We start from the raw sequence: 253,707 nt of genomic DNA on the forward strand, positions 1-253,707 counted from the left end.
AGTTCATCAACTCTACACATCAATGCAAAGAAATAAGTGTTGACATTGAGGGGAGTATTAATTTATTTTCATTGTGTCCCCTAGGTTATATCTGTGGCCTGAAATGCCTTGTATGTAAAAAAAACTTCTTCCCGAAGCACTTTATTTTGAATTTATTTGAATTTGAAGCACTTTGAATTTATTTCCTCAGCATATTAGGTCATATCATAGATTATTATGGCAATTATTTGAACAGTAAAAGAGTTTTTGAACTTTAATGTCACTAATGCTGATTATTCAATGATTCATTCGAATTTAAATATTTAAAATACTTTCACAGCAAAAATTATATATGCGATTAATTTAGATTAATTAATCACAGAGTATGTAATTAATTAGATCGATTGACAGCCCTAGTTGGTACACATGCACACTCACTCTGCCAAAATGCATCACATGGGAATCAAACCCCTGTCTCCCACGTGCTAACCCATGTCTGAGACCACTGCACTATCTTCTTCCACAAGCAAATGGTGTTTGCAGGTAAACTTATAGTTTATAGGCCTGAACGTCATATTCACAAAATTTCTGTTAACTAACACTAACGGTTGTATGTGTTCATTGAACCAAGATTATGAAAATAAAATACAACTTTTCAATCTAAAACTTAATCTGAACAGATATTTGTGCCGAAACCTTTCAGAATTCTTCACTTTCTGCTGACGAAAAAACGAATGTCCGCCATGTTTTTTGTGCACGTGAGCAACGTCTTTTTGTTGTTATGTCACAGGGTGTGAATAGCTCAACTGTGTGGCCAAGGCTATTCGTACCAGGGGTGTAAATAGACACTCCATTATGTTAATTTAAAGATTAAGGGCCCTATCATGACATTCTAAAGTGCATCGTCACTCGTCAAAAGTCTATTCAAATTTAGTAGGATGTCCAGTTCACATTGGGAGGGGTTTCGTTATCAAACGTGGAGCGCATGGCGCAACAAGGTGTTCCTAGGTTTTTTAATCAGTCATATGGATGTGTTTGGGGCCTAACATCATTTAAACCAATGAGAATGACATCTGTCATTCCCTTTAACAGCGCAAAGCGCGATATGTCAAATAAATGCATCGGTATTTTGTCATTCAGCGGCGCATTTGAAGGAGGCTGCTTGCGAGACCCTATGGGATAGTCATTCCACTAAACCATGCTTTACTAAAACCTAGCATAGCCTTCACGCATTTGCAACCGTCTATTATTTGAACTCATTGGCAAAGTGAAACTAACTTCACCAAGGAGTCAGTCAACGACAAGACCGTTATATGCAGTTACTTTCACTATTGACTGACTATGGGTTACCATCGAAAACATTGGCTGGAAAAAGCAACACTTACAGTGGGCATCGCTTTCAAATGACCACTTCATTCGCGCATTACGCGGCGTGAAGCTGCGTGAAGCTTTAGTACCACTTTCAGCCACTGTGCGTCGCTCTGCCACTGTACATCGCTCTGCCTGCCGTCCCTTACATAATTGTTGCCGAGAGTAATCCCAGCCTACGAATTCAATAACAAAATAAATCATGCATAATTAAACATTACCTCGATTTAGGCTACTTGGGTATGGCTTAAGGCTTGACTACACGAAAATAGAAATCGAAATGACATTATTGTCAGTGTTGGGGTTAACGCAACTACGCAAATCAAAACAGTGGTGTGATAATTGAGCCAGTAGAGAAATAACTGTTCAGAATTAATCTGTAGCCTTGGGTATGCTTCTGCAGAAAACAATGTTGTTGCCGATTTAATACTATCTGGCGACGTTTTTAACAGGCTACGCAATAGAGGCTTAGACAACTATGACCCACGTTTTGGTTTCGTAAATTAATTTGCCCTACTTCTTGACTGCAATGTAGTCAATTGACTGCTTGACATGTCATTTTTATTTTTCTGTACAATAAACAATTACATCTGCTTTATGCCGCAGAATTACATTCATATTTGGCTGACTGCAGACGCGCCACTTCCCTCCCCATATTCCAAGATTAAGATAGTATGAAGTGCTTTTTGTATAGGCTACTATCATAAAAAAAATAGTTAAAACGAATAGCTATTTGCAATTTGACAAAACACTGGTCCTCATTTTGCGAATGCGAGGACGATATGAGCCTGTTGCATTTAGTTAGATGTCCGAGTCACGCATAATGTTTGAAAACCACTGGCTCGTAATCACAATAATTTAACACAGGACAGTTGGATAACCTACTTCATCATGTCCCCATGGCTACACTTTTGTGAGTAGCATAGAGATCGTTAAAAACAATAAAGTATGGCTCTCCGTTTGGGACATCGAAAACTTATATTTTTAATAGACTACCGTCAAAGATGCTGACTTGCAAAAGCCTCGGGATAACACGTTATCTCCACTATCATCAGTCATGCCCCTTGATCAAAGTGGGGAATGAAATAAAAGTTTGAGAACCACTGGCTCAAGTTACCTACAGTCCAGAACACAGAATCTGTTGCAATATTCTGATGATCGGCGATGATATCGGCAAATGTTTGTTTTCCAAAGTAAGAATTTCACTTCACCATGCACCTTCGACAATACCTGGCCTACCTGGTATCATTACAAACATTATTCTGTGTCCTAAAACTGGCATATTTTATGGCATTGTGTCATGTAAGTTCGTTGCAAAATCTAGAGAAATGTGTGAGGTGGTCAGCGGGGGACAATTGAGACACACATTGGATTGTGTTATTACTTGAACATTCCACACTATCCACAGCTGTGGTAGGCCTATCAGGGGCAGGAGGATTACTGTCAGCGCAGGCTTTATATAAAATTCTTCAACAGAAGGCCTCGAATGTTGTCTTGTTTGTGGAGCGCTTTGCTTCGCTTCTGTAATTTCGGCTTCATTGAAAATGAGGGCTTCCCTCAATGACCCTCCGAGAATAAATAAATGTTGAATGAATGAATGAATGCAGGCTTGCCCAAAATAAAGGCATGTGGTTTGCGCAGCCTACAGTAAATAACAGACCCGCCAGAATGTGCGTTATGATGCTTTTTTACGAGCAAGATGTTTTTGGTACCCTACGCACACTGCATGTTCTTAAATAACAATGATCATCAGTAATATTCGACCATTAATTTGGGTAAATGGGCAAGCGTGACCACCTTGATTGGCTGATTGGCTGATGATTGTAACGCGGGCATGATTCCAAACACCTCCCTTACGATGATGAGTGACAGGTCTCAGAATGCGTGCGCTACACAAGGACGGAAGATGATGAATAACTGGGGCCGTAGGCTATTCACAAAGGCTTTTATCTTACTACTAGGAGTAGTCTACTCCTAAATCGCACTTAAAGATTTTAGATTGGAGTTTTCTCTTAAAAGTTATTCACAAAGCCTTTCAGACAACTCCTAAACTAGGAGTGAGTCTTCGTGGCTATGGATGACGTCCTTACTCATGCACGAGCTTGACTGAAGTGACCACCTTGATTGGCTGACGATTGTAACGCGGGAATTCCAAACACCTCTCTTCCGATGATGACTGACAGGTGACAGGTCGGAGAATGCGTGCGCTACACAAGTAGTGCGAAGGACGGAAGATGATTAATAACTGAATAAAAAGGCCTAGCCTAAATGAATAAAGAGTAAGGCAAAACAAATAGCTTAGTAGCCTAATGAAACATAGGCCTATGGATTGATGCAGTAGCCTACCTTTGCAACATTATTAAATTAATCTGTCACCATATCCCTAGGCTACGTTTGCAAAGAGGAGAACATTTTAATTTGATTCACAATGAAACGTTACATTTCATTTACATGTTAACAATGAGTAGTTTTGGTTGTTGTTGGTGGCTGTTCCCTCGCGATTGGAAGCTCCTGTTGCGCATAGGCTATTTCAAAACATCGCAACGTAAAATGCCACAAAAAAGCTGTTTATGAATAGGTCTTAGTGAGTAAGGAGTCCTCTTGACTTAAGCTGTCCCAGACTTAGGTGCTACTTTTAGGTCTAAAATGCTTCGTGAATTACTTTTTGTGAAAAAATTAGGAGTCCTAAAGTTAGGAGTGACACGCCCATTATTTTTAGGAGTTGCTCCTAAATTCGCCTGTTAGGAGCTACTTTTAGCCTTAAAATTCTTTGTGAATATGGCCCCTGAATAAAAAGGCCTAGCCTAAATGAATCAAGGCAAAACAAATAGCCTAGTAGCCCAATGAAACATACGGATTGATGTAGTATCTTTGTAACATTATTAAATTATTCTGTTACTATGCCTACGTTTGCAAAAGAGAACATTTTAATTTGATTCACAATAATGTTACATTTAATTTACATGTTGACAATGATTAGCCTACTTTTGGTTGTTGTTGGCGGCGTTATTGCATGTTAGTTATGCCTACAATGCAAAATTGCTTCCTCGCGATTGGAAGCTCCTGTAGCTGCATAGGATTTCAAAACCGCAGGTTTGTGAATAGGTCTGTGAGTAAGGAGTCCTCTTCATTTCTTTTAAGCTGAGGTGGGAAGGTGTGATTTTTTGGGGGAAGGGCCGGATTAACTGGGCACAATTGTCTGATGGCCCCCCTTCCCCCCAGCCAACGTGAATCGGGTGAATTGAAATGTTCTCAAAGTAGCCTTATGGCTGAAAGCTGCTTGGGACACCCCCCCCCCCCCCCCGTCAAGCAATATAACCATACAAACGCGCTTCCTGCACTCATTGTTTCAAAAGGAGTAATTTTGGCTTTGTCAGAACTGAAGAGCTGTGGACGGCACGGCACGGTATGCCCAATGAAAATAAATTAACGCAACGCAACACAACACAACACAGACCCCGCTTCTCTCGCGTCAGTCACTGACATGAACGGAACACAGAACCCACTTCTCTCACGGCAGTCACTGACAGTAACCTAGAATAAATGCATGGGGAAAAACACTTCCCCATGACAAAGACATCGTAAAACACTGAAAGTTAATATTTTGTCACTAGCAACATTCATCTGTCCTTTGTCAAATGTATTATGTTCCAAGTACCCTATGCGTAATTCTGCTTCATAAAGTTGAACAAATACATTTGCTTATTTCACAGAAAAATATAAATAGCCAGTCTACAGTGCAGAGTTGGTAAGTTATGGTAGGCCAACTTGCAGTGAACATACAAACAGGGGAAATTATTTCTCTTGCAGCTGAGTAGCCTCAGGTGCGCACGTAGACATAAGGCCGAACATGCAAGCGCCAATGAATCGTGCTCTCACGACAATCGCGCCGTTAAACTTAAATAGGTTAACATCACTCTAAGTTCGCCTTCAAGCAAGGAAAACGATGATTTGAAGACATCTGTTTCGTTGGAAGGGCAAGGGGTAGCAACAGGGCAACACAGATACAGGCCCGATGGCAGGGCTGTTATGAGAGTATTAAAATATGGGATATTCTACGGGAAAACATTAAAATGGCAAGACAGCGGGGAAAGTTAAAATACGTGATAAACACGGAAAAAGTTGGCATGCATTGTTTCGGTCCCCGTGCACAGGGATTATTTGTCATACTATTAATCTCATATGATTATTTGTGAAATTGTGCAAACAGACGCAACACATTTGAAAAGGAAGGACTGGTAGCATGCAAGCTCACGGGAAAGATTGATTTAAGAACGTTATCACAAAGTGTGTGGCTGTGGCGCGGGCGGAAGACAATTGGCAGGGGAGGGTCATGTCTTTTTTAACAATTCTGTCGGAGGGTCATTGAACAATTTCTAGCAGGCAAGAGAGGGTCATGCAACTTCCAACTGAAGCACTCAAAATTCCTCCGGTGGCCCCTTCAATAAATAACGATCAGTCCCTAGATTGCTGCTGGGCTATATGTCTTGGTTCTGTTAACAACTCATTGTCAAACGCATAGCCTATCTCGCGGTTGCATCCATTACAAACAAACATGCAATGTGAACGTCTGGGATTGGGGAGAGCACTAAATGCTCTACTGAATAAGCATGAAGTCAAACCTTTAAATGAAAAAGGTTCTTTAATAATCCAAAAAAATAAACCGCAAATGAACTTGTGACCATCAAAAATCGTTTATCGCTTGTAACTCCGTGATACCAGGACGTAACAGGAAGGCATTTGACTGAGCAACGGAGGTTAATATGCTCCATGTTTTGTCCAAATGATGACTGTCTATCATCGTTGCACTCGGAGAAAACCGGAATGTTTCATTCGTCCCCGTTTCAATCGTCCCGGTTGTACCTACTCAAAACGCAGATAGAACCTTATTATTCTAAGCAGGGCTTGAAAACGAAATTATTTTTCAAACGTTCCGTTCCGAACGGTTCAGGTAGGCCTATGTTTAACGTTTTCGTTCTTGCATGCGTTCCGCCACCAACATATCGGTCCTGAACCGGTTCGGAACGCAAAATATCGTTCGTTCTTAAAGTTCCGGCAGTCTTTGGCGGGCCTATCAAGTCTATTTTTGTGGACTTTAGAATAGACGCACTCATTATTTCCCCTTGATTTAGCCTATACCGTAGCTATGCCCCAAAATAATAAATGACAGGCGGCACCCAAAAACATTCAGATGGGCTATCCATCCCATAGCCTACAGATTTACTGTAGGCCTAACCTATGCCTATAAATCATTTCTTATCAAAAATATTTCTGGATACGTGCTAAACTCCTTACCTGGTTGCAGCCTAAATTTTATCCATATGGAGATCTTCAAAGGCTTGCGCTATAATTCCAACCCTGTTTATAAACGAACCTGTCTGTTGCTGACTAGGCCTATCTCAAATTTCCCGTTAATCCCGTTTGCATAGAATAGGCTATAATTGCGCAAACATTTCAAATCCCGACTTTAAAACGACAAGGCGTGGACAGGCAAAATAGGCTATTACGCATAGGCTACAAGCAATTTCCAAATCAGTTTCAGTAGCCTACGCTACGAGCTGGCCTAAGATCCGAAGTGGCAGACGGATAGGTTACATTACAACGGCAAGACAAAATATACACATTTGGACCAAATGTCCATTTATTCGGGGTTTTTTTTTCAAACTGCAGAAATCAAATTATTAGGCTGTTCGCCTACAATCAAACGAGTAGAACACTTAGGATATGCTTTTGTGAAATTTTATAAAATATATAGAGAACGAAAAAAAACATTATTAACCGGTTTTGTGGATTTCAGAATAACGTTTCTGTTCCGGAACAGTTGAAGACCATTTTGTTTTCGTTTCCGTTTCCGCTCCTCGTAAAATTCCGTTCGTTTTCGGTTTTCGTTTTCGTTCCTTGAACCGGTTCGGAGCCCTGATTCTAAGGTAGCGAAATAGCGTTCAGCATGATTCATGCCCAATTAATTCCCCCTGTTAAAGTGTTCGCCTTTGTAGTTTGGTTTCGTGATAGCCTATGATAAACGGCTTATGGCCAAATATGTGAAAACGTTAAAATACAGTAGGCGATAAACCCGGAAAAAGTTGACAGTGATTTTTTCATAATCACTTTGGAGGGTCATAGAAAAATGTATTGCTGGCGAGGTAGAGTCACGTCTTTTTGGACTAATGCTCCCAAAACTCCTCCGGTAGCCCCTTAAATAAATAACGAACAGTCCCTAATGAAGTAAACTTGTGACCATCAAAAATCGTTTATCGCCTGTAACTTCGTGATAACAGGACATAACAGGAAGGCATTTGGCTGAGCAACGGAGGTTAATACTCTATATTTTGTCCAAATGATGTCTGTCTATCATCGTTGCACTCGGAGAAAACCAGAATGTTTAATTTGTCCTGCGTCTCTACGGCTGCAAACGGGATTCACTAGCAGTTAATCAAATATTCCTTTATTAGGGCAGGGCAGGCATATTTCTGGCTATTACATTATTTCTAAACCAGTCTGCTAAAGTCTGTAGTGAAGTCTGTGTAGGGTTTTCCAGGCTCCATTTCTTTTTACGAGACACCCTGCTCACTTGAGCCATCTACCGGTTGTTTGGGTTGTTGCAGCGTCTCACTGGAAAAATACAAATTAAAGTTGCGTGATACCGCGTGATCCCACGCGCGGACCGCGAGTGAAGCTGGCCAAGTCGAAGCACTGCCCACTGTACCCTAATATTGCTCAAATGACTGAATAAAACAACATTTATCCTGCAGAGGAGTTGCTTATATCTCGTGACAGTGCGTCTTCAGCTGTGCTCCATACGTGTCTCTCGCCTCTCCCCTAATCACTTTTAACCGTCATTACCAATTTGCAAATGATGGTGAATAACTTACTCATCATGAGATGTACAGTATTTCGTAATATCTTTATTCTAATTATGTTTCCCATTGTAATCGTGCAATTTGTAATGCTTTGCATGGACGTGCGCTGGTGTGCGTTCATGAATGATAGATGGTGCCAATATGACTGTATGCGCTCTTAAAATAGCATATGAACAACTCGCCATTGACTTCTGACCAGGTTTAGGTGGTGTACGATAGCGATTTTTAGACAACGCGCCAGGCCCCTCCCTAGGTTGTTAATTGCCACACCCCTGGGCGCAATGTTTAAAAAATAAACGTGCAAAATACCGAATTAAACTTTGCGCGGGTGGAAAACTAACTTTACGCCATGCGCTGGTGCCCAAAATACAGCCCTAAAGTTAAGAGTAGGACTAGGCTATTTTCTTTTGCTCCGACTGGAAGGCTATTCTAAAATCAGGGCCGGTTCTGGGGGGGTTGCAACAGGAGTAACCGTACCGGGCCCGGTCAGGAGGGGGGGCCCAGAAAAATAAATAATCAAATAAACGCTTTCTGTTGTGATTTTGCATTCATTGATGTGTCTCACTTACCAGCTTAAAGCGTTTATTGTGTCTCACTTACCAGCTTAAAGTTATCAGCGTCCCTATTGGCTGATAACTATTTATTTTTTAAAAATGTATCCCTGTAAATGTAAAAAAGTTCTCCCTCCCCCGTGGGGAGTAGTAGGCTACGTTAGCCCATCTGACTGCAAGTGTCAAGACGTGAGATCAAGAGATTCTTTTCTTGGTAGCAGTAGCGTAGCCAGAAAAGTTCAAATGGGTGGGCACAGAAAAAATTGGGTGGGCAAAGCCAATTTGATTGAACATAAGAGAGGCCTAGATGAGATACACCATACAAATATTAATCATAGGCATGTTATGTAACCCCTTTTTATAGAGTGCTAGTCACTCAGCACAGTAAAGCTTAACTTAGTTACACTAAATAATGGCGCGACAGGATCCTGAATTCTCAGCGGAATTGTGAATTGGCTGAGATTCCTGATACCATAAATATAAATGTATAGCTGTGTAGTAGGATTATAAATGGTAAATATGAATATTAATAATTATAAATACAAATTTAGTAGCGCGGTGCCTCCACTGTAAAAATACTACACTTACCTGTAGTGTATTATGCACTTCTACAGAATGTAGATAACAATGTGAAAATAATAATCAGACTAGTGAATGTAGTTAAATGAATTGCCAATACACCCTGGATATAAAGAAATATAATAATTAAATATTTATTTGATAATAGCCACGTCGTGGACGTGACAACCCAAAAGCTGACAAATGTCAGGGAGCGAACAATTCACTCAAGGGTAAAGTTACGATAAAACCGACCGTTTAGGAATGGTAATGTTAAAGATTAACATATAATGCTATGTTAGCTTAAGCTAAACAGACACCAGTGTGGAAAGAAACAAACAGTCAGCGATAGCTTCTACATTACAAACAACATACCATATAATCACAAGAATAATCACATTAATATAGTATTGACCCCATACTTATTAAAATAAAGATAGCCCCAACCCCCCTTTTCGCTGGCCGTTGGAGCTCGGTGGTGCACAAGTGGCAGCTCTATGAGCTGCAGGCAGGACAGCAACCGCTGAACGGCCCTCCAACTCGCCGGTGATCCAAACGAGAACGAGGGAACGTGTGTGTGTCAGTGTAAGTGTGGGTTACTCACGATCCACCGTCCCGACCTGGCGAATCAGCTCGCAGCCGACCCTGGGGTTGATTACTGCTCAGTCGTCCTCAAAGCTAGTCGTTAGCAGTCGCAGCCAGTGGTGGCTCTCTGGTGGGCCCAGCACCAGAGAACAGAATGCGCCCCTGCAGCGTTGGCTAGCGGCAGGGAGATGCGACCTCAAACAAGGATCCTCGACGTCAGCAGTGTAGCGGCAGGAGATGTCCGTGATGGTTGTCGACCTCCGGTGGGCCCAGCACCGGAGGATGAAAACGAGTCCCGACAAGTATCAGGCCAGTCCCTGAGGTGAATTAGCTAAGGCGGCAGCAGCTATCTGCCCCCTAGCTAGCCGTCTGCCTTAGCTTGCCAAAAGCCCAAAAAACGCGAGCTTCTAAATGTCAACACTGCCGCAACACAGCAGTGGACAGAATAACAGTGATCCTGAGACCTCCGACAAAACGTGAAATACAAATACAGATCGCAGTGGGCATAGCACTACACACCAGAATGGCATTGATGGAGTAGCCTATCAAAAATGGGACTTCGCTCCTCCGAACTCTGACTGGGACTGAACTCTCAGCTCCTCTCCTGAGGCGTTCGAATGTTCAGAGAGCTCACCATTTTGCGGGCATTAAACATTTATAAATTATCATTGGATGATATAAAATTCAAATAAAAACACAGAGAACAAACAAATCTGATTGGTCTGTACTGAATTCCATATCAACATATAGCAAAAACATAAAGCATTATGGTCATTGTAGTAACAAAAATTAAACAGTGCGGTGATAACCACTATAAACATATTTTACAGGTGCTTACAGTTATATTTGTGACATAAAATTGGAATTTATTGAATCACAGCTGACAAATTACGCAGAAACATTTTCAACTGGAGCAAAACAATGCATGAATGTAGCTTTGGCACGTCACATGAAACACAATTGAGACAATAGATTGACCATATTGGACAACTGCAAAGCCTTATCATAGGCATGTTACATTCATGACATGAAAAGTGGAACTTATTGAACAAAAATGACAAATTACGCAGTCGGCTAAACATTTTAAACTCGCGCAAAACTGCATGAACCCAGCATCGGTGTGTTGCATGAATTAAAACACAAATTGAAACTCGAGATCTCAGAAAAACAAACTCAAGATCTCGCAAAAACAAACCCAAGATCTCGCAAACCTAGTCCGTGTTTGTCCCAAGTACATACCTTTTCTCAGTTTTTTTTTTTTCATGTCACCTCCAGGGCTCCATAGGCTGGGCCTCAAATACATCACACATTTTTATAAATAAAGAGTTGTATTTGTAAATGAGCTAAACACCCAACAGTAACATAAAGGCACCCTCTGTACTGTACATGTGTTTCTGTCTTCATGTGCCGTAACTGTGTCCTATGTTCTATGTTTCTGCAGAATAGGAACCTGCTGGAAACCAGTTTTTAAACTGAGTCAGGCCTATTTAAACTGTAACTTAATGTTAATTTTAATCTTTTCCTGTATAATAAAATTAAATTAAATGACCAGCCAAATTCAAGACTCTTTTTCCTTAGTGGTTCCTCATTGGTGGAATGAGTTGTCCAGTGCTCTCCATTCCTGTGATAGTTTTGGGTCTTTCAAGAGGGGTCTAAAGACATATCTGTTCAGCATACACTTAGCTAATTAAGCGGTTTTTGAGTTATGGTTCTGGATACTTGAATGCCACCTCTGCTAACCTAGATACAGAGAGTTTCATTTTCTCAGTGACGCTTTCTAAAGAAGTGCACAGAATACATTTTTTATGAATACTTTATTACTATTTGATGAGTACTTTATAAATTGTTATGAATATGTTATTACAGTGAAGATTAACATTTGTTTTTATATTTCTTTACAAATACATCATTGTATTTGAATGAAGTCTAAAAGTACATTGTAATAACATACATTTTTCTTTGGCAAATATTTTAACTTATGCCACCAGTTTTTGAGGCAATCCAAGCAAGGAAATTGATTACATTTGTGTAAACACCGGGCTTGTTTGCTTTCCCACAACTATCTCCCCAGCTCACCAAACCATAAAGGTAGTGTGTTCCCTTCTTCTCACATGTCAGAGGGCCACCAGAATCACCCTGTAAATGGAAAACAATCAATAAGAAATACTATTGGTTATAATTAAAGCAACAGTTCATAATGCATTATGACAGTGGTTCTCAAACTGTGGTATGGGTACCACTGGTGGTACGCAAACTCTCTCTAGTGGTACTCTGGGAGTCTCCAAAATTATTTTTTCATAAAGATGAAAATCATTTAAAATTAGATCAAAATATATAATAATACAAATTCCACACGATCACTGAAGTAAAATTTAAACTAGTTTTTGTCTTACTTGAAAAAACAAACAAAAAACCCAGTATGTACAAGTAAAATATGTAGTTAACCCTTGCAGATGGCCCATTTTAATTTCGGTATTCCAGTACCAATGACATTCAGTGTAATAACTCTGCCATACCCCAACCGATTTTATTAATGAAAACGTTCTCATAAATGTCACATCATAGGCTTTCTGGTGATATGATTGGTTAAGGTGTGTGTGTGTAAGTGTGTGTCTAAGTGAGTGAGAGAGAAAGATTGTCCTCCTCCTTGTCTCCTTTTGCCTTGTAAGTGGGTAGGGGGTCAATCTAAGCCAGGGATGAGTACAGCACTTGTTTTCGCAAAATATCAGCTCTGTCATTCGCAAATCATCATGTGGTATTGGCATTGTAACAAATTACGTGACAAACAGAGCTAGTGAGCGGAGCTGAGCGGTGTGAACATTCCGCTCCTCGCTCAGGTGGCTGTTCACTTGGCTGCTCCTCCGCTCAAATTAGCGTCAGGTCGCTCCGCTCAATTTCGCTCCCCGCTCCACTTAAAAATCCTCCCTCTCCAGTGAAGTCGGAGCGACTTGACGGAAGATGCAAAGAAAAGGAAAAGAGCTTCAGACTGAGCAAGGGGGAGTTTCGTAGAGAAAAAGCATCAGGCTTGCCTGGTGTCCCTTTAAACGGACACCCTCATTTGTTCCAAAATAATAAATTATAAAAAAGAACTAGAAATGTAATGCCAGAGGAATTACAATAGTGGATGGAAAGCTGCTGGGTTAATGTTGGTGGGGAGATTCCTGAAAAAAAAAAACATTTAATCACTTAATCTTTGAGTTCATACAAGTCCTCGTACCAAAAAACCTTGTGTGTCAAGGCGTTTTTGAGATATAACACTCAAGGTGTTTTTGACCTTGACATTTGACCTCCAATATCAATTCACTTCATCTTTGAGTCCATACAAACACTCATACCAAATTTCAGGCATGTATGTCAAGGCATTCTTGAGATATCGCGCTCAGAGTATTCATGGACTTGACCTCCAACATCAACTCACTTCATCTTTGAGTCCATACAAACACTTGTACCAAATTTGAAGCATATGCGTCAAGCCGTTCTGGAGATATAATGCGCAAAGCATGAGATATGGCTGTGACTTTTATTTTGACACACGGGAAACACTTAAACAGGATGTGTAGTTTTAGGGAGCGCCAGATTGTATGCATTAGAAGCGGAGACAGTTGGATTCAAAGGTGACATCCAGTGTTCTGTGCCAGTGTTCTGATTAGCCCGGGAACTACTCTGGGAGCTTAACGAGGGCAGCTGGCTTTAGGCCATTATGACATCACAGCCATTCAAGTCTATGGGGGAAAAATGAGCTTTTTAACATTTTTAATCCCCTATTTCTCAAAAAGTAATAAACTTTAAAAAATTCTGAAATAATAACTCTCTTGCCCCACTCCAGAGCCTTCAAAACGGTTATTTCAACATGTCTGTACGTTAAGCGGTTAGAGTCGCATTCATTCTTGAAAAGGTAAAAAGAAAAGGTTATAATAATAAGAAGAAGCCAGGAGATTTCAAGATAGTGGATTCCATCCACTATAATCATGTTAAACTTGAATTTCCCCTGGGGATCAATAAAGTATCTATCTATCTATCTAAACAATAACTTAAAACATAATAATGCTTAGATCTGACAGGTTTTGTCAAAATGTAACTCAAAAACTATCCAAGACACAGAGTCGAGAAAGAGGGTGAGATATTAGCCTATAACAATGAATTAGGCTGTTTAACAAAGCCAAATAAAAAAAATAACTGCCGTAAATCCTCAAATTATGGCCGGGGTCTTTTATTTACTTAGGCTGCGCAAAGCACAGGTCTTTATTTGGGGCAGACGAGCAGGCCTTTATTTCTACGTTTTATTGTGAGACATGCGTTTGGTTTGGTTTGGGATTTAATTTATTTTTGGACAGTTTGATTCTATTGCTCAATGTTGGGACTGATGAGCACTGAAATCTAGGAGAGGCGTTTGCTCAAAAAACAAGACACAACAAGAGACAAGGCAGCCGCTTTCATTCATTCAAAACGTGCGCTGTACTGTAATAGAAATCGTATTGCGTAGCCAAGTAGCCTCAATTGAGTTTGAATTGCATGATTTACTTTATTAAATTCGTAGGCTGGAATGCCTCCAGTCGCGGCAACAATTGTGTTTAAATGTAGCCTAGTAGCCTAGGCCTACTGCTTCAGCCTGCAAGCTCAGAAGGGGACCGCAAGCGACTGAGCTTGAGAGCGACGTCTTGGAGATCCATGGTGTAGGACAACGACTTTTCATTGACAACAAGGTATTAAACCAACCAACAATATAAAATATTAAGAGCTCTTATTTCATTGAGTTAAATCGAAATAATGTCTTCTATTGCTCGTGCACTGATAGCCCTACTGGTAGGCAATTATTACATCGCAGTGTTTGCAGTGAACTAACGTTATCGTTTTTTAAACAATAAAATGGTCCCACGCCACACTTCACCGTGAACTCTTCATAAATCAAAACGGAAACTTGTAGGTAACTGAGTAGCCTATAGCGTCAAATATTGTCCCCGGGTGGTATAATGTTTAATTGCTGCCACACAGTGATTCATTTAATTGCTTCAAGACACACTATGTAACGCAACCTGCATTAGTTTAATTGACAACAAATTAACATGATCGACGAAATTCTTAATGATCAACTATCGTCGCACACACTCATGTTTCTGCAAAATGTGTCTTAGATTCCAAAATGAATCTTTACTCACTGAAACAGTGTCACCACATGATTGTTCTTGCTCTACATTGTACATTGTTAGTATCTAGTTGTTTTGTAGGAATAGTACACTTGTATGACTTCAGTATCAGTTTCCTTTCTAAAATATTTAGCGAACTCCACCCCCATCAACAAACTTACAATGGCCAATCTTTAAAATTTGACGGTCTTAGTTTTATTAGGAAGACGTGAATTCTGGGTGGATTTGGGCATGCCTCAGACTCGTGGTGTGAGTGGTATCGGAGCGAAATTGGAGTGGACCGGAGCGGCCGCTCCATAGCCTGGATACCGGAGCCTGGCCTGACTTCGCAGAGAGTCTGGCCTAGATCAATTGGCAAACGTTTATTGCCTGGTTGGTGGACGCTTGTCTGAAGTTTGAAATAATTGGAGTTCAATCACTAACGTTTGGTAATGACGTATGTTAACCACGGTGGACACAACGATAATGATAGGCTTGTAACTTAAACGTAATCGCTCTCAGGAACGCCCTCTGTTCGCTGGTTGGTTCGGAGACAAGTTGCCAAAGTAAACAAAGTGAAAGACAGCTATTCCAGACAGAGTACTGTAGGGAAATGTAAATGAGCGGAAGTACGTAGACAGGCGGAGTCAGGCTAGCCGCTCCGGCCTCTAAATGAAAAAGTGCTCCGCCCTCCAACAAAATTCCATCCCCTCCGCTCGCTCGCGCTCTGTTCCGCTCACTAGCTCTGGTGACAAACCAATTGCATATTCACTTGTAACTATATTAAACTAAGATATTTAGTGAATTTCGCTAGTTTTGACAAGATGATGTAGAAAATATCCTTAAAAGTTTGGGCATATTATGCAAAAGAGAGAGCGAGAGAGAGATAGAGGCTGGCGGTTGCAGATTTTGCGGCTTCCGTTACGTGACGTCAGCCCCCCACAAAGGTAGTAGGTAAACAAAATGTGTTATTTGCGTTAACATTTTTTAAAGCGTTATGTATTTCACAATGAATCGTGGCGATTACCGTGTTAATTTTGACAGCCCTAGTTATTAATACTTGTTATCCATGTTGTTGCTTCAAAATTGTTGTCAAAAAGGTTGTTTTTGCCGGTAATTACACCGTGTGTATTAATGTTGCGCAGGCCGGATTATGAGATTTCCCCCTTCTGTTCCTCTCTCCTTCTCCATCTCTGTCTCAAATGCACATGCATACCACAATTGATTGGATACAAAAATACCCCATTGGAAGGGACAAAGCCTATTCATAAATTTAATTATCCAGATGATTGTCTAAATTAGCTTCTATTTCATAAAACACCTGATGTAAGCAAACAAATAACATTTAGATCCTAACCACGATTATCTGGCAACATCCCTGCTGCTCAGTAACCTGGCAATAGCCAGAGGAATTTCGCTCCGCCTAGCTCCACTCATCCATCTGGAACCGATCCATTGAAGTGTTGCTTCAGAAGGCTGGGCCTAATCAAAAAATGCTTGCAGATGATTGAATAAGCCACTTGTCCGTCATCTATTGACGTGCTACTTCAACCACTCACATCGAAGCCAACCCGTGACGCTAATAACAGACTCACAGTCGCTTCTACGCTATGTCACAGCTATGAAACTCCCGCCCTGCGTCCTGATTGGCTAAACCATAAAGTTGGTTGGAGAAATCACTCTCAATGGAAGAGGTCCCAGATGGATGTGAGTGAAGCTAGGCAGAGCTAAGCGGAACGACATTCATCTGGCTAGGGTCAGGTTAGCTGCTCAGCTCACTCTTGGATAAAAAAAGAAGTTGAGTGAGTTATTTCCTCTCATATTGCCACACTCCACAGAACTAGCCTGTAGGCTAATTACATTACGTTTAATTAGTTTATAGCATGGCCTAATATTGTGTAGCCTACCGTTGTAACAAAAGCATAAGCATCATGAATGTAACAGTTCTAAAATCGTGATAGCCTTGTTGTATTGTTATGTATGCTCTTGTTAAACTGATTTCTTTCATGTCTGAATAATTTGGTCCAGTGATCTTTGAAGTTGCTGTGGCCGTCTTAAGTTTAATTGGATGTGATCGCGACACAAAATTGATAATCCATAACTCGCAATCAGAACTGTTCTTTTTTTTTTTTTTGGGGGGGGGGGGGGGGGTGTTAAAAGTGGTATTCTGCGAAATCATGGTCATTTCTTGCTTTTCAACCACGGTAAGAAACATTCCATACCGTCCCAGCCCTAATGGAAGGTGTCTTGTATTCTTGATGAATAGAGAGAGACACAGAAAGTAATGTAGACTAGTTGAGCAGATGGCAGTTGGAACAGGTGCAACTCAGTTAACGGCCTATTGTGATGTCATAATCGCTAATGCAAATCTATAGGAAAAATAAGCTTGTTTTAATTAATATCTTAAAAAGTGTTTTTCCTATGTGTAAACAAGGTCTTAGAAGGACTGCTGCCAGTAGCCTTGCAGTTTGTTAGTAGCCCAAGACCTTTAGCATCTGTATACCCATCTTAGAAGGACTGCTGCCAGTAGCCTTGCAGTTTGTTAGTGTAACGATCCTGTGTTCCCTGTCCCTACTTTGTTTACCTCCTGTGCCATGTGCTCCTGTGTACTTCCTGTCCCTGTGTTTTAGTTCCTGTCAGCCATGTGCTCCTTTGTTTGTCTTGCCATGTCTCAGTTCCCTATGTCTCCGCCCCTCACCTGTTCCTCATTATTAGTCTGCTAGTTTAATTATGATTTCCAGTCCTGTGTTCACCTGTCTCTTGTTTCTTGTCCACTTGTGCCTTGTTAGCCTTGTTTAACCCCTGTGTATTTAAACCCTCTGTCTTCCCTCAGTCCCCTTTTGGTCATTGTTGATGTTGTTTCGTGGTTGTAGTGTGCATTTGCATTAACCCTTTAGCCGCCAGGGTTTAAAAACTATAAACTTTTTACATCAAAATTTCAAAAGGCCATGGCTTGCAAGTGGTCAGAGATAAAGTCCTACTGTAAATGTGAAAATCATTGAGTATGACCAGAAATTTATGAAGGGGGTAAATTTACTCATCTAATTTGCATATTATGACATCACTGGATGGCAACCACTGTGAATTATGCACATTTCAGTAAATACTAGATGTTGAACATATTTGAGCAGTTTTACTTTCTTTTTTTGCCATTTCACCGACATAACAAATGAACAGGAACACAGTCAGATGTAAACCAACAATAGTAAACTATTACTATAATCACAAACCCTATGCTACTATACAATAAAGTAGCCTGGTCAAATCAGTTCCATATCAAGTTCTTCAGAGCCCTATTTTTACAACCCCTGCTGTCTATACCACGTCCATTACGGACACTATCATCACTATTGTCACTGGCACCTCCAGCTATGTTGGGCAGAGGGTCGAAATAAGCCTGGTATGCTTAGTGAACACTGTCGAAAAAGACGCACCTCCATTCACAGACGCTCCGTGACTATCAGTCAATAGACGATCGATCATATTCTCCAAAAGGCAGATATTCTCCTTCAGAATCAGAATAGGTGAATAACAGACCCAAGACTTCACACGTGAATTTTTTTTTCAACATTTGGTGTATTTCTGCTTCAATTTGTGCAAAACTAAGGCCCGCATCGCTTCCGCGTTATGGAGGAAATGCACGTCTTCTTCGTGTGTTTCTCGCGTGTTTTCGCGAGCTTCCTGAAAACTTTGAAAAAAAAGGTTGAGCTTGAATCAAAGCTCTGGGTGTCTGCCAACTAGTGGTCAAGAGTACAAATGAGATTTTACACTGTACTCGCATCTATCGTCTGTTTTATTCAGTAATGACGCTTGTCGCAATATTGCGACATGGGCGGTTAGAGGGTTAAAGATTCCTGGTTACAAGTTTAAGTGTGCCTCGTTCTCAACTTGCCCTGCACCTCGGTCCAGCTCTCCATACTGCAACCCTGACAGAATGACCGACCGCAACAAGGACCCAGCAGGCAAGTACATTGCTCATTTTTCTGGTGATTTTGGGAAGTCGGTCTTTTGGGGAACCCGGCTCGCCATCAGACTGTTCCCCAGTGCCTTGGAGGACGACTGGGCCTCTGGGGAGGAATGGCCGGGTCCCTCTCCCATTCCAGCTTCAATCCCATCTCCTCGATGCCCTCCAGTCCCGGCTCCTCGCCTCTTCGCTCCAGTCCCAGCTCCTCGATGCCCTCCCGACCCAGCTCCTCGCCTCCTCGCTCCAGTCCCAGCTCCTCGATGCCCTCCCGACCCAGCTCCTCGCCTCCTCGCTCCAGTCCCGGCTCCTCGCCTCCTCGCTCCAGTCTCAGCTCCTCGATGCCCTCCCGACCCAGCTCCTCGCTTCCTCGCTCCAGTCCCAGCTCCTCGATGCCCTCCCGACCCAGCTCCTCGCCTCCTCGCTCCAGTCCCAGCTCCTCGCCTCCTCGCTCCAGTCCCGGCTCCTCGCCTCCTAGCTCCAGTGCCGGCTCCTCGTCTTGCTCCTGTGCCAACTCCCTGCGACTTCTGGGGCCTTCCTATTCCGGACCTCCCTGCTCCCATGACTCCAGTCCCCGTTCCTGCTCCAGTCCCTGCTCCAGCTCCTGCCCCGATTCCGGCTCCCGCCCGAGTCCCGATTCTGGCTCCCACCCGAGTCCCGATTCTGGCTCCAGCCCCGATTCCGGCTCCGGCTCCAGCTCCCTCTCCAGCCCCAAGTCAGACTCCTGCGCCGGCTGAAGCACCAGTACCGACTCTGGCTCCAGTCCCGGCTCCAGTTCCAGCTCTGGCTCCTGATCCAGCTCCGTCTCCGGCACCTGATCCTGCTCCAGATCCTGCTCCAGCTCCGACTCAGGCTTTCGATCCTGATCATGCTCCAACTCAGGCTCCGGATCCTGATCCTGATCCAGCTCCGACACAGTCTCTGGCTCTGACTGGCCATCCACCCGGCCGCCCGCCTGAACTGCCTTCCCTGACCGGCCATGCACCCGGCCGCCCACCTGAACCGCTGTCCCTGACCGGCCGTCCACCCGGCCACCCGCCTGACCCTCATGCCTTTGGCCCCCTCCACCCACCCTGCTTGGACTTCTCCTTTCTTTCTGTTGGCCCGTCTGGAATCCGGCCCTTAAAGGGGGGGGTACTGTAACGATCCTGTGTTCCTGTCACTACTTTGTTTACCTCCTGTGCCATGTGCTCCTGTGTACTTCCTGTCCCTGTGTTTTAGTTCCTGTCAGCCATGTGCTCCTTTGTTTGTCTTGCCATGTCTCAGTTCCCTGTGTCTCCGCCCCTCACCTGTTCCTCATTATTAGTCTGCTAGTTTAATTATGATTTCCAGCCCTGTGTTCACCTGTCTCTTGTTTCTTGTCCACTTGTGCCTTGTTAGCCTTGTTTAACCCCTGTGTATTTAAACCCTCTGTCTTCCCTCAGTCCCCTTTCGGTCATTGTTGATGTTGTTTTGTGGTTGTAGTGTGCATTTGCATTAAAGATTCCTGGTTACAAGTTTAAGTGTGCCTCGTTCTCAACTTGCCCTGCGCCTCAGTCCAGCTCTCCATACTGCAACCCTGACAGTTAGTAGCCCAAGACCCTTAGCATCTGTATACCCATCACCATCCCCACCCAAGCACATGATGTTCCCTGCAAGAACGAAAGGACTGCTAGCCAGTAGCCCTGCAGTAGTTAGTACCCCAAGACCTTTGGCACCAAAGGAGCGCATGGCACCTCCATGACCTCCCCCTCCCCATTCAGAAGGATCTCTTTAGCAGCAACAACCGCTTAGCTCATATTCTCATCTGGCATATAGCAGCTGCAGGGGACAATTATATGATGACAGTGTTGTATGATATTCTCAGGGTCCCTGCAATAGAAATGGTACTGACAGTAGTTTTGAGAACATGCCGGGACCCAGTAAGCCTATGACATTCTCTATTCGTGTATTGACAAGTAATAGAAGACAAGTGCATTGAGCTTACAGGGTAAACCAGTCAAATCTCCTACCCGTACCACAGCAACCTCAGATTTCCCCCTTGGATAATATTTCCCCAACACTTACAGCAAAACTAGCACTCCTAAATATCAGATCTCTTTCAAACAAATTCTTAATTAATGATTTGAGACATGGTTAGATCAAGCAGAGCTACTACTCTCATCGAATCAGCTCCCCCAAATTTCAGTTTTTTGAGTGATACCAGAGCAAATAAAAGAGGTGGGGGATAGCCACAATTTTCAAAACGTCTTTTCAGTGCAATCAGTCATTATTCGGTGACTTTACTTCATTTGAATATTTGTGTGCACGCATTAAGTCTTCTCAGATTTTATTAGTGACTATTTACAGGCCGAGTCTTTCTTGAAGAGTTAGGTGAACTGCTATTAGTCATTTGCATAGAGTTTGACTGTCTTATTATATCAGAGGATCTAAACTTGCATGTGGATAATCTTGAAAACAATTATGCCAAGGAATGAATTGCACTAATCGATACTTTCTCCCTAACACAGCATGTACAGGTGCCAACACACTCTCTCGGCCATACCCTCGACCTTGTTATCACAAAGGGTCTCAATGTCTCCACAGCTGTTAAAGACCTGGCATTATCCGATCATTTCTGTGTGTTCTTTGATGTGTCTATGTCCCCACACACTCAAAACAGAACTATGATGGTAAAAAGGAGAATCATAAATGATCAGACAAGTGCTCTCTTTGAGCAAGCACTTTCACAGACGTCAAGTCAACTGTCGGACTCGGTAGAAGACTTATTTGATCACTTTAATGCAAAAATGGCAAACATTATGGATGACATTTCTCCATTACAATTCAAGAAAGTTAAGGACAAACAGAAAGCACCATGGAAGCAAAATCCAGCAGTTAGGTGTGGGAAGAGTGGGAGAGTGTAGGAAGACTGAAAGAAAATGGCGTAAATACAAACTTCAGATCCACTATGAAATCCACAAAGAGATGCTCCACACATATACAGTAACTCCCAAATATGCAAAGCAAGAGAGTCTTTCTTTTCTAACATCATCAGTAGAAGTTCAAATAACACTTGTGTTCTATTTTCAACTGTCGATAAGTTAAAAAATCCCCCCTCACAATTAGCGCCTGAACTTCTCTCAACTAATAAATGCAATGAGTTTTCTTTTTTTTTTTTCAAAGGTAAAATTGACAAAATCAGAGTCAACATATCTGTTCAATTACTAATGTAACATCCGGAACTTCCAGCTACAAATAGAGGGAAACTTAACTTGATGTCAGAGTTCAGCTTGAAAGACCACGACACACTTGAAAAAATGGCATAGAATCTCAGCTCTACCACATGTGGCTTAGACATTTTGCCAACCAACTTCTTTAAAACTGTTTTTCACCTTATAGCAGCACATGTCCTTCACATGGTAAATTTATCACTGCTGTTTGACATTTTTCCTAAGTCACTGAAAAAAGCTGTTGTAAAGCCACTTCTCATGAAGAATAACCTGGACGCCTCCATGCTAAACAATTACAGGCCCATATCCAATCTACCTTTTATTGGCAAAATTATTGAAAAAGTAGTCTTTAATCAACTAACCACCTTCCTAACATCAAATGGGTATTTTGATTACTTTCAGTCGGGTTTTCAAATCACAGCACTGAAACAGCTCAGCTTAGCTTAAGGTTTTCAATGACATACGCCTCAACACAGATTCAGGTAAAACATCAGTCCTATGGCTACTGGACCTTAGTGCAGCATTTCACACTGTTGATAATTTTTGTTTTAAACAATATTAACTGAAGTGTGCCCAGATGATGTGATAGACGAGGCAACATTGCTCATCTGTCCATCATCGTACAAACCCCGCGCAGACAATTTGATTGGTCTGAACAGCTCTGGTTCGGGCATAGTTGCTCCACAACAGAAGAAGTCCAGACCGAACTTCCCAACCTCAAATGTTTTGGGCAACATTGGGAGAGCATTGGGAAATGTTGTTGGCAACATGGGAAGACTAGAACATGAATTTGTAGGGAAAAAGCATACAGTGTATCCCATGAGGTTAAAAAATAAATTGCTACTTTAAGCCTTAAGCCTCTGAGATTCAAAATATCATTACACTTCTATGCTATTGTGGATAGGGTTCCTGTAGTTTTATCTTTGTACATGTAAAGAAAGGGTATAAAGTAGGACTGATTGTGCAGTCAGTGTTTTTTTGAACTGCCTATCTGTACGGAAGAATCTCTTTTTTTGTCCATGTACAAAGTTTGTGGAATTCCACAACTATCCTTACTAATGTCTGAGTCTTGTGTTTTGTCTACACTGAAAGGCACCAACAATGTGAAATAACAGCTTGGGGTCACCCTTCTAAACTCTGTTACATGGGATCGCACCAACCTATGGTGAGATGAAAGTACACCCATACATGGACTAACATTGCCACCTACTGACCTTCTTTGTTATTGCAGGTTGTAAATTCAGAAACCTAATTGGTCTGTTATGGAAGACTTCTTTATCTATCTATCTATCTATCTATCTATCTATCCATCTTTTATAATATGGTATAAATAATACATTTTAAGCATGGTGGGACATCCATTCAGTTTCACTTTTTAACATCCAATGGTAGTATGGTATCCAATGGATGTTTCCTGCCTGTCTCTGTTTCCATGAACATTTCACAGGGCATTTAGAATCCCTCAGTTGTGTGAAGGAATATCAATATATTCTTTCTACCCTTGATGAAGAGCAGTATATGTAGCAGGGAGGGGGTGTGTGTGTTTGGATGTTATTGAAATTAAACCAAGTTAGTACATCAAATCCACATTAGATCATAAAATCAAGCATAATAATTAAAACAATGGTAATTAAATGTAATTTGAAATTAGTCAAAACTGGGGTGCCTGAATGACAGCTTGTTTGTCCAATTCCCTGCAGTTGCTTATATCTCAAGAACCATAGGTCGCTTAGACACATGGGTGGGCTCTTTATAATGTTTTGCTTTTGTATGAGCTGGATTATACAGCAGGGGAAATAAGTATTGAACACGTCAACATTTTTTTCAGTAAGTATACTTCCAGTGAGACAATTTGCATGAAATTTTCACCAGATATTAGTATTAACGTAGGTAATTCACACATATAAAAAAATGTAACATCCATAAGTAGAGTTATGAGTAAAAAAAATCGGAATGGGAAAAAGTATTGAACATACTAAGAAAAAGTTTAGCACTCGGCTCAATTTACTATATTGCAGGTTATGTCTAATTACTTGGACCAGAATCAGAAGTTTCTAGATAAGACTACTGGAGGTAGATGGATGCATCAACAAGCTAAAGTTTAGGTTAGAATAATGATTACATTTAATAAGTAAAAGGAATGAATGAATAAAATGGTATAAATAAGAATAAGTACAGTAAATAGATTGAAATAAATAGAATGTACAAAGTCCAGTGCAATAAATAACAATATCAGGTGTTACGGTTACAAAAAATAAAAAATATATACAATAAATATTCAGTGTATTATAGTATGTGGGTGTATCAGTTCAACAGAGTGTATTAATGAATCAATATTAAAGGGCTAAACTGTCAATGTGTCACAATCAATCAATTCTGACCAAGGCTGACCAAAATGAAGCCAATGTAAATTTAACTTACCGATAGAAACGCACACCCATCAGGTGTATTGTGGTTCTAGCAACCAGGAATTTCAAGAGTCTGCAACTGCTGTCACTATCAGAAACTTTTCTATTCAGTTGACGCTATCAAGGCTATTTAAAGTAAAGAGGACAGACAGGGTTGGTCAATATTTGGCTATTGCCTCAAATGGCAGCCTACTGTAAGCATTTCAATCAAATGCATAGCCTAATCATGTCAATGTTGCAGGAAAGCACATTAATAGTCATAGAAATGTATTTTGTTTTAAATAACGGGGAGACATAGGTTATATGATTGCCATGGACTACAGGTACAAACTACAGCCTGTGCGTTTTAAAATACTCACTCACAACACAGTGAGTAGGCTAATAATTGGATTTAGGTCATTGCTACACATCTGCTTAAATGCATCGTCATAGTCAGTTACCTAAGCACCCACAAATAATGCAAACATTAGTAGGCTTATATAACAACATTTACTTTTTTTATTTTATTTACCACAACACCTAATATAATACAGCCTACAACATGAGCTGTCATCTACCAATCAGCATGTAAAAACTGGTGCCGGAAGTGGTCGCCATGGAATGCCATGTTTTAAAAAAACAAATGCCATGCTAATTGGCTGAAGTTAACATTTCAAATCCTGACCCCCTGGATGAAGCAACTCTGAAGCAAACTGAATTTCCTTAACTAAAATATTGTGGGCGGGGTAAATGTGTGTTTCCAGGCTAGCAATATAATGAACTGAGATTTTGCTGTAATTTGTGTTGTTATTTTTTTTTCATTTACGGTGTTACAATTAAATCATGAAATAAAAGTTTGTTGACGAATAATTTTCATCAAAGTTTTCATTGACAAAATCAACAAATTTCATCATGTTTATTGCACACAATGCCAATTGCTTGTATTGACACTTGTAGATTTTGTACTCTACAGCCATAGAGACCAAGCAGGCAAAAAAGTGAGTGCACTTGTCCACTTGTAGTGCGCCATAGCATTTAGACCCGGTTTACATGTCAGAAAAACGTATATATTTTCATATGGTTTGGCCTTTCATTTACACAAGGTTTTATACCTGAAAACAATCATTTCTGAAAAGTCCGGCCAAAGTGGAGATTTGGGAAAACTCTGGTTTCATGTTTGCATGTAAACAGGGGAAACAGCATTTTTGCTTTGTGACATGTTGTTCCCTCGTATGTTTAAAATCTCTGATTGGCCATCGGTTTGCTCGAGGTGTTCGGAACACCCTTCTCCAGCTGGTTTTAGCATCCATGTGAACGACATTATTTTTAAAAACAAAGGAGGGGAAAATATCAGTTTTTCAGAATACCCTGCTACGTGGTGTTACTGCCTTACTGCCAGAACTACATATTAGTTGGTGTATGATTGTAATGGGCTGCTTGGACCAAAAATGGCCAATTTTGTCCTAGTTCAGCACTGCTAGTCGTTGAGGAATTGTGTATTGACCCAATCTTGATATTGGATTCCTAAAAGATTTCCTTCACAAAAAGTGAAACTACTGTACACTGTGTCGTGCTTAAAGGAAAATTCCGGTATTTAGCACTTTGAGTCCCTTTTCTGGTTTGTTTTGGATGAACTAGAGTGGTGGACACCAAAATTTTGACGATTGGTCCTGTCTCGACCTTTCTGACTCGTTTTGAATCGCCTTTGACTGCTCAGGGTGGCTGCCAACAGGCATACTGTAGTAGTATAAGTATATATACTATAGGCTACTCAAACATGTCCTAAAACAACCCTTAACGTTCGTTTTCAAAAGTGTGCAACTCACCGAGTGGTTAGTGGTGTTCGTTGATGTTCCAAAACAAGTAGCGTAGCGAAATACAGTTTCTGTCGTGTTTTATTTGGCATTTTGTAAAATCCCATTGATTTCTGTTGGAAGACTCATTGCACGTTGATATTACTGCGCCACCGTCTATGCTTCAGGTTCAATTATTGAGCGGAAGTTTATACATGGTTGTGAGGTGTCTGAATAAATAGTTCCACAATAGGCCTAGCAAATAAGGCTGGAAATCATAGCCTACATTGCACCAATATATTTGCTTTTAATAGTCAACGAACTCCACGAACCACTCGGTGAGTTGCACAGTTTTGAAAACTAACGTTAAGGGTTGTTTTAGGACATGTTTGAGTAGCCTACTACAGTATGCCTGTTGGCAGCCACCCTGAGCAGTCAAAGGCGATTCAAAACGAGTCAGAAAAGTCGAGACAGGACCAATCGTCAAAATTTCGGTGTCCACCACTCTAGTTAATCCAAAACAAACCAGAAGGGCCTTAAAGTGCTAAAAAACTGAATTTTCCTTTAAGCTATTTATGTTAATACACTATGAACTACCTGCAGTGATCGTCTTTGGTCTCCCTTCACCAGACTACTCCACAAGATGTTGTCTGCTTGCAATCGGGCCATATCTATTCTGATTATGAAGCCTATAATTTGCTGGTCTGACTCTTTATTAAAGAGACTGTCTTCTCTGAACCTGTAGAGTCTCTTACATAGGAAAGGACAGTTTTGAATGCAGTCGTGTTAACCAATAGATTACATACTGTATATTTTGGTAAATTGGCTATTATTCCATTGATAGAATACTTCTTGACTTTAAGCGCTTACCTGACACGAGTCTATTCCACCCTGCAGGTAACCAGCGCAGAACATGCTGTCATCCACTTTTTTGCCATAGACTGATTTGTCAGAGCAACGGTCTTGTGATATCAGGAGTACCTCAGCATCCATCAGTTGGCTGGAGCCAAATTCTGCTGCAGAGTAACAGTTGATAGAAATAACACTTGACAATCCAAGGAATGCATATAAGACATATGAATGGTCAATAAATTAAATGAAACAAAAAATAACTATGACAAGCAATATAACGCAAAGGTTTTTTCAATCATACAGTCAGGTGTTGCACCCCATCCTGCAATGTTGCACTCTGTTCCATCTGGCAAAGTAGTGTTGGGCAAACACACTGCCTTCACATACTGAGACTCCACAGTGCATTTCCCATCGGTGGACTTCAGTTTTAATAGAGCTGTATGACATACAAAGACATACAAGTAACATTAATTTTTTCACTCTGTAGCAACATTAGAAATTGCACCTCTCTAGTGTTTGGTAGGACTCCCATTGGCACCAGAAAATTTACTCAGTAGGCCAGCGTTTCTCAAACTGTGGGTCGCGACCCAATACTGGGTCGCAGAGACATGCCAGGTGGGGCATGAACTGACGTGAAAAACAGGAGTTTTATTTTATTTTTTATTTGTAGCCTAGGCCCAGGTAGCACCCGATGCGCAATGGACGCACTGTGTTATTCATAGGGAAGCACTCGTGTCAAGGCAGCTTAGTTAGTCCCGACCTACATGAGATTTTGAACGTTGTTGTGAGAGTGATGAATTTCATCAAAACCCGGCTCTTAAAAGCACGTCTATTCTCCGCACTTTGCGAAAAGATGGTAGCTGACCAAAAGGCTGTACTGTTTCACAGCGAGGCAAGGTGGCTTTCCCGAGGTAAAGTGCTGTCGCGCGTGTTTGAGCTCCGAGTCACCTCTTCTTGGAGGAAGAGTGCATGTTTGAATCTGCAAGCACGTTCACTAATGAACATTTCTTGACGAAGCTGGCCTATCTTAGCGATATATTTGATATATCTTAGCGATACATGAGTTAAATGTCCAGTTACAAGGCAAAGACAAGCACCTACCTCACCTAGCAAATAAGATTACTGCATTCACCAAAAAAACTTGAGGTATGGGACAGGCGCCTCAATCGCGACAGTATTATGCCTTTGAGATTTCTGAGCGAAATCGCTGAAACGTCTGATTCGGGAGGCACTCTTGTGATCCCATGTGTTAAACAGTAGGCCTACATCACATCCCTGCAAAGTTTATTTCAAAAATATTTCCCAACCAGCAGTGCTCAGTATGACTGGATTATGGATCCATTTAATGCAGCATGTAGGTATTTCATTGAATATATTGTACAATGCTGTAAAATGGCCTATGCTTCCTAATATGTTGCTGGAAAACAGAAATATGTGTGTTATTATGTATTTATTTATTTATTATTATATCTGCAGCACCAGCTGATTTTAACTCTGTTGAAGAGGATATATTTAGAACTTGTCATTATTTCAATAAATTTGACAATTTTAAGCTTGACCTACCACTTTCTTAGAGAGATGAGGGACAGGTGGGGCTCGAGAATGCCCCCTTGATCAAAGTGGGGAATGAAGGATACAAGGATACAAGGAAGTTTACTGTCACATGCATATAGTTACTGGAAGTAAGAAATGCAGTGAAATTATGTCTGGTGTCAGCCTATTTGTGCAACGGGGGGGCGGGGGGGTTAAAAGTGCAGTAGAAGAGGGGTTTAGTAGATTAAGTGGCAAGGGCTGCATAAGAAAGGTGGGGGAGGATTGGAATTGGGGGGGGCACCAACAAGGAGCACCCAAGAGCAACAGGGGCAAGGAAAAACTCCCTTACCAAGGAAGAAACCTTGGGCAGATCCACGGCTCAAGGGGCTAACCCAACTGCCAGGGGTCTTGGTGTGTGTGTTGGGGGGATGACAGGGGAGATGGGATAGTGTGCTGTGTATGTGGGGAGAGGGCAGTGTGCAATATGTGTGTTGGAGAAGCTTCCTCATGAGACAATGTGCTGTGTATGTAGGGGAGAGGAGGGGGGGGGGGGGGGGGGCAGTGTACTGCAAGTATGGTGAAGGGACTTACTATTGCAAGCAGAGTACTGTATGTATGATGTATGTGAGTGATGAAGATGTGTGTGTGGGCGGGAGGGGAGTGTAGCAGTGACTGTGTGTGTGTGTGTGTAGTGTGCGTGTGGGTAGGTGGGGGCAGTGTGCTGTAAGTATGTAGAGGATATGTGTTGGAGAAGATCCTGAAGACAATGTGCTGTGTATGTAGGGAGGGGGGGGGGCAGTGTGCAGCAAGTAGAGGAGGCTTACTGTAGCAAGCAGTATGCTGTATGTATGTGAGGTGATGACAGTGATGATATAAGTGTGTGTGTTTTTGTGTGTGTGTGTTGGGGATGGGGGTGGGGGGGGGGGCAGAAAGGCTAGGCAATCAAGGACATGGGTAGATGGAGGAGAAATCAAAAATAATAAATAAAAAGTTCTATGGAGATGTGCAAAAGTTGGAGAAAGTCAGATATGTGTGTGTGTGTGTGTGTGTGTGTGTGTGTGTGTGTGTGTTTTGACGTGTGATGCAATAAGAAAATAAATAAAAGGTCTATAGCATAGGGTGAGGGATGTAAAAGTGCTAAAAGTCTTGTAGGTGTGTGTGTGGGGGGGGGAGGGGGGTCATGAGTGCTGAGGAGTGAATGAGTGTAAAGTCAGTATAGTGTGAGTTCAGAGTTGGGAAATGTTTGAGAGTGCTGAGGAGTGAATGTGTGCAAAGTCAGTATAGTGTGAGTTTAGAGTTCGGATGGCCTGGGGATAAAAACTTCTCCTGAGTCTCTCAGTTCTGGCTTTGTGACTACATAGGCGTCTTCTTGATTTCAGCGGTAGGAATAATCCATTGTTAGGATGAGAAGAGTCCTTCAGAATCTTTTGGGCTCTTAGGAGTACTCTTCTGGAATAGATATCTTGTAGAGCAGGGAGTTGAGTTCTTATAGTACGTTCAGCTGAGCGCACTACTCTCTGCAGAGTACTACAATCTCTAACTGTGGAGTTCCCATACCAGGTGATGATGCTACCAGTTCTACACTCTCAACCGCTGAAGTGTAGAAGGCCTTCATGATGGATGTAGAAACTTTGAATTTCCTTAGCTGACGAAGGAAGTAGAGTCGTTGTCTGGACTTCTTCAGAACATATTGAGTGTTAACAGTCCATGTTAGGTCTTCAGTAATGTGGACACCAAGGTATTTAAAACTTGTGACTCTCTACAGGTTGCCCGCTGATCATTAGTGGGGTGTAACTGTAGTTCTGCTGCTGCCTTCTGTAATCCACTACCATTTCCTTGGTTTTATTGATATTCAGTGTCAAGCTGTTAGATTGACACCACTGTGCCACCTCATCAACCTGATCCAAGTAGAGCTGTTCATTGTTGTTACTAATCAGGCCCAAGATCACTGTGTCATCTGCAAACTTGATGATGGAGGTATGACTACTGTTGGCTTTGCAGTCATGTGTGTAGATGTTGTACAGCAGTGGACTCAAAACACAGCCTTGGGGAGCACCAGTGCTGATGGTTAATGAGTCAGATGTCAGACCCCCCACTCTAACCACTTGTGAATGGTTGGTGAGGAAGTCAAATATCCAGTGACACAGGGTGGTGTTTAGTCCTAAGGCCTTCATCTTTGTGACCAAGGTGAGAGGTACTATCGTGTTGAATGCTGAACTAAAGTCAATGAACAGCATCCTCACATAATTCCCATACCCCTCCTCCAGGTGAGTTAAGGTGGTGTGCATGAGGTTTAAGATGGCATCCTCTGTAGACCTGTTGGCTCTGTAAGCAAATTGGAGGGGGTCGAAGGAGGCAGGGAGGGATGAGCAGATAATGTTTTTCACAAGCTTCTCAAAACACTTCATCACTGTAGACGTCAGGGCTACTGGGCGGTAGTCATTCAGACATGATGGACTTTTGTTTTTCGGTACTGGAACAATAACAGACTGCTTGAGGCAAGTAGGAACTGTCTCTTGAGCCAATGATGTGTTAAAGATATAAGTGAACACAGGAGCTAACTGAGCAGCGCAGGATTTCAAAACCCTGTTAGAAATTCCATCCGGTCCAGCAGCTTTTCTACAATTAACCCTCCTAAAGGCATTGCTCACATCGACCTCAGAGACACAGAAAGGTGCATCCTCATTTGCTTCACATGCTGCAGCTAGTGCAAGATAGTCTGTGTTTTTCATGTCAAAGCGAGCATAAAAAGCATTAAGTTCATCAGGGAGGGCTTTACTCACATTCATCATAGGAGGGGACTTTCTTTCAAAGCCAGTGATGGTTCGGAGTCCTTTCCACACTCGTGCTGGATCACCCTCCAAGAAATCAGCTTCAACTCTGTCTCTATAGCGCCGCTTAGCATCTTTAATAGTTCTACATAAACTATAAGATGCTGCTTTGTAATCAGTCATATCCCCTGAAATAAGCCCAGCATTATAAGTCATGGTGCGTGTCTTTAATGTCGTTCTCACCTCTCTATCCACCCATGGCTTCTGGTTAGGGAAGCTTCGGATCTTTACAGTTGGGATGATGGAATCAGTTAGCATATTGATGTAACTCAATGATACTTCCGTAAACTCATTGATGTCAGCAGAGTTCGTCTTGAACATCTCCCAGTCAACGTTGCTAAGGGCGTCCTGTAGCCTGGCTTCCGATTGGTCAGTCCAGCGCTTGACCTCCTTCGTCACTGGGGGTCCGTCCGACTTCTCTGATTGTACATAGGCAGTAGGAAAACAGCGGCATGATCTGATTTTCCGAAAGCTGGTAGAGACTTCGCTTTGTAACTGTTCTTGAACTGTGTGTAGCAGTGATCCAGTGTGTTGTCACCATGTGTAGGGAAGTGAATGTGTTGAATAAATTCAGGCATGGACCGGTTCAGATGTACTTGATTGAAATCACCGGCCACAATAAGCGCAGCTTCAGGGTGCGTGTGTTGTTGTCTATTTAACACTTCTTGCAATTCTGAAACCGCAGCATCTGTGTTGGCTTGTGGAGGAATGTAGACAGCGTTGAATATTACCAAAGTAAACTCACGGGGCAGGTAGAAGGGTCGACAGACGATCGCTAGATGTTCTAGATGAGGCGAGCAGGACTTTGAGAGAACGGTGACATTTCTAGGATCACACCACTTGCTGTTCGTCATGATGCAAACACCGCCACCTTTCGATTTTCCAGATTCCTCAGTCCTGTCAGAGCGAGCAGCAGAGAAAAACTCCACCGGAGTGATGGCACAGTCCGGTACAAGTTCAGTTAGCCATGTCTCAGTAAAGCATAGAATGTTACAGTCCCTGATGTCTCTATGAAACTGTATCCTCGCTCTTAGTTCATCCATCTTGTTCACAAGAGACTGGACATTGGCTAGGAGAATGCTAGGCAGTGGAGGCCTATGAGCTCTATTCCTCAATCTGTTACGGGCCCCGGCTCGTTTTCCTCTGTGTTTTTTCCTTCTGCGCCGAGATGCGTCTCCATGGTTCCCTGATGCATCTCGGAGAATCTCAGTCGGCCAGGTAGAAACGTCGATTAAAACATCCCGAAACAAAAAAGGCAATTCATTTTTGATGTTTCTAAGTGTAACGCCATCATACATAATCAGTGCAGTGGAAAAAGTGCAAAAAATTAGGGGTTAATAAAAGGTAAAAGAGTAAATATAAGCACAAATTAGGCGGAGCAACCAAAAAGGCGTCCGAACGCGGCGGCGCCATGGCAATGAAAGAAAACGTTTGAGAACCACTGCTCTAAAGAGTCACTCAAAAAGTAGCTGTCTCACTCCCAGGGTACTAAGCTACACAATAACATAATGGGAATTTGTTGTCTATCTCATTGGTTCCTTATACCTTATATAGCTTAGCGATAGTCTGTCATTTTTAAAAAGTGGGTCCCCAGAAAAAAAGTTTGAGAAACACTGTCCTATAGAAAGCTGTTAGCTTTCCTAAGCTATATAAGGTATAAGGAACCAATGAGATAGACCATGTGACATCAGTGTAATTGTCATTCTTTCTGTTGCCATTTGGTGGCGCTATGCCAAACATGCATTATGGGCATGTGAATATTAGCATTGACATGGTATTCAATGACCTGTGAAATGTAAAACATTTCAAGCCATGCATGGTAAATTAAGACACATTTATTGTTTATGTGGAAGGGTATTAAAATTCATAGTTTCGCCATTTCGTCAAATTACAACATATCAAAAAAAGCTTCACAATTTATAATTAGAAGCATATTGGCATCATGTATACCAACTTTCACATGAATCGGACCAACCGTCTAGGAGGAGTACGTTAGAATAGATCATGTCCACAATGCACAAAATCCCAATTACCTTACTTCCAGTGGGCGTGGCTAATGGCATGTTAATGCAAAAGTTGATTGTTTTTGGGAGTTACATACACCCACCAAATTTGGTGTGTGTATCTAAAACTATATGCCAACCACAAGTCACAGTGACATAAGGGGGCGCTATGGAGTTCCTGGGCAACGCCCAGTGCCAAGCTTTTGTCCCTGTCTATTCACTGTATGACTTGATGTGTGTGCCAAATTTCATGCGTTTTCACCGATAGGAAGCACCTCTTTTGGCATCACAATTCATCACATTTTAGTCCGCACAAAATCCCAAATACCTCACTTCCTGTTGGGCGTGGCTAATGCATTGTACATAGTTGCCACGCCCGGGGCCAAGCCTTTATGCCTGTGTAGCCATTATGATACCAGATGTGTGTGCCATTCCAAGACTTTTCATCCATGTTAACCACCTCAAAATAGCAAAAAGGTGAACTAAAAATAATAATAAATATAGCCGCAAGCGGCAATGGCGGGCCCGAGCACCTGCGGGCCGCAACCTGTGACATGTCGGAATCCAACAAAGCACCGACGTGGTGCGTTTGTGAAATGTACATATTTGATGCATGTGCTATTTGCTTTTGTATTTTATTTTCTGCCACATTTACTCGCTTGGCCAGGTGGGGGCGTAATGCAAGGCAGGCCCATTGGGTGTCATCATAATCATAATATTAACCTGAGAAATTTCAGACCTAAGCAAAGAACATTTCTGATACACTTTTTGGTTGGCCAGATGGTGGCGCTATGTTAGGCATTGAAATTACACATGTGAATATCATCACAATAATGATATCCAAAATGTTTGTACACTTTCAGATCAATCACTTAAGGCATTGTCCATTTCTGGCACATTTCCTGCTTGACCAGGTGGTGGCGCTATGCCAGGCAGGCCCATTGGGTGTCTGGATATCATCATAATCATAATATCTATTAACCTGAGAGGTTTCAGACCATTTATTCAAAGCATAGAGCATTTCTGGCACATTTCCTGCTTGGCCAGATGGTGGCGCTATGCTAGGCCTGTGAATTACGCATGTGAATATCATCACAATAATGATATCCAATATTTTATAAAGTTTCAGATCAATCACTTAAGGCATTGTCCATTTCTGGCACATTTCCTGCTTGGCCAGGTGGTGGCGCTATGCCAGGCAGGCCCATTGGGTGTCTGGATATCATCATAATCATAATATCTATTAACCTGAGAAGTTTCAGACCATTCATTCAATGCACTGTGATTTATGACACATTTCCTGTTTATGTGGTGAGATATTAAAATCATATAAAATATATTACAACATTCCAAAGTCCATTCACAATTTAACATCAGCGACATCTTGGCATAATGTTTGCCAAATTTCAAATGTATCTGACAAACCGTCTAGGAGGAGTATGTTCAAATTGATCATGTGACATCAGTATAATTGCCATTCTTTCTGTTTCCAGTAGGTGGCGCTATGCCAAACATGCATTATGGGCATGTGAATATTATCATTAACATGGTCTTCAATGACAAAACATTTCAAGCCATGCATGGTGAATTATGACACATTTATTGTTTATGTGGAAGGGTATTAAAATTAACTAGAAATGCAATTCCAAGGAATTACCAGTGCATGGAAATGCTAAAGTTGTGATGTAAAATATCATGTATAGTTAAAACAGATAATACAGAGATGGTTACTACGGTGATGCTAGGATAGACATGGTGGTTGCACAGCTTAATAAAAGTTGATCATTTAAAAGTAGACTGTTTAAAAGCTGAATGTAGATAGTTTAAAAGTTGTTGATAGACAGTAGATAGTTTAAAAGTTGTTGATAGACAGCTAGTTTAATAGATAGTTTAATGATAGTTTAAAAGTAGACCGTTTAAAAGTTGAAGGTAAATAGTTTAAAAGTTGTTGACAGACTGGAAGTTTAATGAATGTTGATATTCAAATAGTTTAATGGCTGTGTAGGTAGATATTTGACGATAACTGAAAGTTGGAATGGCTCTAATGTTTGCTAGCAGTTATGCTAAGATTTTTAAATATGCTAACCATGCTACTTAGCTAACGTTTTCTAGCAGTTTTGCTAAACATGCTAACTATGCTAGCAATGCTAACTATGCTAAACATGCTACGTAGCTAACTTAACTAACGTTTTCTAGCTGTTTTGCTAAACATTCTAACTATGTTAGCATTGCTAACATGCTAACTATGTTAACCATGTGACTTAACTAACCTAGCTAATCATTTTTAGTAGTTAACTATGCTAACTAGCATGCTAACAATATTAACATGCTAACTATGCTAACCATGTGACTTAGCTAACCTAGCTAATCATTTTATTAGTTATGCTAACTATGCTAACATGCTAACTATGCTAACCATGTGACTTAGCTAACCTAGCTAATAATTTTTAGCAATTTTACTAAAAATGCTAGCAATGTTAACATGCTAACTATGCTAACCATGCTAACTAGCTACAGTGGGTAAGAGTCATAGTTGATGACAAGTGTTGACATAGTTGATGACAAGTTAAAAGTTGTTGATAGACAGCTAGTTTAATAGATAGTTTATAAGTATAAATATAAGTATAAGTATATATACTTTTTCGATCCCGTGAGGGAAATTTGGTCTCTGCATTTAACCCAATCGGTGAATTAGTGAAACACACTCAGCACACAGTGTACACACAGTGAGGTGAAGCACACACTAATCCCGGCGCAGTGAGCTGCCTGCTACAATGGCGGCGCTCGGGGACCAGTGAGGGGTTAGGTGCCTTGCTCAAGGGCACTTCAGCCGCAGCCCACTGGTCGGGGCTCGAACCGGCAACCCTCCGGTTACAAGTCCAGAGTGCTAACCAGTGGGCCACGGCCACGGCAGTTTAATAGATAGTTTAAAAGTAGACCATTTAAAAGTTGAAGGTAAATAGTTTAAAAGTTGTTGACAGACTGGAAGTTTAATGAATGTTGATATTCAAATAGTTTAATGGCTGTGTATAGGTAGATATTTGACGATAACTGAAAGTTGGAATGGCTCTAATGTTTGCTAGCAGTTATGCTAATATTTTTAACTATGCTAACCATGCTACTTAGCTAATGTTTTATAGCAGTGCTAGCAATGCTAACATGCTAACCATGCTACTTAGCTAACTTCGCTAACGTTTTCTAGCAGTTTTGATAAACATGCTAACTATGTTAGCAATGTTAATTATGTTAACCATGCTACTTAGCTAACTTAACTAACATTTTCTAGCAGTTTTGCTAAACATGCTAACTATGCTAACAATGTTAACATGCTTTTTATGTTAACCATGTGACTTAGCTAAAACTATGCTAACTAGCATGCTAACAATGATAACATGCTAACTATACTAACCACGTGACTTAGCTAACCTAGCTAATCATTTTAACAGTTATGCTAACTATGCTAACTATGTTTTTTAGCTAACTTAGCTAATCATTTTTAGCAGTTTTGCTAAAAATGCTAACTAACATGCTAACAATGCTAACAATGCTAACCATGTTACTTAGCCCGGTGCCAAGCTTTTATCCCTGTCTATTCACTGTATCACTTCATGTGTGTGCCAAATTTTATGCGTTTTCACCCATGGGAAGAACCTCTTTTGGCATCATGATTCATCACATATTTCATCACATATTAGTCTGCACAAAATCCCAAATACCTCACTTCCTGTTGGGCGTTGCTAATGCATTGTACATACGAAAGTCGTTCATCTTGGGGAGATACAGACACCTACCAAATTTGGTGTGTGTAGCTGAAAGTATATGCCCACCACGGTCATCTAAGGGGGCGTAAGGGGGCGCTAGCGAGTCTTTAATGCACTGTGATTTATGACACATTTCCTGTTTATGTGGTGAGATATTAAAATCATATCAAATATATAAGTTATCAAAAATCCCTTCACAATTTAACATCAGCGACATCTTGGCATAATATTTGCCAAATTTCAAATGAATCTGACAAACTGTCTAGGAGGAGTATGTTAAAATCGATCATGTGACATCAGTGTAATTGCCATTCTTTCTGTTGCCAGGTGGTGGCAGCAACTGGAATCCATGCATTTCCACTGAATTATTTTTGGAATCTGATCCCTTATCATACCTGTTCATTCTTACTCGTTGCTCGACTTATCGTGACTAAATTCAAGATGGCTGCAAACGCTAAACTTCGTGAAGATACTGTCTGTATAAATCGTCTTGTAAGTAAACTACCAGTGCTTTTTCAAAGTTCTCAATGTCTCGTTTTAAATGTCAGGGCCCTCGGAAGTCTACCAATGAAGTGTGGAGATACATTGAGCCTCGTAAATGGGTGTAAAACAGTGATTTATTTGCATGGCTAGCCCGATGCCGAAGCACCACTATTGAAAAAGCTGTTGGTAGCATCGGCTAACTAGCACCAGATTTTGGAGTGCAGGGGACAAGCCGAGATGGGCTATGAGACATACGTTCACACTCGGTATCATGTTTCAATACACTTTAGGTCAATATCACACCGGAATTCTCCTTTAAGGGTGGACCTGCGCATTATTACTATATGGCAGCCTGTTGTTGAAGGAATGATACGAAAGTTTTAACAGCATCTATTTATGAATGACAATGAGTTCAAACTTCTGTTTGAGAGCAAAAATATGTTAAGCAGATGGAGTTCTGAGCTAAGCCATTTCTGCATTAACAACAAAATAGCTTGTAGTGCAAGGGGCATGAATTACATTAAAATAAATCTATTTAAACCACTGGCAAGGTTCAAACTAGTATTACACTTATATAAATACAAAATATCTATTTATCATTTCAAAAGATTGAAAGACTGGATAGAAGCCATTCACAGACCAGAGTTTGTCAGTTGGTAAACATTGATTGAAAAAACAAAACAATGAATATCTTACCAATATCATTGTAAACTGCTGAAGATGTTTCTTTGTATCCTTCGTGGACTATTACCATCTGGACTGCCACAGTCTGCTCAAAGGATTCCTCCTTTCCAAGGTCCAGTCCTCCCAGGATGACCTGCATGTCATTGTTTTGATTACTGTAAAAAAGGAATAATATTATAGTCCATACACCGATCAGCCATAACACCATATGACAACTGACAGGTGAAGTGAATAACAATGATTATCTCGTTATCATGGCACCTCTCAGTGGGTGGGATATTGCAGCTCTTGTGGGGTGTTCCCGGTCTGCAGTCTATAGTAAAGCAAAATCTTGAGACATTTTTCAGTTTATACATTAAATGTTTGAGTTTGTAAAGAAAAATGCAAACACTGCTATTTTTTTTAACAGCCTAACATTCCTTCATTTTCTGTAAAGGTATAACACAAACTTGATCAATTTTGGTCATGTTTTGATTTGAAATTGAATGTGCAGTGTCCCCAATGCATTGATATTATGAAATTAACAGCTATTCTAAGGATTTTGTACCCTGGAAATCCAGAGTTCTCGCGAGAGCACAATGGAATTGTCTCTGCGAGACACTCTGGCTAAGAGCAATGATGCACGTTACTTTTACCCCAACATTCCGGGGAACCAGCTAAACTGATGAAGACAGCGCTGCAACGTTGGAAGACAGTACACATTGGTCGTAGTGTTATCCGATTGCGTCGAAGTCCGAAATCATTCAGAGTAAATACACAATGCATGCTTGTTGCCGCCCCTCGAGTTGGGCCATTATATTGTTCTTGGCCAGACCCTTAATCTTTCTAGATTATCAGGGTCTGGATTTTCCAGGCTAAGGATTTTGAGCTTTATTCACTGCTATTATTCTACACATAACTGTATACTGGGAAAAATTGTGAAGTTTATGTGGTAAAGATATGTTATGTGTATAATACACATGAATTGCATAATAATGACAGAACTTGACTTATGAGAACCACCTGTTCATAAGTTAAGTAAAGCCCCTGACCCTGCTCCAGGTTAAAAGGATATTCCACCATTTGGGGAATTACACTCATTTCCACCTCCCCTTGAGTTAAACAATTGATTTTTACCTTTCTCAAGTTCATCCAGCCGTTCTCTGGCGATACCACTTTTAGCTCCAGCCTGATAGATCATTGAATCAGATTAGACCATTAGCATCTCACCTGCTAGCATCACATATAAAAGTGACTAAGATTTCTGGTAATTTTCCTATTTAAAACTTGTCTCTTCTCAAGTTAGAAAGTGTAATAAGACTAATGGAAAATGAAACATGGCGATTTTCTAGGCTGATTTAACATGGAACTATACTCTCTCTCAGGCGTAATAATCCAGTCACTATATCCAATTTGTCTGCTGCAGCTCAACCTTGTTGCTGGAAGTTAGCCTACGGGGACTATTTTCAGGTGCTGCATGATATCATTAGCCGGCTTCAGACCGTCGAGCCAGGCCAGGCTAGGGTAATTTGAGGGGCCACCTGGTGATAGTAGCCCAGGCTACAAGCCTCATGAACCTGGCACGTTTGTGTTCAGACTGTCAGGCCATTAGCCTCTCCGCATTACACCTTGACATGCCCTCGCTTGTGAAAACGTCACCAATACCACCCATTTTCAAACAGGATAAGCAGAAAGTCGCTATCTCTTTTCTATGCTGGGGTGTGATTCCCAAAACCATAGTTGCTAACTAAGTTAATTTCCCATTGCCAACCAACTAAGTTGCTAACGGGTTAGCAACTATGATTTTAGGAAACGCAGTATGCTATCGGTCAGTCACCTATTTCTGTCCTTTTCCGTGTATGCCACTTAATAGCCTATTCATTTCTTTACAAACCAAGACGGCAAATTCCTAAAGAAACGCAAGCACATACAACATACATAGGTGCCAACTCTCACGCATTGGCCGTGAGACACACGCGCGGGGGGTTCCATGTTCCATATGTGTTGTGCATGCATTACTTGAAAAGAACTAGCTCCAGTTATGTATGAACAGTGAAGGTAACGATCTCTTAAACATGTGAAAAACGTGAACTTGAAGAAGTGAAAATTGAACAATATGAACTATGAATATTGAACAACTTGAAGCTACATCTATAGCCTACATGTGAACATGCTTAACAAAATATGGGAACAAAACATGGGAACTAAACGTGCATTACAAATATAATCAGTGGGAGCCCTGCTTATGGAATGATGGAAGACAGTGACACCCTCAGTGTGTTTGAAATGTCCAGTCGATTGCGCAATTTGGTCTTAGTTGCAGTCATTGCCGAAAACCCGGCCTCGTGGTGGGAAATGGTAGCAACGTCTTCAGCGCTTTTACGGCTATCTCGGGATATTCTGCTTTGTTATTGATCCAAAAACCCGCCAGAGAGGTTTCCTTATAGACACTCTTAAGACCACTGTCATTTGCAATTTCGATCAACTGCTCTTCCTCCTGCGCTGACAAGTTAGGACTATTTGGGATATTGACAAATGGGTTGCGGACCCACTCATTGGTTTGCCGTGGATCTTTGGAGGATGGGAAGTAACGCTCAAACTCATTTGAAAGTGCAACAAGGTGATCGCGCACCAGCTGCGAGAGAAAGGGCCCTGCCTCAGTCTCTCCCAAAACCCCCACTACTGTTTGGAACATTAAATACACCCCGGTCCACTCGTCGTCCCCACAAATCAAGCTTGGCTTTAAATGCAGCGACTTTATCTGCCAGTTTAAAGACAGTCGTCATTCTCCCCTGGAGTGACCGGTTGAGGTCATTAAGCAATCCGAATATGTCACACAGGTAAGCGAGTTTTGACACCCAGTCCTCATCACTAAAATGTGCAGCTTTTTTTCTGTAAGAAATCTCTGCGGCGGCTCTCTCAACTCAAACACTCTGGCCAGTGACCTGCTAAAGATGCTTGTTCTTTGTTGCTCATTCTAGCAGTTTAGCTAACTTCGTGTGACATACCGTTCGCCAAGAACTGATCAAGTGAAGTGAGCTGACCTGAAGCTGTGCAGCGCTGAAGGCAATATGTAAAAGTGTTGAAGGTGGGACAGACAGACGTAAGAAAATAGACCTTGCAAAATGCAAACATGCGTGCAATCAAACAACTGCATATAGGCCTATGGCATGTAAAAATGTGACATTATTGCGAATTAAATTTAGTTTAGTTTGCATGCATTTTTTTTTAAACTCATGTCATAGGCTACGGCCCGGTTAGGAATGTCCTGCAGCCCGGTGGTTGGGGACCGCTGGTTTAGCCTATCTATAGATCTAGCCTACCTGTTGAGCCACGGTTATGCTTTCAGAGACGGTGAGAGGGTTCAAGAGCACCCCCTGTCTGTGGAATTTTCTAAATTTTCTCTCATTTGCGATGCTTCAGAAGCCGTCCCAGGCGCATTCCCCCCACATTTCCCCGGCTTCAGGTATGCTTTGACTATTATTGAGTATTTTTCACGCTGAAGTGTCAACCTGGTAGGTCAAATACCTGGCAGATGAGGTTCAACTAAACTAAACCTATATATATGATATCACACTGATTCACACATCAGGTGAACATGCGGAATCTAAGCTTTCCAATGATATTAGCGCCAAGTTGCTTGTGATAAATGGTTCGCGAGAAAATTAACATTGAACCGACGTGCAATTTAGGCTAATCATATTTGCTTTTTGCACACAGTGCACACCCATTACTCTCGGTTTAATATTTCACTAACCCTTCACACAACACGTGGCAAACCCAATATCACAATAAACAGCAAACCGTACCGAATACGAGGATATAAAGATGCCTCTGTGCAATAAGTGGTTCCTGAGTAATCCGGTTTTGAAATTGCAACACATTTCTACATAGCCTCATTGGGGCGAAATTATAATGTATTCTAATGTAAACTATTTGTCAGTAGGCCTACATACATTTTTGTAAATTGCTCAGCCATAGATTATCCCACTATCATGGTTCTTATAGTGTCAGGTTCCAGCCAACCCCATTACAGATACATGAATACATTTATATTGGCATGCTTCCTAGTGACATTAATGCAAAAATATGAAGAAAATCAAATAACGAGACACAAATATTGATATAAAGCCTGACATAAGCCATATGCAAACATTCACATCATGCAGATATGGGGACATCCTGAAAAAGGAATAGCATGTAGGCCATTACAATGACCAATATATTAAATATAATATAACCAATATAATAAACTAGCTGAATAACACAGGTAACCACTTCTGCATAATTTCATGGAGTGCTGAAATGTACACACATTTTTGAACATTTCTGAACTGTGAAATGTAGCATATGTTTTTGTGGTTGTGAACTTATTGCAATATTACCATAACTATTCCACCTGTGTGTGCATGGTTATAATTCTGAAGTGCAAAATAGCTACAGCACAAATATTTCCATAAAAATAAGCAAGTCTGACCTCTGAATTTATTTTGAATGTGCACCTGATTGATGCATTTAAAAGTTAAAATATACAAACATTTCTTAAATTCTTACAAAACACCCACCCACTTTTTAAAATTGTTAGTTTGGACCCCCCCACTTTTGCCGTGCAAAATACCAGTGCTGTTTTCAGCATCTGTTTAGTGCTTCATTGTCATTTTCATTGGATTCTCCCATTTGCGCGTAAATCACTCATAAACTTTTTTTTTTTGTTACACGCATTCTCCCATTCCTCTTCTGTCACACACACAGTGACAAGCGCCAAATCCCCCGCAGTGTTGAAAAGATCTGTCATCCCCCTCACTTTTGATAAGGTAAAAAGCCTCATAGGTACGCCAAATAAATAATAACCTATAGGTTTACACTAGGCTATGTAAACTCCCCATTAAAGTGATGGTTCGGAGTAATTTCACCCTAGGGTCCTTTGCACCATGACCCCGAGCCAAACACCCTCCCAGAACCTGTTTTTCCTTGGTCGAACCCGAGAGTTTCTGCAGGCGTAATGGAACCAACTTTTATCAAATGTTCAAGTGTTATTTAAATAAACTCCTGGTGTACCTACAAACTTTTCAATGCCTCGTTTTATGAGTTTCTGACAGCGTTACTCGACCAGGGTTCGACCAAGGGAAAACAGGTTCTGGGAGGGTGTTTGGCTCGGGGTCATGGTGCAAAGGACCCTAGGGTGAAATTACTCCGAACCATCGCTTTAACAGCATCACGTCACTAACCACAGCTAAGACTGCACAATCTCTATTCACTCTGTTGGATATCTGAAGCCAGTTTGTCTACTTAGATACTGTAAATCCTCAAATTATGGCCGGGGTCTTAAGACAAAGTACAGGCCTTTAGGGGCAGGATTGTATTCGAGACAGCCCTTTATTTCTTATGCGAGTTTTATTTTGAGACATGCGTTTCTTGGAGCGGCATACTGGTAGGCCTTCAAAAGCATGACATTTTCGGTTTAGTTTGATATTTAATTTACTTTTGGACTGTTTGATTATATTGTTAAATGTTGGGACTGATGGGCACTGAAATCTGGGGAGGTATTTGATGATCACTATTACGTTCCATGTAGTTGAAAGAGTGTCGGGATTTCAAACAAACCATCCGCTTTCATGCGTTCATTGAACGTCTGCGGTGCTGTAATGGAAACCTTATTGCGTAGCCAAGTAGCCTATTGAGTTATTTTTAAATTATGCATGATTTACTTTTTATTAATTTCGTAGGCTGGCTTTATTTTGTTATATAGAAGTATCTAAATAACCTGTTAAAATGTACCAGAATTCAGGAAATTGCATCTAGTCCAAAAAAATGTTTATGGGGGAGGACCCCCATACCCCCCCTCTGAAAATTTCCCACCCACTTTCACAATGCCTCCGACGCCCATGGTCCTAGTAGTAGGCTAGATCCCTTTGATACCAATGTTCATTTAACTCTGGGAGCGAGCTCACAAGCCAACGGAGAGTTGCTAGACTAGCCCTGAAGCAAATGTAATTTGTAATTTGCTGCCGCTAGGGTGTGTCTACATTTCTAAGCTACCAAAATGCACCAGAATACAGGAAATCACATCAAACAAATGAAAGAAATTCTGGGGGAGGACCACCAGAACCCCCCTTCCATATATGCGACAATTAGTGGGGAGCCCTTAATACATGTGGGCCCAGGGGCCCGAAAGTTCATAATCCGTCCATGCCTGGTCCCTACACCTGAGAACCACTGATGTACGTTTTTTTACTGTACGGTATAATGCTGAATGAGCCAAACAAAAATTTCCGCAGCAAAAGTTTGGTTGGCCCCACCAAATCTCACTCCAAGGTTTTTTGAAAAGTTGGCAGCCCTGAACATACGTGCATCTAAATGAGCTATGTACCATAAATTACATTTTACCGTGAATGTGTGTAATGTTACAAATCCGCTTGGAGCTTCAGTGGAATTTTGATTTCATGAAGATGTGCCGCGTGAGTGGCCACCCACCAGCCCAGCATCAAACTCCGAGCGCACAGTAAAGAAAATAGGATTTTGAGTAGATGCTCCTGCTAAGAACCAAACCAGACTTTGTTCAAATATACACATCTATGGCTTCTGGAAAATGTAAGGTTCATTTATCAAATGTTATTTTGAAGTATTAAAAAACATCTTTATTTTAGAATTTCTGAACGAAAGGGGCTGAAATTGAAATTGGAGCTTTTACGACAGTTATTTAAGTAGCCTAGGCTATTTCACACTATCGATAGCATAAAACACAATGGCAGGAATAATTTAGTGGGACGCTTGTCTATGTTAATTAACTCATAAGTTCACACTTTTAATTTTAGCTGACTTCTTGGCGACCTCTGGACAGAGTTAGCCTACTGACAGGCATACATCTTTAATACGGACGTAACCGCTATCTCTAAACTTTGTGTACTAGCAAAAACTGCTGTGCTTTTGTGCTTTCATAGCCATTCCATTCTATGATGTTTCTCGACTTCACACACAACGTGTTGACCCCCCCTTTACCTTGACACCACCCCTAGCCCCGCTCTAGCATCAAGTGGCCCAACGTTTAGGGTGGGCCAGAAATCAGGGGGCAGTAGCACCAATATAGTCCCCAAGTGGCACCAGTTAGCACCCGCACCAAGGTGTGAAAGCAATTATCCCCGGCACGGCCTGGCCTAGCTCGCTTTGGCTCGACGGTCTGAAGCTGGCTATTGTGGTGCTGCACCCATGGTGTTTCTTGATTATTACGCTGGAATGAGAGTATAGTTCCATGTCAAATCAGCCTAGAAAATCGCTTTGTTTCATTTTCCGTTGGTCTTATTACACTTTTTAACTTGAGAGAATACAAGTTTTGAGTACAGAGTACAAGACAAGTTTTGAATAGGAAAATTACCGGAAATCTTAATCACTTTTAAACGTGATGCTAGCAGGCGAGATTAATAAGAAACTAATTGGACTAATAAGAAACTTGGACTAATTTGATTCAATGATCTATGCTAAGGCTGGAGCTAAAAGTGGTATCGCCAGACTCAGATAATGGCTGGATGAACTGGAGAAAGGTAACAATTAATTGTTTAACTCAAGGTGAGGTGGAAAATGAGTTTAATTCCCCAAATGGTGGAATTTTGATAATCTGTTTAACAGACTATTAAAATAGTATTGACATACTGTATGTATTTACTTACATGCAGTGGGCAGCTGTCAGCATCCAGCAACTCTGAATAAGAACCGCTCCACAGATATGCCTGAAATCCTGATTTGAGCCTTTGAGCCGCACCTGTAGAGAAGCTTGCCATGGATGGGCGCCTGGGATAGCCTTCACACCACCATAAATCCGATTTAACATGCGCCGTGGTTGAGGCTTACCACAGGTGGCAAACTGTTTATTTGGGTCGGGGATATTCCCCTCTTGGGCTGCAGTGACTTCAGTTACAAGTATAGTGGTGGATGGTGGCTTCACTGGTACAGTTGTGGGTTGATTTGTAGGAACAACAGGCCCTGTAGAGATATAGGTGGGCTTCACTGGGGCTGTAAGTGTAGCTTTTGGATCTTCAGTGATGGGTTGGGGCTCAGTGGGATATGTAACAACAACATCTGTGAAAAATGTAAAATGTAAAACACCAACCACTGTCTGTAAGAAATATGTTTATGATATGAAGTTTCTGAACAATTCTAAAATATACCTGAACATTTCCTCACATCGCAGTGTTCCCATCTCAGTCGTTTCCCTCTTCTGATGAAGCACCAAGGTTTAACCTCACCATCTGGATTTCTGAGTTAGACAGTGTGAAATTGGCAAACAATTATGATGGAATTATTCATCAGTTGTAGCACATATGTTCATCAGTGCTTAGAAAAAAACATGAATTGGCAATTCACCTATTTCTGGTTAATAGGGCTGCAACAATTAATCGATGAATCGTTTAGTCGTCGACTATCTTGAATTTCCCCTTGGGGATCAATAAAGTATCTATCTATCTATTGAATGAATTGACAACTATTTTGATAATCAATTTATCGGTTTGTGTCATTTTTAAAGAAAATACATCAACATTCTCTGATTGTAGCTTCTTAAACTTTAATATTTTATACATATACATCCCAACTTTTTCTGTTTTTAGGTTTTATTCACCATCAAAGAGGAGTAGTTAAGAGTGTGTCCATGAGAGGACCAGGCGGGGGTGACACATGCTACGTCACCGATTTTGATGAAACTTGGACAGTTTGAAGGGTCCACCTAAAAACTCAAAAAGCCAAAATAGTACAACATTTGAAACAACCCAGGGGGAGTTAGGACCGCCTCCTTGTTTTAGGCCAAAAAACCTCAAAAAAAGGCCCAAAATTGCATAAAATGTTGACATCCCTCCTGCTGTCAGATTTAAACACAGCAAAGTAACAATCCATGCCATCAAAGGTCCATCCAAGGTTAGTTTAAAACTGGAGTTACACGGCGTAAGGTGTGACGGGTGTCAGTCCAGGACTGCACATGTCCACTATGTCACATGCTTTTTGGCGAATACCCAAAAAATAGCAATATTCAGACTTGAATATCTCCGATGAGCAATCTCCTTTTTTCAAAATTCTTTCTGCACATGAAAGGGCCATCTGTGGACTTAAATCAAAAGAAAAATGCTCGGCCTTTTTATTATTTTTTTCGTGGCAACCGCCTAAATAGTGTGATTCAGCCAATGATTTCAAATACATATCTACTTCAATGATTTGTTGAAAATAATGCTTAGGTCATTTATGGTGGACAAATGGAGATATATTATCACCAATCATGTCTGCTGATCAAATCAAAGCTACATTTAATGTCCTGAGTGTAATATATTCCTTAAGGTAGCTCAAAATTACATCATCGGGTGACATACACCAGTATACACTGTAGATCTAATTTTTTGCAAATGTGATATCTCCAACATATCTCAGGGCTAGAAACAGTCACTTGGACTCAAATAATAACTTGTAAGATTTTGATAGTCAAAGGTCAAGGTCACTGTGACCTTATGTACATCCCATTGTGGTGAAATAAACCTATAAAAATCCCTGACATAATTGCAAATGTTATTCACACTGGCCCTTTCTGAAACCAATCCCTACCCACTCCCCTAAGTTACAGTGTGCACTCAGGTGGGAATCACCCTTACAGCTAAATCGAGTTCTTCATGTAAATGGGAAAATGTTGGAGTTCTTTTATCACTTTTGGGTGCTATAGGCTAGTTGGAACTGCTCACCTCAATGAACTATGATAAGCTATGCTAACAGTGGGTGCTTCAGACTGAGGTACTGCACACACACAGATGAGAAGGGTATGTATCATCTTATCTAACTCTGGCAGAGACAATAAGATAATTTCCCAAAATGTTGGCGTGTTCCTTTAACACTTGGTTAGGAGTGCAAGTGGCTAGGGAGAGAGTGTAGCTAGTTTCGGAAAGGGCCTTTCACTCACAGATAACAAATTAATTTGAATTTGATGGTCAAAGGTCATAGGTCAGGGTCATTGTGACCTCACATTCTTGTGAGGAATGCCTATAGGAAGTTTTTTTTTCTTTCAAATTCGTCAACACCTTGAACACAATATCCTGGAAACACCTTGAGGGAGTTATTTCAAATTTAGCACAACTTAGGCCCTGTACACACATAACCAGATATTTTATGTGTGGGTCTTTCGTCCACACATAAACAGTATTTTAGCCCACACAGATATTTTTTTAAAACCTTCTAAAGAGAATGCTGGTTTACTTGGATCTGTGGACATCCAAAATGGAGATTTTTACGAACAAGTATATACGTATTTATACTCTTTTGATCCTGTGAGGGAAATTTGGTCTCTGCATTTATCCCAATTTGTGAATTAGTGAAACACACATAACAGTGAGGTGAAGCACACACTAATCCCGACGCAGTGAGCTGCCTGCTACAGCGGCGCTCGGGGAGCAGCTAGGGGTTAGGTGTCTTGCTCAAGGGCACTTCAGCCGTTCCTACTGGTCGGGGTTCGAACCGGCAACCCTTCGGTTACAAGGCCGAAGCACTAACCAGTAGGCCACGGCTGCCCCCTTGGACAAGGACGTGATGGTTACTTTGGGTATTGGGTGGGCTTTACTTGTTTCGTAGCCTACTGTACCTCGATGTCCATCCATCATAAAAACATGTCTGTAGACCCTGCTTATTAGTACAAGTTGTTTTAACCCTCTATACCCCAGTGGAATTCTACAACAATGCCCCAGATTCCTGGGAATTCTAAGAGAAAAGGGCATTTTGAGAAACATTTCAAATAACCAAGAATAACTAAAAATCTAATGAAAAGTGTCAATTGTAAGTTTCTTTCGGTTTAAAGATTAGAAATTGCTCTTTAAAATGATATATGATCCATTAAAAATTAAATATTCATGTTTCCCATAGACGGCCATAGGCCTACTCACTTACAGTCTCAAAGTTTTTCACTAACAAAAAGTTATAAATATGGTTCTCATATTTCTGTATTAGAAGCTGGGAAACAAGATACTATATGAGTACTGATTTCATTGAAATAGACTGGCATATCTTGCACTTATTTGGGATTTAGCTGGACAGTGAGCCTTACAGCTAAAAAATGATGAGGATATGAACTAACGTAGGCCATGAAGCATAGCGCATGAAATCGTGACTCATTTGATAAGCATGTCACCAACAACAGGGACTGTTAATCCTGACATGGATTTACGTTTTGTTTTATATGCACATCATGTTATATAATTTATCTAAACTTGATCAGTTGATGATAATGAACCTGTTGCACTCGTTCACTAACCTTCAACCTATCCTGTGCTAACATTACAAGTCTCAGACTAACGTTAACGTTACATCAGTGAAGGTAGCAAATTAGCAGGCTTTTTTGTAATCACGAAGATGACGAGACATTTGCCTACTTGTATACAAATACATTTTCCTGACATCCATAAGCAGAAAACACAACGGTGGTTCCCGCTTTGGTTATTAGTCAACAAAAACTCATTTAGAGAGACATACATAAGTAGTAGTTTGCAATAACTATCTGTAAGTGGGATAACGATAATGTTAGCTTTACTGTACATGCCAGAAAGGGGTAATGTTAATGTTATGTGTTAAGATATAACTGCAAATAAACCTGGCATGGGTTTATCATAAACTTTATTGTTAATTAGGCCATGACCCATCATTGAATTATGCCTATATTTTGCTGGTGCTACTAAACTCAAACTGACTTTCACAGTGACAGCCATACGATTTTTTTTATGCCAGAGAGGCAGCTAAGTCAGTCATGACAAACGGGAGGATGCTAACGTTAAATTTATTACACTTTCATGTTTTTATTTTGTCATTTTCTTACATCAATATGATCGTCACTTACATCAAAACATGGTGGATGCACATCAATACCATCTCATCTAATGAGAAAAGACGCGGACGCTTGTTAGAAGCCATAACTCCAGAGGCACAGTAAGTCCTCAGCCGGTCAGTCAACAGGCTAAACTCAAAAATACCGGAGAAATGTCAATACCGACCTAGCCATTTAAGTGTGTCAAAATAAAAGTCTGGTGTTTATTTATCCACTAACGCTGTATTATTTCATGTATGAAGGTTATACTGTAGCAGATGTCTCTTTAAGAATTGCGGCCGGCCGCGGCCGTTACAGGAGAATACAGAACGGCCGTCGACGGCCGTTACGGGGTATAGAGGGTTAAAGCAGAGACTCTGATATGGTATAACCACCTAGCTTCATGTTAGGGTCCCACAAGGAAATCTGTCTGAAAAATTGAAAACATGATAATGTACATTACTTGTGAATCTGTTTCCATTGCATGCCACATGACCAGTGGATAAAGTGGGATTTGGCAGGTGGGGGAACCCTAAAATCCAGTGTCGGTGCAACGGGGAAGAATGACTCACCGTTGGACAACATATTGAGTATCGTGGTGTAGCAATACTTTTTGAACAAGAATTGATAGCTTCTTGGTCATCTCTGTACACACGAAAATAAACTCCCCAATTATTTTAACAATATAATCGTGCTGTATCGTTGGTATGAAAGAATATATTTATTATTAAATTATCCGAGGTGGCGGAACTGCGTTCCTCCCACTTTAATTCCTGCATATGACCGCTGTCTGCTGTGTTGGGGTATTGGGACAGTGCTAATTGAGTAATGCCAAGCTAAATTAACATTTTCCAATGTTAAAACCATTTATCACATGAAAAATAACATTGTTATTATCATGTGATAATAATAACAATACTCTGTGTTTCCAGGGGCCTGTTGCAGAAAAGCAGAATTAAGACATCCGGGATAAGTTACTGAGCTGCGCTCAATGAATCCAAAACAAGAACGTACAGGCTTAATTGGTTGCACAACGAGCAAGCCAGGATGAGCAGACACGGATTCATCAAGCCAGGTGAAACCCTGTCAATCCTGGATAAGTGCGCGCTCACGGCTCCCTCAAATAGACCCCGCCACCGATCACAGATTCACTGATTCACCATGGCAACTAGAGCGGCTTCATTGCTTCTTCTACGGTGTGAAGTAGGTAGATAGCCTTCTCACAACAGCAACACCTCTGTTAAGGAGAATATTGCAACTAGTTCCGCGACCACCACGCGTGAAATGGTTAGGCTCTCCCGTGACGTCACATTGTCGCATGACAGGTCGGGAATGGCGAGTATGTAAAAGTGAATTAATGATCACAAACGTTTAAATAATGACAGTGGGTCTAGGTATATGTGATAACAATGTGTAGTGGGCAGTGGAATAACTATTGGTTTCCGTTTGTGGTGACTGCTGACTGAGATAAGGGATGAGATTAAATAGATCCTGGAACTTAGCCTGGTCTGGAGCAGGCTAGCTCCACAGAATAAATCGCCATGGTGATTTATACCATAACATATCCTGCTGCCCCCTATCCCGCTTTTGTGCAACTGGATCACGGATAAATTGAGCCAGGATAACCAAGATATCCCAGCTTAATCCCTTATCCTAGTTTTGTGCAATAGGCCCCAGGATATCATGTTCAAGTTGTAAAAATATTTTTTAGTGAATAGTGAATTTTTTTTTTTTGAGGACGGTCACTGAAAGGAGCTGTAACAAATATCGGAGGCTGCTGAAAAGGCAAGCCAATGGCTATGGCACTCACATGCTATTTGGGGTCATGTTGTAACCTGAATTGACTCACGCTGCTGCTGTGTTTCTGGAGTGGTAGTCACACCTTACGCCTTGTAACTCCAGTTTTAAACTAACCTTGGATGGATCTTTGATGGCATGGATCGTTACTTTGCTGTGTTTAAATCTGACAGCAGGAGGGATGTCAACATTTTATGCAATTTTAGGCCTTTTTTTGAGGTTTTTTGGCCTAAAACAAGGATGGAGGCCTAACTCCCCCTGGGTTGTTTCAAATTTTGTACTATTTTGGCTTTTTGAGTTTTTAGGTGGACCCTTCAAACTGTCCAAACTTCAAAATCGGTGACGTAGCATGTGTCACCCCCGCCTGGTCCTCTCATGGACACACTCTTAACTACTCCTCTTTGATGGTGAATAAAACCTAAAAACAGAAAAAGTTGGGATGTATAAAATGAAGATAATATAAGTCTCGTAAACCCATATTTAGCAGCAAAAATGACATAGAGAACATATCAAATGTTGAAAATGAAAATTTGGACTATTTCATGGAAAATATGTTAATTTTGAATTTGATGCCAGATGTTTTAAAAAAAAAAAAAGTTGGGACAGGAGCATGTTTACCACTGTGCTGCTTCACCTCTTTATTTAACAAAATTGTGTAAATGTTTAGGAACTGAGACCATTTGGTAGAGTTTTGAGAATGAAATGTTGTCCCATTACAGGAATTCAGTTGCTCAACAGTATGGGATTCTTTGTCATGTTTTTCATTCCATTATGCACCTAATTTGACAAATCTGGACTGTAGACGGGTCATTTTAGTACCTGAACTCTTCCTCTATGGAGAAATACTATTTCAATATGTGCAGAATTCATTTTCTCCTCTCCTCTTTAGCCCAGATGAGTCCATGATTTCCAAAAAAGACAAGTTTTTTGTAAATTATTTTTTATTGGTTTTCTTTTCAAGCTGATAATATACAATGTCAATGCATAGAATGTCTTACAAATGACAACATTAGAATCATAAGACCTAAAAAGCATAACTCATTCAGTGTTTCCCAGAGAATTGAATTTCATTTGTGGTGGTTGGTTTTCAGAGTTAACTTGAATGCAACAGTTTTTAACAAATTAGCACAGCATGGTTATGATGCTAACCAGATTTAAGCACAATTTAGCACAACCTGGAAAATCATTGTGTGGTGGTCAATGTTGATATTGTGGTGGGCCGCCACAGATAAGTCAATGTATGGGAAACACTGTCATTAACAATCATTGTTTAAGTTCTGGGTCAAATTCTGGACTTGAATACATTTACACACGCACACACACTTATAGACATAGTTTGGACACAGATTGGAGTAGGACAAAAGATGTCTCTGCCAGTGATAAATTGTGGGAGGGGTAGAGGATTTCCACGCGAGTAGGATCAATCTCTTAGCCTAAAGGGTGGCAAATGCTATAAAGTCAGCCTGCTGGCATCGATCACAGAGGGGGTTTATGTGAGGGTAAATCCTAGAGAGCTTCTCTTTACTCCAGTGAATGCGAACTGCACTCATGGGTCCAGTTCCAATCCACTCCTTTCCTCTTCAGATTGTTAAGAGGTGATGCCAGGTCTGATGAATGGTGTGGTGTGGTGAATGAATTTGTGGTACCAGCCCTAGGAAATGTTTGTAGAGCCTTCACATCCTGTGGCACTAGGAAGTCTGACACCCTCTGTGTCTTAGCTGGGTCCACCTCCACGCCTCGGTCTGAGACAATGTGCCCCAGGAACTTTAACTCCTGCTTGAAGAAATGGCACTTCTTCATGTTCAGGCTAGGAGTCGTCTATGTAATCACAACATCTTTCCTCTCAACTCCCCCAAGACCCTCTCCATTAGCCGCTGGAATATGGCAGCGGCATTACGAAGTCCAAAAGGCATAGCTTTGATTTGGAATAGGCCAAGAGATGGGATAAAGGCCGTCTTTGGCTTACTCTCTTCAGTCAAGTCAAGTCAGATTTATTTTTAAAGCGCATTTAACATGCACATAGTGCAATCCAAAGCGCTCGACAAACAAGACACATAACAACAAGACAAAAGATGCCGGATGGAGCGGCGTAGTCGCCAGCGTACCCATGACATCAAGACAAGACAAATAAGTTTAAAAAATAACAAATACAAAAAATGCCGGACGGAGCGGCGTAGTCGCCAGCGTACCCGTGACACCAAGACATACAAGACAGACAACAAAACAAATAAACAAATAAAAAAAGAAAATATATTTTAAAAGGGGAAAAAGTGATGTTAAAATTAGTCCAATTTCCAAACCAGCTGAAAATGTCCAAGGGCAATGATGATCCGTGAGAACTGCGCACAGAGCTGTGTCTTCACAACCGATGCAATGCCAACAAAGTTCTTTAGCAACTGACCAACCTGGTGAATTCACTGGCAGTCTGGAGATAACGTTAACGTTAGAAGCTAGGCCTGCTAGACTGCAGTCTGGAGATGATGGAAGCACAGTCCAAAGTACTGAGCGATCGTGTAGATCCGCAATTCGGTGGACTTAACAGCGACCGTTTGTTGCTCCATGAGAATGCAGCTCTTCACCGTTAACGTTAGTCTGCAGTTGGCAAGGCAGCTCGCAGGTCAGCAACAGCTCGGCGGCCACGGTAGATCTTTCGCAGAGTAGAGCCTAGGTCCGGCTGTCCCGAGAGATCCCCTCGACCAGACAGTGAAGTGCACTGTTCACGGATGGATGGAAGGATGTCAGAGGTCCAGTTAGTCTGCAGTTGGCATGGCAGCTCGCAGGTCAGCAACAGCTTGGTGGCCACGGCAGATCTTTCACAGAGTAGCCTCGGTCCACCACAACTGGCACTACGTTGAAGTTTACGAGCTACTAAAATTTATCGGGTTGCACCACGGAAATAGTTTCAACGTAACACTAAGTTATGACTTAAATTACACACTAACTTACACCTAGGGAGGTGTAAGGTCCATCGTAGGTAATTTGTTAACATGGTTTTCTCATTTAAATGGTGGGAATTAGGGCTGGGATAAACAATAATTTTTTTAAACGATTAATCTAGCGATGCATCGATTAATCTAACAATTCATTTTTTCAGTCCGATTCGATTTCGATTCGATTATCTCCCCATTAATTGACTAATAGCAACTTATACATGTTGATTTACATATCTGAATGAAAAAACATGAATTCCTTAACATTGGAATAAATGTTTATTGCTCTTAAGATTCCATAATAAAACACAATACAAGTGCAAAGTAATGCATTCTTAGTCAGAGGTAGCATTCAGTTCAGTTCAGTAGTGTATACACGGGTTTCCCGTTTACCAACAAAACTAGATGCGCGCAGCCATGAGGCAGAAGACGCTTGGTGGCCGTCCACAACGTTATAAACTTAACCTAAATAGTCGGCTGCTGTAAGCTACAATCGGATTTTTTTGTATACCCCTGTTGTCTCAATGATATCAACATCTCATTTCAGACTATATTTCAAAGTTTGACGTTCATTTGGATTATTAATATAACATCGTATTTTGTCATTTTTGGCGAAGACATGCATTCCGTTAGGGATATTGAACATATTTAACTTATATTGAACATGTTTGAATCATGTTTTTATTCACTGGAAATCGTATGGACCTAGCAGTACAAATAGGCTACCAAACATCTACCTATCATTACCACACAAAGCATACATTTCGTTGCTGTGGATTGATCTGTTATCAGAGATTTCATTAGCCATATTTGAAAATGTTAACATTACCTTTACCTTCACTAGTTATTAGGGTTGGGCACCGAAACACGGTTCTAATATGGCACCGGTGCCGACGCAAACGGTAGTAACTGCATCGAATAACAACGTGGATTTCGGTGCCCCATTTCGGTGCTTAAATCGCGTTGTTTTTTTTTAATTAATTTTTTTATAGGAGGCACCACTGCATGCCATGCGCCATCTCTAACGTCTTGCTCTGATAGCAACACACCCAGATAGGCTACAGTTAGCTAACAAACACTGGATGTATAAACCAGAGGGGTGCATCACATAGGCGAGTGGACAGTATTTGACAGCTTGCATGAGCCCATATCACGAGCTTCTGTCAAAATCTAGCATATTGGGCCTAACTACACACAAGCAAAAGGCTATGAAACAACATCAACAGTATACCTTACACAATATCCTTGCTAATGCGCTAACTGGCATTTATTTGAAATGTTCGGCAAAGTTGTAAGGTGAAATAGTTGGAGTTTTCACATTGTGTTCTAAACAACATAATGGCATGATATTGATCTTTCTTGTGCATATAGCATCACAATGAATATGAAGATCATGTTAAAAGTTAGCTGGCAAAAACATAAATATGTAGGTTACATACCTGATGTCACTGAGCTGTCAAAGAGGCTACTGGAACCATCTCCGAGATTCTCCGTATGTTATCGCTAATTAACTCAGCTGGTGTTAGCGCATAGCCATAGTTGCTGTTGAAATGCCTAGGCCTACTAGCGCTGGGAATCTAAACACTTCAACACCGACATAATGTAGCCTTACATGTTCAAAACTATTGTGTGTTATGGGGGAAGACATGAAATTTCTTTAAGCATTTGGGAACACACTGAAATGAATTAACTGGAAAGCAGTCTTTGTTAGATTAGCTTGCTTGCAAATGCCATTGTCCATGACCTGTCAGTTCTATGGCAAGCGGTTTTAACATACCTTATGGCAAACCGCCTACACTGGGTAAACTTCAAAGCAGAGCTTACCATTGTGTGTGCATCCATGGCAAGCTGTTTTAACATTTAAATGTATTATGCGTAGGAGCAATGAGATATTGATAGTAAATTGAATATAACAGTTCAATTTCATGTTCAAATTTGTCTTATCAATACAAAAAAGCAATTCATGCTTTAGACCATTTTAATTTAAAAACAAAGTACCGGTTCAGGCACCGTTTCGGCACCGGAACCGTTTTAAAAGTATCGATTTAGCACCGGTATCGGATAAAACCCAAACGATACCCAACCCTACTAGTTATCCACTGTGGTAGCCTATGTTAGGCCAAGTGGTGGCTGAAATATTCCCAAAGCATATATACAACAAAATAAAGTCTGTTATTTACAAATACAGTGTTATTTTATTCCATACAACAAAGTAATTGCGGAGGAAGTCAAACCTAAACGCGGCTTTATCATATAACGTTACAGCGAACTTTAACGTTACCAGCGGTAAAAACGTCATTCTATGCGACAATATTTTGATTTAGTAGCTACAAACTATGGTGTACCTTAAGTAGCAATGGTGCAACAGGTCGACCGTTCTACTGGTGCAACCGGCTGCAGAACCACAGGGGATGACAAGGCTGAGAGGGTTCTATGATGTTGTCTTTTAGAATCTTCTCTACATGCTCCTCAATGACTCTTTTTTTCAGGGGAGACACCCGATAGGCCTTGGACCTGACTGGACAAAGATGGCATGCTTTTTTCACATTGGTCTTGCCCAGATAATTCGAGGTAACCAATAATCAAGTTGTTGGAGCCCTTCTGGACAGTCAGTGTCATAACACGACACCGAGTCCGCCATTTAAATGGACACCTGGCAAGGAGGTAATTCCCCTGGAGGCAAAGCATAGTAGAGGTGAACACCTTGTGATGAGGTGAGTGTGTCCTGATTTCTTTCACTAGAATGGTCTCGCTGTTGTTTGAAGCCATAATAGGTGTAACCTCCATTGGTTTTCAGCTCGTAACTGTTTTTGGCCAGGTTGAGGATGACACCAGTGGCAGCGAGGAAGTCCAGACCTAAGATCATAGGAAACGCCAGGTGACGATCTTCCATTACATGGACTTCCACAGCCCACTGTTTGCCGTGCCAGTCGAGATAGATTGTTTTCTTCCCCAGGGCTTGGTGAACAGGTCCATCCGCCATGATGCATCTCTGGCTCTTTGCCGATAGGAAAACTTCCTCTGCTGGCATCACCTAGCACCACAGACTCTCCTTCATCAACGTAAAGGTGCTACCAGTGTCCAATACAGCCTCTCCCTGTCTGCCTCTGATGGTAATAGGCACTAACAGGAGACCATGTTGTTCTTTATTGTATGCTTGGTGTTGCACCACACTGAGCTCTGCTGTACCGCAATGGATTTTTTTCTCTGATGCTTTTTTCCCTTGCTTTTCAGAAATACGAATAGCATCCACTTCTAACTATACATTGATGCAAACAGCATACCTTACCTTAACCTGTGACGTAACAACAAAAACATGTTGCTCATTTTTTTATTTTTTTTTATTACATTGTGTGATCAATATGCCAGAGTAAATGCAATAGCATAGCATTTATGCCATAGCATACATTGATATTTGTGCCAGACGGGGGTACGAATAGAATTCACTTCTAATTGCAGCAGGGTACGAATAGTATACACTACTAATTGTACCAGGGGTGCAAATAGCCTTACCCTTATTTAAATACACTTATGGGGTGGGTGCGATTGTGTTTTCTAAAGAATCTCCCTTCTTGGTTTTGTAAAGAAATTAATATTAAGTGACACACAAGTAAAAGGACGAAAAAATCGTCTGATATTTAGCAGGCTATGATATAGGCCTAAAGTCTGGAATTTAATTATAGGCCTATTGTTGTAATGGTAGGATACCTACATAGTTTACACAATAATTATATACAATAATTATAGTGTTAGAAATATTGTATATCAATGCATTTATTGACCCAAAGTCGTGGTAGTATTCAATGCATTCTAATCCATTGTCAATCACTTCCGGAAACATTTTGAAGTTTACATGAACCACGTGACCTTAACGAATTTTAACTCTACCTCTACCTTTATTTGGCTCTGGAACAACCTATTCTGATCTTGCTGATTGTCTCATGATACAGCCCATACCGAAACTATAGAAAGCCCCAGACAAATAGGCAAGATGTTTTGTGGTGCGTCAGAAAATGAGACATTTTATTTATTTATTTTCCCGAAAAGTGGGGTAGCCACTGGCCTCGTGACCCAGTGACGTTGGACCCCCGAAGCGCACTAAGACACTTGTCATTTTCCTGGTAGACAGACCCATGGCAAGACAGGCAACTGTATTCTGTTCCCAGAGCATGCTTTATCTGTCTATGATCTGCAGGCTTAGGGCCTCCTTGACGATGATATTGCCCGCAGATAATTTGCGGCACAATTGAATGGTAGCCTATTATCCTGGTCAAGTGCCATACACACATGCTATATATTGTTTGGGTTTTTTTCGGCAGAGTCTAGGCTACCCAAATCTGCCACAATTTCATGTATTGATACTTGCATTGATTTCATTTTTCATTTTTAAATAATAAAAATATAAAAAGCGCATTATAAAATTCTTATATTTTGACATGTGCCTCACCACTGCAAGATGGCAGCTCAACTTGCCTTTCAGGTGTGTGTAGGGCAGACTGTCCTGAATCTGGCAATAGCATTGCCATGGTGGAGGGATTATCTGGGGCTGAGCAAATGTGAAAAAGATGTGGTGTGTGCCTTACGGAACGGAAATAAATGCCATTTTTTATTTAGCCCTATGAGCCCTACTCTATGTTTGGCCATTCTCACTATCTTTAGTTATAAGCATTTATCCAGGTCAAGTGTCATTTACATATGCTATATTTTTTTTTCAGCACAGTCTAGGCTACCCAGATATGCCACCATTTCATACATTAGTACTTACATTGATTTGATTTTGATTTTTCAATAATACAAAGTCAAATATAGCTGCAATCAGCAATGAGGGGGCCAAGCAGAATAGGCTGGAGTAGCCACGGCGACAAGATAGAACTCAGACACCCGCGATCAACATTTTCAACAAGTGTCACATCAAAACATAACTGACTTTGTTGGGCTGAAACAGGGCTGAGTATTGCTTCCGCCTCCGCCAGCCAGCCCCCCCCACCTAATCACCCCTGCCCGTCCCACCCTGTCCCACCCCGCCCTGCCGTTGCATGCACGCATTAGAATGAACTGGATGGAACATGTTGTCATCAGTTTCACATCAAAAAATAAAAGATCGATAAAACACATCATCAACTACAGATCAAAATGCAATATTGCTAATTACAGCGCCCCAAAGGTCAAAGGTCACCAAATGTTTTGTGCGTCCTCCTTATGGGGTCAATCCATCATGGCGGAAAATGACGTCATAGGGTGCTTTGAACTCGGCTTGGTCCAAGGATTCCAACGATACCTGACTTTTGAAAATCGGACCTACGGGTTAAAAGTTACGTGAGTGAACACACTTCCAACTTTGGCCTGTTGGTGGTGCTAGAGGGTTCGAGTTGCCGACATGAAACTTGGTGACATGAATCATGGGACTGTCCCTAATCAGTGTGCCAAATTTCACAACTTTTCACCAGACGGTTCTATGGGCTGCCATAGACTCCCATTGCGGAAGCGTAATAATAATAAGAAAAGGTAGAAACACAATGGGTGCCTTCGCAGCTTCGCTGCTTGGCCCCCAAAAATCATATTATACAATTCTTACATTTTGAAATGTATCTCACCACAGCAAGCTGCCAGCTGGACATGACTTTCATGCATTTGTAGGCCTGACTGTCCTGAATCTGGCAATATAAGAACCATGGTGGAGGGGGACTTTGGGGCTAAGCAATTTACAGACATAATGTGGTGTGCGCCTTATAGAAATAAATATCATTTTCTTTATTTAGTGATGAAAAATGACCTTTCTGCGCTCCATATCTGTGACATAAACTGATCTGACCTGACTTGACCCGAGTTTCCGTGTTTGCCTGTGTGTGCCTACAACAACTTTTTACTGCATTGCCATGAACAAAGTAAAGGCAAAAAATGTGTTTCTTTGTCGAACAAATTGGTATAGTATAGTACAGTGGTTCTTAACTGGTGGGTCGCGGAACCATTCTGAGTGGGTCGCGGAGCTTGTGGTTAAAAAAAGAGAAGAAATCGCCCATTTCAAATAGACTTAAATTGAGACGAAATGGTGCAGAATCCACAGTGTGCGATGTTCACAATTGCTTGAAAATGAGTGAAAATGAAAGTTTTGTCCTGTCAAGTACTTTAAGGTGACATCAGGAGTTGGAGACTTCACAAATGTAATGCCAAACAGCATGTTCCAAACAAATAGGCCTACAGGCACTTCACCTGTCTTGGCATGTAGCTCACCAAATCTGTTGAGGTGAAGCACACACTAATCCCGGCGCAGTGAGCTGCCTGCATCAACAGCGGCGCTTGGGGAGGGGTTAGGTGCCTTGCTCAAGGGCACTTCAGCCTCTTCCTACTGGTCGGGGTTCGAACTGGCAACCCTCCGGTTACAAGTCCGAAGCACTAACCAGTAGGCCACGGCTGCCCCCAATGTGATGCAATGTGAGCCTTGAATTGGATCCAATGCAGGAATTTGCTAGGATATCAAAACCGGATTATGAACATAACTATGTTTTGCCATTAAGAAACACATGATAGCTTTGGATTATATATGCTTTGCCACAAAAACACACAAAAACGTGGGGTAAGTTGAGCTATACGAAGTTATTATTTTACTGTCACTTCATCTGTTTTATAACCCAGAAGGATGTACTTGGTATCATGATCATGATAGCTCTGCGTCTCCTCTTTCATCTGACATGCTTATCTATTCGATTACGGGTTTGTGAGTAATTCAAACGAGAGTAATGGGTGTGCAGCATTGGTTTTTGTACATGACGTTATTATTTTGCAGTCACTTCGTCTGTTTTTATAACCCAGAAGGATCGTTGGTACCAATGGATAGCCCTGTGTCTCCTCTTTCATCTGATATGCGTGCCATATCTATGCGATCACGGGTTCGCGAGTAATTCAAACGAGAGTAATGGGTGCACAGGTGAACGCAGAGAAGTATAGACTGTAAATATGATGCAATTTGATTTAATTTCCTGATTTTTTTTTAATTTTCATACTTGATCGTACAGACATGCGTAGTCTCGTTGGAAAGCCCCACTTCTGCTCTGTCATGTTATAAAGGTTTAATCTCCCTGCGATGAAAAGTTCCGGAGCAATGTAACAAACAAGAAAGGGTGTGTTTTTTGACACACTTTGCATCAATCAAGAGTTAAAAATCCTTCTCTTGCTCCCACTCAAATGGAGAATTATTGCCCGGTCTCACTGCTCCTATTCCTTTTAAGGCTATCAAAAGGGCGGCTTCACAGAATTCCTTTCAAGGAATGACCAAGGAATAATCAATCTGGTTTCAAAAGATTCCACTGAAACTGCTCTGTTGTCTGTGACTGAAGCCTTAAAATCTGTGTGTGCTGCGAAAGGCAGCTTGCCCCAGTTCTCATGTTGTTCGACCTATTTGCTAAGGTTACACGAAACTTAGGTGCCTCTGTCACCTGGTCAGGCTGTTCCTAACCCAACACAACACAACACAACACCCAGCTATTGGTACAGAACATCGTTATCTCTCGTCTTGATTACTGCAGTGCTCACATAGACAGACAAACAAGCCAGGAACCAAAAGAAAGAAAATTACCTGCAAAAATTGTGAGGACCCAATCCATCTGAATCTTCATAGGCACTAAAGGGGTTAACCCCATTGTTGAGAAGAAAATGAGAATTCCAGTAGAGGCATTCGTCTCCATCTTCAGTTTCAGAAACGTTACCACGGTATGACTCTCCATCTCCTTTATAACAGTCATCTGGACCTGTTGCATAACATACATATAGTGTAAACATTAGTATACATTAGATCTCATAATAAAATTGCAACTAACGGCTATAATGATACAAAAGCAAGTTGATTACCGAACTCTCCATCTTTTGTGCCTACACAAAATGGCAGCAATCGGAAGAAGAGCAAGGTAATGCACTGACTGCACAAACAGTCCTCTTTCATTCCTTTTCTTTTCACTTACAAAGGAAGAAATAAAACTTTGTAAGTGCTCTTTGATTACATTATTATCACTATTTATCACTCAATGATTGAGTGATAACAATGATTTACTTTGAGGTAGTAAAGCTTGCCTCTAGCTTGAAGAATACCAACTTCTCCTTTAAGCATATGCATTGGAAAACTTGAACTTACCTCTGCACAAAAAAGCTCCATTTACTCTATCATTTAGAGGGACCCTTGCTTGAAATAATATTGTGTGCCTTCCAGCTAATACAGATATTCCCCAAAAGATTAACATCCGGCTCATCTTCACTGAACCTCTGGTCTTTAATAAGCCAAAGAGGACTATTTACTCTCCATTGGATTCCTACAGCAGCCAGAATTAAATTAAAATCCCTCACTCTGGCCTATAGGACACTTACTGGATCTGCTCCCTGCTATTTGCATTCCATGATCCAGCTCTACATCCCCAATCGCCCACTGTGGTCCTCTGATGTGTGTCTGGTGTGTTGATCAGCCATTAACGCTAGGAGGTCAAAATCAAAACTCTTTTCTTCAGTGGTTCTTCGTTGGTAGAACGAGTTGCCTAGTGTTCTGCAATCCTGCAATATTTTGGGTCTTTCAAGAGGGGTCTAAAGACTAATCTGGTCAACTTACACTTAATTCATTAATTCTTACAGTTATGGTATTTTATTTAATTGTAAAGGTGCATTGTGTAGTTCTTGGGTTAATTCTTGGTGGAAATTATCTCATCTAGCGGTGAGATGGTATATTGCAACAGACTCCAGCTCCCCCCCACTCCAAGTGAGCTACCAGAAGCCGCACCATAAATGTCCTAGCTGACACTAGGAAATGCCATACACAACTTTATTCCTTCTCGTAATGAGGTTTTAGAAAAATAATTGTAAATTGCATTTAGTAATTTAGTCTGTGAAACTATAGGTCATCATTCATGCAAGATTAATCTTGTCATCAGGATCATCATCAGGTTATTCAATGTTAGGGTTTTCCCGGCAGCAGCAAGCACAACGCGAAAGGCAGAGCTAGAATTTCAGGTATGTCCCTCCTTGGCTAATGTATTCTAAACATGGAGGCCAAAACATGGCTGTCACCATACGGCCGACTCTACCACCTGTATTCTAAATGGCAGATTCTACACTTACCAGCATACTACCATTTGTTGGGACAAGTAATTACACATGAATGAGCACATCAATGACCCCCCCCCCACCCCCACAACGCTGCATAGGTGCACTGGAACAATCCTTCCTAAAATGCATTAAACTTTCGTTTACAAAGACGTAAAACTCACTGAGTGGTCAGGGGTCAGCGATTTTTGTGTGAGCATATCAGTGAACACCCATGACCACTCGGTGAGTTTCGCGTCTTTGTAAACGAAAGTTTAATGCGTTTTAGAAACATTGTTCCAGTGCACCTATGCAGCGTTGTGGAGGTGGGAGGGGGGTGCTACCACAGAAACCGAAAATTCTCAGGACAGCAGCATGCCAAATTTCAATCTTAAACGTTCTATTTAATCATAAACTATCTGAAACCAGGGCTTTAAGTGTAAAATACCGAACTTGTCCTTTAAGAAAAACATTAATAATCAAATCAAGAAATTACACAATGTAGCTTTAACTATTGTAATATTCATATTCTGTAAGTCATTTTGGACAAAAGCATCTCAACTTTGATAACCACTGTGTAAAAATCAACCTTTTAACTTTGGTTGTGTTCATTTAAACCCACAAAGGGGTAATTTTGATCGAATAATAAAATTAGCAATAAACGCTTAGTTCAGTTGTGAGATCAAGTTTGTGTTCAACTGTGAGTACTTCTGATTTTTAACTGTATGACCAGCCTTTTACATTCTTGAAACAGAAAATACATTTTCATAACCGAATGCCTTTTGTAGTCAATTTACATCTGTATGGGTATTTGATCACTATTGTCTTAGCTGGCTATGACCTTTATTCCCAGAACCCCTGTTCATACATACAGTGTTGCCATTTGGTCTTTGTTCTCACCACCCTGTTGAGAGCTTAACTCAATCCTGGTCCTGTCTTGGACCACAGGAAAATATGTGAACTGTAAGATATGTGTCAAACGAGAAATTATAATCTGCTCGTGTTTGATATAATTTTTAAGGTCTACATGTGAGAAATACAGTATTGCAGATTGTGGAACAGCAAAGTTATTGTATATGATGTTTCTCTAACCTGGGTTACTTGATGTATTCTTATGGTGAGATGCGCCACACCCCGATCTCTATCAAAGGACTCTCTTTACACCGGGAGCCAGGCTCAACTAATTAGCATACAGCAAAGCTCAAACTAACAAGAGTAACTGCTCTAATAGTCATTTCTGAAATCTCTGTAAATGTATGTTGTAAATATAACACACTCAGTTTTGGTCTTAAATTAATACTTAATGTGGGCAACTTTTTGATCACGTTTGGTCACAATTTAATTGCAATCTAATGTATATGTGCATAGTTGTGGACTAACAAATACTATAGTCTGTATGTGAACCTCACACCTATGTTTTCACACTAAGTGACCAATGTCCTGCAGGCCAGTTGGGAAGGCCTAGCATATTCAAGCAGAGGGGCTTTGTGAGATGAGCTCTATTCCTTTCTCCTATGATGGCTGTTGGGGGAAGCTTAGGCTGAACTCTCAGCCTTTCTCTCTCTCTATCTTTGTCTCAAGCTCTCTGTCTTTCTCTCTCTCCCTCCCTCTCATTCCATCTGTTTTTCTATCCTTTCTTTTGGGTTTGTGTCAATTTTGTTATTTGATATATTGTGTATCTGGTGTATCTGAGAACTTGTTAATTTGTTAAAGGCATATTGCCTAATAAATTGTTACTTTAAAGCAACACCAAATAACTTTTCCTCTGTCAAACGCACTATTTGTTTATCCAGCACCGGCTTTGCAAATAACAATGTCCACAGACAAGGTAGAATATGTTGCATGATTTTATGAAAGTACGATGTATTGCGACTTCAGATGCAAGTCAAATTTGTAGTTTTCATTCCATCGAACTACAGATCCGCTACCCAATCTGGCAAACTTACATAGTGCGGTTATAGCCGATAGAGGGCCGCGAAGCGAATGCAGAAGTGCCGTTCACCCTGTTACGAGTTGATAAACCACTGAAACGATTTTGGAAACATTATTTTAAGGTGCAAAAAACTCTTTGGTGTTGCTTTAACTATCAGTTGTAGCCTACCTCTAAGTCCTCGTATGCCATGCCATGCTCTGCCATACCTGATAAACTAGTTACTTGGTAAATGATTTGTCATACAAGTTGTTGTGATGTAAAATATCATGTATAGTTAAAACAGATAATACAGAGATGGTTACTACGGTGATGCTAGGATAGACATGGTGGTTGCATAGCTTAATAAAAGTTGATAGTTAGTAGACTGTTTAAAAGCTGAATGTAGATAGTTTAAAAGTTGTTGATAGACAGTAGATAGTTTAAAAGTTGTTGATAGACAGCTAGTTTAATAGATAGTTTAATGATAGTTTAAAAGTAGACCGTTTAAAAGTTGAAGGTAAATAGTTTAAAAATTGTTGACAGACTGGAAGTTGAATGAATGTTGACATTCAAATAGTTTAATGGCTGTGTATAGGTAGATATTTGACGATAACTGAAAGTTGGAATGGCTCTAATGTTTGCTAGCAGTTATGTTAAGATTTTTAACTATGCTAACCATGCTACTTAGCTAATGTTTTATAGCAGTGCTAGCAATGCTAACCTGCTAACCATGCTACTTAGCTAACGTTTTCTAGCAGTTTAATGAATGTTGATATTCAAATAGTTTAATGGCTGTGTATAGGTAGATATTTGACGATAACTGAAAGTTGGAATGGCTCTAATGTTTGCTAGCAGTTATGCTAAGATTTGTAATTCTGCTAACCATGTTACTTAGCTAATGTTTTATAGTAGTGCTAGCAATGCTAACATGCTAACCATGCTACTTAGCTAACTTAACTAACATTTTCTAGCAGTTTTGCTAAACATGTTCTAGCAGTTTTGCTAAACATGCTAACTATGCTAACATGCTAACTATGTTAACCATGTGACTTAGTTAACCAAGCTTATCATTTTTAGTAGTTATGCTTACTATGCTAACTAGCATGCTAACTATGTTAACCATGTTACTTAGCTAATCCTTTTTAATAGTTTTGCTAAAAATGCTAACTAGCATGCTAACCATGTTGATAGACAGCTAGTGAATGTATATAGTTTAAAAGTTTAAAAGTTGAATGTAGATAGTTTAAAAGTTGTTGATAGACAGCTAGTTTAATAGATAGATAGTTTAATGATAGTTTAAAAGTAGACCGTTTAAAAGTTGAATGTAAACAGTGAACAGTTTAACTTAGAAACTTCAAACAGATCGGGTTTGTATGACTTTTCAACTTTGAAACTTTTATATTTTTTAAACTATTAAAGAAAAACTTTTTAAAAATCCCCATAGACTTAACATTGCCGATTGTGACATCATAATACGGCCGTTAAGCAATTAGAATCCTATGGCAGGTGTTCAGGCCACCTGCAGCCTCAGGCTTTAACCCTTAAAGGAGTACCGTCACACCGGTGTGACAGGAATGTTGGGAAATTAACATTCTAAAGAATATCTGGGTTCATTGAATTCAACATAGAATTTTAGAACCTTCAACTGTTGCGGAACTTAGAATGTTCAAAAACCTACACCTTTAAGGGTTAAGCATACAATCTGGGTCAATTAACCCTCTAGGCGCCACTGTCGAGTTTACTCGACAAGATGCGGTACTGAATAAAACGGCCGATTTAGTCAAATAGGGTGTCATATTTCGTTCGACATCCACTCCACTAGGTGGCAGACATGTCATACGTCATCCCCGAGTCCGAAAAAGGTCATGGTTTAAACAAAACTTTTGAGCTACAGCGCATTGAATCAGTGCGTGCAATACCGGAGCTAGTGTGCGTGTGAGACACTTAGTCAGAGCGATATTGTCAACGTTAGCGAGTATTTGCATTAGATTATCGTCTAATGGCATCAAAAAAGTTTACCTGAAATGAAGTGTTGGGTCTTCTATTCGCGGACCCTGATTCTGAAGGGGAATATCTGCCTTCAGGAAATGACGGTGATTCGTTTAGTGAGGCTTCAGATGCGTCCCTGCCTTCAATGATGCAGCTGGACAAAGTGAGAGTTTACTCCATAGTTTAGCTTACACCAAGCACAAACGTTGAATCGTTTGCCCAATGTCACTGGTGGGAATAATGTTTCACGGGTTCGGAGTGTTCATCGGGAAGTTAGCAGGGTGTTAGTGGTGTGGCGAACAAGGCTGGAGGTAGCCTAATAGCGCTAGCTTCTGTCTTTTGCCTCTCCACAATCGCGGCGACAGTAACATGGTGGAGCCTTTGTATAATGCGACTGGGTATGTTAGACGAGGTCGAAGTGCTCATAGGAGAGTTAGGGGGAAACGTAGTGGCAGTGTGGGGAGTCGCAATGAGAATGACAGTAGGCCTAGTCCGAGCTGCGCAAATTCTCTCCACTCGACGCGCGCGAGGCAGATCTGGCCATGCTGCTCGCATGGTGGAGGTGGTGACACGCTCTCTCCCTCTCCCTCTCCCCCACACACACACACACACACATTAGGTCATGCATAGTCTATCACAAGATGATGGGAATGCCGGCCCTGTATGGATAGGGATAGGGAGTCATTATCTCTACAACAAAAGGCCTGCTACATAAAAAAAAAAAATGTCAGCCATTTATTAGTAATGATTTACACTGTTGATTTGCTATCTATTTCCCTGATCATTTAGGACATACACTATGTGTTCCTTTTTGTGTGTTCATGTCCTTGTGATGTGTGTGTCTTTGTCAGCTAAGAAAAAAAAACATCAACAAAAACAACAAAAAGAAAAAAAATACTAACATTGTCTCTTGTCTTGTCTCGTCATCTCACTCCTGATCTGTGCCTTGCCGTGGCAAATGAGCTTTTGAACTAAACAGGTCTTGTCTACTTGTGTTTGTGTGTCATCTGAATAATCTATATGTGCCCCATACATGGAATCAGAGTGCCTACTGTATGTAGTAAATGGAAAATCTCTACAGCAAAAGGCCAGTCTACTGCTACATGCATTTGGTTTGTTTCGGCCATTTATTAGTAGTGATTTACACAGTTTGTTCACTACTTACTATTTACCTGAGCATTCAGTATTGTGCAATATAGCATACAGAAGGTGAGGGACATTTTGGGGAGAAAGAAGTGGTGCATTTTATCATTCAAACATGCAACTTTTCATGAAAATTCTATAATCCAAGATGGCCGCCACCATATGACGTCATAATATGCAAATTAGATATAAACATTTAATCTCTACATAAACTTTGGGTCATCCTTAATATTTCTCTAATTTACAGAAAGTCTCTATCTCTTATCACTTTTAAGATATAGCCTTTTGAAATGAAGATGTCTAAATTGATCGTTTCGGAAAAAAACCTCTGGCGCCTAAAGGGTTAAGACTACACATCCTATTCAACTGTTTCCTCTGCCCAAAACTGTTTCAAAATAAAAGTCCTCACTACAATAATCCACTGTTAAACAATGTAACTTAAACTATCATTAAACTATCTATCTATTAAACTAGCTGTCTATCAACAACTTTTAAACTATATACATTCACTAGCTGTCTATCAACAACTTTTAACTTGTCATCAACTGTCAACACTTTTCATCAACTATGACTCCTACCCACTGTAGCTAGTTAGCATGGTTAACAAAGTTAGCATTGCTAACATTTTTAGCATTTTTAGCAAAACTGCTAAACATGATTAGCTAAGTTAGCTAAGTAACATGGTTAGCATAGTTAGCATGCTAGTTAGCATGTTTAGCATAACTGCTAAAAATGATTAGCTGAGTTAGCTAAGTAACATGGTTAGCATAGTTAGCATGCTAGCTAGCATTTTTATCAAAACTGCTAAAAATGATTAGCTAGGTTAGCTAAGTAACATGGTTAGCATAGTTAGCATGCTAACATGTTAGCATGCTAGTTAGCATAATTAGCATAACTACTAAAAATGATTAGCTAAGTTAGCTAAGTAACATGGTTAACATAGTTAGCATGTTAGTTAGCATAACTACTAAAATGATAAGCTTGGTTAACTAAGTCACATGGTTAGCATGTTAGTATTGCTAGCATTGTTAGCATGTTTAGTAAAACTGCTAGAAAATTTTTAGAAAATGCTAGAAAATGTTTAGCAAAACTGCTAAACATGGTTAGCAGAATTACAAATCTTAGCATAACTGCTAGCAAACATTAGAGCCATTCCAACTTTCAGTTATCGTCAAATATCTACCTATACACAGCCATTAAACTATTTGAATATCAACATTCATTAAACTGCTAGAAAACGTTAGTTAAGTAGCATGGTTAACAGGTTAGCATTGCTAGCACTGCTATAAAACATTAGCTAAGTAGCATGGTTAACATAGTTAAAAATCAAGGTCTACATGTGAGAAATACAGTATTGCAGATTGTGGAACAGCAAAGTTATTGTATATGATGTTTCTCTAACCTGGGTTACTTGATGTATTCTTATGGTGAGATGCGCCACACCCCGATCTCTATCAAAGGACTCTCTTTACACCGGGAGCCAGGCTCAACTAATTAGCATACAGCAAAGCTCAAACTAACAAGAGTAACTGCTCTAATAGTCATTTCTGAAATCTCTGTAAATGTATGTTGTAAATATAACACACTCAGTTTTGGTCTTAAATTAATACTTAATGTGGGCAACTTTTTGATCACGTTTGGTCACAATTTAATTGCAATCTAATGTATATGTGCATAGTTGTGGACTAACAAATACTATAGTCTGTATGTGAACCTCACACCTATGTTTTCACACTAAGTGACCAATGTCCTGCAGGCCAGTTGGGAAGGCCTAGCATATTCAAGCAGAGGGGCTTTGTGAGATGAGCTCTATTCCTTTCTCCTATGATGGCTGTTGGGGGAAGCTTAGGCTGAACTCTCAGCCTTTCTCTCTCTCTATCTTTGTCTCAAGCTCTCTGTCTTTCTCTCTCTCCCTCCCTCTCATTCCATCTGTTTTTCTATCCTTTCTTTTGGGTTTGTGTCAATTTTGTTATTTGATATATTGTGTATCTGGTGTATCTGAGAACTTGTTAATTTGTTAAAGGCATATTGCCTAATAAATTGTTACTTTAAAGCAACACCAAATAACTTTTCCTCTGTCAAACGCACTATTTGTTTATCCAGCACCGGCTTTGCAAATAACAATGTCCACAGACAAGGTAGAATATGTTGCATGATTTTATGAAAGTACGATGTATTGCGACTTCAGATGCAAGTCAAATTTGTAGTTTTCATTCCATCGAACTACAGATCCGCTACCCAATCTGGCAAACTTACATAGTGCGGTTATAGCCGATAGAGGGCCGCGAAGCGAATGCAGAAGTGCCGTTCACCCTGTTACGAGTTGATAAACCACTGAAACGATTTTGGAAACATTATTTTAAGGTGCAAAAAACTCTTTGGTGTTGCTTTAACTATCAGTTGTAGCCTACCTCTAAGTCCTCGTATGCCATGCCATGCTCTGCCATACCTGATAAACTAGTTACTTGGTAAATGATTTGTCATACAAGTTGTTGTGATGTAAAATATCATGTATAGTTAAAACAGATAATACAGAGATGGTTACTACGGTGATGCTAGGATAGACATGGTGGTTGCATAGCTTAATAAAAGTTGATAGTTAGTAGACTGTTTAAAAGCTGAATGTAGATAGTTTAAAAGTTGTTGATAGACAGTAGATAGTTTAAAAGTTGTTGATAGACAGCTAGTTTAATAGATAGTTTAATGATAGTTTAAAAGTAGACCGTTTAAAAGTTGAAGGTAAATAGTTTAAAAATTGTTGACAGACTGGAAGTTGAATGAATGTTGACATTCAAATAGTTTAATGGCTGTGTATAGGTAGATATTTGACGATAACTGAAAGTTGGAATGGCTCTAATGTTTGCTAGCAGTTATGTTAAGATTTTTAACTATGCTAACCATGCTACTTAGCTAATGTTTTATAGCAGTGCTAGCAATGCTAACCTGCTAACCATGCTACTTAGCTAACGTTTTCTAGCAGTTTAATGAATGTTGATATTCAAATAGTTTAATGGCTGTGTATAGGTAGATATTTGACGATAACTGAAAGTTGGAATGGCTCTAATGTTTGCTAGCAGTTATGCTAAGATTTGTAATTCTGCTAACCATGTTACTTAGCTAATGTTTTATAGTAGTGCTAGCAATGCTAACATGCTAACCATGCTACTTAGCTAACTTAACTAACATTTTCTAGCAGTTTTGCTAAACATGTTCTAGCAGTTTTGCTAAACATGCTAACTATGCTAACATGCTAACTATGTTAACCATGTGACTTAGTTAACCAAGCTTATCATTTTTAGTAGTTATGCTTACTATGCTAACTAGCATGCTAACTATGTTAACCATGTTACTTAGCTAATCCTTTTTAATAGTTTTGCTAAAAATGCTAACTAGCATGCTAACCATGTTGATAGACAGCTAGTGAATGTATATAGTTTAAAAGTTTAAAAGTTGAATGTAGATAGTTTAAAAGTTGTTGATAGACAGCTAGTTTAATAGATAGATAGTTTAATGATAGTTTAAAAGTAGACCGTTTAAAAGTTGAATGTAAACAGTGAACAGTTTAACTTAGAAACTTCAAACAGATCGGGTTTGTATGACTTTTCAACTTTGAAACTTTTATATTTTTTAAACTATTAAAGAAAAACTTTTTAAAAATCCCCATAGACTTAACATTGCCGATTGTGACATCATAATACGGCCGTTAAGCAATTAGAATCCTATGGCAGGTGTTCAGGCCACCTGCAGCCTCAGGCTTTAACCCTTAAAGGAGTACCGTCACACCGGTGTGACAGGAATGTTGGGAAATTAACATTCTAAAGAATATCTGGGTTCATTGAATTCAACATAGAATTTTAGAACCTTCAACTGTTGCGGAACTTAGAATGTTCAAAAACCTACACCTTTAAGGGTTAAGCATACAATCTGGGTCAATTAACCCTCTAGGCGCCACTGTCGAGTTTACTCGACAAGATGCGGTACTGAATAAAACGGCCGATTTAGTCAAATAGGGTGTCATATTTCGTTCGACATCCACTCCACTAGGTGGCAGACATGTCATACGTCATCCCCGAGTCCGAAAAAGGTCATGGTTTAAACAAAACTTTTGAGCTACAGCGCATTGAATCAGTGCGTGCAATACCGGAGCTAGTGTGCGTGTGAGACACTTAGTCAGAGCGATATTGTCAACGTTAGCGAGTATTTGCATTAGATTATCGTCTAATGGCATCAAAAAAGTTTACCTGAAATGAAGTGTTGGGTCTTCTATTCGCGGACCCTGATTCTGAAGGGGAATATCTGCCTTCAGGAAATGACGGTGATTCGTTTAGTGAGGCTTCAGATGCGTCCCTGCCTTCAATGATGCAGCTGGACAAAGTGAGAGTTTACTCCATAGTTTAGCTTACACCAAGCACAAACGTTGAATCGTTTGCCCAATGTCACTGGTGGGAATAATGTTTCACGGGTTCGGAGTGTTCATCGGGAAGTTAGCAGGGTGTTAGTGGTGTGGCGAACAAGGCTGGAGGTAGCCTAATAGCGCTAGCTTCTGTCTTTTGCCTCTCCACAATCGCGGCGACAGTAACATGGTGGAGCCTTTGTATAATGCGACTGGGTATGTTAGACGAGGTCGAAGTGCTCATAGGAGAGTTAGGGGGAAACGTAGTGGCAGTGTGGGGAGTCGCAATGAGAATGACAGTAGGCCTAGTCCGAGCTGCGCAAATTCTCTCCACTCGACGCGCGCGAGGCAGATCTGGCCATGCTGCTCGCATGGTGGAGGTGGTGACACGCTCTCTCCCTCTCCCTCTCCCCCACACACACACACACACACATTAGGTCATGCATAGTCTATCACAAGATGATGGGAATGCCGGCCCTGTATGGATAGGGATAGGGAGTCATTATCTCTACAACAAAAGGCCTGCTACATAAAAAAAAAAAATGTCAGCCATTTATTAGTAATGATTTACACTGTTGATTTGCTATCTATTTCCCTGATCATTTAGGACATACACTATGTGTTCCTTTTTGTGTGTTCATGTCCTTGTGATGTGTGTGTCTTTGTCAGCTAAGAAAAAAAAACATCAACAAAAACAACAAAAAGAAAAAAAATACTAACATTGTCTCTTGTCTTGTCTCGTCATCTCACTCCTGATCTGTGCCTTGCCGTGGCAAATGAGCTTTTGAACTAAACAGGTCTTGTCTACTTGTGTTTGTGTGTCATCTGAATAATCTATATGTGCCCCATACATGGAATCAGAGTGCCTACTGTATGTAGTAAATGGAAAATCTCTACAGCAAAAGGCCAGTCTACTGCTACATGCATTTGGTTTGTTTCGGCCATTTATTAGTAGTGATTTACACAGTTTGTTCACTACTTACTATTTACCTGAGCATTCAGTATTGTGCAATATAGCATACAGAAGGTGAGGGACATTTTGGGGAGAAAGAAGTGGTGCATTTTATCATTCAAACATGCAACTTTTCATGAAAATTCTATAATCCAAGATGGCCGCCACCATATGACGTCATAATATGCAAATTAGATATAAACATTTAATCTCTACATAAACTTTGGGTCATCCTTAATATTTCTCTAATTTACAGAAAGTCTCTATCTCTTATCACTTTTAAGATATAGCCTTTTGAAATGAAGATGTCTAAATTGATCGTTTCGGAAAAAAACCTCTGGCGCCTAAAGGGTTAAGACTACACATCCTATTCAACTGTTTCCTCTGCCCAAAACTGTTTCAAAATAAAAGTCCTCACTACAATAATCCACTGTTAAACAATGTAACTTAAACTATCATTAAACTATCTATCTATTAAACTAGCTGTCTATCAACAACTTTTAAACTATATACATTCACTAGCTGTCTATCAACAACTTTTAACTTGTCATCAACTGTCAACACTTTTCATCAACTATGACTCCTACCCACTGTAGCTAGTTAGCATGGTTAACAAAGTTAGCATTGCTAACATTTTTAGCATTTTTAGCAAAACTGCTAAACATGATTAGCTAAGTTAGCTAAGTAACATGGTTAGCATAGTTAGCATGCTAGTTAGCATGTTTAGCATAACTGCTAAAAATGATTAGCTGAGTTAGCTAAGTAACATGGTTAGCATAGTTAGCATGCTAGCTAGCATTTTTATCAAAACTGCTAAAAATGATTAGCTAGGTTAGCTAAGTAACATGGTTAGCATAGTTAGCATGCTAACATGTTAGCATGCTAGTTAGCATAATTAGCATAACTACTAAAAATGATTAGCTAAGTTAGCTAAGTAACATGGTTAACATAGTTAGCATGTTAGTTAGCATAACTACTAAAATGATAAGCTTGGTTAACTAAGTCACATGGTTAGCATGTTAGTATTGCTAGCATTGTTAGCATGTTTAGTAAAACTGCTAGAAAATTTTTAGAAAATGCTAGAAAATGTTTAGCAAAACTGCTAAACATGGTTAGCAGAATTACAAATCTTAGCATAACTGCTAGCAAACATTAGAGCCATTCCAACTTTCAGTTATCGTCAAATATCTACCTATACACAGCCATTAAACTATTTGAATATCAACATTCATTAAACTGCTAGAAAACGTTAGTTAAGTAGCATGGTTAACAGGTTAGCATTGCTAGCACTGCTATAAAACATTAGCTAAGTAGCATGGTTAACATAGTTAAAAATCTTAGCATAACTGCTAGCAAACATTAGAGCCATTCCAACTTTCAGTTATCGTCAAATATCTACCTATACACAGCCATTAAACTATTTGAATATCAACATTCATTCAACTTCCAGTCTGTCAACAACTTTTAAACTATTTACCTTCAACTTTTAAACGGTCTACTTTTAAACTATCATTAAACTATCTATTAAACTAGCTGTCTATCAACAACTTTTAAACTATCTACTGTCTATCAACAACTTTTAAACTATCTACATTCAGCTTTTAAACAGACTACTTTTAAACTATAAACTTTTATTAAGCTATGCAACCACCATGTCTATCCTAGTAGTACCGTAGTAACCATCTCTGTATTATCTGTTTTAACTATACATGATATTTTACATCACAACTTTAGCATTTTCATGCACTGGTAATTCCTTGGAATTGCATTTCTAGTTAATATTTGCGGTTGGGCGGGCGTCAATAACCGACGAGATGCGCGTTTAGGAGTTTTAATTGCACGAGAGGGGGGAGTAGTGGGGCGGTGGTAGTGTAGTGGTTAAGGAGCTGGGCTAGCGTGCAGTAGCCTGAAAGTTCACCAATGTTCCCTTGAGCAAGGCACTTAACCCCAAGTTGCTCCGGGGACAATGTGATCCCTTGTAATATAGCTGACATATGTAAGTCACTTTGGTCAAGAAGTGTCTGCTAAATGTAATGTAATGTAAAGGGAGTAGCGAGCTAGCACTCTGTTTTGTTTGGACATCAACAGAAGTGACGTACATGTATCCCCGCTATCGCTGATACAACCTTTAATGGTATACCAAGCAAATGTGAAAAGAAAAAAAAAACAATCAATCTCACCAGATCTGTTGAATAAATCAACTCAGGAGTTTGCAAAGGCATTCCTTCATGCATTATCTGGCTGATAAATGTCTAGTAACTAAATACTCAAAGGAAATCTTTTACATTTACTCATAGCTGCAACACTGAATACTGGTGCCACTTATTCAAAATCATACATGCACTTGCTACTCTCTTCAGACCGTCTCCCAGTCACCTAACGGACTCAGACCAAGTTTCCCGGCAGGAGTTGTGCACCTCTCCTGCGGGCATTACAGTATCTGGCTTGTCTGGACCGACACCCCACAACTCTCTTCTTGACTTCTTCAACTATTTGTTTTTGTCTTTCTATGATTGTGGACAGAGGTTGATGAGGTGAGGGCGATGTCCCAATCAATCTCTCAAGTGGCCCTTTCAGAGATCTTCCAAATGCCAACTCTTCAGGGGTTCGGCCTGTGGTCTCAAGGTAGGCTGCATTGATGGCAAAGTGGAACTCCCTGATCCACCCAATTCTTATGTTGGTTCCCCACATAAGAGGCAATCATCGTTTTGATGGTCCAGTTGGAACGTTTAGTGAGATTGGCTTGGGAGTGATAGCTAGTGGTCAACGTCTGGGTCACTCCCCAGGTCTTACAGAGGTTAGCCATCTCATGGCCAGTGAACTGAGGCCCAGTCTGAAACCAACTCCTGGGGAACACCAAAATGGATACATGTCTATTGGATATGTATTCCAATGGATACATGTCCATTATTAATCCTTGGCGATTTTATTCATTTGGATAACTCATCTTCAGTTGACTTCCTGTCCTTACTCTCCTCATTTAATATCATTATATATAAATATTATATACTTTTAATAAATTATTTTATATACTATATATATATATATATAAAATTATACTATATTATATATATATAAAAGATAAGATAATGGACAACATGACCAGAACACAACTGAAGTTAACACACATTTGAGGTGTAAATGTGGCCACCTTCTGATACCCAAACGCAGAGGAGTCCATTATTACGATAATACAACTGTTGCCAGACTATGTTTTGCTAAAACTGTCTTGTTTGTAGAACTACTTCTTTTCTCTCACACATTGACTCATTTCCTAACTTACAGAACAAACTAACATTACTACTTCAAAATTGCTACAGTCAAAGCCCAGTTGTTAGTTCTTCTGTTGAGCATACAAACATACAAAACAAAGTAAACATTGTTTTACTTGCTCCAAATGAAGTGTAACTGTCTTATGTTACAATGTTGGTATGCTATGAACGTCTGTCAGAGGTTTGTTTAAATATCATATTGTAATCATTATGTTATGTTTAAACGAACAATCTGATAGACGTCCATCGTAATGCTACCAAAAAAATGGAACTTAACGATAAAAGAGCGCATCACAGTAGAAAATTCAACCAAGCAGTGGTATAAATAACAACTGAAGCATTACATATGGTTAGTAGACAGTATCAGTAATAATTTCATTGCTGAAATAATCTCTTCACTATAACGTAATGCATGATCAATTTACCATTCATTATGAAGAGTTATTATAACGTCTAACCAACATTTGAAACCAGATACTTCAATCTATGCCTTTGATGAATTCATTCATGTATAACTAAAACAACCCCGAGTCTGCAAGTGGAGAATATCTGACAATCCCATCAGCTGGTTTAGAAAGTCAACAATTTTGAATATCCTTCCAGGTAGGAATTTAAATGCATTTACCAACTTGGCAGAATGTTCCACTGAAGTTGTCATGGCAGACACAGTCAAAGTCTTGCCCATCCTTTATACATTTGCCATCATTCAAACAGGGACTTGGGTCACAGGCAGCAGCTTTAAAGATACATAAAATAATAAATTAATCAATCAGTATGTTTTTTATGAATCAAAGAGACATTTGAAGTACACAAATGTCCATTGAATATTTCATGTTTCATTTAATTTCAAATACAATGAAATATGGTAGAGAGGTAGAAGTTTGTGCTAACTGCCTTGTTGCTTTACATTTTCAGTTCAGTTTAAAACGAACAACTTAGAATCCACACAACACCATTCAAGTTTAAAACTTCAAACAAAAAAGTCCAAACTTCTATCAGTCAAATTTGAACCTACTTCATGCTTTATGTTCAACATAACACTAGTCTCGCTTAGTAGGCCTAGTGCTTAATTAGCCTTTAAAAGAACATTATCAGTTTCGAAAAAACCTTCACAACACTTTATTTAGGGCTGGGTCAAAAGCACAAACTTTTAAAAATATCCTGGCATCATTTTAGGGAACAGGAGAAGTTTTCCATTGACGTAGCACATTTTAAAAGTATACACAATCTGTGTACACAGAACTTCCCCTCCCCTTACTTCCCCTGAAATACATTAATTATATTCTATAGTGACACCTTATGACCGTCCTAGGTATTAACTAGGGGGCAGAAAAACAGAAAAAAAGACACTCACTACATGGTTGATGAAACTGCACATAGTCAGTCACCTGCAAAGTCATGCTACCGTAAGGCTAATAATAACTGTGCCCTCAAACTATCGCACGTGACAATTTACTTAAAAAGGTGATTTTCTCCTCTTCTGGCGTATCGAGACAGAAGAACCATGACAACTTTGGATGCGGTTATTTTAGCCATACGTTTTGCAATACCCTCGATATACATATCGTCGGAAAGCTTAGTTTATGGCCGTTCACGTGAGGACAATAACTTAATTTTGTAAATTTTACCAAAGTGATTGGTTTCGCCTTGCAGGGTCACATATTGAGACAAGTTGTCTCATTATATCATAATGAGACAAACCCAAAGTTTCAGATGAATCACAACTGCCTAAAACAGCACTTCGACGATAAACATATTTCCACTAACACTACATAGAATCCATGATTCTTTACATCAATGTTTGTTCATATTTCAATTACTTGAAAGTTCCAGACACTCTGATCAACTACAATTAATTTAATTAATTGTGGAGGACACTGTATGGCCAAATCCAATAGAGATACTACGTCGGGAAGTGTTGGCTTGAGTGAATTGCTCTTACTTGATTCACAGTTGGGTGGCTTGAATGGTTCTTTGCACTTGCATTCATAGTATGGTGGAGTTGAAGTTAAAACACAATCTCCACGCCCACATGTCCTTTTCTTGCAAACTTTTTTGGCTGTCAATGGCAAAATAATAAATTACACATCTTCATAGTTGTATTCCTGCTTTCCTTAGAAATATGCAAAAAATGTCTTACCTTTTTCACATCTTCTACCTTTAAAAGGCTTGGGGCACTTGCACTTAAATTTCTCTCCCCTTTTCTGATCACAGATACCATTGTTGAAGCAAGGGTTTGGATCGCAAGGACCTGAATGAAGTAACAGAAATCTTGGTCTGGTTGTTTCTACCAAAATCTTCTTTAACTTGCCATCTTGGTAATATGTGTGGAGTAAGTATTTTAAGTTATCAATACAACAGTTCAAGTTTGCTTCATATAGTATATTACATAATCGTTTCTTATCCATAACCTGGGATCAGAATGAGCGACAAGTCAGTGTGTGTGAGACTCTAGGATGAGGTAGAGTCTGTAACTTAGTCTAACAATAGTGTCAAAAGAAAGAGGACGAATAAAGAATAGGATATAGCATAAAAGGTTATTGATGCATCAGACAACATCTATCATCTTTAAATCTACTGAGGTTCGGGTTTATTCAAGTAAACTGAATTACATCACACAAAAACTTACCATTGTATAATAAACAACATAGGGGTTTCATCTCTGCTAATGTACAATTTAGATAGATTACATGGATTGCAATAATAACCAGGAATCAAAGACAGAAAACACAGTCACATAGAACATAAATTCTATTGCACTGCAGTGCAGTGAAGTGATCAGAACAAGTTATCAAGTTCAGAATCAAGTTATCAAGGCAAATTTAGTCCACAAGCTGTTCAATGTCAGGAAAGTGTAGCCTAGAGTGTTTTTTAAACTGGGGGTCGGGCAGTGAGGGGTCGCAAAATGATTTGACCAACATGTTTTTTGTTTTTTTTGTAATTCACTTTTTATTGGTTTTTTACAAATACATGAGACAAAGACAAACACTGAACATCCACAAGTGAACTGGGAGGATTACAGGCAGATACTGACTAACAAAGCTATACACTATACAGTATATATTAAAAAAAAGTCTGAATGTTAGAATATCCTCATAAACAAAAGGGGAAAAAAGACATAAAAAGAAACAGAAAAACAAACCACCAGCTTACTGTATTATATCTAAATAAGGCCCCCAAATTTTCATATAGACGTCCTCCTTATCTATCATTCTATAGCACACCCTCTCATAAGAGGCAATCTTGGACATCTCATTAAACCATTCCACCATTGATATAGCTACTTGTGTTTTCCAATGGCGTAATATTATCCTGCATCCAACTATTACAGCTGTTTGGCACCATGAGGATTGATGGGCATTTAACCCGCTCCCCTGTGGTACCACACCCAAGAGACAGAGCAATGGATGGCGTACCAGAGCAGTGGTCAGCAACTTGTTGATAAAAGACATTATCTCAGACCATAGGGGGTCTATTATGGGGCAAGAGTATAACATATGTAAAAGAGTGCCGCACTCAGTGTTGCACCTCCAACACACGTCTGAGCCAACACAAGTCCTAACCGTGCCATTTTTGACGGGGTCCAATAAATCCTATTGATAATTTTATAACGTATCAACCGTGTCTGCATTTCTCTTGAAACTTTGTACCATGACTTGATTACTTGTTCCCACGCTTCATCTGGTATACTCTCTCCCATATCCCTCTCCCAGCATCTTTTTAAGCCCCCAAAATTAGGAGGCAGAGATTCCCTTAAAATACTGTAAAAGCCTGATGCTTTCATTAAAAAAAACTTTTCTTGTTCCAATCTGGTCGGTAATTCAGTAGCTGGTGCAAGTGGTGATAGTCTGAGATGTGACAGAATACAGCTTCTTAACTGTAAGTATTTCCAAAAGACCTTATTTGAAAGTCCATATTTTGCTCTTAACTGTTCAAAAGAAAAGAAAGTGTCTCCCTCAAATAAATCCCCAATGTAAACAATGCCTCGCTGGACCCAGTCGGCCAAGAAAATGTCCTTTTGCCTATCTTGAGACATTTATTGTGCCATAGTGAAGTTTGACAAGTAAAATTTGGATATAAGCTCAGGATTTTATGTGAGGCTTGCCAAGTCTCCTGTGAAAATGCCAGTATTGGATTATCATGAGGGATCTTGCCACTAGTTTGTGTAATAAAGGCCTGTACCGGGTATGGATAGATAAGGGCCCCTTCAATAGACACCCAAGCTGGAGCTATATCAGCAGTGATGTATATCTTGGATAACTGTTTTAGAAAAAAAGCATAATGATACCAGGCTATATGGGGCAGACCTAGGCCACCATCTTCTGGAGCCGCATAAAGTTTTGTTTGATTTACATATGGTTTTTTGCCTGCCCACAGAAAACCACAAACCGCTTTATTATATTTTACTAATGTAGTGCGTGGGAAGTTTAATGGTAGCATATTACTTATGTAATTAATTTTGGGAACTATTACCACCTTCAAAATATTGACCTTACCTAGAAGTGATAAGCCTAATTTAGTCCAGTTTTGGAGTATAAGTTCTATTTTTTGAATCAGGGGGAGGAGGTTGACGTCCATAATGTTATTCAATTGTGGGGTGATTTTTATGCCCAAGTATGTCAGGCCTGAAGGCTGCCATGAAAACTGCCAACCCTTTCTAACACTGGGGGGACAGACCTTGGATAGGGACATGGCCTCAGACTTTGACCAGTTGATTTTGTATCCAGACACAAGTGAAAAAGAGTTGATCAAGGTGAGAATATGGGATACTGTGGTTGATGGGCGTCTGCACAGTAGCAAAATATCATCTGCATACAAAAGCAATTTGTGTTCTTTACCCCCAGTCTTAATACCAACTATAGTGTTATTTTGTCTAATGGCAATAGCCAGTGGTTCCAGGGCCAGGGCAAATAACAGGGGGGATAAGGGGCATCCCTGCCGTGTCCCTCTATAAAGCTGAAATGCAGTAGACTGTCTGCCATTTGTCACAACAGATGCCTTGGGATTGTGATATAGTAACCTAACCCAATTAATGAAAGCAGTTCCCATCCCAAATTTCCCCAATGTCTGAAACAAGTATGCAAACTCCACCCTGTCGAATGCTTTCTCTGCATCCAGTGAAAGAGCTACAGTTACATCTGATTCTCTTCCAGCTTGCCACATAAGATGAAGAAGCCTGCGAAGATTGTCAGATGATGTCCTATTCTTAATAAAAACCTACTTGATCAGGGTGGATAAGTTTTGGCAATAACCCTTCCAATCTAGTAGCTAAGATTTTAGCGAGTATCTTAGCATCAACATTAATTAGTGACACTGGGCGATAATTGCCACACAGTTGTGGATCCCTATCCTTTTTATGAATTAGAGTTATTATAGCCGTCTGCATACTATCTGGAAGACACCCTCTCAATAAGGCATTATTGTAAACTTTCAGTAGTCTTTTGGCCAGAAGATCTGAAAAGGCCTTATAAAATTCAGCCGGAAGGCCATCTTCCCCTGGAGATTTCCCGCTCTACAGTTTCTGAATAGCCTCTTTAATTTCCTCTAGTGTAATGTCAGCTCCAATTTGTTCTTGTTCATCCTGTGATAATGTTGGACATTTCACAGTAGATAGAAAAGTGCTAATATCTTGAGAAGCAGGGTTGTCTGATTTATAAAGACTTTGATAGAATGTGACAAATAAGTTGTTGATGTCAATATCATCTGTTTTTAGTTCCCCCGTCATTCTGTATTCCTGTTATAAGTGATTGTGTATATTGCTGCTTTGCTCTCTGTGCAAGAAACCGCCCTGTCCTTTCCCCTTGTTCGTAATACTTCTGTTTACTTCTGAATAATGAATATTCAACTTTTTTCTGTAATATAGAATTATATTCCATCTTTAATTTACTCAGTTCGTGAAGTGAAGAGTGGTCAAAGTATATTGCGTGCCTATTTTCCATTTTTTTATGTCTCCTTCCAGTTCCTGAAAGCGCTTGACCGCTGTCTTTTTTAGAAATGAGCAAGTTTGAATAAGCCGGCCTCTAATGCCTTAAAGCCGGCCTTAAAGGCATCCCACTCCACAGCTGGGTCTGATACTGTGCCTTCATTGGTCCACCAGTAATACATTATCTCCCCTTTAATAGATTGCACTAAGTTTTCATTTTTGAGCATAGATGTATTAAATCTCCACCTACTGGGACGTTTTTTATTTGATTGGCCTACGCGTAGTGCCATCCCCACTGGAGCATGGTCTGATATTAAAATTGTGCCTATTGTTGTTTGTGCTGTAACAGAGATAAATGATTTTGAAATTAGAAAGTAATCTATTCTGGAATAAGAATTATGTGGGTGGGAATAAAAAGTAAACTGTTTTTCTGAAGGATGAAAAAATCTCCACACATCCACCAAATGTGTTAATTTCTTTCCGTGCCTGTGAAGGTCGTGTTATACCCCCTATATACGTTTTATCCATCGTGGGCTCCCTCACGTTGTTAAAATCCCCACCCAAGATTATATATGGATTTTCAAACCCTGTTATTACATTGCTCACCCCTACAAAAAACCCTGGCTTTTCCATTGTTGGTGCATATACATTCATAAGCGTATACTTAATGCCAAACAGTTCAACCTCTATTGCTATCCACCTGCCTTCTTCATCTGCTTGTTGTCTGAGTATTTTAATGTTGAAGTTTTTCCGAATCAAGATGGCTACTCCCCTCTGACTGGAGGAACCTGCACTCTAAAGGACTTTCCCAACCCAGTCCCTTTGCAATAATAATGAATCTTTTTCCTCCAGGTGGGTCTCTTGCAAGAAAGCTAGATCTGGATTTTTCTGTTTGAGATACCATAGAATCTTCCTCCTTTTTATAGCTGAGTTTGCACCCTTAACATTCAATGATATTAGTTTAAACAATTCACCCATAAAATATAACTAGGTGTAATCAGATACGTGTTAGCCACAATTGTTTTAAAAAACATAATAACTTCTTGTCCTGTTAGTCTACTCCCTTGTGGAAAAAGGAAACTTGAACAAAGCAAGTTAAAACGAAAAAACATTGTACACAAATACAAAACTGTCAAGAGCCCACACATAGCATTAGGCTCTCCTGCTCTACTAAACATGCTATAGTGCATCCGCATGAAAGTGTCACCTGACCCATGTTTTTATCCCAACCAATAACCTGAAGTACCTTTCAAAAAGGCAAGTCAACCAAACAATGCAATGAAAATTATGATATCAATAATCACCCTCTTGGCTACCATTCCAAGAGTACCATACTTGTAATATGCATATCTGGAGGAATGTTACTAAAATAAAATATGTAAATAGTCCCAGACATTGAAAGAGAAATTATGACTGACCATAATGAGCCTACTCATCACCCTGCGTAAAGCCCTGCGATGTAAGGAAGGTAGCTACCGCATTTGGTGAAGTGAAGGAATGCCACTTGTTGTTTACAGAAAACTTCAGCGTTGCTGGGTACTGCATGGAGTAGAGGATCCCATGTCCTCTGAGTTGCTTCTTCACACCATCAAATTTTCTACGCTGTTGTAGCACCTCTTGGGAAAGATCCTGGAAGAAGGAGAGCTTCTTGCCCTCCCATACGACTGCTTATTTTCCGTGAGCAGCCGCGAGGACCGCTTCTCTCGCGCTGAATCTCAGAAAGCGGATCAGGGGGTCGTTTCTAGAAAAGTTAGCAACGACGTTGCTTAACCACCATGGTACGACGCAACTTGCGACCAAACAACGACACTGTTACACCTGTTTCCAGAAAGCATCATACCTGTGTCGCAATTCGCAACCTCCGACGTTCGAACACCATAGTTCCAACAACGTTGTTGATGATGCAGCGATACATATAATTGGTGGAAACAGTGGAAATGTGTAATACCCCACCCCCTAGAAATGTTCTGTCACGTTCTGTCAAATGTTCTGTCGACATGTTTCTAATCTAAACCGAGTGATTAATGTTGGTATTGTCATTGCCATCAGCCAAAACCTAAACCTATTGCAAGCATATAAAACAGCACAATATGAGTCATTATTTGTGTTAAATATCTGTGTTGGAAAAAATATATAGCCTGGACAAATATCTGGGTATCCCATAGGTTATCAACTGTCTCGTGGCTTAACGGCAGCGCGTTGGTGCACTGCGCACTTGGCCGGAGTTCGCATCCTAGCTCTTCTTTTTATCTCTGAGTAGGCCTACGAGACACAACAATAGGTTTTGACCATACATATTTATGTATATAGTTACTCTACATCCAGAGTACAATAGGTAGGTATACGTCAGTCAAAAACAATTGAATCTACATGTCACACTAGTTCACCCGCAGGTAGCGAGAAGCAAGAGGACAATCTCACATCATAAGAAAATCGAACCTACAACGTTGGGATAATAAGTCATCTGCTTTAGCCACTACACCATTTAACACTGCTGTTGTTAGGGACTGTGAAGATTATAATACTAAAAGCAAGGCAATACTTTAATTAACATAAATAGCAAGAATGAGCCAAGTAGGGGAGCAGTGTCTTCATCAAAATTAAGCTACAGGATAGATTAATCATTGAGTCACGAAATAAACATCCACTTCGCAAATTTTGGTTAGGCGGTTGTGATTTTTGGTTAGGCGGTCCGGACACCAACAGGAACTACCAAGGAACGACACAAGTGCGACTGCCTAGGGGCAGTAGTTCAAACGACCAAACTTTGCGTCCTTGTTTGCGTTTGAGAGTTCGAACTACCCTTTCTAGAAACACCAAATCCAAGAACGATGCAGCAAACTACCAAGGTTGCGACGCAAGTTAGCAAACGATGCTTTCTAGAAACGACCCCCTGAGCGTGACGACTGCGACCCTTGTCTGCACTCTGCCCAACGCGGTGCACTCGCTCAATTTCAAATCCAACATTCACATCCAGCTCCAACTGTTCCGTTAGTATATCAAGCACAAAATCCTCTCAGGTCGTTACCCTCTGCTTTTTCAGGAATGCCCATCACACGCACGTTGTTCCGTCTACTGTAGTCTTCTAAATATGTGACTTTATCCTGAAGTGCTTTTAGGTTAGACCAGCGGTTCTTAAACTTTTTGCCTGGCGACCCCACAAAAAAGTATGGCGAGGTCTGGCGACCCCACTTTCCCCAAACCCATTCTAAGTCCTTACTCAAATACCCCCATCAAACGTTAAATGATGTTTTATAAACAAAGTTCGGGTGGAGCCTTCGGGATGATTGACAGCAATTAACTCACCCACTGCCGCCGCAGGGTAGGCCTATTTAAGCCGACCTCCTTTTCCATACGTCACACGCTCCGACGTTCGCGAAATCATTCAGTCTGCGTATTGTTCGCATGGAAAAGACAGCTCTCATGGAACTGGAAATCCACCCAGCGCCAGCAAGGCGTTGACCCTACCCACTGGACAGTGGCTCGCATCCGCAGCACTCTCCATTCCCGCGGCATCACGTTCCGTATGTCGGATAGGAAGTTCCATCTCCTCCGCCTTCTAACGCAGTTGGATAACCCGGTCTTTTCGCCCTCCCGCTCCCTCACTTTGTTTTCCTCCCCAGACCAGGAAGCAAGCTGCTCCTTCTGGCATCCCGACGCGGTTCCTTCCGCCGGCCATTCAGCCGGACGAAGCACACACCACCAGCCACCTCGCGAACCGGGCACGCCGACAGCACTTTCCGGCACCACACGCTTCAGAGCGTATCATTCCGCTGCTTCAGCCACAGCCACTGCCACGTCAGCGGCTCAGGCCCATTCCCGCCGCATCTCCGCCGTATTTCCGGGTCCAACCCCACTTCTCCAGACGGCCCCGGTAGCGACAGCGTCGCTACTCCCCCCCACTCCTTCTTTCCTTCCCCCATCCACCTCCCCTAGCCAGGACTCGGTCCAGGCCTGCCCCACCTCCAGTCGTTCCGACGACTGCTCCCTCCCTCCCCCCTCTCCCCCCTCTCCCCCCTCCCCTTTCCATTCCGGGAGCCACGTCTGTACAGCACGCCTCAACTCACGAAGCGTCAGCTCGAAGAGTCACCTCACTAGCTCCCCATCTCTCTTATGAGTTAGCGAGCACCTGGTCTCAGCCGGCGCCGATAGCGACAGCGTCGCTACTCCCCCCTAACCCTCTTTCCTTCCCCGTCCCACTTCCCGCGACCCTGTCCCAGGTTGCTCCCCTTCCGGTCGCGTTAGCGACCGCTCCCTCCCTCCCCCCTTTTCTCCCTTCCCATCTCTTCCCCGGCTCCGCGCTAGACCAGCCCGCAGCAGCGGGTCATCAGCACTCAGCGAGTGCTTCGGACCACGACGTCCCGTTCCGGCAGCAAAACTATTCTTTAGCCACAGCACAGGCCCTGCCACCGCCTCCTCACGCTGCAGCATTCGAACCACCACCCGTCACAGCGTCCACCAGGAACCTCATCTTGTCAGGTGCAGACGTAGACCTTTCTACCATTCTTCCCTCCCTTCCTATTCCCTCTCATAACCGGGATCTAGTTTGCGGCGAACTGGTTTTTCTCTAAAAAATTCTGGCCCAGCATCAAAAACCCTGTCATTTCCCGAGTTCACCGTAGCTTTTACCAACTACACAGAAGTCGTCTGTTTCGTGTTCTCCAGTCGACGCAAATGACTAAGCTAAATGACTACCTGGCCATCATCGCCGGCCTAGCCGTATCCTACGGTAGAGCTCATTTTCATACGTAGGCTACCACCGGCTGTTTTCAGCAAAATGCGCTGCCAGAGTCGGCCTCTGGAACTAAAACCCCTACTGGGGCGCGCTCGATATGGAGCTCCATAACCGCGTTTTCCTAGGACTTAAGCCATCTTGTCCCCTCTGCAATAGCCCCAGTCACGGCGCGGTCGAGTGTCCACTAGTCAACTCATTCCCCAGGGCCGCCCTTTCATCTCGCATCTCCTAAACTGCGCTCAGCAACCCCATCTCTCGAAGACGTCGTATCTCTAGATGCCCAGTGTCTGGCCGATATCAAACTCTGGAGGATGTTTTAGACGAATGGAATGGTCTGTGCACGTTCTACGACGACTGCCAATCATCTCCAGAAGAGCTCCAGTTGTACACCGACGCAGCCCCCTCAACAGGCTTCGGAGGCTTTTTCAAAGGGCGCTGGTTTGCATCCCCGTGGCCACTAGAGTTCAGAGAGCTAACAACTGGAAACGAATCGTCAGCCGTGTTCGAACTCTACCCCGTAGCCATCACGGCCCTACCTGGGGGAATGAGTGGACCTCCAAGAGTGTGATAATCCACAGCGACAACGAAGCCGTAGTGCACGTCATTAATAACGAGCTCAAAATCGCCTGCGCTTTCCCCTCTTAGTAGGCGTCTAATCTGGATAGCAGCCAGCTACCAGCTTATTATAAGAGCCGCGCACGTCCCCGGTTGCCACAATGGAATTGCTGACTCTCTCTCTCGTCTTAAATTCCAGAGATTCAGAAGCTCGGCTCCAGAGGCGGACCCGTACCCTACTCCACTCCCCAGCTTTTCGGAGACCATCTTCCCATAAACCACCCCCTCAGCTATCTTCAGCCCATCACGGCCGACCTAGCCCTTCAAGCCCTCGCACCCAGGACCATGCAGTCCTACTGGACTGCTTGGTCGTGCTTCAAACAGTTCCACGCAAAGCACTCACTACCATTTCCCAGTTTCGATGCAGTCACCATATCATCATTTATCACCTACGCCCACACTTCACTCGGGATCAAAGTTTCTTCCATTAGAGTCTACCTAGCTGGCATTCATTTCTTCTACAAACGCCCCCACGGCTCCGAATGCCCCTTCTCCGACACCAGGATAGGCTTGTTAATTAAAGGTATCCGTAGGCAACATCCAGTCCCCCAAGACTCCCGCCTTCCCATTACCTCAAGCATTCTCGCCACCCGCCTCGCTACCCTTCGCAAAGGGTCATGTCACCGCATTCCGATTCCACCATCTCCGTTATGTTTCTACTGGCCTTTTTGGGCTGCTGAGATGTAGCGAGTTTACATGCCCTTCGTCTCTCTTCATTCCCGATGTCCACCCGTGCATCGCAGATCTAGAGCAGCTAGACCAAGACACCATTCGATTTACCATCAAACAGAGTAAAACCGATCAGTCCCGAAAAGGACACTCCATATCCATTTAACTCCGCCTCAGATCTTCAGCCTTTCCAATACCTATCTCACTACATCTCATATCGGTCAGCTCAAGCTTCGTCTACTAGCCCGCCCTTCGTGTCAGACGAAGGGCTACCCATCACTCGCCACAGATTCCAGACACTCTTAAAAACAATTCTAGTCAAATCTGGTTTTCCCGCGGATCGCTACTCCGCACACTCCTTCAGGATAGGAGCTGCCACAACAGCTGCGCTCAACGGCTTATCGGAGCAACAAATTAAAATACTGGGCCGTTGGTCCTCGGATGCCTACCAGTCTTACATCCGCTCCAATCTAGCGGATTTACGACTCGCTCAGCAAGCACTTATGTAGTTGGTAGCGGCCTTTCTCTGTGATCTTTTGGGGTGCAAGCGGTCATCGCTCTATCGCGATATCCGCTCCAGGCACTCCAGGACCACGGACAGCTACCTTGCCAAACACGCACTTCTCCCATACATTCTAGTCTAGCTGAAGCAATCATATAGAAGGGCGAACTAGTGAACAACTAAATCAAGCAAAAACTAGAAAGCAAAGTCATTTGTTTTATTTACTCCATATGAACAAGAACCGAGAAAACCAAACAATCACGATTAAACAAGTGTAGGCTGCCGCCATATCAGATCAGAGCGCTATGTGCGTAGCGCGCGCACACACAAGCACGCACACACATACACAGCAGCATTAGGCCTACAACGTTACATTAATTATATTTATGGCGATAACAATAACAATATTTTTTTATTTACCTTTTCTGGTTTACTATCTTTAACAATTTCAATGGGAAGGGTGGGCATGCTTCCGTGAACATAGCAAGTTAATTCTAGGAGGAATGCTGCATACGGCGACACGGAGATTTTCCTCCACGGTGCTGAGCCGACATCTGCATTTTGAGATGTCGTTTCATTTTGACAGGTTTTAAGCTCTCATTCGCCAGAACATCACTGCAAATCACACATTGTGGGTGGTCGAGGTTATCTTTAACTTGGCAAGTGAATGCATATTTCAGAAATTCTTTCTGATAAAGCCGACGCGCCGTTTGTTCTTTTTTATTCTCACCGGCTGCAGACTTGTCCCATCTGAGGATCACGGAGGAGTAGACGCACTGGTAGATGGCACTTCCGAGCTTTTGTTAAATTTTTTAAGCAGCCACCTGTCCATTTTGGCTAGTAGGCTACCTGTCTTTTGTTTTGTTTTACTTAAAATAGCGGGAACAAGTTGAGTTTGTCAGCGGACCAGTAGTCCATAGACTGAACCAGATCTCGTTGAAAGATGAAAACATTTCTCTCTCTTCTCTTAACTGCGTGTAAATAAGAAAAAGGCAGAAAAGGCCAATATTATTTTCCTTTGTTTCACCTAATAATAATTTCAGACTGAATACAGAAAATAATTGGCGACCCCACGGAAGTTTTTGCTAGTTTAAGAATCACTGGGTTAGACAAAGCAGAGTCTATGCTAGCCCCTCGGCTGTAGCATCTTCCAGGTCTGAAATTCTGGTTTCCGCCTCCGACATCCTTGAACCCAGCGACTCAACAGTAGCTTAGTTTGCAGCTTTTCCATGCCTGTTTTCATACTGTTCACATCTGCCGCTATACCTTTCAAGAGATTTTTGATGCTGGCAAGCTCTGCCTTAGTATCGTCAGATGTAGCTTCTTCCTCCATCTTGCTTTCAGGCGTTGTGAGCTTTTTCTGTTGCTTTGCTGTGCAAGTAGGGTTATTTTTTTGTTCGTTTGGCATGATTTATATCACGTTGTTGTTTAAGAGATTGAAAGATTACTTTTTAAGGGATTTCTTGCAGTAATAGCATGGGGAAGGAAGGTCAAGCCGAGCGGAGCCAAAAACTATGCAGCCATGCTGGTGTCACGCCTTCCCGGAAGTCCCTTGACCAACATGTTTAAAAACTGGGATATTCAGTAGTCTTGATGTAGGCTTACATTCCACAGTGTTTCCATAATCTTCCTCCGAAAGTGGATGCTCTGTTGTTTACTCAAACTCAAATCTCTACCTGTGCCTCTTGCAATGACAAGCTTGAAGTTGCTGTACACAAGCTTACCAGTGACAGACAGAATGCAGCCACTGTTCTTTGCCACTGTAGTGCTAGTCATGTTGTGAAAAACTGAACATAATGTTGAAATAAACATAAATGTGTTAAATTAATACATAACACTTTGTTTTACCTCTTAGGTCCTGAATCTCTAACAACCATGTTCCATCATGTTCATCATCATCATCATCACTTGGGTCCTCTGGAAAATCTCGAAGCAAGTCTGGGAAATATAATGCTCATTTCAGTTACTTCAAGTAGCTTACCTGCACTGGCATAACAAGATACACTATATTGCCAAAAGTATTAGGTCATCTGCCTTGACTCGCATATTGTAAAAGCACCAATTACCGTCCCTTTCGTTCGAAAATTCTAAAACAACGATATTTTTTAATACTTCAACATAACATTTGATAAATGAACCTTACATTTTTCAGTAGCCATAGGTGTGTAGATTGGAACAAAATCTGGTTTGGTTCTTACCGGGGCTTTTACTGCCTGAAAAATCTGATTTTGTTTACCACGCTCGGAGGTTAGTGCTTGCCTGGTAGGTCGCCTATTTCCAACCTTTCTCACGGCACATCAACCGTTAGACCGAGAATTCTCATCGCAAATCAAAATTCCATTGGAGCTCCAAGCGGAATCCACCGTCTTGGTTTGTATAGAAATCAGAGATGGCAAAAGTACTCACTTCCCGTAAGTAGAAGTACAAATACTCTGGTAAAAGTAGAAGTACTGATTTAACTTATTTACTCAAGTAAAAGTAACAAAGTACAGGTTTGGGAATTTACTTAAAGTATAAAAGTAAAAGTAGTCTTGTGAATGACAACCATTTTTTATGCAACGGTACCTGGACCATACAAATGTTACTAGAGTGCAAGAGTGCCAGCCTCTCTTTTTAAATCTTCCCATAACCTGTTGGGCCATTTCTAGGCTTTCCCCCCCAACATTGCACTGCCTACTTCAGAGGGCAGTGTGTTCTTTTGGCCTACCATCAAATGCTGGACATTTTTAGAAGGCTAAGATCCTGTAGTTTCTTAGAAAGCACTGGCACAGAGTTACAGAGCCTAGAATATAGTTTTTTTCTTTCTCCTGGATAACAAGCTTCTCTGAACTGACCACATTTCAGCCCTGTAGGTCACTTGATATGATTTTAGAAACACAACTGAGCCCTAGCACCAGGTCTTGCGAAGCTGTGTGCAAAAGTAGATCAATATAGAATGAAAAATGAGTACTTTAGACCATTTTTTGCCACGGTATGCTTATGCATTTTGTAATGCCCTGGAAACTCCCCAAAATGTATACTGACAATAAAAGTATGCATTTCTGAGGTTTCTTGTAGACTATTTGGATTGTATGTCAGGTTCTGATATAGAATGACTAAACAAAATGGAATAATTACACAAAAGTCTCCATTTTTGCATTTTCTTTGTTGGCTTCATGGGTGTGTATAAGATGGACTATAATTCCTATGGATTCCTGTGAATATTTCAAGACCAGGAATGTAGTGGTAAAATAAGAGGTGGGTAAACTATGAATTCTGTGATCATGGTAAGGTGGACTGCGCCATGTGGTATCAGATTTTTAGAAAAGGCATTTAGAACATGTTTGATGATGGTGGAGGTTATTGTCCAGTGTTTATAACAATACAAGTGGCATTAAGTGGTTCATAGAGTGTTGATGAGTGTAAATATTGTTATTGTGGATAATACAGTGTGATTTTTTTAACAGTTGTAATTGGTGAATAAACTCTTTTGAGAGGTGGATAAACTCTAATAAGAGTTGGATAAACTGTGTTTACTTGCGTTTAGCCTCCACTACATCCCTGTTCAAGACCCAATGCTGCATACTTATTGCTAAGGATATAGGCTACACTGCAGCTAGAAGTTAGGGAAGCACCAAAGGCGAGGAGAGGAGGAGGGCATTTTTGACTAAATTTAATTAAGACATACTACTATGTGCTAACGTTAACGTTACTACCATCAAGCTGCAATGATTTGCTGCGAATGAATGCCGCCCAAATCTGTCGAGTCAAGTGGTGCGTCAAGTGCAACATAGGCTATATTCCCATCCGCTATTGATGACGCGAAAAATAATAACGGTAACTCCACTGAAATTATTTGAAACTAAAGTAACGAGCCAGTTTTGTAAAATTTAAGGAGTAGAAAGTACCGATATTCGTGTTAAAATGTAAGGAGTAAAAGTAAAAAGTCACCTCAAAAATAAATAGTAAAGTAAAGTAAAAATATCTGAAAAATCTACTTAAGTACAATAACGAAGTATTTGTACTTCGTTACTTCCCATCTCTGATATAAATAATATTAAGCAGAGGTGGAAAGTAACGAAATACATTTACTCACGTTACTGTATTGAGTAGTTTTTCTGTGTATTTTGTATTTTTTAAGTAGTTTATAAAATCTGTATTTTAAATTTTACTTGATTACATTTTGAGTGAAGCATTGTACTTCGCTAAATCAAAAATTCCATCCGTTACTTGAGTAAAAAAAAAAAGTTAAGACTAACGAAAACAGAAAGGGAGAGAAAAAAATGATTTGGAGAAACTAATCATTGCGGAGATATTTAAGCAAACACCATGGGATTTCATGTTTTGACGTTTGTGCTCACCTTTCTCTGGAAAGAAGTTTATTAGCAGTTGTTTCCCCTCATTTTGATGTCTCTCTTTTTCCTGTTTTGGCCTTTGTTTTGGGTAACCTGACTTTCTTGGAGAAAGATATTGCACCAGCAGCACAACAATTAGCGGTCTACTAGCCTACTAGCGATGCTCAACTAATAAACTAAAGATAGACTATCTTATGAATCGTACAGGCAGACTAAACCATTTAGCTCTTTAGCAAGGGAGAGTGAGAGTGACCTTAGACAGTTTTCACTACAGTATGTTTTGTATACAAAATCCAGTCAGTCAAACTTTAAATTTCGTCTGACATTCATTTTGTACGGAGCCCCTAAGGGGACTTGAGCAAAAAAAAATCTACGTGAGCACATGAAACCAAAAAAGTTTAGTTTCATGTGCTCACGTGAAACTTTCATGTGCGCACATGAAAGTTCCACGTGCGCACATGAAAGTTTCAGGTGAGCACATGAAACTAAACTTTAGATTTTTTTTTTGCTCATGTCCCCTTAGGGGCTCCGTAAATTTGAAATTGAATTTGGAAGTTAAAATATTCAGGTAAATAATTATATGGTGGAAATAAGTATTGAATGCTTACTTTTTTTTTCAGTAATTAGCCTAAACTTCCAGTGAGTATATTCGAAATTTTCACCACACATTATATTAACACACATACAAAAAATCCAAACATAAGAGTTATGTGTAATTGTCACAGCCACACCAAGCTCTCCATCAACCACGCCCACTCTTGACTCTACTGAAAACACTGCTTCCCGCTCACTCTCCCCTGTCTACTAACAGGCCACACCTGCCCTCGTTGTCCCTCGTTTGTCCTAATTGCCAGCACTATGTAAACCCCTGTGTTTGTTCACTCATTGTCTGGCTTCACACTGAGCTACACGGACTTCAGCTCCTTACTGCTTGAATCTTGCAGAGAAGAAACCCACGAGTTAAGTTGACTTTTGTGTTTGCCTTTTGGACCTTTGCATTTTTGTGACATCGTTGAACTCTTGCCTTGTTTCCCTTTGAATTGATCCAGTAACTCCTATGTTTTGAAACTACTCCATCCTCTGAGAATTGAAGAGTCCTGTTTTCAGTTTCTATGTTTTGAATTCCTACAAACCAACAAGTAAAATCTCAGAACTTGACTTCTCTGTGCCTTGAGTCTGTGTCTCGTAACAGTAATACAGTGGAATGACACAGGAAAAAAGTATTGAACGTGCCTACGCCTTTGTTTGTAATGACTGCTTCTAGACATTTCCTGTATGACAAAACTTATTAGTCGCAGTATCAGGTATGATTTTGGCCCATTGTTCTAAACAGATTCCAGGGGTCCCTCTTGTTAATCCTGATCTTAAGTTACTTCCAGAACTGTTTAATTGACTTGGCTGCCTTCAAGTCTTTCTGGAGCTTTCTCTGAGTGGTCCTTGGCTCTTGGAGTTGACTATCCTTCTGACTCCCTGGTCAGAAATATTGCGAAGAGATCCTCTGCATGGCCGGTTGATGATGCAGTGATGTTCCTTCCACTTGCAGATAATGGCTCCCATGCTACTTACTGGAAGATTCTGAAGTTTTGAAATGTATCTGTAACCAGTTTCATTGATATGTTTTGCAACAATAAGGTTGCAAAGGTCTTGGGAGAGCTTTTTGCTTATATCCATCATGAAATGTTTCTTGTGTGACACCTTGGTAATGAAAAACCTTTTTATAGCCCATCAATATGTAGGCTACTAACCAAGCTTATATTAATTTGCACAGATAGAAAGGATAACTAGTCTCTTACTTATTACAGATTCCAGCTCGTTCCTTTCCTTGCCTTAGTGCTTTTTCTTAGCGTGTTCAATACTTTTTCCCTGTGTTATTCCACTTCATTACACATGACTCTACTTATGGAATTGTTTGGATTTTTTATGTGTGGATTACCTGAGTTATTACTAATGCCTGTTGAAAATGTTGTGCCCCCCATATTCCACTTTTCAAGGGCCCTCTCCTCCATTGGGGCCCTATACTTCCCACTTTCAGTTCCACCAGTTCAACACCCTTTAATCTGCTGAATCTGCTCGTTTCCAAATATAAAAAAAACTCTCTGCAACTCAACATTGGCCTGCCTGCCTCAGCTGCCTGTGTGCTGGATTACTGTTTACTGCAAAGCGACCAAGGATGAGTGCAACTAACTTTGAAAATCAACTACTGCTCAAACTTAAAGGAGAACTCCGGTGATTTTTCACATAGATCTCCATTTCTCAACGTCACCGAGTACTGTCGGTCTGAACAAAACTGAAACAATCGGTTTTACCTAGCTCGAGTTGCTGCAGCCAGCAGCTAAGCCAGCCATGTTCATGCTCCCAGTGTGTAGCGCTGTAGCTGCAGCAACTCGAGCTAGGACCAAAGTCCTTTTAGGCAAGTACCTCCACTCGGCGGCCATATTGCAACGCTTTTTGGGTTTGCGTGTGCGTAAGGCTTCACGACACCAATGTTGCTCCAGCGGTGAGATCACAACAGTTGATTGGCACGATGTCTTCATAGCACACCACATTATTGGCTCAATGTATTCACAACACACCACATGATTGGCTCAATGTATTCACATGTCGACGTTTTGCCGCGGAAGGGTTGTGATATGTGTAGACAACTGTCATATTGCCATTACAAACTAACCCCATGCATTACTATGGGATTTTGAGTGCTGTATCTCATTAGATCTCCTTATTTAGTCTCTGGTAAAACTGGTTGTTCTGGTACCCCCCCCCCCCCCCCCCCCCCAAAAAAAAAAAAGTAACTATAACTTTTACTTTAAGTACATTTTAAATGAACTACTTTTTACTTTTACTTGAGTACATTTTCAGATTGGTATTTTAACTTGTACTTGAGTAATATTTCATCAAAGTATTGGTACTTTTACTTGAGTACAATATTTTCGTACTTTTTCCACCTCTGATATTAAGAGGTCGGAAATACGGGACAGTCGGTAGGTGACGTTCCGATTTGAACTTAGGTGACATCCCATTCTTAATCCACAGGGTTTAATATGACATTGGTCCACCCTTTGCAGCTTCAACTCTTCTGGGAAGGCTTTCCACAAGGTTTAGGAGTGTGTTTATGGGAATATTTGACCATTCTTCCAGAAGCGCATTTGTGAGGTCACACACTGATGTTGGACAACAAGACCTGACTCTCAGTCTCCACTCTAATTCATCCCAAAGGTGTTCTACAGGGTTGAGGTCAGGACTCTGTGCAGGCCAATCAAGTTCAACCACTTTTGCTTTTACTGGTCATACTTAATGTTTAGGACAAGTATGAATCGTTTTGAGTTTTTTTGTAACATGGTAATATGAACTACAGTTGTATGTGACGTCACTGGTTTGGGCGCCTCATCTCTAACTGATTAAAATGGTAATTTTTGAATGGGTTAAAATATGGGTAAGGCTATTTGCACCCCTGGTACAATTAGCAGTGTATGCTATTCGTACCCTGGTGCAATTAGAAGTGAATTCTATTCGCACCCTCGTCTGGTACAAATATCGATGTATGCTATTCTCACCCCGATGCACACAGCATTGTGTTCTATTAATACCCCGTCTGGTACAAATATCAGTGAATGCTATTTGCACCCCTGTGCATTTACTCTGGCATATTGATCACACAATGTAATAAAAAAAAAAAAACAAGCAACATGTTTTTGTTACGTCACAGTGTGTAATAGACACTCTGAATAAGGTATGCTGTTTGCATCAATGTATAGTTAGAAGTGGATGCTATTTGTACCCTGGTGTATATTGTAATGTATGCTATTTACACCCTGGTGCATGAACTAGCTCTGATTATTTTTCGATTTGTCACAGACTGAGCTGTGACGCACACGCGCACGTAGCGCGCAGGCGGCCATTTGCCGGCATCTTTAAATCACTGCTGCAATGTAACATGCCTATGATAAGGCTTTGCAGTTGTCCAATATGGTCAATCTATTGTCTCAATTGTGTTTCATATGACACGCAGAAGCTACATTCATGCATTGTTTTGCTCCAGTTGAAAATGTTTCTGCATAATTTGTCAGCTGTGATCAAATGCGTTCAATAAATTCCTCTTTTATGTCATAAATATAACATGCCCATGATTGATGCTTGTATGGTCAGGCGTATCTAATCTAGGCCTCTCTTATGTTCAATCAGATTCGCTTTGCCCACCCGTTTTTTTCTGTGCCCACCCATTTGAACATTTCTGGCTACACTACTGTTAGAAAAGAAAGTGATAAGTCATAAGTGTACTATTCCTACAAAACAACTAGATACTAACGATGTAGAGCAAGAATAATCATGTGGTGGTGACACTGTTCCAGTGAGTAAAGATTCATTTTGTAATCTAAGAGGATACATTTCGCGGAAACATGAGGGTGTGCTACGGAGAGCAAAAAAAAACGTGAGCAATTTGAATATGCTTCATATCAAGTAGAAGGCTATAAAACTTGGATGCTAAGCCTGTATTCTTTTGGCAATTAATCCCGATTGATCCCTTTAGTTGACGTTGCCAAGCTTGTTTGTTGTTGCACCATCAGTGTTGCAGTCTTTTAAAATAAATGTTCTGAGTGAAATATATTGCCGCTGCTCTTAGTTCTTTGCAGAAACAGAAAACTCTAAAATATAGTTTATAGTTACAGAAAACTATAAAATAATCTAAACTTCATTCACTCTCGGTGTATAGATCAGGACAGACTTGCGGAACAGGCTGCACGTCAACAGTCTGACAGCCTGCATGAAGATAAGCATTAATGGTCCAATAGTAAAACAGTGCAATTACCAAAGGGCCCTTAAAATTATCTTTTTAAAGCCAAGGAGGACGGCTTGTAACAATGCTAGTTGTCAGCTCTGCCATAAGTAGTGACCGATCACATTTGCACTTTTTTTTTTGTTTTGCCCTTTCTTTTGCACTTGTTCTATAGTTTGTTAAAATTACACATATTTTGAAATATTTGTATACTGTTGTATAATTTGTTTGGTAAACCTTGTGGTGATTACCTTTATGTGTGGTTAACTTGTGTTGTGCTCCTTCTCATATTAAAGCGATGGTTCGGAGTAATTTTACCCTAGGGTCCTTTGCACCATGACCCGAGCCAAACACCCTCCCAGAACCTTTTTTCCCTTGGTCGAACCCTGGATAGCAATTTCAGCAGAATATGTTATGGTAGTGTGATTTAATAAACACACATTGTTATTTAACATTAGTCTGGTCTTGTCTGTTTTAATGTGTCGCTGTTGTCCATATAGTGCTACTATGCTAGCGGCATATAGCTGCTAGCTAGCATGCTGCTAGGCGCAATTGCATAAGTTATTGCTAATGTCTATTAGTGCTATACATATATTGAAATCACGTTTGCGATGCAAACCTTGATTAAGGTGATACTGGCACTGGTATTTCAGTCAATGAAGTCAGTGAAGCACTCGTCTGCTATGGTAGCTACCTACAACTTTAGCATGGTGACTCACTGATAATTTTAGCTGTGCATTAACTTTGCATTTTTCCCAAGTTTGGTCTCATACGTAACTTTAGTGTCTATCTGCCATCTTTGTAATGAAAGCCTCGGCATTTTAATCACTGTTTAAGTCGGTTCAGACAACTATTGGCATCTGTTTGTGATTTATTGTGCTAACGTAACTTAACTGTATGGAACTTAGTCTTCTATTTTGTTTGTTCTGCAGCATCAACTTTTATCGGCTGGATTCTAGCATCTAACGTTACGATTGCCTCTGTTGGGTTTGCTTGATCAAGTAAGATACTTTCCGGGTTGTTAAAATGTAATGTGAACACATTCCCGTAGCATTCCAAAATAGACCAGAGATGCTTGTACTATATGTATATTTTGGGATTGCAATAACCATAATGATATCGTTATGTAACAGCCATCGTTTCGGGGACTCTGATGACCGTGAAGAGCCAGAAAATGGTGACTGCATCTCTGAGGTACCTTCCAACTCGCCTGGTCAGTATCAGTTGAAGCAAAGTCCTTTTAGGCAAGTCCCTCCACTCGGCGGCCATATACCAACGTTTTATGGGCACTCATCGGGCACAGTCTTTGGGTCGAACTGCGCGTGCGCAAGGCTTCACGACACCAGCGGCGTGCTCCAGCGGCGAGATCACAACACATGATTGGCACGATGTCTTCACAACACACCATATGATTGGGTCAATGTATTCACATGTCGACGTTTTGCCGAGGAAGGGGTGGGATATGTGTAGATAACGGCCATATTGGCGTGACAAACTAGCCCCATGCATTTCTATGGAGTATTTTTTGAGTGCTGTGTCTCCTCATTAGAAAGTCTCTGGTTGAAGCCTGAAGCCCAAGCCAATTGCACTGGCAAAGTAAGTAATAATCTCTTAACATTGAAATGACTAAATCATAATATTAATATTAGAGATATGGTTAACATTCTTAGTACTAAAGACATTCCCCTCTCTTTGTATCTATTCCTCCAGCTCCACCATCTCGCCGAGTGCCAGGCAGCCGAGTCACTACCCCTCAACCTGGAGAAAACTGTTAAGGTAAAGACTGATCTCTGAAATAATATTGAATACAGTGGCCCCATCTATATTAACACAGCAGTAGTCACTCCATTTCAGATCAACAGATTGCATCTGCATTACCATCTCAGATTTTCTGCATACTTTATCCTTTACTTTCAAAATCTCAGCCAAATATTTTGTCAGTTAAAACATCTGCATTCATGCAATATTGCCTGAAAAGTTCATTCATTATTATCAGATTGTATTGAAACACATTGATTTCAATGTCAATCCATTCATGGAGTTGATATAGATAGTGCATACCAAAATATTGAAACCTACAGATTCATGTCCAGCATGACCAGAGATTTGATTTTGTTTGCCATTGTTTGGCCCTGTAGCTCTCAGCTTACCATGGTTAACAGATCACAACCATTTATCTCCCTTAGCACCTCACCATAGGGCAGGACCGCAACACTCTTCATCACCTCAACTGCATTTAACATACGGAGAGTTACTCAAGGTAGGGACTGATCTCTGAAATATTAGTGAATAGAAAGGCCCTGTGTGTATTATCAGTCATGGTTAACAGATAACTACCATTTAATACATTTTTTTTTCCCCCTCTCGCACACCGCCCACCTCACTATGGGCCAGGAACGGCAGTCCCTCCTCAACTCCCTCCACCCCCACACCAGCCCTCAACGTGCAGCGAACAGAGGAGCTTTGTAAGTCATGTTTCTTTTTAAATTTAATCTCCTTAATACCTATCTCATATATTGTATTGTGTAAGCATACTTGGCTTTGGATGCTACATACCATAAACATATCTGTCTGTTTGATTACAGGTGCTGTGAGGAAAAACATGGTGACACGGTCTGCCACGGACACTGAGGTCACCAAACACGCAATCAGGTGTTTCAACCGGCGGTGGATCGGGCAACGAGGAGATGTGTTCCGCCTCCATCCACACAAATGGAGTAATAGGAGAAATAAGCATTAAACAATCTTTTTATTGAACTTCTTGTCATTCACCAGTTATTCATTTTCTGATATTTTAGCTGTGCATAGCGCAGTATTTCATTGAATTTGTAGCCTATTAGATAAAATATTTCTGCAATATTTGTAGCCTATTAGATAAAATATTTCTGCACTGTCTGCACTAAATTAGGTTTTGACCACAAAATGAATGTAAAGTAGCCTAGGCAATGTAGGCTACTTAACAAAAACAGAATAGCTTATAACCTGTAACTTTCCATAAATGTCCATTTTATATTTCCATTGAGTAGTGATCACGTTTGTACAGTAAATTGATGTCTTGACTTAAACCTTTTCTGTTAGGTTTATTGACAGTGTTAAGTTAAAAATACGAGGCAATGCAGATTAATCGTAGGTCTATATTGCTGTAGTAGCCTAGGCTAGGCCTAGTGATAGTTTTACTTTTATCCTATAGTTGCCTAGTTTTATCCTACAGCAAGAACAGAAGGAATTTTGAAAATGAGATAAACGGGTCCAAAACGACCCGGGCCAGATGAGCCTTTGAGTCCGTTGCGGGTCCGCAGCGGATGTATGTATCAATTTGCGGATCCCAAACGGACCCGCCGCGGAGGTAAGGTTTTAATCGCGGATGCGGAGTGGATGCAGTGCGGAGCCACGGCGGGTCCGCGATCCGCCTTCGTAGCGGATCCGTTCCTGAGAACATCTGGAGTCCGATACGGGTCCGTTTCGCGGGTCCGTTCTGGAAGCCGTCATACCGCCGCGGAGTCCTTTTGCTGTGTGGGTTGCTAGGATAATCATGTTGGTTGATATGGTGGTTGCTAGGATGACATTACAGTTTTGGTTGCTAGGTTGTTGCTAGGGAAATTAAGATGGTTGCTAGGATGTTGCTAGGCTACATATGGTGGTTACTATTCTAAATAACACAGTTGCTATGGTGGTTGCTAGGGTTAAAGCCAAATCATGTGTAGGTCATGTCACATTTTTTTTAAAGCTAATCCAAGCCAATCCATGTGTAGACAGGTCATGTACATGGTCTATTGTGGTTCTACAAAGATTTGTTTGACATGGATTGACTTCAAACAAAGCCCAGCCCAGCTTCATAGTTATGCAGCTGTCAGATGGCTTAGAACTCTGCCAGGTATTCGCAATCTAGAGTGACAGTTAGAGAGCTGTGATGTCATAGAGGGCCAATATTCCGCCATTCATTTAAAGAAGTGATTTGTAGGATTGTTACCGAACGTTCTGTAGGCCAAAATCAAAACACTGGTGAACATTCTTCTGGAAAACTCCCTGCTGGACAGATAAGCCTATGTCACTCCTTGGACTCACGTATTGTGCACATGCGCATATACTCTTTTTCTTTTGTAGTTCGTTGCCAAACACGAGTACAGCTGCTCTTAATGTTGCACGTTAACCATATAAACGTTCTGTTGTGTTGCCGTGTGCGTTATTGAAAACGTAAGTGTACAACTATTTTCCATACTGGTGTTAGATTTATCTTGATTTGTGTAGTCAACATGACGGTATTTTACTTTAGTAGCCTACAGTTGCAGTATAGCAACTCGCGATAGTGTTGCCAATTTAGTTGTGGAAGCACATTTCACCGTGATATTCGCGCCACTAGTCGGTCACATGACTATTGGATCTGAAGGCTGTTATGCTCCATTCGTGGTCTCTAGTGCCATCTAGTGGCTAATGTTTATAAAGACACGGTGCAACTCCAGATTTCTATTGCATTGGTTTCTGTTGATTCCTATTGCTGTTCAGCATTTTGGTTGTTTGCACAGCAATTATTTATTGCATGGCAATTATGTATATTGCAGAGTGAATATTGTTTAGTGCTCATTAGTCTGTATATTGTGTGCATACATATGTATATTTATGTATGTTATATTCTTTATGTACCATTTATATTTATTTATTCTGTATTTCTTTATTTACAGAAAACCAAACACACTCACACAAACACACCCCCACTTAAACACACAAAGAACACATACCATTGCAAGCAACAAGCACTTTATTCACCTGCTGGAACTGGATTTCAATAAATCTGTTGAACGAAACCAAAGGTTGCAGCGACTCTCTTACCGGAGTACATAGCTAGTTCGGGTAGCGCCAGCGAATAACGCACACGGACTTCACAGTTCTCAAGACTACCAGACGCGAGCCTCTTCTGGGTTGCCAGATGTAATGAAGACTTAGCTAACGTTAGTTGACCTGCAGCTGCTTTAACGTTTCTCCAACCATGACCCAGCTACACATTACGGAAACATGAAAACAAAAAATACCTCTCTAACCAACGTAACATATTTAGCTGAAGTTAGCGATGCAGATGAAGTTTAGCCTAGGCTACCTGTTGTGGAGAAATATGGCCAGCTCTGCGTCAGACTTGATATTCTTCGTTTGACGAAAACGTCACCATATCAGGAAGCTCCTCCGATGTCCACTTAATTTGTTTCATGTTTTAATTTTGGAAATGTGCCTGCCTCTCGTAGGCGTTCATGACTACAACTGACAGCTGTTGACAGTTGGCCTTTGCTAATTTGGCAACCCAAACAGTAGGACACGCTAGCCCATTATTAATACGCTATTCTAGAATGAATAGTTCAAAACATAAACGAAAATTCCAAGAGATTCCGCCCCGTAACACTTTTTTTTCCATGGGTTTTACGGGGTTTTACGGGTTAGAGTAATGTTGTCAAATAAGCCATTACTTCAATTCATCGTGTTTCCTTACTCTCTGACAACATATGGTGATCATTTTTGGAATGGTTACAGTTTATTTTCCATTATTTCCTACATACTGGACCTTTAAATATACCTAATAAACATTCTACTGGGTATAACAGATCTTTGTAATCAGTATAACATTAAACACTATAGTTCACTCAAAGGCATCCATGTCCCATAGTTATAAGTGTCCATATCAGAAATGAAGGACAGGGAAAAAGGAGAACATTTTAACATCTTAACAAAGATAATCTACATGAGACTTTATAATGCTAGCTAAAAAGTCAACAATAGGGCTGGGATAAACAATAATTTTTTAAACGATTAATCTAGCGATTATTTTTTCGATGCATCGATTAATCTAACGATTCATTTTTTCAATCCGATTCGATTTCGATTCGATTATTGATTATCTCCCCATTAATTGACTAATAGCAATTTATACATGTTGATTTATATATCTGAATGAAAAAAACATGAATTCCTTAACATTGCAATATATGTGTATTGCTCTTAAAATTCCAAAATAAAATACTATACAAGTGCAAAGTAATGCATTCTTAGTCAGAGGTAGCATTCAATAAAGTTCAGTTATGTATAGGTCTAATTGAGTGCCTGTCACTTTAAGACGTTCGTTCCCTTGCAATTGTAACACTAACGCAGTTAAAACGCAGCTGATGTATGGATGCAATTCATAACGTAGATAGATAGATAGAAAGATAGATAGATAGGCCTACTTTATTGATCCCCAGGGGAAATTCAAGAACTAACGTAGTTAGTTCAAATAACAGTTTGTACTTCTCCTTGGGACAAGCACTTTTGAGTCTTGGAAAACACTTTTCCATTTACATCGGGATTTTGCAAACATTCAGTGTCCGAGTCAATAAAATGAGCCCTGAGAAACGAAATTGACAAGCAGCTGTAAGTAAGCATGCTAAACTCAACATCCAAACAGTATTCTAACGTTAGCTTTGAGATACTGCTTGATTGCATAACTTAACTAAGTTTAGTCTCCTCAATGTACTATGTTGTGATAAGACCTTAGCAGAGTTAACTTGACTGCAGCAGTTTTGAACAAATTTGCACAGCATGGTCGTGATGCTAAGCGGATTTAATAGCAATTAAGCCAGCCGTGTTCTATGCAATGCTTCTATGTGGCAACAACTATCCTTCAACAATCGTGAATATTTTGTGTTAAATGCACATGCAGAGGAGGGGCAGGGCAGGGAAAGGCCGGTTTTGTGGCGCCCCACCACAGATTAGTCAACGTATGGGAAACACTGAAGGTGTAAAATTCAAAATATTTGGCAGCACGCGTTTTGGGTCTGACAAATCGATGCATATTTTTTGAGTCGACGTAATCAATTACGTTGTCCCAGCCCTAGTCAACAAACTATTGTTTATGTTTGGAAGACAAGAGTGATTCAGCCTAGTGAATCAGACAAACGTCCAAGACTCACAGAACCAGAACATTAGGTGAGCTCCACGGCAGTCGATGATTGACAGACCGATATTGTAGCCACATCAGGACGTCTCCGGGCCTCCTTCTACAATCTCCGACGGCTCGGATATCCCTGCGGTGGAGGCCTGTCGATTTGCGATATGCTCTTTAACGAACGTGCTGGCCTCCAGCGGCGACTTGAATTTCTGCTCTGCTCCGCTGAATGTGAAACGCAGCGTCGTGGGATGAACCAGGGAGTATTTCAGATGTGTGGAGAAGTTTGGTGTGATATTGACCTAAAGTGTGTTGAAGCATGATACCGAGTGTGAACTTTTGTCTCATAGCTCATCTCAGCTTGTCCCCTGCACTCCGAAATCTGGCGCTAATTAGCCGATGCTACCAACAGGTTTTCAATGGGGGTGCCTCGGCATTGGGCTAGCCATGCAAATATGCTCATTGTAGCTCCACACTTCATTTGTAGACTTCGGAGGGCCCTGACATTTAAAACGAGACATTGAGAACTTTGAAAAAGCACTGGTAGTTTATTTACAAGACGATTTATACACTTAGACAGTACCTTCAGGAAGTTTACCGTTCGCCGCCATCTTAAATTTAGTCACGATAAGTCGAGCGACGAGTACGAATGAACAGGTGTGATAAGGGATCAGATTCCAAAAATAATTCTGTGGAAATGCATGGATTCCAATTGCTGCTACTGGAAGCAACTGGAATCCATGCATTTCTACTGAATTATTTTTGGAATCTGATCCCTTATCAGACAAACAAATTAGGTTGGTAATGTACATAGGTTCGACATAAGTCAGTTACATATACATATTTCTTCATAACCATTGTGTTAGTAAAAGGATTGAATGTCCTGTCAATTAAGTAATGTGTGACTACTAGCTGTCTTTCCCATTGGAACCAATGATATAATGCTAACTTGTCTTCCCCTAAAAAGGGGCGTGAATCTGTTCAAATGCATTCTATGACGTTGCACCGGTTGTGACAATAGACTGTACATAAACTACTGTTAAGTGACATAGCTGGCAGCAAGATGTAACCGACCGTCAACTAGCATAACAGCTAGTCGTGTCGTTTCATTATGTTGGTGACGTACATTAATCGAGATGAGAGATGTAGTCGACTGAGCGGATTTGCACAAAACTATCATAACTTTTAAAGTCTATTGAACAACAGTACTTTCTTGACGTAAAGAATTATCTTTTAAATTCACACACATCATATGTGAAATTCATGGCACAATTCGAACGGGACCAAATAATAATTGTTATCTCTCCATTGACTCCTGTTCATATTTTTTCGAAAGATAGGTCCCATGGACCGGAAGTAGAAGGGCTCTCTATAGCCTAGGCCATATTCAATGATCTCAGAACATAATACAAATGCCGGAATAATATTTAAATAATAAATTGACATACGCCTTACTCTGCTACAATCTTTATGTTCTTTTTGTTTTATCAATGTGTTTAAAATATATTCACATAAACTCTGTATGTAAGATATTAAATGTCCTGATATTTTACTTTTGCTAATATGTTAGTATGTTTAGCTTATTACACATGTTATATCAGTTTGGCTAACAGAGCAACTTTTATAACTCTTCAGGTTTGCAAAGTTTAGGTTCTCTTTTCAACAACATAAAAAACATCACAGTCACATCAGATGCAATTAAAGAACTTAAGGTAAAACTTACCTTCAACTCGCCCTCTATGTTTTCCGTGTTTTTTTCCATGCTTGCCTTCTTGCTTCTTTTCATGTTTCTTTTTTAACTGATCAGACAAGCAAAACATTTTATACATATTTTAAATGTTATATCAGTATAACCCTTAAACAGGTTTTTGTTTGAATATTACAAAAAACAGATATACTAGGCACAGCAATAATACCTCAGTCTGTTTGATGAATAAGAAGAAAAACAACAGAAGAAATAACAGTCTGGTGTTCATGATGATTCTCAACCTAAGCAATGCCAGTTGAAGTTAAGAACCATGTTTGCAGTTCTATCTGGGTCATTGCCCCTTTATGGGAGGTTGAGTATTGATTTCATGCACTTATTTGTAACTATGGTATGCGGCAAGGATTTATAACATTACCGTTTGTCCCACTGGAGCCCTTTCCTTCATTTTCCAACTAAAATAATCTATAATATCTTATTTAGCAAAATGCAGTGCTTTGTAGATTTCAAAAGAAATACACATTTTCCCACTCACTGTGTTTTAGAATAGAATAGAATATACTTTATTGTCATGCCTGCATGAAAATGATCTTTGGTCTCACTAAGAGTAAGAGTAGTAAAAAACACAAAGGAAACATAGAGTAGACACATTCATTCCATTACACACAGACATATATCCAAAGGATTGACACAGCACATCACATGTACCCCTCCCTCTAGCCCACACAAGCATACACATCAGATACAAGGCAAAAAGCACCAGTTCCAGCCCATTTGTGGTGTTCTTAGATACACCTCCCTTCTGTCTAGCTTTTGCATTGTTTGTTGACCATGGAAATTGCATTTGGAATAAAAAAGTTTTTGTATATATTTTTCCTTGCCATGTGCGCCACCCTAGGGGAAGCAGCTCAAATTCAGAATGGAGGGGGTGGGTGTCATCATCTAGTATGTTCATGGTTTTTCTGTGTACTGCAGTGCTGTATGGATTATCTGGTGTTTTTTGAGATCGCCCTATGATTTTCCCTGCCATTTTAAATCGCTGAGCTGCAGTGTCGCGCGTTCGTAGACTGTGCGCTCAGATACACCTCTCTCTCTGTGCGCTCCTCCTCCGTCTACTGACAGCCAGGGCGTATTCATTTCCTCTACGGCTGCAAACGGAATTCACTCGCAGTTAACCAAATATTTCTTTATTAGGGCAGGGCAGGCATATTTCTGGCTATTAAATCATTTCTAAACCAGTCTAAAGTCTGTAGTGAAGTCTGTGTAGGGTTTTCCAGGCTCCATTTCTTTTTACGAGACACCATGCTCACAAGAGCCACCTGGTGGTTGTTTGGGTTGTTGCAGCGTCACTGGAGAAATACAAATTAAAGTTGCGTGATCGCGCATGAGGTCACGTGCGAATCACGTGCGAATCACGTGTGAAGCCGGCCAATTTGAAGTAATGCCCACTGTACGTAAATATAGGCCTAATGCCAAAGCTCAAGTATGACCGCTGCTACTCTAGCTTAGACACCACGCAAACTACCAGTGTGGATGGGCTATCAATATGGCTGCAAGCTACCAGTATGGATGGACTATCAATAGGTTTGGATCAAATAAGCTACCAGTATGGATGGACTAGGTTTGGATCAAAGAAGCTACCAGTATTGATGGACTATCAATATGGCTAGGATACCTATACAAGCAAGCAACCAGTGTGGATCGTCAGTCTCGGTAAGGCAACACTAGAGTAACGATAGGCTACACAATAAATGGTGGTGGGAAAAACAGTGGCTACAGGTCGTTCCTGAAAGTCACAAACAACACCATCAGTTTCCTGTCCACTACATGGTTTATAAGTTACGCATTCAATACACAAGTTACACATTCCCCTTATAAAAATGTACCACAGCTTTAATAAATTTACCTCTTTAAAATCCCCCGTAACTGCACGCATTTAGATGGCTGACCTCTTGCTCGGAACCAATGAATCCGAGTGAACTACGATTTAACCCTATATAATAAAGTAGCCTGGTCAAATCAGTTTCCTATCGCGGGTGACTTTGTAGTACTTCAGAGCCCTATTTTTACAACCCCTGCTGTCTATACCACGTCCATTACGGACACTATCATCACTATTGCCACTGGCACCTCCGACTATGTTGGGCAGAGGGTCGAAATAAGCAAGACGCACCTCCATTCACAGACGCTCCTTGACTGCAGTCAATAGACGATCGATCATATTCTCCAAAAGGCAGATATTCTCCTTCAGAATCAGAATAGGAAGAGATCCAAGACTTCATCACACGTGGATTTTTTTTTCAAAATTTGGTGTATTTCTGCTTCAATTTTTGCAAAACTATGGCCCGCACCACTTCCGCGTTATGGATCATGGAGTGTACGATTGAAATGTTCACATTGTCCGTTTCCTTCCGGGTGATATGGGGTTGTCCTGCTCTTATCTATCCCATACAGCTTGCACAGACGCTTCAGCAGGTCTCCCTCAAAAGCACGGCCTTGGTCAGAGTGAATCCTTTTTGGTACACCAAAGGAATAGAACCACTTCTCAGTCAGGATATTGGCCACTGTGTCAGCCTGTTGATTAGCTGTTGGGTAGGCTTGGGTGAATTTGGAGAAGACGTCGGTGACAACAAGGACGTTCTTATGTCCATCACTGGCCTTTTCCATAACTGTGAAGTCCATGGCAATGACTTCCAGTGGTCTAGCAGCCAACAAGTGGACAGAGTATGTGCGGACTGTGGGGACAACTCCCTTGGCTAGGGTACACCGTTCACAATCTCTGCACCACTTTTCAGTGTCATGGCGCATTTTGGGCCAATAACACCTTTGCCGGATCAGCTCATTCATTCTTTCTATGCCCTGGTGGCCATGGTTGTCGTGCAGATCTTGAGCTCTGATCCGACGCCACTGCCAAGTGAGCTCCAAGACCATCTCCGACTCCTGAGTTCTTTCTTGTCTATTTGGTGGTCAGGCCCTCCTCCAGTAAGCCAAAAAGGCCCCGATGACTGGGTCTTTTGCCTGAAGTGTACGTAGGTCTGCTAGATCTATGCAATCGTCGTGTCTTCACACTAACTGTCAACCTAATGGTATAGCCTACTGTAGGCTACGAAATCCATCCAAAAGCTAGAGAAAAAGGAAAACTTTTGGATTGTGTTGTCGCCCAAATCGACCCTGTCATTTATGGTTGTGCAGTGTTGACAGTTGTATTGGCCAATTTTTTGGGCCTAAAAAAGCTGTAGGTGAAGTCAAATTTCACTTCATTTGCAGTTTACTAGCTGTGCAGTGTCTAGTGTCCGTTTCACCGCTAGTGCAACAATGGCAAATATTGGAATTATATACTAGGCCTACCAATTACAAACAGACAACTGAACATAACTAGATGTACCGCAGAGCGGTACAAAATATGACCGCCGCCCAGTCCAGCACATTTTTTCCACAAAAATAAATCAAGCTGAAAGGCCTATATGATTCTAACTGTCTCACTAAATTGCATTATCCACACTCAATTCTCACTGGTATCTGCTAGACAACAAGTACCAAAACATGATTAGTTCATAGATTTTACATGTATTTTCATTTTCATGTGTGTGTGTGTGTGTGTGCATGTGTGCGTGCTTGTGTGTTTGTCTGCGTTTGTGTGTTTGTGCATGTGCATGCATGCGTACATATGTCTACTGTGTGAGTATGTGTCATACGTACAGTATGATTATTGTGAATGTATGTGTGTGCGTGTGTATCTGTTTATGCACATGTGTGCACATGGAATGGGTTAACATGACCCCTGGAGGCAAACATACAGAAAAAATTGGTCATCCTAGGCCCTACGGTTCTCAAGATATTCACACAAAACTGTGTCTGCCCTACCCTCCTTTCGGGGGGGTCCAGTCCAACGAAAAACGATGGTTCCATGCTATCCATGTGGGGTTACAGTACATGCCCACCAAGTTTCGTGTACCCCGGTCTTTCAGTGTCCCGGGAATCCTTGTTGGTGTACGGTCACTAAATGTACACATACATCATTTTATTGTAAGGCCCCCCATGAACGAAAGTTCACAAAACTTGGCATGCATTCGGAAGGTGTCATAATGATCCTACCAGAGATGTCAGCCAGAGATATTGTGATGAAAACACCTAATTTTTTGCTTTTTAATTTTTAACTAGGTGGCGCTATACATGAAATAAGTGGTAATGGGATGGGTTGACATGCCCCCTTAAGACCAACATACAAAAAAAAAGGTGGACCTCCTAGGCCCTACGGTTCTCGAGATATTCACAGAAAACTCTCCGGCCACCTACAGGCCAGTTGGTGTATAGTAACATAAATTAATTTATTGTGTGGCCCCCCATGAACGGAATTCCACGAAACTTGGTGTGCATTCAGAGGGTGTCATAATGATCCTACACTTCCAATTTTGTGCAGTTTTGACTGTGTTAGGTCACAGATACCTGCGATTACAACACCTCATTTTTACTTTTTTGTGTTTAACTAGGTGGCGCTATACATGAAATGAGTGGTTATGGAATGGGTTGACATGGCCCCTTGAGATCAACATACAAAAAAAATGGTCCTCCTAAACCCTACGGTTCTCGAGATATTCACAGAAAACTGTGTCTGCCCTACCCTCCTTTCGGGGGGTCCAGTCCAGCGGGGGGGCTATAGATCAAAATGAAAAACAATGGTTCCATGCTATCCATGTGGGGTTACATGCCCACCAAGTTTCGTGTACCCCGGTCTTTCAGTGTCCCGGGAATCCTTGACGGAAATCTGACTAAACCTATATGACCGCTTCGCTGCGCGGCGGTCATAATAATTAGAATAACATTTATTTATTTAACATCTTTCATACACAGAATGCAGCTCAAAGTGCTTTGGAACATTAACACAATAAAGAATCAAAATGTCATACAAATAGGCCCACAATAAATGGATCACAGCATAGGATTAAGTACAAATGACAATTCACACAATGGAAATCCGGGAATATAAGGAAATACATACAACACATAGGCCTATAATACAAGTAATGCAGGGAAAATACGATGAACCTGTGAATAGCAGTAGAATGTAAAATAATGTGAAGAAATAGGTTATAAGACAAAAGTGAGTTAACTAAAAGCTGTCATAGCCTACAGGCATGTGTTCAGGTCTTTTCTTGGAGATGTTTACAGAATTTGCCTGTTTGCCTGCCTATATATGCAGTGTGTTCCAGCTTCTATGAATAATGGATAAAAGCACCTTCTCCTCTTTGTTTGTGGAGCACTTTGGGCACAATGAAATTATTAACATTGGAAGATCTAAGATTCCTTTGTGGTTGATAACATATTAAAGCTCTGACATATGAAGGTGCTACTGTATGGCAAGTAATCAACAGAACCGTAACAATTATATTGGCCAGTGCAGTAAAACAGGGGTGATGTGCTCTCTGTTCTTGGCCCCATTAAAAGTGTAGCAGCAGAGTTCTGTAGGACTTTTTTGGGGTCACCAGTTAAAAGGGCATTGCCTTAGTCTAACCTACTAGTATAAAGGCACGGATTAGTATCTCTACATCTTGTTGAATTAAAAAAGGCTGCACTCTGCCAATGTTTCAGATGGAAATACGCTGTCTGGGTAACTTCAGTAATATGGAGCTTGAAGCTTAAGTCTGCATGTCACCTAGCTTCTTACTTTTGAAGCGACCTGGTGTGAAGTAATCAACTCTTGTACTTAGTGTTGGGAAAGTTCACTTTCTACGTGAACTAGTTCAAAGTTCAGTTCACAAATTTTAAAATGAACTAGTTCAGTTCATAGTTCATAATTCAAAATTTTGAACTAAGTTCATAGTTCTTTTTTTCATACAGTATGTTGCTGTGAGCTATTATTTTTCAAAATTATTGCCACAGCCCATTTAAGTATAAGTATATATACTTTTTTGATCCCGTGAGGGAAATTTGGTCTCTGCATTTAACCCAATCAGTGAATTAGTGAAACACAAACAGCACACAGTGAACTCACAGTGAGGTGAAGCACACACTAATCCCGGCGCAGTGAGTTGCCTGCTACAATGGCGGCGCTCGGGGAGCAGTGAGGGGTTAGGTGCCTTGCTCAAGGGCACTTCAGCCGCAGCCCACTGGTCGGGGCTCGAACCGGCAACCCTCCGGTTACAAGTCCAGAGTGCTAACCAGTGGGCCACGGCTGCCCATCAAACGAATGAGATATTTTAGAACACCACTTGTTTCTTCAAAGTGGAGTAATGTTTCACCTGTGTGTTGGGGGGGCTGTGGCTCACTGGGGGACCATACACATATATTTTGGGATTGTCCAAAAGTATTAGAATACTGGAAAAATATTCAAAGAGAAATAAAGCAATGCTTATTTATAGATCTGCCGATGGAACCAATAATTTTTTTATTGGGCATAGTACCTGAGGACTTCCTGGAGGATAGCCATACAAAATTGTTAAGGACACTTCTGCTAATTGCAAACAAAGTCATAATGGCCTCCTGGTTGAAGCCACAGCCCCCCACAATAGTCCAATGAAGGGATAGAGTCCAAGAGGTGTATCACATGGAACATATCACAGTTTTACAGCTAAAGTCAGAAGCATTCCTCAATAACTGGACCTCTATTGTTTTGCATCTTCACTTAATATGACTTTTTTTTTTCTCTCTCTTTACCTGTGTTTGTTTTAGTCTTTGTTTTTGTGTCTTATCTGTTGGAGCCTGAAGGCAGATCTAGGAATAGCAATGTATTAACTTGAATGATGTCAATCAGTCTTTAAGTATTTGATCCTTGAGGGCTATGCCCTTAAACCATGGACTTACCTATCTGAACCCGCTAAAACTGACATGTGTTATTCAACTTTGTCATATAAGAATTTGTTTTGATGCACTGTATGACTGATATGAAAACAAAATAAAAAGAAGTTTAAAAAAAAAAAAAAAAGAAGTCATTAGGGATGCTGATGGAAAGAGGCAATAGGCATGACACAGAATGGCAGTGTTGTAGACCTAACTATGGCGTGATTGAATATTGGTAATAGAGGGAATTGGTTAATTGTGAAGTGAAGGTGGGTAATGGGCAAACTGAGAGGGCATTTGGTAGAAGATAGCCAAAGGATGAAGGTGGCAGGCATGGTATATAGCAGGGGTCGTCAAATGGCGGACCGCGGTCCGGGTCCGGACCCTGACGTGATCCTATCCGGACCCGGACCATAATAGCCTAATTTAGATTTTCACGTAAGATTTCAAAGCTGCGCTAAATGTTTCGTAGGTTAGGATAACAGCATTTACTTCAGTAGCTTCATGAACCATCATTTCGCTTGCTGCTACTCAGCCAGTGAAATCTGTGCATTCTGATAAATAGTCGAGTCAGTAGCCTAAAGTAAAGTTACTATGGTGAAGAGACTCACTGATAGCCTGAAACGAGCGAGGAGAGGAGACGGGACGAGAACAGACGATATCAGATGGATATCTAAGTTAGCGATAAGTAAGTTATTTTCAAATCATGGATTGTTCAACAGAGCTTTATATAACGATACGGGGGCAATACCATGCAAAACGATCACGTCCATAACGCCAACTAAATAGGCTACCATGGCATTGTGTTGGCGTTATGGATGTGACAGTTTTGCGCGGAATTGCCCTGGACCGACTCTTCTACATATTCTGAGAGGCGATTTTTAAAAGCGCCAATTTGAAGCACCTCTACTAGACAAAGCATATATTTGAGCAAGCATAGGGTAGGCTAGGCCTACCCATTCAACAGTGAACTGAGACCACAGAATATTTTACAATTTAAGAGGGCAATATAATTGATCCACCACAATCTAGTTAGGCCTACATCCATTCACTGCCCAACAACGTGATGTTCCTGGGTTTCCAGGATTTCGGGTCAACATAAAAAAAAACTAAAATTAAACTAGCTGATTGATTGGGTTCAAGGAAACAGCTGTGGAATATCCATCCTTATCTCAGCTCAAATTTTATTTTAAGTTCACGTTAAGATCTTAAAAATAGCCAAGGCTACTCAGTTTTTCTCCCCAATTACTCTCATCATGCCTTATTTCTCCTCATTTCGAATGTTGCCTTTTAGGCTTATTTTATTTCACATTAAACATTAGGCCTAGGCCTACAACTAGGCTCCATCCATCCATCTATCCAAATATATACACATACATACATAACATAATACATACCTATACACGCACGTTAAACATTATGATGCTCCGGACCTTTGCTTGAGGAAATTTTCCGTAACTGGACCTCGCTGAAGGTTAATTGTATACCCCTGGTATATAGGGTACTGTTGTATTGTGTAAGAAGTTCATATAGAAGGATGCATAGGCTAACAGAAGACAGAAATCATCAGGACAAATATGCAAGGCAAGCAAGTTTATTTATATAGTGCATGTCATACACAATAATATTTGCAATGTGGTATATTAAAGGTTTTCAGGACCCCCCTGCTGGTCAGTGAAGGCATTGCTGGTTGTCCCTGACCAGGCATTTTATGTAGTTTCAATGCTTAGGCTAATTATCAGACTATTTCTCATTCAGCAGTGGTAGGCTACTGGGGTAACTTTGTAAGTCTGAATATGTCATTGAGCTGGCTCTTCAGCACAAAAATGTCATTACTTATAATTCCTTTAATGAGTACATGACAATAAACTACTTGAACTTGTACTTGAATGGTGCTCTGTCCCTGACTTAGGCCTACGTCTCACATACATAACATAAATTAACACAGAATAGCAGGCTATATAATACTTAAAAAAGAAAAACATTTTCATTTATCCTTTATTGTATCTGCAAGGTCCCATTGACATACAATATCTATTCTGCCAGGGATTCTTGGGCAAGCCGATGATTTCCATAAACACAAAGACCCACACAACATAACAGTCAATACAGAGGCTTGAGTAGACAATATTAGTAGGAGCAAAAACTGTAGGTCACTGTAGCCTGTTGTTGGTGGCCTATAGGCTACTGTCTCATACTCCCTTAGGAAAAAATAGGCTACTATAGGAATCTTACAGTATTTTGGGACAAAATATTATAGTAATCTTATAGGAATCTTATATGAATACTATAGTATTTTGGGACATAGCCATAGAGAGTAGCCTACCTAGCGGCTATAGAATATTATAGAGGTAGCCTATTACAGAACATCACAGAAATAGTTCTATGTAATAGGCTACCTCTATAATATCCTTTAGACTAAAATATTTTTATAGTAGTCTTAGTTCTATATTATGGCCCAAAATACTATAGTATTCATATAAGATTCCTATAACATTAGCCTACTATAATATTTAGTCCCAAAATACTATAAGATTCCTATAGTAGCCTACTTTTTCCTAAGGGCTATCCTGCGCCACACGCCTACTGTCTTATTTAGCTACTGTAGAAATATGCAACTAGATGAGTGAAAACGTGGAAAGTCTCATAATTTACAATTAAAAGATTTTTAGTCATATAACTGCTTAAATCCAGCTTGCTCTAAAACAAATAAAAATGTGCAAATGCTGCAAGGTAATGATAGACAACCAGTGTGAAACAAGTTAGACTTATTATGTTTAAAAACTTTTAAGAGATTTTTCTTAAACATAAAAGAAAGTTTGCTTATAAACTTAAAGTGTTTTGCTCAGACTTAAGGAATATTTACATAAAATGTGTTTGCTTAGATATAAAAAGGTAGTGTTAGATTTAATGTGTGTTATGCTAAATAAAATGTAAGACAGAATGTAAGAACATAATGTACCAGCTGTGAGAAACTGTTTGTCAGCAAAACAAAAGCTGACTGGCAACTAGAAAAACAAAAAAGCAGAACCATTACTTCATGGCAAGAAAGAATACCAAACTAGGACATGTTCTGCCTGCTCGAGTGGGGTATAAAAAGAGAACGGCCCCTTGTTCAGGGCTCTTTGTTCTTCTTTTTCCTTTGGGTCGAGCCGCAGAGACTTAGACACATTTTTGGGGGCCTAGCAGCGAAGCTGCGAAGGCACCCATTCGCTGCTAGGCCCCCATTGAGTTACTAGCTTTTCCTATTATTATACTTCCGCCATTGGAGTCTATGGCAGCCCATAGAACGCCTGGCTAAAAAGTGCAGATTTTTTGGCAGAAAGTTTTGGGACACTCCACTGACCACTCACACTCATTTACGGACCTCTAAACCCAGCCATCTGGCCACCAACAGGTCAAAATCTGGCCAAAAATTTATGAAATTTGGCACATTGATTCAGCACTGTCCCGTGATCACTCTCACCAATTTACAGAACTCTGCCCAACACTCTAGCGCCACCAATGGGTCGAACCTGAATTGCATTCACGCATGTGACCACTGAACGGTGCGTCCGATTTTCACATATCAGGCACCGTTGGAATCCCTGGACCGACCTAAATTCAATGACCCCTATTACGTTACTTTCCGCCATATTGGACCTCCACCATATTGGATTTAGTCCAAACTCTACGAAAAGTTTCAGCGGTCAGAAATTTCATCTGATTTTCACGGAACTTGGCGGAGATAATCTTCTGCCCGAGCCGCACAAAAGATACTTGTCAGATTTTTTAATTTCATTTTTGTTTGCCCGTGACAGCCAATCAAATATGGCGATGAAGCCGCCAAAGAGGAAGTGGACTAACATCTCCGTGGCACTTTGAGTTAACATAACATAACAAAACATAACAAAACTCGATACCATTAGTCTGGACACTGTCCCAATCACTCACAGCACTGTCCCAATCGCTGACAACATTGCTGACAATACTGCTAGCAACATATCTACTAACATACATTCCTACAAACATGTGACCATGTGAACATATCTGTGTACATACCTTTGAACTATACTGAGACTTATCCTGACAACCATATGAAACAAACATAGCTGTGAATCATATCTGTCAACCATTCATAACTTTGAATCATACCTGTGCTTTGACATCTATGAAACTTAGCTGAGCTGCTAGACCTGAGCTGTGCTGTGTGAAAATTAAGATTCTAACCTATGTTCTGTCTAAAACTGATCATCTGAAGGGCTGACTTTTATTCTTCAGTCTATATCACCATCAAATGTGGCCTGTTACTGTACCTTTAACTGAGACCTTTAGCTGTTGCTGCCTGTTCAGAATTACCACTAATACATATCGAAATATATATACTGTGTGTATATATATATATATATATATATATATATATATATATATATCTTAGGATAATAATATTGGCTTAATCAAGTTCTGTAAGAATCCAAATTCAGTAGACATGGCAAACTTTAAAATTGCTTTCAACAACTTAGAATTATTGACTTTCAGCGTGCATTGGTTGTTAAGTGTTCATTACTGTATTCTGAGTATCATTCCGCTGTTGTTTATACTGTACTGTATTAAAACAAAGAATATTGATCAACGTTGGATTAACAATTTATTTGTACTGACTATCATATACTCTAAGGCAGCGTTTCTCAAACTGTGGGTCGCGGAGACATGCCAGGTGGGGCGCGAACTGACGTGAAAAACAGTTTTTTATTTATTTTTTTATCTGTAGCCTGGGCCCAGGTAGCACCCGATGCGCAATGGACGCACTGTGTTATTCACAGGGAAGCGCTCGTGTCAAGGCAGCTTAGTTAGTCCCGACCTATATGACATTTTGAACGTTGTTGTGAGAGTGGTGAATTTCATCAAAACCCGGCCCTTAAAAGCGCGTCTATTCTCCGCACTTTGCGAAGAGATGGTAGCTGACCAAAAGGCTGTACTGTTTCACAGCGAGGCAAGGTGGCTTTCCTGAGGTAAAGTGCTGTTGCGCATGTTTGAGCTCCGAATCGCCTCTTCTTGGAGGAAGAGCGCATGTTTGAATCTGCAAGCACGTTCACTAATGAACATTTCTTGATGAAGCTGGCCTATCTTAGTGATACATTTGAGTTAAATGTCCAGTTACAAGGCAAAGACAAGCACCTACCTCACCTAGCAAATAAGATTACTACATTCACCAAAAAAACTTGAGTATGGGACAGGCGCCTCGATCGCAACAGTATTATGCCTTTGAGATTTCTGAGCGAAATCGCTGAAACGTCTGATTGGGAGCCACTCTTGTGATCCCATGTATTAAACAGTAGGCCTACATCACATCCCTGCAAAGTTTATTTCAAAAATATTTCCCAACCAGCAGTGCTCAGTATGACTGGATTATGGATCCATTTAATGCAGCATGTTGGTATTTCATTGGATATATTGTACAATGCTGTAAAATGGCCTATGCTTCCTAAAATGTTGCTGGAAAACAGAAATATGTGTGTTATGTATTTATTTATTATTATATCTGCAGCACCAGCTGATTTTAACTCTGTTGAAGAGGATATATTTAGAACTTGTCATTATTTCAATAAATTTGACAAGTTTAAGCTTGACCTACCACTTTCTTAGAGCGATGAGGGACAGGTGGGGCTCGAGAATGCCCCCTTGATCAAAGTGGGGAATGAAAGAAAAAGTTTGAGAACAACTGATCTAGTTTGATAACTACCACAGTCACGAGTTGGGTCGCGATAGTCTGTCATTTTTAAAAAGTGGGTCCCCAGAAAAAAAGTTTGAGAAACACTGCTCTAAGGTAACATTTAACCTAGTAAGTGGTTTTCAAGAATACCGTAGGTCTATGTAATCTGAATAATCATATTGTAAGTAATTTGTATTTTTTAACTAATACAATGTTTTGTATTTACATGCATTGGTAATTCCCTCCTTGGAATTACATTTTATAGTTATTATTCTTCTAGAAATGTATTTCAGCAAGAGATTTTGTATTTTGTCTTCGAGTTTGTACGGCGGTGGTGCTCGTGTACTGTACTGTATCAACTCCAGGATTTGTTACAATAAACCCCGAGTTTTTGTCTTTGCCACTGTTCGGTTTGGATTGTCTCCACTTTGTTGTGTAGTGTTTATTTTTTAAACAACACTATACAATATTTGGTGGCATTCTGTTTTATACAGTTGGGATGTTTAACAGTGAACATTTACGTGGTATACCTGTCTTAAACATACTTTTGTTGCTGTTGTGAAATACACATTTTTGCATTAACAGATTGTTATGTGGTGTGACATATCATATGGCGTGACATCAAGACATTATGAACAGAACAGGAACAGGAAGCACAAGACGCAGGAAGTAAACACAGGAGGTAAACAAAGGAGACCCAATGGAATACAAAACAAGACAGGATCATTACAGTAACGGTCATGATGTGATTACTCAGCAGGTGAATGATCCAACATATTTTTCCAGATAATGGAAGACAAACATTGTTACTGAACACAAAATCAAGCTTATGCAATGGTCATCTCATTAGACTAAGACCTTTTTTTTATTAGCAAAGGGATGCTTTCACAGAGTTTGCAGGGATGCCAATAATTGGGTTTTTGTTTATAATTAGGGCCCGAGCACCGACGGTGCACGAGGCCGGGGCAGCCTTGCGCACCGAGAAGTGCGAAGCCATATTGTTTTTTTAAAGATTATATTAGGGCCCGAGCACTGAGGGGCGCAAGGCCCTATTGTTTTTGTAAGGATTATTAGGGCCCGAGCACCGAAGGGCGCAAGGCCCTATTGTTTTTGTAAGGATTATTATTATTACGAGTATTTTAACTTTGTCTCAGAGTGTTTTCTTTTTTGAGGTGGTTAAGATGGGTGAAAAGTCTTGAAATTTGGCACACACATCAGGTGTCACGCAAAGCAGTTAGGTACAAGAGCTTGGCCCCGGGCGTGGCCCAGGGACTCAGTAGCGCCCCCTTAGGTGATTGATGCAGTGGTTGGCACATACTTTCAGCTAGACACACCAAATTTGGTAGGTGTGTGTATCTCCCCAAGATGAACAACTTTCGTATGTACAATGCATTAGCCACGCCCAACAGGAAGTGAGGTATTTGGGATTTTGTGCGGACTAAAATGTGATGAATTGTGATGCCAAAAGAGGTGCTTCCCATTGGTGAAAACGCATGAAATTTGGCACACACATCAAGTCATAGAGTGAATAGGCAGGGACAAAAGCTTGGCACTGGGCGTTGCCCAGGAACTCCATAGCGCCCCTTTATGTCACTGTGACTTGTGGTTGGCATATAATTTTAGATACACACACCACATTTGGTGGGTGTATGTAACTCCCAAAAACAATCAACTTTTGCATTAATATGCCATTAGCCACGCCCACTGGAAGTGAGGTAATTGGGATTTTGTGCATTGTGGACATGATCTATTTTAACATACTCCTTCTAGCCGGTTGATCCGATTCATGTGAAAGTTGGTATACATGATGCCAATATGCTTCTGATTCTAAATTGTGAAGCTTTTTTTGATATGTTGCAATTTGACGAAATGGCGAAACTATGAATTTTAATACCCTTCCACATAAACAATAAATGTGTCTTAATTTACCATGCATGGCTTGAAATGTTTTAAATTTCACAGGTCTTTGAATACCATGGTAGTGATGATATTCACATGCCCATAATGCATATTTGGCATAGCACCACCACCTGGCAACAGAAAGAATGGCAATTACACTGATGTCACATGATCAATTTTAACATACTCCTCCTAGACGGTTTGTCAGATTCATGTGAAATTTGGAAACCAAGAAGTTGCTGATGATAAATTGCGAAGGGATTTTTGATATGTTGTAATTAGGGCTGTCAAAATAACTGATTCATTTCGATTAATTAATTTGAGAAAAAATAACTGATTAAAAAAAATAACGCAGATTAATCGATTCTGTATGACCTTTGACCCCAAGCCGTTCTAGTCAGTAACCATTAGACTGAAAAATGAAGGAGAGAAGAAAATGTGCTGCCTAGTTCATTGATCGGAACCAGAGACGGTTGTTAAAGCGAGACGATTCACAGAAGAGGGTTCTTCCTGTTCCCCTATGACGTAGGGTTCACGAGCGCCACGCCTTTTTAGGTGACTAGCGAGAGATTCTTTACACTGTGGCCCTATGGAAGAAATTATTTTTTTCTCGGATTATGCCCCAGCCCTTAATTATACAGTTCGAGATTGGACATTTTAATGCATTTTCTGTAATTCACATGTGTTCCTTACATTCTGAGACCGACATGGCATTTTTCAAATTAATCGTTAAGGAGAAAAACAACTTTGTTTGCCACTTGTCTGTCTGTTTTTGTAACCCACTGGCACGCGATCTACTAGGTAGCCGAAGGTTCTCTGGAATAAGTTACCGTTGCTTACCACTTCGATGTTGATCACTCAATCGCGAAAATGCCTAAACTTTGGGTGCATAAACAGACACCTTTCTGTCTTCTCCTTCCCTAAGGATGCAGACATGTACGTACAGTCATATCAGCATCGCTTTTGATGTCTGGATTGCGTTCAAATAGGCTATATCGCAGACGGCCATACACATAAACTAGGGCAGTGGTTTCTCAACCTTTTTTCGGTGATCCTAACCAGCGCAAAGCATTTTTAGTTGAGAAAAAAACAGAGCACTGTGCCATCAGTGTCTAATTTATTAAACTTTGAAACTGATAAACACATAGGCCTACAAAATTCAAACATTTGGAAAAAAACTATTTTTTAATATTTTTTTAAATTGTAATAATCCATGACTAAATGTATTGCAAATGATTGTACATTTTGCAAATTATTTGTATATTTTAAAATCTCACATACCCCCATTTGAGAACCACTGTACTATAGTATTGCATATTATTGTTTAACAGTAGGTCATATCAATCTGGACAGCCAGGGGTGTTTCCCAAAACCATAGTTTGCATTGCAACCAACAAAGTAGCTAACTTAGTTAGCAACTATGGTTATGGGAAACACGCCCCTGGTTAACAAGTTGCTAACTAGCACACCTAACCAGACGTCTGCTTTCTCAATTAGCCTTACCTCTGATGTTTGATAAAGCGCCAATCGATGCATCCCACAGCGCCGCCACACGGCCATATCTTTAGGCCTACTACCCACGCAAATTACAATGGAAATACAATAGGCCTACATCACTTATTTTTTCATTGACATAAGGCTAATAATATGATGAACACTGGCATTTCTCTTTCCTATACTATATTACTGAACTGGTAGAAGAAAGAGGTGGCTTGTTAATATAAGGAGTGCCGACTTGTCCATCCAATCCAAACAAGTAAACCTAAGGAAAGGAGGGTATGGAGTGTGTGAGGCTAACTTTGAATCGTATGGTTTTATTTGAAATCCACATTTTCAACAAATCCCACAATTTAACACCTGCATACATAGCCATATTCTGCAGTCTCCCCACAAGGAAAAGAATAGCACAATGTTGATAATGTATTTTACAGCAAACAAGAAAGCGTCTTACAGATGATGCTGTTCCCACAATAATCAACTGCCCTAAACCCCCTCCATCAACTGCCAGTAGATGTGTCCTGCAGAGACATGGCATTGCATTGCGTGGTAGTTAAGCATTTACAAAACTAAATACTGTTCTTGTCTTTGAATTAACTAACATCCTCAATGGATTAGTGTGAGTGCAGGAAAGCAGGATCTCTTCGTTTGGTTGGATGAAGGTTGAAGTCATATGGCCAGCATTTACAGCACCTAAAACAGAGACAACACCGCAAAGTAAAAAAAAAATACATCATGAATTACAATGATGTTCTTATGTTCTTGGAATTAAGTTATTACACCTGCACATTTCTTTGCTTAATATGATCCTTCCTACTATAAATGCTGTGATAACACAATAGGACTGAAGACTATGATATAGCTGGAGAGGCTGCCAAGTGAGGCAAATACTACGACTGACTTCTTTGAGGCCATGAACAGGCTTTTTGATGTCTTAAATTCACGGTATAAATGTACATTCAAATCAGCTACTGCAGTTTTAACATCAGTCAAATTGTGATAACAGCACCTGATTACAAACACAAACACTTACTTCTCAGGCGCATCTCTGACCCCAATCCATGGCGTCGTCCTATAGGACCACAAAGCAGACATCAGATCCACCATCTTACGAGAGAGAGCCTTCAGTGGATTGAGTCTTGGACCTTCAGGTTGCTAGAGAACAATACATATAGTGCAGAAATCATTCTCAGTGTGTTAACTAATGTTGAATAATAGATATTTTTTTCCATACAGAGGGAAGTTTAAATCTAGTTACAGAGTTTCATAGTGACAGGCTGTTGGTCGAAACATGTTGGCCAATGCAGCCAAAAAGGCTTTTCCTTGGAGTGCCCTTTGTAGAATTAGTTTCAACTTTATTTTGGTTGCGTTTAATGAAGTCTTCAGGTCTGATTGTGAGTAGCCTATATGAAATTATATTTGATATGTTTAACTTTGAAAGTCTGTAACTTGTATAGGGCAATTCCACGCAAAACTGTCACATCCATGGCATTGTGTTGCCGTTATGGATAAGACAGTTTTGCGTGGAATTGCCCTATACACTTGAAAGGCCACAAGAGCTGACAGTTACAGAACAGTCTATGTACTGTAACATAGCATTGACTTATCCTCTGAATAACACAGGCTCAAGTTCATTCCTCCCTGTCATCGCGGGTTCATCCTCACCATCCATAGCATTCTTCTGCTCGTCCAGCAACTGGGGAGAGAATTAGCAAACATGACGGTCATTTTAGTGCTGCTACTAACAACTAATTTTCTAATGACTAATCTTTCATTAGTAGACTAATCTATATATTTGAAGAGTTCAGGTGCAAAACCCTCTAAATCCGTCTGACCACTTTTCTTTTAAATGAGCATTTAAATTCAGGCTCCTATAGGTTTTTGCCTATAAATCGATATTTCAGACCAGGAAGAGAGTGGTATTTAGTGGGTTTAGAAGTTAAATTATTTGATTAGCGTATACTATGTGAGGAGAGCATCCCCTCACCATCTTTATCTCATTTTTGACATAGGTGGCATTTAGAGGCTTTTGCATCTGAACCCTTCATTTATTTATTTTAAGTATTTGTTATTTCGACGTGTCCACTTTATTTTGAACTCAACTGAAGGGCCAAAACGTAAAATATATATCAGCCTACTTTTGTTAAAAGCTCATTAAGTAAACTGTTCAAAAACGTTATGTATTAACAATCTAAACATAAGTATCTGCATTTCCATTAGCTGACCACGTTACAGTGCCCCCCTCCTCCCCCCCGTACTGTACATCCTTACATATACAGTGGGCAGTGCTTGGCCAGCTTCACTCGCGGTCCGCGCGTGAGATCACGCGGTATCACGCGACTTTAATTTGTATTTTTCCAGTGAGACGCTGCAACAACCCAAACAACCGGTAGATGGTTCAAGTGAGCAGGATGTCTCGTAAAAAGAAATGGAGCCTGGAAAACCCTACACAGACTTCACTACAGACTTTAGCAGACTGGTTTAGAAATAATGTAATAGCCAGAAATATGCCTGCCCTGCCCTAATAAAGAAATATTTGGTTAACTGCGAGTGAATCCCGTTTGCAGCCGTAGAGACGCAGGACAAATTAAACATTCTGGTTTTCTCCGAGTGCAACGATGATAGACAGACATCATTTGGACAAAATATAGAGTATTAACCTCCGTTGCTCAGCCAAATGCCTTCCTGTTACGTCCTGTTATCACGGAGTTACAGGCGATAAACGATTTTTGATGGTCACAAGTTTACTTCATTAGGGACTGTTCGTTATTTATTTAAGGGGCTACCGGAGGAGTTTTGGGAGCATTAGTCCAAAAAGACGTGACCCTCCCTCGCCAGCAATACATTTTTCTATGACCCTCCAAAGTGATTATGAAAAAATCACTGTCAACTTTTTCCGGGTTTATCGCCTACTGTATTTTAACGTTTTCACATATTTGGCCATAAGCCGTTTATCATAGGCTATCACGAAACCAAACTACAAATGCGAACACTTTAACAGGGGGAATTAATTGGGCATGAATCATGCTGAACGCTATTTCGCTACCTTAGAATAATAAGGTTCTATCTGTGTTTTGAGTAGGTACAACCGGGACGATTGAAACGGGGATGAATGAAACATTCCGGTTTTCTCCGTGTGCAACGATGATAGACAGTCATCATTTGGACAAAACATGGAGCATATTAACCTCCGTTGCTCAGCCAAATGCCTTCCTGTTACGTCCTGGTATCACGGAGTTACAAGCGATAAACGATTTTTGATGGTCACAAGTTTACTTCATTAGCGGTTTATTTTTTTGGATTATTAAAGAGTGTTTTTCATTTAAAGGTTTGACTTCTTGCTTATTCAGTAGAACATTTAGTGCTCTCCCCAATCCCAGACGTTCACATTGCATGTTTGTTTGTAATGGATGCAACCGCGAGATAGGCTATGCGTTTGACAATGAGTTGTTAACAGAACCAAGACATAGGCCTATAGCCCAGCAGCAATCTAGGGACTGATCGTTATTTATTGAAGGGGCCACCGGAGAAATTTTGAGTGCTTCAGTTGGAAGTTGCATGACCCTCTCTTGCCTGCTAGAAATTGTTCAATGACCCTCCGACAGAATTGTTAAAAAAGACATGACCCTCCCCTGCCAATTGTCTTCCGCCCGCGCCACAGCCACACACTTTGTGATAACGTTCTTTCCCGTGAGCTTGCATGCTACCAGTCCTTCCTTTTCAAATGTGTTCCGCCTGTTTGCACAATTTCACAAATAATCATATGTGATCAATAGTATGACAAGTAATCCCTGTGCACGGGGACCGAAACAATGCATGCCAACTTTTTCCGTGTTTATCACGTATTTTAACTTTCCCCGCTGTCTTGCCGTTTTAATGTTTTCCCGTAGAATATCCCATATTTTAATACTCTCATAACAGCCCTGCCATCGGGCCTGTCTCTGTGTTGCCCTGTTGCCCCTTGCCCTTCCAACGAAACAGATGTCTTCAAATCATCGTTTTCCTTGCTTGAAGGCGAACTTAGAGTGATGTTAACCTATTTAAGTTTAACGGCGCGATTGTCGTGAGAGCACGATTCATTGGCGCTTGCATGTTCGGCCTTATGTCTACGTGCGCACCTGAGGCTACTCAGCTGCACGAGAAATAATTTCCCCTGTTTGTATGTTCACTGCAAGTTGGCCTACCATAACTTACCAACTCTGCACTGTAGACTGGCTATTTATATTTTTCTGTGAAATAAGCAAATGTATTTGTTCAACTTTATGAAGCAGAATTACGCATAGGCTACTTTGAACATAATACATTTGACAAAGGACAGATGTATGTTGCTAGTGACAAAATATTAACTTTCAGTGTTTTACGATGTCTTTGTCATGGGGAAGTGTTTTTCCCCATGCATTTATTCTAGGTTACTGTCAGTGACTGCCGTGAGAGAAGCGGGTTCTGTGTTTCGTTCATGTCAGTGACTGACGCGAGAGAAGCGGGGTCTGTGTTGTGTTGCGTTGCGTTAATTTATTTTCATTGGGCATACCATGCCATGCCGTCCACAGCTCTTCAGTTCTGACAAAGCCAAAATTACTCCTTTTGAAACAATGAGTGCAGGAAGCGCGTTTGTATGGTTATATTGCTTGACGGGGGTTACTTTGGCTACTTTGAGAACTACTTTGAGAACATTTCAATTCACCCGACACTAATATTCAAAATGTTGAAAACTATTTCGGCATAGCCTATAAAGCAGTTTAATTAAATGGAATGTTAGTTGTAAACAAACGAGCTTGGTGAGGCTTGGCCTCACAGATGCGCTCGTGCCTTAGATGGCAGGAAAAATCTTCACAATAGGCCATTAACTATATAACCACCCGATTCACGTTGGCTGGGGGGAAGGGGGGCCATCAGACAATTGTGCCCAGTTAATCCGGCCCTGCCCCCAAAAAATCACACCTTCCCACCTCTGACAGCTTAAAAGAAGTCAAGAGGACTCCTTACTCACAGACCTATATCACAAACCTGCGGTTTTGAAATCCTATGCCTACAGGAGCTTCCAATCGCGAGGAAGCAATTTTGCATTGCAGGCATAACTAACATGCAATAACGCCGCCAACAACAACCAAAACTAGGCTAATCATTGTCAACATGTAAATTAAATGTAACATTATTGTGAATCAAATTAAAATGTTCTCTTTTGCAAACGTAGGCATAGTAACAGAATAATTTAATAATGTTACAAAGATACTACATCAATCCGTATGTTTCATTAGGCTACTAGGCTATTTGTTTTGCCTTGATTCATTTAGGCTAGGCCTTTTTATTCAGGGGCCGTATTCACAAAGAATTTTAAGGCTAAAAGTAGCTCCTAACTGGCGAATTTAGGAGCAACTCCTAAAAATAATGGGCGTTTCACTCCTAACTTTAGGACTCCTAATTTTTTCACAAAAAGTAATTCAAGAAGCATTTTAGACCTAAAAGTAGCACCTAAGTGTGGGACAGCTTAAGTCGAGAGGACTCCTAACTCACTAAGACCTTTTCATAAACAGCTTTTTTGTGGCATTTTACGTTGCGATGTTTTGAAATAGCCTATGCGCAACAGGAGCTTCCAATCGCGAGGGAACAATTTTGCATTCATAAAAGGGATGCAATAACGCCACCAACAACAACCAAAACTACTCATTGTTAACATGTAAATGAAATGTAACGTTTCATTGTGAATCAAATTAAAATGTTCTCCTCTTTGCAAACGTAGTCTAGGGATATGGTGACAGATTAATTTAATAATGTTGCAAAGGTAGGCTACTGCATCAATCCATAGGCCTATGTTTCATTAGACTACTAAGCTATTTGTTTTGCCTTACTCTTTATTCATTTAGGCTAGGCCTTTTTATTCAGTTATTAATCATCTTCCGTCCTTCGCACTACTTGTGTAGCGCACGCATTCTCCGACTTGTCACCTGTCAGTCATCATCGGAAGAGAGGTGTTTGGAATTCCCGCGTTACAATCGTCAGCCAATCAAGGTGGTCACTTCAGTCAAGCTCGTGCATGAGTAATGACGTCATCCATAGCCACGAAGACTCACTCCTAGTTTAGGAGTTGTCTGAAAGGCTTTGTGAATAACTTTTAAGAGAAAACTCCAATCTAAAATCTTTAAGTGCGATTTAGGAGTAGCCTACTCCTAGTTGTAAGATAAAAGCCTTTGTGAATAGCCTACGGCCCCAGTTATTCATCATCTTCCGTCCTTGTGTAGCGCACGCATTCTGAGACCTGTCACTCATCATCGTAAGGGAGGTGTTTGGAATCATGCCCGCGTTACAATCATCAGCCAATCAGCCAATCAAGGTGGTCGAATATTACTGATGATCATTGTTATTTAAGAACATGCAGTGTGCGTAGGGTACCAAAAACATCTTGCTCGTAAAAAAGCATCATAAAGCACATTCTGGCGGGTCTGTTATTTACTGTAGGCTGCGCAAACCACAGGCCTTTAGCCTATTTTGGGCAAGCCTGCATTAATTCATTCATTCATTCATTCATTCATTTATTCATTCAACCTTTATTTATTCTAGGAGGGTCATTGAGGGAAGCCCTCATTTTCAATGAAGCCGAGATTACAGACGCCTCTGTATGTATGGCGTATGGAGTATGGCGAAAAACGAAATGTTTCACTATGCTAGGCTGATAATAAAATTCAGTGCACCAATACAACTGTGTACATACCCTGTTACTCATTTTTTTACTAGCAGCTAAACACATTTCTAAACTGCTAAATCAATGTTGCTTCCAGTAGATCTGATCCCCAAGATGCCGATTTAGGTAGAGCAAATATCAGGTTCGTAAATTATCTTTGTAGCCTAACTACCAAATTAATCTGGTAGCAAGTGCCTCAGCTAGCTCTGCTATCGGTATCGATGGTTAGCTAACGTCAACTATCAATGAGCTAAAATTCATGACGGCGACACAAGATAATAATGATGTTATTACCTAAACTTCGCAGACATTTTATTACATAGATAACTCGTTACACAGATACAGACTAATCACAAATGCCTTGCCACATTTCAAACTCCCACTTACCTCGATATCAGACCACATCTTGCCACGACGATGTACCAAATTCAGTCACCCAGGGCAGCTCCAGTTGATCACAGCAGCAAGAAATTCCATTCCATTGTAGAAGCCTGTGCTGCTTTATCTTTGTATATTAAGGATCTTTGTCGGAACATTTACTTTTAAGTCGCGCATCAATGCAAAGAAATAGTGTTGACATAGAGGGGAGTATTAATTTGTTTCATTGTGTCCCCTAGGTTATATCTGTGGCCTGAAAAAACTTATTCCCGAAGCACTTTAAGGCTTTAAGCATACAAACTGGCTCTATTAAGACTACACATCCTGTTAAACTGCTTCCTCTCCCACAAACTGTTTCAAAATAAAAGTCCTCACTACAATATTTCACTGTTTAACAATTTAACCCTTTAAACTACTGAACTTTTTAACTGTTCAGCCATTGTAACTGTTACTTGTCATCAACTATGACTCCTACCCACTGTAGCTAGTTAGCATGGTTAGCATAGTTAGCATGTTAGCATTGCTAACATTGTTAGCATTTTAACAAAACTGCTAAAATGATTAGCTAGGTTAGCTAAGTCACATGGATAGCATGCTAGTTAGCAGAGTTAGCATAACTACTAAAAATTATTTTTCCTTTTTTGAGGTGGTTAAGATAGGTGAAAAGTCTTGAAATTTGGCACACACATCAGGTGTCACGCAAAGCAGTTAGGTACAAGAGCTTGTCCCCGGGCGTGGCCCAGGGACTCAGTAGCGCCCCCTTAGGTGATTGAGGCAGTGGTTGGCACATACTTTCAGCTAGACGCATCAAAGACGCATTAGCCACGCCCAACAGGAAGTGAGGTATTTGGGGTTTTGTGCGGACTAAAATGTGATGAATTGTGATGCCAAAAGAGGTGCTTCCCATGGGTGAAAACGCATGAAGTTTGGCACACACATCAAGTGGTACAGTGAATAGACAGGGATAAAACCTTGGCACCAGGCGTTGCCCAAGAACTGCATAGTGCCCCCTTATGTCACTGTGACTTGTGGTTGGCATATAGTGTATGTAACTCACAAAAACAAACAACTTTTGTATTAACAGGGGTGGGCAAACTTTTTGGCTCAAGGGCCACATTGGGTTTTGAAAATTGGCTGGCGGGCCGCACAACCCCGTCCCCCCCCACCCCACGACATACGCATAAAAAATACATTTTTTATAGCCTATAATTTAGTATGAAAAGTATTTGTTTTAAAATACTGCTAATTTGTTTTAAAAATACTGCTAATTTTATGATGTTTAACAAATGTATAAATTGTGCACTGTCGCTTTAATTCACGTTTATTTCTCAATGATCTTCTGCCTGCTCCGTTTTGGCTAGTGCTGTACCTACGGCTGGGCCCTCTCACAGTTTTTAAATGGTCAGTAGTGGGAACTACTTTTGCCTTCATGATTTCCTTTTAAAACTTTCTTATAAGAAGGAGATATCAATTATCAACAATCACAAGCCAGCTGGAACCTGCGGCTCTCTCTCCCTCTCGTGAGTGCAGACGCGTTCCCAATTAAATGGATTGCATAATGTTCACGTTAGATCTGCCGCAAAGGAGATAACTAAGAGTTAACTTAGAGATAACATCATGTTAAACTATTTAACATGATGTTTTGACATTGACATTGTAAACGTTATCTAAGGAGAGTGAAAAGTAGTTTGCAGTAAAGCTAACCAATGTCGTCTATATCGCAGGAAAAAAATAGCGAGCAGCCTGATAACTAAATGAAATGCTCGGCGGGCCGGATGAAAGTGCTTGGCGGGCCGGATCCGGCCCGCGGGCCGCAGTTTGCCCACCCCTGTCCTAGACGGTTTGTCAGATTCATGTGAAATTTGACAAACATTATGCCAAGATGTTGCTGATGTTAAATTGTGAAGGGATTTTTGATATGTTGTACTATATTATGGTTTTAATATCTCACCACATAAACAGGAAATGTGTCATAAAGTCACAGTGCATTGAATGAATGGTCTGAATCTTCTCAGGTTAATAGATATTATGATGATATCCAGACACCCAATGGGCCTGCCTGGCATAGCGCCACCACCTGGTCAAGCAGGAACATATGCCAGAAATTGGCAGTGCCTTTATTGATTGATCTGAAACTTTACAAAATATTGGATATCATTATTGTGATGATATTCACATGTGTAATTCACATGCCTAGCATAGTGCCACCATCTGGCCAAGCAGGAAATGTGCCAAAAATGTTCAATGCTTTGACTAATTGATCTGAAATTTAACACAAAAATTAGATATCATGATGATGATATTCATATGTCTTATTAACATGCCTTGCATAGCGCCACCAATTGGCAAGAGAAGGAATGTGTTTTTTCCACGTCTGTTGGATATCACAATCAGATGCATTAGATTAATCAGATATATATGTGTATATGACATCCAAACACCCAATATGCCTGTCTGGCATAGCGCCAACAACTGGCCAAAGTCAGAATAGTTTTTGGAATTTATTTACAAAATTTTTATTAAATATCATTATTTTGATGATATTCACATGTGTAATTTCCATGCCTAACATAGCGCCATATGTCCAACCAAAAAGTGCATCAGAAATGTTCTTTGCTTAAAATGAATAGTCTGAAATTCCTCATGTTAATATATATTATGATTATAATGACACCCAATGGGCCTGCCTTGCATTGCGCCCCCACCTGGCCAAGCAAGTAAATGTGCCAGAAAATAAAATACAAAAACAAATAGCACATGCATCAATTATGTACATTTCACAAATGCACCACGTCAGTACTTTGTTGGATTCCGAAATGTCCCGGGTTGTGGCCCGCAAGTGCTAGGGCCCGCCATTGCCGCTTGCGGCTATATTTGTTCTTGTTTTTTTAATTTCCGAATACATTTGTTTTTCTTAAAAGTTTGATTTTTTTCTCATTGTGAGATAAAGATAAATCACTAAATTTTACTCAACTTTACTTGGGGTGCTAATAACAGTGGAGTGCATTACATAACTTGTCTTGTCTTCATGCCTAAGGTAAAAAGAAAAAACATGCTGTTCAATGGTCATGTTGACACACCAACCAATATTTATTTAAGATAAAACGTTAGACTTTGTTCAGGAAAGTGGTTTTACATTTACACTTTGAGGTTTGTCTTGCAGCCTAATAAAAATTGTAATGCAATTTACAGTGTACAATTTTGGAGAAAGATTATTGATATTTGAACTAATAAAATGGCACCCCTGGAAAACTATGCTGCTACTGGAAGTAGTGTTGGTGGGTGACTAGTAGGTGGCACTCTTCTCTCTAGACAAAACATGCCAGCCTTCAGACGAGATATTAAACCGAGGTCCTGACTCAGTGTGGTAATTAAAGATCCCATTGCACAAAATGATTCCAAACACGAATATCTACTCATCTGCGTTGCCCCCACCATTTATCAGCGTAATTCCAGAGATTGCTAAATCAGCGAGACCTACGAACTCCGCCACACCGAATGGAGGGAAGCCTACCGGTAGCCTATGTCGTTACCACAGTATGCAACGCAAATAATCTTAAAGAAGCCCTATGCAACAATTTTAGCAAAAATGTAATTATGTAATTATGCAGGTTGAGAGTCGTTCTGATGGTTCTACAACACTTTTTGGGTCGTTTAGTGAGTGCTTCGTCTCCCCCTAGTGCTTCTCCGCGGAAAAAACGAATATGCAACTTTCTGGTCACGGTCCGAACAAATCCGGATGTAACTCAGCGGAAGTATCTAATCGTGCCTCGAAAATGTAGTCAGATTGTACTTTCTAAGAAGACTGCAAAACGGACTCCGACTTGGCTTTGTTGCTGTTGAAATTGTAAGTAGCCTACCCTTGGGTGAACTTCGTTTTTGTAATGTGGTTTGATAGTCTCTTGAACAATGTGTTTGCTCGACCGTTTTATTGTGAGCCCTGTATGTGTTTAGCTTGGTTTCTTGATGGCTAGCTCGCTAGCTAGTGAGTGTTTAAAAAAATTAAGTTATGTGTACATTTAGTGGCTGTACATTCATTGGCCTGTAGATGGTGGTGTTGAGCGTTGCTGGAAGAGGATATTGTCTCACACACTCTTTCTTACAAACACACATACATACATCAACACACACACACACATACACATGCACACCTACAGTATACACACACTCCACAATCCACAGGCACAGACACATGCATCCACATACACACACACTTACAGTACATGCAAGCACACATACAGGGATGGGCAGTATTTCTAATACATGTATTTAAAATATGTATTTCAAATACAAAATACTATTACTATTTTGTAATTTGTATTTTATTGAGATGATGAAAATGCCTTCGTATTTTGTATCAAAATACTTAAGTGTTGTGTATTTTTGTATTTTCAAAATACTGTAAAATACTTTCTGTGAAACACTGTGAAGACATCTATCTAACCATCTATAAAGCACAAAATCTCTGTCTCTGTCTGTCTGTGGCACCCTCACATGGTCAAGCCCCTCTGCTCCAGGAGAGCGTTTATTTTCCTTTGCTGGACTGATTAACAGGCCCCATAGGAGTCATCTGAATGCAACACTGTTTGAGAAGTTAGTTGTGCTTAAAGGCATCAGCTGAGGAGACACGACTAGCTTACAGTAGGTTACACACACTCCTTTGCTCACACAAGGACAGCACAAGGACTTGAGTTCACAAGCTTAGATCGCAACACATGAGTTACAGTTCTCTGACCTGTGAAATATTTCAGTGCTCTGGTAACTTGACAAGATACCTCAAACAAGGACATTTCCAATTTTGTAGATTTTAAATACGAAATGATTAATAATGTCAGAATTATTGGCTTCTAATTGGCTTAACTGATAAGATGGTATTAATGTGACAACCTGATTTTTTTTTTTTTTGTATTTACATTGATAGAGGTTTGCACACACCAGTTTCAGGTGTATACAAAATTATTCAACTGTAATGAAACTCACTAGCCTGGCGGGCCATTCTATATCATTGAAATGTATAGTCTGGAATCGAACCATTCACCTCGCCTAATCCAAGGGGCGGGCAGAGAATTGTCTTTCAAACTGCCTAGGCATGCAATAGGCCAGGGCTACGACCATATCCGTATCCGGTCGGCAAAACGGCAAATACATCCTTCTTCGAAAGAAATGACTTAAGTGCATTGTGTTGTTCAACTTTCAAAGAAAAGCACAAGTCCAACTCCTCCAAAGTTGACGCCAACGCCGATTCAAACAACCGCTCTTCGTTTGCCATAGCCACCTTCCTTGTTGTTCACCGTCGCAGGACTGTTGTTATCCTGTTAAGCCCGCCTTAAGACTCTCTAACAAAATAGAGCGCTGGCTGGGAAGTGTGACAGTTGTGGAGTCGGCATTCGTAGCATGTTGCTGCAAAACAGTACATCTCCAAACTCAAATACAGGAGACTAACCGTCAATAAAAGTGGACTGTCAGAGCAGCACAAAATACTAAAAGCCATGCCAAGTGTCCTGTTCGCTCTTAATCTTTCCATCACATTTGGTGCCTCTACCCACTTCGTAAATGTGTTAGTTAGTTCTGTACTTTAAAGAACAGTTTGAGCGATCACATAGCCTACGTTCAATGTTGCAATATTATCAGTAGGCCCTATGTGCAATTGACTTTTGAGCAGGATCTTACAAGAACATTTTGAAATGAATGGAAAGACACAGTGATGATGAGATTTTGCACTCAACTGTAGCCTAGGCCTGCTAGTGGCGAGTCTGTTTATTTATGACTATAGTCTATTTACTTTGTATTGTAGCCTATGCAACTATTCTATTAAACGCTATGTGCTAGTCTATTAAACAATATAGGCTATGACCGCTATGGTCTTGCACTATTTTCTCCCATGATCATATAGTTTCAGTTATCCAAAAGGCTTGAAGGATGCTCTTTATTATATGGCAATTTTGGAAAAATAACTGATAAAAGTGGCGTGAGGTGACCCCCTGTCAGACCCCCGGCCGATACATAATTACAAATTCAGTACGATTAAAGGAAAACCGAATGTTCATCATCATTTAGGCTGCATTTCCAGTATTGGCGTTACGTAGTTTGTCCACCAGATAGCGCAGTAGCAAGACGTAACTTTGTTGGAAGTTAATCTAAAGTGGGTTGGGAAAACAATGGACGTTTCCTACAAGGACAACACTATTACCATTAGCATAGAGCTGCACAGTCCCACCCACAGCCGATGCCGGAAGTAAAAATTCAATGCAATTTCTCCATTGACAATTGCGGTATAAGCCATAAAAACTTAACTGCACGTGGTAGACTTAAAACCAGCTACGGCTGTACTAAGCGATTGTATATGCTCATATAGACGCCAAGAGTTAATGGGGCACTAACCTTGTTTTGCATTAGCCTACATGCTGCAACACAGGTATGAAATATATTATGTTTTAGTCAGTGTCCAAAGGGGTGAAAGCCACTTTAAATCGGGTCACATTATTGACTGTTGTGTGTCCGAGAGTCAGCTTGTGGGTTTTGTAAGGGCCAGCATGAGGGACAAGACCTACAAAGTTGTGGTGAGTTAAGCAGGGAGGTTGGTAACGTTAATGCTGCTAGTTACAGTGCATGAAAATGCACTGTACTGTTCTTCCTAGGCAACTTCAACAACTTCTTATTATTATTCCGCTTACCACTTTTTCCGTACGCTATTTCTCTTGAACAGTTTAACTTAAAAACTTCATTCAAACTTTGTAACGTAGGTATTCAAACGGACCAAGCTGCTATGTCTTTTCAACTTTGAAACTTTTATACTTTTTAAACTATTAAAGAAAAACTTTTTAAAAATCCCCATAGATTTAACATTGCCGATTGTGACATCATAATACGGCCGTTAAGCAATTAGAATCCTATGGCAGGTGTTCAGGCCATTGTTAAGCATACAATCTGGGTCAATTAAGACTACACATCCTATTCAACTGTTTCCTCTGCCCAAAACTGTTTCAAAATAAAAGTCCTCACTACAATAATCCACTGTTAAACAATGTAACCCATTAAACTACTGAACTTTTTACATTCAACTTTTAAACGGTCTACTTTTAAACTATCATTAAACTATCTATCTATTAAACTAGCTGTCTATCAACAACTTTTAAACTATCTACATTCAACTTTTAAACTTTTAAACAATATACATTCAACTTTTAAACAGTTTACTTTTAAACTATGATTAAACTATCTATTAAACTAGCTGTCTATCAACAACTTTTAACTTGTCATCAACTATGTCAACACTTGTCATCAACTATGACTCCTAACCACTGTAGCTAGTTAGCATGTTAGCATAGCATTTTTAATAAAACTGCTAAAAATGATTAGCTAGGTTAGCTAAGTCACATGGTTAGCATAGTTAGCATGCTAATTAGCATAGTTAGCATAACTACTAAAAATGATTCGCTAGGTTAGCTAAGTCACATGCCTAGCATAGTTAGCATTGTTAGCATGCTAATTAGCATAGTTAACATGTTAGTTAGCATAGTTAGCATAACTACTAAAAATGATTAGCTAGGTTAGCTAAGTCACATGGCTAGCATAGTTAGCATTGTTAGCATGCTAGTTAGCATAACTACTAAAAATGATTAGCTAGGTTAGCTAAGTCACATGGTTAGCATAGTTAACATAACTACTAAAAATGATAAGCTAGGTTAGCTAAGTCACATGGTTAACATAGTTAGCATGTTATCATTGCTAGCATAGTTAGCATGTTTAGTAAAACTGTTAGCATGAAAAAATGAAAAAATAGTTAGCATGTTAGCATTTATAGCACTGCTATAAAACATTAGCTAAGTAGCATGGTTAGCATAGTTAAAAATCTTAGCATAACTGCTAGCAAACATCAGAGCCATTCCAACTTTCAGTTATCATCAAATATCTACCTATACACAGCCATTAAACTATTTGAATATCAACATTCATTAAACTTCCAGTCTGTCAACAACTTTTAAACTATTTACCTTCAACTTTTAAACGGTCTACTTTTAAACTATCATTAAACTATCTATTAAACTAGCTGTCTATCAACAACTTTTAAACTATCTACTGTCTATCAACAACTTTTAAACTATCTACATTCAGCTTTTAAACAGTCTACTTTTAAACTATCAACTTTTATTAAGCTATGCAACCACCATGTCTATCCTAGCATCACCGTAGTAACCATCTCTGTATTATCTGTTTTAACTATACATGATATTTTACATCACAACTTAAGCATTTTCATGCACTGGTAATTCCTTGGAATTGCATTTCTAGTTAACATTAGCTAGGCTACTGTAGCCTTCATACTGTATGATTCATATCAATCATTAACCTAGGAATACTTATTCGTGCATTTAATGAACATTTTGTGTAATAATTCACGGCAAATTAATAAACTGAATATGGTGGTCCAAGAGCAGACCATGCACCGGTCCATGCATCAGCCCGACTGAGCAATGATGACAGCATATGACAGTCAGGTAAGGCACACCATGTTGCTAACGTTAACGTTAACCGCTTTCACACACACACACGATATAAAATACACGATGATAAATATAAAATTCAATATCAAAACACTATTATATTTTTGTCAGTGCTTTGTAAAATGTTGCATTAAGACCACAAAAAGTCTCAGAAAGCATCTGAGCTAACGTTCAATCCCAAACAAACACTAGGCTACTTCAATCCTCTATTTTCAAAGGTGTTAAGGTAGAGCATGGCTCAAAGTAAAGTAACTAGGGCTGAGGCGACGTAATTGACTACATAAATTCATCAAAGTAAATTTCACCTTAACTCACCTGGAGGAGGGGAATGGGAATTATGTGAGGATGTGAGGATACAAGGATACAAGGAAGTTTATTGTCACATGTGAAAAGTGTAAAAAGTGCAGTAGAAGAGGGGTTTAGTAGTTTAAGTGGCAAGGGCTGCATAAAAAAGGTGGGGGAGGATTGGGATTGGGTGGGGGGCACCAACAAGGAGCACCCAAGAGCAACAGGGGCAAGGAAAAACTCCCTTACCAAGGAAGAAACCTTGGGCAGATCCACGGCTCAAGGGGCTAACCCAACTGCCAGGGGTCTTGGTGTGTGTGTTGGGGGGATGACAGGGGAGATGGGATACTGTGCTGTGTATGTGGGGAGAGGGCAGTGTGCAATATGTGTGTTGGGGAAGCTTCCTCATGAGACAATGTGCTGTGTATTTGGGGGGGGGGGGGGGGGCAGTGTGCTGTAAGTATGTTGGGGATGTGTGTTGGAGAAGCTTCCTGATGAAATAATGTGCTGTGTATGTAGGGGGGGGGGGGGGGGGCAGGGACTTACTATTGCAAGCAGAGTACTGTATGTATGATGTATGTGAGTGATGACAGTGAAGATGTGTGTGTGGGCGGGAGGGGAGTGGAGCAGTGACTGTGTGTGTGTGTGTGTAGTGTGTGTGTGGGCAGTGTGCTGTAAGTATTTTGGGGATGTGTGTTGGAGAAGCTTCCTGATGAAATAATGTGCTGTGTATGTAGGGGGGGGGGGCAGGGACTTACTATTGCAAGCAGAGTACTGTATGTATGATGTATGTGAGTGATGACAGTGAAGATGTGTGTGTGGGCGGGAGGGGAGTGGAGCAGTGACTGTGTGTGTGTGTGTGTAGTGTGTAGGTGGGGGCAGTGTGCTGTAAGTATGTAGAGGATGTGTGTTGGAGAAGATCCTGAAGACAATGTGCTGTGTATGTAGGGGGGGGGGCAGTGTGCAGCAAGTATGTAGAGGAGGCTTACTGTAGCAAGCAGTGTGCTGTATGTATGTGAAGTGATGACAGTGATGATGTAAGTGTGTGTGTTGGGGATGGGGGTGGAGTGGGAGGTGGGGGCAGAAAGGCTAGGCAATCAAGGACATGGGTAGATGGAGGAAAAATCAAAAATAATAAATAAAAAGTTCTATGGAGATGTGCAAAAGTTGGAGAAAGTCAGATATGTGTGTGTGTGTGTGTGTTTTTTGACGTGTGATGAAATAAGAAAATAAATAAAAGGTCTGTAGCATAGGGAGAGGGATGTAAAAGTGCTAAAAGTCTTGTAGGTGTGTGTGTGTGTGTGGGGGGGGGGGGGGGGGGTGTTGGGGGGTCATGAGTGCTGAGTAGTGAATGAGTGCAAAGTCAGTATAGTGTGAGTTCAGAGTTGGGAAATGTTTGAGAGTGCTGAGGAGTGAATGTGTGCAAAGTCAGTATAGTGTGAGTTCAGAATTCGGACGGCCTGGGGATAAAAACTTCTCCTGAGTCTCTCAGTTCTGGCTTTGTGACTACATAGGCGTCTTCTTGATTTCAGCGGTAGGAATAATCCATTGTTAGGATGAGAAGAGTCCTTCAGAATCTTTTGGGCTCTTAGGAGTACTCTTCTGGAATAGATATCTTGTAGAGCAGGGAGTTGAGTTCTTATAGTACGTTCAGCTGAGCGCACTACTCTCTGCAGAGTACTACAATCTCTGTGGAGTTCCCATACCAGGTGATGATGCTACCAGTTAGAACACTCTCAACCGCTGAAGTGTAGAAGGCCTTCATGATGGATGTAGAAACTTTGAATTTCCTTAGCTGACGAAGGAAGTAGAGTCGTTGTCTGGACTTTTTCAGAACATATTGAGTGTTAACAGTCCATGTTAAGTCTTCAGTAATGTGGACACCAAGGTATTTAAAACGTGTGACTCTCTCTACAGGTTGCCCGCTGATCATTAGTGGGGTGTAACTGTAGTTCTGCTGCTGCCTTCTGTAATCCACTACCATTTCCTTGGTTTTATTGATATTCAGTGTCAAGCTGTTAGATTGACACCACTGTGCCACCTCATCAACCTGATCCAAGTAGAGCTGTTCATTGTTGTTACTAATCAGGCCCAAGATCACTGTGTCATCTGCAAACTTGATGATGGAGGTATGACTACTGTTGGCTTTGCAGTCATGTGTGTATATGTTGTACAGCAGTGGACTCAAAACACAGCCTTGGGGAGCACCAGTGCTGATGGTTAATGAGTCAGATGTCAGACCCCCCACTCTAACCACTTGTGAACGGTTGGTGAGGAAGTCAAATATCCAGTGACACAGGGTGGTGTTCAGTCCTAAGGCCTTCATCTTTGTGACCAAGGTGAGAGGTACTATCGTGTTGAATGCATAATAAATAAATAAATAAATAAAAATATTTATAATATATAATACATAAATAAATAAATAAATAAAAATAAAACATTATGCTGATACCTTCTGCTTTTCCCAAATACAATGTAGCCTAGAGGTGTACATGACCTTTCATCAGTCCAGTTGCAATGTGATGAACTGCCCTACTTGTGATTGTTTAGAGATTTTAAAGGTTTTATAACAATACTACACATTTTTTGGCTAGTGCTACAAATCTATTCACCTTTGCAGCGCCAGTAGGCTACTTTCTGTGCGGCCCGCAAACACGGGCATGCCAAACAAGCATACACAAAAGTTGATTAGTCAAATTAGACAAATTGAATAGTGTGATTTATTTTCGCGGAACGGATGTACTGGACTGAGCGGCGGTCATATTTTGTACCGCTATGTTGTACATCTAGTTTCTAAAACTGATAGTCCCGGTCCTTGATTGTGATTGGGTGAATCACGTTTGATGCCGTTGTAAAATGCAGCATAAACATACACCTTGACCGCATTTCGTTCTATATAACTGCGCTACCATAACTTGATACAAAAGTTAAAGTAGCTGTGTCTCGTTGTTGCTTGGCAACCGATTCAGATAGAGGAAATATATTTCTTGGCGGAAGAATGATTATCTATGAATAAATCGTTACATTTATCGTTGCTGTGCCTTTACTTTATGAAACTTTACCAGGTATTTATAGCAGTTTTAGAAAAGCAATAAGCCACTCGAGTTCGTAGGTTACACTGATTCTACAACAGCTAAGGGGGGTTTTAGGCACTCTACTAGCGCGTCTTGCCTAACAATGCCCCTTAGCTGTTGTAGAAAGCTGTTAAATAACCTTTATTTGTTGAACCATAGTACTAATAAAAACTACAGAATAGTAAGAACTGAACTGTTAATTTATCCAATTTCCACCACCTTGGAAAAAGTGGGCTGGTCTTGGGCCTGAAACTCCTGGGCTGAAAAATGGCCCGACTCCGGCCCTGCTGGTGATACTTCGATCAAAGTTTCATGTTGTGTGAAGCCTTCTTAGTGTTTTAAAAATAGCGATTTTGATGAGATCATGCATCAAAATAGTAGTGCCCCTAGGACTCCCATTCAAAAGGCCAATTGACCCGAAAACAACAATATGCAATAATGTCAAGCTTAAAAGTGGCTTTTCCGACGAAATTGTGCTTTTAATTGCTTCAAATATGCTTTTTCACTCGGGTACATTCAAAAAAAGACCCTAGGTTGCGTTTTGGCAAGAGTTACGCTTAAAGAATTATTTGCTTATATTCTTAGAATGGCTCTGATGCCCATGGCTGTAGCGCTATCCTATTGCGTGCAGAGGAAATTTGAAAAGACAAAACCATCCCGCCCCCCAGATTGAGCCCTGCCAGTGTGTTCGCTTTTGGTATTTATTGATAATTCATTTTTAAGATCATGCTTGCACATAAATTGGATTATATTGCAAATTTGCTCAGAATTAGGGGGTTTAGAAGAGGAAGCACTTTGAAAAAAAAAAATGAGATTTTACCATTTTTAAGAAATACAAAGGACAAAAATACTTTTCTAAGATGACAACCATGCTAGAACACGTTAAGTGGTTTTAAATAGTAATGCTGGATAGAATTGTAGGTTGTCAGCTTGTAGGCTACCCAGAGGTGTCTGAGAGAGTTGCAAATCAGTTTTGGCCCTCTGACTGTACGTCATCGCGCCGCGCGCAGAGTAGACCTGCCAGTCCCACCGCATCAACGATACCAGAGACGGTTAACTATAAAATCTTTGACCGTATCAGACAGGTTGGCCGCTAGATTATTAACGTTACTTGCGTCTCCATAGGAGAATATTTACAAATATGAGTTTAGACACACTATTTAGGCAAATCATAATAACAGAACAGCATGTATCAAATAACTGCCGCCAGCTACAAGAAGGTAAGTTGCCAGCTCGTATAAACATCGAAGTAAACTAACAGTTAGCTTCTAACTTTATGGGTTATTAACCCTAGGGTAATGTTAGCTAACTTAGCTTTGTATTAAACCCTGCTTAGCTAATGTTAACTGTCAGGACCCTAGTCTACTGGAGTCTTGCATACGGGAAGGAACTGCTGTAGAGCTGTAAGATGTAGCTTATAGAAAACATGGATATATGAAATGTAAAACCTCTAACGTTAATATTAAAACGTACGTCAATGGCGCCGCTGTTGTGTGTGGTTTTTCCGGTTCCGTTATTCTAGCGAAATTAGCGATTGTTCAGCGAAAATAAGACTTCCGGTTGAGCAGAATTTGCTAAATAAAAGTCGCGTAATACACAACGTGTTCTAGACCTGTTTTTTTAGCAGATTCGGTCTTTGTAGGTACGCAAACCCGTGTATAATTGCTCAAGTTCGATTGACTTGTCAGATGAAATGGAGAATTTTGAACCTGTCGCTATCCTGAGTGTCTGCACGTAATTCTTCATAACGTACTGATTCACTAGGTGCAACACCCAAACGGGTCCGTGCAGACACTAATTACATACAGAATATCGGTCCATTTGATTTGCTTTATATCCATTTAATATGCTTTACTGTTTACAGGACACAAGACCAGAAATCAAATGCCTAACAATAAAAAATAAGCGAAACAAATGTGGTAAATGTTTTGTTTAAATTTAATTTTATTGTTCTTCATTTAATTTGCAATAAATATTTAATAGGTTTAAGAATGTGTAATTCTATTGCATGAGTAGTTTCATTGTTTCCTTATCAACAATCAGTTGTTTGTTCAGGCCTATTTAGGCTACACATAAATACTGAAGAATTAATGATACAATGCCGCAATTTAGAATGCACATTTATTAATAAAGCTAATGTTTTAACCCCAATGAACAGTGAACAGCTGGAAGACACATGCATTATATTCAAAATCTGAGGGTCAAGTCACAGTAACGTCGTACAGCACTGAAATGTAGAGTAGTTTAAAAACAGAAGAGACAGTACAAAACATGCACATGTATTAATTAAGCTGATGTTTTAACCCCATGTCAGTGGTATAAAATCAATACTTTTGTTAATCCACACAACTTCAGTAATAACGAATTTGTGGTCATCTTATGCAGATGCTTGGTCAATGATGATGACCTAACTCAGGCACTGGAGTCGTAGCTCTCATCCTGCGGTGCATCCTTCAGGAACAGTGAACAGCTAGAAGACACATGCATTATATTCAAAATCTGAGGGTCAAGTCACAGTAACGTCATACAGCACTGAAAGTACAAAACGGTTAACAGTAGTTAAATATAGCAAAAGACACTACGCCTAAAATAACACTAAGGCAGTTTACCAGGTAATTCAGTAAATGGTACATAAAGTTGCCTACAGTACATTATAATTTCCAAAAAAATACATAATAATTAGCCAATTAGTGACCCAATTGGCCAAATACTTTTCTACCAACACAAGGTAATGCCATGGGGAGTTGAACCCCACCCTGGTAAAACCAGAAGTGCCACCACCAACATTTTTTGCCTTTTTGTAGGGAAAAGCAAAACCTGCATTACACACAATATGATACAATTAAGCCTAGTGTTAAGCTAATTAATGACATACATATGTAATGCAGGGAAAACGAAACCAATTAGCCTTCAAATGTAGACATTAATCAGTAAACTGAATTGTTTGTGTTTAAGCTGACATTATATGATAAGAAGCTACATGGACATAACATGCAAATGTGTGTGTGGTACCCTTTGGTAGCTTTAAAGTCAAGTTTCTACCAACATAGCCTAGTACATTATTCCGAGAGCTGAAGGACCTTACAGTGCATACAACTGGCACTAAACAAATACAATGTACTTCAGAAATGATGTCTAAATAAACTACATAGTCCATTCCTTGTCTCACCAGCTGGGAGGACCAGAGAAGCGTCATGTCTAACCTGCTAACGCAGGGAATAGGCAGTTATACACTTTCAGGCAATAATAATAATACAAATATGTGACCTGAGAGTGCTAGGCTACCACTCATGACACTCTGTACAACTTGTGGCAAGTGTCTGCATCACATAGGCCTAATTCACACTGAACCAGAGTATTGAAGAGTATTCAGATAGAAAAAGAGTATTCATATTAAGGTAGGTAATAGTATAGTATAGTATACATCGCCAGGTACGTTGCATATTTCCTTAAGTCTGTAGAATATTTAAGCCTATGCTTATGCTGGTTTCATTTAACAGGCAGACATGGATGTCTTCTATGTTCACATTAACGCTCTGGGATTTGTTTCCCTGTGACATATTATTGATTTAAGATCATAGGTGAAATGATACCGTTGTTATCATGACGTTTATCACGTTATGATCTCTATTTACATCGTCTGCCTTTATACCCAGATCTCGATGGCAAAGAATGGTCCAATAATGTCCATGTGTTGGTGTCTGACATCGAAACGCAAAAGAGCTGCTGCACTACAGGAATTCAGCAATCTTTTTCACACCACACATAGCCTGACAATTACAAAACACTTGTAACCATGTATGACTGGCCCTTCCTCCAACTGTTCCTACACCTGTTATCTTCCTATCCTGACTGTCTGGTCTTATGCCTTTTTTTCCCCTTATGGTTTCTTCTCTCTGCCCAGTTAATGCTTAGGGATGGCGGAGCACATCTACACCCAGAAGGTGGTAAACAATGCCACCATTCGAACCCTACAAAAACAATTCCTTTGCCATGCTGGAAAGTTAGAACATTGCATAGCCTACATTGTATTTTTACTCACCCTACTGACCTCAAATTGTCTGCGCTGTAATTTTTTTTCACACCGCACACAGCTGACCTTTACAAAATACTGACCGTTACACTAACCATGTATGGCTTTGCGATCATACATTCTCACCATTGTCGACATAAGTATTATGTATAACTGCACATGAAAACAGAAGTTTGATAGTCTACCTCTGACCACAGCACAGGGTTACGGCACGCCAAGTGCTGGATAACATCATTTGCATTTACAATGGCTTGAGTTACAATATCAAACCAGCAATTATTCATATGGTTGAATGATAGGACAGATTTGGCGTAAAGTCTCCTTTTTCGACTAAGCCTACACACTGAGCTTTCTTGCTTCTCATTGAAATGACACCTTCCTTATAATGACGTTTATCGCGTGTTATGATCTCTTTATTTACACCGTCTGCCTTTATACCCAGATCTCGATGGCAAAGAATGGTCCAATAATGTCCATGTGTTGGTGTTCCCCTGTGATATATTATTGATTTAAGATCATAGGTCACATCAGTTGACTGATATTGCATTATGGATGTATGACACGGATTTCCTAATTACTGTTTTCTTACCTGCCCTGGGGATGATTACAATTAAAATGTCAGGAATGTGTGTAAAACGTATGGTGTCTTTACTTGCAACCACATTGAAATGCATGTTTAACCTACACAAATACACAAATCTCTCTCCCTAAACCATAAATTTATGGGGTACACGAGATCTGCCGGATCATTGTGGTTGCCTAGATCGATAGATGGGAACAGCCTACTAATGTCCTCCAACACGGGCATTATGTGTGACATGTTGATTGTACAATTATTTTGTTGAACACAAAGCCGTAGGAGATTTAAATAGCTCTGAGGCAAATGTCGGCTCTGTGATGGGTGCGCTCTAAGGTGCTGGATAACAACACCTACATTTAAAATTGCTTGCGTTACAGCATTAAACCAGCAATTATTCATACGATTATCAAATCTGTTACAAGTTGGACAGATTTGGGGCAAAGTTTTCTTTTTCGACTAAGCCTTATATGCGCTTGCTTCTCATTTAACCCACACATTCTTGTCTGTGGTGACGGTGGAGACTGATAAGACCTTTTTAAATTTTGTGGAATACTCGGTTTTTTACTCCAGCCTTCCTCTGGCTCTGTCTCAACTTGTTCTGTTTTCATCTTTATCACAAAACTGCCTTTCTCGGGCCTAAATGTATGGGGTACATAAGGTCTGCTGGATCATTGTGGTTACCTAGATGGATAGATGAAACACCCTCTAAAATATTGTTCTATCGTATTATTTTGTTCAGCACAAAGCCGGAGTTTTACATAACTCTGAGGCAAATGTCGGCTCTGTGATGAGTGTGGTTTTAATCGCTAGACAACATCTACTTTTAAAATGGCCTTGCACCACCTTTCAACAGGTATCACCACACCCAACAGCAGGGATGTACAGTGCTACAAAATAAGAATTTGACCTCGAAACGCAAAAGAGCTGCTGCGCTACAGGAATTCAGCAATCTTTTTCACATCACACATAGCCTGACAATTACAATTATATTTTTGGAGCATGAAAACACCACAGTCTAGCCTACCCTAAAGCGTACTTACCCTTGTCCAGCAGTGTAAAGCACTTCGGACAAGGTCCTCAAAATCCTTCCCGGCCTTTTCAATTGTGCGACTCCAAGTTATGTTATTACTTGGAGCCGTAATACATACCAGGTCAGGAGTCTGTGGCATGGTGACTGCCTGTAACCTTAGCAGCAGCCCCCGGCGTGCTGTCGAACCTGAAGGTCAGACCGCTGACCGGCATGGTCACAATCCCATCTACCAGACATCGAAGATGGGAAGCCCCAAATACCATGACAAACTAAAGAAATGCATACATTTGCAAATGACAAGTCAAACAGCTCACACAACCAGTTGTCAAAAATTTAGTTTTAGTGGCAAGGCGCTAATTACAATGTCTTTATTCTAAATTATAAGTCCTAAATGGAATAGTCAGACTGCAAAAACCTATAGCGATCTTCGTATGGCACCCTGATTGAAATTGCATTACTTATAACTTATCCTAACTGAAGTAGTACTAAACTTAACTTAACTCACCTGTCAATGGGTCTGGAAAGACCATCTTGTGGCAGTGACCTGTGAGCTCAGATCTCGGCCACTGCATAGGACGGTGGCGATATCCTGTACCATACATGGCGTTCATTTTTCCTTACACATGCGATGCGAGTTTTTCAAGTGAGCGTTCAGAGCAGCCACACCAAAAACGCAAAACACTGTTAAAATCATGATGGATGCATTGCTTTTTATAACTTACTGTATGTGCAATGCTTTCTCTAACATCAGTTTACTACATTAGTCTACTGCATATTTTGGGAGCATGAAAACACCACAGTCTAGTCTACCCTAAAGCGTACCCTTGTCCAGCAGTGTAAAGCACTTCGGACAAGGTCTAACAACATGTCATCCATGCCAAAGGACACCAGACCTACACAATAGAAACCACCAGCAGGAACTGCAAAGTACACATTACTTAGAAGGCCTGTTAGACCACAATCTGGGGGGCTACTCTTGACACGGACCTTGGCCTTGATACAATGGCTGGAGGCGGTGTTGGGGGTTCAGGTGCAGGTACGAAGCACACTGCAGAAGGTCCACCAACACAAGCATGCCTCTGTCATCACTCAAGTGGACACCGTCCCAACACCATAGGTCTGTGTTATGGTATAAGTATAAGTATATATCTCTCTCTCACTCTCTCTCTCTCTCTCTCTCACACACACACACACACACACACTTGATGTTGTCAGTTCATGTCATAGCAACTGCATAGCCACTTGTGCATGTGAACCACCAATGTTCACACACATATGCATGCACACTCTCTCTCTCTCTCACACTCCCTCTCAAACACATACACACACACACACACACTCTCTCTCTCTCTCTCTCTCTCTCTCTCACTCACACACACACATACACACACACACTTGATGTTGTCAGTTCATGTCATAGCAACTGCATAGCCACTTGTGCATGTGAACCACCAATGTTCACACACATATGCATGCACACTCTCTCTCTCTCACACACACACACGCACACACACACACACACTTGATGTTGTCAGTTCATGTCATGGCATAGCCTCTCTCTCACTCTCTCTCTCTCTCTCTCTCTCTCTCTCACACACACACACAAACACACTAACACACACACACAGACACTCTCTCTCTCTCTCTCTCTCACACACACACACACACACACACACACACAGACACACTTGATGTTGTCAGCTCATGTCATGTCATAGCACTTGTGCATGTGAACCACCAATGTTCGCACACATATGCACTCTCTCTCTCTCTCTCTCTCTCTCTCTCTCTCTCTCTCTCTGTCACTCACACACACACACACTTGATGTTGTCAGTTCATGTCATGGCATAGCCTCTCTCTCACTCTCTCTCTCTCTCTCTCTCTCTCTCTCACACACACACACACACACACACACACATACACACACTTGATGTTGTCAGTTCATGTCACTTGTGCATGTGAACCAATGCATGATATGCACACTCTCACTCTCTCTGTCACTCTCTCACACACACACAAACACACTTGATGTTATCAGTTCATGTCATGTCATCACTCTCTCTCTCACACACACACACACACACTCAAGCTGATGATGTGAGGATGTCATTTCACCCCCATGTTAAGGGGGCACAAGACTTAGTTTTCTTAGCTCAACAACTTGAATGTCACTATACCATACCATTGTTTACGACGCGGTTGGCACATGATGATGCCCGTAGGCCGCCCGGGCGATTCAGTCGACATAAATTGTACATTTTCAGAAAGCTGATGGTGTGAGGATGCCATTTCACCCCCATGTTGAGGGGGCACAAGACTTAGTTTTCTTAGCTCAACAACTTGAATGTCACTATACCATACCATTGATTGTGATGCGGTTGGCACATGATGATGCCCGTAGGCCGCCCGGGCGATTCAATCCGCATAAATTGTACATTTTCTGAAAGCTGATGATGTGAGGATGCCATTTCACCCCCATGTTGAGGGGGCACAAGACTTAGTTTTCTTAGCTCAACAACTTGAATGTCACTATACCATACCATTGATTGTGATGCGGTTGGCACATGATGATGCCCGTAGGCCGCCCGGGCGATTCAGTCGACATAAATTGTACATTTTCAGAAAGCTGATGGTGTGAGGATGCCATTTCACCCCCATGTTGAGGGGGCACAAGACTTAGTTTTCTTAGCTCAACAACTTGAATGTCACTATACCATACCATTGATTGTGATGCGGTTGGCACATGATGATGCCCGTACGCCGCCCGGGCGATTCAGTCGACATAAATTGTAAATTTTCAGAAAGCTGATGATGTGAGGATGCCATTTCACCCCCATGTTGAGGGGGCACAAGACTTAGTTTTCTTAGCTCAACAACTTGAATGTCACTATACCATACCATTGCTTACGACGCGGTTGGCACATGATGATGCCCGTACGCCGCCCGGGCGATTCAGTCGACATAAATTGTACATTTTCAGAAAGCTGATGATGTGAGGATGCCATTTCACCCCCATGTTGAGGGGGCACAAGACTTAGTTTTCTTAGCTCAACAACTTGAATGTCACTATACCATACCATTGCTTACGACGCGGTTGGCACATGATGATGCCCGTACGCCGCCCGGGCGATTCAGTAGACATAAATTGTATATTTTCTGAAAGCTGATGATGTGAGGATGTCATTTCACCCCCATGTTGAGGGGGCACAAGACTTAGTTTTCTCAGCTCAACAACTTGAATGTCACTATACCATACCATTGATTGTGATGCGGTTGGCACATGATGATGCCCGTAGGCCGCCCGGGCGATTCAATCCGCATAAATTGTACATTTTCTGAAAGCTGATGATGTGAGGATGCCATTTCACCCCCATGTTGAGGGGGCACAAGACTTAGTTTTCTTAGCTCAACAACTTGAATGTCACTATACCATACCATTGATTGTGATGCGGTTGGCACATGATGATGCCCGTAGGCCGCCCGGGCGATTCAGTCGACATAAATTGTACATTTTCAGAAAGCTGATGGTGTGAGGATGCCATTTCACCCCCATGTTAAGGGGGCACAAGACTTAGTTTTCTTAGCTCAACAACTTGAATGTCACTATACCATACCATTGTTTACGACGCGGTTGGCACATGATGATGCCCGTACGCCGCCCGGGCGATTCAGTCGACATAAATTGTACATTTTCAGAAAGCTGATGGTGTGAGGATGCCATTTCACCCCCATGTTGAGGGGGCACAAGACTTAGTTTTCTTAGCTCAACAACTTGAATGTCACTATACCATACCATTGATTGTGATGCGGTTGGCACATGATGATGCCCGTACGCCGCCCGGGCGATTCAGTCGACATAAATTGTACATTTTCAGAAAGCTGATGATGTGAGGATGCCATTTCACCCCCATGTTGAGGGGGCACAAGACTTAGTTTTCTTAGCTCAACAACTTGAATGTCACTATACCATACCATTGCTTACGACGCGGTTGGCACATGATGATGCCCGTACGCCGCCCGGGCGATTCAGTAGACATAAATTGTATATTTTCTGAAAGCTGATGATGTGAGGATGTCATTTCACCCCCATGTTGAGGGGGCACAAGACTTAGTTTTCTCAGCTCAACAACTTGAATGTTACTATACCATACCATTGATTGTGATGCGGTTGGCACATGATGATGCCCGTAGGCCGCCCGGGCGATTCAATCCGCATAAATTGTACATTTTCTGAAAGCTGATGATGTGAGGATGCCATTTCACCCCCATGTTGAGGGGGCACAAGACTTAGTTTTCTTAGCTCAACAACTTGAATGTCACTATACCATACCATTGATTGTGATGCGGTTGGCACATGATGATGCCCGTAGGCCGCCCGGGCGATTCAGTCGACATAAATTGTACATTTTCAGAAAGCTGATGGTGTGAGGATGCCATTTCACCCCCATGTTGAGGGGGCACAAGACTTAGTTTTCTTAGCTCAACAACTTGAATGTCACTATACCATACCATTGATTGTGATGCGGTTGGCACATGATGATGCCCGTACGCCGCCCGGGCGATTCAGTCGACATAAATTGTACATTTTCAGAAAGCTGATGATGTGAGGATGCCATTTCACCCCCATGTTGAGGGGGCACAAGACTTAGTTTTCTTAGCTCAACAACTTGAATGTCACTATACCATACCATTGCTTACGACGCGGTTGGCACATGATGATGCCCGTACGCCGCCCGGGCGATTCAGTAGACATAAATTGTATATTTTCTGAAAGCTGATGATGTGAGGATGTCATTTCACCCCCATGTTGAGGGGGCACAAGACTTAGTTTTCTCAGCTCAACAACTTGAATGTCACTATACCATACCATTGATTGTGATGCGGTTGGCACATGATGATGCCCGTAGGCCGCCCGGGCGATTCAATCCGCATAAATTGTACATTTTCTGAAAGCTGATGATGTGAGGATGCCATTTCACCCCCATGTTGAGGGGGCACAAGACTTAGTTTTCTTAGCTCAACAACTTGAATGTCACTATACCATACCATTGATTGTGATGCGGTTGGCACATGATGATGCCCGTAGGCCGCCCGGGCGATTCAGTCGACATAAATTGTACATTTTCAGAAAGCTGATGGTGTGAGGATGCCATTTCACCCCCATGTTGAGGGGGCACAAGACTTAGTTTTCTTAGCTCAACAACTTGAATGTCACTATACCATACCATTGATTGTGATGCGGTTGGCACATGATGATGCCCGTAGGCCGCCCGGGCGATTCAAACCGCATAAATTGTACATTTTCAGAAAGCTGATGGTGTGAGGATGCCATTTCACCCCCATGTTGAGGGGGCACAAGACTTAGTTTTCTTAGCTCAACAACTTGAATGTCACTATACCATACCATTGATTGTGATGCGGTTGGCACATGATGATGCCCGTAGGCCGCCCGGGCGATTCAGTCGACATAAATTGTACATTTTCAGAAAGCTGATGGTGTGAGGATGCCATTTCACCCCCATGTTGAGGGGGCACAAGACTTAGTTTTCTTAGCTCAACAACTTGAATGTCACTATACCATACCATTGATTGTGATGCGGTTGGCACATGATGATGCCCGTAGGCCGCCTGGGCGATTCAATCCGCATAAATTGTATATTTTCTGAAAGCTGATGATGTGAGGATGCCATTTCACCCCCATGTTAAGGGGGCACAAGACTTAGTTTTCTTAGCTCAACAACTTGAATGTCACTATACCATACCGTTGTTTACGACGAGGTTGGCACATGATGATGCCCGTAGGCCGCCTGGGCGATTCAATCCGCATAAATTGTATATTTTCTGAAAGCTGATGATGTGAGGATGCCATTTCACCCCCATGTTGAGGGGGCACAAGACTTAGTTTTCTTAGCTCAACAACTTGAATGTCACTATACCATACCATTGTTTATGATGCGGTTGGCACATGATGATGCCCGTAGGCTGCCCGGGCGATTCAATCCGCATAAATTGTACATTTTCTGAAAGCTGATGATGTGAGGATGCCATTTCACCCCCATGTTGAGGGGGCACAAGACTTAGTTTTCTTAGCTCAACAACTTGAATGTCACTATACCATTCCATTGCTTGTGATGTGGTTGGCACATGATGATGCCCGTACGCCGCCCGGGCGATTCAGTAGACATAAATTGTATATTTTCTGAAAGCTGATGATGTGAGGATGCCATTTCACCCCCATGTTGAGGGGGCACAAGACTTAGTTTTCTTAGCTCAACAACTTGACAACAATGTCTAATTAATTAACAACCTAATAAACAATAAATAATACTATACAAATCATAACACATAAGAAGCTTCATAAACTAAACGTATTTTTGAACATTTAACCAGTTTTTTCCTAATAAATTATTTATTTCACATTTATAATATTTATAATTATTTATTTCATATTCACATGTTATAGGGTTAGTCAAATCAAAAGTTTGTTTCATTATTCTGAACGATCTCCATTAAACCCAATGTGGTTAGCGGGACTTTTATTTTGAAAAAATGGCTAACTCTTAGCCGCCTTTGCTAGCAATAGATACATCCGGCACGAACATTCTATTTTCGCTAGGTTCACGCTGCTGGTTTTTCCCACCTACTGGTTTCCGTGCGCGTGCTCGCGTTGCTCACCGCAGCTGCAGGAGTTGTCAAACATTCACAAACAAGTTGTTTTGGACGTATTTGAAGTCGCATTTCATATCTACGCCATGATCACCATATTAACAATAAAGCAATTATTGTGTATCTTGATTGGGATTCAAATGAAAGCAAAGCAGGTTACTTTATTAACTGAACTTTAAGACGTAGGTCTATTATTTCAAATCAAATTTCAAAAGATGTGCAGCAGACCTGAGGCAACACAATATATTCTTCAGAAATCTAGCTGTTAAAGTGAAATAAATGCTACCGCAGAAGTGCGTGCACAAAATGTAGGCCTACACTATAAAGGGCATGACAAACAGAAAATATTATATTCATACTATATTAATTATCTTTGAGTTCAGTTGAAAATAAGGACGTTTTCAACATGAGTGCATTGCCATTTTATAGGCCTACAGTCTATGGTGCACCGTCACTTGCCGCACACGTCAGCGCCGAAGTTTTTAACAGGCAAACAATGGATTTTATGGAGCAGCGTCGACCAAATATAACTGAATTGTGATTTACACGGCGGCAAAGTGCGATGCTGGTGTGCGGAGTTGTATTGAAAACAATGGAATCTAATGTAAATGAATGTCGAAAGCAGAGTGCATCGCGAATAGTAGCAGCCAAAGAGGAATGTTGATAACAGAACAAGTGACGGTGAAAGAATCTTTGGCGGCACACATTTAATGCGTCAGCCTAGGCTACTACCAGAGAATGTCTAATAAGGGCCGGCTCGTAAGCCCAAACAAGTGTGTGCAGCATGCCTTCACGTAGCCTACTAACGGCGCATCATCATAAAGATGCATTTAATCTGCATCACGCCCCATTTTAGAGGAAAACAAGTTAACAATATATTATTGATTCCAATGGGAAAGACAGCTAGTAATCACACGTTGACGTTACATCTATTTACAGGACATTCAATCATTTTACTAACACGGCAGTTATGAAGAATTATCTTTATGTAACTTACTCATGTCGAAACTATGTACATTACCAACCTAATTTGTTTGCAATACCCCATGTTGAGAACAAATTTAGCATGTACATGTACACTTACCATAATATCCCATGCAAAACGGTTAGCTTGCTAGCTAGCTAACTGTGGAACTTCAGTATAACATAGCCAATTATCTCACCTAGTTGTAGGAAATCGGCTAAGTTCATATTACAAGTAATAGAATGAATGTGTGACTTATGTTTAGTTGATGTTATGACATGTAAAGTTAAGCTTGCTGAACTTAGTTATAGTCAGCCACGGGCAGTTTGAGTGTGCCTATCAATACATTTGTGACACTCCTGTAAACTAGAAAGAGTAAACCATAGGAACATGGTCACATTAATCCCATAAACACACAGATAACTCTTACACCAACTTTATTTTGTGCCTTTTATTTGTTTCAAGATTTAGTAAGTATAAGCCCTTTTCGCTCCCCACTTGCAGCATAGGTTTCCATTATATCAGTCATCTTTTCCCTAAAAGGTGGCAGCACATACAACGTTCCATTCTATTTGTCAGTGCGTGTTGTTTAGTTTCCGGTCTAGCTAAATCCAGTGTGGTGTTGTAGTTGTTCTAACGTTACTAGTTGTTGCAACAGCATGTGAAAAAACTACAAAGTTTGTTTAACCAAAAAGAATGTTAATCTCGCGTTAAAACAATTGACACCGTTAATAACGCGTTTAACTGACAGCACTAATAGAAAGTGCACTAGTGCCAGCTTGTCCCTCCAGGGATTACACAGCAAGATGAAGTAGGTGTGTGTGTGTGCGTGTGTTCCTCAGTTCATTGTACGGATAGCCACAATGTTAATTAACCAGTGTAATGGCCCACTTTTGAATGGACTGTGTCCTCTCTGATTAAGTGTAGAAAAATATATCAATACATTGACTATGAGCCTATAACACAACTGGTCTGACTACCCATTATTTTTAAATGTACTAAATTATGCTTCTGCCTTTTCCTACTCGCAGGCCGTGATGGGAATACCACTTTATAAATGAATGACGTCATTCTAGAGTAGGACCTGATGGGTTAATCAACCAAACTATTTAAGGTTATGGTTGAGGTGAATTTACCTGATGAAGGTCTAAGACCCAAAACTAAATAAATAATTGCTTGCGAAATGGTCAGTGTGCAGGATTCTTTCTAACCTCCTGATCTGCGACATTTGGTCCTATCCAACGCACTTGTCCAACAAAAGAGGTGTGCAAAAAGCCTTCATATATATATAATACACACATATATAAATATTTTTACCTGTTTAAAGAGGTTTGTCTCTGCGATTGACTTTTGATAAAAACAAAGTAGTTAATTTGCATTCATGCGTTTTGAATTTAATTTTGCGCTACGGCGTTGATGATGCTAACCTCTAGTGAACGCCGAGCTGAACTGTCATTCGGCCACATGTTGTGCTGCAACAATCTAGTTTGTTCAGATTTGCGTGCAAGTACAGAGGAGAGGAATGGCTCTGTGTCTGTGTGTGTTGTGTGTGCGTGTGTAGAAAATATAAATACAAAATAGAAACGTATAAGTTAGGCCTAAGAATTATTGCAGGTTTACAAGGCTGGAAGTTCAACACATATGGGCCTACTTATGTGAATGAAGTAGCTCAATAAAAAATATTTAATTCATATCAATTCATGCATCAAGTAATGTCAACCTAACATATGCCTGGGTTCCAGGAAAGAACAGTTTATGTGTAATTTATCTAATATTGTGTTGCAACCAGCCAATCATTGACTGATATACCACTGTTGCTAGGCGGCTCCCATGGTGAAAGGGTCCTCTTAAAACATTGAAAATCACAGAATGATCGCACTCCAAAAATCTTTTCTTGCTTTTAATCCATTCAGCAACAGGGGTTAACAAACAAACGTTTCGGCCTGATGGCCTTCGTCAGTGTGACACCTGTCCTCATTAGCTCCGTATGAAGTCAACAGGCGCTCTGACACATCAGGCCTCACCGGCCGTTTATCAGTCGGAGCGCTTGGTGTCTCCAAAGTGCAACACAACATATCGTATACACTCAGAAAACGCAACACCACATATCTTATATACTCAGACAATGATAAACACATGGCAGACAACAAAATGTAAGATATACTCAGAATGACACAATTTCACAGAAATGACAATAAGTCAAAGTCTTCATTCAATCCATCTGGTGACCTAGAACGTTGGCGATACATCCAGAAAGCCTCCCTCTGAAGAAGCTTTCTGTCTATATCTCCTCCTCTGCGAGGTTTCTGTACGTGTTCTATACCAGTGCACTTATATGGCGAGCCAAACAAATCAAAAGCCTGGCCAACACAGACACCACCCATTCAGTTGCACTTTGTGCTATTGAGTCAAGCTGCGCTAACCTAAGACCATCGCGCGCTGTCCAATGTTACAACTGCGCTATCGAGTTGGCCGACACCACCTATTCAATCTGCGCTAACATAACCACAGACCATCGCGCGCTATCCAACAACTGCGCTATCGAGTTGTTTTGTTAATTTGTTTTGTTTTTGTTTAGATCTCCGAGGTCTAATGTAACATTTTAAGTGCATAATAGACAGGGGGACGGAGAGCTTCTGTTTTTTATCTGATCGTGAGTGGTATGACACAAATACGCGTGCTGCCGCACCCCCACTTCCCACGGCTATGAGTGAGCATAAATCAGCCATTCGTAGGAATGACATAACTTCACCGGTAGCAAGACACTTCATAGAAAAGAATCACACTTTAGAAGATCTTAAGTGTATGGGAGGCCAAACAATTCAAAAGCTTAAGCAAAAAAGGACACCACCCATCCAGCTGGACGGAGCTAGCGACCCAATTGGGCAGCGCGGCGCTATCTGTTCGAACTAAGTTTATGCAAAACAGGACACCACCCATCTAGCTGAACATAGCGAGAGATCCAACTGGGCGGCGTAGCGCTATCCATATTGGAACGTTTGACCATAGCGAGAGATCCAACTGGGTGGCGCGGCGCTATCCACATTGGAACGTTTGGGCGGCGCGGCGCTATCCACATTGGAATGTTTGAACATAGCGAGAGATCCAACTGGGCTGCGCGGCGCTATCCATATTGGAACGTTTGAAATGAATTAATAAAAAAAGATTACAAAATCTTTTCTAAAACGGTTACTATACACATAGTAAAATGTCATAAGAAATAAAGTTACAATAACGACAAATTGAATGGTTTATTCATAGATAATCATTCATTGTTTCACCAAGAAATATTTCCTCTATCAGAGTGGTTGCCAAGCAACGCCTAGACTCATTCATAACTTCAAAGACTGGAACTAATCAGTTTTAGGCTAAATTAATTTGGTAAACAACTCTGAACTCACACTACAGTATACTGACTTTGCACACATTCACTCCTCAGCACTCTCAAACATTTCCAAACTCTGAACTCACACTATACTGACTTTGCACTCATTCACTCCCCAGCACTCATGACCCCCCCCCCCCCATACACACACCTACAAGACTTTTAGCTCTTTTACATCCCTCTCCATATGCTACAGACCTTTTATTTATTTTCTTATTTCATCACACGTCAAAACACACACACACACACACACACACATATCTGACTTTCTCCAACTTTTGCACATCTCCATAGAACTTTTTATTTATTATTTTTGATAAAAATAAGAATATTTATCCTATATGTGACTCATCAGACACACCTCTTTTTATAGTCACTGTATGCACACTGTATTTTATATGAATATTTTGTACAAAAAATACATTATATCCTATATGAATGGTCCTCTTTTTTCAATACCTCCCAAGTCATGTGATCTAGTGACTCCAAACCAATGCAGAATAGTTATCCTATATGGGACTCATCGGGCACACCTCTTTTTATGATCACTGTATGCACACTGTATTTTTTATGAATATTTTAAAGAAAATACATTATTTCATATTAGAAACAGTCTCATTTTTTTCAATACCTCCCAGGTCATGTGACCTAGTGACTCCAAACCAATGCAGAATAGTTATCCTATATGGGACTCATCAGACACACCTCTTTTTATAGTCACTATATGCACACAATATTTTATATGAATATTTTAAAGAAAATACCTTATTTCCCATAAGAAATGGTCTCCTTTTTTTCAATACCTCCCAAGCCATGTGACCTAGTGACTCCAAACCAATGCAGCATATTTATCCTATATGGGACTCATCAGACACAACTCTTTTTATAGTCACTGTACTTTATATGAATATTTTGTAAAAAAAAATACATTATATCCTATATGAATGGTCCTCTTTTTTCAATACCTCCCAAGTCATGTGATCTAGTGACTCCAAACCAATGCAGAATAGTTATCCTATATGGGACTCATCGGGCACACCTCTTTTTATGATCACTGTATGCACACTGTATTTTTTATGAATATTTTAAAGAAAATACATTATTTCATATAAGAAACAGTCTCCTTTTTTCAATACCTCCCAGGTCATGTGACCTAGTGACTCCAAAGAAATTCAGAATAGTTATCCTATATGGGACTCATCAGACACGCCTCTTTTTATAGCGATAGTATGCACGCTGTATTTTATATGATTTTTTAAAAAGAAAATACATTATTTCATATAAGAAACAGACTCATTTTTTTCAATACCTCCCAAGCCATATGACCTAGTGACTCCAAACCAATGCAGAATAGTTGTCCTTTATGAGACTCATCAGACACACCTCTTTTTATAGTCACTGTTTACACGCTGTATTTTATATGAATATTTTAAAGAAAATACATTATTTTCCATATGGTCTCCTGTTTTTTCAATACCTCCCAAGTCATGTGACCTAAGGACTCCAAACCAATGCAGAATAGTTATCCTATATGGGACTAATCAGACCCACCTCTTTTTATAGCGACTGTATGCACGCTGTATTTGATATGAATTTTTTAAAGAAAATACATTATTTCATATAAGAAACAGACTCCTTTTTTTCAATACCTCCCAAGCCATATGACCTAGTGACTTCAAACCAATGCAGAATAATTATCCTATATGGGACTCATCAGACACACCTCTTTTTATAGTCATTGTATGCACACTGTATTTTATATGAATATTTTAAAGAAAATACATTATTTGCCATTATGAATGGTCTCCTTTTTTCAATACCTCGCAAGCTTTTTTCTCGCTAGACATCACAGATCAACATAGAACTGTTCTGCTATGTGATACTAATCAGACACATGTCAATGTGAAATAATATTTTGCATGAACTATTATATTTAATTTTTTTTAAAGAATCATATTTATTTCCTATGGAAAACAGCTTTTTGCTCAATAGCTGCCATATAAGGGGTCCTAGACAACACAGATCAATACAGAACTGTTCTGCAATGGGGTACTTATCAGACACACCTCAATATGAAAAATGATTTGGCATCTACTATTATATGGAAGGTATTGAGAAAACACAGGAAGCAAATGTGTACTATAAAATAGTATGTGCAAAAATTATATTAATTTAAAGTGTGTCTGATTAGTCCCATAAAGGATATTCTGCATTGGTTTGGTGTCCCTACGTCACTTCCCTTGGGGGGGGGGGTATTGAAAAAGGAGACCATTCCTTATAGGAAACGATGAATTTTCTTTAAAATATTAATATAAAATACAATGTGCATACAGTGACCATAAAAAGAGGTGTGTCTGATGAGTCCCATATAGGATAACTATTCTGCATTGGTTTGGAGTCCTTAGGTCAAATGGCTTGGGAGGTATTAAAAAAAGGAGACCATTCTTTGTGGGAAATAATGTATTTTCTTTAATATATTCATATAAAATACAGCGTGCATACAGTCGTTATAAAAAGAGGTGTGTCTGAGTCCCATATAGGATAACTATTCTGCATTGGTTTGGAGTCACTAGGTCATATGGCTTTGGAGGTATTGAAAAAAAGGATTCTGTTTCTTATATGAAATAATGTATTTTCTTTAAAATATTCATATAAAATACAGTGTGCATACAGTGACTATAAAAATAGTTGTGCCCGATGAGTCCCATATAGGATAACTATTCTGCATTGGTTTGGAGTCACTAGGTCACATGACCTGGGAGGTATTGAAAAAAAGGAGACTGTTTCTTATATGAAATAATGTTTTTTCTTTAAAATATTAATATAATATCTGTCTGATGAGTCCCATATAGGATAACTATTTTGTATTGGTTTGGAGTCACTAGGTCACATTATGTCAAAGCTATTGACAAAAAAGACTATGAAGGTAATTCAGAAGGTACTTTTTAGACGGTCCCTAAGGTCGGCTGGGAGCAAGTAGACAGGTCATCTGTTTGTGCATTGTCTGCAAACACGGGGTGAAACCGGCCGCATATTTTTTTTTTTATATCTGTCGAATATCCAAATATCAAATATCAAACTAACTTCACCTCGGTTGTTATGCATATGTTTTGAGTCAATGTGTTCTGTCTAACATGCGATAGGGTCCTTAGCCTGTTTTGACACCCATGTCAGAAGCGTCAATAATTATTAAGTTTTATTAATGTTGGTGTTCAACAGTTTTATATTTCACGTGTTCACCGTTGATTTCGGTGCAAGGCTACAGCAACTTTGTTACCTTACTAGTGTAGCGTCAGATAGCAGACGGTTACTTTGTTTGCGTTAGTATCAATCTGTGGTTTGCGACATTTTTTCTGTAGTGTAGCCATAATGTTCTTGACAGTGATGTATGCCTGTGCTGTGTGTCATGCAATGCCAGTATGCTGTTGTCCAATAACAGAGAAAGGCGTTTAAATAAAATACAATAACTTTTTTACCATTTCAATAAAGCCTATTTTTCCTGGCAAACTACACCCCCCCCCCCCCCCCCCCCCCCCCTAGAACTTTATTAGTAGAATAAGAAAGATGCCTCCTTATCTTGTTTGACCTGATAGCACATCCATAATTTACTGTATTGAGTTTACAGACCACTATATTTTCACTCTTCCAACAGCAAAAAGTGCCATTGCAACGTATTTTGAACAGGTTAAAAAACACAGAGAGCAACTGAAATGCCTTGAGGATGAATTACATCAGGAGGTAAGATCAGAAGGAATTGACATATATTCAAATAATTTTTTGTCATATTGTGTCCTTGCATTCTCAAGAATTGTACAGCATGGGGTCACGTTTGTAAATACATCATTTGGGTTTTCTAAATCAGGGATTAAAGTTTTCTGTTGCTATGACAGATATGTTGCTGGTGCTAGCTAAACTCAAACTGACTTTCACAGTGACAGCCATATGAATATGCCAGAGAGAGGCAGCTAAGTTAGTCATGACAAATGGGAGGGTAGCGTGTGTAGGCTAAACTCAAAAATACTAGAGAAATGTCAATAGCGACCTAGCCATTTAAGTGTGTCAAAAGAAAAGTCTGGTGTTCATGTATCCGCTAACGCTGTATTATTTCATGTATGAAGGTTATACTGTGACAGATGTTCCTTTAAGAATTGACCTGTCGCTAAGCGCCACCCTTAGAACGCTGATGAGCCAATGACAGTCCAGCCTCAACGGGACTCGGACATCAACTCGGACAACTCCATAGGAAACAACAGGGAGGAGGCATAACATGACAAATTAATGGTTATTTATGGAGTTTATTAACTCAAAAAACCCAGACGGATAACCATGGTCAAACGTTTTGCATGGGGGACGTGTGATACTGATAGCCGGTACCCCGATAGGCTAGAAAACGGGGAATATTTTCATCAACAGTAGCCTACAGGACGTCTCTCGCGTTTGTAACAGCTCGACGTAATGTAGGCTACTAAGCAAACAACGTGGGCACAGGTTCCCTGTTAAATCCCAAGATGAAAGTGCTCATTAACCAACTACTATATTCTTACTACATCAAATATTAACGTAACCTAACATATCTTAGTATCAATCTTCCACTAGCTAGCTAGCTAGCATTAACGTCAGTGGTTTTTGCACGGTGATTTGCACGGCTACTCGCCACAACTGCTTGTCACCTTGTATGTATTCTAAAGTTTTGAATACACCCCTCCATAGCATAAAGTCCATTTTGATAGCTTCTGGAGGAGAGTAAATCCTTTATCGACCAAAACGTCCTCAAAGCCTGCTTTCATATACTATCAGCTGCCATTGTCCACAATGTATTTCTAATCAAGTCTGGTTTGTTTGTCCGAGTTTTCACACCGTAACAATGGGGGGCGGGGCTTAGCGACAAGTCAATTGCGGCCGGCCGCGGCCGTTACAGGAGAATATATAGAACGGCCGTCGACGGCCGCTATGGGGTATAGAGGGTTAAGAGCCGCTAACTATCCGTAAAAGCGTACCGTCACACTTTTGTGTTTGGAATGTTGCTACCTAAGTATTCCAATTGCTGCTTAACAATGGGCTACTACTTGTTGGCTAACATGGGCTGACATTGTACATTCTCAAAGTCAAAGGTCTCTCGCAAAATCACTTTGCCACATTTTGTTATGTCCACATTTTGCAGATCTAGTTTATATTATGATTGTGTGGTCGGAATATACATGACAAAAGTATTGGGAAGACGTTTACTTACAAGAGGCTACAGAGGTTGCTAGCTTCACTGCCATTTATTGCCATATTTCTGAATGTCAGTCATTACACCAAGCACAATAAAACTAGCAAAATAAATTATTTTCTTATATTAAATGATGATGTTATTCAGTGTTAAGTCAAATCTCATGGCCACTGGTGGCTAATTACAGTGAAATGTAAGCACAGGGAATGCTAGAAACAAACTTTGTTTATTCACAAGCTATGTGTAGCTTCGAGTATCGCACGGCTCAGGGAATATCATTTACTACATTCATGACATTAAAAACTTGCCAAAAAATGCGCACATCTTTATCTTGTCCCATTATAATCAAAACTTTATTTGCGTAATAGCAGTGCATCCACCATGTCAGTCATTGCAAAACATTACAGCGACCGGAATCTCGAATTTCATTCATTCAGAAAACCATCGTAGTATTTTACAGACAGTATACAGTATACCATAAATAATATTAGATTAGTCATGGCACATTTGAAAAGGCATTTTTACATCCAATGACTACTCTGATGTGTTGAACCTGCACCTGAGGAAAGTGACTCATCTGACGAGGAGTTGCTGGACAATTTGACAGCTCTGGAGGAAGAGGCGTCGGAGGAGACCGGGAATGTCAACTGGAGGGAAGGAAACTTTCGTCCAAAAGTGTCAACTTTGCCAGGTCTTTGTCAGGGATTAGGAAGCAACCTGACAATCCGACGGAGGTGGAGTGTTTTAAAATGTTCATCACTCCCTCCACTGTGGCTACTATTATGACAGAGACCAACAGTTATGCCCAGACACTGAGGGAGAAGTTAAACTATGTTGGAAAGCTGGCAAGGTGGGTGGACACCATGGTAGCTGAATTGTACCTCTTTTTGGCTGTGCTAGTTCTCATGGGTCTAGTTAAAAAGAACATCAGAGATTACTGGACCACAAATCCCCTGCTATCCACACCATTCTTTGCCACTGTGTTCTCTCAGGACCACTACCTCTTGCTACTTAGAGCTCTTCATTTCACCAGCATGACCTCAACTAACCCCCTCCAAAAAAATTAGATCTGTTTTGACCCCAATTATCACATCTTTCAGCCAGATTTTTTTTATCCCCACCAAGACCTTTGTATTGACGATGATGAAGTGGAAAGGGCGGCTATCCTTCAAACAGTACATTCCATCAAAACAACATTGATTTGGTATCAAACTGTTTGTGTTGTGTGATGTAAAGACAGGATATGTTCACGGGGAAATCAACAGATATCACCATGTCTGAGGGTGTGGGGATTTCTGGGTCAGTTCTGACACTGCTGGAGCCTTTTCTTGATAAGGGTCACATTCTATATGTGGATAACTGGTACACTAGTCCTGCCCTTTTTAATTTTCTTTTGCAGCGTACAACTGGTGCCTGTGGTACTGTTAGAGCCAACAGTAAAGACATTTCCCTAAAAAAATGTCTAAAGGTGATGCTGCATTTTTTAATAATGGACAAATGCTGGCTGTGAAATACCATGATAGGTGTGATGTGTATGTTTTGTCCACTGTGCACTCCGGAGACATGGTACCAAAGGGCAAAGTGGACTATGCCACAGGACAAGCAGTGGTGAAGCCAGTCTGTGTGGTGGAATATAACAAGAAAATGGGCTATCTGGATAATTTAGATAAACACCTTTGTTGACTGTGCTTGAAAGTCCTTCAACTGGTACAAGAAGCTGTGTTTTTATGTGCTGGATGTGGCTGTTTTCAACAGCAATGTGATCCACCGTGAATTGACCAGGCAAGAGATGACATGCATGGTTTAGGGAGAACTTGGCACGTCAGTTGCTGGAGGAATTCCACACTACGAGGAGGTCTTCAAGTGGTGGCTGTCCAACACTTGACAACCCAGTCTGTCTCACTGCTCGCCCCTTCCCATCACTGGTGACACACAGACATCTCAGCAGGGTATTCATACAAGGAGGCGTTGCAGGGTCTGCCAGACAACAACCAGGCGTCAACAGCTGCAGAAGGCCACCAAGCACATGTGTTGTCCCCTGTGAACCACTGTGTGTGACTCCCTGTTTTGAGGAATACTGCACCCTTAAGCATTACTGAGTGTCTCCTCATGTCAGGAAAAGACAAAAAAAAATACATAGTTAATATTTCAATAACAAATGAAACTTTTTGTTCCTGTTCCTCTGTGTGTGTTCATGTCTACGTGAGGGCACATGTGTTTGCCAAATGGGCCTACCAATAAATGGCTTCAATGTTCTTGAATTAATCTGACTGTTTTTACCTTGTTTCCAAATTTTAAAACTAAAACATCATTTATCAGAGACTGAAACCCCTAGGTTCAGAAAGTAAAATGATCATACTGTGTACATTGTGTTCATTCAAAACAGGTAATTTCTTTTCATGGCTCGTCTGCCTGGTTTTGGCAAGATTTGTAGTGCAGTGCCTTTAGAAAAAAGAGTAAATGTCAAAATTCTTCAAACAAATTGTACTTTCATGAACACAGATGCATTGGGGACACAGTACATTCTATTCCAAAGCAAAACAATTGGGCAAAGTCATCAAAACTTAAATAATAATAATGATATTTCATAGAAAGTCAGAAATGCCATGTTCAAAGAAATAGCAGCGTTGCCATCTTTCCTTGGAAACTCAAAAATGTACTGTACAAACTAAGAAATTCTTGATAAGTGAACTTGGCTGAGTATCCTAAACTAATATTTTGTTGCAAAACCACGGTTTCTGATAACTGCTTCACATCTGTGGTGCATGGAGTCAACCAACTTCTGGCATCGTTCAACAGGTATTGCAGCCCAGGTTAATTGTACTGTATTCCACAATTCCTCTTTGTTTCTTGGTTTTGCCTCATGCACTGCACTTTTTATGTCAGCCCACAAGTTTTCTATGGGATTAAGGTCCGGGGATTGTGTTGGCCACTCCATCAGTTGAATCCTGTTCATATGGAACCATGCTTTTGCTCACTTGCTGGTGTGTTTCGGGTCATTATCTCGTTGAAAGGTCCACCTCAAAGGCATTTCCTCTTCAGCATGACCTCTTCCAGTATGTCAGACGCCCTGCAAACACCGAATTCAAGCCACAGTACTCAGTGAAGGCAATTAAGCATGGTGGTGCAAGCATCATGATATGGGGATGTTTCTCCTACTACGGTGTTGGTCCTATTTACCGCATACCAGGGATCATGGATCAGAAATTTCCTCTTCAGCATATGGCAGCATGACCTCTTCCAGTATCCTGATGTACTCGAACTGATCCATGATCCCTGGTATGCGGTAAATAGGAAAAAGTACATGTAGCCTACATGTAGGCCTACCATTTGCCTATTAACCATTAGCCTACAGGCTGCAAAAACAAGGTTGCTGTTTTGTCCCACAATGGCCCACAACCTGATCTGATGTGTGAAGCTGTTCTTGGCTGGCTACTGTCATGGAAATAAGCGGTCATTGATTCAGTGGATTATAGGGAGGGGAGTGGCGGTGTTTTTAGCACGTCTTCTGAAGCGCAAAAGTCAGCCTCATATGAGGGGGGTGGTAGGCTCCAGCACTGGGGTTGGTGGCTCCCAGCTGAAACAGTTTTTAATTTAGGTACAACAGCACGTTATTTGGGTGCACCTGACATTTTTGAGATGTTTATGTGGCAGATTCAAGAGGGGAAAGTTGTAGCTGACTACGCCACCTAGGTTATTTGTCACCACTAGGAAATAACACATCACCAATTCACACAAACCTTCCTAATTGGCAACACAGGTTCGACACATGCAGGGCAGAGAGGTTTTTAGAAAATATATATAAAAATGGAGCTACAGGATTTGACATAAAATAATAGACAGGACAGGGGTTTGATCACTGGTGAAACAGCAGAGAGAGGGAGAGAGCTATCGTCCACACACACAATTTACACTGCACTGCAAACAAGTTATGACACTTCAACACAACTCGCACTCGCACTGCAACGTGACACAAAATTCACGTCAGATACACCAGGTGAAACCAGGGAAACTAGTGCGGAAGACTCACCCACTTTCAGACTGTAACCACCCGTTTAAGGCCCCCGGTTTCTTGTGGTACAGAACTGGGACAAACAAATAACAAGACACAAAATACAATTGTTGCACAAAAGAAAGTAAACATCCAGAGACAAAACAGCAGCCCGTTGGTGACGGCAGGCAATGTACCAGGTGGCCAATCTTCTTGAACGATCAAATGTGCCGTCTCTACAAAAATACAAATGTTATAGTTACTCCATATAACTATGATAAAAACTGTGAGTAGGCAAGCATCAGAATGAAGGAGGTTACCTTCAAGCCGCACAGAATAAAATCCTAACGAGGGACCAGCCCTGTTCCAAACTGAACAAATCACGTCGCCCAGTAGCCGCAACTCCTTAGCGCAAAACAGCGATGAGCTGGCGCCACTTGGCTGTACAGCAGCCCATCAGAAAGCCAACCAGTCAGCCAAACCAGTGCATTTCGCCGACAACACCATGATCAGGTCCCCGGAAGGGGAAAAGGCAGGAGCGCTCTCACGGGAAGCACCTGCCTGCAAATATATCAGTGAAAGGCTTATGACTGGGCGGGTCTGTCAATCATGGTAATCAGTGAGAGACAGACAGCAGAGAGCAGGACCTGCTTACCCTGCCACATTTACATTAAGTATATTTTGCTTGAAACTAGGCTATACGCATCCAAAACGACTGCTGTTCGGGTGCGCGTCTGCAATATATTGGGTAGCCTACTCTTTTCACTGAATGCTTTGACAGTGCTGTGCAAATAATTATACAAATAGGGCTACATAAATTGGCTTTATTACTGCTTCTTCAGTTATGCTTCTCTGTTCAGGATCTAGAGTGAATAGAGTGGCAAATATTAAATAGGCTAAAACTTGGCTGTTTGTATAACACGGTCCAGGCAACAGTTCATATTTCATGAAAGACGCTATATCTCCATTTCTAGAAAAAAAAACAGGGATTTTGATGAAAACCAGCCACTGTTTAGCTTGGGATTTCCCAGGAACAGAGGCATGTAGAAATAAACGGTTTGTACCTACTGAGAGCTTAAAGTCTCACCTTTCAAACGAGCCATAGTATGTGTCCATAGCTATAACATAGAATATGCTGTGGCTCTACAAAAATCGTCAACAATTTGCCTTATTCACCCGGCGGCCATTACGAGGCTGAGTGGTACACTTGCCATTACACCTCAGTCCAGCAGATGGTGGTGGTAATGCACTCCGTTTGCAAACTGCTAAAAAAAAACTCACTGAAGAAGAACAGGCCAGTGAACCCTTCTTTTTCGGTGAGCTTTTTTTGGCAGTTTTTTGACCATCGACCTACACTGTGATGATGAAGGTTTTTGAGAGACTTATTAATGATGAAGGTTTTTGAGAGACTTCATAGATGATGCTTTTGAAAAGCATCATCTACTCCTCCATCCCCAACACTATTGACCCACTGCAATTTGCTTATCGATCTAATAGATCAGTGGTTCTCAACCTTTTGTCAACAAACACCCCTGACCACATCATGATTGTCTTGCCACCCCCCCCCCCCCCCTAAAAAAAAAAACTAAAAAAAACAATTGACCATGCTAAAAATATCACTGCAAATTTAACTCCAATCTTTATGATTGTCAGAATGTTGGAAGCTTATGAGCTGTATGTAACTGTATTATTCATGAGTGATGTATTCTGGTGTAGGAAAGGCCTTTCTGTTTTCTGTTGATATTTTGAATATGATTAGGCAACATAGCATTTAGTCCAGGAAGCATAGAGATAATGTCTTACACAGATCTCTGCCATCCTACAGTCACCCAGACATACTGAACTGTAAACTTGTGCTCAACCCACTAGGGGAATTAATCATACTGTAGCAATCTTATTATGATAAAAACATCTTTGGTTAAGGAAACTCCTCCAAAAAAACAACTTACACTATATCCGATCACTGTCAAATAAAACTGCCTTGGTTAATGAAATTATTACTGACAATCATATAGATGTAATGTGCCTCACTGAAACGAATACTTTCCATTAAATGAGTCTACACCTCCCTCCCATTTGACACCTGGACAAAGAATTTAGCTTTCGCTGGATTTTTGACCCAGGGACATGGTCTGAGATTGGCATTAAAAAAGGAAGCATTAAACCCAAATGACGCCATGTCTATTTCAATTGTGGGGGTGAGAAAAATATTATTTTGGGATGTTTTTTAATCAGGGGGACTTGGTGACTTTCTCAAAGTAAACGGTAACACTAAACAAAAGGCTACATTAAGATTTTGGAGGAAAAGATCAGGCAGTGTGCCGAGAGACCTGCCCCAATAGGCGACATTTGACCATTAAACCACACAATGATCCAAAACATACAGCCAAACAAGGCAAGACATGGTTAACAGAGAACGATATCAACATTTTAGAGTGGCTCAGCCATAGTGCAGACCTCTATCCATAAAAAAAGTGAGCACAAGGCCAGAGTGAGGGCAAATAATTGTTCCTGCCTCAAAACCCAGATTGCTGCTAAACGGTGAGGTCTAAAATCATTGTGGAAACATGAAGAGGCTTGGTAGGTATTATATAAACCATTTTGAGAGCTGTGATGGCAAATAAAGATAATAATAATAACTAGAAATGCAATTCTAAGGAATTACCAGTGCATGAAAATGCTAAAGTTGTGATGTAAAATACCATGTATAGTTAAAACAGATAATACAGAGATGGTTACTACAGTGATGCTAGGATAGACATGGTGGTTGCATAGCTTAATAAAAGTTGATAGTTTAAAAGTAGACTGTTTAAAAGCTGAATGTAGATAGTTTAAAAGTTGTTGATAGACAGTAGATAGTTTAAAAGTTGTTGATAGACAGTTAGTTTAATAGATAGTTTAATGATAGTTTAAAAGTAGACCGTTTAAAAGTTGAAGGTAAATAGTTTAAAAGTTGTTGACAGACTGGAAGTTTAATGAATGTTGATATTCAAATAGTTTAATGGCTGTGTATAGGTAGATATTTGACGATAACTGAAAGTTGGAATGGCTCTAATGTTTGCTAGCAGTTATGCTAAGATTTTTAACTATGCTAACCATGCTACTTAGCTAATGTTTTATAGCAATGCTAACATGCTAACCATGCTACTTAGCTAACGTTTTCTAGCAGTTTTGATAAACATGCTAACTATGTTAGCAATGCTAACCATGCTAACCATGCTACTTAGCTAACTTAACTAACGTTTCTTCCAGTAGCAGCAACTGGAATCCATGCATTTCCACGGAATTATTTTTGGAATCTGATCCCTTATCATACCTGTTCATTCGTACTAGTCGCTCGACTTATCGTGACTAAATTCAAGATGGCTGCAAACGCTAAACTTCGTGAAGATACTGTCTGTATAAATCGTCTTGTAAGTAAACTACCAGTGCTTTTTCAAAGTTCTCAATGTCTCGTTTTAAATGTCAGGGCCCTCGGAAGTCTACCAATGAAGTGTGGAGATACATTGAGCCTCGTAAATGGTGTAAAACAGTGATTTATTTGCATGGCTAGCCCGATGCCGAAGCACCACCATTGAAAAAGCTGTTGGTAGCATCGGCTAACTAGCGCCAGATTTTGAAGTGCAGGGGACAAGCCGAGATGGGCTATGAGACATACGTTCACACTCGGTATCATGTTTCAACACACTTTAGGTCAATATCACACCGGAATTCTCCTTTAAGTCTATGGGGATTTTTAAAAAGTTTTTCTTTAATAGTTTAAAAAGTATAAAAGTTTCAAAGTTGAAAAGACATACCAACCCGATCTGTTTGAAGACCTACGTTACAAAGTTTGAATGAAGTTTCTAAGTTAAACTGTTCAAGATAAATTGCGTACGGAAAAAGTGGTAAGCGGAATAATAATAATAAGAAGAAGTTGCCTAGGAAGAGCAGTACAGTGCATTTTCATGCACTGTAATAATAATAATAGTAATACATTTTATTTGTTACATAGCGCCTTTCAAAGCACCCAAGGTCACTTTACACACTAGACATTTACGCGTAAGATAAAAGATGCCAGACGGAGCGGCGTAGGTCGCCAGCGTTCCCGTGACATCAAGACAAACAAACAAATTTACAAAATAACAATGACGCACAAGACAAAAGATGCCTGATGGAGCGGCGTAATCAGCACCGTACCCGAGACACCTAACGGTAGACATACAAGACAGACAACAAACAAATTAACAAGTAATAAAATAAATAAATAAGAAATTAAAATAAAGAAAAGCCTGTGTTAACTTGTCCGACTGTCCGACTCAGTCCAATGGCAATGATATGGCATAGCTACAGCTGTGTCTTCAGATCAACCCGGAGGATTTAACGTTAACAGGCCCTACTTGTAAATAGTTAGACTGCAGTCTAGATCACTGGAAGCATAACCAAAGATCCTTGATGCTCCGCTTTAACCCTCTCTGGCATAACCGTCTGAAGTCGTGGGCGACCTTGCAGATCAGCAACTCGGTAGACTTGTAACAGTGACAGTTTGATGCTCCGAGAGATTGCAGTACTTCAACGTAGAACGTCAGCAGCTAGAAGCTAGTCTGCACAATCCAGACTCCAGGCAAGGCAGATGGCAGCTCGCAGGTCCACAGCAGCTCTACGGCCGCGGTAGATCTTTCGCAGAGTAGCATCTAGGTCCAGGTGTCCCGAGAAATCTCCTCGACCAGACAGTGAAGTGCAGCACCGCTCACGGATGGATGGATGGATGGAAGGATGTCAGTCCAGGGCAAAAGCTAACGTTAGCCATAGCAAGCTCCCAATGGACCAACGTTAACCACATCAGCCGACTTGGAAGCAGTAACGTTAAAAGGGACTAAGAATAACACAAAAATTATCAAAAATAACGTAAATAAAGAGAGAATACATTCAACTACACAGATCAATACAAAAAAATGAACATGACATTACATAAAATTGCGAACATTACATAAAAACAAACAAAAACATGATGCCAGACGGAGCGGCGTGTCTCGCCAGCGTCCCCATAACCTAGCAAGATTTTTTCAGTGATTGTTTAAAAAGGGTATAACTAATTTTGGACATGCCATTTTTCATAATAAATATTAAAAAAGATAAAAACACTTATTTTTTTGATTCAATGTTTCTACCACATTGTCCTTAAACCTTTTGGCTTGTGGCAGTGTCATTTTGAGTCAGAACAAACATATTGGTCAAAAGAAAATCAACATTAAATAAATATTTGCCAGGGATATGAATAATTTTGTTCTTCACTGTGTATGTGTGTGTATATAATATATATATATTTTTTTTTTTATTTTTTTTTTCTCTTTTCTAGGGTCATTTTCTTTCTGAGATGATTCTGCAGTGTGATCTTTTAAAAAAGAAGCAAGAACACCTAGAACACAGAAATGATGAGCTTCAGCAACAACAGCAGAGGCTCAGAAATGATCAGGTATTTTCAAACATTTGCAAGTAGTAAGTAATAGGGGTGGGAATCTATTGGCACTTCACGATTCGATTAAATTCCGATTCAGAGGCCAACGTTTAAATTCTGAAACGATTATCGATGCATCTCGATGCAACACTTTTTTTGAGTGTGCTACTCAAAGTTTGCCACTTCCGACTTTTGTGATTATCATTAAAGAAAATCAACAGATGAATTACCTTCTCTAATATTTCATTAGAGAAAAAGCTTATTTCCCGCCACTATCCTTGATCAAGCATTTGTGTTTATTATTTTTTATTTTTTCATTACTAGCCTTATTGGGTGGGGAGAAGGCTATGCCATATTCAGAAATATTATATATTTAGCCAAGTAGGCCTAAGAAACACATGTGTACAAAGTTGCACAAGTTAGGCTACAAAGTTACAAAATCAACATGCGTCATGCGCAGCTTTACTTCCACTCGCACGCATCACACCAGACCTGTTGTGCTGTATTGTGTAGCTTAAGTCTAACATGGAGCTTGACGATATTAAGAAAAGAATAAAAACAGAAGAATGAACTTTTGAGCAAGTTTGGAGGAAAGTCGGAGGTATGGAACCATTTAAAACAAGTCGTTGGCAGTGACAACATAGGTTCACTAGTTCGCCCATCGGCATGATTGCTATACTCAGTGAATAAGCTAAGCACGTGTTTGGCATGGTAGCTGGCCGTGGTCATGGAATGCCTGAAGCGGAGATCGCGATAGAGCGATGGCCGCTTGCACCCCCCAATGTAAGGAGGATGCGTAACTGGGCTATCAGTGAAATGGAGGAGTAAGGGGAGGAGGAGGGATAATTTTGCGAGCGCCGCGGCGTATGACGTATGGATAAGGAGGCCGGCTTAAATACCCTGGCGGCGGAAAACAGGTGAGTTAATTACTGTCAATCATCCCTAAGGGCTTGCTTAGCAAGTCATAGATACACTAGATGGAGTGGATGTACAGTAGGACTGATAGGCATCTGTGGACCAATGGCTCAGTATTTGATTGCTGCTCTGATAGGACAAGCATGCAGCTGTAGTAGCAGCTCCTATCCTGAATGCACAGAGTAGCGGCCTGCAGGAACATTATTTTGACAAGGATATATATTAGAGTCTGGAACCTGTGACGAGTGAAGGGTACCCTTCATCTGAGATGAAGAGAGCGGGCTAGTAGCGATGCTGAGCTGACCGATATGAGATGTAGTGTGATGGGTATGAAAGCTGAGGATCTGAGGCAGAGTTGGATATGAATAGCAGTGTCCTTTTCGGAACTGATCGGTTTAGTCTGATTGGTAGTAAACGTATAGTGTTCTGGTCTAACTCTCAAGATCTGCCATCGGGAATGAAATGAGACGAGGGGCATGTAGACTCACTACATCTCAGCAGCCCAAAGGAGGCCGGTAAGCGTGATGAAGGGTGAATCAGAGCTGTGACCTGCTACGCAAGAGTGGATCTTCGTTGCGCTTGCTCAGCGACATACGACATTCGTGTATGCATAACCGTGGGAACGATGGGTGTCAGGGTTCAGCAGAGCTGCTGCCGCGAGGGTCTCGGGGTTCAGCCGAGACGTTGCTGCATGGTCTTGGGGCTCAGCGGAGCCAGGGCTCGAAATTAACTTTTTTTTCTCAGTGTCCCGCAGCTGTCCCGAATTGTACTTGGCACTGTCCCGGACTTAAACACCAGTGTCCCAAATTTTTTCCCATTCTACATAATAAACAGCATAATAATCAGTAACTTGCATCACTTAATTAACTCATTATCCATCATGTCAGTTCTGAACAATTTATTAAACACCATTTTTATTAACATTAATCATCTGCTGTTTCACACAACACTCATTTTCAGAGATTGCGCTTTTGGGTCTTTTTTGAGGTTGCACTAGGCGCTCTCATCGTCCATCGTTTTGACAGACAGGGTTGTAAATCATTCCGTCAATAATCTATTTTCATGTGTCTTTAATTTCAATGTCAGTTTGGTGTGATGTCATGGCCACAGATCTCAGTGAAAACAATAAGTACCGTGGGAAATTACCACAAAGCTGTCAGATAGGCTACTCTCCTCCTGCCGCACTCTCACCCTCTTGTGCACACTCAAATGCGTTCCCAATTAAATGAAGTAGCAAAACGTAGTTAGATCTGCTGCAACTATGTATCTCGATGTAACAAGCTGTTTTGACATTGTAAACGTTCTCTAAAAAGAGTGTAAAGCAGTTTGCAGTAGCCTAAAGTTAACCACAACATTGTCTATCGCTGGAAAAAATAGCGAGCAGCCTATGATAACCTAATTAAATGCTTGGCAGTCCGGATTAAAGTGCGTGGCGGGCCGGATCTATGATAAACTGGCGGGCCGCAGTTTGGACACCCCTAGCCTTAGAACTGCCACAGCAAAATGTCAAATGCTAACTTAAATAACTGTTTTCATTGTTATAGGCTACCTTGCAACACTATCGTTTTGTCAAATGACAGTTGCAGTAGGCTATTTAGCTCAGCATGATATTGGTGACGTTAGTCTGTCACTGACAGAAAACACGCAGCGTTTAGTCAGAGAGGACTGTCATCTTGTTTTTTTAGAACACCAGTGTAACCTTAGGCCTATACACTATCGGTCAAAAATGTTCACAATGTCATGAAAACAAATGCCATTTACCTGCCTGCTTGTTAGGTAAGTTAACCTCTATATCGGAAAGTGACCCATTAGGCCTACCGCCCGTGCCCTATTTTTGTGTTACATACAGTGATTTGAAGAGCAGTAGCCTAAAGCCAGTGTTGTAAGGCTGCGTGTACAAAACCGCTTCTTTACAGATCAGCTGGCTAATGCTGATTTTGCCAGCTGCACGTTACGCCAGGTCAAATTTTGTATAATTTTATTCAGATGAGAAAGATACGTTTAGATTCCCATGTGAACAGTTTAGGAAAAAAGTACCTATTTAGAAATTTGCTTTGCCATTTTTTCTACTGTCACAGAGTTGTCCCAGACGACATTCTATTGTGTCCCGGAAGCATTTTTTATGGTCCCCGGGACGTTGTTAATTTCGAGCCCTGAGCGGAGCAGTCATTATATGGGTCCTGAACCTTGGCGGAGCTGTTCCTAAAGGTCCTATGGGCTCAGCGGAGCTGCTTCTGCGTGGTTCCTGGGGCTAGTTGGAGCCGTCGTTGCCTGGGTCCTGTGGCTTGGTGGAGCCGTCGTTGCCTGGGTCCTAGGGCTCGGTGAAGCTGTTGCTGCATGGGGCTTTGGGCTCGGCAGAGCAGTCATTGCACGGATCTTGGGCCTTGGTGTAGCTGCTGCTGTATGGGTCGTGGAGCTCGGTGTATTTGCTGCATGGTTCTGGGGCTCAGCGAAGCCATCGTTTCATGGGTCGGGGCTCAGCGTAGCTGCTGTTGCATGGTTCTCGGGGCTTGGTGGAGTCGACGTTGCATGGGTCCTGGAGCTCAGCGTAGCTGTTGCTGCATGGTTCTCGAGGCTTGGTGGAGCCGAAGTTGCATGGGTCCTGGATCTCGGCTTAGTTGTTGCTGCATGGCTCTTGGGGCTGAGCAAAGCAGTCATTGCATGGGTCTTGGGGCTCAGTGTAGCTGCTGTTGCATGGGTCCTGGAGCTCAACGTAGTTGTTGCTGCGTGGTTCTTGGGGCTTCAGTGAAGCAGTCGTTGCATGGGTCTTGGGGCTCAGAGTAGTTGTTGCTGCATGGTTCTTGGGGCTGAGCGAAGCAGTCGTTGCGTTGGTCCTGGAGTTCGGTGTAGCTTTTGCTGCATGGGTCTTGGGGCTCGGCGGAGCTGTTGTAGCAGGGTTGCAGGAGCTCAGCAGAGCAGTTGCTGTGTGGTTCTTGGAGCTCAGCGAAGCAGTCGTTGCATGGGTCTTGGGGCTCAGATTAGTTGTTGCTGCATGGTTCTTGAGGCTCAGCGAAGCAGTCGTTGCGTTGGTCCTGGAGCTCGGTGTAGCTTTTGCTGCATGGGTCTTGGGGCTCGGCGGAGCTGTTGTAGCAGGGTTGCAGGAGCTCAGCGGAGCAGTTGCTGCATGGGTCTCCCTGAAGCTGTTGTTGCATTGGGTCCAAGCTCATTCCGTACTATCTGTGGCAGCCTTAAATAATTCAACCTGGACTGAAAGAAATCTTTTTAGAATACCATTACCTGATAAAACATGACATATTCAGCATGATACAACATACAACACATAATACATGATAGGCAGATAAGGCATGAATAGCATGAATGGTAAGTATCCAGATGGAATGAAATGGCTGTGGCTAATGAATAGCTTTTTCCTCTCACGAATAGCTGGTCGCACCGGTGCGACCTCCGATTTTTTTTAGTCGCACTTTTGAAAAATTAGGTCGCATATGCGACCAAATTGGTCGCACTCTGGAGCCCTGCTGCTACGCTAGATGGCGATATGCGCCCAAACTCCACACATTCCTCAAACTTTCCATATTAGCTTCATTAGCTTACTTGCTAGCGAACTTTGCATCATCATTGTTACTAGTTAAATAGTTGACATTACTTGCTGAAGATTTTCGTATGGACATTCTGGAGGATGTTAATTTATGTATCAGAGAAGCTGCAACTTATGTCGCATTGTGGCATAATACGTAGGTAGTTAGCTTGCTAATAACTCTGGCAGAAATCTCTGGTGTTCTTGCTCCATGTAGTTTCATGTTGCAGCCACAGGGTTGCAGCAACAGCGCGTAGTCTAGCCTACAGGAAAGCTGCTGCGCATGAACTCATTCAGAATATTTTGAAAGCGTGACAACTATTCTGTCTTCTCATTTTGTAGACGAAAATTAAGAGATCTTTTATCTTTTATTTCATGCAAAACATTTTAGTCTTTTTTTATCAACAATAAGCATGTTAGTCTTAGTCAGTGTTTCAGGACATTGGTGCAGTCTTGTCATCGTCTCATCTAAGTCATGGATAAAAAGCTTGTTGACATCAATTTTCAATTCAATTTAAATTTATTGTGCTTATATAGTGCCAAAACATTACACATGTATCATGGCGCTTTACAGAATGTAGGCAATCAGACAAAAAGAAAAGAAAAGTAAGAAAGAAAGAAGGAAGGCCCATGGGTAACAGGGGCGAGGAAAAACTCCCTAGAATTGGAGATACATATAGGAAGAAACCTCGAGCAGATCCACGACTCAAGGGCCTGACCCATCTGCCTAGGGTCAATACGGACAGTAAGGTCTGTAAACAATGACAAATGCATATGACAGTAAGGTGTGGAGAATAGGACATGGTGTTTAAAGCACCTGAGGTGAAAGTTACAAGAGGTGGGATGATTACGTATCTGGCATGATAAAGCATTAATCATGATTTAGTGAGAGAAAGTGCAATAGTCCGGCGTCCAGGAAAGAAAGTTGTCGAATTGTCCAGGAAAGAAAGTTGTCAGGGGGCAAGTGGTGGGTCAGCAGACAGGCCAGAATCCGGGCAGAGTTGTCATAGGCAGGTGATGGGGCTGTACGGGCCTGGAATCCAGGTAGGGGGACAGTAATACAGCAGTCAAGGATGGAACTTCAGGTGGGATGGGTAAGAGGAGGGCCAGGCACACGGATGGTTGATGACTGGTGATGATATACCTCACAAGTGAGGTACAGTAAGGGAGAAGAAAGAGAAATGTAGAATGGGTTAGTATTACTTTAAATCAATGTGGTTAATGTCAAGAAGTGATCAGTGGTGCTATATATTGTTACAGTAAATCATAGTGAGAATGGGCAAGGGGGGGGGGGGGGGGGGGGTTGTACGGCGTGGCACATGAGAAGTCCATGACAGCACTATGCTATAGCAGCATAACTAAGGCATGGTGAGGGGTAGTCGACACCAGCGCAGGTATGGTCAGTGACCACCATCTCACGTGCGACTGGGGTGCCAGTCACACGAGGACTCAGCAGGGTGGTCCATTCCAAAATCCCCGAGATGGGTGAAGTTCCACACCGCACCATACATAACTATGGGAGGCAGTAAAGAGGTATGTTTTAAGTCTAGACTTAAAAATAGGAAGGGTGTCTGCTAATCGAATTGAGGAAGGGAGATTATTCCAGAGGAGGGGTGCGCGATAGCTGAAAGCTCTGCCACCTACTGTCGTTTTTGAGATTCTTGGAATTACAAGAAGGCCAGTATTCTGTGATCGTAGCGGTCTGGGCGGGTTATATGGGACTAGGAGATCTTTAATATATTCTGGTGCCTGGCCATTAATGGCTTTGTACGTTAGAAGTAATATTTTGAAGTCAATGCGACTTTTAACAGGCAGCCAATGTAGAGATGCCAGCATATCAACATATTTTGTCTCTTCTCGTCTGACGAAATTAACACTAATATTAGTGTGTGTATACAAGTTAAAGGCGTTCTATGCAAGTTTTTTTTACCTTAATATAACAGTTTTGAAGTCATTTTGATGGTAAACAAACTTGTAATAGGGAGAATGGTGTGCCTTCCCGGCTATAGTTTACTCGTCTATGCAGAACCCGCCTTGCAACTTTGCTCTCCCCGACCCCAAGAATCCCCAATGAATTACTTTATTATGGCAATTGTACAATAGCCTACTATTTATATGAAATTGTGTAATATTGTCAGTCGACATGGCTCTTCTGAGATTATCTTCTGCCGCTTTGTAAACAAATCTACATGTACCCTGTCCAGGGGAAAGGTGCAAGCCATGGCAAGCAAGCCATTTATGGCAGTTGTCAACAAGCTAAGCCATTTCGTTGCTAATGCAAGTTTGAGGAATAAGCCATTCTAGCAGCTGAGAAAGTATGTCTTGAAAGTATGAACACTCAGCCCATGCCAGATGGCCAGTCTCCCGCTTTGTCAGATGCCACTTGTGCTTAAGCGTTCTACTAGTCTTTTTGAGCGCACAAGTGCCGTCTGAGAGCCTTGGAGCTGATGTTTTGTTTGGTTGCGTCTCTGCGTTGTTGATGGGTCCATCACTGTAGCCAGAGCACTATTTTAATTGTTTGAGTGTCAAGGGAGGCAGTGTTTGCACTGCAAGAATCCACTAAAGCAGGTAAGCACTCTGCCATTAAGGCCTTGGCTTTGTTGTCAGTGCAGTAGGTACCAGGGTCATAACACTTATTTGGAATACAGGAAAAGACAACTCTGGTGTTTAGGATGATAAAAGAAGAATGTGCTGTTGAGTCTGAATCTGATGTTCTGGGGGCAGGAGTTTGTCAACAGTGGTGTCTGGAGCAGTGATCTCCATGAAAAGAATAAAATTATTTTTTGTGCTGAAAACTGCACCAATTCGAAATCATGATGGTTAGAGAATGATCAATATGTTCAATATCCGGAATGCATGTCTTCGCCAAAAATGACAAAATACGATGTTATATTAATAATGCAAATGAAGGGCAAACTCTGAAATAGAAATGAGATGTTATCATCATTGAGACAACAGGGAACATACAAAAAATTCCGATTGTAGCTTACAGCAGCCAACTATTAGGTTAAGTTTATAACGTTGTGGACGGCCACCAAGTGCCTTCTGGCCCACGGCTGCGCGCCCATCTAGTTTTGTTGGTAAATGGGAAACCCGTCTATTAGATGATGAATAAATGAATGAATAGCCAAAGAGTAAGACAAAACAAATAGCCTAGTAGCCTAATGAAAAACACTACCGATTGATGCAGTATCTTTGCAACATTTTTTTAATTAATCTGTATGAAGACTAGGGCTGTCATTTTACGTTCGAAAATCGATTGCACAATCGATTGGACCAACCAACACAAGTTTCAAAAACGAAAATAGGGAATCAATTTTAACCAAATATATACACTTTTAATTTTAAACGAATTAAACAAGTAAAAAAGATAGATTCAACAAAACTCACAACCAAGCAGAAAAAGCAAAATAAAGAATTGGCGTTGCAAAAGCTAAAAAGAAAATTTCCACCAATTTTACGCGCCTAGTTTCAATTGGCTGCTGCTGGTGTTTTGCCAAAAAATGGGAGGACAACGGTGATCAATGGCGACATTAAAGACGTGATAACCCCTAATAATATGAGCCCATATAGCATCACAATGAATTTGAAGCTCATGCTAAAAAGTTTACTTGTAAAAACATAAATATGTAGGTGACAAACATTCTTCTGCTGCATTGATATTCCTGAGCTGTCAAAGAGGCTACGGCACCATCACCGCACGCAGCTTCTCTGACGGGAGGTAGCCTAATGTTTTGCGCATAGCCTAGTTGCTTTAAAAATGCCTACTTGCGCTGGGAATCAAAATACTTCAACACTGGCATATGTAACATGTTCAAAAGAATGATTGTGTTTTAAGGGGGAAGACATAATTTATTGAGGCATTTGAGGACACATTGGATTTACTTGAAAGCTGACTCCATACATAAGACTAGGCCTACTTGCAATTGTGTTGTCCATGACCTGGCAGTTCCAAGGCAAGGCATTTTAACATTTAAAGATATGGCAAGCCATCTGCACTGGATAAACTTGAAAGCAGAGGAAAGATTGATTAGGCTACTTCCCATTGTGTGTGCATCCATGGAAGCCATTTTAATATTTAAAGTTATGGCAAGCCATCTGCAATTAGAAATTATGCCTAGAAGAAATGAAACTACAGATACAGTATTGATAATAAACTAAATATAGTTCAATTTCATGTTCAAATTTGTCTTTTCAATCAAAAAAAGCAATTCATGCATTCAACAAAGTACTGGTTCAGGCCCTGTTTTGGCACGGTACCGTTTTAAAAGTATTGATTTAGCACCGGTATCGGATAAAACCCAAACGATACCCAACCCTACCTCCGAGCAACAAGCAGCAGTGGCAGCCGTGATATTTGCCAAAAAAATGTCTAATCTAGAACTAACCACATCTGAGTGGTGCCTGGTTGAACAGGTGGGAGCATTGTCCACATGCAGATACCCTACATCCTCAGCTGTGCTGCTTCCGCAACATGTACTTTTTTTGTCTCAAGTTAAAAAAAAAAAACAGGTCAGAGTGCTTGAGGGAAATGGTCACTAAAATTTTGCCTTGAATTTCCCCTTGGGGATCAATAAAGTATCTATCTATCTATCTATCTATCTATCTATCTATCTATCTAAAATCGAGGCAAATTTTAGCAAATTCTATGATCCCAAAAAGGAAGCGACATTTATGCTTTTGAATAAAGCTGCTTGGATCCTTGGTTTCATCTTTTAATTAATTTATCTGAGGAACAGAAGCAACAAGTGCATACAAACATTAGAGAGGAATTGGCACTGCAGTCTGGCGACAATGACGAACCCGTGGAGCCATGCAGCTCGGAATCAAGCAGGGAAATGATGGCCTTAACAGCAATGGGGTATCTGTTTGGAGACATCTACACAAGAGGCTACGAAAGAGCGAATGATGTTGAAAGCGACCTTTTACAGCAGATGATGACTTATGAAAAGGAGCCACCATTGCCAGCTGACAGCAACCCGCTTTTGTGGTGGAAGATTGGAAGTACAAAATACCCACACCTTGCACAGCTGGTCTTATTTGCACGTTTCATTATACGCCTGCCTAGCCTAAGTGTCGGTTATGTTCGATTAAAAAAAAACACATGGCCTGTTCTCAAGTAAGTCCACTTAAAGTTTTATTTTTGAATAGTTGTCTATATTGGATTGAATCATTACGTAAAATAGTTTTGGAGATTTTTGAATAGCCTAAATCATAAATGCCGCCCTGTTGTAGACTGCGCCAGATGTTTCTAGTCCTTTGTCTGATTTGGAGAATGTAGCGGCCCTGCGTGTTTATCTGAGCCGAACTTCACGTTCAAGGTAGGCTAGTCCTTTAGTGAATTTTAAGTTTTATTTTCAATCTCTTTTCAGGGCAATCGCCTATGTAGGCATTTTTTTTGACACTTCTAATAAACACAGCCATGTTGAAGCCTGCAGTAATGTTTTTCATTGATGTTATGGCAGTCCACTCTGCTTATTGTTTTTCGAGGATGTTGCACTCCTGTTTGTCATTGTGCACGAAACTTCACGCCAATCATCACATATTGCTGACTTGTGCGTCTCAAGCGCCCTCTTTCTGTTCATCCTAATGCCTGTTAGTTGTAGGCCTATATGTGGCGTTGAAAATGAAAACGTCTTTAGTAGGGCTGTCAAGCGATTCATTTTTTTTATTGTGATTAATCACTGAATTTCTATAGTTAATCGTGATTAATCACATATTTTATCACATGATTAAAATTCTATTATTTTGCATTTCTGAACTTTCCAGAAGTCCATAATAGCAATATAAAGCATTTATACCAGTTTATCTTGATTGGGATTCAAATGAAAGCAAAGCAAATTATTAATTTAACTTTAAGACATAGCCTATGTCTATTTGATTATTTCAAATCAAATTTCAAAAGATGTGCAGCAGACCTGAGGCAACACAATGTATTCTTCAGAAATATAGCTGATATAAACTGAAATAAATGCTACAGCAGAAGTGCACACATTAAAGGGCATAACAAAAAGAAAATACTCCAAATAGCCTATAGATAGATAGATAGATAGATAGATAGATAGATAGATACTTTATTGATCCCCAAGGGGAAATTCATTATCTTTGAGTTCAGTTGAAAATAAGGAACTTTTTATATTGAGAAATATGAAAATATCCCTACCAGTTTGCTTACCAGTCTAACAGATCTGTGGAAGATGCCATCAGCCTAGGAGTTCACTCTATACTGCAACACCTGGAGTCAAGCAACACCTATGCACGCATGATGTTCATTGACTTTAGCACCATTGATCCACTCATCCTCTTCTCTAGGTTACAAACCATAAACATCACTGGATACTGGACTTCCTGAGGAATAGAATTCAATCAGTCAAGGTTAACAATACAATATCATGCCCTCTGACCCTCAACACTGGAGCGCCACAAGGTTGTGTGTTATCTCCTCTTCTGTTCTCCATCTACACCAGGGGTCTCAAAGTACCGGCCCGCAGGCCAAATCCGGCCCAGTTCCGGCCCGCGACTTGATGTCAAAATCATATGTAATTCGGCCCTTGAGGGTATTTTCAATTTTTGTTTTACCCCCACAATAATTATGTTAACAATATTCTTAGATGATAAAAGAAAACGTTTAATTTTAGATAGTTAAAAAAAAAACTATTTCATTAAAAAAATACTTTGGCCTATTTTAAAAATGCTAAATAGCCTAATTGCAGAAGTGCGCAGGTGTGGAACAAAACAAAGTTCATGACACGGAGACAACGAGGAGGGAAAGTATGTCGCTTTCAAAATCTAAGAGAAAGGTGGATAGTGAGCATAGACAGTTTCAAGAAAAATGGACATCACAATATTTTTTTGTTGAGTTCGGTGGAAATGCGATCTGCCTTATATGTAAAGAGAAACTCGCTGTTTGTAAGGAATACAATCTCAGGCGTCATACGACTAAACACGGCGAGCATGATGAGAAAGGGCGATGATGAAAGGAGACAACAAGTCGAGCAGCTACAAAAAGGACTACTATCCCAGCAAGAACTTTTCCACAAAGCCGGTAAGGACGCTGATGCTGCAGTTGAAGCAAGCTATGTGGTCAGTGAATTAATTGCCAAAGCGGGAAAACCATTCACTGAAGGGCCGTTTGTGAAGGACTGTATGTTGCGAGTTGCTGATATTCTCTGTCCCGAAAAGAGGAGCGTATTCAACAACGTTTCTCTATCAGCAAACACTGTGGCCGAGCGGATTAATGGACTGTCGGGTAACATATATGAACAGTTACAGAACAGAGCCCGCAGTTTAATTGCGTACTCTGTTGCGCTTGATGAAAGTACTGACAAAACAGACACTGCTCAGCTAGCAATTTTCGTCAGGTGTTTGAGGTGACAGAAGAGTTGCTGAGTTTGTGTCCAATGTATGGCCGTACCACAGCAAAAGACATATTTCAGCAGCTGTGCGGTGCGATTGAGCGGCTTGGTGTGCCGTGGAACAGACTTGTGGGCTTTACCACTGATGGAGCACCATCCATGACAGGCAGGAAAAACGGACTTGTAGCGATGGTACAGAGAAAGTTAGAGGAAGAAGATGCTGATCCAGCTATTGCTCTGCACTGCATTATACATCAACATGAACTATGTGCCAAATGCTTGAATTTTGAACATGTGATGTCTGTCGTCCTGAAATGTGTTAATTATATCAGGTCCAGAGGTCACCGTCACTTCCGGGCCTTTTTGGAAGACCTTGAGGCATCGTATGGTGATATGGCAATCACCGTCTGGTATGGGAGCTCTGACATTTGAAATTAGAGAGAGTTGTCACCAAAGCCTCCAACATCACTGGTTGTGACCTTCCATCAGTTCACTCTCTGTATGCTAAACGCAGCTGGAACCGAGCAACCAAGATCATCAGGGACGCCTCACATCCGAGCCATGATCTCTTCCAACTTCTGCCCTCTGGAAGACGCTATAGATCTCTGAAGACAGGAACGACGCGCTTCAACAACAGCTTCTACCCTTCAGCAATTAGACTCCTGAACTCCTGAAGATTGGCAACTCTACTTATCTACCCCCCCACACCGGACTGAGTTATTAGCTATGGTGGCACGTTTATTGTTTGTCTAAGTCTAAGACGCGTAAGCTTCGTAAGTATGAATGTTGTTTAACTGATAGCTACCGACTTGCGTTCCTGGCGTCGTCCTCTCGTTCCAGCTTCTGAAGGTCTGGTGGCAAAGGAGGGCTGACTAGATGCTTTGGACTATTTATTGGTTCTGGGCGGTATTAGACCGTGCTATTATGTTAATTTGTTATGGGGGGTTTCGAGACGGTCGCAACTTCAGCAATGTAAGGTAGGCCTACCTTCCTTACCTTCGAAAAATAGCTCCGTACAGCTGAAGCCCAGTCTACAATATTTCTAAACTTTCTCTGTGGTCAGTCTTCGATCCTGATTGGCTGCATTTGTGCTAACTAACAAATCAGACGGTGTAGTGGGCGGGACAGTGCTCTCGACCACAGAGTAGCAAATGCAGGGAGCGAGAGATGCTTTACAGACAAAGTAGCGCGTTTCATTCTTTATCCATTTCAGTATCGGCTTATCGGTGGAAAAAATGACCGATACCAATTATTATAAAAATGCTAAATATCGGCCCGGCCGATAATTGGTCGATCCCTAAAGTGTATTGAGTGTTTTGACTGATTTGTGTTGAATTTGGTGCACTTTTGGTCAATTATGGGTTGACCAAAGGAGAGGAGTTATAAACTTCCTACATAATTATTATTTTTGTAGTCAGTAAAATAGTAGTTTGTGTGTGATTTAAGTCCTTTATTGTTTGTTATAGCTCATTTATATTGTGTGATGTTTTGGCAATAAATTACCTTTAAATAGCCAAAGTAAGCTAGATCAAGGTCAGTGTTCAAATTACTGCATATCAATCACTTAATGCTATGCAGAAGAGCCTAATCTTTAGGTCATCTGATGTAGGATACCCTAGGCCTTCCTGTGTTTATGGGATTTCTTTGACAGTTGCAAAGGGAAAAAAGTGAAGATAGTCTGTTCTGTAGTTCTGTGCTCCCAGTACTTTAATAAGTACGTTTCAACCACTATTTGGGTCTTAATCAGATAGGCCTACACCATTATTACATTACATTACATTACATTACATTTGGCTGACGCATTTTTAACCAAAGCGACTAACAACATGGTAACAGTTAAGTTTTAAAGCAATTCTCTCAACAATTTTAGGACAATTTAAAGGGACACCAGGCAAGCCTGATGCTTTTTCTCTACAAAACTCCCCCTCGCTCGGTCTGAAGCTCTTTTCCTTTTCTTTGCATCTTCCGTCAAGGGTTTTCGCTGCTTCTTCGCCGGCTCTGCCATTATACACACATTTGCAACAATCGCTAGCGTTTCGTTAGCCTCCCTCTGTGCTGTGGATGCAGGATGGAAACTGAAACTGCTTCGGTCGCCGGGTACGATACACTGAACTTCTAAGCGGGATATTCTTCCTACAGGCAGTAGGGGCGGGCGAGAGAGTCTTCATTCGCCCTGTTAATGAGTCATTTAACCATATACCGACTTAAGAAGATGAGTAATTAACACGAAAACATTGCCTGGTGTCCCTTTAAAAACGGTAGAGTACAGTAAGAATAAGTGCATCAGTGAGTGCTGTTTTTAAACAGTTGAGTGTCAGTTCAAGACAGCTGGTAAGTGCTAGCATCAGCAATACTTGTTGTAAGTGGAGCTATGAAAGGAGATGTTCTCTAAAGAGTTGGGTCTTGAGGAGTTTTTTGATGACCCTGCCCTTGTAGGAACTGGCAGTGTGTTCCACTAATGAGGAACAACAGATGAGAAAAGTTTGGATTGGCCTGAGTGTATCTGTTGTAATATCTGTGTGCATTCCTACATTAGGTCTATTTCTTTGATAGTCAACATCATTTGCTACCACATAACAAATACCAATTAACAATACAAATGTTCCTTACAAACCTTCCTGCATACTTCTTAAATTTGCTGCAGTCAGATGCGGCAGTCCTAAAGACCAAGGCCGTAGTCATGATGTCAACATTGGGGGGGACCAAATCTGGTGGGGTCTGAGGGCCATGCAAATATATTGTAATATTATATTATAATATATTTGCATGTTATTATTAAAAATCACAAACAAGTTGTTACAACGTTTTTTCCGACTTGTGTGCCGTCGCCACATTTGATTCCTATGTTTTGCCTGCATGGATGCGCGATCGAGTGCACATCTAAATAATATGCAAGATGCAACAACCATTTCTAAGAGGCATATAAACAGGGTAAATCCTGGCATTAGTACTAGCATATGAATGCATTATTTATGTTGTAAGACATGTGAAAGAAATGAATGACACAGGCTTGCACAAATTCATCATTTAAAATAAAACTTTTCACTTTCGCTATCATTGCGAGAATAGGTTACAATATGGAAAATGTTTCAAAGTTCCCTTTGAGTCTGATCGGCTCCAAAAATGTATGGGATTTCCTTAGCCTGTGCTACACCTTTCCAACAAGTTTTGTGAGAATTTCGAGCTTTTGCGATATTGTTGCCAGCCCTACCTCACCGCAGTAGGGTCAGAGAGGGTTAAAGCGGAGCTAGTACAGTAATCAATGATCTTTGGTAGGGTGCAGCAAATGGAAGCTTTTGATGGCGCACGCCACTAACGAAAAACTAGGGTGACCAGATGTGCTCTTTTTCCAGGATATGTCCTCTTTGAGACCTTACAAATCGTCCAGAATTTTGTTATTCTAGAGCCTCAAACGTGTTTACAGCGAAATTGCATTGCGTTTTTCTCTGTCGTTCACAAATAAGTTCAAAATAGCCTTTTGAGGCAGTGTTTTCTCTTATGTAAACAGAAAACCACCAGGTCAAACCACTCAGGGGTGTAGGCTATTCTGGAACCATCACTAGGTCACTAATTTGTGCGTTATTTATGTTTTGATTACATTTCAGATGGTGGTGGTGGAGTTTTTTTTCTTTCTTTCTTTTTCTACAGTGGGTCCCAGTTAAAAATTGACACTTCATTCACGATCATGGTGAATGGTGAAATGTAAGTACAACTGCAGCCGCTTGGGGGCAGCATAGTCCACTGTGGAGTTCCACGGTCGAACCAGACGGCGCATTCGACAGCAAGGGCTGTGATTGGCCGAGTTTTCAGTGCGTTTCTCTGTGTTTTTAGCAGCCCCTGCAACATGCTAGTCCACTGTAGCCTAAGCCTTGTACATAATGTTAAACATAGTTTTGGATTCAGTGGCAAGATTTCTTGATTGTGCAGTGTCTGTCTCTCAGTAATGTTTTAAAATGAGAGCTTCGTCAGCTGGCAGTAGGCTACTTTGTCGGTAGTCGAGAAGTTCGCTTGCTAACAGAACATAAATATGCTGCCTAGAAACCTTGTGAAATAGTTCTGTTTTTTTTTACTACACTAACGAGGTTGAAATATAGACTTTGCCTACAGCATCTCCTTAACAGTAATGTTAACAAAATGACAGCATTCATATGACAAAGAAAAACGAATTCGGTCACTCAAGACTGTGCCACAGCAACCAGTGTAGGCTACAGTCCTACCCAATAGGCCTACTCGAAGCGGATAGCGTTGTCTGACGGTCGAGCGGGTTAATGCACGTATTTCCAGAACAGGTCTGCAACTTTCAGGTAGTTCTGAGTTCGAATCTAGGCAGGAGCAGAGCCATATACATTTTTGTTATATTGTATTGTTATCATTTTTTGCAAGGTGTTGCTCCTGACAATACTTGTTTATAAGACGTTTGGTGATTAATTGATAGCTGTTTTTGGGACACGTTAAACGTTCTTTATACGTTATTATTAAACTTCATTAGTCAAAAACATCGACACATCGAAATGTTAGTCAAAGTTTAATAATGTTCTGCACCTTTTACTGAAGAATAAAGAAAATTAAGAAGACATCTGAGCTGCACCGGCATCTCTCCTCTCTAAAATATCTGTCCTGGCCTGGTTGCAACAGATTGTGGCCAAACGACAGAAGCGCGGAGAACCCTCCTTTGTCTACCAAAAAGTGTTACTTTGTGCCCCGCGCTCCCCCACTGCTTGTGAAAGAAGGGGATGGGGGAGGGGGGCTTAACGTGAAAAAGCTTAATGTCACAAAACGGCAACGAGTCGTTTTAGGCTGCAGGCCTTCATAATGGTAGGCTACAGGAAGTGGGGGGAGGGTATGGGATGACCAGAGCCGTCATCTATCGTCTTTCCAGGCACACAGCTCGTTATATAGCCTATCGACTGCCTTAACAGATAGGCTTTGCTCTTGGGTTTGGCCTTACAGCGAACTCAATGCTCTTGTTGCTTGCAGTTTGTTAAATAAAGCGATGCAGATCGCAGATTACATTATTTATTTCTGATTAATTGCGTCTTTTGGTGTATTTTGCAACATTTGCTTGTTAGGCTGGGCTACTGTCAATGTCCTGTACAGGTCAATGTTCAACAATTGCTGGTGTAGGCCTAGGCTATTAATCAATTAGGGACTGTTCGTTATTTATTTAATTAAGGGGCTACCAGAGGAGTTTTGGGAGCGTTAGTCAAAAAAGACGTGACCCTCCCTCGCCAGCAAGAATTTTTTCTATGACCCTCCAAAGTGATTGAGAAAAAACGCATGACCCTCCCCAGTCCCAACAATTTATTGATGCCTTAGGCTACTGGGTCAATTTGGGAGCTTGCATGCTACGACTCCTTCCTTGAAATGCCTTGAAAAGGCTGTCGTTTGCACAATTTCACAAATAATCACCGGGACCGAAACAAACCTGTCAACTTTTCCCGGGTTTATCGCGTATTTTAACTTTTTCCTCGCTGTCTTAGGAGGAGCTGCAGGGCCGTCGCAAGGGGATGCGAGGCCCTGTGCGAACTTGACAGATGCAAGGCCCTTTTCACTTGCATGAAATCATGCGATAGCTTACTTTACACATAGCCAAGGCTACCGTCGGTGCATTTTAATAGTAGCCTAGCCTAATAAGCTACACCAGCTTGCCTTTAAGAGGGGAAATTCAATTGTATAGCCTATAACATTAGCTGAGTCACATATTTGGCCATATGGTGTTTATCATAGGCTACATCACGAAACCAAATAGTGTAACAAAGGCGAACACTTTAACAGGGGGAATTAATTGGGCATGAATCATTGTGCTGAACGGTATTTGTCAATGAGCAGAAACACACACGACATTCAAACTATTGATAAGATGTACTGGTCTGTATCTATAGGCTAACATTGGACAAATAAATGACACTGACTTGCCATATCCTGACTCAGGAAAAAAAACATTTTCTTGCTTTGCCGCAAACTCAGCAATGAAATCATAGGCCAGTTTGCAGGTAGCCTAACGTCTTTTTCATAGAAGGGAGAGCCCAGTCTCTCCTGTGACATGGAGGTGCGCAAATAGTTTTTAATAGCCTGTTCAACTTCGAAAAGCTTCGTTCACCCGATGCCAGTCACTGATCGCAATTTCAAAGTTCGGAAAGCTTCATCTTTTTAAGTTTTAAGTGCAGTGGCCCCTATCTGCCCCCTTTGGAATTATATCTCGAGCCTATTATAAGGTCCAGTGCGTTATGTCCTGGGATTCGGATGTGCTCAAAAAGAAAAGAAAAAACACTTTTTTATAGATGGTTATGAGGAGCAATGTGAGAGAGAAATTTGATGATCATTGATCGTTGTTTTGGGACGTTAAGCCTTTTCCATAGGCGTCAGTGAAGGAGATTGAAGAATGACCATTTTTTTATACGAAAATATTTCTTAACTACAAAAACTCAGTGTCTAAAAACTCAGTGTCATTCAGACTCAACCGTCTTGTTGTTTAATTATCTTTTTCGTTGTCGTTTGAACGTTGGCAAGCAGGCATGTTGCGGTTGCAATTTAAGTGAAATTTCTACAGTAGGCCTACAACATGCTGTTAGGCTGGGCTACTGTCAATGTACTTGTACAGGTAAATGTTCAACAATTGCTGGGGTACAGGTTATATAATCAATTAGCTAAATCATTTGTCCAGCTGTTTAAACGTGCTACATTCAAACGCAAAAGGTGCTTTGATATATTTTTCGTTTGAATGTCGGCAAGCAGGCATGCTTTGGTTGCAATGAATGAGGATAATTGCTTTTTTTTGCATTATTTTGAATATGACTCGCTCCAGTCTCAACAGCACGTACTTTTTCCACACGCTAAGTTCTAACACACATAGGCCTATCCCCTCTCGCTTTCTCTCTCTCCATCCCTGCACACGGTGCTTTCTTAAAGGAGCTGCACCATTTTACAATTGCATCTACATTTTCATATTAGAAGGTTTTGTCAAGTGTAAGCTTAAACTACCGTGATGAATTTAAGTTCCCGTGCCCGCTGCGTCATGGAAGCAGTAAGTCAGTCGCATCAAAAATAGTAGTGGCACCCAAGTGACACCTTGTGGTTGTTTGTGTCAACTGCAGTTTGTGCCATTTCTGCTGAGAAAATGGGGTGCGTGATTCATGAAGGAACCCGTCCAAACTTAACGGGGACCCACTGTATGTCCGTATATTGGGGGGACATTTTGTTCATATTTGAATATTGGGGGGGGGGGGGGCACGTCCCCCTCAATGTCTATGGTGACTACGGCCCTGCTAAAGACAACTAGATCTTGAGCATCTATTACCAGTGTTGAATGAGCAGTTTTTGCAGTGATCACTACTGGACATTCCACATTGCTAGACAGCACTTGAGTGAGGATAGACTTATTTCCACTTCACAAATAACCATCGCTATCTGCAATAGCTACAGTACAGGGACATTAATCAGTTCATAGCTGAGGATTTGTCCTAGGTCCATTTCCCTTTCAGAATATGCAGTAATGATACACTGGAGAATGTTTATTTTTGTTGCACTATAAAGGATATCTTGTCTAATTTTATTTTGCAAATAATGAAATCTCCATAGCACTCTTCAGCAACCCTCATATGCACACTCTTCCATTTTTTTTTGCATGGCTGGAATTTGAATGATAGGAAAGAGCACCAATGAGATGTTTTAACTAGGCAAGCACAGTCGCCTTTACAGTAAAATACAGTGTAAATCCTTCATAATAGTGACAAAGTACTTTCTACAGAAAAATGAGCAGTCACCTACTATTCTATCAATTTATTATCAAGGAATCTATTTTGCTTCTAAACGTCATACTGAATTTTAGCTATTATTTTAATTTATATTTTAATTTTAGCTTATTTTCATTTGCTACTTGAGTCATTGGGGTAATTCTTGGCCTGTCCTACAACATATCTGATACATAAAGAGTATATTAATGCCTTATTTTTTGCAATTCCTATGATATCTGATGGCAAAACCAAAAAGTATGTGAATTATGCTAATTATGCTAATTAGCAAGCTTAAAACTCAAAATTGAGCTTAGTAAACAAAATATTTGAATTCAGCACCCTCAAATTGTGTGAAATAGCCCCTTTACCGACTTTTCCTCAAATTTACCAACAGGACTTTTTCTGAACATTTGTTAGCTATCTGCTCTCCCTCTATTGAGCTGGAGCATGAAACTGATCTTCCCCCATCTAGTGGTAGTCAGACACTACAGGCCTGTCCCGGATAGGCTCAAATGTGTAACCCATGCTATTAAAATTACAAATGTTTGTGCATATAAAATATGCTGCAGCTGCATTTATTGTTTTTAACGATCTCTATGCTACTCACAAAAATGTAGGCATGGGGACATGATGAAGTAGGCTATCCAACTGTCGTGTGTTAAATTATTCTGATTACGAGCCAGTGGTTTTCAAACATTATGCGTGACTCGGACAACTAAATGCAACAGGCTCATATCGTCCTCACATTTGCAAAATGAGGACCAGTGTCAAATTGCAAATAGCTATTCGTTTTAACAAATTATTATGATAGTATAAAGGGCTTTTTGTATAGGCTACTATCTTAATCTTGGAATATGGGGAGGGAAGTGGCGCGTCTGCAGTCAGCCAAATATGAATGTAATTCTGCGGCATAAAGCAGATGTAGCCTAGGCCTATTTGTACAGAAAAATAAAAATGACTACATTTTTATCATTGTCAAGCAGTCAATTGACTACATTGCAGTCAAGAAGTAGGGCAAAATAAGACACTGTTTTGATTTGCGTAGTTGCGTTACCCCCAACACTGATAATAACGTAGACAGCAAATTAAGATATTTTTTCGTTTTGTGGAGCGGCACCGGTAGTCAAGCCTTAAGCCATACCCAAGTAGCCTTAATCGAAGTAATGTTTAATTATGCATGATTTATTTTGTTATTGAATTCGTAGCCTGGGATTCCTCTCGGTAACAATTATGTTTAAAGATAGCCTCCTGCTTTTTCAGAAGGGGTGGCAGTCAAGCTACTGACAGAGCGATGTACAGTGGCAGAGCGACGCACAGTGGCTGAAAGTGATACTAAAGCTTCACGCAGCTTCACGCCTCGTAATGCGCGACTGAAGTGGCCATTTGAAAGCAATGCTCACTGTACAATCCTGTTTATGTTGTAGTGTATGTTTTCAGCTACTGGGACCTTGAATTCCCCCTTGGGGATCAATAAAGTCTATCTATCTATCTTGTAGGGGGTTAAGGGTTAAGGCTGCCAGTCTTCCGGTCGTTGTGTTCCTTAAATGTCTGTTTACTAATTAATATAATCACAACAAATGCTAAGAACATACTAAGGCTAACCGCTTAGAGTCCACATCAACGGGGCCTAAGCATTTTGTTAGCCTAAGCACTTGCTAGTAAAGCCTAAAGTTTTTCTGATATGTTGCTGATTGGATCATAAACGACTACAGCAACAAAGAGGAAATGACTGATTATTTTCTATTATTTTGTTACATGTTCCAAATAAGATGTAATTGATTGAAATTAAAAACTTGTGTGTGTGGAGTGTGGCTGGGGTGGGGGCAGCTTCAGCGCCCATTCCCTCTCAGCAATGACTGTAATTAGCATTTGAAAAGCCAACCATCTAACTCCTGTGACCAGGTATGTTTCTAAGGCCTAGTCCACACGTACCAGACCGATCTTTTTTTCCTCCGTCTTCCCTGGAACCGTATCAAGAATATTTGCGTCCAAACGGATCCATCTCAACACGACTCAACACGTTACTTCATACCCCAGGCCTATAGGTGCCACTGTTTCTTTACAGAAATTGACCAAAACTTGCGCTTTACAAACAGACAGAATAGGCTACGACGAAATGGCTAGTGCAAGGAAACCAGAATTGTTTGTGTGGACTGATGGTGAACTGTCAACTGTAGTCAACTGTAAAACTAATACACTTTATTTTACGGTTTGTGAAGGGTGCAGTCCCGTCCTTTATTTGGCTAACGCAGGTAGGCCTACTAATCACCTTTACTTTCTTTGGTTGTAGGATAGTCCGTGATTCACATTAGTTTTGGCTATCACCGCAATTAGGCTACTAAACGCAAGGCTTACCCAAGTTCTAGGCTATTCTGTCGCCACATTTATAATATTGCTATAAAACCTTCGTTAGTAACAGTCAATACTTTTGCCTGCATCAAATCGTGCATTTGCATTCAGTGTGCTACCATCGGCTTAACGTGAGTTCTCAGTGTTTTTGTATGCTTATATCTGATTTCACTCGACTGTGAATGCATGTATATATGTTGTAAGACATGTAAAATAAATGAATGACACTGGCACTACGCACAAATTAATGTAGCCTAAACTTACACCGCACTTTCCTAATAACTTAAGTTCTCTCACGTCACTGACAGTAGCTAGAATGCATAAAAAAACACCGGGAAAAACAGTGTTCAGTCCACCAAGTCATAAGCTATCGGCGCTGCGCAGCACCAGTTGTGATATTTATCTTACGGAGTGTAATCGTAGGTAATGTCATGTATGAAAACTAGTATTGTTAGGCAATACGATAAGTGCAACTCCAGGGCAGCTGAGGTGTGGCGATGACATTATCCATACGCAAGCAGGATGTGCGGTTTCACTGTCTAAACGAATTCAAACGGGCTACGGTTTCAGATTTTTCCACTCTGGGACCAGGTTTCAAGAAAGTGCGGTTTCGGGCAGTGCGTTTACAGGATTCGTTTGGACGCTCGGCCAAGACGAAGCAAAACCTCTGCGTTTAACCTAAAAAGCGTCTCCGTGTGGACAGGCCCTAAAAACGGGTGTATACAGGTGTTGCTGGCCCTGTTTGGAAAATGGGTGTATACAGGTGTTGCTGTGAACTGTTTTTTATATATATTGTATAAATACATATTTGGATTAGCCTACATTTGGCAGGATACTTGATATACAGGCTAAATGCAAATATGGCAATGTATTATATTATTTTACATTAACAAAATGTAGGAAAATAGAACAGACTGAAAATAAAGTAGGCACTGATCTTTAAAATCCTGTTTCCTGTAGCCTAAATGTTGTCAGTCATTCTTAATATTCGCAATTGGTGCACCGGCATGTTTAACTGTTAGCTGCAGTATAATGTTAGATTATGTATAAATTGTAGTACAGTAGTACAAGTACAGAACTCACTGTGTGCCCAAATTTTTGTCTGTGCTCCTAATTTTTTTAACTTGGGCGCACAAGTGCTCCTGGAAAAAAATGTTAGTGTAGAGCCCTGGGAATATACACCCAGTGCTAGGTTTGACTGCTGTATTTGTGTATCGCGGATGTTTGCAAGTCCGTGTGACAAAGTTTTGTGGGAATTGGAATGCCTCTGCCATTCAGTAGGATAGGCGGACATTTACTTTGTCCTGATACTCCCGGATATACAACTTTTCATGCAGTCTAAGGATCTAGGCCTGAACATTTCTGGGTTCAATTCCCGGCTTCCACTGTTAACCCCAAGTTGCTATGGGGGCAATGTCCCTGTAATGTAATCGGCATCTAAATCACTTTGCATTTCTGCTTCCTGTTTGCTACCTCAATTGAAATGCAAGTGAAATTCAAGAATATAATTGGGATTTAAGAGCCAGTTTCAATTCCATTCTGGAATTTTGCAAAACCCCCTTTGAATAAATGTAAATGTAAATCCAAAGACATCAACAATAACAAGGCAGAATGCATTTTTGCTAATTGCATGGGTCCCAGTAACAGTAAATCTTACACAAGGTAAGACCATTTTAGCCCATGCCAAAGATAATACCTCACAGTGACCACACAGGTCAGCCCTTGGCTTTACTGTGGATTTTTCATTCTCATTTATGACAAGTTCTTATTTGAAACATTTATGTTTGATTTAAAAGGAGACACAGAAGAATTGGGACATGGAACAACAAAAGATTTTTATAGCGGAAACTAAGGCTTTCAATTGTGAATATTGCCTCCTCCGCCACAGACACACTATTGTCTATCGTCAAGCTTGTGCCGAAATGCTGAGGCTCATGCAAGAAGCAGGGATTTTAAGAAAAGGTGAGTAAAAGTATGGGTAACACTCCATAATAAGATGCCATAATAAATAGCAAACTAGTAATTAGGGCTGTCACTTTTGTGAAAAAATCCTGTTCGATTCTTGAGACATAATTGTTCATTGAATCGATTGTAAAATCGATTTTCATGTCTAAAGACGTTTCAATTTTCAACGCCAAATATAGGACAATCCACGAACAACTAACAGGCATTAGGACGAACGTAAAGGGGGCGCTTGAAGATGCACAATGGCGTGAAGTTTCGCGCACAATGACAAACAGGAGTGCAACATTCTCGAAAAACGATAAGCAGAGTGGACTGCCATAAAATCAGTGAAAAACATTACTGCAGGCTTCAACGTGGCTGCGTTTACAATTAGAAATGTCAAACAAATTTCGCCTACGTAGAACTCACGACTGCACAGTTTGCTTACCGCTTTGTCCTTCTCCATAGTTTGATATACCCAAATGTTATTAGGGCCTATCACTCGTATCTCTCATGTCGCACAGGTTGATGGCGTTGTCCTTAATTTTTTGGCAAAACACCAGCAGCACAGCAGCCGATTGAAAAAGCTGTTTCCAGTGCGTAAAATTGGTGGGAATTTTCTTTTTAGCTTTCGCAATGCTTACTGCACTTCGGAATTCTTTGTTATTTTTCTGCTTGTTCCTGAGTTTTGTTACATGTATCTTTTTCATTTGTTTAATTCGTTTAAAATTAATAGTGTACATATTTGGTTAAAATCGATTCCCTATTTTAGTTTTCGAAACTTGTGTTGGTTGGTCCAATCGATTGTGCAATCGATTTTTGAACGTAAAGTGACAGCCCTAAGTAATTACCTAACCCTTTGTTAATATTTGTTAATTGTTACTAAAATATCTATTTGGCACAAGTTAATCGTTTTTTCCATCATTAATTAAATATTAGTTGTTTGCATAAAATCTGGATGTTAATGCTTTAACAAATCTATTAACTAATATGGTATTAATATTTGTTAATAGTTAAATAAATGTATTTTTGGCACTAATTAACAGTTATTTCTTGCATTTAAATGTTAAATGTTTATTTACAAACTATATGTTAATATAAAAGTTAATGACACATTATTATTTATCTATTTGTTATTAAACTGTGCTTCTGCATATCCCATTATGGTTGCTTAATTAATATAATATATACAGTGCTGGGCAAAAGTATTGGCACCCATGCTAAAGTTGACTGAAAAGAGGAATATAAAATCATCTTTTGGAAATTGATCTTAATGCCTTAAGTGAAAAATGAGGAAATATCTAACCTCTAAGGACACCAATTTTCTTAGTGAATGAATAATGTATCATAAATAAAATATAGCCGCAAGCGGCAATGGCGGGCCCGAGCACCTGCGGGTCGCAACCTGTGACATGTCGGAATCCAACAAAGCACCGACGTGGTGCGTTTGTGAAATGTAAATATTTGATGCGTGTGGTATTTGTTTTTGTATTTGATTTTCTGCCACATGTACTTGCTTGGCCAGGTGGGGGCACAATGCAAGGCAGGCCCATTGGGTGTCATCATAATATATATTAACCTGAGAAATTTCAGACCATTCATTTTAAGCAAAGAACATTTCTGATACACTTTTTGGTTGGCCAGATGGTGGCGCTATGTTAGGCATGGAAATTACACATGTGAATATCATCACAATAATGATATCCAAATTTTTTGTAAACGTTCAGATCAATCAGTTAAGGCATTGTCCACAGTTAAGGCACATTTCCTGCTTGACCAGGTGGTGGCGCTATGCCAGGCAGGCCCATTGGGTGTCTGGATATCATCATAATTATAATATCTATTAACATGAGAAGTTTCAGACCATTTATGCAAAGCATAGAGCATTTCTGGCACATTTCCTGCTTGGCCAGATGGTGGCGCTATGCTAGGCCTGTGAATTACGAATGTGAATATCATCACAATAATGATGTCTGATATTTTATAAAGTTTCAGATCAATCACTTAAGGCATTGTCCATTTCTGGCACATTTCCTGCTTGGCCAGGTGGTGGCGCTATGTCAAGCAGACCCATTGGGTGTCTGGATATCATCATAATTATAATATCTATTAACCTGAGAAGTTTCAGAACATTCATTCAAAGCATAGAGCATTTCTGGCATATTTCCTGTTTGGCCAGATGGTGGCGCTATGCCAGGCAGGCCCATTGGGTGTCTGGATATAATCATAATCATAATATCTATTAAGCTGAGAAGTTTCAGACCATTCATTCAATGCACTGTGACTTTGTGACACATTTCCTGTTTATTTGGTGAGATTAAAATCCTGACATATTACAACATATCAAAAATCCCTTCGCAATTTAACATCAGCAACATCTTGGCATCATATTTGCCAAATTTCACATGAATCTGAGAAACCGTCTAGGAGGAGTATGTTAAAATTCATCATATGACATCAGTGTAATTGCCATTCTTTCTGTTGCCAGGTGGTGGCGCTATGCCAAATATGCATTATGGGCATGTCAATATCATCACTCCCATGGTATTCAAAGACCTGTGAAATTTAAAAATTTCAAGCCATGCATGATGCATTATGACACATTTACTGTTTGTGTCGAAGGGTATTAAAATTCATAATTTCGCCATTTCTTCAAATTACAACATTTCAAAAAAAGGCTACACAATTTATAATCAGGAACATCTCGGCGTCATGTATACCAACTTTGACATGAATCGGATCAACCGTCTAGGAGGAGTACGTTAAAATGGATCATGTCCACAACGCACAAAATCTCAATTACCTCACTTCCTGTGGGCGTGGCTAATGGCATGTTAATACAAAAGTTGGTTGTTTTTTGGAGTTACATACACCCACCAAATTTGGTGTGTGTGTATCTAAAACTATCTGCCAACCACAAGTCACAGTGACATAAGGGGGCGCTATGGAGTTCCTGAGCCAAGCCCAGTGCCAAGGCTTTTCCCCTGTGTATTCATGGTACCTCTTGACGTGTGTGCCAAATTTCATGCGGTTTCACCGATGGGAAGAACCTCTTTTGGCATCCCAATTCATGACATTTTAGTCCGCACAAAATCCCAAATACCTCACTTCCTGTTGGGCGTGGCTAATGCATTGTACATACTAAAGTTGTTCATCTTGGGGGGATACACACACCTACCAAATTTGATGCGTCTAGCTGAAAGTATGTGCCAACCACTGCCTCAATCACCTAAGGGGGCGCTACTGAGTCCCTGGGCCACGCCCAGGGCCAAGCTCTTGTACCTAACTGCTTTGCATGACACCTGATGTGTGTGCCAAATTTCAAGACTTTTCACCAATCTTAACCACCTCAAAAAAGGAAAACGCTCTGAGACAAAGTTAATATTATAATAATAATAATAATAATAATAATCCTTACAAAAACAATAGGGCCTTGCGCCCTTCGGTGCTCGGGCCCTAATAAATGTTCTTCCTTAAAATACAGGGGTCATAAGTATTGGCACCCCTATGTTAAATTCCCATAGAGACAGGCAGATTTGTATTTTTAAAGGCCAGTTATTTCATGGATCCAGAATACTGTGCATCCTGATAAAGTTACCTTGGCCTTTGGAATTAAAATAGCCCCACATCATCACATACCCTTCACCATACCTAGAGATTGGCATGGGTGTTATTTCAGTTAGCCTATTAGCTGGTTTGATGCTCATTGAGCTCAATGCAAATTAGATTAGTAATATACACAGACAGACAAAGCTTATGACATGAACAATGTTGATACAGTAGCTTATGTCTCACAGTCTGACAATCCTAGTACATCCGCACAGGTGAGGTCTAGATTTGGTTGCATTCTCAAGCCAGTCGACAGACTGATTCAAACTATGTCAAGACAAGATATTGTTTACACGCATCCGTCTATGCAGGCTATCTGCAGGTCAGTGTTTCAGGTTTTTCATGATTAGACATATTTAGAGTTGAGGTCATACACACATTTGGTAACATGGTTATGTGGTCCAAGTTTTTCTGATTAGCTTTATGGAGAATTTATGGTTTATGGCTTTATGGTCTTGTGGGTGTATAAGTCAAGTCAAGTCAGTTTTATTTTTAAAGCGCATTTAACATGCACATAGTGCAACCCAAAGCGCTCCAACAAACAAGTATAAGTATAAGTATACATACTCTTTTGATCCCGCGAGGGAAATTTGGTCTCTGCATTTATCCCAATCCGTGAATTAGTGAAACACACACAGAACACAGTGAGGTGAAGCAAACACTAATCCCGGTGCAGTGAGCTGCCTGCATCAACAGGGGCGCTCGGGGAGCAGTGAGGGGTTAGGTGCCTTGCTCAAGGGCACTTCAGCTGTGCCTACTGGTCGGGGTTCGAACCGGCAACCCTCCGGTTACAGGTCCGAAGTGCTAACCAGTAGGCCACGGCTGCCCCTAAAGACACATAACAAGACAAACGATGCCGGATGGAGCAGCGTAGTCGCCAGCGTGCCCATGACATCAAGACATGACAAATACATTTAAAAAATAACAAATACAAAAAATGCTGGACGGAGCGGCGTAGTCGCCAGCGTACCCGTAACACCAAGACATACAAGACAGACAACAAAACAAATAAACAAATAAAAAGTGAAAAAGAAAATATATTTAAAAAGGGGAAAGGTGATGTTAAAATTAGTCCAATTTCCAAACCAGCTGAAAATGTCCAAGGGCAATGATGATCCGTGAAAACTGCACAGAGTGTCTTCACAACCGATATGCCAACAAAGTTCTTTAACGTTAGCAAATGATCAACCCGGTGAATTCACTGGCAGTCTGGAGATCACGTTAACGTTAGGCCTTGTAGACTGCAGTCTGGAGATCACTGAAAGCACAGTCTGAAGTAGTGGGCGATCGTGTAGATCCGCAACTCGGACTTCTAACAGCGACCGTCTGTTACTCCGTGAGACTGCAGCTCCTCACCGCTAGGCTAACGTTAGTCAGCAGTTGGCATGGCAGCTCGCAGGTCAGCAACAGCTCGGCGGCCACGGCAGATCTTTCGCAGAGTAGCTAACCTACAGTAGGTCCAGCTGTCCTGAGAGATCCCCTCGACCAGACAGTGAAGTGCACCGTTCACGGATGGATGGAAGGATGTCAGAGGCCCAGTTAGTCTGCAGTTGGCATGGCAGCTCTCAGGTCAGCAACAGCTCGGCGGCCACGGCAGATCTCCCGCAGAGTAGCCCAGGTCCAGCTGTCCCGAGAGATCCCCTCGACCAGACAGTGAAGTGCAGCACCGCTCACGGATGGATGGAAGGATGTCCGATGCCCAGCTAGGGCAAAAGCTAGTCATAGCAAGCTCCCAATTTCAGCTGACTTAGAAGCAGTAAAAAGGACTAAGAATAACACGAAAACTATCAAAAATAACGCAAATAAATAGGGAAAACATTTAACTAGACAAACCAATACAAAAAAATAAATATGACTTTACATAAAATTACGAACATTACATAAAAACAAACAAAAACATGATGCCAAACGGAGCGGCGAGTCTCGCCAGCGTCCCCGTAACCTAGCAACCTAGCACCCTACTGCCAGTGGTTGGTTGTGTGAGTTTGCACACCTCTTCTTCCACTTCATCCTTATTGGATACCTTTGTGGTTGGCTGTCCTGTAATTGGTGACCCTCTGTCTAGTGTTTGAAAGTAGTGTACTTTTTGCCTTTGGAAGTACTATTTAGTTGCTGCTCGAATTTGGTGAAATTCAGGGGAGGTGGGTGTACCAGAGTTAGAAATGTAGTTTAGTGTTTGTATGTGATTTTCGCCGTAATTAAGCAGCTTTATTGAGATTGGTGTTTTGGAGCCCCCTTTGGAGAAACGGTATACTGCAGCTCTGCTGCGTTTTGTCCTTGTATTGTTGCCGTACTCGATCAGAAGCGGTATGCTTTGCATTGGGTAGGTTGACTGTACAAAGCACTCCCCACTTTGTTTTAATTTTGTATCTGTTAAATGTTGTTTAAGTTGAAAACTTCGATATATCACCTGTATTATATTACTTTACATGTATTGTTAGGATTTGGGTGCAATTCTAGCAACTTAGAGAACGTTTATTAATGTTTTCATTATGACCACGAGTTCATACACATTGAGTCTTATGTGACTAGCTGTAAACTCCGCTAGCAACTTTCTATGCATTCAGTGTAGTTTAGTTTAGTGTGCATGCAAAGTGCAATTTAGTCTAGCAGGAAATTAATATACATTTAGTTTAGCATTATGTTTATGCATTACCTCCGTATGGTCTACGTCTGTAAATGTTTAGTGACTCAGAATATTAATTAACTGTCGTTCTGTGCACCTGAACATTCCATGTAGCATCTCCCTTGCTAGTAGGGCTGACAGTGATGGTATAGGAATGATGCATGTAGCTTAATATAGCCCATTCAACTACTTTTTATTTTGCTTGTGCAGATACTGTTTTATGTATGCCAGTGCCTGAAGGCATGTTTTGTTTTAACTTTTCCTAAAGGAATAAATGTGATAATCCCGTTTTGGTCTCAGTCCCTTCACCATCTGACTAATTATATATTACTAATATATTAATAAAGCTTAACCAACTTTATTATAAGGGTACCACATACTGATAGTTATATATTACTAATATATTAATTAAGCTTAACCAACTGTATTATAAGGGGGCCCAAGCTGACAGCTATATACTGCGAATATATTAATTAAGCTTAAACTTTATTGTAAGGGTCCTGGAGAGTGGTTCATATTGGGATAGGTAGAAGCACAGTTGAATAACAATTAGTTAAATAAATAAGTAGGGGATAACGGCCGCTGAGGTGTCCTGTTATACGGAATTAATGGACGAGGGCGAGGGGCAAAAAACTCCCCGACGCGCAGCGGCGGCGCAGCGTGTTGCCTCCGCCCGAGTCCATTAATTAAACAATGTTTAACTTTGCTTTCAGAAATGCAGTATATGACCCAAACAAATGCACATATGACCTTGAAACAAGAAAAGAAAACTGTTCTTCAGTCAAATTTGACACAACTGGAGATTCAACATCGAGGTAGGTTATATTTTACATGGTAAATGAGGTAAATGCAGAGAAGCCTCCAGACTATCTCCAGCAGTCTCAGTCAATTGAAGCCAATGTCTCACCTCACCCACTCTAACAATAGTAAGACAAGGTCTGTGTGTGTTGGTTTTATTTTCATTTGACTAGAATCATGTGCCACTGTATTGTAACATAAAATACAGGCCAGACTATTGTCATTGACCTTGTTACAACAAGTACTCCCAGTGATGTGGCACTTTTCAGGTGAAATTTTCACTCTTTCATAAAAGCATGAAACTTGGTAAACTTGTACAGTTTGCAGGGATGCAAACAGCTTGCTTTTCAGCGACTCGCTTTTTTCACTTGGGTACGCTTGGGTACTTCAAAGGAGCAGTAGCAGATAGCATCTAAGAAAATATAGGCTTCACATCGTTGGGAGGCAACTCTCTTAGTTCGTACTAGGCTACATTTCTTATTTCTGCAGTAGTGTTGCACGGTTTATCGATACTGAAAAGGTATCACGATGCCTTCACGCAAAAAACGATACGATTTCCGACGTTTTTAGAATCGATACTTTATTAAAATAATAACGTTATGTTTCTGTCTGAACTGCTGCTCTCACTGCTCCTTGCACACATCTAGGCAAGTGGGTGTGTCAAGCAGGCAGGTCTGAGTGAGTGAGTAAGCAGGCAACGTCAACATAGTTCTTTGCCGACAGTCCTCGGCCTTGTGGATAAAACAAAAGGGGAAATCTGGAACTATTTAGGATACATCGCGAATAGTGAAGGCAAGCCATCAGGTACACAGAGGCCCATTAGTAAAATATGTTTCAAAGTCATTTAAAAGCAGTAGGCTACGCATGGAACTTGGCTAAACACCTCGCAGACATATCCCAACATTTTTAAAGAGTTCAAAGAACAACAGGTTAACGAATATGCTATAGAAAACACGACTACATGGTTAGTGCCAAGTTCTTCTTTTCTGTTTTAGTCTAGCCTAAGTGAAACGAGTATGGTTCTCTGGGATAAAGCGAACCTTCCTTCATCAATGAATTTTGACGAGACATAACGAGCTGTAATCATTTTGATGAGACATAACAAGCTGTAATCATAGGGTGCTAACGTGATGAAAGCACAATGTTCACGCCAGAATAACATTACCATAACTTGTAAACAATCTATTTCATGTTCGGTCAGTACTACTGGTAATATTTGTCATGGCATGTAGACTACAATTTGTTCAATAATTATTGCTCAGATGTAGAATAGGCTACCCGAAATGCACTAATTAAAGCCCACAGCATATAATACCACCAAAGCGTGTTGAGTCCTAAATTGCTATTAAATCCGCTTAGCATCGTGACCATGCTGCGCAAATTTGCAGCATTAAAACTGCTACATTAAAGTTAAAGTAAACTCTGCTAAGGTCTTATCACAACATAGTACATTGAGGAGACTGAACTAAGTTAAGTTACAGTATGCAATCAAGCAGTATATCAAAGCTAACGTTAGAATACTGTTTGGGTGTCAAGTTTAGCATGCTTACTTGCAGCTGCTTATTCGTTACTCATGCAGGGCTCATTTTATTGACTCTGAATGTTTGCAAAATCCCGATGTAAATGGAAAAGTGTTTTCCAACACTCAAAAGTGCTTGTCCAAAGGAGAAGTACGAACCGTTATTTGAACTAACTACGTTATGAATTGCATGCATCCACACATCAGCAGCCTTTAACTGTGTTAATGTTAATTGCAAGGATTCCCACACGAATGTCTTAAAATGACACTCAATTAGACATACACTACTGAACTTTATTGAATGCTACCTCTGACTAAGAATGCATTACTTTGCACTTGTATAGTCTTTTATTTTGGAATCTTAAGAGCAATAAACATATATTGCAATGTTAAAGAATTCTTGTTTTTTTTCATTCAGATGTGTAAATAAACATGTATAAGTTGCTATTAGTGAATTAATGGGGAGATAATCGATAATCGAATCTAATCGAAATCGAATCGGACTGAAAAAATTAATCGTTTAAAAAATAATCGTTTATCCCAGCCCTACAGGTATTGTATCGAAGTCATAATTTTGGTATCATGACAACACTACTCTGCAGTAAATCTAATTCAGCTGGAAGTTTTAACCCGCCACTGTGGACTTGATTAGTTTGTAAGCTTTTGTTCAGCTGACGCTGGCATCTGTGGGGTGTACTACGAATCTCGATTAGTGGGTTAGCGAGGTATGTTGCGCTCAAAGCCAGGCTATGCTGTGACACGAAAGTGGATCTGTTTTAGTGTCGCTGTATCACCATAGTATCTTATGCTGTCAACCAAACCTGGTCAGGAGGAGGTTATGTGCTAAGTTATAGCTGAAATCGTGTAATCTACTGCACACTGACCAATCAATTGTCTTAAAAACTAAGTTCTCTCACGTGTAGGATTCTGTCATATATCTTACAGGTGGAGCTCCGCCTCTACTAACATTGTGGATCTCGAATGTGCTTTAATAGTGCTGTGCGTGCAAATATCCCACTATGGACGTGCATACCATACAACTACTGATGACAATTGATTTATTTGATGTTATAGGTTAGACACAAAAAAATGCCGCAGTGTAGATTAAGCTATCGCTCATGAATGCGGAAGTAATTGTTTTTAAATAGAGGCGGACAAATATATCACATAACTGCAATCGTAGTATCACTTAACGTATACCCCTGAGTCAAGGCTTTGTCAAGCCTCGATATGTCTACATAGCCTAGATATGTCTAACGTGCTTCGTAGTATACCCCACTGGCGTTGGTGCTGCCACCTGATTGTGATCATCCGGAACCGTAGGCTACAATAATTAAAATGTTCCACCTATGAGCCTATCAGTAACAAAATTCGATCTGCGCAAATAGCAGTACCCTGTATTCTATTTAAAAAGGGTGTCAACAAAATTAACATAGTAACCGACAACATTTTGTAGCTGAGGCCTAGTAATGTTATGTGGGAATTGCAAGAAAACGAGTAAAAACAATTCATTACTTTAACCACTCAAGTGCTTGTGTCGTTTATTACAACGGTAGGAAAACTATGAATCAAAGACGGCGCTGTCCATCAACAAAAACACTATAGAGTTAAATTGTGATTTTAAGGATCTGGCCTGGACTGAATGTGTTTATGCCATCCTAGTGGCCATTCTCTGTAGTACTTTGTGTTTGTGTCCAGAGGTCCGTTGCACAAAAGCAGAATTAAGACATCCGGGATAAGTTACTGAGCTGCGCTCAATGAATCCAAAACAAGAGCGTACAGGCTTAATTGGTTGCACAACGAGCAAGCCAGGATGAGCAGACACAGATTCACCAAGCCAGGTGAAACCTATCCTGGATAAGTGCGCGCTCACGGCTCCCTCAAATAGACCCCGCCACCGATCACAGATTCACCATGGCAACTAGAGGGGTCATTGCTTCTTCTACGGTGTGAAGTAGGTAGCGATAGCCTTTTCACCACAGCAACAAACAGCAACACCTCTGTTTAGGAGAATATTGCAACTAGTGCCGCGACCACCACGCGCAAAATGGTTAGGCACTCCCGTGACGTCACATTGTCGCATGACAGATCGGGAATGGCGAGTATGTAAAAGTTATTTAATGATCACAAACGTTTAAATAATGACAGTGGGTCTAGGTATATGTGATAACAATGTGTAGTAGGCAGTGGAATAACTATTGGTTTCCGTTTGTGGTGACTGCGGACTGAGATAAGGGATGAGATTAAATAGATCCTGGAACTTAGCCTGGTCTGGAGCAGGCTAGCTCCACAGAATAAATCGCCATGGTAACTTATACCATAACATATCCTGCTGCCCCCTATCCCGCTTTTGTGCAACTGGATCACGGATAAATTGAGCCAGGATAACCAAGATATCCCGGCTTAGTCCCTTATCCTAGTTTTGTGCAATAGGCCCCAGGTTTCCTCGTTCCCTTGTTTCCATGTGCTTTGTGTTTACCTGTCTGTCATCTGTCTTTGTCTCCACCCATCTCCTTATTTGGTCTGTACTTCCTGTCTTGTTAGTTTTCCCTCCATTTTCTGCTCCCACCTGTTCCCAGTTATTGTCTTGTTAGTCTGGTCCAGTCCTGTCTTTCTGATAATTAGTCTGTGTATTTCAACCCCCCTGTTGCTGTCTTTTGTCGGTTTTGTCGCTTAGGTCCTATCCTGACATTTAAAGGGACAGCGATTACTCAAGACATAGGCCTACATCACAACTGAGTGATGAACATGAAATGCTTTGAATAGCATTCACATTTAAAGCATTCAATAGCCTAAAGAAAGCTTGAATTAAAATAGCCCCACATCATCACATACCCTTCACCATACCTAGAGATTGGCATGGGTGTTATTTCAGTTAGCCTATTAGTTGGTTTGATGCTCATTGAGCTCAATGCAAATCAAACCAGCTAATGGGCTAACTGAAATAACACACATGCCAATCTCTAGGTATGGTGAAGGGTATGTGATGATGTGGGGCTATTTTAATTCCAAAGGCCAAGGTAACTTTATCAGGATGCAGAGTATTCTGGATCCATGAAATAACTGGCCTTTAAAAATAAAAATCTGCCTGTCTCTATGGGAATTTAACATAGGGGTGCCAATACTTATGACCCCTGTATTTTAAGGAAGAACATTTATTTATTTATGATACATTATTCATTCACTAAGAAAATTGGTGTCCTTAAAGGTTAGATATTTCCTCATTTTTCACAAGATTTCCAAAAGATGATTTTATATTCCTCTTTCCAGTCAACTTTAGCATGGGTGCCAATACTTTTGGCCAGCACTGTAGATTAGTTTCCCGTCACTGCTCCACTCCCCTCCCGCCCACACACACATCTTCACTGTCATCACTCACATACATTACATACAGTACTCTGCTTGCAATAGTAAGTCCCTGCCCCCCCCCCCTACATACACAGCACATTATTTCATCAGGAAGCTTCTCCAACACACATCCCCAACATACTTACAGCACACTGCCCCCCCCCCCCCCCCCCCCCAATACACAGCACATTGTCTCATGAGGAAGCTTCTCCAACACACATATTGCACACTGCCCTCTCCCCACAACACACTATCCCATCTCCCCTGTCATCCCCCCAACACACACACCAAGACCCCTGGCAGTTGGGTTAGCCCCTTGAGCCGTGGATCTGCCCAAGGTTTCTTCCTTGGTAAGGGAGTTTTTCCTTGCCCCTGTTGCTCTTGGGTGCTCCTTGTTGGTGCCCCCCACCCAATCCCAATCCTCCCCCACCTTTTTTATGCAGCCCTTGCCACTTAATCTACTAAACCCCTCTTCTACTGCACTTTTTACCCCCCCCCCACTTTGCACAAATAGGCTGACACCAGACATAATTTCACTGCATTTCTTACTTCCAGTAACTATATGCATGTGACAATAAACTTCCTTGTATCCTTGTATCCTTGTTGTCACAGTGACAGAAATGTCACTTCTACTGCAACATATGGTTTAAACCAGGTTTTAGGGGGGGACGAGAACAAACTTTTTGAATCCATGAAAATTAACCAAAATCTATCATTTCCTATTGACAACAGACCCCAGTATTGCATTTAATTGCATCACTATAAATGTTGAAGTATCGAAAAGAATCTAATTGTTAGCTTAAAGAATCAATATTGTATTGAATTGTGATGAGACTGTGGTCTGTTGGTTAGGAAGTCCAGAATCCACTTAGAGAGGGAAGTATTGATGCACAGTTCACTGAGTGTGGTGATCAGTTTGGAGGGGATGATGGTGTTGAATGATGATCTGAGGTCAATGAACAGTATTTTCACATAGGTGTTGATATTGTCAAGGAGGGACAGGGCAGAGTGACAACAGGACAGAGGGCAACATTCTTCAACATGTTGCCAAAAATACAGACAACACCACAACAGTGGTGGTGGTGGCGACAGCGGTTAACACTAGGTTAGTACTGCCATGTCTTCCATCATGAACTAGTCTTGAATGTGAGAATTTATTGGCCCAATTTATATTCAAGTCATATTTCTGGGACTTTCTGGGATAATTATTTCCATCTTTTTATTCACTCATTCATATGTTAATAAATAGACAGCAGAGTTCTCAGTAAGGATGCACGATGATCGGCCTGACATCAGTATCTGCAGATAAAAGTTTTATAACTTAATTATCGGCATCGGCCGATATGGACATTTCTGCCAATGTACCTGGCTGATAAGGTGAGCTGTTAATTATGTGCACATTAAGCAAATGTTTACGTTACTATGAGCGCCAACAACATACTTCAACATGTTGGCTGTGTGGCAGTATTTCCAAATTCCGGAAACTGATGCAAGGAGGGGTAAAACTCTTTTAATGTTACCAATTTAATTACATATCTTAAGAGCCATCATCCTGAACTCTACAAAGCACTAAGCCAGACAAAACGGCACCAGCTAAAACCGTGACGATGCATTGCTAAGCTTTTGTTTACAATGGCAATCAGTTTCTAAAGTGTGTAACATTAGAAAGCTAGCGTGAGTTTCATGAAGTCCAGAACGAAGTCTAGCTGTAAAGTTACTAGCCTATGTGTTGTAGGTGTTATTACAGTGCATGAAAATGCACTGTACTGTTCTTCCTAGGCAACTTATTACAGTGCATGAAAATGCACTGTACTGTTCTTCCTAGGCAACTTATTACAGTGCATGAAAATGCACTGTACTGTTCTTCCTAGGCAACTTCTTATTATTACAGTGCATGAAAATGCACTGTACTGTTCTTCATAGGCAACTTCTACTTCTTCTTCTTCTTCTTATTATTATTCCGCTTACCACTTTTTCCGTACGCAATTTCTCTTGAACAGTTTAACTTAGAAACTTCATTCAAACTTTGTAACGTAGGTCTTCAAACAGATCGGGTTGGTATGACTTTTCAACTTTGAAACTTTTATACTTTTTAAACTATTAAAGAAAAACTTTTTAAAAATCCCCATAGACTTAACATTGCCGATTGTGACATCATAATACGGCCGTTAAGCAATTAGAATCCTATGGCAGGTGTTCAGGCCACCTGCAGCCTCAGGCTTTAAGCATACAATCTGGGTCAATTAAGACTACACATCCTATTCAACTGTTTCCTCTGCCCAAAACTGTTTCAAAATAAAAGTCCTCACTACAATAATCCACTGTTAAACAATGTAACCCTAAACTACTGAACTTTTTACATTTAACTTTTAAACTATCATTAAACTATCTATCTATTAACCCTTTAGGCGCCAGAGGTTTTTTTCCGAAACGATCAATTTTGACATCTTCATTTCAAAAGGCTATATCTTAAAAGTGATAAGAGATAGAGACTTTCTGTAAATTAGAGAAATATTAAGGATGACCCAAAGTTTATGTAGAGATTAAATGTTTATATCTCATTTGCATATTATGACGTCATATGGTGGCGGCCATCTTGGATTATAGAATTTTCATGAAAAGTCGCATGTTTGAATGATAAAATGCACCACTTCTTTCCCCATCTTTTCCCAAAATGTCCCTCACCTTCTGTATGCTATATTGCACAATACTGAATGCTCAGGTAAATAGTAAGTAGTGAACAAACTGTGTAAATCATTACTAATAAATGGCCGAAACAAACCAAATGCATGTAGCGGTAGACTGGCCTTTTGCTGTAGAGATTTTCCATTTACTACATACAGTAGGCACTCTGATTCCATGTATGGGGCACATATAGATTATTCAGATGACACACAAACACAAGTAGACAAGACCTGTTTAGTTCAAAAGCTCATTTGCCACGGGAAGGCACAGATCAGGAGTGAGATGACGAGACAAGACAAGAGACAATGTTAGTATTTTTTTTCTTTTTGTTGTTTTTGTTGATGTTTTTTTTCTTAGCTGACAAAGACACACACATCACAAGGACATGAACACACAAAAAGGAACACATAGTGTATGTCCTAAATGATCAGGGAAATAGATAGCAAATCAACAGTGTAAATCATTACTAATAAATGGCTGACATTTTTTTTTTTTTATGTAGCAGGCCTTTTGCTGTAGAGATAATGACTCCCTATCCCTATCCATACAGGGCCGGCATTCCCATCATCTTGTGATAGACTATGCATGACCTAATGTGTGTGTGTGGGAGAGGGAGAGGGAGAGAGCGTATCACCACCTCCACCATGCGAGCAGCATGGCCAGATCTGCCTCGCGCGCGCCGAGTGGAGAGAATTTGCGCAGCTCGGACTAGGCCTACTGTCATTCTCATTGCGACTCCCCATACTGCCACTACGTTTCCCCCTAACTCTCCTATGAGCACTTCGACCTCGTCTAACATACCCAGTCGCATTAGACAAAGGCTCCACCACGTTACTGTCGCCGCGATTGTGGAGAGGCAAAAGACAGAAGCTAGCGCTATTAGGCTACCTCCAGCCTTGTTCGCCACACCACTAACACCCTGCTAACTTCCCGATGAACACTCCGAACCCGTGAAACATTATTCCCACCAGTGACATTGGGCAAACGATTCAACGTTTGTGCTTGGTGTAAGCTAAACTATGGAGTAAACTCTCACTTTGTCCAGCTGCATCATTGAAGGCAGGGACGCATCTGAAGCCTCACTAAACGAATCACCGTCATTTCCTGAAGGCAGATATTCCCCTTCAGAATCAGGGTCCGCAAATAGAAGACCCAACACTTCATTTCAGGTAAACTTTTTTGATGCCATTAGACGATAATCTAATGCAAATACTCGCTAGCGTTGACAATATCGCTCTGACTAAGTGTCTCACACGCACACTAGCTCCGGTATTGCACGCACTGATTCAATGCGCTGTAGCTCAAAAGTTTTGTTTAAACCATGACCTTTTTCGGACTCGGGGATGACGTATGACATGTCTGCCACCTAGTGGAGTGGATGTCGAACGAAATATGACACCCTATTTGACTAAATCGGCCGTTTTATTCAGTACCGCATCTTGTCGAGTAAACTCGACAGTGGCGCCTAGAGGGTTAAACTAGCTGTCTATCAACAACTTTTAAACTATCTACATTCAACTTTTAAACTATATACATTCACTAGCTGTCTATCAACAACTTTTAACTTGTTATCAACTACGTCAACACTTTTCATCAACTATGACTCCTACCCACTGTAGCTAGTTAGCATGGTTAATAAAGTTAGCATGTTAGCATTGCTAGCATTGTTAGCATTTTTGACAAAACTGCTAAAAATGATTAGCTAGGTTAGCTAAGTCACATGGTTAACATAGTTAGCATGTTAACATTGTTAGCATGCTAGTTAGCATAGTTAGCATAACTATTAAAAATGATAAGCTTGGTTAGCTAAGTCACATGGTTAACATAGTTAGCATTGCTAACATATTTAACATGTTTAGCAAAACTGCTAGAAAACGTTAGCTAAGTTAGCTAAGTAACATGGTTAGCATGTTAGCATTGCTAGCACTGCTATAAAACATTAGCTAAGTAGCATGGTTAGCAGAATTAAAAATCTTAGCATAACTGCTAGCAAACATTAGAGCCATTCCAACTTTCAGTTATCATCAAATATCTACCTATACACAGCCATTAAACTATTTGAATATCAACATTCATTAAACTTCCAGTCTGTCAACAACTTTTAAACTATTTACCTTCAACTTTTAAACGGTCTACTTTTAAACTATCATTAAACTATCTATTAAACTAGCTGTCTATCAACAACTTTTAAACTATCTACTGGCTATCAAGAACTTGTAAACTATCTACATTCAGCTTTTAAACAGTCTACTTTTAAACTATCAACTTTTATTAAGCTATGCAACCACCATGTCTATCCTAGCATCACCGTAGTAACCATCTCTGTATTATCTGTTTTAACTATACATGATATTTTACATCACAACTTTAGCATTTTCATGCACTGGTAATTCCTTGGAATTGCATTTCTAGTTATTATTATTCCGCTTACCACTTTTTCCGTACGCAATTTCTCTTGAACAGTTTAACTTAGAAACTTCATTCAAACTTTGTAACGTAGGTCTTCAAACGGACCAAGCTGCTATGTCTTTTCAACTTTGAAACTTTTATACTTTTTAAACTATTAAAGAAAAACTTTTAAAAAATCCCCATAGACTTAACATTGCCGATTATGACATCATAATACGGCCATTAAGCAATTGAGAGTGAGGAGCTACGTCAGATCACGTGATCTTTTCCTGTAGTTTTGGGAGAAGCCGCCATTTTGAACGGCAAGAAATCCGGTTGTCATGGTAATTTGCGGCAGACACAGCGGGAGAAGTGAAGACAGCATCGATAAGCGATACACAGTGAGATAAATATTTTAGTTTACATCAATTAGACATGGACAAGGAGAAGACGAACACAAAGAGAATGTACAGGGAGAAGCTGAATGCCACAGCAAAGCAGCGGTATTTAGAGAAACTTTGTGGAATAAACCAGATCGACCCTTATGAGCTGTCAGCTGGAGAATGGAGCCGTGACATGAATGCTCTACCACCTTGTACTTACATGGACATGGTTAATTACCTTGTGTATGATGTGAGCTATTACACCAAGCAGCAGTTCAAATGCTACAAGTCCCTGGAAAGCCATGAACAGTTCTGCTGTGGATGGGTGCAAGACCTGCAGATCTACAAGCCTGGAGGCTGTGAGAACACCGTGGTACTTGCTAAGGTAAGGAGCTAAAACTAGCTAACTCTAACGTCAAATGCTACATGCTACTAACTACGCTGTTACATTAGCCTAGCATTGTTTCATAAACGTTGGACAGTAAACGTCTTCTGCAACTTTGAGAGCAACTCTGTATTTTTGCTTGTAAATATGTGTAGAATTGTGTTCGTTTTCTGATTCATAGCCTACTAGCTGCTATTAGTGTGATGTTGAAGTAGGGAAAATATTATGGAGTTGGTTAGGCAGAAGGTTTGCCAAATCCCCCAGACGCTTCGGGAATCTCCCGGACACCGTTTTTGTAGTGCAATATTGTATGTTTATGAAGCACATTTGAAACAATGTATTGACTGTTACCACATACAGTGGGTCCCATTTAGAAGTGGCCACTTCATTCACGCTTTCCGTGATTCATGCAGCTGCGTGAAATGTATTACAACTTATCGCCACAAGGTGGCAGTTTAAGTCCGCTGTAGCATTTGTAAACAGCATTTGTTAAACCCTCGATCTGCTAACACAATGTCACCTGGTAACAGTTTATCTAGGAAACCACAATTCTCAGTCAGATGTTTGTCACTAGTTCGCCCACCCCATCCCTTTGAGACAAATGAAATGAAACCCTGTGGTGTGATGACAATAAGGTATTTCATAGTGTGGTGGTGTTTGTACTGGGAGAAAGTCTGGGCTCTTGCATGAAGATTAGACGGTTTTTCAATGAAAATTTCAAAACAATCCACAATTGCAGCAACATGCTTTCCAAATGATTCGATGAACTGGTGGGGCATACTAACCATCAAACAGTCTCTGCTTGGCCAGTGCACAATTGGAGACAGGCGGGCATACAACACTTCAATAGTCTGTTGAAAAGCAACACCGACTGTTGTTCTGTGAACTTGAAACAGGTGACTGAGGTGTTGAAAAGGCAGGTCTAACCTGAGACGCATCAGGGTCAACAGGACGCACTGGAATGCTGTAAGCTTTCTCTTTCCTTGATGGATACATGGTAGGATGTTGAGCAACATTGCCTGAAAATTGCAAAGTTAGGAAGTCCAGTGTAGTACTTCACTTTCTCATCATCACCCCTCAGAAACCTTTCATCCATCCTGTATTCCTCAAGCTCCTCCTTCAGCTGTCTGTTCTCCTCCAACAGACTGACGATGAGGGCTTGCTTCGAAGTGCAGAATTCACATTCTGCACTGGTCATGACTGGCTGCTCAGCATCCAGGTCCTCTGGAAGCTCTTGCAGCGGCTCAGCATCCATGTCCTCTGGTTGCACCTGGGGCGGCTCAGCATCCAGGTTCTTTGGTTGCACCTGCAGTGGCTCAGCATACAGATCCTCAGCCACCACCTTACGCTTCAGGCTCCGCTGAAACCTTGCCTCATCAGTCATCTGAACATCGTCATGGCCCAACGACAAAGATGGCTTCCAGTCAGGGTGATTCTCCAGCATTTCATAGGATGGTTCACCTAAAGTAGAGTAATTATGAAAAGGTGTGAATTTACATGATGCATCATCTGGTAGACCCATTACACAACCCATTACTGTAATTGGCAAAAAACAAAGGTAAGCTGGCATAACAAAGGTGAACATTAAGGTGACAAGTAGTAGAGGGAAGTGAGGGAAGTGGGCAAAGTTAGCAAGGAGAACCACTGTGTTGTGAGACAAACACATCTAACAAACACATCAGAGACCAACTTAAATATCATGTCCATCTCAAAATATCTTGTATGTAGCGCAGCCAACGTTACAAAGTTGGCAGTTTATTTTTGCTGCTACAGTTTATGTTACAAAGTAGCACTAGCAAGTAGGTGGCTAACGTAGTATCATAGCTAACGTTAGTAGCGATATCAGAGTAAAGTTTAAGTAGCCCAACAAGGACACACTCTTCAGATAGATAGACTAGCTTTAGCAGTCAACAAAATAAACACATTTTATGACATATATTGAGAGCTTACCCGAGTGAAAATGCCGAGAACACACTCGCATACTCTTTGAAATGTTATCGAAAGTGATGTCCCTTCTTCTCATCGCCGCTACCCAGGCCATTCGACGTCTCTTAGTCACCTCAGCAACTTGCTCTCCATACATCCTTTACCATAAAGGGAACCGAAAAAAACGAACTCCAGTCTTGTTCCCCTGTTGATCGTTTGACCTGCTGTGGCAGTTCTTCACGCAGCATGTTGTAGGCATTGCGAAATACAAAGTACCAAATTCTCCGTTGTGCTTCTCTATCTATCGCGGTGACAGCCGAGGCAGCTTGAGGCTTGACGTTCAAAATGCCGTTGGGGCCGGGGCCAAAAAACCATGACAACTACTCCTCACTCTCAATTAGAATCCTATGGCAGGTGTTCAGGCCACCTGCAGCCTCAGGCTTTAAGCATACAATCTGGGTCAATTAAGACTACACATCCTATTTAACTGTTTCCTCTGCCCAAAACTGTTTCAAAATAAAAGTCCTCACTACAATAATCCACTGTTAAACAATGTAACCCATTAAACTACTGAACTTTTTACATTCAACTTTTAAACAGTCTACTTTTAAACTAGTATTAAACTATCTATTAAACTAGCTGTCTATCAACAACTTTAAACTTGTCATCAACTATGTCAACACTTGTCATCAACTATGACTCCTACCCACTGTAGCTAGTTAGCATGGTTAGCATAGTTAGCATGTTAGCATTGTTAGCATTTCTAATAAAACTGCTAAAAATGATCAGCTAGGTTAGCTAAGTCACATGGTTAGCATAGTTAACATGTTAGTTAGCATAGTTAGCATAACTACTAAAAATGATTAGCTAGGTTAGCTAAGTCACGTGGTTAGCATAGTTAGCATGTGATCATGTTAATTAGCATAGTTAGCATAACTACTAAAAATGATAAGCTGGGTTAGCTAAGTCACATGGTTAACATAGTTAGCATGTTAGCATTGCTAACATAGTTAGCATGTTTAGCAAAACTGCTAGAAAACGTTAGTTAAGTTAGCTAAGTAACATGATTAACATAGTTAGCATTGCTAGCATAGTTAGCATGTTTAGCAAAACTGCTAGAAAACGTTAGTTAAGTTAGCTAAGTCACATGGTTAACATAGTTAGCATTGCTAACATATTTAACATGTTTAGCAAAACTGCTAGAAAACGTTAGCTAAGTTAGCTAAGTAACATGGTTAGCATGTTAGCATTGCTAGCACTGCTATAAAACATTAGCTAAGTAGCATGGTTAGCAGAATTAAAAATCTTAGCATAACTGCTAGCAAACATTAGAGCCATTCCAACTTTCAGTTATCATCAAATATCTACCTATACACAGCCATTAAACTATTTGAATATCAACATTCATTAAACTTCCAGTCTGTCAACAACTTTTAAACTATTTACCTTCAACTTTTAAACGGTCTACTTTTAAACTATCATTAAACTATCTATTAAACTACCTGTCTATCAACAACTTTTAAACTATCTACTGTCTATCAACAACTTTTAAACTATCTACATTCAGCTTTTAAACAGTCTACTTTTAAACGATCAACTTTTATTAAGCTATGCAACCACCATGTCTATCCTAGCATCACCGTAGTAACCATCTCTGTATTATCTGTTTTAACTATACATGATATTTTACATCACAACTTTAGCATTTTCATGCACTGGTAATTCCTTGGAATTGCATTTCTAGTTCATTTTACTCTACAGACTGACATTTTAAGTTTACAGGGTTACAGCTGCATTTCTGTTTATTTGAGAACAATGTGTCATATTGTCAACAACACAGTTCTTGGGGAACTGTCTTGTAAGCTACTGTTCAAGTATGGCATTTACATGTTTATGTGAAAATATTATGCTACTTAATAAATGTGCCATGTTTTGAAATAATTTAAATATTTTTCATGAGTGAATGTCTATTTCTAAAATTTGGATTTTGGATTTGGTAAGTTACATTTATTTTCTTAAACATGCAGACACAAATAAAATATTTAAGAATCAACATAGACAACAAAAATAAAAATGAAAAGTCACATTTTGTTGTGCTTGTAGGTACCTACCCCCATCTTTCAGTTAAAGATGAACTGAACTGGAATTTGAAGTAAAGGTGATATAACAGATGTATTTTATTTCTTCTCATTGGTACAATGATTAAAATGGCTGAATTTATTAAAAAGGATAAAATTGTACGTTGTATGATGGTTGCATGAGGGAAACATCCCAAAACAATAGCACCCATATAATTCCATATAATTTCTTTTCTTATGCAAGCATCATGCAACCATGCAAAAGCAATGAAACTAATTATATCTTACATTAGTAAAGCAGTCCTCTGATGTGCATGTCACAAAACATTTAAGTGAAAGTGCATGTATAACAATATAGGCATAATAATGATTGTGATAATGATAATGACAATTCGATTTGGAGGGAGGGGTTGGGTACGTTTAGATGAGCCCTATGACCCCAAAGTCTGCCATGACTGGGCCTCAGGTCAAAGAAGTTTGAGAGAGGCTGGTCTACATAACCTGCATCAGATTGAGGTTTGCAGTGATGCACCTGAAGGCACGGGTTGAGGACCCAGTCAGTTACGTCACAATATGCACATTTGTTTAAATTCATACCTACGTAATCACCATGACCAAAACTGTACTTTTTTTTTACTTTGAATCTTGGAAAAAAAAATATTGACCTACCTACCGACCCATTTTTTTTTTTTTTGGCTGTTACTGAAAACAAGAATATTTTTAAGGATGGCCTCATGACTGTGAAAATGGCTGACATTGATACTGGGGGCTCCCATTTAAAGCACTGTGGTTCAGTCATCAAGGCATCAAAATCTGCCACAAACACTTACAACACACAACATCACTCATAAACACACACACACACGGACAGAACCACCACTGTTCAAGAGAACATTTTGGGGCTACATGTGCTTTTTCTCATTTGGTTGTTTTCTGTTTGTTTAGAGCAGAATGAGCCACTGCTGTTCAAAGGGCCCATTTGGGTAAAATTATTATTATAATTTATGTTATTATTATTTATTATTATTTACTATAGGGTTCTAGAATAAATAAAATAGTGTGTTTGAAATAATGGAATTTGTGCTCTCTCATGAAGCTGGGTCGATGGGACACGGGGAGGGTGTGTCTGGGGGGAGGGGGCGTGGCGCCACGAGTAGTTCAAGCAGACGTAGGACTTTCATGTACTTCGATCAGGGGGGAGGGGGCGTGGCACTGTGCACAGAGAAAAAAAGTCTCACTCCTTGCAAACTTCAAAACTTGAGAGCCCTGGTTGCGTGATTAGGCCTGTGAGCAAAACATCCGTCGAAGTAGGCTACCGTGTTTTACGCCATATATCTATCGTAGGCCTATCATCAGTAGGAACATTGCCTGTAAATTGCAAACAGTCACAAACGGGCTGTTGCTTAACCTCATCGTTGGCAACCTAACGTATTACCACCCGCCAGTTAGCAGGTTCATGGCTAGCTACCGGTTGCTAGTTAAAGGGCAACTTTCCAAAAGGTTGACATGCACCAACCGGACCTTTTTTTGACTGATTGATCTTGCTCGACACACTTTTTTCATATATTGGGAAACTAGTTTTGAGTAGGTGGTACATAACTTTGGCTTGCATTTATGTAAAATTATGAAACAATAATGGTTGGCACTTACCTCAATAATCGCAGGATTGAAAAGGAGGGGTCTAGGCAGGATAATGGCTTTTTCTCAGGCAACATTGTTACAAATAAGCACGTCATTACTGTACACTGTTTTGTGTAAACCAGTAGATTAACACAAACTACATAATTTACATAATTTAAGTCACCACAATTTGCATGACAACAATCCCATGATTCAGTGCAAAATACAGAAACACATTTAAATGCAACAGTAGCACTACTGTAGGCTACTTTTGTAAACAGTAGACTACCACAATTTCCCCCAATAAGTTACCACAAATTGTATGAACTTTTATTTTAATGCCCACAGTGCAAAGCAAACTACAGTAAGACACTGCTTATTAATGACATGGTATTTTACTGGGTATTTAGTGTAAAATAACTGGGAATGTACAGCCAAGTCTAACAGTGTATAGTACAGTTTATGAATGTAAGACTAAGACTTAACCTCTGAGTCTTGTTGCTCTCTATTGGATATTATCCATGGTGGATGAAGTTGAAAACCTCATCGTACCGTTTGTCCATTGCTATGGAGACGTAATTAATTAGGATCCCTTCATTGACCCCCACCACCTCCCCCCAATCACAAACACATCAAACATGATGGACACATTCTGACAACACAGGAGGGAGCGGGAAACACAGACACTCGCGCACACCCACACACACGCGCTCAGACCGGAAAAACGCTTACATTTTTTAATGTATATTAAGGATATTTGATGGTAGCATAACTCGACGGGTAGCCCAGTTCAACACGACACCGGCAAGTGTTGCCCATAGACAGTAAACGTGTTGCCCCCAGCAATATGGCCACCACGTTTACGTATGCTACCTAATAGAACTTGAGCCCAATGCGGTATCTAGCTTTCTAATATCTATGAGTGAACCCTTCTTCCTTTTCAGTGAGTCAGTTTTTTGCAGTTTGCAAACGGAGTGCATTACCACCACCATCTGCTGGACTGAGGTGTAATGGCAGGTGTACCCTTTAGCCTTGTTCTGGCCAACGGGTGAATAAGGAGAATAGAAGTCGATGGACAATGCGGTATCTAGCTTTCTAATATCTATGGGTGAAAAGAAGCAAAACAGCGATAGATAAATTGGCCTAGTCTACTTGAAAAAATGCAGACTCTGAACTGAGCTGTAAACAAATGGAGAGACTAAATTGTCATTAGTTTTGCAGTATTAGCTATAGTGTGTAATTTTGTTAAATTTTCGGTTGGTGGTGTGACACTGGATTAGGCTACTTCGCGAGTAGTCCAACAGAGAAGAAGAATTGCCGCTGTGAATGCTAGGATTATTTTGACATGCCATAGGCTAAATACAAATTGCTATTAGTCGGACGCAAAGCAGAATAAGGGGGCACTAAGGCCACAGTGACCTGTGAACTTCAGTTTTTCAAAAAGGGCATCAGAGCCAACACAAGGGGCAGCGAAGGCCATGGCCGTCCAACCCTGGTGAGGATCACTGTCTACTGTTGATAATGGATGTCATAACTCATGTCATATTTTCTCTAGAGTTGGAGACTGAAGTTGAAGAGGCAGCATCTCTGACAAGCTCTCTGAAAGTGGAGAAAACGGCAGTTACCAAGAAACCCGTTTTAGACAAACTTTGCCTAAGGTAATCTGCAGCTGCATTTGAATTCAGCAAAGGTTTGGGCCAATGTTGGTCCTTGAGAAATTGATAAAAAACAGTTGAATATTGTAAGTGGCGATTGCAAGTTTATGAAATTCAGATATTTATAATGGTTTATATTGACTGCTGAATTTAATAAGCTGTTGACTGCCATTTTGAAGAGTGAGCAAAGTCATTTTTGGCAAGTCCCTCCACTCTGCGGCCATTTTGTAACACTTTTTGGGTACTTATCGGGCATCTATTTTGGCAGAAATGCATGTACACAAGGCTTCACGACACTAACCTTGCTCCAGCAGCGAGATCACAACACATGATTGACATGATGTTTTCACAACACATGATTGACATGATGTTTTCACAACACACCACATGACTGGCACAACTATTCACAGTCGACACAAACTGACTAATGACCGACAAACATTGAGGGGAGACAGAGGGTTTAAATACACAGGGGAAGGAGACACAAATACTGAAACAATAATCAGGTACAGGTGAACTTAACAAGGGACTAACAGGACTAATGATAAGAAACAGGTGAGGGGCGGAGACAAGAATAACAAACAGGAGCACATGGAAAGGGTAAACAAAGGAGCACATGGAACAGGACACAGGAAGTAAACAAAGCAACCAGGAAGACACAAGAGGAGCAGACAAGATGGAAAAAACACGACACAGGGTAAACAAGACAAGAACAGCTCCTTACAGCATGACTGAGCAGCGGTTATATTTTGTACCACTTTGCAGTAAATCTAGTTTAGTAAGTAGTAAGAAAATAAGTCTATATAGGACTTTTTCTATGCACAAAAAACCCAAAGCGTTCCACACACAGACACCAAGACATAAAAACATATTTTAAAACGTGAATATAGACAACACACACACACTCGCTTACATATACATAGCTTGACACCTGACACTCAATCCACATCATATGTCAAAAGGATGTCTGCCGCCTCTTGTCCGAGAAACCCTCCATCACTGGACTGACTACAGACCTGTGGCCTTGACTTCAGTCACCATGAAGTCCTTTGAATGCCTGGTGCTGACCCACCTCAAAAACATCACAGGTCACCAGCTGGACCCCCTGCAATTTGCCTACAGGGCAAACAGGTCAGTGGATGATGGGAACATGGGGCTGCACTTCATCCTGCAATACCTTGACCAGCCATCTGTCAGTGGATCTCTAGCTTCCTGACTGAAAGGAGTCAGCATGTGCGGCTAAGAGATCTCAGATCTGGAACACGGACAACCAGCACTGGTGCACCATAGAGGTGTGTCCTTTCCCCACTGCTCTTCTCCATCTACACAAATGACTGTACCTCCAAGGATCCAAATGTCAAACTCTTAAAATGTGCAGATGACACCACTGTCATTGGGCTCATCCAGTATGGTGATGAGTCTGCATATCGGCAAGATATTGATAAGTTGGTGCTCTGGTGCGGTAAACACAAGCTAGAGCTTGTGAACACTGACTTGAACACGGACTCGAACCTGGACTCGGATTCGAGGCATAGTGACTTGACTACAACACTGCATCAACGTCATCCTTAAAGGCTCACAGGGATCCGTCAATAGACAGATTTCTGTCAATTTGATTTTAGAAATGCCATATTTGAAATCGATGCAGATCCGATGAGAAAAAATGGGGGGGGGGGGGGTCTCTTACCACTTTTTCTTTTTGTAAGGCAACTATAAATATTAGGTTGATTTGAGATGTTTAATGGAGTGGGGCGTGGATAAATGAGCACCAGCTCATAAATATACATGTAATGAGCAGCAGAAACAGCACACTCTGAAAGGGACTGAAATAGAGGGTAATAGAAGTAGGTAAGATTCTTTTCCTACAAGCTATTTCCAGCAAACAACTTCAGAAACATGTTTTCTGGAACTCATAGACCTATTTTAACTTGTTGAAAAATAGTCATAAGTCCATAAGCTATCTTGAAAAGGTGGTTTTTAAGAGCCGTTTTGTATTGTGAGATGGAGTCGAGAGTACGAATGCTTGAGGGGAGTGAGTTCCACAGTTTGGGTCTGTGCTTAATCTGTGCTGCAGTGCTGAGTTTTGAATGAGTTGGAGGCGATGGATGAGTTTGTTTTGGATGCCTGTCAGGATTGCATTGCAGTAGTCAATGCGAGATGTTACAAGGGTGTTGACAAGCACTTCAGCGGAGCATTGTGTGAGTGCAGGGCCCAGTCTGGAGATGTTCCTGAGGTGAAAAAAACGCTGTCCGAAAGACATTATTGATGTGGTTGGAAAATGAAAGGGTCCAGGATAACGCCAAGGCTCTTCACATGTTTGGAGACAGGTATGGTGGTCTCACCAAAAGAGATTGAGGAGATACTGTTTTTTGCAAGCGTAGATGTGGTGCCAATGAGTAACAGTTCAGTTTTCTTAATAGTTTCATTACTATTTGTCTACTGAATGTAAAATGTACTACTACATGTCTACTTGTTACTACTACATGTCTATTTGTTGAATGTGTAGTTAACACCTACCAAAGTCAAATTCCTTGTATATATTTATACTTGGCCAATAAAACTGATTCTGATAAAATGTTCACTTGTGATGAAGTCTTGGATCTGTTATTCATCTAGTCTAATTCTGAAGGAGAATATCTGACTTTGGGAGATGGCTACAGTACGTCCCAATCCTCGGGGTGTTGAACAGAGTAGCTCTTTATCGTGGTCTTCAAGATTTGATGATATCGCTTAATCACACCCTGAGATTGAGGATGGAAAGCAGTAATTAATTAGCAGAAAGTAATTTGTTCAATGCCCAGTTCACACATTACTTCCTGAAATACATTAGACATGCAATTGGTGCCTCAATCAGACTGCAGTTGCCTTGGGAGGTCAAAACAAGAGAAAAAGCTAACTAGAGCATGAAGAATGGGTTTTGCTTTAATATCTCTCAGAGGCACAGCCTCATGAAATCGAATGGTAATATCCATGATAGTTAGCAGCTTAGAATGGTTTGATAGTGACCATTATGAAATTGTGCTAGGTTTTCCCCTGTATATTAATTCTCTGTCTATTACTCAGAGGGCCCAGGCCTCCGCCTCTATATGGCACTTATGCATGGTGTGTTCAACAGATGTTATCAGATTGTATTTATTTGGTTTTATTACAGGCTGAAGGACGAGGTGGGTATGCATAAGGAGGGAAACCTTGAACTTAAGCATCAAATGCTCTCAGCTAAAATTCAACTTCTGCAAAAGGTAAGAGTAATATATAACAAAGGTAATTTTGCTCTGGATTTGCATTATGAACAGAAACTTAATTAGCCTGACCATGCTCTATTGAGGATTGTTTCCAGTCTTTTCTTTTCTACTGAACGTACACTTGGGTTGACTTTAAAACCATTGGACCTGCCTTTTACTCTCCATAGCAAGTATGGCATTTAGTCTGGAATTCCTACTTTACCAGTAAAAGTGCAAACTTACGTTTTGCCCACCCTGTTGGCAGGAAGGAAACCATGGACCTCATTCACCAGTATCTTCCAAATAATAAGAGATAGTCTGTTGTACTCACAACCTAGGGTTTATTAATGGATGATAACGAGTTCAAACTTTTGTTTGGGAGCCAGATTACGGTAATTGAAGTTTTGAGCTACACCGTTGCGTGCTCTAGCAACAAAATGCCTGTAGCAGCAGGCATCGAGCCAAGTCAAAATAAATCACTATTTTCAAACCACTACCAAGGCTCTAAATATGCTTACACCCGAAAAACACCAGGTTTGCAACTGAAGTGCTCCATTTGCGTAGCAGAAAAACAGTTTTAGAAGACTGGTCTTATTTTTTCGAATGTACGCGAATGTTCGTCTGATGAGTGCAGGGCTCTACAGTGCGCTCATTTAAAATTATGACATGCGAGTGCAAAAAAAATGTATGCACACTAGTGTTAGTGACTTCTAACCATGTGACCAAGTTGTCTAGAAAATCACTGCAACATCAGAAAACATTATAATGCGAATCATACACTGATGTCGCAAATGCAGCATAAAACTACACCTCCCATAGATGTTAGCGGTTTAGCGTTACCGTACTGTACCTCAAGCTTCTAACTCGTATGAAAAAGCAACAGTTTAGGCTAGCCTACCATGCAGTATAACCAAATTCATTGGGATAGTATATACCAACAATTAATAAAGATACAGAAGGAACAGGAAGGAGATGAGATTCTGGAAATGCAGAGAAGGAAATGGGATACATGTCGTTGAGGGATTGGCTGGATTATAAAAATATATCTGTAGTGCACAGATACAAAAGTAGCCTAATATTTCAGTTTTCTCCAAAGGTAGAATGCTATCAACAACTCAAGACTTTCATGCATACTTGTTAACACAGAATACAAGCTTAAGTAGGCTACAAAACGAAACAACACTTGCCTATTGCCCCCGCCAATGCAGTCAGATATTTCAAATACATATGGATATATTTCAGTAGGCTATTTTATATTTTGTGGAAGTGAAAATGGGCTAATAGTAGTAGTAGGCAGTATGAACTCTGACAGGTTAAGGTCACCATTGACCATCTATTTGGAAAATATAAAATATGCTGTTGTCTTCTTGTATTTCTTCTTTAGCTTTGGTTTTGACTGGATTCAAGTAAACTTAGCCGTGGCAATATAATGCTGGTGTTTGTAAATATAAATTCTTTGTCTGTTGTGTTAATGTAAAATTGCTATGTATATTTGTTTTCAACAATCACAATTGAGAGCTCCATTTCAAAATGCAATGTTTGTATGATGCATCAGTTACATCAGGCAATTCAGGAAATAGGCAATTTTACAACCATGTTATTCTCATAAATTAGTTTACAGTAATTTGTTTCTGAAGTTGTTACTGCATTGTGAATTACCCCAGCCAAAGCATTTCTTCATTTAGCTACAAATAAATAATAATAATAATAATAATAAGCTTTATTTGTATAGCACCTTTCATACACAGAATGCAGCTCAAAGTGCTTTATATTTGGAACATTTCACACAATAATAGAGAAGAAAATAATAATAATAATAATAATAATAATAATAGATTTTGAGGCTAACGCAGCAAGTTGTTGTGGTAGTATATAAGCTTTGCTAGCAAATGCTTACATAACCATACAAACCGCAAGCCCTTGTTGCGGGCCCCCACAAATACCAACAATTTCCTACAACTTCTTCAGTCATTCCTCTTCATTGCTATTGCCGTTTATGATCCAATCAGCAACATATATACCAAGCAATATCAGAAATACTTCAGCAATGCAGTGGTCATGTCCTTAGTATGCTCTTAGTATTTGTTGAGATTACATGAATTTATATACAGACGTTTAAGCTCGAAAACAGGCAGCCTTAACTGTTAACCCCCTACAAGCATGTCATATGGCAACAGTGGCAAGGAAAAACTCCCATATTCTCCCATAAACTCTCATAAACCTTGAGCTGAACCCAACTTAATGGGGGAGCCCATCTGCTTCTGGCTGGCTGCAGCTCTAATAGCAGCAGTCAAATGTAGAATCATCTGAAAAAGTAGTCTATAAGATAAAACAAGTTAACTAAAAGCTCTCATATATAGGCATGTTTTCTGGTCTTTTTAAAAGATATTCACTGAACTCGCCTGTTTGATGTACAGAGGCAGGGTGTTCCATAGCTTTGGTGCATAATGGATAAAAGCAGCTTCTCCACTTTGCTTGTGGAGCACTTTGGGTACAATTAAAAGATTAGCATCGGAAAATCTAAGTTTCCTTTGTGGTTGATAAGATATTAAAAGCTCAGTGATATATGAAGGTGCTATGCCATTCAGAGTAAGTAATTAACATAACCTTAAAATCCAATTCTATAGCAGACAGTGAGCCAGTGCAGTTCAGCTAACACAGGGGTGATGTGCTCTCTCTTCTTGGTCTTAGTTAAAAATCTAGCAGCAGAGTTATGTATGAGTTCCACTTTCTTTATATGTTTCTGTGGGAGACCAGTAAAAAGTGCATTGCAGTAATCTAACCTAGGCATGGATTAGTTTTTTAAAGTACTTTGATTTTTCGTAATCCTTCTTTCTTATTATTTTGAATAAGAATATCAAGATGATCAGTGTGATTTTGGTCTTACTACCCTTAGTTTCCCTTAATTAAAAAAAAAGAAAGAAATATCGCAACTATTTTCACAATTTTCACTTCCTCCCGCAAATTCTTCCTCCCGCAACAAACGCCTAAAAACACTGGCACAATATCAGGCATTTTGGGCCGCAACAATCTCAAAAAAGGCCCTTGAAATCCTGGAGGGACTGTTTTAAAGTGTCATAAAATTGTATGACCTCGCCATATCTTTAATTCTGTGATATTCAAGTTGTTCCTCTGAATTATCACATATTATGTCAAGTATTGGCTCTTCAATTGAACATGTTGTTTGTAAAACACAGTTGTAGACTGTATGTATTCATCCTAGAAATTGCGCCAGAAGATTTGAACATACTGAAGAACAGTGGAAGGCAATGTAAGCAGCATTCAGAGTATACATTTGAAAGATCAACAAATTTCCCAAGGAACATACTTTGGACAATTTACATGTTATGTCTAAAGTGGACTCATCTTGAATTTTATTTTAAATGTTTATTGTTATCTATATATGTTATCTTGTATGAGATGGGCTAAATTAATCAGTAGTGTTTCAACATCAGTCATGTACCTACATATATGTTAACAATAAATGTTTTGACATTATTTAAATCCTTTCTTTGCAGTGCAGTGTCAGTGCAAGTGTGTGTGTGTGTGTGTATTATTGTTATTATTATATGGTCCTTGACTTTATGGTTACTTACTGTAGCAGACACTTTTGACATCATAACATTAAGCAATGCACTGAAACAGTAAGAACATCAATCATAGTAAAACAATTATTAGAAATTGAAAATAGCATAATAATAATTATAATAGTAAAAACAGGGGAATTAAAGTGGAATCATAGTGTTCAGATAAGATGGTGCTGATCCAGTGGTTATCCAAGTGTGAGGGAATTTAATTTATTAAACTACTAACTTGGTGGAAATAGTACTGCAGCACTTACTTCATCAGTAAATAGCAGGTAGTAACGCGTTACAAGTTATGCACATGAGTAAAAAAGTATTTTTTTCGTGGAACGGCAACTTTCCATATTCTTTTTTCAAAACGGTACTTCTACTCTTACTCAAGTACATTTTTGAGCCAGCAATCTACTCTTTACTCTGCTACATTTTCAATTGCCTTTCCTTATGAGTACAAGTTTATTATCGGAGGAGAATTATCTCGTGGGATAAAAGCACACCTCTACCTCGGTGCACAACGGCGTGGGAGAAAAGAAACTGGGCTTCAGAATGCATTGCTACGTTTCCCCACGATTATAAGTAGTAAGTAATGACTGGCCTATGTAGAATCAATCAGATCATGTTGTAGCCTACTATACGGAAGTAGATGTTCTATATATCTAACAGCTCAGTTAACGCAATGACGTCCTGCCAGCTGCTGCATCTTCTGGTGAGACAGAGTAGCAACAAAATGAGAGGTAGCCTACGACATGACTTTCGCCTATATTCATTTCTGGCCAGCATCGTTCAACAATCACATTGGACAAGGAAAGTAGGCCTACAAATTAATTTACAAGCAAAGTAAATGCACTGGAATTCGAGCACACAAGTTAGAAAAAACCTAGCATTTGTTTATGTACCCTCAATGTTGCAGGACATGACAAAGACGGTCGGCTAAGAAAACAGATAGCCTACTCTGTCGCTCTGTCCCAGTGGATATGCCTAGGCTATATGTAGCCTAAATATAGGTCTACCCATAATATAGCATTGATTTTAGGTTACATTGTCTGTATGGTGAAGTTATAACCAGACTTCTATCGATGCAAAGCAGAAGAATCAACTGGCAATGGATTTGAAGTGACTGCTTTTCAATCCGTAGCCATTTACTGCTTATTCTGGCTATGACAAGATGGTCTACACAAGTGTGTCAGATAAGATTATATAAGATTATATATTTAAGATTATATTTTATATATTTGAAATGGGCTGTTATGATTAGTCTATATGATTAGTCTACAAAGGAGGAGAAAAGCAAACAGGCGTGAAGGCCTACTTTTAAATCAAAAATATAAAAATGTTACTTGAGTAATTTATTAACAAAGTATTTTTTTTACTTTTACTTGAGTAGATTTCTCAGATGGTAATATTTACTTTTACTCAAGTAATTTTTGAAGTGAGTAATTGTACTTTTACTTGAGTATAGATTTTCAGTACTCTACCCACCCCTGGTAAATAGTCACATTCACAAACGCCCCTCGAGTAAAAACTGCCTTCCACATTTGTTAGAACGTTTTACACAACCCACCAACAGCTCATTGGGTGAATGAATGTTAAGTCAGCTAACAGCAACCATTAACTACATGGACTATCTTTTACTTTTAGATAGCTAGCATAGTTTAGCTAGCAAAGACAGCAAATAGACTATTTGCCACCATTAAAAACAAACTTTCTTAGTCTTACCAACTTCTTATTCAGACACACATATCTTGTAACTACAAATTGGCAGATAAGTGATGTTACTGACTGGCTTGACGCCGAAACGCATTTGTAGTCAAGGGCATGGTGCAATAAATCCTTTTAAAAGTATAATACACAAGAGTGCAGTTTCCTCCACTTCAAGAATGACATTTTTAACTCGCACCCAAAATACTTTATTGCTGAGAAGTTACATCAGCCATCTGAACATGCTCAAACATACAAAGCATGCTCGACACATGTTACCAGACTGAGGACAGTAGGCTCACCTCGGTGATCCACTAGCATGCGATGCGAACTCCGCAACGCAATACCAAATCGCAACGCTTTTGATGTTTTGGCGGTAACCACACTACCGGAAAATTAGGTTTTGTTTAGGCTACGTGATGATGGACCTCCCCTGCATATTGCTCTGCTATTGGATACTCGCCTCGTGATGGACGGATTAATTTGCATAAAGTTGGGGATTGCTGAACTTTTGGACGCGCCACAGCCACAGATCTCGACGCACCGCATACCCAGAATCCTATGCGGGTGCGGAATTCGCTTCTCATAGAAATGAATCTATTGCGCGTCGCGGAGTTCACATCGCAGGCGAGTGGATCCCCGGCGTCAGGCAACGTTCAGGCAGTGGCACCTCTGCACAGCGTGTGTGGGCTCAGTTGGAATTTGTTTTCAAGAAATACATTTTTTATTTAGAATATCTTGAACAAGTTCAAGTTCATGCTTTCAAGTTATAATAAACAGTTGGAAATGTGTTTCTGTGAAGACGTGTTTCTTTACACTATTAACAGTCTTTGTAATCTTACTGGTAGATATTTTACTTCACAACACAGGTTAAGCTGTGCTGCTAAATGCAGTTCAGCCACTGACCTAGCTTAATCGTATGCTAGTTACGGCTTGAATTCCAGGATACCATCATTCAAAGACCATTTGGTCATAGCCCACCAAATATATAGATCTAAATGTTCTAAACAAACACACCTACCTACCTATATTTTGCTAGGTGCACTTGCGGGAATTGCACCAAAATGCCCACAGAAGCAGAGAATGTGTGCTGCAAGACTCCTCTGGACTATGGCATGGCTTTGGTTCAGGGGCGGACTGGACATCTGGCATACTGGGCATTTTCCCGGTGGGCCGATAGAATAGGCTATATATATAATTTAATTATTTTAGCCAACGATCGGCCCAAAGGAAGGACAATCAGCGGCCCATTGGTTACATTTCCATATTGACACTGGACTGATCCAATAACAGCTCACATCAGGCCCCACCCCTCCCATTTTGGCTCACAGCCAGGATTCTGTGAGCGCATCTAAAGTTAATCGAAGTAGCCTACACAAAATTGTGGCGGGTACTGGTAGTGACAATTGTGGAGAAATAACACCAGTGTAGAAGCTTCATAAATACAATATTGCAAGTAGGCTAGCATATATCAGCAACATGTTGAAGTTTGTTGAGTTTGAACGAGAAGATGTAAGCAAGCATACAGAGCAGAGGGACAGTTGTAACGTGACTAATCTGATTTTTTATATTTAAATGTTGTAGGGGCACTACGTTGTACATAATTCACAGCCAGCCATTACGTGTTCACTTGAATGGTATTGTTGCAGTCACAGCCTGTGCTTTTATCTGTTGAGTTGTTGTGTACTGTCAGAGAATGTCTAATAAGGGGAGAACTGCCACTCTCGGAAAACTTCCGGTTTCTGAACTGGTTGCAGTTCCTTCTGTGGTTCCACATGAGGGCGCTCGTCCACGAGTGCAGAATGCATGGAGGTCTATGGAGCTGTATCCCTCAAAATCCACTTTTCTCGGGATATAATTTTTTTTTCAAGTAATTTAAATATTGTATTCGAAAGGGGATGCAAAGAAAATACACTTGGTTGATTATTATATTTTTTAAAGTCACTTATTGTTCTAAAAAGCCTTTCAAACGTGTCAATGACGTCATTCATTAGCACAATGCTAGCGTGTTATGGGCAACAACGACCCAACCTGTAAGAAATCAAAAGGACATAAGTACTCGTTCATTCAACTTTTGACCTATAACCCATGTTGAAGTTATACAAACTACAATCAAATCTGAGATTTGTCAACGACAATCAGGTGAAAGAGACAAATTTAGCCGTCTAGCTCCATTGACTCCCATTCATTCTGCACTCATGGCGATCGCCCCCAGTGGAACTCTGGTGGAACTGCAACCAAAATTCGGTACAATGGGACTTAATACGGAGTGGCCAGGCTCTCCCTAGACGGGCTCTGGTACTGTTTACTGTGTCGTGTTCTGATGACGTTCGCTGGCGCGACTTGTGTGTAACTTTAAACTGACATGCGAGCTAAGTTACGAGGATTAAAGTTTCCCTGAGTTCGGGCTTTTTAACCTATTCGCTGTGTCTGTGTCTCCCCATAGTGTCGACTCCTTTACACTGGTGACCCCGACGACTCTTTGGACGGTAATTCTGAGAGTTTTTAATATGACGACTAACACCGTTGCACTTAAGCTACTGGAGTTTTGGGAAGGACATGCGGCAGTGTGGTTTGCTCAGGCAGAGGCTCAATTCGCGATCAGAAGGATAATGGACGATGCTGCGAAATATTATTATGTGGTCGCGGCCCTGGGTAGCTCAATCGCTGTCAGAGTGGTGAGTTTGCAGCAAAATCTTCCGGATGCCTTAAAGAGCTTTTGCTGGGGACTTTTGAGCTGAACGATTCCGAACGAGCCCGCCGTTTGCTTTCATTGAGCGGCTTAGGTGATGCAAAGCCATCGGAACTAATGGACCACATGCTATGTAGGACATGGCAATGTTTGCAATGCCTGGAAATCTTTGGCTTGTACCTTTCCAATAATCAGCAAGGTCCAAGGAAGCTGAGAGGCCTTCATTTCTGATACAGTGTTGATAATGCTGCCCACTCCTCACTGAACTCTGGAGATGTGGTCCTCAATTCCCACAGTGTGCCATAGGCTTAAATCAGCCTTTTCATAGCAGGAGCCTGTCTGGGATCAAACACTCTGATCATCTTGTATATTTGTTTGGCATTATGAACATCCCAGTGCTTTGAGATTTTTTCAAATGCAATATGAAATTCATCGTGAAGGTGATCCAACACATCCCTTTTCTTTGGCATTTTCATTTGGTTCAGCAGCTCATCGGTTTTGACCCCAAAGCCATGGGTTTTGGCTGTTCTATTAACTAAAAAAAGGAGCCAAGATCTTCCATGATGTTGTATGCAGACACTGCTACAGGAGTGTGGGAGCCCTCTGCACTGTCAGAGCTGTAACCAGTTTCCCACACCCTTCAGAGATGAAGGTCAGCTTTAAGTGGAGGGCCTCTTGTTTTTCATCGTTTCAACCAACTCAATGATGTTTCTTACTGCCTGAGCAGAAGACTTCTCAGATAAGAAGAACTTCTTGTACAGGTGGTCATGTTCAGCATGGTATTTAACTGCTTCAAAACATGTGGTGTTAACAATGCATATGAAAGTTTTGTGATGGTATTTGCTTCTTCCAACATGACGGGCCAGGCTGTTGATGAAGTAATTGAAAGGGAGAAGAGTAATCCAAGGGAGTCCAGTGGGGGAGTTTGATTTAATGTGAATTATGCTGAGGATTTGGTCATCTGTCAAAATGATGCGTCTGTTGTGTTTAAGTTCAGTAAAGTGTTGTATTGGGCAACAAGAAAGGGGTTTGTTATTGATGGTAAATAGTTGTAAGTGAACAGGTCTGATGACCCATATGTGTTGGGACATTGTGTTTCTTGAAGTAGAATGTTGTTCTGATTGAATCCATATGTTTTCAGTATGTCTTGAAGGACATACACATTGCAATTTTTGCACCATAACTCAATGATGAGTGATTTCCGAGTCCCTGTGTATGAAAGTGTCAGAATTTATATTTGTGATGACTTAAAGATAGTTTAAGGAAGATAAATTGTAAATAAGCTATATGGATAAACCAATTAATACTTACCAATTGTATGTATGGGTTGACTGATAAGTACATCCTTCGTTAATTTGCTCGGTGGCACAGTTGGTACTTTGTTGTGTTTCACTGCATGAGGGTTGTATGCATGGAGCATTTTGGGGGGCATTTAGAAGGTTTGTCCAGGTCTGGTGGTTGTGTATGGTGAGTTTGCTGAGTGTGTATGGTGAGTTTGGTGTATATTTGCTGTTAATGTTTTCATTGAAATCTCCAATAACAACTGTTGAGAGGCAGTTGTGAGTATTGGACAGTTGATGTAGAATAGATGGTAACTTCATCAGTTCTTTGATAGGTGTAGATGGAGGCCTGGTAGAATATGGTGGGAAAGAAAAAAAAAATTGGTCAATAGATCATATTATAATGAGAGTTAGAGAATTAATAATAATAAATAGTATATATGTAGGTTTATATTGTAGTGAAATAAACTTACTCACCTGTAAATGGCAGCAATGAGAATTGAGCATTTTTGACACATACAATTTCATTGCTGTGTTCATCTGTAGCTTCATAAAGAACTGTTGCCTCCTCCATGTTTATTTTGTCTATCTTGTCTGATTGTGCTGAAACCTGTAAAATTTGATTGATTACTGCGGTGTTACATTTTTGCTCTAACAATTTTGAAATCCAACAGTTTAGGTTGTTGTTATTTAATGTAATTACTTTAAACTTACTGTATAAATGATATCAGATATATAATGATTCTTTATGCAATAATGCAATATTTGTAACATTGGATAAGCATTACCTGGTAAAGTGAGGGAATCTGTTGATATTTGTGAGTGTAGCCATGTCTCTGATAAAACCAGTATGGAGGAATGAAGGAGGTCTTCTTGTACTTGAAGATCTTGGTAGTGTTTAGGTAAGGATTGTACATTGAGGTGTGATATGATGAAGTGATTGTGGTGAATATCTGTTGTCATGAAGTGCTGAAGCGGTGTAAGACTTTCTTGTGGAATTTGTTGCATCCCTTGCAGTGCATGAGTGATCCTTTGGTCTGAAAATATTTTGTCTTTACTGTAATTTGTGATGTAAAGGCCTTGTATTGTTAGTGCTCGTGAAAGTCCAATATATGCTTGCCCTGCTTTTGTTACATTTTTAAGGTCCACAACAACTGTTCGTAGTGTTGCTTCTAGGACTTTATGTATAGTACTGGCAAATGCCAGTTTCAGAGGGTCAGAGGGAGTTTTTTTTGCCACGTTGAATTGATTGGGAATGATGTGGTTCTAGAAGGACCCATTTGGGTTGCATGCCTCGAAGGACCGGTTGTTTTTTTAATGCGTTGAGTACCAACTTTCTCATTGTCAAACTGTATGGCAATGTATTCAGGCAAATCAAATGGTTTTTGCCCATCGTATATCAACTTGATGATACCCATTGCTCCATTCACAATTCCATCTGAAACAAGAGAATATTTGTTTAGTCAGTTTATATTTTTTGTAGTGCTGTCAAACGATTAAACATTTTAATCACGATTAATCGCTGAATTCCTATAGTTAATCACGATTAATCACATGATTAAAATTCTATTATTTTGCATTTCTGAACTTTCCAGGAGTCCATGTTAACAATATAAAGCAATTATTGTGTATCTTGATTAGGATTCAAATGAAAGCAAAGCAAGTTACTTCATTAACTTAACTTTAAGATGTAGGTCTATTTGATTTTTTCAAATCAAATTTCAAAAGATGTGCAGCAGACCTGAGGCAACACAATATATTCTTCAGAAATATAGCTAATAAAGGGCATAACAAACATAAAATACTATTCATTATCTTTGAGTTCAGTTGAAAATAAGGAACTTTTCGACATGAGTGCACTGCCATTTTATAGGCCTACAGTCTATGGTGCACTGTCACTTGCCACACACATCAGCGCCGAAGTTTTTAACACGCAAACACTGGATAAACACTGGATTTTCTGGAGCGGCGTTGACCAAATATAACTGAATCGTGATTTACACGGTGGCAAAGTGCGATGCTGGTGTGCAGAGTTGTATTGAAAAGAATGGAATCTAATGTACAGTAAATGAATGTCGAAAGCAGAGTGCATCGCACTCATGTCGGCATCGGTGTCCACAGCAATTTAAAACACCATTCAGCTGACCGGGAGTTCAGAACTGCGTTGGTGTTTATTGTACGAATCGACTCTTTGGCCGGCTCGTAAGCCCAAACAAGTGTGTGCAGCATGCCTTTACGTAGCCTACTAAAGGCGCATCATCATAAAGATAGGCTACATTTAATCTGCATCACACCCCATTTTAGCGGAAAACAAGTTAACATACATATATCATTGATTCTAATGGGAAAGACAGATAGCCTAATCACACATTGACGTTACATCTAGTTATTCATTTACAGGCCATTCAATAATTTTACTAACACGGCAGTTATAAAGAATTATGTGTATGTAACTTACTCGTGTCAAAACGATGTAGGCTACATTACAACCCATTCAGAACGTACTAGCTACACTTACCATATCCCATGTAAAACAGTTAGCTTGCTAGCTAGCTAACTGTGGAACTTCAGTATAACAGGCATAGCCAATTATCTCACCTAGTTGTAGGAAAAAGGCTACGTTCATATTACAAGTGATAGAATGAATGTGTGACTTATGTTTAGTTGATGTTATGACATGTAAAGTTAAGCTTTCTGAACTTAGTTATAGTCAGCCACGGGCAGTTTGACTTCGTGACACTCCTGTTAGTAGGCTAAACTGGAAAGAGCAAAAAATAGGAACATAATGGTCACATTAATCCCATAAACACACAGATAACTCTTACACCAACCTTATTTTGTGCCTTTTATTCACGTTTGTTTCAAGATTTAGTAGGCTAAGTATAACCCCTTTTCGCTCCCCACTTCTATGCAGCATAGGTTTCCATTATCCAAACAGCTCCCTTTCCCCTAAAAGGGGGCGTGTACATGCAGCACGGTCTAGCTAGATCCAGTGTGGTGTTGTAGTTGTTCTTACGTTACTAGTTGCAACAGCTTTACACCAAAAAGAACGTTAATCTCGCGATAAAAACATTGACGCCGTTAAAATAGGTTTACGTTAACGCCGTTAATACCGCGTTTAACTGACAGCACTAATTTTTGGTATTGTTTTTTACAGCAAATATTGATTAATGATATGCTGGAATTGTGTAAAAACATTATTTGTATACTAACCATTAACATCTTTGTGGCAATCACCATGACTGCATTTTGGAGCTATTGTCAATGTCTCTGGCAACATGCAAGCTTCTGAAGCATGGAACTGAATTGGTGTTTGTTCTGTTATTGTTTTCCCTCTCATTGATGTTGAAGTGTCATGGGCAACAAGAGTGATGGTTGTGTTAAATGTTGTCATCATCTTTGCATTGTATTCATCAACTGCTTTGTTGGTAGCATATACATGCAAAATGAATGGGTCTGGATTGTTGTTGGATATGCAACGTGGAAGGAGATGTTGTTTATCTTTCTCTGACAGATGGGCATATTTGGTCAGGGTTCGAATGCAATTAAGTAATCCAGCAAAATCATGGTCATCCTTTTGTCGCATGATTTGTTTGAGTAAAAATGTGTAAGTCATGCCACAGACATGGAGTTAATGACACAGGATCATGAAATAAAAGTGATGATCCACGTACAGGAGCAAGTTGATAGAAGTCTCCAAGTAGCCTAATACAACAGGTAAATTGCCAAATGTAGCTGCTGATGACGGTTTAAAAATTTGGTTCAACCTAAGGCTGACTTTGTCCAATATATTTGTTGAAACCATGGACACCTGAGGGTTACAGAATGACAACAACATTTTTAGTATAGCAATAGAAAATTATTTAGTACATTTATGTGCACAGTACTTGTTACATGACAATACAATTATGATATAAAGGAGAAGTAATAATACATGATGGAAAAATGTATTCACCTCATCTATGATCAGCATTTGCAAAGAGTTGTACTGCATGCGTAATGTGTTTGCAGTGTCTTCACTTAAAGGAGTGTAGTGACGTTGTTGTACAGGAAGACCAAAAGCATTGTAGTGTACGGTCACCAATGTTAAAATCAGCAGTCCCTAAAAATAGAATGTTATTGTAAATGAGAAAGTACAATTAATTCTTTTGATAATTCAAGTTTCACTTTAATTGATATAAAATACTACTGGTTTGTGGAAATGCTAATAATAATTTCTTGTAACTACTTTTTGACCAAAACATATTATCTGAGATCTGTGTGTGCCTCTGGACTTTTGGACCGTTGTTCGTGCACACAAGTGTTTTTTGCACTTGAAATTGTATTGCTTTCTCATGAGAAGACTTGTCCCTGTACCTTGAAAGAGAGACATTATTAAAGCCATTATTATTTGTAAATGTTAAAGTTATTTGTAAAATTCAAACTAATGATTGTCATACCTTCTACAGGTTTATTATTGTGTACAGAGTATAGAGATTTGTATTGTCTAGTTGTAATGTCTAAGTGTCTAGTTAACATGTGTTCTGTGGTTAGCTTCTGCATAGTATCACAATATTATAACAAGTCAGATGAATAGCATAATTCTTACCAGCACCTCCAGATGCGCAATGGACAGACCTTGTAGTTGTTGGACTTGTGGTAGCACCATGTCATGATGTAATTGAAAATGTTTTTGTATTCAAGCTGTAAATTAATTTCAAACCTTCATCAGACATGGATTTGCGGGATTTCTCAGTTGTGTATGAAGATTAGTGCTGTCAAACAATTAAAAATGTTAAGCGCGATTAATCGCTGAATTCCTATAGTTAATCACGATTAATCACAGCTCGGGAAAGGCATATAAAGATATTCCAATCCACCACATCTCAGAAATGCTGGGACCTCAAAAATGCCAAGCACTGCCCCTCTTCCACATGTTCACAGGATGTGACGTTGTATCAGCAATGTATGGAATTGGCAAAAATTGAAAAATGGAATGCGTGGGCAGCTTACCCAGAAGTCACCGACACCCTCATTCTGATCACCAAGGCCCAACCAGCCTTACACTGGAATCAGTGCACATGCAAGTTCTCAAACGCTGGACTGTACTCATGTATTGTAAGAACTGCTGTGTCGAGTCAGTCAATGAAACCCAGAAGCTTCTTTTCACTCATGGTCTCAAGTCCCTGGATTCAATCCCCCCGACCCATCATGCCTTATTCCAGCATGGAAAGCGTGCCCTGCACACTGCTGCTTTTGTCTGGAAGCAGTCCCTGTCCAAAACTCCAGATTCCAGACCCCAGTGAGTGGGGTTGGGAATGGAATGACAGAACCAAAGTCTGGGTGCCATATTGGACAGATCTGGAAGATGCCAGCAAAGGATGCTCACTCCTCCTCAACTGTGGCTGTGTGGTTGCCTGTATGGGCAACTGTATGTGCCACCGAGCTGGACTTTGCTGTACCACATTGTGCAAGGGTGAGGGAGGCTGTACTAATAATGATGAAGAGTGAAACCAAAAATCTTTGAATAAATACATGATGTTTAAGCAAAGTCCTTTTAGGCAAGTCCCTCCACTCGGCGGCCATATTGCAACGCTTTTTGGGCACTAATCGGGCATCCATTTCGGCAGAAATGCGCGTGCGCAAGGCTTCACGACACCAATCTTGCTCCAGCGGTGAGAACACATGACTGACACGATGTCTTCACAACACACCACATTATTGGCTCAATGTATTCACAACACAGCACATGATTGGCTCAATGTATTCACATGTCAACATTTTGCCACGGAAGGGGTGTGATTTGCGTAGACAACTGCCATATTGCCGTTACAAACTAAGCTCATGCATTTCTATGGAGGATTTTTTGAGTGCTGTGTCTCCTCATTAGAACGTCTCTGGTTGAAGTATGAATTGTTTTTTTTTGTGTTATATTTGACTAAAATGTAATATTGATCCTTAACATGGTGAAAAGCTTAATATACTATAACTTTTCACTGTGGCATAGTTCTGAATTTGTGTTTATTTAAGGCCTCGACAATGGTCCTTTTGGTCACAACGTGATTTTTGACACTATAGTGATAGTGACCTGTCCAATCAACAAAGAAAAGCATACCTTGGAGGTAAAATATGGGTCTAGGGACCTGAATAATATTTGAATGTGACTTTTTCAAAGATATTGACAGTTTATGAGCTAAATATGACTATGATACTAGATTTAACATGGAAATGGACTTAAAATAAGAAGAACATATCAAAATTGGATTCCTTGTATCAAACAAAGTAGAGAAAATGCATTATACAACAATTTAAGACTAAAGGAAGCTGAGATATAACCTTTTCTCTTTTTGGCGGGGGCCATTTTGGATTTTATAGATAACTGCCACTAGGGGGGCCACCCCAACTTGTGTCCATGGATTTTTGAAAACCTTAGGCCTATACCTAACACCCTGCCAAAAATCGAAAACTTATCCAGAAGTGCCCAATCTTCATGATTTTTCACATATTCCTTCCCAGCTAATGGGGGTTAGCAGAGAAGTGGTCCCTCCAGCTTACATTGATTCTTCTACTTCCGGGAATTCGCCTGCCCCCTTGGAGCTTCCTGAAAACTTTGAAAAAAAAGGTTGAGCTTGAATCGAAGCTCTGGGTGTCTGCCAACTAGTGGTCAAGAGTACAAATGAGATTTTACACTGTACTCGCGTCTATCGTCTGTTTTATTCGGTAATGACGCTTGTCGCAATATTGCGACATGGGCGGTTAGAGGGTTAAGAAAACTTATGATTATTTGATGCAGTATTTTTACTATATTCGGTCATGCAGGCTATTAAGCCTGTGCCCTTGTCACCCATTACTGTAGCGGATAACCCTTTCGACCACCTTATAGTTGATTGTGTTGGTCCCCTTCTGAAGTCTAAGTCTGGAAATAGGTATCTTTTGACCGTCATGTGCCAGACAACTCGCTATCCGGCTGCCTATCCCCTGCGCTCGATCAAAGTAAAACCGATTGTGAAGGCTTTGACTCAGTTCATCTCGATCTTCGGGATACCGAAGGTCATACAGACTGATAAGGGCTCGAACTTCACATCGCGTATTTTTGGGGAAGTGTTGTGTCTATTAAAGATTAAGCATAACCAGGCGTCCGCTTATCACCCGCAGAGTCAGGGAGCGTTAGAGCGCTTCCGCCAGACATAAAAATCTTTGCTTAGGGCATATTGCGTGGAGCTCACTGGTGATTGGGAGGAGGGACTCCCTTGGCTACTGCTAGCTGCTAGAGAGGTAACTCAGGAGAGCACTGGATTCAGTCCAAATGCTCAGGTGTTTGGTCATTCAGTGTGTGGGCAGCTAGCCGCATTGCGGGAACAATGGGCTGCTGTAGAGCCTCCGAAAAAACTCACCGATTATGTTGATGGTTTTAAACTGAGATTATATGAGGCTGGGCGGGTCGCTCGTGAAAACTTAGAGAAGGCCCAGGAAAAAATGAAAAAAACGTTATGACCGTCGGTCTGTCTGATGCGAGTTTAACCCTAACCCTAGGATCCCCGCTCGGGATTAGGGTTAGGGTTAGGATTATGGTTATGGTTAGGGTTTTAAAAAAGGGTCCTATGTTCCCCGGTCCCATACAAAGCGGGAAACATAGGACCCGGGGAACATAGGTATGCTCCCTTCTTGACAATGACCTCGCCGAGCCCTCTTCTTCTAGCTGGGCCTCTCCGTGTGTCTTGGTGAATAAACCTGACGGTACATTCCGTTTTTGCACGGACTATCGTAAAGTAAATGCCGTGACTAAGCCAGACTCGTTCCCGTTACCAGGGCAAAGTGCGTCCTGTGCGAGCGAAGGTCGACGCGATTGACCGCTTTCCTCCGCCGACCTCCAAGAAAGAACTGATGCGGTTCCTAGGTATGATAGGCTTCTACCGGTGCTTCTGTAAAACATTCTCCACGTTTGTGGAGCCTCTAACTGGTCTCTTGAAGGCGTCAGCTAAGTTCCTCTGGTCTGCCTCCTGTCAGAACGCGTTTGAATCAGTCAAACGACTCCTCACGACCTCTCCAGTTCTAATGGCTCCTCAATTTTCGAATGCCCTTCCAACTTGAGGTGGACGCTAGTAACGTTGGGGCTGGGGCAGTGCTCTTGCAGGAAGATGAAAATGGCCTTCGCCGGGCCATTTCTTACTTCTCCAGAAAATTCACGCCATATGTACGCTGTTATTGAGAAGGAAGCACTGGCCCTCATTTGGGCCTTACAGCACTTCGAAGTATATGTCGGAGGACACACACCTCTTGTAATATATAGCGATCATAACCCCTTGACGTTTTTGAATTCCCAGCAAAATCCAAACCAACGCCTTATGCGTTGGTTATTATTCTTGCAGCCATATCACTTGGAGATCCGTCACGTGAAAGGTGCGAACATCGTAGTGGCGGATGCTCTGTCTCGCGCTCTCGCATAATGTCCTACTGTTTCCTTATGCTAACATGTTCTGCCTTTGGTCTCCCAGGGCCCGGGATTAAGCTAAAGGACTGATACATAAAGAGTTTTAAAGAAACCGGACAGATGAGTATTACCTCATACACTTTTGAATTATTATTTGTTGGTGTTAGGTGGTTGTATAAAGAAAGTATTATGTATGTGTGCTGTTTATGTCGATATAGGCCTCTATGTGGTGTTTTGTGTATTTTGACTGTTGACTTTGGGGTCAACTTTGTATGGGGGGGATGTGACGAACTCTGCAGGTTTGTCTGCTTCCCCTGGTGGTTGTTTTGTTTTTCAGTTTCCCACAGACGCTGCCGTCCCTAATTGGTCCTATTGAGTACCTGTAAGAGGCCTGCCAGGCTGAACAAAAAGGGCTCTCCCGCGGTCTTGGGGAGAGATTACTTTGAGCGGCGTTAAATATAAAAAAACACCACTAGACAATAAAGAGAAATACTAAAATACTAAATATACTAAATAAAACTAAATCAGATACCCATATAGTGTGCTTAGATGATTAAGCATGAGGTGCTTTGCAGTGACAGGGCAGGGACTGAGCCTGTGATTCTGTATGCATGGTAAGGTGCTCTAAGAGACTGAGTGTCATGGTGATGGTGCAAATAAGAAAGTCCAACAGTGCAAGAATAAAGTCTAGAGACTAGCATAAAATAAATATGGACATATAAGAGAAACACAATGTTATTACGTTGAACTGACATATCTTGCCACAGCAATAGATTTATTCAACATAATCATGTCAGATCAATGTGAAGCACCTAAGTAGGCTACTGATATGTCATTGTAATACTCTCACAATGAAAACAATGAGGAAAAATCCACTCAAAAGAACATTTATTCTGAGAAAAAGGAAAATCTCATAAAGAAATAAATATTTTTAATGAAAACACGTTGCTCACAATTATTGGCACCCCTAGAAAAATCTTATATACAAAACCTAACAAAAGCCTTTTCCTATCTAATTTCAACATATTCAATCAGAGTGCCTGTGAACTTTCAGAAGTAGTTCATGACTTTCTTTTTCACTAAGGTATGAAAATAAAGTGACACAGAGACTAAATCCTCTAGTCATTTGTCAACATCAGAAAGACAAGAGAATACACTAAATTTAAATGAAAAGAAAGTGTGTTGACATTTGTAAGTCAGGGAATGTCTATAAAAAACTAGGTACTTTGTTGAAAATGCCTATATTTACAGTTAAAACAATGATTAAATGGTTCTAATCAACTGGAAATGTGTCAAACATGCTTGGACAAAGACCCAAGGTTATCTTGCCCCCACGTACAATATGGAGAATGGTAAAATCCATAAGAACCACTATTGGAGAGTTACACAGAAAGGTGTCATCTTGGGGTCACCAAGTCCCCCAAAAAATCTTCGAAAGTGACCTCATTGCTAATAGCTTGTTTAGAGGGCATGCTAGGTAACATCCTGTCCAGTCATTTAATTACCAATGTAAACGACAGGAGTTACTTTACAGTGACTTTACAGTGACTTTGTCTGGAAGTGTGGTGTATTGTCAAATGAAATGAAAATTGCACTCTTTGGCTAGAAACACGTTAGGTGTGTTTGACATATATAGAAGAACTAGACTGAATCCCATACCTAATGAGAATTACGGTGGAGGCGCTGTGCTATTGTGGGGCTGTTTTTATTCCCAAAGGCCTTGGGAATCTAATTAAGGTGCACGGTATCCTGAACAACAAGAAAAACCTGAACATTTTCAAAGGACATCTAAAAGTTGGTCATGATTGGATCATTCATCAGGTCAATGAACCAAAACAATCGTCCAGATCGAAACAAATATGGTTTACTGAACACAAAATCAAGCTTCGGCCATTGCCATCTCAGTCCCCTGATCTAAACTCCATAGAGAAATAGTGGGGTGAGTCAAAGAGGAGAATGCAGGAGAATGCAAAGTGTGGACCTAGAAATCTGGACGATCTGGGGAGATTTTGTAAAGACGAACGGTCTTAAATCTCTTGCTTTGTATTCTCCAACTTTATGGGGTGTCATAGGTGAATATTAAGCTGTTTTATTGGCAAAGGGAGGCTTAAGAAGGTATTATAAGCAGGGGTGCCAATAATTGTGAGCAATGTGTTTTTGTTAAAAATATTTATTTCTTTATGAGATTTTCCTTTTTCTCAAAATAAATTTGCTTCCCTTCAAGGTTGGATTGGATTTTTTTTTTCATTGTGAGATTACAATAAATCACCAACAGATTATTTTTTATACCCGTTTTTTAATCAACTTTAGCAGGGGTGCCAATAATTCTGGAGGGTACTGTATATTATACCAGGCCTACCTCTGTTTTAGGCTATCAGGCCAGAAAGGCACCACATGCGACAGAGGAGTAGACTATGTAAGTTGATGTGTAAGTGCATTGGAATGGCCAGTAAAAAGAGCATGGCACTCGCCGATTCGGGGTAGGCGCCGTCTCGGTATGGGATATTTTGGTGTCAGATGGTGTGCGTGCTGAATGTCAGACATTTAACTTTGATAAGCTGAAACTGCACTGTCGGTAGGCCTAAACTTCAGTATCTGTCCAAATAACAACTAGGCTACTGCATCTTTTCGGCTTAGTATTCTTTCTTTAGCGAATTGAATACAACAAATTCAATAGTGCATTTGGTGGAAGACTGGACAGAATCTTGCATGAATATAGCGACCCACGACCGAATGTGCTATAGGCACTTTGACAATGTCTGATGCGTATATTTAACTTTACAGTAATAATTTGAAACTGCACTGTAGGTGAACTTCAGTACTAAACAAAGTGTCAGCGCTTGCAACTCTTATTTTAACTTTTAGTTTTAATAAATGAAGAATTATTTTCCAAAATGCTATCCACAATTTTAATGCCTTTTCATAAATCACTTTTTAAATGTGGGTTTCCAAGTAATTTCAGTGGAACTGTAATTGGGTCATATATTGTCTTTTTAACTAATACAATGTTTTACACAGCAACCTTTTTGCATTTACATGCAATGGTAATTCCTTCCATGAAATGACATTTTCTAGTTTACCATTGTTCTTCCCAACACCAAGCTTTCTGTCCATTTTTGTGATTGATTATTAGAACTACCCTTTCTAGAAACCACACCACACGACAGTTCCAACTACCAAGATTGTGGTGGAAGTAAATCCAGCAACCCTTTCTAGAAACAAAACCCAGAACAATTCTATATATTTTCAGTGAACAAATACAACCATGTGTTTTTTTTCACCAAGTGCAGCCCATATGTCAAGAGGAAATGGCATGGCCACAATGTCAAATATATGGATTCCATTGAATATTACATATGTAAAGCATTTACCAAAGGGTCAGTCATTTCGGCAAGTTGTTAAAATGTACTACTTTCACTGTTATTGTTGACACACAGCATCTTTCTATGTCCTTCCTATTTTAGCCTAAATATTTTTATTTATTATACAGCGTAGCTTACATCATATATGATAAATAATAAATTAGCTGTATTACACATTGTAAATATATTTACACAACAAGAAAGAAGGTTTACATGTAAAGTTTTAACAGATAAATAGATAAACAGTAATAGAGTAAAATTGTAATATATTGTATCTTCGCAATGCTAGTAGAATGCTGCATTGTCTGTGTAAATACCGCTGAAACATACAGTATAATTTTGTGCTTGTCTTTCATAATACTCCACAAGTAGTCCCATCACTTCTTGCAATGTAATTTCGTTCAAAAATGAAAGCAGACAGTTGATCAAGTTCTTGTGTTCTAAAGAATGTTTGATTTAAGTTCAGCAAAGTGTTTGATTCTCACTATTTATTTCTCAGCAAAAGCCATGGTGAAACGGTAACAAATAAATGTAAAAAGAATCAACCCGAGATCTGAAGATTGTAGACAGACCCCTACCCACCGGTGTGGCCAGCCGGAGAGCGAGGATTTGCCTACAAAGATTGAATTGACTGACTTGACTGACTGACCACCAAATCTCAACCAGATTCCAGATAAGATCTTTTAAGATTGTGCATACTGAAAGAGACATTGATTCACACATTCAAGAACTTTCATACACACACACACATATACATACATATTTTATTTATTTTGTTTTTTGGTGAAGAGCTCTTTGGGTGGTTTAATTTTATATTACTGTCTGCACTTTATAGTGCTCTGATCTGTAGACAATAAAATTGTCACCTGTTCAATTGTAACCAACTTGAATGACTTTATTGTTTATTTGTTACTCTCCTAGTCATTCATACGATTTCTAATAACCTTATACCAGCTCCTAGAACCTAGCAGATACTGTAGTTCACATTGTTCTTATTATTAATTTAAGGAGCAAGAGCGCTACATAAAACTTAGCGAGCCAGCCAACGAGTTGGTTGATCTAAAAATTGAACAGCTTGACATTTTTATTTTCTCATTGTTTGAATTTTAAGGTCATCTAATTACAAACAATCTCTGGTAACATTGCAAACATGGATGTGGTTAGGACTGAAAACATAAAAGTTCCTAATGCAGTTCTAGTTAGTGGTCTAACTGGTGAATCCATTGATGATGAAGTATTCCAGCATTTAGAGCAGTACGGTAAGATTGAAAGAATTGTTGAGGTACCTAGCACTGCAGCTAAGTTTCCAGACTCATCCATAGTAGAATTTAGTTTGGGTGACTCTATAGAGCTTTTAAAGGATATTTTACCATGTAACAGGCCTACTAGTGAGCCGGAGGTTACATATCACATTCAGCTTCTGTCTGATTTATATACTGCCGATCGAGGGTCTTCCTTAACCCAGACCTATCTAGCCGAACTGCAGAATGTTGCCAAACTTAGTGGAACAGACTTTGGAAAAGTTTTATTAGATGAATTAGCTAGAATTCAAAAATCTACTCAGACACAGTCAACTGAACCAGACTCATCAAAATTAAATAAAGAGATCCCGCCCACTAATGGCCATGATCCAGCACTTAATGCTAGCGTTAGAGCCCGCTCCTTTAAACATGACACTCCCTCACCTGACTCAGGCGCACAGGCATTCCCCTTGCCTCAGAACAAACCCCTGTACATACCCCCTGATTACTTGACCCCCCCTGAAGTGCAAAAAGTTGTGGTTGAGCATGTCATTAGGAGTGCTGATGTATCACCTCAGTATCATGGAAACACCAGAATCAGACCCTTCTCGGGGAAGATACCATGCCCAAATGCAGAGTCTGACTATGAGACATGGCGCAGCAATGTAGAATTCCAACTCGGAGACCCCACTGTGTCCGACAAACACACCACCCGCAAAATCGTTGAGAGCCTCCTCCCTCCTGCTGCCAATATCGTCAAGCATCTAGGTCCTAGTTCCACCCCTCATGAGTATCTTACCCTGCTCGACTCGGCATATGGCGTTGTCGAGGACGGAGATGAACTTTTTGCCAAGTTCCTTACCACCAACCAGGACTCTGGAGAGAAGCCATCTGCCTAAGTGCAGCCCTTGCAGGCAACACTGTGCAAAGTAGTCAAGAGAGGTGGCCTAGCTTCTAGTGAAACAGATAGCCAGCTGCTCAAACAGTTCTTCCGGGGATGCTGGGACAATGCTCTGATAACCAGTCTCCAGTTAGAGCAAAAGAAAACGAAGCCGCCTCCCTTCTCCGAGCTGCTCCTCTGGCTACGTACTGAGGAGGACCGCCAAGCTGCTAAATCCAGCCGGATGAGACAGCACTTGGGCCTCAACAAAGCGAAAGCCCAGTTAAACTCCCTCACATCAAACGAATATGTCCCTGACATCAGTGCATCGGCAAGTGAGGCGTACCCCAGTCACACTCAAAAGCTTGAAAAACAGATGGAAGCACTACAAGCGTAGATAGCCTCTCTGAAAGCATCTTTGACCTCACAGCAAGGCCAGTCCAAGAATAAACCAAAGTCCCAAACCAAACCCTCCACTGAGGACAGACCCTCAAGCTCTGCAGAATCGAACCACAAAAGGAAACCGCGACCATGGTATTGTTTCAAATGTGGTGAGAACGGCCATATCAAGCCATCTTGCACTAGTGAGCCAAATCCTGGACTGGTTGAGCAGAAAAATAAAGAACTGAAACAAAAGCAGGCAGCTTGGGAAAATTTAAACGAGAGTCAGTTCCTGTTGAGGGGCTATCAGGAGCTGTAAATGATAAATGTCCCAAACCAAAAACTAGAGCATCCATCCACTCCCACAGAGCAGACACTCAAACTAGATTACCTCAGAGACTTGTAGGACAGAAATGTGTAGCTAATGTTATTGTGTCAGGAATTGATTGTAATTGCCTTCTCGACTCAGGGTCTCAGGTTACCACAATATCTAGCTCCTTCTACAATAAGCATCTCTCAGAACTTCCCATTCAACCCCTCACAACCTTAGATGTTGAGGGTGCAAATGGTCAGAATGTCCCGTACTTAGGCTATGTTCCCATTAGTCTTAAATTCCCAAAAGAATTTGTTGAAACAGAACCTGAAATCTCTGCCTTAGCTTTAGTTGTTCCAGACATCCGCAGTAATATTGACTCACCTGTACTTATTGGCACAAATGCACTTGACATTTTGTATGAAGAACACTGTAATGATAGAAATCCAAACGAACTGTCCTCCATCTATGGTTATAGACAGATTATCCGTGTACTTAAGATCAGAAATAGAGAGAATTCTTCAGGGTTGATAGGCCTAACAACTCTCAAAGACAAAGTGCAGCAAGTCATCCCTGCTCAAGAGAGAGTCTGCCTTGAAGGATTTATGAGAGCCAACACCACTAGTCAGTATGCTGTAATTGAACAACCAGAATCATCCACCTTGCTTGGAGGAGTCTTTGTAGAGAGTTGTCTTGTCACTCTGCCTAGGCAGCGACCCTGCAGATTATCTGTGTGGGTCAGGAATGAGAATGAGCATGCTGTGACCCTTCCTTCCAACTGTGTCATCGCTGAGCTGCACACTCCAAAAGCAATCCACGACAGCCCACCAGACTCCAACAATGGCACAGAGACCGTAGTGTGTTGTGCAATCTCTCCAGACACAGGCAAGGAACCTGCAAAAAAAGGACTCACCTTTGACTTCCATGATTCCCCTCTCCCTGAGGAATGGAAGGACAGGATAACAAAGAGTCTCAATGACTACAGCGTACGGGAGTGATCCGTGAATCAGAGTCGCCATACGCTTTACCCATCGTCGTTGTGAAAAAGAAAAGTGGAGAGGTCCGTCTTTGCATCGACTACCGCAAGCTCAACATGCTTACCATCAAAGACGCTTATGCACTCCCCAACCTCGAGGAAGCCTTCTCAGTCCTTGCTGGATCAAAATGGTTTTCCGTGATGGATCTAAAATCCGGATATTACCAGATCGAGATGGAGGAACGTGATAAGCCCAAGACCGCTTTTGTCTGCCCCCTGGGGTTTTACGAGTTCAACCGCATGCCCCAAGGCATAACTAATGCACCTAGCACCTTCCAACGTCTCATGGAGAAAGTGATGGGCAGCATCAATCTGAAGGAAGTGTTGGTGTTCCTCGATGACATCATCGTGTTTTCAAGCACACCAGAAGAACACGAGACCAGGCTGAAGCACGTCCTTCAACAAATGAGAGAAAACGGCCTAAGACTATCTCCCAAGAAATGCCACTTCTTCCAAAGCTCAGTGCGCTATTTAGGCCACATTGTCTCAAGTAGAGGAGTTGAGACCGACCCTGACAAAGTGAGTGCCCTCCGCACCTGGCCAAGACCCCAAACCCTCAGTGAGCTCAAGTCCTTCCTCGGGTTCGCAGGGTACTACCGCCGCTTTATCCTGTGGTCAAAATGAATCCAAGACAACTGGTGTGAGACTGCAGCTTTATTCACGACGCCGGGAGCATGTTACCCACATGAAATGTCAAAGTAACAAGCCCACACATCTGTGGGTGAAGCCAACTCTTATACCTTACCCCACACCCATGGAAAATCACAAGTTGTCACCCTCCATTAATCACTTAACCATCTGGTATTTTAACAGAGATAAGAAATGTTTACAACCCCACTTAACCATCTGGTGTTTTGACAAAGATAAGAAATGTTTATGACCCCCCATCCTGAGGGTTACCCACAATTCGCTGACACAAGGGTTAATTTAACTAAACATTCTAACATAGGAGTTTACGAAAACACAAGGGTCAGAGTAAGGAGATGACAATTAGATTTCACTACATGTATGTAAGGTATACTAAACATTCAATGAGAGACATATAAAATGTATCCCACAATCCGAGACTATTCAAAAATAGTCAGACCCCTAAATGACCTCACTGGGGGCTACCCACCTCACAAGAAGGGCCAGAAAGCCTCTAGTCGGGGGGGTTACTACAACCCCAAAGAACCATTTAACGAGTGGTAGACGGCTCCATGCCAATCAGCATTCGAAACAATCATTGAGAAACTTACCTCCGCACCTGTCCTTGACTTTGCTGATCCAAAATGCCCATATGTTCTCCACACAGACGCAAGCACTTCAGGTCTAGGGGCTGCCCTCTACCAAGAACAAGAAGGGGAGATGAGAGTCATCGCTTATGCAAGCAGGGGGCATTTCAAGTGAAAAGAGATATCCAGCCCATAAACTAGAATTTCTGGCTCTGAAGTGGTCCATTGTGGAGAAATTCCAAGACTACCTCTACGGGAACCCATTCACGGTTGTAACTGACAACAACCCACTGACGTATGTCCTGAAGTCTGCTAAACTGGATGCTGCCAGCTACCGTTGGCTAGCTGCCCTCTCCACCTTTGACTTCAACATAAAGTACCGAGCTGGAAGAAGCAACCAGGATGCAGATGGTCTTTCCAGGCGGCCTCATGATCCTCTGGCTGATGACGATGTGTCTCTGGAAGAGAGAGAACGGATCAAACAGTTCACTTCACACCATCTTTCTTCATCTCCCAACCAACAAGGCCTACCAGCGGACACAGTTGCTGTCTTGTGTCAACGCCATCTCCTATCTGAAAGTGATGACAACTTGGCCATTCACCCTGATGCAGTACCAGATGTCTTCGGAGAAGAGAGAATCCCTGGGCTGTTGCAGCATACCTTCGTACAGCCAAGTGGAACTCCAACAGCATCAGAGGTCCGACCCAGTGATTGGGCAGGTCATCACGGTCTTGGAGGCTGGAGGTGATGCCAGACCCGACTTTGTTCCTGACTCCCCAGAACTCAAGCTAATGCTAAAGGAATGGAAGAAGTTGGAATTGAGAGATGGTCTTCTCTACCGAACTCGTCAATCAGACAACGACACAATTTACCAGTTCGTGGCTCCTAAGTCTTTGAGACCCGCCATTCTCACGTGCCTGCATGACGATATGGGGCATATGGGTTTGGAACGATCTCAGGCTTGGTCAGGTCAAGATTCTATTGGCCTAAATTGGCTGCGGACGTGGAGATGAAAATCAAATCATGTGGACGTTGTGTCAGAAGGAAAACACCACCTGAAAAGTCAGCACCTCTTGTAAACATCCAAACAACTCGTCCCATGGAACTGGTTTGCATGGATTACCTGTCCCTGGAGCCCGACAGTCACAATACCAAAGACATCTTGGTCATAACAGACCATTTTACCAAGTACGCCGTGGCCATACCCACAAAAGATCAAAAGGCCACTACTGTTGCAAAGACCCTGTGGGAACAGTTCTTGGTCTACTATGGGTTTCCAGAGCGACTGCTGAGTCATCAGGGCCGGGATTTTGAGTCTCAACTCATTAAAGAATTGTGTGCTCTTGTGGGCATCACTAAAGTGCGTACAAGTCCCTATCACCCAAGGGGAAACCCAGTGGAAAGGTTCAATAGAACTCTTTTAGGCATGTTGGGAACCTTGAAAGACAAACAGAAAAGTCATTGGCGCGACTATGTCAAACCACTTACCCATGCCTACAATTGTACCAAGAACGATGTCACTGGTTTCAGCCCCTATGAGCTATTGTTCGGGTGGC

At 40.6% G+C, this 253,707-nt stretch overlaps 2 protein-coding genes and 1 long non-coding RNA gene across 5 annotated transcripts; 1 reads left to right on the forward strand and 2 right to left on the reverse strand.

Annotated features, from left to right (window-relative positions):
* Positions 1–11,698: 11,698 nt before the first annotated feature.
* LOC121685478 (hyaluronan-binding protein 2-like) lies at positions 11,699–108,239 on the reverse strand. The gene is made up of 13 exons (XM_042066042.1): positions 108,115–108,239; positions 107,922–107,997; positions 92,038–92,127; positions 79,886–79,996; positions 79,688–79,804; positions 78,371–78,481; positions 62,598–62,769; positions 46,645–46,733; positions 46,147–46,555; positions 38,516–38,658; positions 27,510–27,644; positions 27,227–27,372; positions 11,699–12,037 (listed from the first exon to the last, which is right to left on the reverse strand). Exons 1-13 carry the CDS (start codon positions 108,172–108,174, stop codon positions 11,873–11,875), a joined length of 1,824 nt encoding a protein of 607 aa, XP_041921976.1. The 5' UTR covers positions 108,175–108,239; the 3' UTR covers positions 11,699–11,872.
* A 16,071-nt stretch (positions 108,240–124,310) lies between these two features.
* Positions 124,311–130,849, reverse strand: LOC121685509. The gene is made up of 4 exons (XR_006023366.1): positions 130,835–130,849; positions 125,434–125,464; positions 124,802–124,923; positions 124,311–124,461 (listed from the first exon to the last, which is right to left on the reverse strand). It is a non-coding gene; the product is annotated as an uncharacterized LOC121685509 (long non-coding RNA).
* Positions 130,850–143,684: 12,835 nt separating this feature from the next.
* LOC121685498 lies at positions 143,685–229,560 on the forward strand. 3 transcript variants are annotated; one of them, XM_042066082.1, is made up of 9 exons: positions 143,685–143,908; positions 163,000–163,085; positions 173,889–174,005; positions 197,674–197,839; positions 204,770–204,871; positions 210,698–210,826; positions 222,742–222,844; positions 225,993–226,080; positions 229,286–229,560. In XM_042066082.1, the coding sequence occupies exons 1-9, from the start codon at positions 143,830–143,832 to the stop codon at positions 229,304–229,306; spliced, it is 891 nt and encodes a 296-aa protein (XP_041922016.1). In that variant the 5' UTR covers positions 143,685–143,829; the 3' UTR covers positions 229,307–229,560. The 3 variants fall into 3 exon arrangements, with proteins under 3 accessions (XP_041922016.1, XP_041922018.1, XP_041922017.1); XM_042066083.1 differs by lacking the exons at positions 210,698–210,826; positions 229,286–229,560 and adding an exon at positions 226,328–227,685 and having other exon boundaries at positions 143,687–143,908; XM_042066084.1 differs by lacking the exons at positions 204,770–204,871; positions 210,698–210,826; positions 229,286–229,560 and adding an exon at positions 226,328–227,691.
* The last annotated feature ends 24,147 nt before the right edge of the window (positions 229,561–253,707 follow it).

The sequence above is a fragment of the Alosa sapidissima genome, chromosome 16, assembly GCF_018492685.1.
Source record: "Alosa sapidissima isolate fAloSap1 chromosome 16, fAloSap1.pri, whole genome shotgun sequence".
In the NCBI taxonomy this organism is placed as follows: Eukaryota; Metazoa; Chordata; class Actinopteri; order Clupeiformes; family Clupeidae; genus Alosa; species Alosa sapidissima.

What these genes read in the sequence shown, in the direction of transcription:
- LOC121685498 (XM_042066082.1), top strand. Translation starts at nt 143,830, where the DNA reads ATGAGTTTAGACACACTATTTAGGCAAATCATAATAACAGAACAGCAT. An exon ending in CTGCCGCCAGCTACAAGAAG is followed by an intron (nt 143,909 to 162,999) that starts GTAAGTTGCCAG and finishes CTCTTCCAACAG; the next exon opens with CAAAAAGTGCCATTGCAACG. An exon ending in GCGACAGCGGTTAACACTAG is followed by an intron (nt 210,827 to 222,741) that starts GTTAGTACTGCC and finishes TATTTTCTCTAG; the next exon opens with AGTTGGAGACTGAAGTTGAA.
- LOC121685478 (XM_042066042.1), bottom strand. Translation starts at nt 108,174, where the DNA reads ATGAACACCAGACTGTTATTTCTTCTGTTGTTTTTCTTCTTATTCATC. An exon ending in AGAGATTCAGGACCTAAGAG is followed by an intron (nt 79,997 to 92,037) that starts GTAAAACAAAGT and finishes TACTTCATTCAG; the next exon opens with GTCCTTGCGATCCAAACCCT. An exon ending in GTGGAATAGACTCGTGTCAG is followed by an intron (nt 12,038 to 27,226) that starts GTAAGCGCTTAA and finishes TTCCATTTACAG; the next exon opens with GGTGATTCTGGTGGCCCTCT.